Below are 242,477 nucleotides of genomic sequence, written 5' to 3'. Positions count from 1 at the left end.
ATTACAATAAAGTAGTGTTTTAATATAAAAACCTAATACTTTGCTGTAATTTATGTACAACAATAACCTGTAAACGAAATCCAGTATTATACTGTAATTCATTTTTACAGTTATTAAAAGCAAATTCACAAAACTTTACAAGATTTTACTGGCAACTTTTTTGCCAGGTACTTACTGTAAAATCTACAGGCAAATTCGTTACAGTGTGTCCTTTTACGAGTACATCGGTCCATATGCACTGTGCTTTGATTTTGACCTAATCCAGACATGTCCTAACACACGCATGCACACACTGCCTTTAGTCAACATGGAAATGGTAACACTTTACCATAAGGTTGTATTTGTTAACATAAGTTAATGCATTAGCGAACTAACAATGAACAATATTTCTATAGCATTTTTGTTTATTTCAGTATTACTAATACATTGTAAACATCAAAAGTTTTAACTGTTAACATTAGTTAATGCAGTGGTTCTGAGTGGTTTTATGAAATTTTAAAAAATACATTCATTTATCATGAATTCTGTGTAATTAAACCTAAAAAAATAAGGCTACCAACCAACAGCACTACTTTGTAAAATGTAATGTTTTGTTTAATTAAAAAGTTTTTTGTCATAAATTTTCTTATTATATATTCTATATTATTATTCTTATTCTATATTAACTAACATAATAAAGATTGATAAATATATTGAACACTGTAAGTTCACGTTAGCTAATGCATTTACTAATGTTAATAAATACAATCTCATTGTAAAGTGCCAACGAAATTCACACTGTTTACCTTCTAAAAACACATTAACAATTCATGGTGCACGTCATGCCCAACAAGAAAAATCAATCTTTTATCAAAATATAATAACATTTGCCTCCATTTAACCCCCTCCATTCCAAACAGCTGACACTTTTAACAACCCAGTTTTCAACGGATAAATTCAAAGGTTTGTGTTAACCAATAAAAATTCAAACAAATGCAAATGGAGCATAGTATCTATGACTCTCTATGGTCTGCTATTAAGTCAATTCTTGCTGAATGTCTCTCTCTCTCTCTCTCTCTCTGTCTCTCTCTCTCTCACACACACACACACACACACACACACAGTTACTCTATAACGTGTAAAGATTGTGATAATGACAAACGTGTCTGTGGAGAAACCCAGTGTGACGAGCTGGGAGTCACAGGATGAGTTTAGCTCCAGTCTGAGTGGCACATGGGACGTGATGCATGAGAAAGAAACGTGTATTCATGTCAGGTTTTTTACAGCGTCAGCAAGTGACATGTAGTTTATCCCTTTTAGATACACATTGGACTTTGTTTTACATTAAAAATTGTGACCCTGGACCACAAGAGTCATTTTTTTTAAATGTTTACATTATCTGAAAGCTGAATAAATAAGCTTGTTGTATGGTTTAGGATAGGACAATATTTGGCTGAAATCTGGAATCTAAGGGTGCAACAAAGTCCTTAGAAACTGCATCAACTCAAAAATAATTTTTATATTTACGGTAGAAAATGTACAAAATATCAAAATATGCAACATGAATCTTTATCCTTATGATTTTTGGTTTTAAAAAAATCTATAATTTTGACCCATGCAATGTATTTTTGGCTTTTGCTACAAATATTCCCGTGCGACTTATGACTGGTTTTGGTCCAGGGTCACATTTTTGAATTCACACCTAAATTCACACCTGAGTGAAGTGACCAGTTTAACCACTTAGAGTTGATCCCACCCTAAAGCTTTTCATTCTGCCTGCAGCTACCATTTCATCTGGGATTGAACTACTCGTATGTCAAAATTCATTCATGCTAACATTAATGTTAATCTCACTGTAGTCACACTTCAAAAAAAAATTCTTATTCAGCTCAATAACCACCCACTTAGACAGGGAGGAACCATATAACCGACACATTTTAATGGGACATTTAGTGGTGGTGTATCTAAAATAAGATACAAGCCTGTGAAACATGCAAGACCACAAGCAAAACTCCATTGCTTTTTAGAGATTCAATGGTGCAAAGTGTGTCAAATCTCACAACTCAATCTTTCTCTCAACCGCTTATTATTATAGTTTAACCACACATAAACATTCTTTCCCATTGTATTCCCTGTGCACTGTCACTCCCATACATTTATTTATTTACCAGACTTTTTTACTCGGATTACATAAGACCCACCAGTAAAATTGGGGCTTTCCCCAAACTATGAGTTGGGAAAGCTCCTGCCATTTTTCATAGCCAATAAGTCACTTTCAAGTCACTATGGATAAACGTGTCAGCTAAATGAAGTTTCTCTAACGGTGTACAATCTTACACCTAACTAGGTCACGCAAAAGCTTAGAACAGCTTTAAACATCTGCACAGCTGCGCATGCGCAGACACACGCGCACATGCGTCTGCATACAGACCTGTTTTAATTAGGGACATTAGAATGGAGAGGACACATGAAAATGCTTTGTTGCCATAGTGACCAGCCAGGTTGGCGACGTGTAGTGAGTGGAATCGTGTGTGTGTGTGTGTGTGTACGTGCCACAATCACATAAGAAACACACATGTATGGATGCACACTCAAGGCTCTTGGGTTAAATCCGAAGACTGAAGTATCAGTATCACACCTGTTTAATGATGCAACGCATGAGATCTCAGTGTGGCGTTGACTTTCCCTGCAGGATTACACACAACACACCACTGCTCTGTACTGACCCCATTCTGACTACAAGCACCTCAACAACCCGAAGCCGCACGTGTCTGACAAATAATAATAGATAAACACATCTGAGTCTGTAAAAGAAATAATGCAGGGGAATAGAGCAGACAGACAGATGGATAGACAGATGGATGGACAGATACATATGGCGTAGCGCTAGCAACACAAAGGTCATGGGTTTGATCTGAGGGATCACGTATACTAATAAAAAAATGTGTCTGTAAGTCACTTTGGATTAAATGGTGTGCCGTATTCATTTAAATGTAAATGTAAAGTGTAAATAAATAGATTCAAGTTGACAAGTCGGACCAAATGTAGAAAATTATACCATGCATGCCGTGCTACAAATGCCTCTGCATATTTAACTTGAAATTCAAGAAATATTTTAGCTTTGATCAAAAGATGCATTGGAATTAAAAGCTGTTTTAATCTTGAGTGAACTCTATAACTCAAAACCTTTACAGAAAAAAATATTTTTGATAAGAGGCTTATTTGTTGAATTGCAAAGCCATTGCAAGGACACTTCACTTTTACAAGTTAAAAGGCAAATAGAGCAGATCTTTCACAACACACACACACACACACACACACACACACAGACGTCGTCCACCTCCTACTGTTCACAAACTGCATGACCTGTTTCCTGTTTGACACAATGGGCAGATGACCCAACTAAAGGCTATGGAAACTGTGAGTTTGTGAGAATGTAAGTTTTGGACGGTTCCCTTTCACCTCTATGAGGGCAACAGTAATCACTCCTAAACTGACTGATGACAATGTCAAAATCTTGGTATTTTTGCTTGAAAATGAGTAATAAGAGCAGGTAAATTAATCTAAATTGACAGTATTATTTTTTATATTATTGTGGCTGTCCACTTATTATTATAATTGTTTTTTTAAAGTTTAATTAACTTGAAATTACAATTAATTTCAGCTTTCTTGACTAGTCAGAAGTTGCCATAAATTATATAAATAAAGTATAGCAACTCCTCACTAGTCAAAGTTGAAATGAAAATTCAAGTAGATTAAATTTACATTGTAAAAAATGAAAGCTGCTTTGACTAAAAAACTGGTAAAAATAAAATAAAAAAAAACCGTACGTTTTTTTGCTTTAAGAGAAAAATTTAAGGTGAATTTTTTTTTTTAAATTACTTAATTTGTAACACCTAAAATATTTACATTTTCAACTTTTTTCACTTAAAAAAAATTTAAGTTGACAAAACTTAAAAATTGAAAACAAAATTTGGCTTTACCAATTTAAGTAATTTTAAGTTGATCCAACGACGATTTTTCTTTACAGTGCATTCGTTTATATTTGTCATACACTTTATTATTACATAATTATTACAGCTGGTCAAAAATTTAAGTACAATATTGCATTTTTAAAACTTATGTTGCTCTAAACAGTTGCAAATCTGTACTGACGCACATTATGTATTCATGCATCCATATATGTATCAGTTACGTCAAGAAAAAAACATTAGTCAGTATGTCACCCATATCTGTGAGGAACACGGCGACTTTTTGGGACTTTAGCTTATTTACCGTATCCCCCAGAGTCCATACACACCCTTTTCATCTCTGTGCGTCATGTAACCCTATCTGACCCACCGCTGTCCTAGCTTAGCACAAAGACTGGAAGTAAATAGCTAGCATACTGCTCCCAATAAGTGACAAAGTAACGTCAACATTTTGTATAGGTGCTAGTGCTGTGACGGATCGCAGTTGATCCGTGATCCGTACGGATCATGACCCTTGCATGCGATTCGTGAATTAATACGCAAATTTAAATAGACTTTCAATGTTAAGTCAATGTAAAGACGCCTTTACGCACATCTGGAGGTCTTGCGGTGCGAATGACGCAAATTGAGCATTGCTGCGGGAAACCGCAAGTTGAAAACTCTGAACTTTGGTGGAAAATCACACCGCATTAACCAATCAGGAGCTTGCTCTAGTAGTGACGTGATTACAGGGAGCGAGCGGAGTCGCAGAAGCCCCTCCCATGACGCGAATTTCCACATGAATGTCTTGAATGACTAGAATCTCATGCGCGAATGGATGAAGTAAACTCAAAATGGTCAAGCGTCCAACTATGTGCGAATAGTGGTTGGTGAGAATCCTGCATTAGAGAGAGTTGTGCTACTGTGTCTCATACTGTAGTCAATTAAAATACATTTGGCAAATAGAGCAATGAAAAACAACGTAACGTTTTTATGTGGAGCAACTGTTTATGCTGCACCATTTGGAATTCGCCCTCTGTCTGTGTGTGCGCACGCGTTTAAGTGCCTTAAAAAGTGCACACACGGAGAGACGCGTTTCAAAAAGCAACATACGTAAAGGGGCGGTTTCCCAGACAGGGATTGGACTAGTCCTAGACTTAAACACTTTTAAGAGCTCTCCAAACTGAAAACAACTTTCACTTACAGATCTTAAAATACATCAGGGCCCTTTGTTTTACTTCAAGATGCACACAGGTAATGTTTTTAGTAAGGCATGTTGTTTAAAACTAGTTATATTTCCTAATTACACTAAGGCCTAGTCCTGGATTAAGCTAATCCTGGTCCGGGAAACCGCCCCAAAATGTTTATCTTCTTGACAGGGCACATAAAAACAAAATGATCTCCACAGTATTCTTTTTCTAATGAAAACATTTGTTTATGTCTTAGGTTTATGTATATACAGTAGATTAGGCAGAAACCAGTCCGTGCTTATTTGGTCTTAAAGAGACAGTAACCTCAATTAATCTACTTAAGTCTGTGTCATTAATGTTAATCAAACAATCCAAGACAAAGACAAAATAATTTCTGTAGCTTAAAAAATATGAATTATATGTAATATATGTATATGTAGTGTTATTATTGATTTGATTCCATTCTGTACCTAACACTAATATCACACCTCCCTTAATATGCTTACTTAATATACAAACATAATGATTGTAATTTATTAAGTTGTTATTCATTTGTTATTAAAAAATAAATATTAATTTGCTGATACGAAAAATGATCCCATCCGTACCTTAAAAACCGTAATGTGATTCGAACCGTGAGTTTTGTAATCCGTCACACCCCTAATAGTCACAGTATACAAAAAACAAGGTCATATGAGACACAGACATCTTTTAATTGTATACACACTGGCAACTATATTGTGTCTCATATGACCTTGTTATTTGTACACGCTGTGACTATACAAATCACAACACATAAATAGGAAAATGTTGGCATTATTTTGTCACTTATTGGGAGCAGTATGCTAGCTGGACCCATTCACTTCCAGACTTTGTGCTAAGCTAGGCTAGCGGTGAGTGCGTCAAACAGAGTTATTGCATGCACGGAGATGAAAAAGGTATGTATGGACTTATCTAACTCTGGGGGATACGGTGAATAAGCTAAAGTCCCAAAAAGTTGGCGTGTTCCTTTAAAGTCTCATAATCTGTTGATGAGATTTGGAGCATCAAAGTTTAATTTCACATTGATTTCAATCTTACTCAGTCAATATTAATGAAATCAAGATTATATTTTCACAGAATGTTCCCTACATTTTGTATGATGAGTTTATGAGTTTATTCACAAATAAATGACATTAGCTGTATTCACAGACTGGGTCACATTTCTATGAAACTCAACAGGAAATGTCAGCATCAATACTTTAAGATCAGTCCTCCTTTTCCTGTTAGAAATAAATCACAGTTTTCCTCTGTATCTTAGCATAGGTTGGGTTTCTCATTCCTTGCTCTTCTGTTTCTCTCTGGCCTATTTTCTCTAGTCGTTGTATGTATGCTGTAATCACCTCTCTCTCTCTCTCTCTTTCTCTCGCTCTCATCCATTCACATCCACTCAGATTGAAAAGCATAACCGGATGCATTCTGACAGCCATAGCTGCTAAATAAAGCAATTGACAGTCTGAATGCTTTCCAAAGGTAAGATGCACACGTCCAACCTGTCCTTCACACTATTCTCACCAAATGATTTAATTTTCAAACCACCCCAACAGCTCATGCAAACACACACACACATGCACACGTAATGAGGTTCACATGACACATTGTGTTTTATGTGTCACAGATAATCACGTTTGACAGCACTGATAGGAATGAAAGCCACATTTTTTCGATAATTTTATGTCTGTCCGGCCCTGAAGGTCATCTACGACTCTAAAAACACTCAAGCACAGGTTAGTGTATATCAGGGCGGCAAGGAAGCATCTTTGTTCTTTGACTTCCTCACAGGAAGAGGGTGCAACACCATCGGCTGATGGAAAGAGAGACATAGACTATACATATACATCTAGTGTAAATACAGTTCACAACAACAAAGCAAAACGTACACATATACTACACATACATTTCTTTACTAAATTAAGTTGGTATTATTTTAATGGATGGCTTGAATTGTTCAGTGAGTGCAGATAAGCATCACATATAGCCTACATAAGAGCTCTTGAAGTTTTTCTTTTAAAGCACCTCACAATAGATTTCCATAAGTCTGTGGAGAGAATGATCAGACTAAAAAATATGCTAATCAATTATTTAAAATTTTTACGAAAGGGCTTTCTTAACATGACCTGAAAAGTTTTGGACATCTTAAGTGTGCAGTGAGATATATGACTCACCGGCGCCACCTGCTGACGGCTACATTACAGTACAATACTGATGTGAAATACCACTATACTGTACTGTACTACTGATCTTAGCATTATATGTGTTATTGTCACCAGTGTTTTTTAATTGTATGTTAAATATTATTTAAAAAATGACATTTAAATTATTCTTTTAATTCTGAGAGACACTGTTGAAAATATACACTCTTTTTTTCAACATATTGGGTAAAAAAGAAATTTTAAGGTTTATTTAACCACATAGTTATCATACTATGAGTTAAAACAACCCAGCATTTTTTAGTAAAGATGTTACCTTTTTCCAGTCGATCAAATCGAATGAGCAAAGAAAGTGGTGTTAAAATCACGGATGCTAATGTTTCTGGATCATTTGTCAAGCAATACATCATGCAGTGTGCTTCAGTTATGCGGCACATTTTTGGAAATGTTATAAATCATCCACTCAGACAGAAACTTTACATACTGAACACAGCATTCATTTTGAAAAAGTTACGATAGAGTGCCGCAGGGATGACGTATTTTGTAGGCCAACCCAGAAATTAGCGGGACACTGGTTCCCTCGTCCCATTTTCCCATCGATTTTCCGATTTAGGCACTAAAGCTCTGTGTTTAACAAACGTTTATGACACTTACGTGTTTTTCCAACAAGATAATCTTCACAGATGAACACCAACTTTTATGAATTTTGAAGTCTAAATGCGTTTATTAGAAATTCAAGCTGCAAGCGAGATTCACCACAGGCTCTCGATATCAACGTCATCATAATCATCACCACCACCACCAAGCTTCCGACAGCTTTTTAAAACTGTATTTAACACATTTACTGATAAGGAAATACACTGTGTGGATTAATCTTACTTGGAGATTGTGCCCATGTTGCGTTGTTTATGACGTTAAAAGTCCAAAAGTCTCTTATTTATATTTTTCCCAAAGTCTATGTAGCAACTTGTTAGTAATCGCCCTTTTAAAGACACGTTAAAGCTTTAAAAAGTCACAAGTGGGGGAACTGGTGTGTTTTATAAGAGGGGCAACCTTTCCGATCTCTCTGATGAAGCCAATACGGAAGTGATTTAAACTGCAATTCATCGACTGGCCGCTAGAGGCTGGCTCCAAAAGGAAGTCAATTCACATAGACCTCCATGTTAAAATGCCCAATTTACAGTAGAAAATATTTTACAGCCTGGTATATAAATTGTTTTTGGTCTGTATAGCTACTTTTGCCCTTCATGATAATTGTGAGTGGGGTGAATTTTTTTGTAACTTATCCGTTTAAATTATATTAAGCCTGCATAATGCAAGTTCTGCATAATTAAGGGCGTGGCCACTGCTGTCACTAGAGTCAAGTTAGGCGGGCGTGGTCATGAACAAGGAAAAATATATATTATAGGGTTCTTTTTCCTTGTTCATATTGCACAGGTGTGTTCTTACGTTTTTGCAAACATTTAGAAGACATATTACTATGAAAGTTTTTGTTGAATCATGATTTGTAAGTTAAAACATCTGTAAGCACATATTATGAACAAATTTGACCGTATGCATTCTTATTGAATAAGATCCAGTGACTTTGGGGCGATGGAAACGGGCGTACTAAAATGCTAACTTTTTTTGCTAAAATGCTAACTCACTTCTGGGTTTTGCCAACGATACAGCAAACACAGAACATTCCCCTATAACGTTCCTGTATGGTTCCCATTTGGGAACCAAATAAGAAGTTCTAGGAATGTTCCTTATAGGGTCTTTTTTATAACCTATGAGAACCTTCCCAGAACATTCCCTGCAGATTATTTTTAGGTTTTATAACCTAACAGGAACCTTCAGAGAACTTTCTGGGAACGTACCCTACTGGTTATCCTGGAAAGTTTTTGGGGAACATTCTGGGAACTATTTGGGAACCTTCTGGGAATGTTCCCTACTGGTTAGCTAGGAAAGTTTTCTTAACGTAAATAGAACATTCCCTTTAGTTTCCAGGAACCTTCTGGGAACCTACAGAGAACTTTCTGGGAACCTTCTGGGAATGTTCCCTGTTAGTTGACCAGGAAAGTTTTCTTAACGTATATAGAACGTTTCCTTACCGGGAACGTTCTGGGAACCTACCAAGACCTTTCTGGAAACCTTCTGGGAATATTTGCTGCTGGTTGACCAGAAAAGTTTTCTTAACGTAAATAGAACATTTCCTTTAGGTTGCTGGAACGTTCTGGGAATCTACCGAGAACTTTCTGTGAACCTTTTGGGAATGTTCCCTGCTGGTTAACCAGGAAAGTTTTCTTAACGTTCCCTTTAGGTTCCGGGACGTTCTATTTACGTTAAGAAAAATGTTTCTGGCTAACCAGCAGGGAATGCTCTTGGGAACGTTCTGGGAACAAAAAACGAAAGTTCCCAGAGCCTTCTGGGAACTCGAAATTTTTCGCTGGGAGAATACGTCATCATTGCGGCACCCTGCTGCCCAATCACTCCACAACAGAAGCTTCCACAAAACACTCTTTAACATAAGTAATTTTATTATTTTTGTAGCTAATTTACAACGAGCATCTCACTGAAATTAAACACTTTTCATAGTCCGATACTGTCATTGGTAAATCTCTCTTTTAAGATAAATCATTTAAATATATTTTTGCATCAAGATGGCACTGTAATATTTTCATAGTTACTCTTTTTTTAAAATAAAAGCAATATGTTTAATCTGTTCTGGATATTCAGAATAAGGTTATGGCAAATACAAATTGATAAAATACATTTGATTCTTTCAAATAAATAAATAAATGTCAACTCAATAATTCATTCTAGTAGTAAGTGAAGTCTTATATTTTTCTTGGTAATACATTGTGTCTGTCTGTCCGTGTGTATTTTTGCAGTTAATACATAAAGCAAGCAAATGCTTTTCATTTGTTTCATGTAGCAAATAATACTTGACTTGGAAAATTTATTTAGGGGTTATGTTTAGAATATCAGTGTGTGAAATGCGTGCAGGTTTCATTTTTCTTTTAAATTTCACAGTAATTTTTAATCTTCAGTATATCACATTTTGATTGTGTGCAGCCCCACTTTGGAAACCACAGCAAAAGCGTCTCAGTCTTTGCACAAAACCCTGATGTAAACAAAGCAGTAAACAACTGAATAAACAAACAAACAAACAATTATATAAAATCAATAAATAAAAACAGCAAGAAAAAAACTGTCACTGCACTCCAAATACACTTATTTATAATATTGAAATATAAACGCAAAATCTAAAAGAAATTAAGTAAAAAAAAATTTAGTTTCTAGTCCTCAGTTTTCATCCCATTAATCATTTCATTTAAACTGTCTTAAATAAGTGCAAATGTTTTTCCTCAAGAATCCTCTTCTTTTCTGCCTGACACACACGCACACAAATATTGTGCCAGTTTTTATAGGTTAATTAGTGTAGTCTCAGTCCATAAATCACCATGATAAAAACATCACAGTTCATGGCATTGATTTACATGAAATCTTGCTAAATCAAATGCGTCAGTCATAGTTTGACCTCAGGACTCTGTCCTGGGCCCGCTGTCATTTTCCTCCTTACATTAGACAGTGAGTATGACGGCCTCAAAGCACTGTATCGATTTCTACCGCATCACCGTCACGGTACAAAAAGGGCAAAAAGCCAATTTATCATTCTGTCATTCTCATGTCATCCAGGGCGAAAATGAGCTAAACCTCACAAGATTATGGGTAAAACTGTTTATGCGTTTTGATCTAAACGGGGATATTAGTTGGAGGCAGACAAATAGCGAAGCTGATTATTCTTTAGCCACCATTTATAAATTTCATTAAACACATTGATCGTTATAAGCTCATTGATATAATTGACAAGCCAATTACCTGCTGTAATGATGTCACTAATACTCAATTATAATCTCATATACAGAATCAAAACCATTGTAAAATTCACTATATTCCTGATAGTATTTGTTTGTATGAGTGTGCACAGAGGTTTCAGATGGGCTTAATGAATAGCGTTCACGTTACGTCCACACCGCAACTGAATTGAACCCAAATCAGATTTTTTCATCTAACGTTGCTTTTGGGCACTCAGGATACTAAAGAGCCGATCACCTGAGCCCATAAATATCATCACTGACTGGATGATTGGCACAAGGATGTCCTTAAAAGCAGCAGAAAGGGAAAACATGCATTTGTGTCAGACTTTTAAGAGCCCTTAAAAAAACGTAGGCACTGTGAAAGAATTTTCTATAACATTATGAAAAATTTTCGAATTGTGTGGCTTAAACACTAGCAACATTTTGGTTAACAAAGGAAAAATTTGGTTTCTGGTCGCAAAATGGTAATGGCATCCACTAGCTGACAAGAGAATAAGTATTAAATAATGAAATGATTTACATTATTATACAAAATGACTTAATTTCTTAAACATTTTACTAGGTTTAACTATTTCCCCGCTATTGGTGAGTAATATTGTTAATTAAAGGGACAGTTAAATCAAAAATAAAAATACTGTCATTATTTTCTGTATGAACCTGTATGAAATTTTTTTCTGATGAACACAAAATTTTTTTAAATAAATGACGGTAAGCACACAGCTGATTGTAACCACTGACTTCCATAGTAGGAAAACAAATACGATGAAATTCCAATGGCTGCGACCGAAAACTCAAGGCAGTGACTTGTTGCCTCGCTGCTTCATGAGGCAATGACTTCGGAGGCATGAAGGCAGCTCAGAGAAAGGCTTTCGGACACACTTCAAAGGCAGCGTGTTTGACATACAAACAGAGAGCGCCTTTGTGATAACTAATCACATATTTGAAAACTACAATACTAACTTCTCGCTAGAAATAAAGGTGTAAAAAGTGAAAATATACATTTATTTGCACTAAATTTGTGCTCCAGTCACTTCCTTGGCCGCCATTTTATTTTTTCGAACTCGACCAGTCCCGACCAATCACATTCTCATTGTACGCCCACGCATAGAATTGTGGGACAGAACAATGGAGGTATCTCAGGAGACAGGAAGTAAACCTAACATTGAATTTGGACATGCCTTGATGTCTTCCTGCCTTGGAAAGCTGCCTCAGAAGACAGCAATTTAGAGTTTTCGGACACAGCCAATACTTCCATAATATTTGCTTTTCTAATATGGAAGTCAATGGTTATGGCAGTGTGAATATAATAATTTATTAAAATATCTTCTGTGTTCACCAGAAAAAAAGAAATTCAGTTTTAGAACAACTTGAGGGTGAGCAACCAAAGTTGCCAGTTAGCGGCAAAAATTTTTATGATTTTCACAAAAGTTCACACCAGCCGCGGTGTAGGCATCAAGCGCGAGTGATTTCAATGTTAAGTCAATGTGAAGACGCTTTGATGCACGTCTGCAGGTCTCGCGGTGGTAATGAGGCATTTAGCGTGGCGCGCTAGACGCGATTCCGCCTCATTCGCGAGTCTAGTTTGCGCGAATGGTGCGAATTGAACGTTGCCGCGGCAAACACGTGAGTTGAAAAATTTTAACTTCGTTAACCAATCAGGAGCTTGCTCCAGTAGTGACGTGATTACAGGATGCAAGCGAAGTCACAGAAGCCCCTTCCATGACGCGAATTTCCGCGTGAATGTCTCGATGACTAGAATTTCACGCAGAAAGGAAGCAATTAAACTCAAAATGTTCAAACTCAAAACTAAACGCGTCTGGTGTGAACCCACGTTAATGCCTTCCAGAAAAAAAAATCTTTAAATATATAAACATACAATATATCAAATTAAATAACAGACCTGCTTTCAAACAAAAATCCTAACTGTGTATCCTACCTTCATTTGTTATCTTTTTATTACCTCTCAAATATGGGTAGGTTTCTTCAAAAATAAAAAATTTTGAGCAAAAAGCTAAAATAAGCCTGAGGGAATAATTCCAGGTTTTATAAGTTGGATAAGAGCGCCACCTGGTGGATAATAGCGGAAATACGAATTGCCGGAAAAACCAGTCTTGGCAGGGAAGTGTTTTATCTTAATTGACGAGTTAACTCATCAATGGCGGGGAAAACGTTAAGAGGCACCGCTTCTCTGCTTATGACGGATGAAAATCCACATTTGTGCTATTATGCAGTAGGTGGCACTGTTACTTATAAAACCTTATAAAACAATGCAGCATCTACGGATCCAAAAGCAGTAAATTATCTCAGAATTATCTCAGCTTTTGTTTAAAATGTGGTATTTTTTAAAGATTTTTTAAAAAGAATTTTAATATATTTGTTTAATATTTTTCAATTAAGAGCATTGTATGTTTATATATTTATAGAAAAAAAATCTGGAAGGCATTCAAATTTTGAGAAAAGCATAAAGAATTCTACGGAGCCCCTAAGGGGACATGGAGCAAAAATTAAATAAAGTTTTGTTTCGCGTGCGCACGTGAGCACATAAAAGTAAACTTTAGATTTTGATTTTTTTACTCCAATGTCACCTTAGGGGCTCGGTAGAATGGTGCCACTGGTTGGCAACTTTTTGAAAAAAAAAATGCTGACGGGGAATATTAGTTTAAACATTTTAGTTTTTTATGGTTATAAAGCCAATAAATTACTGTATAATAATAAATATAATTTACATAAAATATATGTACAAATAGATAAAAGTGGCAGGATACCAGAGTGTTATTGTACCACGATTAAAACAACCTAAAAAAAAAATCTGATTTGGGCAGAAGTTGGGCACTTTGGGCATGGTGTGAACTGCCATTATTTGCACAAATGTGTTCAAAATCCAAAATGGCCATGAAACTACAAACGTCTGAAAGTTTGTGTTTTAAGCATGACTTAAACGGTTTACTTCATGATAGGTTATGGAAGAACAAACGCTGAAGATATTGCACGTTAAAGAGCAGCCTGGAGTCACTTAGGGATCTATTGCAAAAATGATAAAAGGCTTTACAGGACATGTGCGCGTGTCTGTTTCCGTGTGCGTTGTGAGCCGGAGAAAACGAATGAAAACTGAAAATCAGAAGAAAATCAATCATGTGACTTTCAATAATAATGCATGGATTCTCTTTCCATCCAAACATTTCCTCTTAGATTCATACACTGCAATGAACTAACTGTAAACTATATAAGGGGAACATTCAAATAACTGAAGCGATCGTCCCAGCACATCCTGGATTTCAGGAAGCACAAACAAGCGCTTAAAAAGTCAAAAATGCCCTTGATGCCGATATCTGTGGGCGACCGATCGAACCGCGGTCTCTGACAAGTCATAATATCTTTGATACTGAAGATTTTTCAGAGCATTACTGATACTGATAAATATACTTTTTTATAATTCAGTTCAATTCACCACCCTACAGTAATGTAAAATGAGCTTCTCTCAGCTCTTCAATGTCTCATTCCAGTAAAAGCAAAGGCGCTCGCCCGTCTCTCTCTCTCTCTCTCTCTCCGTGTTCTGTCTTGTTTGGAGAGACTGGGAATCTGACAATATACAAAATTTCTCTGAGCTTTCCGGTTTGTGACAGTAAAAACAGCCCACCAGTCCTGTGGAAGAGGACGTTATTCAGAGAGAAACAGAGAAAGACGGAGAGAGAAAGAGAGAGAGAAAGAAAGATGGAGGAAGTTAGAAAGGCAGAAGTGGAAGCGTGTGATGCTCCATGCTTCATTTCCGGTTGCTTTTGTGACGTCTTTCTTCTGTTCGCTCTCTCTCTCGCTCTCTCTGTTTCTCGTGAGCTTTTTGAGTCGCAGCTCCGCAGTCCAGGACAGGTTGGCCAAACGGTGACCGGGTGAGGAGGTCCGGCGCTCACAGGCGCTCCCTGGTGGGAATCCAGATGTAAGGCCCAGACTGCTCCTCGATCACAGTTTTAACCTTGTGATAAACCTCCTCGAAACTGTCACCCTCCACGATCGCTGTAACACAACATACAAAAACAAAACTTTGAATGTGCTCCTGTAAGGCTAGAGCTTTGCGTTAGCACTTCCACACATACTCATTAAAAAAAAGATCGATTTAATGCATATGCACCGCACGCACTTTGGATAAAAGCATCTGCCTAATGCATTAATGTAAATGTTAGCATGCATTAATCGACGCCTTTTGATCGTCTTACCAGAAAAGCACTCGAGGAAATCTTGCTCGAGTTTAATAGCGCGGTCCATTCCTTTCCTGGCTTGCTCTTCAGTCAGACGCGTGTTGATCTCTCTGAAGAACAGATCAAAGCCGTCGGCAGTCAGCTTGATATCATATCAGTCGACATGAAAAGACATTCGCGACCTATTTGACTTTTATAATGTGATGTATTTTATACTGAAACTTCTGTGATAAATGGTCTTTAAAGGAAAAATGAGTTACATATGACTTGATGGAAAGTTATTAGATTTGATTCGACATATCAGTCACATAAGATCAAGAGTGTGTAAAAAAGTAAAAAGGGTCTGATTTGGATACAGTTTGGTACGTACAGGACATTCTCCAGTGATCTGGGTCGTACAAAAATGGCGATCGGGTGAAGCTGTGCCGCCTGTAGCCTACGAACGGCGTTTGCGGACACGTCCAGAATGCAGTGCTTTCCTTGCTGCTCACAAACAAACACGCAAGTATTAGGATTGCAAAGACGAACACAATAGTTATTCTTATGAGATCAGAACTCTTTCAGACCTGTTCGGCCACCTCTCGCACGCTCTGAACGCTGGTACCGTACAGGTGGCTGTTGTATTGGCCCGCCTCAATGAAGCGATGGTTCTGAATGTCTTTCTCCATCTGTTCTCGAGACGACACAAAGTGATAGTCGCGCCCATCCACCTCGTAGTCGCGTTTGGGTCGCGTCGTATCTGGAAAAAAAGAGTCGTTACATCATCTCGTGACAATGATATCGGTTGCATGTAAGTGCTGGATGTGTTTGAGGTTATTCAATACAACGTCAACTAGAACAGAACTGAGAAAAACTTACGAGGGACACAAGATCCAAACTTGTCTGGGAACTCAGACAGCAGATCGTCGTTCACTCTGTCCTTCACGGGACCCAGAATAATGATGGGCCTGGCGTAGTGTACTACACAGTGAAAATGAGACAAAGATTACATGCATACTGTAGGACAGCGGTCAAGGCTCTGTTTCGGAATGCTAGTGAGATAGGCCGAAGTTTTATGGTGCGTTCAAACCAGACACGGAAGAGGCGGCAAGCGCAAGTAATTTACATGTTAAAGGAATAGTCTACTCATTTTCAATATTAAAATATGTTATGACCTTAACTAAGAATTGTTGATACATCCCTCTATCATCTGTGTGCGTGCACGTAAGCGCTGGAGCGCGCTGCGACGCTTCGATAGCATTTAGCTTAGCCCCAATCATTCAATGGTACCATTTAGAGATAAAGTTAGAAGTGACCAAACACATCGACGTTTTTCCTGTTTAGGACGAGTGGTTGTACGGGCAAGTTTGGTGGTACAAAATAAAACGTAGCGCTTTTCTAAGCGGATTTAAAAGAGGAACTATATTTTATGGCGTAATAGCACTTTTGCGAGCACTTCGACTCGCCTGAAAAGTCCGCTCCCCTTCTCACTCTCATAATGGGAGAGGGAGGGTGTTACTGCGCCGAGGCGAAGTGCTCCCAAAGGTGCTATTACGCCATAAAATATAGTTCCTCTTTTAAATCCGCTTAGAAAAGCGTTACGTTTTATTTTGTACCACCAAACTTGCTGGTATAACTACTCGTCTTAAATAGGAAAAACGTTGATGTGTTTGGTCACTTCTAACTTTATCTCTAAATGGTACCATTGAATGAATGGGGCTAAGCTAAATGCTATCAAAGCGTCGCAGCGCGCTCCAGCGCTTACGTGCACGCACACAGATGATAGAGGGATTTATCAACAATTCTTAGTTAAGGTAATAACATATTTTAATATTGAAAATGAGTAGACTATTCCTTTAAGTCAATGCAAAGACGCAAATAGGCATCCTGTGTTAAACAATCAGGAGTTTGCTGTAGTAGGGACGTTATTCCAGGAAGGGAATGGAGTTGAAGAAACCCCTCCCCTGACGCAAATTTTACATGCGGCTTTCACACGCGAATGAAGCGAGTAAACTCAAAATGTTCAAGCATCTAACTAAGCGAGAATAGCACGTTTTTGCCGCTTCTTCCGTGTCTGGTGTGAATGCACAGTTAGATATCAGACCCGCGAAGAGAAATGAATCTACTGTATTACGAGTGCCATTCCAGTAGATGGCGACGTTACATTGTAAAGAAACACTACACACCTGGGCACATACCCACATTTTTAAATACAAATGACCCTGGACTATAAAAATGGTAAAATCGTATGAATTTTGTTCGAGAAGCGTTAATAAAGTCAGCACTAACACAGTCATGTAGGTTGCCATTGTTATTTTGGTTATACTCGCGCACGTAGGTGCCTGCAATCCCGTGAGTGCCCCGTGCTTGAGAACCAGTTGAAAAAGCCAAGTACCCATAGAAAACAGCCAGATATGCTAAATTTATTTTTTTTATCAAAAACGCTTTGGAAATTCAGGAGCCTCTCTGATTGGTGGATCTCGCGAGTTGTAATATCTACAATGCTTTGATGAATAATCTTCACATTTCGCATCTAAAACCTTTCTTCCTTCTTTCTAAAGCGATTGGGCACTACTGTTGCATCTGCCGTTGCTAAGCAACCTAATCGTTGTGTGATATTGTGCACTTACTGGCGAAAAAAGAAATTGGTGCCTATGCACGCGCATGCCTATAGGCTGTAATAACATGTCCATGATGTCACCATCAACACAGATTCATGTTTAAGTAGTTGAAACAGAGACAAATAGTGTTGTTATCAAAAACGTGCACATTTTCAGGACCCGAAAACACCAACCGCATAAAAGCGTTCCTGTTTATGGTTAAAATAATCGTTGTGTAAACTACTCCTAATGCTGCGTACACACCAAACTTGAAGCATCATGTTTCTTGCTCTAGATATCTCACAAGATTTTTTCAATTGAGTTAAATATTTTCAACTTGCGCGAAGATGCGCTTGAGGCTAATAGAGCATATTTTTGACGGCCTAGAGTGTGTCAATTTGTGTCTTTGCATTGACTTTGTGTAATCTACTCGCACAAATCGCAAAGCATAATGTTCCTCGCTCTAGATTAAACACGGGATTTAACTTGTGTCATGCAAATTTTTCGTTTCAGTTGAATATTTTCAATAATTCATATATTTCAATATTTTAATAATTCATGCTATTCGCATCGCATCTCGCGAGTTTCTGTCTATTTGCATCTTCGCATTAGCTGTGTTTGTAATCTACTCGCGCAAATTGTTTTCACGGCAGTTGCACTGCCCAATTCGCGCCATTCGCATCGTCTAATTTGTATCAATTCGCATTTTTGCTTTGACTTTGTATGTAATATACTCGCACAAAACGCAAAACATCACAGTCCTCGCTCTAGATTCATCACAAGATATAACTTGTGTCATGCAAATTTTTCGCTCGAGTTGAATATTTTCAACTTGCACAAAGAATTACGCCGCCCAATTCGTGCTATTCGCATCGCCTCACCCGAATTCTCGTCTATTTGTATCTTCACATTAACTGCGTTTGTAATCTACTTGGGCAAATGAGTTTCACGTCAGTCGCACTGCCCATTTCCCGGCATTCCCATCGTCTAGTTTGGGTCAATTCGTGTCTTTGCAATGACTTTGAATGTAATCTACTCGCACAAATCGCAAAGCATCACTGTCCTCGCTCTAGATTAATCGCAAGATGTAAAGTGTGTCATGCAAATTTTTTGCTCGAGTTGAATATTTTCAACTTGTGCAAAGAATCGCTTCACCCAATTCGTACTATTCGCCTCGCGTGAGTTCCCATCTATTCACATCTTCGCATTAACTGTGTTTGTTATCTACTCGTGCAAATAGTTTTTGAGGCAGTCGCACTGCCCAATTCGCGTCATTCGCATCGCCTAGTTTGTGTCAATTCGTGTCTTTGCATTGACTTTGTATGTAATCTACTCGCAAAAATCGCAAAGCATAACATTACTCGCTCTAGATTAATCGCGGGATTTAACTTGTGTCATGCAAATTTTTCGCTCGAGTTGAATATTTTAAACTTGCGCAAAGAATCACGCTACCCAATTCGTGCTATTCGTATCACATTATGCGAGTTTCTGTCTATTCGCATCTTCGCAATAACTGTGTTTGTAATCTACTCGCGCAAATCGTTTTCGCAGCAGGTGCACTGCCCAATTCGCGTTATTCGCATCGCCTAGTTTGTGTCATTTGCGTCTTTGCATTGACTTGTTATGTAAACTACTCGCACAAATCGCAAAGCATCACATTCCTCGCTCTAGATTAATCGCGTGATTTAACTTGTGTCATGCAAAGTTTTCGCTCTAGTTGAATATTTTAAACTTCATGCTATTAGCATCGCCTCGGGTGAGTTTACATCTATTCGCACCTTCGCATTAACTGTGTTTGTAATCTATTCGCGCAAATCGTTTTCACAGAAGTCGTACTGCCCAACTCGCATCATTTGCATCGTCTATTTTCAACTTGCGCAAACAATTGCGCCGCCCAATTCGTGCTATTTGCAGTGCCTCGCGTGAGTTCACGTCTTTTCGCATTTTCGCTTTAACTGTGTTTGTAATCTACTCGCACAAATTGCAAAGCATGATGTTCCTCGCTTTAGATTAATCACAGGATTTAACTTGTGTCATGCAAATTTTTCACTCGAGTTGAATATTTTAAACTACACAATCCGCCTCGCGTGAGTTCACGTCTATTCGGATCTTCGCATCAACTATGTTTGTAATCTACTCACGCAAATCGTTAAAATGTATGTTTGGTGTGTACGCCCTATAAGAAAGGGTTTGTAAACAGATCCAATATCTACAGTAAGTGACACATGATGATGAGTTATCCTACCTTCCACTTGTGCAACTGTCTCATAACTCCGTACTTGCTCTTCTCGTCCTAAAAGAAACCAAACACATGAATGTAACGTCATTTGTTCAAAATAGCTGCATCAGTATTGTATTTCTTAGGCTTTATGGGTGTAACTCACCCTGCGAGCCTGTACTGTCTCGAGTTCGGTCCTGTCAAAACACAGACAGAACAATGCAATCAAATTAATTTCATTATCTTTCATTATTTTTTACTTTGACATGATCCTACTCAAGTTATATTTTCACAGAATGTTCTTTACATTATGTAGGATTAAATAAATCACAACTCTAATGACTTTAGCTGGGTTTTGTAAAGCAGAGGATTAACGGCCCACACATGAAAGTCTACAGACATTAAACTACTGTTGCATTACTTTGCGGGGAGGTGAAACAGGGAAAGAAATAACAAGTTCTCCAGCCCGTCCATGTTATTTTAACCACAATCACTCACGTGCACATAATGTTGTAATTATGACTTTAAATCTGGCAAGTATGAACTTCCCACAAGGACTTAAAGGCAACATAAGAACTGCAGAATAAACATACTGTAAAAATACAGCAACACAGCACCTACAGGCTACAAAACCTACACCAAACCTATCAGACTCGATATAAAGAATCAACCAATCCTCTCACAGGAGACAGGCCAAATGTTTTTCAAGTAATTTAAAGACAAATGGGTGTTTTGCCAGAAACACGACACAGTCTGCTCTTTGTGTTTTAGCAAGACACTCACCCTTTCTTTAGACTTCAACCGTGACCATTCTTTCCTCTCGACTCTGGAAGACCGAAATGAGAGGATGGAAAAGAGAGAGAGAATAAACAATGTCAGTATAGATCTTTTAATGGAGCTAAGGAGAATTGTGAATCATACACACCTCCTCTTACTGGGGATGAAGCCCACCTCCTCCTCCTCACCCTGTGGACTGACTCTACAGGCCTGCCACCATTCCTCATCTCCACAATCCAGAACGTGAAGCACATCTCCGAATTTAAAACCCACGGCCTGACTCAGAAAACCGCAGTCTGCTGTCTTATCGTAGTCGAACAGAGCCCTGCGGAATCGTGCAGAAACCAGAAGATAAAGCAGGACAGTTGGAGAAAAGGAGGAACATCAAAGGAAGACCGTTTGGAAAGCATGAAATCGAATTGAAATCGGGCTGTTTACTGTAGAAAATGCTACAAAAATGTGTCACAACTTTATTTTATTAGTAACTATGTTATATTTGATGGTGTGTGTGTTTTGTATGTTCACCTGATGTAAAATCCTCGTTTCGGGTTGCTGCGTAATGTTGTGGTTCCAGATCCCATACTGCTGTTCATTAACTGCTCTCTGAGGTCATGAATCTTTGCTTCGAATCGACTGTACTCTACACACACACACACACACACACACACACACACACACACACACACACACACACACACACACACAACACAAGCATTACACACAACACCACAAGCCTCAAAACAGCTAAATGATCAATTTATCAGCATTCAAAATTAACTTTATGCCACTCCTGACACTAGCTAAATAAATCTAATGTCACAGGGAGACTTAAAAGAGAAAGTTTAGCCCAAAATGAAAATTACCCCATGATTCATTTACCCTCAAGCCATCCTCAATGTATATAATTAATTTTTTTTTCAGACAAACACAATTGAAATTATATTAGAAATTGTCCTGGCTGTTCCAAGCTTTTTCCTAAAATTTCCTAAATGACCTGCCCATGTCTCCCTCTAGTGTGTAAAAAGTAATATAATAATATTTTGCGTAAAACGAAAACAATATTGAATAAATGTAATTAATTTATATATGTTTATTTGTTCAAATAACCTATGTGTTGAATGAGAAAGTATGCTGATTGTGAAAAGGAAGCGCCACACGCGATAAGCTTGATGTGTCACCAAAGAAACTTTATAGCAGTCAATTAAAAATCGCAGTGTACAAAAACTCACTCCAGAGAGACAGTTGGGAGATTTAACACCATGCATGAAAAGGTAAAAACACAAATTCTTGGTCTATTTTATGAACAAAAACTCGACTGACTTTCCCATTGTCACCCTTATATGGGTGATTCTCACAAAAACTTGGTTTTAAAAATGTCAAGCATGAAAATGTAAAAACTGCTTAAATTTCCTTTTTTCCCACCAGACATTGAAAAACAAAGTCTGGAGTAAATGGGAACATTAATTTAAAAACTTTTACTTATCATTTAACACTTTTTGTAACATAATTTAAAAAATTAGTCCTAAAAAATCTCATTACCGCAACAGTCAGAAAACATCAACACTGACATATTTTCAAAATGACATGACAAACCTGAAAGAACATAATTTGGAGATGCTGCACATGCATTTAAAATCAAAGTATTATGCTTCTATTAATTAAATTAACATTTAATAAGCATATGTTGCGGTAATGATAATCAAAATGTCGTGTAAGCATTCTGACAAGACAATATTTCAAATTAACTGTAAAAAATGATCTTACCTGGTAGCCATCTTGAAACTGGTCCATGTGCTTGGTCACTCAAAATCAAACTTTATTAAAATTCTGTATGTGTGCTTAAACTGTTCTCAAAAAGTGTTGCGGAGGATGAGAACATCAGGCATGGGACACATCATTTTCCAAATTTTTCTTCATTATTATTATACATGAATATTCAGTAAATATTTTTTCTGTCATCTAAAGTAGTCTAGCAAAACATCCTTTTTTTTTTCTTAATATTTTTGTGTTAATTTGATTAAATTACAACATAACGCATGTTCAAACACAGCCGGACACATTGCGGTAATGAGAATTTCAGCAGAAAATGAGATAAAATTTACAATTATAAATTATTATGTTGAAATCACACATTGTGCAACGTAGAACACAGTTTTGTGTTAATTCTGATGCTTTTTAATGTTACTATATTACACATTTTAAAGCTAAAATCATTAGTGCCGTGGTGTTTCAATGGTTTCGTGAGAATCACCCATATAGTTGAGCAAAGACCCGTCAACTCCGAGCAACAATACAAAATTATTGAATATATCTATTATATAATATATGAATATACCCAATATATTCTTCATTTCATTCTGCCACTGGGTTATACATGGAGGGTGTAGTAAATATTTAGCTTAACTGCTTTGAATCCGGTTTTGTGCGGGCTCCCACTACATTGCTTTTTACCGGCTAGCTATTGAGGTGGATAAGGTGGATACCAGTGGCGTCCTGTGACTTCTTTTTCAAGGAGGTATGATATGAACATGTATTTAGCCCGTCATGTGTGTGGCTCTTCATGTCAAAACATGTGTTCAGAGCGTCATGTAAACCATGTGCATCATGCCTCTTGTCAAAATAAGTGTTCGCTACACACGCACCTACAGGGTTTATGATAAAAGTGACGCTCATGTTTGCCAGAAACTTACTTAATCTCGTGTGTAATCAGAGTTTACTGTTAAGTGAGTGTCTTGCGAGTACTTTATGAACATGAGCGTCTCATTTATCATAAACCCTTTCGACACGTGTGCAGCATGCACACATTTTGACATGACACGTGATGCACATGGTTCACATTACCAAACGGACACATATTTTGAAATGACGACTGGTGTATACTCTGTAAATTTCTCTGGGAGACAAACTCTGATTCACATTCCCTAACTCAGTAGGTGGCAGTAATGCACCTTAAAGTTGGTGCTACACTCTAAAAAAACTGCAGTAATTTTGCAGCTGGTTGCCAGTAACTTACTGTAGAAGATAAAGTCAAAAAATGTTTCATGTTCATTTAACTTTGAACAAAATGTTGCCAGTAAATAACATAAATGTAAAATCTACAGTAAGTTACTGGCAGCTAGTTGCCAGTAATACCCATTAATACTGTAATTTCTACAGACATTTTTTACAGTGTACCTACAATTTAACTCTTTCAACGCCATTGACGAGTTAACTTGTCAATTATGAGAAAACGCTTCCCTGCCAATGACGAGTATTTCTGGCTTTCCGCAATACCACTATTATCCGCAACTTATGCAACCCGGAACATATCACATTTTGAAGCGTAAAAATTACATATGGGACACCCTACGGACTCGTAGACTAAACGAGCATGCGCAATTTAAGGCCACGAGACCAAAAGTCCACATGAAGTGCGCCATTTGGGACAGGGCCTGTCTTGAGAACGCACTTTGATCGCTAAAGGAAGCAAAATTTAGTTTATTAAGTTTTAAATATTAATATTTTTCTTACAAAATCACATGTATTGCCCTTTATTAACCCCATTGAGCAATGTGGAATACTGCTGTGAAAGATGGATGGACTTTTGTGGGCTTTAAATCAAAAGCACCATTTTATACCATTATAAATCTTGAAACAACCAGGACATTTTCTAATAAAACTCTGATTGCGTTTGTCTGAAGAAAAAGAAAATCATATACATTGAGGACGGCTTGAGGTTGAGTAAATCATGGTGTAGTTTTTTTTTTGTCTGAACTGTATCTGAGAATGCATCTCCAATGCTTTGTAACCATCTGTGACAGTCACAGAGTGTTTGTGTTTGTGTGTGTTCTGACCTTCTGGTCTGTATTGGGCGATGATGGTCACAGTTTGTCCTGCGTTCTTTAACGCCGCTGCTGCTTGTTCATGTGTAGCTGCTCGTAGATCCACACCATTTACCTGACAAACACAACCAATTCACACATTATTACAATAATACAGAATTATAATATTACTGCTGATAAAATCACATTACGATCAATATACAACACCACTACGTTATCATATCTGCTGGGGTGTAAATGATATATGTATAAGTCAAATAAGAGTTGTGATTTGTACGTTCTTATATCAAATGTTATGTTTAAAAATTCAGAAAGAAAATTCTTACATCACAGACATTTACATGAAACTGCACAAAAACCACTGCGTTACAATAAAGTACAGTATTTTCCTTTTTCTTAATGTAATTGATTGGCTGAGTATTATCACACCAAACCATATCCATAATCCCGTTAATAATGTGTATATATCAGTAACACAATGCTGATTTTAAACAATTATATGTTAAATGATGAGGTGGGGGTAGAATTGTATTCATAGATGCATCACGATTCTGAATCGATTCACAATTGTCAAAAACCAATTTTTAAAAGGTAGTTAACAAAAAAACTACGTTATCATTACATTGGGACTGACTTTGAGCACAAATGCAACATAATGATGTCATAGATATGCTAATTAGCAAGTTGAGAATCGATTCAAATCGAGTCAAATCAAGACTCTAGGAAACGATAATGAATCGAATCATTAGGGTCCAAACGATTCCCACTCCTAGTTGATTGTGCACCTCAACAACTAATACTAATTTCTTTGACTGTTTGTGTGTGTGTGTGTGTGTGTGTGTGTGTGTGTGTGTGTGTGTGTGTGTGTGTGTGTGTGTGTGTGTGTGTGTGTGTGTGATTCTCACACTCAGGATCTGATCTCCCTTGCGAAGTTCACCGCTCAAGTCTGCAGGACCTCCAGCCAGAATGAAAGAGATGAAAATTCCCTCACCGTCCTCCCCTCCAACTATATTAAACCCTAAACCTGTAGATCCTCTGTGGATCACAACACGCCTCGGGTCCCTGAGAAAACATAAATAATAGAAAGGATCATATAACAAACACAAATAATTTACAATAAACACTGTATTTACTGTAAAATCAAATGAAGTCTTATTGTCTGTTAAAGAAAATGTATTTTTGCTCATGTCTAGTTTATTGGCGTATCGGGTGTTTTAAAGTGATCCGTCTTATTTTTATACTTTCTCAGTCAGCATCTGCCATATTGCACAATTTTCAAATTAAAGAGGTGACATAACTAAATAAAGTGTAGCAAAACTATTTTCTCCATGCAGGATTGCCGGATTTATGAAAGATGATGAAACTCTGTCTAAAGCGGCGCAATGTGCATCAACTGCATGTTGAATCTCTATCTTCCTGTTACCTGGGTAAATCATCGTCTCCCAAAAGGCCATGCAGCACAGGAGAAAAGCGGCTTGGTGAGGTGGGAGTGAGGGCTTGTGGGTAATCTGAACCCAGATAGTTTGGATGTCCAAGATCTGTGTCCATGTGTGGAGAATACGCTGAAAAGTGAAGGGAACACACACACACACACACACACACACACACACACACACACACACACACACACACACACACACACACACACACACACACACACAGAATCAACATGGCATCTTGGTTTATCAAAGATCCCCAATTTATATCTGTGAATAAGACTAATAAAAACATTATATTGATTGCATCCTAAATAGCACACTTTCCTACTATCGTATAATGTGGGCGAAAAAGTACCCGGATGATGACCTATTTCTTCTGTCTTTACTATCCCATGAGGCCATGGTAGAGAATTTGTGAATGGAGATAATGTGACCTAACTGATGTTACTAGGTCACACGACGATGATAACATTGCGAATGTAGTATGCCTGGATTTCGTTTATACTACACATAACATATGAGCAGTTGTAGCCTAATGGTTAAAGGGACACCATGAAACTTTTTGGCCACTAGGGGGTGCTAGACGTGTATTTTTCACGCCTAGCGCCCCTAGAGGCCACAAGCGCCGCAGCACTGTCGCAAAGGAAAGGAACTGGCCAACCTTAAAACTAAACTAAAAACTAAACATTTAAAACGCTCAACGATCAACATTTTGAGACAACAAGGAGAAACGCAGTCATGTTACAACTTTCTGATGAGGAACTCGTCGTGGCAGAAGCCGTTTCTCAGTCTGAAGGTTGCAGCCTCCGAATGTCGTATTTCTAAGCTGTATACGTCATCAAGACGTCTTATTTCACAATATTAACAATTATAAAGTTGACTATTGTACTTAGTTAATCGTAAATTCTTGCAGTATGCTTATGACTTGCGAATGTAATGCTCAGTTTACCTTAATAAACGAGGCTTGATGACGTATGCAGCCTGCATATTTGACCTCCGGAGGCTGCAGCCTTCCAATTGACAAACGACCAGAAGTATTTCCTTGCCTTTTTCCAAACAAATATTGTTGCATCGTCTCTCTCTCCCTCGCCACCAGGATTTTCCGCAATGGCGCTCGTTTTTTTGTGTGAAAATTGTCGCTCCAAATCCAAGTAAACCGATGTGATCCAAGCAGACCTAAAGTCTGCCGCTTTGTAATACGTCACGCGAGTGACAGCGGAACGCAGCAAATGAGGAAGAGAGAAGAGAGAAACGCTCGGATCTGATTGGTGAATGAGTAGGGTTTGGTTTTACACTGTGAGCAAGTTTGACTGCTATAGCATCCTGAATTGTAATGTAAATAAATACCATAGACACAGTAAAAGAAAGGTAAATACGTGAACACAGCATCTGAATACAGCGAACGATAAGCAAGATAATCGCCGTCATTTATAAAGAAGATCGCATTTATGTATGAATCAAGATCGTGAGTTTTTATAAAAAATTGCCTTAAAGGGGAATCGAACCCGGGTCGCCCGTGTTATAGGTCCGTGACACTAAAACTGTGCCACGGAGTCACATGCTGTAAGTTGCTCTCTACACTCCTTAAGTAGCCTCCATCAGAATTCATGTTAAAAACAAATTGTGTGGAGGAAGTGACGTATGCCGTAAAGCAGTCGAATTTTGTAGTTTTTTTTGGTGCTCTGGTTACTACCAGAAACCCTAAGTTTTAAAATACGAGTAAAAGTGATAAAGACCCCGTCAGGCTATGGTAGACATGTCATTCAACCTATTTAAAGTCGATGTACTACCACAAGGGTCTTGAAAATTTATTATGAAGGTTGAAAAATTACATGGTGTCACTTTAAAGAGTTTGGGCTTGTAACCTGAAGGTTGCCAGGTTGCAACTGAGGTGCCCTAAAGCAAGGCATCGTAACTCGCGTTAGATTGATGGGTTAAATCCAGAGGTCACATTTTAAGTTTGGGCTACCATATTTGAAGATCCCTTCACTTTTATACTTGTTTAAGGGACACTCAACTTTTTTTTAAAATGTGCTCATTTTCCAGCTCCCATAGAGTTAAACTCTTCATGTGGATTTTCACCGTTTTGGAATCTATTCAGCTGATCTCCGGGTCTGGTGCTAGCACTTTTAGCATAGCTTACCATAATCCATTAAATCTGATTAGACCATTAGCATCGCGCTAAAATTAGCAAAAGAGTTTCGATATTTTCTATTTAAAACTTGACTCTTCTGTAGTTACATCGTGTACTAAGACTGACAGAAAATTAAAAGTTCTAGTACGATATGGCTAGGAACTATGTGCGAAAAAATGTTACGGCAACAAAGTCCTTGATTAGTCCCGGAATGAGAGTATAATTCCTAGCCATATCTGCGTAGAAAAACGCAACTTTTAATTTTCCGTCAGTCTTAGTACACAATGTGTAATTACAAAAGAGTGAAGTTTTAAATAGGAAAAATATCGAAACTCTTTGGTTATTTTTAAGCGCGATGCTAATGGTCCAATCAGACTCAATGGGTTATGCTAAGCTATGCTAAAAGTGGTACTGCCAGACCCGGAGATCGGCTGAATGGATTCCAAAACAGTAAAAATCAAATGTTTAACTTTAGGGGAGCTGGAAAATGAGCATATTTTCAAAACAAGTGGAGTGTGCCTTTAAGTACTTATTAAAATAATTAGTACTTGCTCAAGAGAGTATGCAATTTCGGACACAGCCATGGATTAATAATCAGCATCCTAATGCAGGGACATTAGTTGCTCAATTCTCATTGAGAATAAAAGTAACAATGCATGAGATGTCCTGTCAGACATCTGAGATCAATTTTGACTAAAGTGATGTGTACTTACTGCTTGTGAGGTCTGGTGGGTTGTAGTTGTTGGTTAGATACATGTTGCTAGGTTTGGCGACTCTGAGGTAGACCACCTCTGCTGTGTTCTTCAGTGCACCCACAGCATCTTCATGCATCACATCCTCCAAACAAACATTGTTCACCTATCATTCATAATACAAACATAGACTGAGACTTAAAAAAAATCTGTACAGTAATGTTGTGAAACTTTATTTCATAAAGATTCATTTTTTCAACCCAGAATACATCACATTTATAAAAACCCTGCAGTTCCGTCTCTAACCAGCAGGTGTCAGCAGGTACCCATAAGATTTCATGCAGATTTCATGCATAATTCTTGCCTTAACCCCAATTCATACAAATTATTCCTCAAGATAAATATATATGCGTTGTCTTACCGCAAGAATTTTATCACCGATCTGTAGCCGTCCGTCTTTATGAGCCGCTCCTCCCTCTATAATCTTTGTGACATAAATGCTGTTGTCTCCGGGGATGTGCTGGTTACCAACACCACCCGCTATACTGAAACCTAAACCTGAGAGACAGGCACATTTCTTTATATATGTCTCCATAAGCTGAAACACTGACACAACTATTCAGCTTTTAATCAATAACAATATTTTGGTTTAGGGATGCACTGAAAACGTAAACTTGACATGTATTTTAAAATGCTACATGTTCACATGATGCTACATTTATTTATATTCATTAATTTTGTACGTTGATGAGTACCTTTTGGCCCTTTGATAAGTTTAAGTTCAGTGACTTTCTCGGCGATGGGTTTTCGGCGCAGGACGTAGAGTCGGACGATGGCCCCGGCCTCTTTAAGAGCCTCCACAGCCTGACTGTGTGTCACCTCCCGAACATCGACATCATTCACGAACAAAATACTGTCATTTACTCTGAAACAAACAAGGGGGGAATTTATTACGCAAGCTTTATTTTTCTGTCAGTTCAATTTTATCCCTCATTGTTCATGGATTATACCCATATCTCGACCTAATACCTAACATGAGCCAGGTCAGCTGATGAGCCCTGCATGCAAATAAAATGAAATCTAACAAATTCAATGGCAATATTTTCATCAATATTATTCATCAGTAGCGCTGTGGATTTGTTTTTAATCATCTCATCCATAAATAAGTTTCATTGTAATGCCGGCAATATGACAGGACCACAAAACAATCCATGCTCAAACCTTTAGGATCAGACACACGGCTCACAATCTACGTTTCAGTCTCTATTTCTTTCTGTTTCCCTCTTCTGTGCTATTTCTGTCTGCCTAATTTCTTCTTCAATGTGTGCATGAGTGAATTTGTGCATATGTGCCCATAAAAATGTGTGTTTTGTGTGCTGGCATGCTCTGGGGTAAAAATGCATTGGTTAGTAGGATCCTCAGCTGACTTCATTATAAATACAGCCTTAATACATCCTTAGAGATACTTAACTGTGTGTGTGTGTACAGTTTTGGCTTTTCTTGTGATAGCTGAATTTAATTGTCCTCACAAATTTGAACATATGGTTGAAAATCTAGTATTCACTACTTGAAATGTCCCTAAATAGGCCAAATCATGCCTTGATTTAAATATAATGATATGTGAGAGATAGGTTTGGGGTGGTGAATTGTAAATATTAGTATAAATTAGTATAAAGGTTTTATTTTTATAGGCATACAGTGGCTGCAAAATTACACTATTTGTCAAAATCAATTCAATTACGATTATTATGTTAATAATAACGCACTGCATCCTACATTTTTAGTATTACTAAATGTGTCTCCCTCACATTTTTACTGTTGCGACTCTTTCTTGTCAAAGCCCCGCATTAAAACTCTTCATTGATAAGATGCGTATCGCCTTTGAGACACAATGTGGCATCTTTAATGTGTTAATTAAGAGCTTTACATCCTAAAGAACCTTCAATATCTTCTTTACAAAATGTTCATCTTTAAATATATAAACATAAAATATATGAAATGAAAGAACAGACCCTCTGCTTAAAAAAATAAAATTAAATAATTTGTTCTCTTTTAATCACCTCTCAAATATGAATAGGTATCTTCAAAAATACAAAACATTCTGCAAAAGCTGAGATAATTGCATTTTAAGGACTTTTGTTAGAGATCAGATCAAACCATACACAAGAGTATTTACTGTTCTTGGATCAGTGTTTTTTAAGTTAAGTAAGAGCACCACCTAGTGGATAATAGCGGAAATATGGATTGAGGTAAAAAGTTGTCATTGGCAGGGAAGCATTTTCCCTTAATTGACGAGATAACTCGTCAATGGCAGAAAAATTATTAATAATGGATTATTTGTTTTTATGCATCGATGCAGTTTCACATTAGCTTAAGGCCCTGTCCCAAATGGCGCACTTCATGTGGACTTTCGGTCTTGTGTCCTTAAATTGCGTGTGCTCGCTTAGTCTACGAGTCTGTAGGGTGTCCCATCTGTCATTTTTACGCTATGAAGTGTGCTCATCAGCGCCCCCTTTGGAGCCTTGATGTGGTCTTGATGTGGTCCCACACTGCAGCAGGCTTTACACACTTTACCAAACCAGAAGTCCTTGCGAAAGAGCAATGAGACGATGGATGGAAGGAGTTCACACTGATGGGCAACTTTTCTTCCTATTTTCGGCATGACGTTCGAGTCTATCCCAAAATACGACTCCGGTGCCCCCTCGAGGACTCGCGTCAAGGGTCCCTAAGGTCTGCATTACATGATGTCATCAAAGTGAGGATGTCCATAAGTCTGGAGTATGCCATTTGGGACAGGGCCTTACTTCACTTCTGCTAGGACACCTGTGTGAAATGACTTCATACATCCACTTAAGAAATCACCTTGACGTTTAAATGGTAAAAAAATGTCCGAGAAGTGATTATAGGTGTGTATGTATTACCTAGGGATTGGCATGAGTATACTCGAACATGGCATCGATGATCGATTACGAAAACAATGATCATGTGGGTTTATGTGTTGACGTTGTGTTGAGCTACGCAGATCGGCATATGACATCAATAATGTTACCATGCATGATTTAAAAACAAAGTCCAAAGTCCGCACACCCGCACCGCGGCAACCCGCCGATCCACACAATGCTGTTAAGCCGAACACACATCACATCACTGAGGCACTATTGTTTAAAAGGATGATGTGATTTTTGGATTCACTTCGGAAGGACCAGAATACAGTCAGTCAGGTGCAAAATGTACAGCGCCGTCACAAGTTTCCTCATATCGGATATCATATTTAAACATCAAATGTATACCAGAGAGCGATACGAGCATATCTTGAGAACGACATGACACTTGCTTAACATTATGAAGCTTGTGCTTTGACTGGACGCATTTAAAAGCACGCAGTTATGATGCACATCCACAACAGGAGTTAAACTTTCTCTCCAGTACATAATTTAGTTTAAGTCTTGCATTTTCTGCAGATATATGCACGTTGTATAATACATTTATGTGGTATATAAGGCTTAATATTATGTAGAGTGCGTTATATAGAAAGCACTTCAGTTTGTGTTTATTAACCCTTTAGTTTCACTTCATCACGCAGCTTTTCCTGTTAGTGGTTTCTGTTAAAATCATATAATTCATTAATATTCTAGTATGTGTTAATTTTTTCTGTCAAAGTTTCTTCAAAATTAAGTTTTATTTGAGTGTTTTTAATAAAAATATTTTCATGTTCACCATGACGTGTACTCGATTGCCCCGCCTCCAGTTAATCGAGTAAACATTTTTCAGATCAATGGATTAATCAAAATGAAAAAATGACATACATGCACATCCCTAGTATTACCTGAGTCTCCCGTCCTGTGCGGCGGCTCCTCCTGGAATGATTTTCGTGATGAAGATGCTGGGGTCGTCACCGACATGGGGATTATCAGTTCCTCCAGCAATACTAAAGCCTAAACCCGAATTCCCCTAAACACACACAAACATCTAGGTTATTATTCTATATAAAGGGTTAGGGTTACATGTGTAGGTATAAAAATTATAATTAAAATTGTAAATGTTAATGAGTTTACCCTTTCCAATGTGATTTCTTCATATTCAATCTCCCCCTCTCCTCCATTCACCTACAACATACAAATAGTTAATGAATTAAAACCTGGAGATCGCATTAGCGCACATTGTACTCTGCTTATAATGATAGCCCCTCTATAACGGTAAGCCAAACTTTCTTACTATTTCTAGAAAGAACATCAGGTAATAAAATCTGCATTCTGTGTATAATACTTACATAAGGTGAGCCGTCCAGTGTGTCTGTGTTTACCACGACTGGTGGAGAGTTGCCCTGAAGGAGAAACAGAGAAAAGTTGAACAGTTCAGATTAGTGCGATGATAAGGGTTGGAATAATACACCATTATAATGCTTACACTACTTCTGCGGTAAGTGCACACTACAGTATGTAACCAGACAGTGCACACTGAGAGAAAAAACTGCATCCCACAATGCAATGCTCTTAATGTAAACCTGGGCTGTGTATGAAATATATACCCCTTAAATAATGCACTATTTGAGGGAACATCTTTTTTTCACAGAGGCTCGTGCCAAACTAGTTGTTGTGTCTCGGCACAAGATGTTGTCCGCACTGCAGTGATGCTGGCAAGCTCAAGTGTCCTTTATAAAAGAAGGTATGGGGGCTATTTTGGACACAATCTTGGATTTTCATCTTCTTCTTGATTTCGTTATACAAAATTATATTAAACGCTAAAACTCACTAAAATAAGCATGCAATAGGGGTGTAACGGTACGTAAAAATCACGGTTCGGTGCGTACCCCGGTTTTGAGGCCACGGTTCGGTTCATTTTCGATACAGTAAGGGAAAAATGCAAACATTAAACTGCAGGTTGTTTATTACTATAAACTTTTTTACAATTTGTTTACACTTTTTTAAACACTTTTTATTAAAATATAATATATAAAATATATAGAAAATGAAAAAATAATAAATAAAATACTACTGCAAAATTCTTTTTTTACATTATTTTATAACAGTAGGTAACTCTTTTCTTAACCTTCTCTTAAACTTTTTCTACTTAAACCTTGCACTAAACTAACAAATTCAATTCCTGAATACATTTATGAACTATTAGCCTACATTTTTGCCACCAAAAATTTTCTGTTTTGATTTATTTTGGATTGTTTAACTCACAGTATTGAATTGGCTATGTACCATCGCTGTATAAAAATAATATTACTGTTCTATGTGTAACTGCATAGCAAGCAACATGATGATATACTTATTATACACTCATTTTGAGATTAGTGAGTTGCATACATAGCCATCTTTGATCTTTTGCACGTTTCTCCAAATCTTTGCTTGTGTCATCAATGTAAGCTGTGACTTTACTTACGAACCCCTCCAGCAGCTGAGTTACAGCTGAGTAAGCCCGGGTTACAGCTCTTCTCTGTCCCGACCAGCTGATCGCATTGTGACAATGATATGATTGACGTGAGGTGCAGATGAAAAATCTGATCGCGCATTCCTTATTCTCGCTGTCACAGAAAGCGCGTCTCATGATTGCTAAGCAACGAAAGACGCGCAACCTCTCACGGACTCACGCACTTTTGAAAGAACAATACAGCGCGTTGACACGCGTTTAACATGCGCTTTTAGACACGACACGTAAACGTTTACATCAATAATCGAACGAATATACAACTAAGTAAATAAAAATCTTTCTGCGGGCCGATTTATGTTATATGTTTGACAGAAGACTTGCGCTAAACACGGAGACTTCCGCCACTTAATATGTTCGTGTGGAAACACACGTATTATGTTCCGCACAGGCGCACATAAAAGATTGCATTCGGCCTTTCGGTGCACGTGTGCACCGTGCCGAAAGCCCTGAACCGAAACGGTCCGATACGAATACACGAACCGTTACACCCCTAGCATGCAATGTATCAAGTTCAGGTGACAACAATGGAGCATACTACTATTTAAATCATATGCTATTTTTAATAGTTAAAGTCAATATACATTAAAGATTGCATATTAGTAAGCAGTAAGCAGCTGTATTATTTAAAATATAACAAACAGGTTGGTATTAAAAGGGTTTTAAAGAGCACAACAGTAGTGTTTGTTCACAAAGTAAGTAGGCACGCAGCATACTGTACAAGCTACTGTAGTGCAAGTATACTATGCTCCATTAGAAAACACACACGCGCGCACATACACAACAAGCACTTTACAGCTGCAGCATCTGTTAGCATCTCTATTACGTTGCAATAAATACGATTAGAGACAAACACACATATATAAAATGAGCAGTTACACATTTCGAGTCTGCACAGTACCGCAGCCACCCACATGATCACATTAACACACACTCAACTACACACAACATCAGAAAACCATTCAAGTGCACATCGCCTGCGGTTTTGAACGCCACCGGAGAGAGAGACGCGTTACTCTTTAGCCACAGGGAGGACTGTCTCTCGCTCGCCATGAACAACTACAGAGTATAAACTGAGAAAAATATTTTTATGCCTGTCTTAACTAATACATACAAACGTCACTCATATAACAGGCTACTGCGAAAACTGTGTGAATTTATTGGAGAGAGAGACAGAGACATACACCTACAAAACATAGTAAAGAAAATACATTGCTATGTTGTTTACTTGTAAATGCACAATTTTTAAATCAAACTAGTTGCCAATGAAAAAGTTCATTTAAATGCATTATTTTCGCAAATCTCACTTTAGTTATTTCAGCGTCCTTTGTGTCAAAACCCTCTAAGTGCATGCAAAAATCTCCACTTCTAAAAAGGTCTGTAGTCACTTTTTACTGACCTTTCTGAATAAAGGTGAAATGCACAAAAACATAGTCAATAAACTAATGTATTTAGTAAAACTCCTTTAACTTTTAAAACTCACAGATAGACAATCGTACTGTATTTGCGCCATCCAATTATTCTTCTGTTCACCTCGTGGCATTTAACGGATTCTGGTGACAAACCAGTATTTTTGAATGACTTGAGGTTATTATTAAAGGTGGGGTGCATGATTTTTGAAAAACACTGAGTTGTGCCGAGTATCAAAACACAATTGTAGCCAATCAGCAGTAAGCATGTCTACCAACTGACATCGTTGCCTGGGTTGCGTATGTGTGGAGCGGGTCTATCAAAAGAAGGTCCAGATTCTATTGGGGTATGGGCGTGTTAGTTTAGGTGATTTCAAATATCAACATTGGCTTTCAGATATCATTCACCCCACCTTTAAGCAGATTAAATAAACGTATAATACTTGCCGAAAGCATCCTATACCTAATAATATATGAAGAGTTTCGTTGCAAAACGAGATAAATCCATTTTTTAACATGTTATCATGTTATTATTTTGTTTAATGGTGCTACTAAGCTGTATTTTTTAAGTTATGAAGGTTTTAAATCAAAACAAACCAACTGCAGTTGCATTGAAATTAATTGGAATGCACAACCAAAAAACGCGATTTCTGAACAATTAAAAAATGGTGGTTATCTCGTTTTGCAACGAAACTCTTCATATATATATATAATGTAATACCTACAATATCATTATCTCATTTTTGATGTCGTTTAGCCGCTTTTGCATCTAAGTAGGACTGCAACAACTAATTGATCGATAATCATCGATAATGAAATTTGCTGTCAATTAATTTCATTATCGTTTCGTCAGTATGTGACGTCACATGCTTACACCACAGTTGGACAGCGAGGAAACGCATCCGCTACATACAGCGCAAGCTGCATGCTGAAAGTCTAGCACTAATTGAGTAAATGTTTATTTTTTTTATCCGATTAGTCGATTAATCGGGAAAAAATGTATTAATCGATTATAAAAATAATTGTTAGTTGCAGCCCTACATCTGAGCTCTTCATTTCTTTCATAACAGAATAGCAATATTGCTAGAAATGTTAAGTGCATTTGTGTCTTAACATGCAGTGAAAGCTGTTTAAACCGGGTCAAAGCTTTTAATAAATATAGAGTAGATTAACAAGAGCAGAACAGAAAGTGAGTGTGATTATGGGCGAGGGGTTTCTGTCAATTAATATTTGCGCATTTCAATGTCCTCCTCACTGCTTTTGATGCAAGACATGGACACCGTTAGGAAAGTGTTCATTATAAAAAAGCAACCGTGAACTATTTAGTCCAAACAAAATGCAAATGTATTAACATGACAAATCACTTCGATGATTTCATGCTTGTCGCAGGCAGTAATTCACTGCGGCAAACGCATTATCTCTGTTTGAAAACCTCATGAGCCGACTCATTGCTTACGGCTCGCTGCCTTCTAAGACAACATGCAAACCATTATGAAACCATAGAAGTGAATGATTTGGTATTTTCTATATAAGCAGCAATATCATAAAAACGTGATTCATTATCATCTCAATACTAACATGCATGCTGCTTACTAACATACAATCTAATATGATATTCTAAGGATTAAAATGTACTGTTCCCTGAATTCTGAGCAGTATATACTACTGTACATCAGTGGCTGAGAATGAGATCAAATTCAGTACATACTGTCATGTGATTGACTGGCTCAGTAAATAGTTGGAGCTTTGCTTAGCTTTTTGTGTGTGTGTGTGTGTGTGTGTGTGTGTGATAATCAACAATACATTACAGATTTTCTTGATACACATTAAAACAGCTCTGAAAATTCCTGAAGGAGAGAGAGAGAGAGAGAGAGAGAGAGAGAGAGAGAGAGAGAGAGAGAGAGAGAGAGAGAGAAAAGAGATAAAGGGAGCTTTAATGAGGGCTGGGTTTGAATTATGTGGGTGGAAGCAATGCACACTTCTTACTATCCATGTAATCCCCCCTCTCTTGGTTTTGTCTTTCCTGTGGATTTCTCAGCACCTTTATCTTTAGCTCTCCTTCTGTATGCTTGCTCTCCCTCTGTATCCTTTCCTCCTTACACCATCATGTATCTTCTTCTCCTTTCAATTACATTTCTCTCTCCATGTCTCCATAGCTTTATTTTTGGGGTAAGTTGTTTTTTATTCAGATGATGCTAATGATGGTAACAACCAGAGCGCCTCCATCAACGAGCAATGAAAAGTCCTTCACACCCAAGCACAACCTTAGTTTACACAAACAAAACTTAATGCAAACTAAAACAACTTCATGCACACTAACACAACCTCGTGTGCACGAACATTACATTATGCACACCAACACAACCTCACGTACACTAACACAACATCGCATATAGACCTTTTGCGTGTCGACGTCACAGTTACGTCACGCGCGCATGTGGTGGCAGAAAAACAGTGGAAATGAATGAGACACGAGTGAAACGAACAATATAACTCACTAGAAAATGTTTTGTTGTGCTGTTGAGTGTCAGAATATGAATGCCAAAATAGATGACGTTCATTTTTATAGTATACCGTCATCGAAGACACCATTTGAAGATAAACGTAGGTGTATATGGTTGCAATAAAAGCCCTCAACCGGACAGAAATCATCTGAAAATCTTTTAATAATTTGAATCGAAAATAATTAGAGAAGATATCCGGTGTTCTGTCAAAGTCTGAGCCCTTTATGTGTTTCTTACAGCGTTTTCATCACGTTACGTTTATAATTTATTTAGAAAGATTAAAGATTTGAATGAGTTCATAATATCAGTAATATTACCATTTATTAAAGTTTTCGTATTCTATTACTTCTTTTTACCTTATATCTTAGCCTAGGTCTTCTTCATGTTTGTTCTAAATTATGTTTACTAATAAATATATATAACTTACATAGCACACACAATGTAAAGTGTTAATAATATATAAACAGGCCTATACAAATTAATTTGTATGTAAACATAATAGTTTTAGATCAAACACGTAGGCTAAAAATATAAGGAAGAAAGTGAAAACAGGAAATGATGAAATATTTTATAAATGATATTATACAGAATACATGATAGTATTGCTCTTATAAGTACTTCAGCGATTCATACTGTAAAAATAATTGATTTACCAATAAAGAACAATACATATACATTACATACATGCACACAATTAGTAGCCAAGCCATTTAAACATTTAATTTATTAAAAAAATAAACGTAACTTGGTGAAAAAAACGTTATAAGAAACATTACACTTAAGAGAAATATAGGGGAAACAGACTTCTACAGAACACCGGATCCTTAAAAATCACAGTTTAATGCTAAAACACTTCACACATCTATTGAGAAGCATTCACTTTCTGCCACCAGTTGGGCTCCGCCCACAAAAAACGTCATCTCTGTTTGCAAACACGCAAAAGGTCTATACCAACCTAACATTGTGCACACCCTCACAAACAATAATACAACCTCTGTGTTTCCCATATATTGATTTATCAACACTGGCCGCCACAAATAGATTTTTCATGATTTCCATTTCCATTTTAATTTTACTATTTAAAACGTCTTAATTCATTGTAGCGAGCGCTCAGCGCGCCCCCCTTCTTCCTCTCTTGTTGCGTGCAGTGCGCCTCTCTCACATAACAGTGAAAATTATTTTAACTCCGCGTTCCTTCGTGTACTTTTTTTCACGTAAATGTCAACAGTCAAGAAGACGGCTGATCGTGTTCATCATGACTTAACGAAAGGTTAGCAAGTGTTTCCCACACCACACATACCTGTTCTGATGTAAATCTGTGTCCGAGCTCTCTCCTATATGATGCGGTATGCCCATGCACATGTTCTATAGTAACAGCAACTGTGTATTCTCTCATATTTCTAAATTTGCAACAAAATGTCTGCGGTATACGCGATATACAATAAAACTACCACTTGTATTTAAAATTAAAAAGCTTCCATAACCCAACAACACTGATGAGAAGAGCAACATCGGTACAGCCTCAATGTAAATGTATTTTGATTTTGTCAGACGATGTTGCGTTTTAGCAGCAGTTAAAGAAAGAGCTGACTGGATTAAACAAGGAGTTACTGTTTAGTCACTATTTTATAGACAACAGAACTGATAATATGTAAAAATAGCATTCAATGCAATATAATGTGACAGATCAAAGAGTAAAACAGACGCAATGGCGTCACATATATGCTAATCGGCGTGTGACGTCATCACCGCCACAGTCTCTCAAAATCCTGTGGGAACCACTGAACCTCACATACATCAACATAACATCGTGAACACTTACACAACCTCAAGTACAATAACACAACCTCACATAAACCAACATAACATTGTGCATACCAACCCTGCTAAAAAAACAGCATACCAGCAAGACCAGCATATGCTGTGTTTTGGTGCTGGTTTGCTAGTGAACACCAGCTAAACCAGCACCAGCATTAGCACCAGCTAAACCAGCACCAAACCAGCATTAGCACCAGCTAAACCAGCACCCAACCAGCATTAGCACCAGCTAAACCAGCACCCAACCAGCATTAGCACCAGCTAAACCAGCACCAAACCAGCATTCTCACCAGCTAAACCAGCACCAAACCAGCATTAGCACCAGCTAAACCAGCACCAAACCAGCATTCTCACCAGCTAAACCAGCACCAAACCAGCATTAGCACCAGCATCCCATCCTGGTCATACCAGCAAGACCAGCATATGTTGTGTTTTGGTGCTGGTATGCTGGTGACCACCAGCTAAACCAGCATCAAACCAGCATAGACCAGCATAATTCCCATGCTGGTCCATGCTGGTTTGATGCTGTTTTTTTCAGCAGGGACAACCTCAAGTACAATAACACAACCTCGCATAAACCAATATAACATCGTGCACACCAACACAACCTTGTGAACACTTACACAACCTCACATACACCAACATAACTTCGTGCACACCAACACAACCTCGTGAACATGTATACAATCTCAAGTACAATAACACAACCTCGCATAAACCAGCATAACATCGTGACACAAACACAACCTTCTGAACACCAACACAACCTCACAAAAACGGAAATAATTTCATGCACACCAACACAACCTGACGTACACAACCTCACTTACACAAACTCACCTACAATAACATAACATTGTTTACAACAAACACAACCTTGTAAATTAACATAATATTGTACACACCAACACAACCTTGCAAACATCAACACGACCTCACGAACACTAACACAACCTCACCAAAACTAAAATAATCTCATGCACACCAACACAAACTCACCTACATAAACACAACATCACCTACACATAACATTGTGTACAACAAACACAACCTCATGTACATCAACATAATATCATACACACCAACACAACTTTGCGAACACCAACATAATCTCCCACACTAGCACAACCTCATGCAGACTAACACAATCTGGCATACAACAACATAACATTGTGCATACCCACACAACCTTGCAAACACAACCTCACATACACTAACACAAACTCACGTACACTAACATAACTGCATGCACACTAACACAATCTCACATACACCAATATAACATTGTGCACAACAACAAAACCTTGCTAGGTGGTGAACCAACCACGGTGGTGAAGTGCGACCCCCGTTGGAGTGCACGTCACAAACTATAAAATATATAAAGTATAGTCTCGCCCAGCGAGATGTCTTTAAGCTCTTGTGAAGACAAACAGCCAGCAGACTCAGAGTCATGCGGCTTTTGCTCCGGGGTTAGCCAAGCGATTTGCACTAGACCAGAGTAGGTCGATTTTTTTTAACTTTCAGCGGGATTACTATAAATTACTAGAATATTTTTCAAGCTTGCGCTTTGGTCGATGCAACATCAAACCGTCTTTGCATGGCGCAAGCCATTGAAATGAATGGGTTTCATAGGGCAGTGCACACAGGGTTCTGTGTGAAAGTCGCATGAATAAAGTATACCCGGCCCTTAATACAACCTCGTGCTGCATGCCAACACCACCTCGCACATGCTAACACAACCTCGCACAGATAAAATTATTTTTTGTCACACAAACCCGTTGAATGGCTTTAAAAGTTTTGTTATATAGCAGGGCTCAACATGAAGGACTGCCCGATTGCCCAGGGCCAGTGTGAGAGACGCTTGGGCCAGTAAACAGTATTGTCACTTGCCCAATTGGGCCAGTGCTTCACTTACATTTATTTTCTGCCTGTGGTCGTTTGTCTGCATGTATTTTTATGCAATCTGCATATGCAAGGTGTCACGAACGTTAACTTCTTAGCAATGTCATGAGCTTTCTCCTTCCTTATTGCTTGTTGTGGACACTGTTTCTGAATTAGAGTTTACATTTTAAATTGCCAATTGTCTTAACAAATGATGAATAAAATGTATATGTATACAATTATATTTGACTTTTTAATTATTTTTTTAAATTAGGGCTGTCAATAGATTAAAATATTTAATCTAGATTAATCTAATGATTTCATGAGTTTACTTGCGATTAATCACAAATTAATCTCACATTTTTATCTGTTTTAAATTTACCTTAATTTAACAATTTTCAGTTTTTTAATTCTCTAATCAACATGGGTGTGGACAAACATAAATGCTTAAAGGGGTCATATTATGAGATATTTTTAAGATGTAAAATAAATCTTTGGTGTCCCAAGAGTGTGTATGTGAAGTTTTAGCTCAAAATATCATATAGATATGATATATTTATTATAGCATGTTAAAATCGCAAATTTGTAGGCCTAAGCAAAAGTGTGCCGTTTTTGGGTGTGTCCTTTAAAATGGATGATCACATTGATGGTGAAATGTTGTAATTGAAACTCAATTGTGCTGTCAAGTCCTTCTTTTCTACATCTTTCTCTCTGCACTAAATGGCAGTGCTGTGGTTGGATACTGCAGATAAAGGGGGCGGTATTATTGTAATGCGCCTTGCTACCTACCTCACAAAACAGGCGAAATCTGAATGACCTAATTTTTCACATGCTTGCATAAAATGGCTTACTCAAATTAAGTTACTGGGTTGATCTTTATCGCATTTTCTAGGTTGAAAGAAGCACTGGGGACCCAATTATAGCACTTAAACACAAAAAAGTCTAATTTTCACGCTATGACCCCTTTAATATAAATATAAATGTGCCAAAATTGCAGTAACATATTTGACTGGCTGGTGTAAAAACCTTTAAGGGCATTTTTCTCTGTTTCAGTGTTTGCGTAGATACTGCACTTAGCCTTTGTAGGGCAGTACAGGCTGGACCAAGGGCGTTGCGTTAATCACCGTTAATAAAATCAGTGGCGTTAAAATGAATTTGCGTTAACGCGTTATTAACGTGTTCATTTTTGACAGCCCTATTTTAAATATGTGACACTTTTTTTGGTGGGGCAAGTGAAAATTCGGCAGGGCAAGTGAAAACCTGAACCGCTGGCCCGACCGGGCCATTATAACAATTATTAGCCATGTATAGCAACATTTAATACCTTTAAATTCTTCACAAATCAGCAGAAATTACAGACATGATGCACCGTAAATGAAAAGGTAAATGATTATGTGTTGTGGAGACTGAAAGATCTGGGAGGTAACAGATGTGGGAGGTAAAAGAAAGAACCGCATAGTCGTCTGCTGTTCTCATTATATAAGAACATCTGTCCATTTTACATTTCTTTCCATCTCGCCAACTCTCTTCTCTTATTAAGACAGCTTGTTAAACCTCTAATTTATCCCTGTCACAGAGGAAAAGAATGATAGGAATATTTATATATATACCGTAGAAGAATGTGAGCACATCTCTAGGGACACATCTTACAGTCCTAACATTGTAGCAAACTGATAAAGCTTTCGTTCTGTCTGTGTGAGAACTTTCTAGGTTCTGTGTCTGAAATGGGTAAAGATCAAGTCATGACTTCCTTTTGTTTAGTGTGGTAAAACAGTCTTGTTTCCAGAGCTAGTTAACCTAAATCGCATATTCATTGTACATGTTGTGTTTTCTTCAATGCAGTAAGTCACAATTTCCAACTTTCTATTCGAAAAGTTGCAACGCAAATATGCTTTTAAAATGCAAACTAGGGGTGGAACGGTACACAGAAGTCCCGGTTCGGTTCGTACCTCGGTTCAGGGGCCACGGTTCGATTCACTTTCGGTACAATGGAGGGAAAAGCAAAACAAAAATGAAGGCCTTTTTTAGTACTTAAGATAATCTTAAAAACATAGGTGTCCTTATCAGTGTTATTTTGAGATGTCATGAATATGAACTGAAATGCATTTAACATACTATCTCGTATTTCAAAAATGTATACCACATTAAGTAATCTTGTACTCATCTTTCATACAAATATGGGTTCAAATGTATTACAAGTGTTACCTAAATACATGTTAAAATTACATTTTGGCCTTATTTCATATTAATGTACTAAAGAACAAAAAAATAGGCTTGTAGGATGAATTACTAGGCGTGTACGACTTCACGAGGCGCTGCAAGAAACGACAAGTGGATGACGTCAGAGTAACGCGAGAGCGATTTGAAATCAGCCTCCTCCGCAAGATTTCTCGCGGTACTCTGCGCTGATGGCGCTGCGTAAAGTTGAGCACACTTTAAAAAAGCAGCTGAACTCGACAGAACTGCGCCTCGTCCATTAATTGTATATTAGCAGGACAATTTATCTCCTACTTCTCAGCGTGAGAAATACAAAGTGTGGCGGCGTGTGAACTGACTGGTGAATGCGTGAGACTTGAGAGCCCCGATTAGATGTATTTCCACTCACATACCTAACAACTGCTGAACAACGCCGACGCACAGTCCTCGTTTTTTCCACCACTCTCTCGTCTGTACTACTGTGACTGGAAAACTGAAGTTTTGCTAAACTTGCGATCTTAAAGAGGCCGGCGGAGCGTCTAACTCTTGTGGAACACCACTTGCCATCCTCGCAATCGCTGCTCACTAACTGACTGGACCAGCGTCGACCTGACAAAAAACTGCAGAGTGCTAGAGAATGTAGACGGGCTCTGATAAAGCGCATACATAGGCGGAGCTCGGCTGCATCGGCGCCAATCAGATCTTCAGAGCTAAAGCGGGGCAACAGATTAGCTGTCCATAAAGAATCCGCGGATCTAACAGTAGTTCCGCATTACATTAATTATTTTGCACGCAAGTTTTTTTTATTTTCATACCGTGTATTCTCAGTTTAAATTCATGCATCGAACCGTGACCCCCATACCGATTCGGTTCGAAACGAATACATGTACCGTTCCACCCCTAATGCAAACAATTAAAAGGAAAACACCACAGTTTTCACCACATACATTATAGTTCTCATTTTTATCCGCTTAAAAACGCCACGTTTTGTGCCACCATACTTAATCGTGTAACTACTTATGTAACAGTATTTAAATAGGGAACACATGGAAGTGTTTGGTGGCTTCTGGATTCATCCCTGTTTGGATCCTATGGAATGAATGGGGCTGGGCTAGATGCTGGCGCATTCACAGTGCGATGTGCGGGGATTATGTGTACGCATTGAGAAAACATCTGTATGTATTGATTCGTTTAATTGAGGTAAGAACATAGTAAAATATTGAAAAACTGTGGTGTTTTCCTTTAAGACCCAACTGTAGCTCAACTGGAAGAAACGATGCCTGCAACACTAAGGCCATGGGTTCAAATCCCAAAAAAATGCATTCCTTTAAAAACTATGCCTTGAACGCACTGGTTATTATCACTTTGGACAAACATCAAAATGCATAAAACAGGGATTTCAGGACTTTCCAGGTCCAATAACCTCAAATTCAAGGACTAAATGTGGGGACACATTTCAAGTGAGAGCAAGGTTACATCGTATTACCTTTTAAGATGCATTGTTACAGTTCCCTTTCAAGGGAACTCGTGCTGCGTCACTGCAGTGACACTTTGGGGACGCCTCCAGGGGTAAATGCGTCTGAATGTGTATATCAAATTCAACCAATTTTTGCATAGTTGTGTTTGACACATGAAAATGTTTCGGCTTACACCTCACCGGCTTAACAACAAAGACAGAGTGACGCGGGAGCCAGAAAGTATATATATAACCCGAGACGTTTTCATGTTTTCAAAGGCTAGAATTTTTATGATATGATCCTACACTACACAGGGAATAAAATAGATTTTTTTCCAGAAAACTTCTTGCATAAAATAAATTCAAGCACTTTCAATGACCTGCATCTATGTATGTATATTTTCAAAAACTTCCCAGGGCCTTGAATTTTTCTCCCCATATTCACAAACTTTCAAGGATTTCAAGGACCCGTGGGAACCCTGATAAAAATGCATCACATATATATGCTGGTATTATATTATAATGTGGTACTTGGACAGATTTGCATACTTTATTACAAACGTTTACTTTCAATGTTCAAAAATACCATGAAAATACATTTATTCATCAAATGCTTGCAAAGTTATACGTGTAAATGCACGGCACACGATCCTTATAAAATGCATCTGCAAAAATAGATAAATGAATTAACCTTTTGCTATTGTCATGTCATCCTCTGGGCATTAGGCAACAACATCGCACAACATCCAAATAAAACAGCACAGTCCTAAATCTCTCACATTTATATTTGAACAGAATTGTCTTTTTATTTAGATTATGCCAGTGCTGGTAACATAATTCCTACCAACATTACAGAAAGCAGATAATTAACAAATTTTATAAGGATCATTTGAAAACATTTTACTTCACATTGTCTCTGCACTAACACACTGAAACATCTGTACATGGCAGCACCCGAGTTATAAAGTAAATGAAGTGTAACTGATACTACAGAAAGGAATAGCACAGAATTACTTGAAGCGTTTTTGGGCTTTTACACAAAACTACTTTAACATTTATGTATAAAACAATGTATTAAATGTAAACCAAACCTTTAAGAAGGCAATAGTTTTATGAGAATGTCTATGTAGTGAAAGTCTTAGCAGATTCTTGCTTTGCAACCATCGAGTCTGTCATATAACTAAATGTTAATACTTCACTATTCACGAAAGTAAGTATGTAGGGCACAGAATAAGAACCGTTGAAAACAATATAAGCTCACACAGGACTTTAGTATACTGTTAAAAATTTTAATTAATGCACACTACAGTGTATATTGAAATCAAAAGCTATTAAATTTTACATTTGAAATGCTTTTAGTGTAACTATTGATTAAAGCCTTAATTTAATCATTATAATCATCAGCACATATAACTTCTGTTATAGTGAGCAGTGCTTTCTCTTTCTCTCTCTGTAGATGAAGAGGTTTTCATGGTAACATTGTACTCCTACGCTCAAGTGTGTCTCCTCACGTCACTGAGCTCACTGATGCTAATGCCGTATGTAACAGCCCAGCTGGAGAGGAATCTCGCTGATGGAGAACACTGCTAACACAAAGTCTCTTATGAAAAATCCGCTTATGAATTCAGAAATTAAAAATGTGTTGTGCAAAGAATTTTCATAAGACAAAAAGTGTGGGGCAACTTTAAATGAAGATAAAGATAATTTGCGTTAGAAGAGGAATTCAGGTTCTGTGCCTACTGCCTATGGATAAAAACCAAGATCAATATGGGACCATCTGACCATATTAAAAGATAAAATGATTGTTCTGTTTTTTTCAAACACATTGTTTAAAGCCACAACGTGTAAGATTATTGTAATAAAATATAAAAAACCACTTGCATGGTGTGTTGAATTTCATGGGGTAGTTTACTTACATTATTCCAAAAGTTCCCAAGGATTTGTAATTCCTATTTTAAAAAAATGGCTCGTCCCTTATCTTATATTGATTATTCAGGGTATTAAGCTATTTCCTGTAACTGTTGAATGCTGGGCAGAGATTAATCGCGATTAATCATACATACAAAATAAAAGTTAATTTTTGCATAATATATGTGTGTGTGCTGTTTGTAATTATTATGTTTATTTTAGTGCTGGGCAAAGATTAATCACGATTAATCGCATACAAAATAAAAGTAAATTTTTGCATAATATATGTGTGTGTGCTGTTTGTAATTATTATGTATATTTTAGTGCTTGGCTAAGATTAATCGTGATTAATCGCAAACAAAATAAAAGTACATTTTTGCATAATATATGTGTGTGTGCTGTTTGCAATTATTATGTATATTTTAGTGCTGGGCAAAGATTAATCGTGATTAATTGCATATAAAATAAAAGTGATTTTTAGCATAATATGCATTTATGTATTTAAGAAACATTTACATGTGTATATATATTTATTTATATTTTTATACATTCTATATTCTATATAAATTTAAAAAATATATCGTCGCTGCCCAATAATACTCATGTATGTCCAAAACAGTTACTTTTCAGGAAGTGAAAAAAACACCGTATATCAAAAGCAGTTAAATGTAGCGTTGTCATACTTGGTACGGCATCTTTACATGTAACCATATTCTTGCCAGTGTAATGATATAATCCACATTTGACCAAAATTGAGTTTAAATGGACATACGTGCATATTCTACAGTAAGTGTGGTCGATACGCGTTCTTCTGATCATTAATTAGAATGCCCAAGTCGCGTTTCATATTGACAGATGAATACGCTCAGTTTATTAAATAGCTTACGTCTTAGTTAAATACGCTTAGTTTACTTAATATTAATTATAAGCGTATTAAATGTCTCTTGCAAGCTATGAAGGGACAATGAATCAATACACTGACATGGTTATGCTAGACAGCAGGGGCGTCAGTTTGTGTTGAAAAGTGGTGGGGACAAAAGATCAGATAAAAAACAGTATTGCAGGACGGGAAAAATATTGAATAACAGCGCATCAAAAATTGGCATAGCGTAGGCTAGTCAACAACAAGAAAATACTCAGCATAAAACCCTCAACAATGTCGACTGCACAGATGTAACAGTCCTTGCAACACCAGCTCAACCGAACAATGCAAAAGCACCATACCGTAGAAAACAGCAGCGCGTTTAGTCAATGATTGCAATGAATTTCATTACATTTGTACAAGAAAAAACACCATAAGCATACAACGCAACATATGTGACCCTGGACCACAAAACCAGTCTTAAGCATCGCTTGATTTTTCAGAACATTTTAACCAAACGCCTTCAAAAAGCGGTGGGATGTCCCCAGTGTAAATAACACTATGCTACACAGATACTTTGTTCGCACAGTCCTACCGTAATTTAGTCACTCCTAGACGTACGTCTGGCGTCAGGGGGAACGTTTACCTCGATGAAGGAAAGATATTGTCTCACAGGCTATGTTTATTCGGCTATATCCAGTGCTGAGCTTAGATGAAACTTTACGAGACCGGCGAGACGCTTCACAGGCGGGAGATACGCGGCGTGATTGACAGCTTTGACACCAAATGGATATACGTGAAAATCAGATGACATGATTTCACAACTTTTCATTGGCCATTTAGGTATGTGACGCTTACTGTATATGGAAATGAACCTGGACATTCAATCCGTCGAAAAATCTCAAAATCGGCAAAATGGACATACGTGGTTTTCATCGGACACCGACGATATATATAAATAAAAGTGTTCTGAAATGTAAATATGTATGTGAGTGTGTTTAAATATACATAACAATTACACACAGCACACTCACATATATTATGCAAAAATTAACTTTTAATTTGTGTGCAATTAATTGCGATTAATCTTTGCCCAGCAGTAATAAAAAAATTTAACCAGTACTACTCGCACTATATAGGCATACTTGTAGCAGCTGATTCTGTTATCCTCGGAATGTCTATTCCTCTTCACGCTTTCCGTACAACCAGCAGTTTTTTTCTTAATATTTATTTTAGAGTTTTAATTTTTGTGAGCTGTATAAGTTTGTACAAACATAATAAAAAATAAAAACACCTAGCTTTTCTTAGGTGCCTGCGCATGCAGTGTCAGCAGAAAGGCTTTTATCGACTGGAGGGGGAACAGACATTCCGAGGGGAACGGCGACAATCCTAGGTAAAGTCCTGATTGTCTCGTGGTTGAACCGATTATCTTTTCAGATTTTCCTGTGGTGCTGATTCTGATCGGAAGCATGTTGGGGATGCTCAACATGTTAAATATCAGAAATCTCCAACAAATCTTGTTGTGTGGGGGGAACTCCAACGACAAATGCACACACATGCTGTATATTGTCACGTGAAACAAAACGATCAAAAAGCGAGCTGATAAAAAATGAAACCATAACAACTACAGTCATGGCGCAGCAGGGACGCCATGTTTGTTTACTGTGAAGTCACTAGGGCTGGGTATTGTTAGGAATTTCGCAATTCGATTCGATTTCGATTCTTGAGGCTTCGATTCAATTAGATTCGATTCAATTCGATATTGATTTACTTGCTTCGATATCGATTCAATAATAAGTAAATACACAAGCAATTAAGTACCTGAGTATATTTTTAAGTAATGTGTGTAGTATTACTAATGTTTGATCACATTGATGGTGCAGGCTTGAAAGAAGTGCTGCTGTTTGCCATCTTTGATCTTTCTGTTTTGATAAAGCACGTCTTGTACAACGCTGAACGCTCTCACTAGAGTGTTGCCCACAGCGCCGCCACTGGCCGGGGGGGCTGAATCGATTCATAGGATTTGATGAATCGATATTGAATTGAGAAACAAATAATTGCAATGCATTGATGAATCAATATTTTTACCCAGCCCTAGAAGTCACGTTTGGCCACGAGAGACATCGCGAGATCTCCACGAGATTTTCTGTGTTCTCAGTTGTGGAGACTCGCGTTGTTTGTGAAGTTAATCTGATGGTGCTTGGTGTGCGTTCATGACCACATAGTGGCACTAGTCCACACACTATAGGAAAAAATGTGTTAAATCATTGATTTTTTTCATCAGGTCTGTAGTCTCTCACATTCTGAAAATCTGATAAGATTAAAAAAATATTTTGGTGTGGCCCTAGCTTTAGACAAGATGTCAGACCAGGAATGACTGATGTTTGACCTCTTTTTTGTTTCCTGTGTCATCCTGGGACTTTCTCTCGATTCTAACGATGGTAGTTTCTGCTGTCTCATTCTCAATGGTAATATTTTTTGGATTTGTTTTGTGATGGTCCTGTAAAATACAATGATATGCTGCTTATAATCCCTTTCATTTATTATTTGGCTCTTTTGCGCTGAAATAGACTACTGGCGACATTTGAAAAACCCGGGTAATAGATTAAAAAGGATCATGACATAACCTAGACGCGATGTCACCTATTGTCACAGGAGCGGTCTATCACAGTAATGGATCAATTCTCATTTTACTGTTGTTTGCACTATTGCGTGGCAGCATTTTGAATTATGAATTAAATTATCTTCATGTTATATAGCAGTTTGATGAACATTAATCATGGGGGGATAAATTTTGATCGATAAAACATAATTTATCAGACGCAGGGATATAAAGAGGCAGGGATAACCCCCCAGCATATCACACCCTGGACTTAATATCCATGCTATCCTCAGTTTTCAGTTGTAAAAACTATGGCAACACGAGTGGACAAATGCGGAAGTGGCGGTTATACAGCATTAAACACACAGCTGTTGTGCTCTGCAGCTAATTCATTATGGTGGCATAAAATAATGTGATCAAACATACAGGTAATAAAAGATTAATGTATTATCGGTGATTTCAATGTTAAGTCAATGTGCAGACGCGTTGACGCGCGCCAGGAGGTCCCGCGGCGCGGAAGAGGAGGTCCCGCGGCGTGGAACCGCGGAAGAGGCGAAACCGCGGAACCGCGGAAGAGGCATTCGGCGCGGAGCGGAAGACGCGTTTCTGCCTCATTCGCGCGTGAAGCTCGCGCGAAAGGCGCGAATTGAGCATTGTGCGCGGTACGCGCGAATGGTGCTTTTGTGCATTTTGCGGTTCACGCGAATTTGCGGCTGACGCCCGAGTTGAAAAATTTTTAACTTTGGCGGAATTTCGCGCCGCGTTAACCAATCAGGAGCCTGCCTGCTGCTGTGGTGGCAGCCCCGCCCAGAGTCACTCACTCAAGCAGTCACTCGAAGCTATATGACAAGTTGTTATTTCTATAGAGGAGAAAGGAATAAAACGGGCCTCGCTTGGAAGAGTGTCAGTAAGGACTTTGGGCAACCTGGTAAGTTGTAATACACACTTCACTTTTGAGTCACGTGACGTTTATCGACCCGCGCCATTTATTTTCCCCCTATAGTAAGGTTACCCAATACAAACTGGTAACTCTCTTAATAAATGCACAATCAACATCAGTCATCTTGCAAACAGACACTCGCACAGCAGTTGCCCCTCCCACAAGAAGCGGATTTTGCCTCGGAAGCGCGTCAAATGCTTGCTTTTTCCGCGCGTCTACTCCGCTCTACACGCGCAAATGCATTTAAAGTGTCAAGCAGCAAACTAGGCGCGGTAGACGCGATTTGGACACCCAAAACGCGTTTGGTGTAAACTCAGCATTAGTCTGCCCTTAAAATGTCCACCTTCACTCCATTTATTATCCTAAATTAGATGGACCTGTTTGAGGTCATTAGCTGCATAAAGACACCTGTCCACCCCATACAATCAGTAAGAATCCAACTACTAACTTGGCCAAGACCAAAGAGCTGTCCAAAGAGACTAGAGACAAAATTGTACACTTCCACAAAGCTGAAAAGGTCTACGGGGAAATTGTCAAGCAGCTTGGTGAAAAAAGGTCCACTGTTGGAGCAATCATTAGAAAATGGAAGAAGCTAAACATGACTGTCAATCTCCCTCGGACTGGGGCTCCATGCAAGATCTCATCTCATGGGGTCTCAATGATCCTAAGAAAAATGAGAAATCAGCCTAGAACTACTCAGGAGGAGCTGGTCAATGACCTGAAAAGAGCTGGGATCACAGTTTCCAAGGTTACTGTTGGTAATACACTAAGGCGTCATGGTTTGAAATCATGCATGGCACGGAAGGTTCCCCTGCTTAAACCAGGACATGTCCTGGCCCGTCTTAAGTTTGCAAATTACCTTTTGGATGATCCAGAGGAGTCATGAGAGAAAGTTATGTGGTCAGATGAGACCAAAATAGAACTTTTTGGTCATAATTCCACTTGTTTGGAGAAAGAAGAATGATGACTACCATCCCAAGAACAACATCCCTACTGTGAAGCATGAGGGTGGTAGCATCATGCTTTGGGGGTGTTTTTCTGCACATGGGACAGGGCGACTGCACTGTATTAAGGAGAGGATGACCAGGGTCATGTATTGCGAGATTTTGGGGGACAACCTCCTTCTCTCAGTTAGAGCATTGAAGATGGGTTGAGGCTGGGTCTTCCAACATGACAATGACCCGAAGCACACAGCCAGGATAACCAAGGAGTGGCTCTGTAAGAAGGTTCTGGCATGGCCTAGCCAGTCTCCAGACCTATACCCAATAGAGAATCTTTGGAGGGACCTCAAACTACGTGTTTCTCAGCGACAGGCCTGTGTCTCAGTGACCTCTGTAATTGCAAACAAAGGCTACAGTACCAAATATTAACATTGACTTTCTCAGGTGTTCAAATCCTTATTTGCAGCTGTATCATACAAATAAATAGATAAAAAAAACATACATTGTGATTTCTGAATTTTTTTTTAGATTATGTGGACATGCACCTACGATGACAATTTCAGACCCCTCCATGATTTCTAAGCGGGAGAACATGCAAAATAGCAGGGTGTTTAAATACTTATTTTCCTCACTGTTTGTGACCCGAGACCACAAAACCAGTCATATATCGTACGGGTATATTAACAAACAAACCAACCATACATCAATGGAAAGCTTAATAATGGCTTTACCCCACTACTCCATTTAAAATTTACTAATCCCATCCGAAAAGGGCTTTTGACGGCAAACAGTGTCATTAATCCATTTTTTTTTCAAATGCGGGGGGACCATCTGGATCACAGATCAACTCTGATTTGTAACATACTGTACCTATTCAAGGTGGTATAGTGGTGTTCCTGTCACTCATTCATCCTTATGCAATAATAAACAGCTGTCACGGTTTCACTCTTCAAATTCAAAATCTCACAGCTCAGAGAAAAGTCTCCAGCACTCCATCTCTGCATGACTTAAAAAACAGCTCATTTTACCACTTACATGCTTTGATACAACTGTCGTGCCAAATCGACTTACTCACTACACACAAATATAAAATCTTAGCCTCCCAGTTCCAAGACGCACATGAATGCAGAACATACTGAGAGTGCAATGAACCAGTAAGAGAAAAAGACAGCTGATAAACAGAAAGAAAAAGAGCGATGACAGGGAAGGAGAATGCTGAGTGTGGATAAGCTGAATAAAGTGATGCCGAGGGAGAGATCGAATGAACATGATGAGAGTTTGATGACAATTCATATTAGCCAGGAATCATTACATAACATACAGACAAGATGATGTTGAGCTGTGTGTGTGTGTGTGTGTGTGTGTGTGTGTGTGTGTGTGTGTGTGTGTGTGTGTGTGTGTGTATACTGTAAAGTCCAATGTCAAAAATAATTGGTTTGGGCTTGGCAGCATCACAATAACACTTTAGGAACACAAAGGAATTGGAGTTTGTTTTGCTTACTTACATGCTATCTTCATATTATGCATACACAAATGTAGACCACACACACACACAAATATTGCTGACCCCAGCTTTCATTCAGCATACTCTGGCAAACCCCTTGGTGGGCTCTGAAGGCTTTAGGGAGCAGAAGATATTAGTGAAATAAACAGAGATAGAAGCAGAGAAATCTGGGGAGTCATAAAGAAGACAGAATGTGCAGTAGAAAACACAAAAAAAGGAAAATACAAGACTGGAAACTGTGGGCATCATTCATTTACTCTAACACCTGTATGGAGTTTTCCTCAGTGGAACATAAAAGCAGATAATTTAATGAATATCCAGTTTGGTGGCAAAATGTCTCATTTGTAAGATTATCAGCAAAAGTAGGTAGTTTACTAATCGTTTTAAAGAACTCATATCAGTCAAAAAAAAAAAACCATTATGACAACGAATGATGTGCCATGTGTTGTTTATGTGACATCTGCCAGTGTTTGTAATCAAACAGATCTATTCTTTTTCCTAATGGAAGTCAATGGTGTCCCAGATCTCCTTTGTCAGAAGAAAATATTTTGAAAAATGTTTATAACCCAACAGATGTGGGGCACCATTGACCTTCATAGTATTATTTTTTCCTATGCTTGAGCCCCTGGCCTTTAAAAATATATTAAAAGTGCCCCTCGCAATGGGTATCACCAACAGACTTGTTTGTTCAATAAAATGCATTTAATCAAAATAGCAATGTGCACAAACAAGACTGAATATTAATAACTCAAAATGAAAGTCGGAAAATCACCATCTATTAAACAGTCTGGGACGACTTTGCCATAGTGTGCAGACTGATCGGCTGATGACATCAAAATTCTGCAAAAGCTGTTCAAAAGCTTAAAGGGATAGTTCACCCAAAAATGAAAATTCTGTCATCACTTACTCACTCTCATGTTGTTACAAACATGAAGGAAGATATTTTGAGAAATGTTTGTAACCAAACCATTCGTGGACCGGTAGATACTGTAAGATGACGAGGACGCTGTATCGGCTGGTGTTGTAAAGCTGCCGTTTATATCTGACTCAACAAGTCATAAATAAGTACACGCACTGCTCCCAAAACTACAGAGATGACGATAGGTCGACGCACTGTTACGACTGATGTGACTGTAGTGGTAACTGAATTGCTGAGTAATAAATCGCTTGACACATCCCTTAGGAAAATTCATCATAGATTTACTATGGTATCTTTTGGAAACAATAGTAAACACGCATTTTCCATTGTCTCACAGAATATATATTTCCAGTAAAACTGTGATAATGGAAAATCACCAAAAAACCTAAAACTATGGTAAGTCCATAATGGATTTGCACAAAATGTCAAATTAATAAATATTACTTTTTCATTTAATTAATATTTTTACTAAAAACATCCCTTCAGGTCATGAGATTTGTAAAATTACGATGATGACTATAAGTGCCCAGTTTTTCGTCTTGAGCCCCTGCGCCCCAAAATGTCTTGGCATGTCCCTGAACATAAGGATAAGAAAATGCTGAAGGAATTTTCATTTTTGGTGAACTATCCCTTTAACAACAGGTTTAACAAAATCTTTATTTATGAGAGACGAAAAACAGTTTTTATGAATTTCAAAACTTTTTTTATTTTATACACAGTTTTATGCCAGATACCGTTTTGATTGCTTAATTTATGTAATCTAACAGTCAGATGTGTTATTTAACAGAGATATTGGGCTCTTATCTATAGTTCATCCAAAAAACAATAATCTTTCATTTACTCCTCATGTTGTTTTTAACCTGTAAGTTTCTTTATTCTGTTGAACACCAAAGAAGGTTTTTCATAAATAATGGTAAGCACACAGTTGACGGTAGCCATTAACTTCCATAATATTTTATTTTCCTACAGGTGTATTATGGAAGTCAATAGGTACCATTAACTTAATTCTTAATATCTTAATATACAAAACTCATACAGGTTTAGACCAACATGAGGGTGAGAAAATGATGACAGAATTTTTATTTTTGGGTGAACTATCTCTTTAAATAGCTACAATATAGTAATCTTGACTGCCCTTAAACTACTTTAAATTATGAGTGTTTTTTCATTTCAATTGATGTGGGCAGACCGAGCACATTTTAAAAGTAACACTGTGACTAGCAAACATTATTAATAATTGTAGCGTTTATTATAAAAACAACAGAGAAATGTCATCTTAAGTACACAACAGATTTTTTTGCTGATAAGCTCACCGGTTATTCACTGTGTTAGTCTTCTTAACAATACACATCCTTCTCACATTTACTTCATGTTTCCATGTATCAACACTTCCACCCACTCTCTCTCTCTCTCTCTCTCTCTCTCTCTCATCAATCAACCACATTCTACTTTTCCAGCGAAGAAGAGATGGTATTGTTAGTAACCATGGAGATTTTATCCTCTCATAAAATCAAACTAGCTGAGCACTGATGCTCCAGCACACTACTGTACAGGATCTATACATGATCTATACATATAAGTGTATACTTAGCTAATTTGGCATTATCTAACATTTTATCATCACATAATATAACCCAAAAACTGTGCACACTTCTACCAGAAATAATTTACTACCTGACAATTTTGGCTAATGCAAAGTAAATGCTCAAAGGTTTACTCTTACATACTACAGTATGATAAATCGCACGTAAACTCTTTCAGTTTGGCAATATTTCCTGGGATATTCCATCCTTCACAGAAGTAATCCACACTGTTCCAATAGGTTTTTACTTTTTCGGGCTTCAAAATCTCCAGCCCTGTTTACTACTTTTATAAAGCTTGAAAGAGCCAGGACATTTTCTAATATAACTTCGATTGTGTTCATCTGATATGGTCATGTGTATCTCAAATAATTTGGTAATTTTCATTTTTCATCAAACTATTCCTTTTAGAAAGCCTGTTTTCTTCGGTTAAAGCCGTTGTTGATTCACTCTCCTCTCCTGCTGCATCACCTTAACTTCTGTTCAGCTTCAACTATCAGACAGATGGCACTCAGCAAAATGTCCTGATCAAATTAGGAACTAATTTCTCTTTCAATGCCAAAAACACTTTTCTTCTAAATCACCCTTTTTCTTTATAGTCGTCATCATTTTTGTGTACTAACAAAATGCTATATTACAAACTCAATGGCATATTGATATGAAACTGGGCATGGTTCATTGTCACCATGCTTGAAAGGACACCTATTATGCAAATTCCACTTTAACAGTGTTTAAACATAAATGTGTGTTGGCAGTGTGTGAACACAACAACCCTTCAGTGAAAAAATCCTCCCACTTTTTTTAATCCCATTTACACCAAAGCAGTGTCAATAGACATGCCATTTTGATTCTCTTATCAATGTGAGGTCACATTGATAAAGCTCCGCCCACAGCCACTGAGCGACAGTCCAGAATTACAGTATTTCCGCTCTTAGTGGTTGAACGCTGTTCTCCATATCTCAATAGTGAGCTACTATTGTCTCAAACTGTATTCACAGGAATCAGATCTATTTTAAAATAAAAGCTCTCACTGTCTGTTGGTAAGGGAGTGAGGAGCTGAAGCGCATTATAACAGCGCAAATATTTTGAGCTGAAACATCACAGACACATTCTGTGCACACCTGAGACTTATATTACATCTTGTTAAAATGGGCATAATAGGTGCCCTTCCTGCAGTAAAATAAATTTAGCCTATATTATTTCTTTCTTTGGTTTCTGTGTTTCCACCTTTTTGCCTGGTCGTGGCCTGATGGTGAAAGAGTCGGGCTTGCGACCCAAAGGTCACTGGTTCGATTCCCCAGACTGGCAGGCAATGACCGAGGTGCCCATAAGCAAGGCACCTTATCCTCAATTGCCCTATTGCAAAAGACACTACTCAAGTATGGTTTACCACACATTGGTCAGTACATCACTTCACTTGATTTGGTGTGATTGGTCCAGTTATTGCTGCGCTTTTGCACTACATCTACTGAGGTTTAGTATGATTGCAGCACTGGTAGATTGATGCACCACAAGTGAAGCTAACAAATTAATAAATCCAAAGTCAGAGAGCATTCAATCCATAAAATGAGATGCAGGAATTAATTAAACTATAATCGCCTGAAAGCGTCTCCTTTATACTTGCTTGTCAAAACAGAAATCAGGACACACATACACACACACAAAAACACACACACACACACAATGGAATTGCATTAGCTTCAAGTGTACGACACTGATAAATGGGAACGTGTGAAATCATGACTCTTTGCTTGTGAAAGATTATTTGGTTTGAGATTTCCACAATGATATGCTTGTATAGAAGATTAAAATTGGAAACACATATGAACCTGAGGGCGCATAGCACACATGAAAATCTACTTATATAAACTCGTGGACTTTGTCTCTTTCTCTCTCTCTCTCTGTGTGTGTATATGTGTGGGAGAAAACAGAATGAAATCCAATCCTACTCTTTTACAAGCACCACTAACACTGTACTGTAACAAAAGCAACCCTAAAACAATTTACATTAATAAAACTGGACAACAATGCTTTTATTACAAACACTGCCTCCTACGTTATAACAATAGTGATCCAAAAAAGATTAGCGAGGAGGAAATTAAGTACCTTAATATTACTTTCATTGGATCAAAATCTCTTAAAAAAATGAGACCTGACATCTGTTAGTTAACATCTTATAATTCTGTGTGCACAATCTTTCTGTATAGTTATGCAATAATAAAAAAGATAATTTATATAGTTAATAAAGGTTTTTTATGCGTTCTGCTTCGTTGTTCACGACCATTTTTCACCCTCTGGGTGAGACTTCATGTCTTAACCGGAAGCAATGCACTACTAAAGTAATGAGAGAAATTAGACGAAATCTCTTCAGAGCTTCTGTCTGCGTTTCACGACAAGCAACACTACATTTTGACAGTCTGTTGTGTATCTCTGTTCAAAAACTAATGAATTGGATAAAATGCATCATGCACAATTAACAATACATATAAGTAATATTTATCATGTAAGATGAATTTAATTGTGGTCTGACACATTTAGGAATGCAGCGATGCAAAGAAATGCCTTTCTATGAATACTGACATGGCACTAACCGTGCCATTGAATCCGCGCTCAAAGTGTCTCACTGACAGACTGTGTCTTATAAATAAATGCTTGAAAAACAATCGGATAGAAATGACACCCACAAATTATGATGTAAGCCAAAGAGCTTGGAAAAAACACATTTCTCCCACTCAAACTCGCTTATACACTCGAGGGCAGAAACACACATGATATCTTTATTGCATTTCTCTCTCTTTCTCTCTCTCTTTTTTCTTCTTCACTGAGAGATTACTACTAGTTTTGCTTTAATGATCATGTTGTGTCGCACTTACTTTTCCTCTTCTAACAAACTCAATTTTGAAAATGACAACAAGATTTGATTTATATCTTTATATATTAATATTAAAATGTACAATACATAACCAAATACCTGATTTGTTAATTAAAAATTACACTGTGTCTGATTGTGATGTATTTTTTTTAACTATCATTAACTGAGTTTTATCTAGTTCAAATTCTGATTTATTATTACTGTACACCATTTTTATATTTTAATATCTAAGTTTCATTAATCACATCATCTATTATTTAAGCCGCTGGCCATGTGTGGGGACCCAGAATCACCATTTCACACGTACATACTCACTAATTTTAACTTTCCACATTTTTGCAAATTCTGACGCACTTCTGAGCACCGTCTGTCTGTTGTGAATCTAAACCTAAAAATCTGTTTCTGTGCTTCTGAATAGTCTGCTTTAAATAGATATACATGAGAGATCAAACCTAATACACCGCAGGCAATGATTTTTCAGAGCCTATAGCTTAACCTTAACAACATCCCTAGTGATAAAATCCTGCAGAAATTGTTTTGAAATTGCTGTCATAATGTGGAGCCAGTCTTAAATGATTCTAAAGGGAATTTGGCAACACAGCACAACTATAAAATACACATTTAAAAAAAAAAAGTTCTCAGCAGGACTATTTTGAGTAATTATGGAATATAATACCCATTTCACACATCATTAAAATAATCACTGGAACTTAAAACTCTTATAACTCCCCTGTGATATTATTTAACTGTTCAGTAGCAAGACATATACAACACACTATAAGGATAACACAATAAGACAACACATCATTCAACAAGACTATGAAATCAAACAAATTCAGACTTTATGTTTGTTCTCATTCTGTACATCATGATGAAACAAAACGCAACGTGATTTAATTCCTACCATGAGCTGATGCCGTTGCTTTTTAGCTTTCCGGACGTTGTTAATGAAACGCCGACCCATTTTCTTTGCGTACCACACGGACACGAACATCCTGACGGAGCGCGGAACACCGACCGCGCGCTACTCTCCAGCACGGAGCGTTCAGAATGACTGCGCGCTCCTCTCCAAAAGACCAGCGCGCGCACTGGCTGAGGAGACGCTCTTGTGACGGGGCGTTCACACGGCGCGCTCTTGCGCTTAATAACGGTCTAGATGAAGCGCAAAGAAACAAACGCGCAGGTCACCGAACTCGCAGGTCCATCTCTGTCATGCGTGTGTACAAACACCAACGACGTTTTAAAATATCGATGAAAGTGTGTAAACGCTCCTCAGTGGCTCTTCTTGCTATAATCTCACAGAATATGATATGCGTGAGTGGTCCAGACATATAAACTGTGTTAGCTGTAAGGAAATTATTTCTTTACTATATCGTTGATGCATGCATTAAATGTGTCTCAGCTCCAGTATAAAATGAAAAGCGAGTGAGTCTCTCCTGAGAAGCTTGAGGGGGTGGTGAGTGTCATAAACACACACACACACACACACTCCACAGACAACTATAGAAATACACATTATCAGCGCTATATCTCAGGAAACCACTGTCATGGTTCATATCAAAGTATGATGTTATAAAGAATCATGTTACATTGTACATGATGTATGAGGGGGATGCATGTGCTTGTGACGTTTTAAAGGGAGAATGCAGATCACATCACATAAAGAGAGTTCATGTGACATCACTGAGGAGGGATGCCTGTGACATCACAAAGAGTGCATGTTACATCAATGAGGAGGGATCACTGATCTATATAAATGACTGGATTGCGCATGACGTCAGAATTGTGAAGCCATCGCGCGGCCATATTGGTGCGGGGTCGAATGTTATGACTCGATGCTTAGCAACGGACAGCCAATCAGACACTGAAATGCACATGCTTCATATCACAATCTGTCTATTGAAAATATCCAAATTGGAGTAAAAATTACATCCCAGGAGACTTAAAACAGCCAAGATTTTTTTTAAATGTTTTATTTCCTATAAAATGTTGTAATATAGTGTCAAATATATAGTATATCCTCAGCAGAACCAGCTATGTTTGGCTCTCTATCCAGAGTTTTTTCTCAAAAGGACTTTGTTTTCCCCCTAATAAAATTCAGGGTTCCCGCAGCACTTTGCATTTTGGGCGGCCCGGCCAAGCTTGGAAACCCTACTGCCTTAACTAGGTCTTCCAAATAATAAAAAAATTGCTGCACAAAAGGCCGTCAAGTGCATCTCAGAGAATAGCGCGGACGTGCTTCACACCTCGAACGGGCACGCGTACCACACGGCCGAATTGAGATAAAGACGTGGGTAGCCAGTTGATAAAACACGTGTCCGTGAGAACTGTAAGTGGACTTATGTGTTGGGTTTATTTAAACCTGTTATTGTATTAGTCTATAGTTCTTGCAAATTTAAAGTATGGTGATTTTGTTGTTTGAGCAAGCTTTAGTTTCACTTCATCACGCAGCTATTCCGTTAGAGGTAAAAACATTTAATTAATTAATAATCTATGTGTTCATTTTCTTCATTGTCATAGTTTCTTCAAAATTAAGTTTTATATGAGTGTTTTAAATAAAAATATTTAAAATTTCATCATGACGCGTACACCCCACCCCTTTGATTGCCCCGACCCCGCCCACCTAAACTAACAAATTTTCCTTTTTCAACCCCTAGGGAGTCAGCTGACATTAACTTAACTAAGAACTCTTTTCTATATATTACATTATTACTACGCTCGCTAGTACGGTTTAATCTTAGCCACTGTACTCTGTTCACCGATATTTCTGTGTTTTCCCTACTTTTATCAATGTAAAGCTACTTTGAAACAAGTAAACAATTGTGAAAAATGCTATATAAATAAAATTAAAAGTGCGAGACAAGCGGTTATTTAAAGCGACAGTGTGCTTTTTTAATTCAGTCAGTTTGAAATCGCTTTATATTTAATCATGATATTTAAGCATGTTGACACTGCAAATATGCAAATAAAAACCTGGTTAAGTATAAACAGTGTGAAACGTAAAACTGATATTCCAGGATTCTGTTAACCTAGAGTTAAACCAGGGTTAACTTTTTCCAGTGTGAAAAGCCCTAGAGAGTGCATTTGACATCACAGTTGAGGGATGCCTATGAAATTACAGAGTGTGCATGTGACATCACAATGGAGGGATGCATGTGACATAACAGTGCATGTGACATCACAGTGGAGGGATGCATGTGACGGGGAGAGTTCATGTCTGTAGGAGGATTTTTACACAGTTTATACCCTCACCTTGTTCCCTCTCACTTCAGTGAAGATATACAGCGCTTCCAGAGAATGTTAACTTGGTAATGGACAACAGGAATGACCTTTGGGAAATTATTCTTATAATAATGCCCTTTTAACTATACTTGCACAAAAATATTGCTTAATTGTTTGGGTTGTGCTGAAAAAAAAAACACAGGTATTGGCACAACACAATAATTTCAATCCATCTCTCAATCCATCTGTTTGTGGCTAGCAAAATGATTAGTAAATGGCTTATCGGTATGGTTTTTGTGTGTGTACATGTTTTTATGATAGCCTTAAAACTGTGTTAAAGGCTCAAACATTAGCTGCTGTAAAGGACATTTAAATGATAAAATCATTTCTGAAACGATAACAAGACGGCATGTGCTGATGTGTGTCTAGTGACTTTTTAAAAATAGTAATCCTTTCAAGTGCAACATTTCAAATACCCAAAATAAAGTGTGTCTGTGTGCTGAGTGACGCTTGGTGTATTGAAAAGCATTGTAATGAAGAGCAATGCCATGGATCTGCTGAGGTCGGAAATGCCAGACAATAGTGCACACACAGGTATTACGTAATACACAAGTTGACAGACTTACTTAAATGAGAAATAACAAGGACTCGCTTTCCTTTTCTCTCGCTCACCCACATTTTTTCAATCCCTCTCTCTGCCTGCGTTTCCACCACCCACTCACCCACCCACTCTCTCTCTCTCTCTCGCATTGGATTCCCCAGACCATTTGTCTCAGCAGAACTCTGTGCAGTAATTACCTCAGAGCTGCAGGGACAACTTTAAACATTCATTAGCACAAAACCTTTAAACAGACACAGAACCTAACATGCACAACAGCAAAAAGAGGATTATTTGATGAAAAATAATGCAAGAAAGTGTGTGAATGTGGTACGTGGAGGAGACCACTGTAACTCAAGGTAATTGAATCACTTCCAAACACACATCTTAACCTGTGATGGGCAAGTATTGAACATATATGGCATACGGACCTTACGCTGTGCCCACAGCTGGATTGATCCTGGGCAGTTGTGAGGGATTGCTAAAGTAGTTGCTTTAAGGTGTTTTAAGTGGTTGCTTTAAAGACAATATGTTCCCTAAGTCTCTATGGTATCGTGCAGGTCTCTCCTTCGGTTTATGGGTTTTTTCGACCATTTTATCATCCGCCAGAGGAAAATCATAAATCAAATTGTGCAAACAAAAGGAACAAGTTCCATGTCGATTTTTAAAAAAGTTTTACTTAAGATTTATTCGAACTGAGCAAATAACAAACTAATTTATAAAGTAAATAGCATAAATTTAGCCACTGGACCAATAACACTTTAATCAGACATTTTCTTTAGCAGAGAATGTAACAGTAGCTGTATGTGCAGTAACAGTATGCGCCCAATGGAAACATGGCAATTTCGCATATATGTTAATATATATATAAAGTTTTTATGCTCAGGCGAGGTGTTTTTTCAAGCAATTCGAAAAAGGAATATATCACAAAACTGCAATGATAACCATAGGTCACCTGAAAGTCACATGATCGTTCTTTTTAAATATGTCACGGTATGTTTGATTGGAGGACAAGACAGAAGAGGTGTGGTCGACTTCATGTGGCGTCATAAGAACCGTCAAGCGTATGACATCAAAATTCAGGAGTCGACTGCTCTGAATGCTTTCAAGTCGCTCTCGCTATATTTTGTTGGTCTGTGGTGCCGTATGAGGTTAACCACACCCGTCTCTATAGTTTTTGGATTTACCTTTTCGCGAGACAACAAAATTCGGTTTTAGTCACATAATATGCAAGAGTTATTGAAAATGTTAAAGAATTAGTCCAATTTCTTAAAAAATCCTGATAATTTACTTACCACCATGTCATCCAAACTGTTGTCTTTCCTTGCTTCAGTTGAGAAAAAATTATGTTTTTTGCATTTTAATGGCCTTTAATGGACCCCAAAACTCAACAGTTTTAATGCAGTTTAAAGTTGCAGTTTCAAAGGACTCTTATAAAAAATAATTTAAAATTAATTTAAAATAAATTAAAATAAATAAAAATATGCACTTTTAAACCACAACTTCTCTTCTTCCTCCGGCTGTGTGATGAGCCAGCGCGACCTCACATAATTGCGTAATGCCGTGGAAAGGTCACGTTACATATATGAAACGCACATTTGCAGACCATTTTAAACAATAAACTGACACAAAGACATTAATTAGTATCATTCGACATCCAACAACGTCGAACGGTCCTCTTTCCCCACACTTGTAAACACAGGGGCGCAGTTTTAATACGTCATCTTGACGTGATGACGTATTGCATGAGGTCGCCCTGGCGCGTCACAGGACTGGAGGAAGACGAGAAGTTGGGGTTTAAAAGTGCATTTTTTTTTTCTTTATTTCTTGCCAAAAATGACAATCGTTTTGCTAGATAAGACCCTTGGGCCTCGTTTGAGATCGTTTACAGTCCTTTGAAACTGCAATTTTAAACTGCATTAAAACTGTTACGTGTTGGGGTCCATTAAAATGGGAAAAATCCTGGAGTGTTTTCCTCGGGGAGCGTAGTTTCTTCTCGACTGAACAAAGACATCAACGTTGTGGATGACATGGTGGTGAGTAAATTATCTGGATTTTTTTAAGAAAATGGACTATTCCTTTAACGGAAACGCAGCTAATGACATGACAGGATTATGGGGAATTTCATCCCTTTCCTTGTTCAATACTGTATGTCCTAAGGTGTTGGTAATGCCCATGAATACATTATGGGATGCTGCGTCCTTTCAGTGATCCCACTGTCACACAGATGGGCAAACTGGCACAAACAAACACATTGGCACACTGCTGTCCAGACTGAAGCGTTTAACCACCTGGGCGATCTATTTTGACACACTTACAGAAGGCGGACCTTACTAATGCCCAGTTTAAAGTTAAAGGTTAATGCTGAAGCCATTTTTGGTTATTTCTTCCATTTAAATTGTGCACTCTGAGTGATTGGCATAAGAAACTCAAGGTTGGTTTACAGGCAATGTGTACAATTTTACCATCTGAAAGATTTAACAGCGGTGAAAACACTATACTGCAGTAAAAAATTAAAAGGAGTAATCTCTCGTAGCACATTGTTTTTTTAACCAAGTGTAATTAAATGAAAAGCTGCTTCTCGGTGGGCGTGTCCTTAATCTCTTAAATCCCAGTAACCTTTGTAGCCATTAAAACAGCCAAAATTAAATTCATGTCTGAAGGATGAGAGGCTTGTAAATAAGAGTCGGTTATTAACTCGCTCATCTCCCTTTGGACTCATTTGTGTCTCACTTTCATCTTTCACTCATTCCTGCCAGCTCATCTCATCTCAACATCATTTTCCCGCTGCGTCTCTCGTCTGTTTCCCTGCGGCGCTGTTACATCTCCCTCCCTCCATCCGTTTCTTAGATTTTCATTATCTCAGCACTTTATTTACACTTTTCTTTGTAAGAGAACAACATGAAAATTAATGAATTACATAATTCACTGTTCTTCCTGGATGCATATGGGCATTTCATGCAGGGGTGTTTTTGCAAAGCATTTCTTTGGCATACAATTAAGTCTATAAATATATACAAATGATCAAACCAGCCAGATTGAGCATCAGTCTTAGTAGCAGAACATAACGGGAGTTATGCAACAGAGATGCATCTGTCCTTATACTGTTTAGTGCATCATTAACAACTTGTATTCACACATATTATGTTTTTTATTTACTAAAATGACTGAGATTTTTGTGATGAGACTGAAATGATAAAAAAAATAATGTATTAAAAATAATCTTGAGTCCTTATTTCTAGCATTGGGATCCTTCAAAGAAACACGCCAAGCTGCCGGTGATGTACACAGACAACAGCACATGTTTTTACCCAGAAGGTTGGCAAAGAGGTAAAATCATAATGAAGATGTACCAAGCGGAAGAACTAGAAATTTATTTCTAGCTAAATAAATCATAAGCAATATGAAACCATATTAAACAATTGTTAGTACAGCTTGTAGCTTAAATCTGACGTTATGAAATAATGAAATAAAATCCAAAGCGCACTAGAGCCCTTTACCGGTTTGTTTAATTCCAGTCCAATGTAACAATACTACGACGAAGAGAGAGAGAGAGAGAGAGAGAGAGAGAGAGAGAGAGAGAGCATTAGGAGAAGTTCACTCCATCACTTGCAACCTTGGCACTTTTCAAACCTGTTAATGTCATCAGCAGCAGTCATGTTGCTATGGAAACCAGAATCTCACTGTCTCAACCTGTTTTAATGTGTGTGTGTGTGTGTGTGTGTGTGTGTGTGTGTGTGTGTGTGTGTGTGCCAACAGGGAAGAAAAATACCAAAATGAGATCACTTTAACGTGTCAAATGTTTTGCTTAATTTCATACTTTTCTCCCCCAGAAAAGAGCCCAGTCTCAGGGCTGTTTCAGAGGAGATCTCAACAACAAATTCTTTAGACATTTATACCCTTATTGTATGGTATGTCAACAATTGTGATGTGTTTATCCAAAACAAAGATGAAAAATGAATAAAACATCAGTTCATTTCTCATATCCACAGAATATCAGCCATAAAGTCCTCCTAATAGCCAACATCTGACCTAAAATATGACAAAACACTGCCCTCTACTGGGGACTATATATAAAGTTGAGTGACACTAAGCAGAAACAGAAGGTACCGACTCTGTACAGAGCACATCGATGTGCTGTCAGAAATAATAGGCTAAAACTGCAAAGAGAATGTAAAAGTATGTATAGTAAAGTTACAGCTGTGTGTCTGTGTGTGTGTGCTTATGTGTGGTTTAAAGGTAACAGTTGGCACCAGTGACAGCACAGAGAAAATGATGGCTTTACAGCAATACCGTAGAGAAATGAGAGTGAATCTTTAAAAATGTGTATGAAAAGTCTATTACAAAACACAGGCAAAGCAACCCAATGGCAACCAGCATTATGATTTCATTATATGATCATGATGTCATCATGGAGGAGAACATTACTGGACTGTCTGTTAACATCATACCTAACCTTTGTCTCAGCTCCACCCCCTTGGTTGTTGCGTGGTACACAATACTTTTATATAAAACAGCAAAGATTTGTCTGAATATATATCAGGGAGAGAATTGGTCAGTAACCATTTTTTTAAGGTGGAGCTTATAAATTCCACTTGATTCACATTGTATGATGCAACAGATCTGACATATTTTAAATTAAAACCAAATTGTTTATTATTTCAAATATTATTATGTCATATGGCCACCATCAGTGATGGAATACAATGCAATAACATGTAAATTATCATTTGAATGAACAGTAAATGAACAGTTTCCATAATTTACTCAATTTAAAGGGACTGCACTTTTTTTGAAAATTTCCTCATTTTCTAGCTCCCCTAGAGTTAAACATTTAGGGGTGGTTTCCCAGGGATTATCTTAATCCAGGACTAGACTTTAGTTTAATTATGAAATATAACTAGTTTTAACAAACATGCATTACTAAAAACATAACTGGTGTGAATCTTGATGCAAAACAAAGAGCACTGATGTATATTAAGATATGTCAGTGCAAGTTGTTTTCAGTTTGGACAGCTCTTACATATATTTTAGCCTAGGACCCCTGCCCGGGAAACCACCCCTTAAATTTACCGTTTTGGAATCTATTCAGCTAATCTCCAGTTCTGGCGGTACCACTTTTAGCATAGCTTAGCATCATCCATTGAATCTGATTAGACCATTATCATCACACTCAAAAATGACCCAAGAGTTTTAATATTTTTCCTATTTAAAACTTGACTCTTCTGTAGTTACATCGTGTACTAAGACCGGCAGAAAAGTAAAGGTGCGATTTTCTAGGCAGATATACTATACTCTCATTCTGGCGTAATAATCAAGGACTTTGCTGCTGTATGGCTGCAGCAGGTGCCGTGATATTACGCACTGCCCGAAAATAGTCCCCTGCTATTGAAAGTTACCAAGTAACTACAGAAGAGTCAAGTTTTAAATGAGAAAAATATCGAAACTCTATTTTTGAGTGTGATGCTAACTCTAGGGGAGCTGGAAAATGAGCATTTTTTTTTTTTTTGAAAAAGTGGAGTGTCCCTTTAATGCCATCCTACACTGTAAAAATTCCTTGCTGGACTTAAATTTTTAAGTTTAATTAATAAGAAATTACAAATAATTTTTAACTTTCTTGACTATTAAAGGGTTCCTATAAAATATAAAAAAAGAAAGTTAAAATAACTTAACAACCATGACACTGCCATTTAGTGCAGAGATTAGCTCATTTGCATTTAAAGGGACACACCCAAAAACTTTTTTTGCTCACATCTAAAGTGACAATTTTAACATGTTATAATAAATTATCTATGTGGTATTTTGAGCTACAACTTCATATACGTACTATGAGGACACCAACAATTTATTTGACATCTTAAAAAAGTCTCATTTAATGATTGCAGTGCACAGATGTAATTCAACCTCCTGGACAACAGGGGCAGCAGAGTGTCGGTGATCTTACCAGTGTGGAGACTGCAGAGGTGTACAGAGGGGTTTGACCAGATGACAGCAACACTGGCTGTAAAAAATAACAGGAGAGGAGGGCAGATAACTCAACAGCGGGAAGGGGACAAAGCAACAGCATCAAAACAGAGCTTTTGCAATGTCTACATAGATTTGCTAAATACATCGATCCATCACAATTCATGATACATCAATGCATTGCCTCTATCTGATAATGAAAATTCAATCAATTATGTGATGTACCCAATGCAATATACTATGATATTACAATTTAAATGTAATTGCATTTTAATATGTATGATAATAATAATATAGAATATAAAAAATATGATAGATACATACACCAAAAGCTCTGGGTGAAGGAAAAGGAAATAACAGGATAATAATTGGTAGAAAGCCACAGGAAGCGCATAGATGTCCTATAGCCTAATAAGCCTTTAGGTGCTGATCTCAGACCTGTTTCTGCATCTATCACATGTAATAGGCATATTAGGTGGCAGTGGTCTTAAATCAGAACTATGCTTAATAGCCTTAAAAGCCTGAAATATTCTGTAGACCAAAGAGTCGCATGCTTCTTTGGGGTAGATCATTTTCAGGTTTGGGGATAAAAAGGATTGCAAGTTAGTATTTTTAAAGCAAAGAACAAATTACACAAGCTGGTGCATGAGATTTAGCTTAAAAAAGCAACAGCGTGGGTTGAGGAATAAAACTGATTAACACAAGAATGCAACAGTTTGGGTGGGGGAAACAAGACATTTATCAAACCTACAGCTGTCCTTAGTCCTGAAATTTAACCCGTTGGTGTCTCAACAGCAGATGGCGATGTTGTTCAGTCTGACATGTAAGTGATTAAACAGCCTCAGCCATAGAAAGCAGCAGGGATGACATATTTTTAAAGGCTAACCCGAAAGTTAACAGGACACTGGATCTCTCGCTAAAAAGGCCATTCATTTTCTTAAAAATAAGCTCTGTGATTAACAAAAGTTTATGATACTTACACGTTTTGACCAACAAGATCATCTTCACAGATGAACAGCAACTTTTATGATTTTTGAAGTCTAAATGCGAAAATACTAAATACTAAAATGGAAAGCTAACCTTAGGCTATAAGTGAACTACACCGCGGTCTCTACACATCAACGCCGTCATCACAACACATTTAAACACATATAAAAACATGTTCCCTGATAAGGGAATACTTTATGGATGAATCTTTGTTGGGAATTGTGGCCATTGCATTTAAAAACACTTTAAAGCTTTAAAAAGTCATGAGTGGGGGGATTACTGGTGTGTTTTATGTCATAGAATAAAACGTAAAACTATCTCAGACTTATGCCAACCCAAATTCTTAGTTAAGGAGTTTAATCCCATTAACAAAAAAAAAAAACATTGTCTTTGGGAAGATGGAACCGGAAGTGCTAAAATGTTGACTCACTTATGGATTTTCCCTACATAATACATCATACCTGCAGCAATCTATTTATTACTTTTCAACATGACAAACCCTTTACATTTATAACAGAGACAAAGATTTCATTGTGCAGGAATCATTGTGCATATGGCAATAAAAGTGTTTGATCAGAGTTAAATCTAAATTTAGGAAAAGGACTGGACATTTTTGATATATAACATGTTGTGGTTTTCAAAATTTTTGGTAAGATTTGAAACCGAAATCTCTTAAAGGCAGGGTATCTGATTTTCAGTGTTGGGGAAGGTTACTTTTAAAAGTAATGCATTACAATATTAAGTTACTCCCTAAAAAAGTAACTAATTGCGTTACTTTGTTACTTCTCAAAGAAAGTAATGCTTACATTACTTTTAATTTACTTTTGCGTTACTTTTTCTTACTTTGCAGGTGTTTTTTATGACTGAGAACTTCTGCATTCAGAAATTGCATATTTCCATCGCAAAAATGTCAAGCTCTGGTCTGCCATCTCCATTTCTGAATGAAACTGTTCACGCATAGAGTGTGTAACTCTACGTTAATACATTCAGTTTAACTAAAATATTAATGTGTACATGTATTATTATTATTATTATTAATAATACAGTTTTTTTTACAAAATATTAATATCATCACCATACTTTTATATAATAATATATTTGTTTTGATAAAATATTACATAATATATAATATTTATATAATATATATTTTTATATATTATATAATAATTTATAATATAATATATTTGTTGTTGTCATTATTGTTACTATTATTACTATTAATAATAATCATTATTTTTATGATTTATTATTATTAAGTTATTATTATGAGCATAATACACACACACACACACACACACACACACATTCTGGTTTCCATGTTTTGTGGGGACATTCCATAGACGTAATGCATTTTATACTGTACAAACTGTATATTCTATTCCCCTTACCTACCCCATTCCCTAACCCCAACCATCACAGAAAACGTTCTTGTACCTTAGATTTTCAATAAACATCATTTTGTTTGATTTATAAGCTTGTTTCCTCATGGGGACATCTAAATGTCCCCACAAGGTCACAAAAATACTGGTATTCCTATCTTTGTGGGGACAATTGGTCCCCACAACGTGATAATTACCAGGTACACACACACACACACACATATAGTATTATTACATAATATACATATTATAATTACTATTATTACACAAATATGTATTATTATCTGTTTAATTTATTATTATTATTATTTTGCTTATTATCATGGCTTCATAACAATACCATCATCACAATTGTTGTTTTGTTTTTGTTGTCTGTAATGCGTTACTTAACTCGTTACTTTAGAAAAGTAATAATATTACATAAGAACGTTACTTGTAATGCGTTTAAAAAAAACGTCTGGATCAGCAAAAACCCAAATCAACATCGGTAACTTTACTGCTTTTCCACAAGATGCAAACAGCTGAAGGGTCTGAAAGGGTCATTGCAGTGTTTCTTTTGGAAAGGTAGGTACGTGGTATGATTGTATTTAGATGGATTCAGATAATCTATTCTGATGGAACATTGTGTGGCTTATGTAGTACGTAGTCCTTTACGAATTAGCGGAACAATATTTGTATGTTCAAAATTACAAGCAAACTACTACATGTACACAACCAAAAACGTGCTATTTTCGATTTCGATTGTTTTTTTATGTTATTCACTTTGTACTTCAAAGTTTTCTCACTGGTGAAAGAGACATAAATGGGCTTCTGGTCTGTGCGTGTTCATGTGTTTTGGAGGAGGCGTGGCTTTGGATGGCGATTTAAATGGAGGGTGGGATCGTGATTTCAGTGCTAGCAGACTAAAGCTAGCATTTTTTTTTAAATCAGATACCCTGCCTTTAACATCTACATTACCTGAAGCGATTATAAGATTATGAACATAAATGATAATGAACTAAACAAAAATAACCTGAATTACACTGAACCATGAGAAAAATGTATCATGTTTAGAAAACAGGGAAAAATAACCAAAGTGATACTGCATGTGTGCATGTATGTATGTTGTGTTTCACAGGTATGTTTCATATGATGACAGATGGTGCCACAGAGAGACAAAGAGAGAGTGAGAGAGAAGCAGAGAGAGAGAGAGAGAGAGAGAGAGTGTAGTTTGCATACTGACCTTCATATTCATGCAAACGTCCTTGACATACAGTACTGATCACAGACATGTAATTGAGCTTCATGCTTAAGTGTTTGTACACCACACATACAGCAGCGACCTGCTGCTAAGAACCGACATGAGTGAACATACAGTATAGAATACATGTGCGTTTGTTTGACTCAGTGTATCATGTTTCATCATCAGATGTAACACACACTGGATATATTCATTTGACTCTGGGGTAAATGATGTCTACTGTGTTATGTCTGTTAAATTATTCAGTCATACTGTAGAGTATGGGCAGTGAGATATTTTCCCAGCCATTACAAGGTCATGGTTTGGTTCCAAAGGAAACTGGAAAAAGCTAAAGAGATTTTTATAAAATCAACCAAATGCATAAATCATTTTGAAAGTGCCATAAAGTTACTTGTTTCATTTCTGTAAATTTAGTAAAAAGAGTTCAAATAAAGATTTGGCATTTTGGCAAGTGTAGTATGTTAGTATGCCATTCTAAATATAACCAATGTTAGGAAATTACACAGGCCTGAGGGGTGTATGCACGTGTTTATTAAACTGGAGAGAGACACTGTGGGTTACAGGAATAGTCCAGAGCGTTTGGATGGGTCTGATGTGACTACACACAGCAGCAGAAGTGAGGACACTACTCCTGTGGACACTAACACACACAACATGACTCACACACATACACAAACCTACAGTACTGAAGAAGCCTACAGCCTTAAATGACATAGAGGTCAAACAGAAGGAAGGAAAGACGGACGAAAACAGTAGAGAAGTGTGTAAGACTGACCTACAGAAATATAGTGCAGTAAACCAGGGCATTTCCAAAGACTGTGATTGGATGAAAAACGCAAAATGACGGTCACCACGGCACGCTACAATCAAGATTAAGCAAAAGTGTGTGTGTATGAACATGCGTATCCATACCTTTATAGGCGAGATGTGTGTATGAGGAGCGTAACTGTGCATGGAATCCATGGCGGCCAGGTTCTTATCACTCATGTGAAGCATCTCAGCACTTTTACTGTGAGCCAGGTGGGCGGGGCTATGCTCCAAGGGCGGAGTCTCTTCATCTTGATACCTATATTTCTGTAATGAGAAAACGAGATGGTACACTCAGAAGCCCATACTGCTTTTTATATATTTTTTGTAAAAAACAACTACAAAACAAGTCTGTGTAAAGTCATTTCTGAGAATTGTTTCTAAACATGTTTTGCTGAAACATGTTACAAAGCCTGTGAACTATGTAGTACTGAATTGTGGAGTTACATCGTTTTCTCAACATTTGGGGGGCGGGCTAAAACGGTGGCTTGATGATGCACTGGAGCCACCGAGCATGCCCCCGCCCCAACACAATCGTGAGCATCCATTTAGGCTCTAACAGTATTCAGTGTTTCCGCTATATACATTCTACCGTGGCGGGCCGCCGCGCATAAAACATCCCCGCCACGCCTGCGGTTGTGGATAGAAGGGATACAGCAAACGAAATCTCGCCAGATGAGCACTGTTTTATCCTAATCCTTCACCCAAACCCAACTCTAAACACAAAATTCACACGATTGTAGGATGTATTTGTATCTTATTTAGCCGGACTAGAGCCGCTGTTTTCATCCTAATAATCCTACCTCCAAATCTAATCCTTAACTTTTCGGCATTTGCTGTATCCCTTCTAGACAAAACCCACGGCGCAGCTCGCAAAATAAAGCTACCGAAATGTCCGACCTGCCAGACTGGCTGTCTTAGAAATAAATTATTTTCTGGATTCGCGTTCACTCGTTTATAAATAAATCTCCTAAAATATCATAATTTCCTCCCTGGGTTTAGTTTCATGCACAAATAGATTTAAATCAACAGAGGATGATTAGGCTACGTTTCTGTTTTGAGAAATAATAATAAAATAAATAAGCCTATCCGAAATATGCTACACTTAAATAATTATTACATTGACAAAACGAATAAAAAAGTATTTGAGTTTGTTCTTTTTTGTGACTCTCTAAAACCAAAGCAGCAGATCGAAGGCACGTCATGTTTTTAATGATTTTAAAAAAGCACAAGCTTTTCTCCTTATTGTGAGTTTACACAAATAAAAATACATAATTTGAAGTTTCGAATGTTGTTTTACTTGTATCTTTATGACTATAAATTTAGGGTAATTTAAGGTGCAAGGTAATCACGCATATGATGTTCACCGGCGCATATACACGGACGCAGCGCAGGGCTGCGAGAAAAGACATGATTAAACTTTCGATTTAACATATTAGGAGTTTTTTGGACATTCATTTGTAATCACTCATATAATCAACTTATCAGGTCATTAGTTATTCAGAATATAGACTACAAGCGCAGCGCGCTGCTGACCGCTCAGCTGTCAATCTTCCGTTCTTCGACACTCACATTAAGTTACACATTAAATGTTAAGATATTTGTCCAAAAACAAAAATCTAAATACTGAATACTGCTCATATGTGACTGAAAGACATTAATAGTCGAATCTGTTTGTAAGGAAACTTACATTATTCCCGTGGGAAGAGAAGAACGTTGGTAATAAAAACTTGAGGCAGACTGTGAATCTGTTTTATCTGTTTTCAGACGAAACAGCACGGTCGGGGTACCTGCGGGTGAACCGCATAATATTGGATGTAACGGGTGTAATAATAGGCTATTCACGTGTCATTTGCGTTGTAGATGCAGGTCGGGACTCAATAGACAAGAGTAAAATGCGGGTCTAACATCCAAGACCAAAATTCGACTCGTTTAAAATGGCCCCGTGCTTTGTGTTTAAGATCTGTCTGAAGACCGTTAAAGGTTTCTATTCAACTGCGCGATTTGCGTGAGACCGGGTCGGGTGTGGAATAAAATTGCTGCTGATGATGTCGGATAACTGGTCGGGTGTTCGGTCAATCACAGCGGTGCGGATTATCAAACAGGACTGTGCGTGACTTTGCAACAGGGAACTGTAATGCTAAACACGAGCACGAACTTGCATGCACACTACATTAAAACTACAATGAAATATCCCAACTAGCTATATAACGTATTTTTAAGAAAATATGGTTTAGATCAAACATAGAAAAGCAATATGCTATAAATATAAGGAAAAGTAAATGACAGCATGAAAATGATAAAAAAAAACATGTTAGTTTACTGTAGCCTATATTCTACATAAAAAAAATAATGTACATTTATAATCATCATGGGCGCCCCCTGCCGCCACAGCTGGAAAAAATCCTAGAGGAAACACTGGTATTTAAAAGTTGAGAAAGATGGCAACTTTCTCGCACGAGTGGGCGTGGTTTGCAGCGTAAACGCCCCCAGCGTTAGAGAGCAGACAATCTTTTTTTTTGTTAACTTATTTTAATTTTTTTATTATTCAAATTTGGCTGGGTATACAACACCAGTCTAAGGGAGTCCTAATGATGAATAGCTTCATTCTTTTCTCCTTTCTGTCAAACCTATCTGCCATAATATACCCGTAGGACCTTAACACCTGTAAATGATCAGGACTTTTTAATACTTTTTAACTTTTCTAATACTTTGTATTAGTATGCTCAAAACAGATCCTAGATCCTAAAATCCATATCTGAAATGTGAAAAAGTGAAGAGGGGGGAGTTTACAGTCAGCAAGATCACATTACAATGAGCCAGCAATACTACAGAGAGAGAAAGTGAAAGAGAGAGAGAGAGAGAGAGAGAGAGAGAGAGAGAGAGACCGAACATATTTTACCATAGAGTAATTTATAACAGTATGTCATGTTTTTCTATGTGAAACAGGAATACACTTTGGCCCGTACACACTACATATTAATTCGGTTGTCACTTCACCTTTTAATGCTTAATCCTGTTCTGTACACACACAGGTCAGTAATAACATCTGCATTCTACCACCGAATGAACTCCCACAAAATAGTGATAACCGCATTTACAGACACTCTGCTAGTGTGTACACAACCGAACTGTAGTTGTAAATAAAGTATTTGAACATGCATCATGGACATGACATATTTCTCTTCTGAAAAAAATAAATGCCTAAAAGGGAATGCGCGGTGCAGATAATGACAGAGGCACGAGAGTTGCTGACTGGTGTTGTCAGATCTTACACAAAAAATATGGCAGCTTCTCACTTTAAGGTCCTGTTTTTCCTGATCCCATTTTTTAAACTTTAGTTAGTTTGTAATGTTGCTGTTTAGGGGAAAATTATTAAGCTCAAAGTTCACTGCCGGGCGATATATTTTCTTTTACCAGAATTCCCCTATGAAAACCTACAGCGAACGGCCGGTTTGGACTACACCCCTTTACTTCCCGGTTGAATCACGTCAATTTTGGAGTTTTCGACTAAACTCTGCCCACAGGAAGCTATAGACAGTATAAAACATGAACGTAGGTTTCTGAAGAGTATTTTAAAAGTGGGCAGAGCAGGCCTCCGCCATCTTGCAGCACGTTACCGTGTGTCGTTCCCCTATAACCAAAAATGGACAAAGAGGCGGAACGTGGGTGGAACTGAGGTGCCTGTTGCTGAAACCACGCCCACCTGGCTTAACAGTGGTGACAGCAGCGGCAGTCCAAGGGGTGCTTCTCAATATCCCTCCACGTCCTACATCCTACGACCCGGAAACTGATCGAGCTCCGCCATCATGTAGGACATCTCAATTCTTTAATTGCACTGCGAGGAACGAGGAGTTAGGAGGCTTTTTGAGGAGTCATGAGCGAGAATACACAAGTGTATCCTATGCGGAAGTGTTTTATCGACTAAACCCGAAGCACATGTAAATCTCCTCCCCCTTCACATCGTCACGTCATTAAACACATAAATCTTGCTATTAATCATTAAATGAATGTAAATGTTGACTCATTTCAGACAGTATATTTAATATTTATGTATAAACCACCAATCTATATAAATGCTCAGTGGTATAGACATATATATTAATTTTACAGCACTTTTAACTCTTTCACCGCCAACGTTTTTTAAAAAAGTTGCCAGCCAGCGCCAGCGTTATTCATGATTTTCACCAAAGTTTAATGCCTTCCAGAAAATTTTCTTCTTTATATGAACATACAATATACCAAATGAAAGAACATACCCTCTGCTTTCAAAAAAATAAAACGTTTTATCCTACCTTCAGTGGTTCTTTAGTAATCATCTTTTGAATAGGGGTAGGTTTCTGCAAAAACACCACATTTTAAGCAAAAAGCAGAGATAATTACATTTTTGTGACGGACTTTTCAAAGAGATCCAATTCAGAGCGATCCTTAAAACAGACACAGATATGCAACCACTTGCCATAGGGCAATACTTCCGGGTTTAAAAAGTTGCGGAAGTATCCACCTGGTGGATAATAGCGGTATTGCGGAAAGACGGAAAATCTCGTCATTGGCGGGGAAGCGTTTTCTCTTAATTGACGAGATATCTCGTCAATGGCGGTGAAAGAGTTAAGAATGTAGTAAGGATATGAACTATAACTAAAGTATGTATTTAACTTTATTTTATTAAATATTTGGGGTTTTAATGCACTTGATTATTTGATAACAGATAATAAACGTTATAAAGAGAGTAAGGAAAGAGGATATCATTTCACTTAAGACTTCGTCTCCTCCGTCCTCGCGTCCTTCCTCGCTTGGATCCTAGGAGGGTGGAGCAAGGAAAGGAAACGAGGATGCACAAATAAGAATTGAGAAGCACCCCATCTGTCATTCCAGTGGACACGACCCTAATTATGCAGAACTGTAAGGCTTAATATTAGACATATATAAGACATTTTATGGGATTGACTCCTTTTTGGAGCAGGTAGTTGATGAATTGCAGGTTAAGTCACTTCTGTGTTGGATTCATAAGAGAGACTGGAAGGTTGCCCCTTAAGCCAGGAATACACTGCAGGATGTTTGCCCTCCTATAAGATTATTACCTTATCACACTGTGCGACATGGATCGTTTTAACTCGGGTACGACAGGCATGTTGACTGTCGATGACACGGAAGCTTCGGCGGCTGCGTCACACGTTAGCGCAACATCACCAGCATGCGCTCGTGGTAAACAAATACCAGTACACAGGTCGTAGCAGCAAACACACTGTGCGGTGATCATGCCAAATTTCTGACACTGTCGGAAAACTATCGTAGGCTGTCTCTGAACACAAGATTGGGAAAATGGCTGTCTTTGAACCTCTCTCATTGTACGACATAGGACCACTGATGAAGAGCCACGATCACAGAAATTGCGTTGATTGTTTCACGATGGCAATCTTTCGTCTAGGATAGTCAATAATCGTGCAATGTATCCCGGGCTTTATGATGTGTTCACACCAGAGGCAGAAGAGGAGGCAAGCGAGAGTGATTTACATGTTAACTCAATGCAAAGACACGAATAGGCATCCTGCGGCGCGGTAAACGTGAATGGCGCGAGTGTTGACGCGTGATTCGCTTAAATTGATAAATCAGAACTTTGGCGGATTTGCTCTTGCAGTGACGTGATTACAGGAAGCAAGCGGAGGCAGGAAAACAAAACAACAATGGAGGACAATCATCTTCGCTATGCGAGACATCTTCGTACTTTTACAGGAATTAAAAGGATCATGTTTGGAATAAAGTGAGTGAGAAGGTCGAACAATCTGGTAAGTTTACTCAATTTGAGCTATATAATCCCCTCCCTTGACGCAAATTTATGCATGAATGTCTCAAACGACAAGAATTTCAAACGGGAATGAAGCGAGTAAACTCAAAAGTGCACTTTTGTTAGCATAAACATCAAATAAAAGAACATTAACATTAGTCATGGCACATTTGGGGTCATGAAATAAATGTTTATCTAGTTCAGATAAAACAAAAGTGAGTAAATCAGATTTTCATATAATCACAGGACAAATCAGCAAGTCTGTCTGCGTATGTTGTGAGAAATGTGGCGTACTTTATGACCCAGGAGTAAGCTGCACGACACATGTGCTTGCAAGCAATTGCGGAAGAAACAAACAGAGTAGAAAGGAGCTTTAAACACATCAGATCACATCATTTAATGAAAAATGAATAGAAAATATGGATCTATCTTAAGAAATATTAAGTAAACATGTGTCAGTGCAAGATTTTCCTATATGGGAAAATTTTGGAGATTTAAATTCAGTCAGTGAAGCCCCGTCATCATCACAAACACATGGGAGCAGTCATGAATAAATGTGTTTGCCTCACGATATTGCTTAAATTGGTTGATGCTGGACAGGGGTTTATGAGGCATGACACTGGCACGGTTAAACAGTAATAAAAAATGATGCAGTAATACTAAACATTGGACATTTTTATTGCGGGTTAACCATTAAAGGGGACATTTCACAAGACTTTTTTAAATGTAAAACAAGTCTTTGGTGTCCCCAGAGTACGTATGTGAACTTCTAGCTCAAAATACCATATAGATAATTTTTATAAGATGTTAAAAATGCCACTTTGTAGGTGTGAGGAAAAATGTGCCGTTTTTGGGTGTGTCCTTTTAAATGCAAATGAGCACTAAATGGCAGTGTTGCAGCTGGATAGTGCAGGGGCGGTATTATTATAAGATGATCCCCTTCTGACGTCACAAGCGGAGCCAAATTTCAATGACCTATTTTTTATATGCTTGCAGAGAATGGTTTACCAAAACTAAGTTACTTACTAGGTTAATCTTTTTCACATTTTCTAAATTGGCAGAAGCACTGGGGGACCCAATTACAGCACTTAAACATAAAAAGTCATATTTTCATGATATGTCACCTAACAAGCTAACAGACAAAACATACAATACTCTTTTTTGATTTCATGAAGTCTTTTACATTTTACTATGATAAACTATTAACACAGACAATATAAAAACAGATTTCGATTCCACATTGGCCTAGAGATATTAACTAGAATCCCTCTTGAATAGATCTTACAAAGAATAAACTAAACATAGACGCTAACATTAAAATATTGCTTGACTAAACACATATGCTTTTTATAAAAAATCCGATGTGATGAAACCAGCCTTAAAGAGACTTGTGTACTGTAGATGTGCTGATATACTCCATTAAACTTTGAAGAAGGAAAACTCCCGTCATGCACGGCTGAAGAAATACGCATGCAAGTACACAAAGTCCTGCCTTAATAATAAAACATGTCATGAACAGCTTTGGCTTGGTGCAAAGCTGTATTGATTGTCTGATTCTTCTACTGCAAAAAGAACAAGCAGGTTTAATGTCTGCAGAGAGTTACCGGATCCATTAACATCCCTGTTCATCTTAATGGCAGCTGATTGGCTGGCACACACTGCCAGACAGGAGAAAAAACACCTGGCACTGCCACTTAAAATGATAAGAATTATCTGCAATGCATTTGTTGCCTGCAAAAATGGGCATTTCATTTCTACATAGAGCAGGTCACCACTGTGTTGAGATCACCTGAAAACGTATTTCATTTAATCCGTGAGTGTGTCAATATTGCATTTATACAATGAGGTTAATAACTAAATATCTGTTTTGCATGACACTGAATCAATGCTAATGGGATAATAGTTTAAGCTACACTAAGCATCATATCCATTCTGCTGACTCTCACAGACTTTAAACAACATATAAACACATTAATGTGAATTAGGGGTGGGTGATATGACCAAAATCTTATATCACAATAGGATTCCTTTTATATCATGACAATGATATGGATAATAAATAAATAATAAATAATTTTATATAGGCCTATGCATGTACTTTTAAAAGTACACTTCTACACGTGAAGACTGTAAAAAATATGGACGTAGTTCACCTATAGGTTTGAGAAGAGCTTTTTGGAAGCCAATAGTTGGCGGGGCCTGGCTTCGCCATCTTGGTCGTCTAACCGAAAATAGGTAAAGAGGCGAGACATGGTTGAAGCTGAGGTGGCTGATTGCTGAAACCACGGTTGTCTAGCTCGACAACAAGTGACAGCAGTGGCAGTTCACATGTCACTCAAGTGGCCACGCCCTTAATTATGCAGAACTTATATAATATAATTTAACTCTTTCGCCACCATTGACGAGATATCTCGTCAATCAAGAGAAAACGCTTCCCTGGCAATGACGAGTATTTCCGGCTTTCCGCAATACCGCCATTATCCACCAGGATTATTCCGCAACTTTTTAAACCCGAAAGTATTGCCCTATGGCAAGCTGCTGCATGTCCGTGTCTGTTTTAAAGATCGCTCTGAATGGGATCTCTATGAAAAGTCTGTCACAAAAATGGAATTATCTCTGCTTTTTGCTCAAAATGTGGTGTTTTGCAGAAACCTACCCATATTCAAAAGCTGATTACAAAAGAACTACTGAAGGTAGGATGAAACGTTTTTTTTTTTTTTTGAAAGCAGAGGGTCTGTTCTTTCATTTGGTATATTGTAAGTTTATATATTTAAAGAAGAACATTTTCTGGAAGGCATTAAACATGTAAAAAAAATCATGAAAAACGCTGGTGCTGGCTGGCAACCTTCTTAAAAAATGCTGGCGGTGAAAGAGTTAAACAGATGAGTTACAAAAAAATTCACCTCCTCACGGTTGTCATGAAGGACAAAATTAGCTATAAATCTCTTTTTGTACCAGGTTGTACATATAATTTTCTTCTGTAAGGTTGGGAATTTTCACATGGGGGTCTATGGGAATTGACTCCCTTTTGGAGCCAGCCTCAAGCGGCCCGTCGATGAATTGCAGTTTAAGTCACTTCCGTATTGGCTTCATCAGAGAGTTTAAAAGTTTGGCCTTCGGTGAATACCCTAATTTAGTGCTTTATTTAGTTATAAATGAAAAATCGAGTTGAGTAATATTAATGCTATTATCCGATACGTAAATTATGAAAATAATTGTTAGTTGCAGCCCTACTGTAAATGGTAACTCTTGCCAATGCTTTCTTTAAATGTGCAACTGATATGTGATAGCCCTATGTGAACTGATAGCCTCTGTACATAAACCCCTAAGGTATTTAACTTCACATCCTCCTCGCTGCATCCTGCCAACAGCATCTTTAAAACTTCATCACTTATACAACTGATCTCACAATTCTCTGGACAATTTCAATATATTCACACAGAAATATCACATTCACACACACCACTTAAAATGTTATAGTAACATATTAACACAAACACAATTTTTTATCATACTTATTATTATTTTAGTTATTTTTTAATAAAGACATGAGTGTGCCTAATTTCTTGTGTTTTAACCCAGGCTAGTCACACCAAATGATGTACCTATAGTCACGTAATTTTTTTATTCTTTTTCGTGATACTGTCACGAATTTTCCCATTTTTTCGTGATCGTATCACAAATTTCTGTTTGTGTCATTGTCACCTAATGGTTACTCAACTGTTTTGTCTCTTACCATTATGCTTCGGTTTAGGGTTAGATTTACATAAAATACATCCTTACCCAAACCAACTCTAACCCCAACGCCTGGTGACAATGTTTTAAAATAAAGCAATAAACCCCAAGAAGCAGTGGGTTACCAGTGCATTTTATAACAGCTTAGGGGCGTTGTTATTCACGACGCGAAGCAGATACAAATATGTTGTAATTATATTAGTACAAATATTACTCTTCCGCCAAACAAAGTAGTTCCTCAGAATCAAGCGTGGCTGCAACAGAGCGCAGTTCACAAACAACACAGACGCAGCAAAGGCACAATGAAAATATGATTAAAGACTGTGGTGTTTATTTTTATATATCAACATTAATCTAAAATATACTAGGGATGGGCACGGATATTCGAATATTCGATCGGCAATAATAATTCGAATTTAAAAAATGCTATTCGAATGTTTGTTTGTTTTTAATGTGACACTAAAGGGTTACGACTTATTTAATGCTTTTTCACTTCATCTATACTCTTTTACAGACTTAAATGTAAGATATACATGAACATTAATTCGTATGTATTTCTTATTGTTTGGCAATGCAGATTGCAGACGAATTTAAGTTTTTCCTTTTATCTCCGGGATTGTGCGCCGCGCCATATTTGGCTACTGGCTCAGTGAGGGCTCACGTGTTATTAAACGTGCTTCTCCGCCGCCCGCATCAACACATCATGAGAGATTTGTAAGCTTTCCGTTATAAAGTCTACTTTATTTTGTTAATAACGAGACAGACACGGAGAACGAAATGAAACGGAGAACATTTATTATATGCGGTGCTCTTTCGAAAATGAACCGGATAATGGCAGAGTTTGAAGCAAAGAACCGTCTTTGTGAAATGTTGTTAAATTAAGCTACTGTTAGCAACTTTGCACAGTCAACAATAATCTGTCGAGCCAGCTTACGTTATTTGTAAAATAATGTTAAACACAGATATTCAATCTTGTTCAATCCGTCTGTTGTTTTTATCGGATAACCATCATCACGAGGAAGAGTTTTCTCCGCAGCACCGGCATTATTGTATCTAGTCAGAAGAACGGGCTTTCACCGAAGCAGGTAGGTTTTCTTTATTCACAAATACATGTCAAACTAAACTGAGAAGATATTTATATGGCGACTGAGCAATCGGTTATGTAGATGTGTTTTTTCGTTTGCTCCGGGCTCTTATTTGGAGTCTGTTTAAGGGTTTAAATGATGAAAGCCTACTTTGTCAAGTCCTCAAACTTCGCTTAGATTTGGGGTTAGTGTATAATATTTGGTATAATATAATGTATGTAAGATCAAACAGTAATGAATTCATACTAACGACCGACTTGAAACTAAGGGTTTGACTGACTCAGACTTCGCTCCACATGGGGTTTTAACGCCTTTTTTCTGTAGGATATTTTTTAAGAAGAATGTAAAAAATATATATTTTTTTCAACTTAAAAATACATACATACATACATATTATAACTTTTGCTTGTTGTGGATATTTCCTAATTATAAGCCTTCTGTGAAATGATGACAAAATGAAAAATACATAAGACGCATGTCTTAATTAACATAATTAGAATAAACGAATATTCGAATATTCATTCTTTATGAGCTTAAATATTCGAATAGTAAATTACTGGAAAATGCCCATCCCTAAAATATACAATATATATCGTGCAACTGTTGAAGTGATGATCAAATATGCTTGGAAGCATGCTTAACTTTTTCCGCGTCAGCGGTTTTTTTTTTATTTGCCAACCAGTTTTAGTTTAATGCCTTCCAGAGAAATTATCTTCTTTAAATAAACATAAAATATCAAATGAAAGTACAGTCCATCTGCTTTACAACAACACCAAAAAACGTTTCATCCTACCTTCATTTGTTCTCTTATCAGTTATCACCTCTCAAATTTTCAAAAGCGGAGATAATTCCATTTTTGTGAAGAACTTTGTAAGAGATCAGATTCAGAGCCTGATCAAAACTTACACGTCACGCTAAATCCACCACAACGCTGTTGTGTCGAGTGAATGCCTCAGTGTTTAAGTTGGGTAAGATTGCCATCTAGTGGATAATAGCGGAAATATCAATAAGACAAAAAATACCTTAGAGAACGAGAACGTTTTCTCTTTATTGACAAAATGTTTTATTTATTGACATTTATCTGGATATCACCATAATTGTGCAAAGGTAGAAAAATAAAAAAATGATTAAAGACTGTGGTGTTTATTTTCATAAATCAGTACGCAGCAACAGTGGTGCAGTGATACTTATGATGCGGTTAGAACAGTGGGTTTACCGGAGTATTTTATCCCGGCTTAGAACGCGTTTCAACCAATCAGAATGAAGAACCAGAACGAGACGTTTTATAATGTAGAATATAAACCAATACTTAAAGTGACATCCAGGGTTTCCCGCAGCACATTTCAGTTAAGGCGACCCGCCTAAGCTTGGAAACCCTCCTTCCTTAACTAGGTCGTCCAAAAAAAAAAAAAACGCTGCACAAAAGGCCGTCTAGTGCATCTCGGAGAATAGCGCGTACGCACGTCCACTGTAGGTGGACTTATGTTTTCTGTTTATTTAAGCCTGTTCTTGCAATTTTAAAGTAAGTTAGCTGGTGATTTTGCTGTTTGAGCAACCTGCTAGCTAGGTTTCACGTGCCTGTTGATTAGATATAATTGTTGAGCGCTCTTGCTCACTTTATTTATGTGCATTACTAACATGCTACAGTAGTTACACTCCTTTAAGATAATGTTATTAATAGTGGGAAATAATCAGTATCATCGTTCGCCACACATTTACAACATGCTGCTTCAGTTTGTGTTTATTAACCCTTTAGTGTCACTTCATCACGCAGCTATTCCCGTTAGAGGTAAAAACATTTAATTCATTAATAATCTAGTGTGTTCATTTTTTGTCATAGTTTCTTCAAAATTACGCCCTCGGCCCCGCCCACGCGTCCAACCCTACCACCTTAACTAACAAATTTTCTGCAAGAAACCCTGGACATCCTAACGCAAACACCAAATCTAACCCTAAACCGAAGCGAAAATGGTTTGAAAAGAGGAAAAAGCTGTTGAGTAACCAATAAATGACAATGACACATAAACAGAAATTTGTGAAACGATCACGAAAATAACTGGGAAATTTGTGACAGTATCACGAAAAAGAATCAAAAAATTATGTGACTATAGGTACATACGTTTGTGAGACTGGGTAGCAGCAACCACATGACTAATATTTGAGATTTAAAAAATAGAGCACAACAGACACGTCAGCACTTCAACACACCTACGGCCAAAAACTAAAGCACTGTGGACAATAAATAAAACACGTACTGAAGAGTTGGAAAAACTGAAACAATACGATACGTCATAGAGTCAAGAGTGGCACCAAGCACTCAAATGTCTGACACACACATACATATACAGTATCAGTGTAAGAGAGACACACAGACAAAGAGAGAAAGGGAGAGAGTGAATAACTCTGTATAAACCTTTGTATAAACATCAGTAAAACAGAACAACCTATAAACAAGACACAGAGCTTTTTATGTGTTTAAAAAAACGTGATGAACACCCAATAGAGACTTTAAAACAGCTTTAATGTAACTGTGGGTTCACACCAGACGCGAATTCAACGATTTGCGCGGGTAGATTACATGAATTTGCCAAGTCTATGAAGCCTCCCTCAATAAAACAATCTTTAAAGATTTTCTGATATTGCAACCAACATCTCAACAACCCTCAATTTTTAAAACGCATATATAGCTGCCACAGGACAAATATGTTGTTGTTTGAGATAACGTAGGGACAAAACGCACCTCTCTAAAGGTTACTATGGATATAAAAACGGCTAATTCAAAGTAATAAAAAATAAGTATTTGACACATCTGCATTTTATCAGTAAGGGGATTTTTTAAGTGTGCTATTGCCACAATTTCCACCAGATGTAGCCATCAAGCCAAATATTGAATTCATACATTTCAAAGAAATCAGAACATCTAAATATACAACCCGAGTCATAATAAACAAAGTGAAACGACACAGGGAATAAGCATTGAACACATGAAGAGAACAAAGTGCAAAATGGCATAGAAAGCCAGGAGAACACCTGAAATCTGTCAGTATTGAGAAAGAAACCCTGCCCCCTATCAGTACTAATTGATATCAGCTGCTTTAGTCCTAAATGATGGCCTATTAAGGCTTCTCATTACCCAGGAGGCACACAGGAAAGACTTCATGATGGGTAAAAGCAAAGAACTCTCTCAAGATATTTGTAATCTTATCGTTGAAAAGCATTTTGATGGGAATGGTTAGAGGCGCATTTCCAGAATGCTGAATGTTCCTGTAAGCATTGTGGGGGCCATTATACTGAAATGAAAAGAGCATCACTTTACCATAAACTGGCCATGATCAGGTGCTCCACGTAAGATCCCTCTCCGAGGAGTCCAAAGAATAATCAGGAGAGTTATCCAAGAGCCAAGAACCACTCGGGCAGAACTTCAGGAAGACCTTGCATCAGCAGGTACTGTTGTTTATTGGGAGACTATAGTGTTGTCAGATGAAAGCAAAATTGAACTTTTTGCCAGTCATTATACACACCATGTTTGGAGAAGAAATGGCACTGCCCACCACCCCAAGAACACCATACCAACAGTTAAGTTTGGGGGTGAAAGCATCATAGTTTGGGGCTGCTTTTCAGCAAGGGGTACTCGCAGACTTCACATTATTGAAGGCAGGATGAATGTGGAAATGTACCGAGACATTCTGGATAAAAATCTGCTGCCATCTACCAGAAAGCTGAAAATTAAAAGAGGGTGGTCATTTCACCAAGACAATGATCCCAAACACAAGGCCAAGAAAACAATGAAGTGGTCGGTCAATCACCTGACCTAAATCTCATAGAAAATCTATGGAGAGAACTGAAGATTAAAGAGGCCCAAGGAACCTTCAAGATTTAAAAACCATTTGTGTGGAAGAATGGACCAGAATCACTCCTGAGCAATGCAGACGACTAGTCTCTCTATACAAGAAGCGTCTAGAAGCTGTAATCACCAACAAATGTTTTTCTACAAAGTATTAAATAACGTGTGTTCAATACCTGTGTCATTTCACTTTATTTATTATGACTCAACTTGTATACTTAAATGTTCTGATTTCTATGTATGAATTCAATATTTGGCTTGATGGCTGCATCTGGTGAAAATTGTGTGTCAGTAGCACACTTAGAAATCCCCTTACTGATAAAAATGCTGATGTGTAAAATATATTTCCCCGCTGTATTTAGCCTTCATACAAAATGAAATGTAAACTTACTGTCAAATAAATAAAAGACTTTAAGGCTCACCTTTAATATTAATAAGGTGCACCGAACGTCAGTCAGTGATAAATGCTTTAATGCAGGGGTCTCAAACTAATGAATTTCATCTGTCACGATCATAAACAATTTCAGAATGCCGGAATGAGTCTCAAATATAATGGAGAAAATACTCCGCAATGATGTTGAATGATGAAATTGCACACTAAAAACCCCACATAGACATATAAATAACAATAAAAACTTGATTTTCACCACAGGGGGATATTAATGTTTCTAATTGGCACAATAAAGACAAAAGAAAAACATTTTACCATGCCAATAAAACTGTAATATGGGCCAGAATTTAGAAAATATCAACACAAGGCTTTATTATGTTACCCCACTGATAATATGTTTTTTAACACACAAGCCGTCACTGTTCTTATTACCAAACCGCATAATTTAACTCAACTCTGGATCAAACATTACTCACAATCCCTGTGTGCACCACACCAGCAAACCATTTAGCTTTCGAATACCATCTGTTTCTGAGTGGTGCAGTGAATTATTGGATTGATACAGCTGTACACATTAGGGGTGTAACGGTACGTGTATTCGAACCGGACCGTTTCGGTTCAGGGCTTTCGGCACGGTGCACGCGTGCACCGAAAGGCCGAATGCATTTTGTGTGCGCCTGTGCGGAACATAATACGTGCGTTTCCGCACGAACATATTAAGTGGCGGAAGTCTCCTCGTTCAGCGCAAGTCTTCTGTCAAACATATAACATAATTCGGCCCGCAGAAAGATTTTTATTTACTTAGTTGTATATCCGTTTGATTATTGATGTAAACCTTTACGTGTCGTATCTAAAAGCGCATGTTAAACGCGTGTCAACGCGCTGCTTTGTTCTTTTAAAAGTGAGTGAGAGGTTGCGCGTCTTTCGTTGCTACGCATTCATGAGACGCGCTTTCTGTGACAGCGAGAATAAGGAATGCGTGATCAGATTTTTCATCTGCACCTCACATCAATCATATCATTGTCACAATGCGATCAGCTGGTCGGGACACGGAAGAGTTGTAACCCGGGGTTACTCAGCTGTTACTCAGCTGCGGAGGGGTTCGTAAGCAAAGTCACAGCTTACATTGACAACACAAGCAAAGAATAGGAGAAACGTGCAAAAGATCAAAGATGGCTAGGTATGCAACTCACTAATCTCAAAATGAGTGTATAATAAGTATATCATCATGTTGCTTGCTATGCAGTTACACATAGAGCAGTAATATTATTTTTATACAGAGATGGTACATAGCCAATTCAATACTGTGAGGTAAACAATCCAAAATAAATCAAAACAGAAAATTTTTGGTGGCAAAAATGTAGGCTAATAGTTCATAAATGTATTCAGGAATTGAATTTGTTAGTTCAAGGTTTTAGTAGAAAAAAGTTTAAGAGAAGGTTAAGAAAAGAGTTACCTTCTGTTATAAAATAATGTAAAAAAGAACTTTGCAGTAGTATTTTATTTATTATTTTTTCATTTTATATATATTTTATATGTTATATTTAATAAAAAGTGTTTAAAAAAGTGTAAACAAATTGTAAAAAAAAGTTTATAGTAATAAACAACCTGCAGTTTAATGTTTGCATTTCCCCTTACTGTACCGAAAATGAACCGAACCGTGGCTTCAAAACCGGGGTTCGCACCGAACCGTGATTTTTGCGTACCGTTACACCCCTAGTACACATGCAATACCCATGAGCACAGAAATGGATCAGCTGAATGCCACACCCATGAGGTGTGGTTTGGTTTACATTACATATCATCTGAAAGAACGAAGAACAGATCAAATGATCATGAATCAATGAATCTGTAGACAATTACTAGTAATTGTTATAAAAAATAATAATAACTTCTTGGAGGAAATTGACGTCCTATGCACTCAGTCGCCCTTTCAACAGCCCTACTAACAGTGTTAATGCATTCAGACTGATGCCTGCTGTTTTGAGGTAGAATGCTAGCAGACACACAGACAGACAGCAGACAGACAGGCAGCAAGAAATTCATCCACCATCATTTATTATTCATGAAACCTCTTTGTGAAAACCTGATTCTGTTCTGTGTGTCTTTAGAGGGCAAGGGACACATTTATTCTGAATGACAGAAGTGTTCGGAGACTGGGCTCATTATTACACAATGCTTACATTAACACTAAGGGTGCGCTCATATTATACCTAATCGGACCGAACTGTGCCCGAGCAAGATTGTCCCCTCCACCCCACAAGCTTGCACTCACACTGGACTGTTATTGATCTGTGCCCATCGCTTTCGTCTTTAGGGTGCTATTGTTTAGAAGAAAACAGGAAGTAAAGCATTCTCGCAACACTGGACCCCATCATCCCATCTAGTAAAAACAACACAACCACTGTAAGTCCTCTTCATTAAAGCAACACTATGTCGGTTTTTTACTTTAAAATAATGTCTCTAAAATTATTTCAGTGATAGAACAACTTTTAAATGGACAAATTGTACTGTTGCTGCAACCTGAGCAGCCTCCTAGCTGCTACATGCACACTCTGAAAGTGGCGGTGGAGGGTAGGAAACACAGCCCCGCCCCTCCCCCTGCCTGCAGAACAGTGTCTGATACCAGACACTGTTGCGCTTTTCAACCACATGGGGGAGCTGTAAGTCATTTTTACATGGAAACTACATAGTGTTGCTTTAAAAACCACACTAAATATATAACGAATGCCATCGATTCAACCATATCTACAGTAAAGACTTATCCTCTATTGTACAGTAAATGTGACAATTCATCAAAAGTTTTGACTGGTAACTTTCTTACCTTGTAAAGACTTTTGTACAGTTCTTTAAAAGTATCTACAGGATGGACTCAGCTATTGACTTTAAGCCAAGAACAGAGAGTATTTATCTTCTTGACTTTCTTCTTCTTAAAACTGAATACATTTTTGTTGGGGCTTCAGTTTATGCACTATTCTGATAGGGCGAACGGACAAGAAGCCCCTGTGCTGATCTACAGCAGTTATCTACAGTGAGGCACTTTCATCACAGATAAAGCAGACAGCAATATGTTGTAAATATTATAGTAAACTTACAAAGAGTACACCGGATTCAATTTCTCAATACATCTTTTCACTAAATAGCCCATATAAAACAAATCTTGTGTTTTTCCACGGATATTTCCATTTTAAATACTTTTATTCACAGTTACAGAAAAACTATTCTGATTTAAAGATGACCTTTGTTTATGTCTCTTATTCACAAATTTATCAAGAAAAGGTCTGCATAGACAAACATAGACATAAACGTGTGCCTTTATTTGGCTAAACTGATGCCACATCCATCTGTCACACTGTGTGTGTGCACATTAAGCATTCAAGCATAAGCCATGAGATCAAAAGATTGGTAAAATCATGAACCAAAATTCACTCAACTGCGTCTAAACCCTTGCAAGGTGATGTACTTTTAATGAATTATTGTTCTTAAAAATCTTAATGATCAATCAATAAAGATCTCATGAGCGTTGTATTATAAAAAAGACAAAGAAAGCACATAAAGCAATATGAAATAATGGACATGGAAAGACTGAGTCTGCAGTACATAAAATAAAAATTCTCTCCGTATTCGAGTCCTATATGGTCCTCTCTCCACACCATTAGTTTCTCAAGGTCATCTCAGTCACTATCTGTGTCTCAATCTATTTCACACACAGGAAGTATTGATCCTGCTTGAATCCCGCTGTTCTGACAAAAGTACAAATGCAATTCACATCAACACGAGTGAGATTTGCGTGCTTTAATTAAGCTGTTTTTGGCTCATGCTCAAATGTTAACCTCTTTTTAAATTTGAAAAATTAGTTGTGGAAGCACTGCAGTGTTTAGCTGTCTAGAGACCGGGGCTAGTTGTCACAGAGGAAGTTGTCGTTTTATCTCTTTAAAACTACATTTTAAACTAAAATGGCAATATCACCATCATTTTGTAATGCAGTAACTCTTGGGTAAACAAGTAAACTTAATAAAGACTAATGGAATGCATTAATGTTCAACCGCACACCCATGGTTGTGTCATAAAGAGACAAACCCAACCATTGGGTTAAATTAACATATGCTTATATTTGACCCCATAGATATGAATAAAGGCTAGATGTCTCGCCCGCGCTGCTGGCCAATTGAGCGGAACGTCTGCATTTTGGCGGCCATCTTACCACATGACACTCGTTCACTCGTAGCACTGAGTTTTAATGGTACAGGTACTTTTAAATGGCCATAACTTGCTTAAATTTTACCGATTTTCAAATGGTTAGGTTTTTTTATAAACGTCAAAGATGTACCTATGACACTGCATGCTTATACTAAAAGAATAGAAAAAATTCATGAAAAATGTTAAAGCATCCAGAATTATAGCCACGTTAATATCGTTTGTAAGAAACCAACCCGTTTGAAAATCGGCAGAAAACCGAGCAAGCGATGGTCATCCAAAAGCACCTGCACCACCAAACCCAATGCCCAGAGCGAGCGAACTGTCCGTGGCAAGATGGCCGCCAGGTGAGGACGTTAGAGACTCCGCCGTAAGACATCTGGGCCCGGTTGCATAAAGCACCTTAAGTTTTTCCCTTAACTATGACACTTAAGGGGTAAATTCCCCTTAACTACTGTAAGATAATAATTAAAGAGTTTTGCATATAATCCCTTAAACGGTTCTCTTAGGTAAGGGTAATCGTTAAGTGTTTCATGACAGCAACCCCGGTTTGTTGTTATAAAATACTATTGTTGCCATGGAGACACAACAGAAAAAACTTAAGGGTTTTTCTGCAACACCCTTAAGTTTAAAGGAAACAACTTAAGGGAAAATTACACTTAAGGTGCTTTATGCAACTGGGCCCTAGCCTTTATACATATCTATGTTTGACCCAACCATGGGTTGAAACAACTAGGGCTGTCACAATGGTTAAATAATCTTCTCATCGTGATTATTTGACCTCTTCGCAATGATTTCAGATCACCGCAATGATTGCACATCTCTTTAAAAACAGAAGGGGGAGCTGCAGCGCCTGTACACGAGACCGTATCGAATGGCACTCCTTAACTGACAGTGAAACGCGACACATTGCAAAACCATTCAGTACAGTGGAAAAAACAGCATTTAAAGAAATGCTGCAAAAAGTAGTATGAACTGCCAGGTAAAACATTCATTTCCAAAAACATTTCCAAACAAAATTATTTCATGAACAAACAAAAATAAAGGATTAAGAATTACATGCCAAAGCCCTAAAACAGGCAATCAACCGTCGTAACTGTCACAATTTATTAGACAATTAACCGTCAGGCGTCAGCCAAATTTCATAAAAAAACAAACGGTGCTATAGACCAGTTCAAATGATGTAAACAACGCTGGTCCAAAAACACTTCCTGTTACAGTTTGTGACAGTTATTTTTTTATTTTACATATATTATTATCTTTAAGATGTTTGTTTAACTTCAGTTAATTCAGGTTTATATGTTCTGTTGGTTTATTTTATCCCAACGTTTATCTAGTGTTAAAAAACGGAAACAGGAAGTGCTTCTGGACCAGTGTTGTTTACATCTCTTGAACTGGTCTATATAGCACCAAAACTGTTGATTTGAATCGTAACCATAGAAGAACCGTTTTTAGTGCCATATAGCACCGGTGAAGCACCTGTGTAGAACCATATAGGTGCCATATAGCACCACTATAGCACCACATTTGGTTCTACATAGCCCTATATGGTTCTACACAGGTGCTTCACCGGTTCTATATGGCACTAAAAACGGTTCTTCTATGATTACGAGCAAAGAACCACTTTTGGTGCTATATAGCACCGTTTGTTTTTAGAGTGCATGACAGCCCTAAAAACAACCTACACTGTTAAAAAAAGGAATTGTATGGAATTGTAGAGTTTTATTTTACACGTTTTTTTGAAATACAGTTAAAAATTGTAAAATTACAAAAATATACTGCAAATTTACATATCCACTGTAAAATCGCATGAAAACATGTCAATGTGCATAAATAGGTTAATTTATAACCCAACACTTGGGTTTGTCCCAATTTTGACCCAACCAAAATAACCCATAATTTTTAAAATGGGTCCTAAACAAAAGGCTATTTATCTTTAATCTTTCATTTCATTTTTGTCACATTTGGCAGTAAAATTGGGCACATGTGTTTATTACTGTAATATTACAGTTTATAAATTACAATTTCTGATGATATGTTGCACTTGCAATAAACAGCAGCTTTCCTTTGTGACAACTCACACCATACATTGTGCCAACACACTCGGCACGTGTTTGATAAACTGTCATTCGTTTCTCCTAAAATCTTTTTTTTATTCTCCAATAACTGTGAAAATGTGTATCACTAGCTGCTCTGTAACACCCTTAAACGTCCAAGTTCCTCTATGGGTTATTCAGTATTGAGATGGACCCTTATGGTGTTTTGTAGAGAGCCATATTGCCTGACATCAGATCCCTGCCCGACCTTCTGATGTCTCTGGCATACAGCTGTAAAGAGACAGGTGGCTATCTGTGGCATCCAACGAACGAGTGGGTTGTAAAGGATGGTGGATGTAACAGTGCATCTCCAAAAACCAAGTCCACTGAACCGGTAATGTACAGTTACAGTAATGTCATAAACGTGCACGTGCATTTTTTTAATTCAGCATTCACTATCACACACTGCTTTCATCGTTTGTGCTAACATATGTCTGAATTCTGTCACCAAACAAACATCATCGTATCGTCTCTCCTTTAACATCCACACGAGAACCCAAACACAGGGAAAGAAAGGGACGAGCGCGGTGCGCGCTCCTGGCTTACCTTACAGCCGAACATTAGCGACAGCGCGCGCTTGCTACATATAAGTTTACACTGGCACATCACGGGAGAGAAGCACTTGAGATTCCTCACAGGAGGAGACATCGCGTCGACACCCATAAACACGACACACACCGATTACCGGCTGCCCGCGCTCTCCTCAGCGCGCGGCCAAAAAACAAATCTCGCGACGCTCTGTATTGCGTGAACTCCGGTGCATTCAAAACTCCCCTTCATCGTTCTTCCACCGTGATGCAGGAGGAGGAGGTGGTTTGACACGGTGTGACGTAGAAGTTCGGAGTTATCATCAAGATAGACGATTAAACGACGCCGACTAGTGGTTTAATCTTAGTTTTAATCAATTACATTCAAAACGCTTAACTTGTAACAAAAACACGGGTTTACATCACTTTAATAAACATGACACGAGCCCCTTGTCAAAAACGTGTTAATGGGATTACCAAGGTAACTGATAAACAATTATGAGCATTTTGTAGATGTTTTATCCAAAAATGAGCCATACAATGAAACTGTATCCTTATTTGGGAGTTTTCAAAAGGCATTCACATAATAAACATTTAAAAGTTCATATCAATACTGCTACTGATATACTGCAAGTCACTTCACTTCACTTGGTATTTGGAAATAAAATGTAGCCCACTGCTAAAGTTTTTTATGGTTTACTGTAGCCTATAGTACAAACTTTAAGAAGAATCATAGTATTTTGGCGGAAACTACCAGTTTACCATGGTAAAATTGCTAAAGAGTGATGTTTGAGTGACATGTGTGCCACGTTCAGTGATTTCCCACTTTATCAAACATCAAAATAAATCAAGAATGCATACGTTTCAGGTTTGAAGAGACACGTGCCGTGTAAGTATGGCGCCCTCTAGTGGATTAAGTGTAATGCGAACTGTCCATGGTGCTGAAATGTAGATCAAATTAAGCGCAGGTGACTCAGTCCATAATAAATCTAAATGTGAGCAAAACACCAAAACCACAGACCCTGCACTAAACAATTTTTTGAGATGGAACCAAAACATATCATGTTGTTATTAGCTCTATTAAGCATTTGGCTTTTGAAGCATAAAATGGAGATGAAATGAAAATCATCTGTCAATCTTGACCCTCTTATAACCAAGCACTTTTTGATGGAGTCGTGGAGTTTTGTTGGTGGCGCTAGAGAAGCAGGTGACAGCTGCAGTATTGTGCATTCATCTCAGGAGCGACTGCAGAGAGAAACTCACCACTCACTGGTGACGTAAGTGTACAAAGACTGCCTGCGGTGGCAATACAGGACATCAAACTGTTTGTGTTTCCTTTTACAACACAAATACTTCATAATTGTTAATTACAGTAAACGGATTAAGCCTATGCATTGGTATAGAGTGGCTCCCAAGATATGCATGTAAGCCACACTAAAAAATGTGCAACAGATACCATCTGTTTACTTCAATTTTCAATGACCTTTGAGAAATAAATCCTACTTGGTATTTATTCATCTAAGGCAATTAAGCTCAAGCATGTGCCTAAAATACTTGCATATAATAAAATGTTCAAAGATTAATTTTGGCTGGTATCTAAAACGAGCAAGAAAAGCATACAGTAAATTCATTGCCATTGACACACAAGTTTGAGCATGCGTGTGTTAATCATTGTCTTTCCAGTAAAACACACAGTTTCCATGGATATTGATAAAGTAGGATAACGTGCACACAGACTGTGGCTTTAGTATGACGACAGCTGTCCTTAGGTTAAATTAAAGGCAGTGAAGGCATCTTGAGTTATGATATTATTGTGCAGTATCACCTGAACAGTGACTCTGATTGAAATCAGATTGTGGGTGTTAACTGGCAGAAACAGCTGTGCAAACTGTGTTTTCAATCACTCATGGGATGGATAGTGGTGCAAAACACTATAGGGAGAAGTATTGGCACTATACCCTATCTAGGGTAATCAGACCATGAGAATACACCACTGACTTGGTGACATCTGCAGGATGTTTGATGACAATTTATAAAACAAATCAAGCAAAATAATAAAAGACATTTTAATAATCAACATTGCATAGTGCCAGTATGTTGTTAATATCTCCCATAAATTTCACATGCATTTCCTGTCCCACAATGCACCAGGGCAGAGCGCTCTGCAGCTGGCAGTGAATATATTTCTCCTATCCAGCTGAAAAAGCATAGAAAGGGGGACTCCATCCCTGGCCCGGAGACTGTTGCCATAGTAACATCTGCAGGGGCGGGGATTTCCTAGCGGTTAGCAAGTTGGCAGGCTGTGTACATATGTGTGTGTGTATCTACACAGCAAAATCACCAGTGTTAAATGTACCTTGCTGGTGTTTACATGAGTACTACTAGACCTGGTGATACCCAAATACACCAGCAGTGTACATTTAACATGTGTATCATAATAAAATGTCACAAAACAGCATAAACACATATATTTATAAATAATTTATTATTGTATATTCTCATATCCGAATCAAATCTAAATTATTAATGTATTAATTTCATAATGAGCATATTAAAAACTACATTACATATTAAAACAAATTGTTGAAATATTAATGGCACATTATTTGATCCAAAAACTATACTATACTATAATATTTCCTGAAGAAACAGCAAAACAGCATTATATTTGAGTATTGATGGTTCACATTTAAAAAGACTTTATACTGTAAACAATGATGTAATCAATAAGTTAGAGCAACTCATCAATTATTATATAGTTTTAGATAGTATTTAAAGTTTTAAGCAGTTTATACAATTTATGAATAAAACTCTTTATTTTGTTTAAATACAATCATTTGTAGATAATAACATCTACACATTCTGTACATCAGAATGATGATGTATAAATTAATCAGGTGGTTGCTAAGGTGTTCTGACGGGTTTCTATGATATACCTCAAATCTGATTGGCTGCAGTTTGGCTCTAGACGTAGTTTGTTTGATCTTCTGACTGATTCTAGTATGCACAATAATATTTTATTGCTTTGACAATGAATTCAAACTTGATTCATTAAAATCCAATTAGGCATACACATAAATAATTCTCTATGTTATGACCTTCATAAAGCACAAAGACTCACTTTTGATTGGAAATATAAGCATCAGTCACCCTGCTAAGAATGACACAATTTTGTTTTAAACATCTTTGCTCTTCCTTTAAATCGTCCCGTAAGTCCATAAAGTTGCTTCATTAAGATAAGAATGTGTTAGGTTGTTAGCATGATAAAAAAGTCGGCAGATATTATGATGATGAGTAAATACCCCTGCCCTTAGCATGCACTGTAAACATGTTTTGTCAAGTAGCCTAAAGAATGTGCTTCACCGGCTAGCATTAAAATTGTGGCATTATTAAAGTAAATATACAGTGCACTCTTAAAAATAAAGGTGTTACAGAAGGTCCTTCACAGTGGGGTCATCTTCTTAAAGGGACACTCCACTTTTTTGAAAATATGCTCATTTTCCAGCTCCCCTAGAGTTAAACATTTTGATTCTTACCGTTTTGGAATCCATTCAGCTGATCTCCGGGTCTAGCGCTAGCACTTTTAGCATAGCTTAGCACAATCTATTAAATCTGATTAGACCATTAGCATCGCACTAAAAAATAACCAAAGAATTTCGATATTTTTCCTATTTAAAACTGTTCTGTAGTTACCCGAAATAGTCCCCTTGGTTACTTTCAATAGCAGGGGACTATTTTCGGGCAGTGTGTAATATCACTACGCCTGCTGCAGCCATGTTACATCGGCAAAGTCACTGATTATTACGCCAGAATGAGAGTATAGTCCTAGCCATATCTGTCTAGAAAATCGCAGCTTTTAATTTTCTGTCGGTCTTAGTACACGATGTAACTACAGAAGAGTCAAGTTTTAAATAGGAAAAATATCGAAACTCTTTAGTTATTTTTTAGTGCGATTCTAATGGTCTAATCAGATTCAATGAATTATGCCAAGCCATGCCAAAAGTGCAAGCGCCAGACCCGGAGATCAGCCGAATGGACTCCAAAACAGTAAAAATCAAATGTGTAACTCCAGGGGAGCCGGAAAACAAGCATATTTTCCAAAAAAGTGGAATGTCCCTTTAAGAGGACTATTGCTTTCCTAACTTTTTTATAGTCTGAAGAACCTTTATCCACTACAAAGAACCTATTTTAAAAAAAAGTTCCTCAGGTGTAAGCCCATTCAGCTGGTTCTTCTAGCATCGTGTAGTACCATTATTTTTAAGAGTGTGCCCGACCTGGTGCATGAATTAACTTAGTCATGCTGTTTACTGGAAAAAATAATAATGCTGGTTGATTTTCAATATTTCGCCTGATGATGGAGCTTGTTCAAGTAAGTTTAGCTCGTTAGGAACCCCAATGAAGACAACACACCTGACATTGTCTCACTCTCTCATACATCACATCTAGATGTCATACAGGGCCAACAACTGACACAAGCATTCTGTCAGACTCTATCAGCTGTAACTTCCCAGCAACCAAAAGCCATCATTTCACAGTCTAGGTTAACTATAGACCAGCTATGAGTTCTAGCCAAAATAAACTTAAAATTTGTTTTTGCTAAATAACTTGTGAGATGTATGATATTCCATCATGTAAGCAAAGTCATTTATACATTTTATTTTTGGGCTATTGTAAGTCGTCTATTCAAATTTTACTGACAGTCCAAATGTTGCCCAGTTTTAGCCTAGACGTCCGCAGATCGAAATAAGTCACCTCGTTCATGTGGTTCCCTCGAATAGTGCTAATTTTTGTAGTGCCCAGGTCACACAGACCCTACTTTGGGTACTTTTGGTTGATATCTGACCCTTCAAAAATGACTTTTGTCTAATATTATCATTTTGATTCAGTATATTTTGTTACTTCAATGAAACACAAGATCAACTTGGTTAACCAGCATTACCAGAATGACCAACTTTAGTTCTGCTGGTGAACAGCATGGCTATACTTCATTTAATACAAGCTTGGCGGTTTCTGGTACAGTCTAATGTCACACATTTGACCTTTAACCTTTAGTTGCTAGCCTGCTCCTGTATTCCTCTCTCTCTCTCTCTCTCTCTCTCTCTCTCTCTCTCTCTCTCTCTCTCTCTCTCTCTCTGCTTTTACAGCATTGCACAGCATAAAGGCAATGAATATTATATGCCCACATTAGTGAAGCTACTTTATCAGAATAAAACGGTTAGTGGGAAGGGGAAGCTTTGGAGCTCCAAACCCTCTGAGGTGCCATACCCACAAATTTCTGTGTTTTATGCAAACCAACTTTGCCAAAACAACAACCTACTTATGTTTACAGACATATGCTTTCTGATATTAACATCCTTAAGGGATTTTGCGAGCAAAACGCAAACACACAGATACACACCCATTGTGGTCATAAGTAAGTAGGACGCCAAGACAGACGCAGACTTTTAGACTGTCTAGAACAAACACATACACACGCACATATTCAAACTCGTGTTTGATTTAAAATGTGTACCAGAATGAAATAAAAACAGATATGGATTGCATGAATGTATTTAACTGATCAAATATGCACCGTCTCATCCATAAACTCGCTACGCAGATCTTTACATTTTCATATTTTCCGGTTTTCTGTCTCACTTTCCAGACATAAACACACGCACGCACTCAGACACGTGTGTGTACGTGTGTATGCGTTCCTCTGTGTAACATGCATCACAACATAAATCAAGTGGCAGTTAGGCAGACAACTGTGGAGTTACGCAGCACACCGAAAGACATCAACAACACAAGCAACAGCGGTCCAGCATCAGCAAGAGAGAGATGAAGAGCTTTTACAGGAAGAGGAAAAACATACGTACCACACAAGAGCAGAGTAGAGGAAGCTTTATGCGAGCCCTCATCAGCCACAAACACCAACCCAAATGCCCGCAATGAGGGGAAAGAGGGTAAAAGACGGAGAGCGGGTAAATGGGGAAGGGAGGGTATGGGGAAGAGAGAGAGAGAGTTGAGGTTGGTCCAGCCTAAACACAATGAAACCTGGTAGACTGTTCTACCTCTGAGTCACAGAGCAGGTTTGTGACAGAGAGAGAGAGAGAGAGACAGGGAGAGAGAGAGAGCAGAGAGGGAGGGTGAGATGAGATGAGGGATATGAGAGAGAGAGAGAGGTTGACACCTATCTTTCTGGAAGGTTTCCCCTAAACGAAAGACACACTTGACACACTTCTACAAAGAAAGACTCAGTAATTGTTTCAAATGGATCAAAAAACACGTCATTTTCCAAATACCGTTAATTTTTCTAGATCCAGGATTTCACTCTTTTCCTGAAACGCACTGTTTTTGTACAAAACTCATCGATTTCAAAAGCGCCATGTCCCTGATTGGCCAGCTAATTTGTACGTTGTGGTTGGACTGAATACCTCTGATGTCAGCCGGAAATGTGACGCTCTTTACCATGTTTGAAAGATTCACTCACAATGCAATGCTGACAGGAGTTAGCTTACAGGCTGAGTTCAAGGGGGAGGAATTATGATAATGTCGGTCTTTACATCATCATAAATCCCAGGATGTAAACTGTTGCCTACAATCCGTGTGTTTGTTGTAGTCCAAGAAAAGAGATTTACGTTAGAGACGATAACTCGCGTCATTGTTTACCTTGGTTTATGTACCTTTTGCATATCTTTAAAGGAATAGTCTACTCATTTTCAATATTAAAATATGTTATTACCTTAACTAAGAATTGTTGATACATCCCTCTATCATCTGTGTGCGTGCACGTAAGCGCTGGAGCGCGCTGCGACGCTTCGATAGCATTTAGCTTAGCCCCATTCATTCAATGGTACCATTTAGAGATAAAGTTAGAAGTGACCAAACACATCAACGTTTTTCCTATTTAAGACGAGTAGTTATACGAGCAAGTTTGGTGGTACAAAATAAAACGTAGCGCTTTTCTAAGCGGATTTAAAAGAGGAACTATATTTTATGGCGTAATAGCACTTTTGGGAGTACTTCGACTCGCCTGAAAAGTCCGCTCCCCTTGTCCCTCTCATAATGGGAGAGGGAGGGTGTTACTGCGCAGAGTGTTTTTTTTGATAAACGGTCCAGAAAAGACCTTGCGTGTGTGCATCCAGTCCTTTTCCAAACCCGTTGTGCCAGACCTGTCAATGAATTTTAAATGCACATTTTTGCAGTTACCTTGGTGTTGTCGTCAGATAACAAATAAAAACAAATGGAGCAGCGGGACAAATTGGTTGCGAGGCCACCAGGATTTATTTTTGTCTGACTGGTGCATTCAGGGCTGCGGACATCTTCATAAACAAAGTTAAACACTTAAACAGTGTTAAACACTTACAGAAGGCACGGTAAACAATTCAAAACCAACTAAATAAGAGAACAAACACTGGGTCAGGCCTGTCGCCCAAAACAATGCCTGCAGCCAAACTGAAGGCACAACAGATCCATACGGTTCTGCTTAGCTCCAAACAGTCCATAATTAGATAATAAGAGACAGTATGAGATGCCATTGCAAATGAAGCTACAAGGCCAGGACACATTTAGGGAAAAATCTGCTTACTTAAATAACAGACATACAGTTAATCTACTGATGGGTCTACGCAGCCCCCGCATGAAGTCAAACACATCCTAAACATCACTCAGAACCGCGTGGAGGTGAGTTATGGAGAGAGCGGGAGAACTTATAAATTAACACTAAAAACATTAAAGCGCCCGTTTTTCATGATCCCATTTTTCAAACTTTAGTTGGTGTGTAAGGTCGCTGTTAGAGCATAAATAATGCCTGCATAATTATAAAGTTCAATGCCAAGCGATATATTTTCTTTAACAGAATTCACTTTTCAAGGACTAGAGAACGGCTCTACTTGACGTCATTATAAAAGTTCTTGACTAACCTCCGCCCACAGGAATACGCCAATTACCAGCCAAGCTAAGCTGCTGCGAATTGGCGCAGCAGCTACACAATCAGAACTTGTTAAGTATTTCTGAAGGAGGGACTTGTGCACTGTAAACACAATCAAAGCTTTGAAACACAGAAAAAATAGGACCTTTAAAGGGAACATTTCAGAATACTTTTTTAAGATGTAAAATAAAATCTTTGGTGTCCCCAAAGTATATGTAAAGTTCTATCTCAAAATACCATATTCTGTAGATAATTCATTATAATATGATAAAATTGACACTTTGTAGGTGTGAGCAAAAAGTGACATTTTTGGGTGTGTCCTTTTAAATGCAAATAAGTTAATCTTTGCACTAAATGGGAGTGCCGTGGTTGGATAGTGCAGGTCAAGGGGCGGAATTTTTTCACATGCTTGCAGAGAATGGTTTACCAAAACTAATTTACTGGTTGTTCTTTTTTACATTTTCTAGGTTGATAGAAGCACCTGGGACCCAATCATAGCACTTAAACATGGAAAAAGTCAGATTTCATGATATGTTCCCTTTAAAGATGAGAATAAGGGTCTCTTAGGCCTCAGCCACACTAGACTTTTGCAAGTGAACGCGTAAGACCGGAAACACAAGCTCGTGCAACGATATTTCGCAGGTCGATGCATAGCAAAGCTCAAGTCTGGTGAACTCTAGTCTCGCGTAGCCAGACCTTCAATACTGAAGGTCTGGTGTTTTTCGCTGCTTTTTCTGGACAAAGCCCGCCCACGAGCTGTTTGACCGACATGTCAAACAACCAATCACAGTTTGTTTCATCTAGCGTCACGTTTCGGACTCCCCACAATAACGAGCCGGCTGGCAACAAGTCAGTTATTGAAATAACCAGCCGCAACCAAATAGTATCTAAATAAACAACATTACTCACCATAGGACAACGTTGAGCACTTCATCAACAGCCACACCAATGAGACGCTCCCGTTAAACGTCTGTTTGAAGCATATCTCTCCACTTTTTAACACATACAAGCAATCCAGGAGAACCGAACTTTTAAACTCCACTAACTGCCTTAAAGAAAACTCTTGGACGTCTTTTAGAGAGTCGATGCCGCGAACTTTGCATATTTTTGAGAATCCAATGTTTAGCTGATCATGATAACTGCTCATTATTATCCACGTAAACACGACTGATTCTCTTCCTCAAGGGAACGTCAGAGCTTTGTTTTCCAGGGACCGAAACTAATCGCGACACTCGCGTCTCCTGGAAATCCGTTTTTTTCCAACCAATCAAAGACGACTTTAACATTCTCACAGGGTTTCCAGAAAAGTGTACAAAAACATCAGACGTTCAGCCAACAGTTTGTGGGCGTGACGTCTGAGGCTGAGACTAGATGAACTCTGACTCTGCAAATTTATATCACGTGGAAAAATGCGACCAGTACAAAACCGGTACGTCACTGAGTGACCTTTCTCTTTACTATAAAGCACAAAAGGATGAAGCCAAAGATCATATTGATGATCCGCTCCCCCTCCACTTCCCGACAAATACTTGTATGCTCAAAGTCTATAGTGTGACCGCGGCTTTAGACCTGGTGCCCAGGTCGAAAAAACTGGATAGAAGATGAGAAGAGCAACGTTTAAAGCAGAGGTATCCAATCTTTTTGTGAGCAAGGGCTTACCACAAAGGATAAAACAATCTGGAGGGCTACGTTTTTGATAGTCGACGCAAAACCTTTTTGTATTCCTTGTTGATTTAATTTTTTTACTTGTTGATATGTTTTATCAACACAAAAAATGTTAATATCCATAAAAAGAAGCCAATCTAATATAAAAATATGCAATAAATATAAATAAACAAATTGAGGCTATTAATAAATATGCTTTGGCGGGCAACTTACAACCTGTTGGAGACCACTGGTTTAAAGAATAAAAGTAGCCTTGCCACTTATCTCATTACAATATGCTAACAAGATAACACTTGATATAACTTATTATATATAAGTTATAGTTTAATAAAATAATGTATGTTACCTGCAACAAATCCATTACAGCCTAAATAAAATGACCTAAGATCAGCTGGAATCTCTATGGCTAATTTTAAAGACATCTATATAATTTGCTGATATGTTGTACCAAATAATTAAGTCTTTTTGGGTATTTTATGCCTAGAATTATTCAAGTATGATTCTTTGGTTCATAACTTATTATTCTGAAATTTTGATCAACTGTGTATAATAATGGCATGTGCAACAAATAGATTTACATTTATTAAGTATTTGACAGTAATACAGATATTTTTTGGGAAAATGTAAATAACTGCATTGCAGGAGTTTTTAGGCCCTACATTTTCATGCTTGCGCTCCTAAGACTTTCAGTCAGTGGCTACAGTGCACCTACACTGCAAAAAATTATTTTCAAGAAAAAAAATTCTTAGTATTTTTGTCTTGTTTTTAGTAAAAATATCTAAAAATTCTTATTATTAAGATGCTTTTTCTTGATGAGCAAAACGACCCAAGAAAATAAGTCTAGTTGTTAGACGAAAAATATGAAATTTAAGTGATTTTGTGCATAAAACAAGCTAAGAAATCTGCCAATGGGGTAAGCAAATAAATCTTGAACATTTTTCTTAAACACTAAATTCAAGAAAAATTCCCCATACGCCATTGGCAGATTTTTTTTACTTGTTTAATGCACAAATTTGATATTTTTGGTCTAAAAACCAGACTTATGCCCATCAAGAAAAAGCATCTTAATTAAAGAATTTTTGTATATTTTTACTGAAAACAAGACAAAAATACTAAGAAATGTTTTTCTTGAAAATCATTTTTTGCAGTGTAGTAAATTTATTTTGAGGTCTTTACTTCAATAACTAGACCTTTTAAATATTTAGGGTGGGGCACTTTAAACGTGGTCACCCTGGGGCACTACATTATGTTAATATGGTCCTATCCTAACAAACCTTACATCAATTAAAAGTAGGGATGCACCGCTAGGATTTTTTTGGACCGATTTCTGGCCGATACCGATATTAAACACTTGTATATAGTTGGTCTGTTGGCTGGTTTGTTTCTGCATCAAGTTGTTTTTGCTGAGCATGGATTGGATCTGGTTGACATTCAGCTGGCCAACAACATAACAAGAGAGGCACAAATTAAGCTAAAACAAATATAATAAGACAGCATGACAACCTTCAAAGGTGGTTTTTGCTTTTCAGCATTTATTTTATTAACAACATTAACTCATTTTTTAAATATAATGGATTTCTTTATGCAGTTAATAAATAAACAATCGGTATTCGCCTTTCTCATGCTATTGCCGATATTCCGATGGTTTCAAATTCATCAAAAATCGGCCGATAAATATCGGCGGCCGATACATCGGTGCATCACTAATTAAAAGTTTATTTAACTTTCAAAAATATGACCCAAATGACTGGTTTTGTGATTCAGGGTGACATATGGCTATGAGTAACACACTTCTAGCCAAAATAAACTTGAATTTGATGTAATGACATACAGTAAGTATAAATTACTCTCAGATATTGGGATTTGATTTAAGAAATAATTGCGATTTCTTGCTTTTCATCACAGCTGACATTCCAGTTTCTGACACTGCTGAGATCCCATTTAAAACCCAACAGGGTCCTTAATTAAAAGCTAGACACTTAATAATACATCTTCATTTGACCTCCATTGCCAACTACCACTTGAGAAACAATTGAGATGGGATTTCTTTTTCTACATCTTCAGATGTGCTGTTGTCAGTTGCCATCTCCTCTACATGATGCTCTACATCTGCTGTCAAATGAATGTATTTATATTTGCGTGTATCTACGTATGAATACGCCCACGTACAGACGTTTTCATTTATCTGTGATTATGTCATCGCACACCTCTCACTAGGTTAAATATAACAAATTTTCCCATTTTATTACCATACGTTTCCAAGCTCCTCTTTTTCTGCCTGCTGTCACAAATGAAGTATTATTATACAAATATACTCATGCATTATTATTTTTTGCTTATTTTTGCAGTCCTTCTCCCCCCCTCTCTGTTCTCTACATGACACCCTGCCATGTTGCCATGGCAACAATCCGGACCCAGTCTCGGTTGCCAGGCAACTCACTTCACCCGTAAGAGGAACATGAAGATAAAAAGTCTGAAACAAACAAGCCACATAAATCACAGGTTGGTTTTCTCATAATTTGTAAATGTATTCCAGTACCAGCAGCTCAATAACTCTCACGTTCCTTAAACAGACACACCTATTTCAAACATTCACATCACTTAAAACGCATAGATCTGACATCTGCACAGTCAAACTGTAGCAGATGCTTTCTGTACAATACTACAGACAGTACTTTTATCAAACACAACCATCTGGTGATCCCATAGGCATTGTTTTTAGTGAGGAAGCACACAATGGCAGTGATGAGCTCTTTAACAGTTTGTCTGGCCGCTAGAGATTGTGGGATGCAGCTGGCTGACGGTGTAGTTCTGTACTGGGCCACTACGGGGCAGTGTGTGACAACTCGGCCCTTGAGCTACTGATCTCTTAATTGTGTGTGTGTGTGTGTGTAATTGCTGAGCATTATAGTATTCGGTTGTGTCAAATCCCAAGCTACCCACAGAGCTTGAAATCTATCCTTATACAGACACAATAGTCTTGCATGGAGACTCTGAAGTTCTGTTCATAAAAAAAGGTTATTTTTAAAACCTAAAAATATGGAATTGTCACATTTTTTGAGCCTACAATCATTTAACACTACAGTCATGTAACACTTACACACACAGTGATATACAGTCAGGGGTTTGTTCAAAACTATGAGCAAGCATCACTAAAACTGCCATTTGACCTTTAAAGACAACGGGACAAATCTACTTTGGTGTTTGTCTCTTTTTCCTGTGATACTGTTGTTTAAGTCTTCATGTCATTATAAAGTCCAGTCAGCCACTGGTGTGGCAGTAGCAGCTTGCATCATTAAAAAAATGAACCCTATCCTTTTTCACCTTGACTCTCAGACAGAACTTAAACTGGAGCCTGTTGAGAGGAGCATGTTCCCTGCCAAATCATGACCCTACCTCCACTTTATTTCGTTAATTACTTTTACAATTCAGTTTACACGCTACACAATCTACTTTACACCATAAAGTGCATCTGTCCAACCTAGAAGAGTGCAACAACAATACAACACACACAGTAAAAATGTTTTATAACAACATTTTGTTTTACTCCAACTTAACAAATTAAGTTAAATAAGTTCAAGCTGTTTTTAATTTATGCCAACTAAATACTAGTCAAAAACTTAAAGGTGCAGTGTGTAATTTTTAGAAAGATCTTTTGACAAAAATGCTAAATAATATACAAAACGATATTATCAGTGGTGCATAAAGACCTCTCATGATGAACCGTTATGTGTTTGTTACCTTAAAATTAGACGTTTTTATCTGCATACACGAGGGTCCCCTTACATGGAAGTCAGCATTTTGTGCTGCCATGTTTCTACAGAAGCCCAAACTTTTTTACCAAGTTGTCTCCGACGATGACATGTTTGTCCAGTGGCGGCTACCGTAGCTTCTCTATGCGTTTCAAAAGCGAGGGGTGAGCAGAGGACTGAGCGATTGGTTGCAGTTCGCAACCTCACCACTAGATGCTGCTAAAATTTACACACTGCACCTTTAAAATAGAAGGTTCAATTGACTGGTATAACAAATTTGATTAGACTTGCACACAGCACTGCAGCACAAATAAACACAAAAATTATCAAATATTTACATTTAGAAAACCCTAGAGTAGACCCTTAAATATCAAATTCATGAAAATCTTAAAACAACGTCAGACTCTTAAAATCAAAACCAGTAACATCAATAACTCAGCACTCATGTATGATCAAAGCCCAACTCACAATGAGGAATCCAGCTCTGCTAATCCTAGAAGTTGATGTTATAGGAATCAATGACAAGTTTACAATCTATTTAATACTATTTCAGTTTTCACTTTATTTTACACCAATTCAGTTGATGATTTATTTTACACTAATTAAGCACTACACCAGTTCTAATTTCTACAAATTCAGTCTAGACCAATCAAGTTTACAGTTAAATGCAGTTTACACTTTACACTAATTCAGTTTACACTTTACACTAATTCAGTTTACAATTTATTTTACACTAATTCAGTTTTCACTGTACACCAATTCAGTTTACAATTTATTTTACACTAAAGCAGGCTTTATACTTATGCGACGATTGTATGGCGTAACCTACACAGAGATGCAAACCCTACGCAGTAGCCTGATGTGCACCTCTCCCAAAATGTAACAGTGCGCCAATGCTACGCGGACCGCAAGCACTGCGATTGGTCTGCTAGAACCCCACCCTTTAGGTAAAAAACAATCAGCATAGATTTCCGCTTACGACAGTATATACTAGGGCTGTAACGATTAATCGTGCAAATGTGCGTTTTCTCAATAAATTAATTACGGTGAAATCCCGGCACATCCCAAAGCCAGGGGGCGCTCTCGTGCAGAAACTTTCTTTCTGCCACAGAAGAAGTAGCATTACAAACGCTATTCCAGGAAATGTCTAGTAATATTTATATCACTGTTCTTTAAATTGTTTCAGGTATTTTCATGATAATAAAGAATATTTTGAATGATTTAATTTAATTGTTTAACGAGTGTTGCTTTTTTCATAATGATTCTAGATTGATAAGGACTTCCTACTGACCAAACACGGTAGTACACGCTATTGAATTGATTTCAGAGGCATTTCAACGGGACACACAATTAATCGTTGCAGCCCTAGTATAAACAAAGATGAGCCAAGTTGAGATGTGATATTTATCTCAAACTGCAACAATATGCACTGTTATTCGCTATTTACCTCCATCACTGCTGGTCTTCTCAAATAACATTTGTGGGTTTACTGGGCAAATTGCTTCTTCTTACACTGTAAAAAAAATCCATAGAAATTACAGTGTTATTGCAGCTGTGTTGCCGGTAAATTACCGTAGATTTAAATTTATGTTATTTACTGGCAAGAGTTTGTTCAAAGTTGAATAAATTTTAAATAATAACAAGTCTTTATCTTTACAAAATAAAACTATACAATAACAGCCTCATGCAAAGCATTCTGGGAACCAGAAATCATCATCAAGCTTCTTCTGTTTTTTGCTTCAGATTTTGTTTCCCAGAATGTTTCGCTTGATGCTGTTTTTCTAGTTTTATTCTGTAAAGACAAAGACTTGTAAATGTTTAATGTTCATTTAACTTTGAACAAAATGTTGCCAGTAATAACATAAATTTAAATCCACGGTAAGTTACCGGCAACCCAGCTGCATATTTCTACGGATTTTTTTTACAGTGTAGGCTGTTGCTCTGCTATTGTGGGTTACACGCGTGGATACTGCCTACTAGCAGTCTGCATGTGTAAGTGCACATCGACACGAACAACAACGCAGAAGTATAGACCCCTTCACGGGTCACGTCACAGGCGGTTCCCACTGCGCATTTTGGGGGTCAGAAAAGCCATTACAGCAGATTGAGTTGCGTATTATTCGGTATTGTCAAAAATGCCTCGTGGGCTGTGAAAATCGCACCAGTCTTCCGTTAAGTTTTCGCGATTCATGCAGAATCTCAAAAACAAAAAAATACAACATCTGCGGCTGCAAGCAATTAACATGCAGACTGGAACAATGCAAATATCAAAGAGGCTTGTGTTTGTAGTGCTCACTTCATTTGAGGTAAGTCATCATTTTTCAGCCCTGTTAGATTAAACTAGAAAGCCTAAATTGTATGAACATTTTGACCCCATGCTGCGCGCGCACCCGATAGTCATTCAATGTTTACAAACCTTGAAGGGGTCTATCAGTGAAAACCAATGCGTATATATATATATATATATATATATATATATATATATATATATATATATATATATATATATATATATAATTTTTTTTTACCATACATTAATTCATTAAAGGGATAGTACCCCCAAAAATGAAAATTATGTTATCATTTTCTTATCCTCATGTTGTTTTAAACCTGTATGACTTTCTTTTTTTCTGATGAACACAAAAGAAGATAAACACACAGCATATAGTGTCCATTGACTTCCATGGTAGGAATAAAAAATATGATGGAAATTAACTCGTCAATCAAGAGAAAACACTTCCTGCCAATGACGAGTATTTACGGCATTACGCAGTACGGCTATTATCCACTAGGTGGCACAACTTTTTAAACCGGAAGTATTGCCCTATGGCAAGCGGCTGCATGTCCGTGTCTGTTTTAAAGATCGCTTTGAATGGGATCTCTATGAAAAGTCTGTGACAAAAATGGAATTATCTTAGCTTTTTGCTCAAAATGTGGTGTTTTTGCAGAAACCTACCCATATTCAAAAGCTGATTAAAACAGAACTACTGAAGGTAGGATGATAGTTTTTTTTGTTTGAAAGCAGAGGGTTCTTTCATTTGGTATATTGTATTTTTATATATTTAAAGAAGAACATTTTCTGGAAGGCATTAAACTTTTGTGAAAATCATGAAAAACCGCTGGCGCTGGCTGGCAACTTTTTTTTAAAACGCTGGCGGCGAAAGAGTTAATGGGTACCGTCAACTGTGTGCTTTCCATCATTTATCAAAATACACTCACCTAAAGGATTATTAGGAACAAATGTTAAATTTCTCATTAATGCAATGGTGTAATGGTGTGGGGGATGTTTTCTTGGCACACTTTAGGCCCCTTAGTGCCAATTGGAGATCATTTAAATGCCACGGCCTACCTGAGCATTGTTTCTGACCATGTCCATCCCTTTATGACCACCATGTACCCATCCTCTGATGGCTCCTTCCAGCAGGATAATGCACCATGTCACAAAGCTCGAATCATTTTTTATTGGTTTCTTGAACATGACAATTAGTTCACTGAACTAACATGGCCCAAGAAGGCACCAGATATCAACCCAATAGAGCATCTTTGGGATGTGGTGGAACGGGAGCTTCGTGCCCTGGATGTGCATCCCACACATCTCCATCAACTGCAAGATGCTATCCTATCAATATGGGCCAACATTTCTTAAGAATGCTTTTTAGCACCTTGTTGAATCAATGCCATGTAGACTAAAGGCAGTTCTGAAGGCGAAAGGGGGTCAAACACATTATTAGTATTGTGTTCCTAATAATCCTTTAGGTGAGTGTAGGTGCTATATAGCACTAACCCTATGAGTTTTTGGTGATTTTTTTTTTTTTTTTTTTGAGTGTAGGTAACATAACATATTGGATACCTGAACTTTTCAAGACCATTAAGCTCCAGTGTTGTTAAATGATGGTAAGTTTGTCAAAATCCCAGTGATTCCAACATTCACATTAAAAATCTGAAATCAGAAATCCAGCTCTGTCAATCTTAGAAGTTGCTGTTATGGGAATCAGTGAAAAGTAACTAGGTAGTTAGCTAATATTGGCTACTGCAGTTATACCTATGCTGGCAGGAAATCCCATATTCGGCTTCACTGACTCACAGTCTCTTCAAAATCCAGCTTCACACGTCTCTCTCTCTCTCTTTGTATGTGCACTTGTGTGTGGGAGAGTGAGAGGTCTGTCATATAAGTTATGCTGATAAAGGGCACCTTTGTTAAACTGATGTTCCTGTATAGTAATCAACCATGTTACTTCCAACTGTAATGTTCCCCAGATCTGTGAACCAATTTATAAAATGTCCTGTTTCGGCAAATTTACTCTCCGTGATTTTAGTTGATATTTGCTTGTGTCACTCAGAAATGTTCTTGTCATTTATTGCTGTAAATTGTGTGATGAAAATATATGTAGGTAAACAGTACTTTTTATTACTATGAATTGGTTTTTTTTATGAAAAAAATTACAAAGCATTTAGTAAAAAACACTCCGGGAAAATAATTTCATACATCTTATATTTCCACATGCATAAATATCAAGATATAATTTGTCAAAAGACAGAAAAACATTACAATGTTTTCTATAGGACCCAGACCAATTACTACACACCTACCTATTGCTAGTTCACATGAGATCGGTGTCCAAAATAACATTTGGAAAGTGCCAAATGTGAGAAATAATGGATTTTGGTGACATGCAATGTTGGTTTGCAATTTTTCAGGTACAATTTCTACCTTTACTATTGCTTCAACTCAAATGCCACACTAAATTTAGTTAAAAAGCTTTTTACCACGGGTCTGTTGAATGCTGTATTCTGATTGGCTGAGAAATGTTCCGTGGGTGTGCATTAATTTCTGATTACCGCACACCTAACTTGTCAAATGTCTTAAAAATAGGCACCAGTGCAATGTTTGTGGTAACCATGATATAAGAGAAATAATTGACTCCGGTCCTTTGAATTATTTGAAAATAATGCACACCCGCAGTGTAACGGCACGACGCGTAGTGCATTATTTTCTTATAATTCAATGGCCCGTTGTCAATTATTCCTTGCATAATCTATTAATATAACCAACAAAACCAAAATGTTCAATGACTAAATCCAGCCTCAGCAACACAAACACCCAAAATCTCATTTAAATTTGCTGAACTCTGCCTTTGACATTGAACCCCAATTTATTCCCCACCTGGCCTTCTTTGGCCCAAGAGTAATCATGGACCAAAGATACTCGGCCATTGGCCCAGAGGAAGCCTGAGGGCCCCGACACACTCATTCTTATAAGCTAAACTGTCTCCAGTCACACTGATTATCTTTGAAAGTAAAGACCACAAAGATTGTTAAACAAAGATTGACGTTCACAAGGTATTAGTGTATAACTGTATGTACTTGTGTGTCTCTGTTTGTCTTGCAGCAGAAGGTTTGAGAAAGACATCTCTTGAGTCTAAAGCCTGCGTGTACGTGCGGTATTTGAATGTGGAGGATGCACCTCTGCAGTGAACGTGTACACTGAAGGTTGATGCATGTAAGTACAGTCACTGAGAAGAAAGAAAAGGATGAGTACTGCGGTGAATCCAGAAGAGAGAGTAAACACGGATGACAGCACATCTGATTTACAGTCTTTGAATTACAGTAGGACATGTAAGGATGTGTTTTGTTGGTTATAGCGGTTAAGCATAAGAATAAGGTTATGCTGAGTTTAGTCAAGTTATGTTGAAATTATATTATAACTGAAAAAAAGTAAAGGGCAGCCAAATGTTAGTGTTGAGGGTTTCAGTTTGGGGCATAAATAAAAAAACAACATTATGAAGTTGTTCATAAAAGTGACCCTGGACTACAAAACCGGTCATGAGGGTAAATTTTTTCCATTGATATATGGTTTGTTAAAATAGGACAATATTTGGCAGAGAAACAACTAGTCTAAAAATAGTCTTTAAAGGGACAATAAGTAGGATTTTCCCCCATCTAGTGGTGAAATTGTATTTTGCATTCAAACGAATAGTTGTCTCTGGCGCCTCGCTTTTCCAAATGCGTGTTGCAACTACAGTAGCCGTTATGTACTCACTTGTACTCACTCCTTGTCCGTTTCAGCTGGTTCACGTGTTCTGAACGATTGCGGTAAGCTAGTGCTTTTTGTCTCTCTCTGCTATTATAGTTTTTCAATATGGCGAAATGACATGGAAGTCTTCTAGGACTTACCCGTTCAATGTAAATAAAGAGAAGAAATTCTAAGCTTACAAAGAAAAGTCAGATAATCGGCAGAGGTAATTTGACACCAATGAGGACATATTTATGAATAAAGCCATTTATTTTGACTAATAAAATACTTAAAAAAACTACACATTGTCCCTTTAAAGGTGCATAGATGAATAATAAGAGTTCTGTACATGGTAATGGCATATTATGAGCCTTAAATACGATTATTTACTCCTTCTTATGTAAACCTTGTACATGCAAAAGACCTCTAGAAAACAGTTCAAGTTCTTTTTCAGTCGGTCACTACAACGACGAATTGGGAACCGCTTTGCGGCGACCTATCTACTTTGAGAAGCTATTAAAACACCAATGAACTTGGCATGCAGGTATTTGCATCTGCCGGCGCCGCCGGAGGAGTATAAAATAAGATTCAGGTGCAAATAACAAATCAGCTTTTATTTCGAAAGCCGGCAGTGAAACTTGCTACTGTGAAGCTCTCTTTTGCTCTGGAATACGCCGTGTCTAAGGTTGGTTGGCCGAAAAGCACCACCGCGGAAGGCTTGCGGATTCCACTGATCTTCTTTGATTTATTTTACTTTTGAACTTGAGTGTGTGCGTTGCCGCTCCCCTGTGTGCTTCATCCAGCTCGGCACCCCTGAAAGAGTGTATTTCCTAAAAGAGCAAGCACGAGTAGAATTTGTGTCTTTGTAAAGTCAGCCGTTCTCTCGTATCATGTGTCACAAGTGCATCTTTTTAAAGATTTCATTTCGCCTGTGCGGTTCCAGATGTTGCAAGTACATGGGTTCTAAGGATGGTCACGAGCGCTGTCTTTCATGCTTAGGCTTACAGCATGTGGAGGCACGTTTGACCCATGCCATGCTCTCTCAGGCGGCAGCGACAGTCCGCTTGGAGTGGACTCAACCTCCCCCTAACCATCCCGCTGGGATGATTGGTACTTCGGGGCTGCTCAGGCTTCTCACCCCAATACCTTTCTTTCCTGAGGTGCATGACGAGCTGACTCGGTCAAGGAGGACCCGGTTTGCATCCTGCAATCAGCCGTTTCAGCTGTCACCCCTTTACTCTCTCGACGGTGAGGCTGCCAAGGGTTACGTCGGTATCCCAAAAGTGGAGCACCCGGTGGCAATGCAGCTGTGTCCCACCGGTGCCGCTGCTTCCTGGAGAGACTGACCTACCCTGCCCTCCCAGGTCTGTAAGCAGTTCTCTGCCTTCACAAAGTCGGCTTACCGGGCCTGTGGGGAGGCGGCCTCGGCTGTGCAGGCTATGGCGTGGCTCCAGGTTCATCAGGCCAAAATGCTAAAGGATCTGGATGAGGGAGGATATGACCAGGCTGCCTTTTCACAACTCGGTGCGGCTACCGACCTGGGGTTAAGATCAACGAAGGTCACCGCAAAGGCAGTCAGGCGTGCAATGTCCACCTTGGTGGTCCAGAAATGCCATCTCTGGCTGTGCCTGGCGCACATGAGGGAGGTCGATAAAAACCGGCTCCTGAATGCTCCAATCTCCCAGGCCCGCCTTTTTGACGGTTGGTCTGAAAAACTGCCATCCTCCTCTTCCTCTTGCCTCAGCAACTCCCTACTGGGTCCCGATGTTCCGTCCGCCCCCAGCAAAGGAACCCAGTAGCTACGCCTGGTTCCTTAGACTTTCTGTGTGGCTGTGGCACACACATCGGCGATCCGTTCCATTCGGCTGCCCCCCGCGGGCACACCGGTCGTGCCTTTAATTCCTCTCGCTCGTTCCCTGGGTGCCTGGCAACAGCTCCCCAGCCCGTCGCGTTGGCCTTTACGCACAATCCGCCTCGGCTATGCATCCAATTCGCCCGGCGACCCCCCAAAATATTCGTGCATCCCTTTCACTACGATGAAACATGCCGACACACACGTACTGCGTGCGGAAATCGCGGTCCTGCTGGTGAAGGATGTGATCGAGCCGGTCCCTCTAGCCAAGATGAGGTCAGGGTTTTACAGCCCTTACTTCATAGTACCCAAGAAAAGCGGCGGGTTACGACCGATCTTGGATTTATGCTTTCTGAACCGTGCACTTCACAAGCTGCCGTTCAAGATGCTGACGCACAAGAAAAAGTTTCAATGCATTCGTCCCCAAGATTGGTTTGAAGGAAAAAACCTAAAGGATGCTTACTTTCATGTCTCAATTCTCCCTCGTCACAAGCAGTTTCATCCACTTTGCGTTCGAGGGGCGGGCATATCAGTTCAAAGTTTTACCATTCGGGCTAGCTCTCTCTCCCCCATGTCTTCACGAAGGTCGTGGAGGGGCGTTACAACCCTTAAAAGAGAGTGGTGTTCGCATACTCTCGTATCTAGACGATTGGCTTATAATAGCACAGTCACGTCAGATGCTCTGCGAACACAGAGACTTAACTCTTCGGCATCTTGCTCATCTGGGCCTTCAGGTCAACTGAGAGAAGAGCAAACTATGCCCTGTCCTAGAATCTCTTTTCTCAGTATGGAACTGGACTCGATTTGACAGCTCGTCTAACAGAAGCGTGTGTACAGTCAATACTGGCGTGTTTTGAATCACTCAAACACAAGTCTGTGGTCCCACTGAAACAATTTCAGAGGCTCCTGGGGCATATGGCAACAGCAGCGGCCGTGACACTGCTGGGGCTGCTCCATATGAGACCGCTTCAGCCTTGGCTTCACAACCGAGTCCCAAGGAGAGCGTGGCACCGTGATGTGCATCGTGTAACCATTACACCTGTGTGCCATCTCACTTTCGCTCCGTAGATAGACCCTACATTTCTCCGGGCTGGTGTACCCCTGAAACAGGTCTCCAGGCATGCTGTAGTACATACAGACGCCTCCAACACATGACGTCATAGTGACGGACTGAAAGGGAATGTATCGGTTACGGATGTAACCCTCGTTTCCTTAAGGAAGAGAACGGAGACGTCACGTCCCATCGCCACAGTTCGCTGTACCATTGCTGGATGCGCGGCTTTCTCAGCGTAAATACCTGATTTGCTATTTGCACCTGAAGCTCTGTGCTGAGAGCAGAAAGCGCCCAATGTCATCCGCGTTTTTCCATTGTCCAATCGATTGAGGGGGGAGGCGGGCCCTCTGTTGTGATGACAGAAATTTACAGTTGCTTGTCAAACTGTCAAAAAGTATTCTAATATTCACAGCTTGGTAAAGCCCATTGAGTAAATTTTTGCAAAGACATAAGTCTTGTCGCCTTGTCATATAAGGTTCACCTGTGACTAATAATGGATCAATTAGGTCTTAGGTGTGTATAAAAAGACCCCTAGTACACTAGACCTTCACATCAACTGCAAGGAGACCTCTGCAAACATGCCTAAGATTCACCCTGAGACTAAAGTTTTGATTATCAAGAGGCTGAAGACCAGATCCACTGCTGATGTGGCAGACACATTCAATGTGTCTCAGAGTCAACTACAAAGGATAGAAAAAAGATTTTAAGAGACTGGAGACATTTTTGACAAGCCCAGGTCAGGCAGACCCCGGAAGACAACTGCTCGAGAGGACCATTTGTCGGCTCGAAAATCCAAGGCCAGCCCATTTTCCACTACAGCAGAGCTCCTGGTCACCTGAAATCCCTGTGTCAACCAGAACAGTTTGTCGGATTTTGTCTCGAAATGGCCTCCATGGTCGAATCAGTGCCCAGAAGCCAGCACTAAACAAAAGGCCCACAGCCTGCTACAAGGATGGATGCTGGAAAAGCAAGAGATCTGCAGGGTGGAAAGCAACATCAATAGTCTAAAATACCAAGATCTCTTAGCTACCTCTTATATTCCCAACCATAAAAGAGGCCAAATTCTGTAGCAGGATGGTGCTCCATCGCATACTTCCATCTCCACATCAAAGTTCCTCAAGGCAAAGAAGATCAAGATGCTCCAGGATTGGCCAGCCCAGTCACCAGACATGAGCATTATTGAGCATATGTGGGGTAGGATGAAAGAGGAAGCATGGAAGATTAAACCAAAGAATATTGATGAACTCTGGGAGGTATGCAAGACTGCTTTCTTTGCTATTCCTGATGACTTCATCAATACATTGTATGAATCCTTGCCAAACCGCATGGATGCAGTCCTTCAAGCTCATGGAAGTCATACAAGATATTAAATTTGGATCTCACAGCACCACTACTGAATTTGCTGAAATATTTTTTTATTTGCAGTAAATTTGTTCAATTTCTAGCCTGACGTTGTCATACTCAATTCTAGTCAGAATTTGAGTCTGATACCGCTCCATTGAGCTATAATTATGAGGCGTGTCTCAACCGAAAAATGCCTCTGCACTCAATTGGATAGACCTACGACCAATCAGAGCAACGGAGTGTGTGACGAATGTTGAAATTACGTCTTTGCAGCCTGACCGAACTGATAGTTATTTCGCTACAATGACACTAACATTGTGATTATACTGAGTTAGCGAATGTACATCAACACCTATTATGTTTACAACATTTCGTTTATATCACAACATGAAGTATTTACTAAGTCATAGAGTAAGACTATCTCTTACCATTTGTACGTTAGGTGAACTTCATCCACGACGACACCCATTACGTTTGCTTGAAAATATTGGAGCCTAGCATGTCCCTCCACTTATTCAGCAACCACAATTCCGGGCTTCCGAAAAGAAGCTGGCAACGACCGCTAATTATATCCATCTCGTCGTGCACGCTGAGTTGCATCGCCGTGATAACGTTAGCCATTTCAGTTGCGACCAACTTTTGCCGAATAGGAAGGACGGCAAAAACATCAACAAATGCCCTGCTCGCGTTTCTCTGTTCCTCTTTTAAAATCAATGCTCTGTTGATATCTTTTAGAACAGACTCAATGTCAGAATCCACACATCTGAACTCTACAGCGGCAGCCATTCAACACACGCGCTCTTTGGTGACGTGGTTCATTACGTTACTGTTGATTATCTGTCCATCATCGTATAAAGCCCGCCCTGACAATTTGATTGGTTCGACCAGCGTTTGTTCTAGCATAGTAGCTCCTCAACGGAGAAACCCCAGACCCATCTTCCCGTTTACAAAATCTTGTGGGCGGGGCTAAGATGGGCTGGCACCCAGGCTATTCAATTTCTGTATAGGCGACAAAACTTTTGTCTTGCCAAAATTTGACCTCTCTGTCTTTATTAAATGATAAAAAATGTACTAATTCATTTCAGTGCATTAAACATCATTTGGGAGGGTTTTAGCTTTTCATATGAGCTATTTCTAACAGCAATTGATTAATTAAAAGTCAGGTTAATAGCAGGTGTTTCTACAAAATAGATAAGCGACAAGACTTTTGTCAGGTAGTGTATTTGATTGACAGGACAGCTGCCTCAGTGGTTGCCTAAGAATATAAAAAGCTGCGCCGTACTGCTCTTTTTTAAAGTAACAAAAAAAATTTAGCATTGTCTGACAAAGACAATTCCTTTATTTCATCTCTGGGGTTGCATACAGCATCACTCTGAGCATGATGTAATTAAGACTACCAATCCTGCGAGCAGGAGCATCCCAAGAGGCCTTGAGGACAGCAGTAGAGTTTAAAGCACTAAATAGACACTGATGTGATGTGTGTTTGTGTGCTCGACTAATCATAAAAATCCAGACTTCAAGAGGGCTCCACGTGGACACATACAGGGCCAAAACTGGTGGGATGATCTCATATCTGATAGCATGATACTGAAAGAGAGAGAGAAAGAGAGCCCCGTGTCCTTGAGTGGGCATCAGATATGACCTCTCTACTCTATCGGCTGACATAAGAGGTGCATTATAAAAGCCCGTTATATACACTCTCGCTCAAACACACATGAACATTTGGTCTCATGACAATGGCAGTTTTTTCGCATCTGAAAACATCTTGCACAAAAGCAACAAGCATATAAACAGTCTGAATTACAGCTATATCAAGTGTCCTGATGCTTGAGCTAATGTTCGATCCGTTTTACAATACAAAAGACACACAATTACCATTGCGAGGCAACACACTGCTGCCTACCGACCTGACATAAATGCGGAAAAAACTCTGACACTGTTGTGAATTAGACTATTTTTCCCTTTTTTTTTCTCCTTTATACTACATTTCCTACAATCCCTTGCAGACTGCATCACCATTTTTTGTGTACTCCATTACCCATAATCCCCAGCTGAGGTCTATAACTAGACCTCATTTCCTTTCTTTGTTCTTTTGTATTGGTGAGGTGTGGGCCTGAAGATGAGCACTCAATCATGTTTGTTTGAGTGTTTTCCACAAGATGTGTAATGTAAGTTTTCTATTGTATTGTTATTTGAATTTGATGGGCGGTATATTTATCATTAGTAGGTTTATTAATATTATGTTTGATGTTGTATGGTTTCCATCTTTATTATTATTTGTGAGCCTGATTTCTTTATTGTATTGTTTGTAGTGACCAGAAAACCATCTTTATCATCCTGTGTATTATAAGCATTCTGCTTATCCTGTGGAACCTGTGTAACGTGCATCCAGTTTTAATGACAACAAGAATAAATGAGAGCAAAAGGAATGGTATCTGTCCCGTGTTTTAACAAGACACACCACCAAGTACTACACGTCCACTGAACCCTGGGTACTTTTACCATCTAGTATCCAACAAATGGTCCTTCGAGCCGGATTGTAGTAATTTGGTGGAAATGGATTACCGTTTAAGACCTGCAGTCCGGCGTAGCCTAAGAACGAGAAGGCCTCCTGCTCGTTATGCGGACTGTATGCTACGAGAACGTGCTCCTCTTCCCCCTCCTTCACTAACACCAGTTGTAAGTGATCATCACCAAACACAAATGGAGAATCCATGTGCGTCATCTATGCAGCATGAACAGTCTCGTAATGATCTATGTGATATGGACGTTAAAGAAGAAATACTGGGACTGAAGGGTATGATTAGCGAGATTATGTCTAAAATGTCACATTTAGTAGTTTCTTCTAAACATTCTGAACTATCTGAGTCTTTTGATGATGATTATGATGATGATGATGCTTACAATGAGAATGATGTCAATAATACCTTGGCTAATACAAGTATTGTTCAAGAACTGTGTGCATGTATTGAGAAGGCTGAACAGAAATCTGCACGTGAATGTGATAATTCTCTAACTGCTCCTTTGCCTCTTCCATTGAGTAGACCTAGTTCTTTGCCTCTTCCTCCTTCCTCACTGTTACGTAGCCCACCTCAACATGCCAATGTAACCAATACACCTCAACCACAATTAGGTAGCATGATACAGCCTATAATAGTTCCAGACCCCTCTAATAGTCCATCCCCTCAATTGCAGACTCCTCAGGTACATCATGGTGGTTCACCTCAACAAACTACTCATGTACCAGGTAGCTCTTTTTCTCAGTCATTAGTTCATACTCATACTCATTCACTTCCCCAAGCAACAACAGCACAGCTACCTACTCGGTATGCTGTTTCTCAATATTCACAGCCACTATCAGTCCCTACTTTGCCAATCCCAAATCCATCCTTAGTTAATACAAGTTCTCATATTCAACCTCAGTTAGTCAGTCCATCAGGGAATTTTGCTGTGCAGCAAACTGTCCCTTGTATTCCACCAACTGTCCCTACTGCCCAGTCAACTGCAGCCTCATGTTATCCTTATCCATATCCGCAGCCATATTATGCACCTTACCCAGTTTCTCCATATCCTACTTCTCGTGTTCAAGGGCCTTCCTTCCCCTTTTTGGTTAATGATGACCCACAGGAATTTGCAATGCTGCAGTTAGCATTGACAAATTTGTTGTCACCTCACGAATCAGAACATTACAAGTACCATATTTTGCTAGATCACCTAAAATTCTCTCCTGCTCGTGATTTAGCTTTAGCTTATGCTAATGACCCTCGACCATATACTATGGCTCTTTGGGCACTACAGCAGAAATATGGACAACCTCACCAATTAGTTCTGAGAGAAATCAAAGACATTCTAGCTCTTCCCAGGGTGAAACAAGGTGACACCAGAGCATTTAGTAGTTTTGCACTAAAGGTTCGAGCTTTGGTTGGCATGCTTCAATCTCAGGGTCAAGACCATGCCAAATTTGAATTGTCCTGTGCTTCTCATGTACAGCAACTGCTTAGCAAACTGCCCCCAGAACAGGTGACCAATTTTGCCCGTTATGCCCGTACAGTCCTGAAGGGTCAAAGCTATAATTTGATAAACTTTTCTGCCTGGCTCCAAGAAGAGGCCGAATGTCAATCAATGGCTGATCAAGTCTGTGATTTTCCAAAACCACCTCAAATGAAACCTCAACCAAAGACCTACTCTAACACTCGAACAGTCTTGTATGGAGCTAACAACACTCCAGTTGGACGAAGACCCACTAATAAACAATTTCAGAACTTAAGAGAGAGGGAACAGAATTTCAAGCATCTATGTGCATATTGTTCCAGTCATGAGCATTTCATTGGCCTATGTCCCACCTTTAAAACCTTAGAAGACACCGGCAAGAGTGCATGGATAAGAGAAAACAAAAGATGTTGGAGATGTGGACTTAACCATCTAGCCGCTGACTGTGATCTGAAAAAACCTTGTCCACAATGTAATGGAAAACATCTTGGTATACTTCATGGAGTCAACTGCCGTGAACAGGATAAAGGTACATTCTATCTTAGTCGTCTTGGAGGTCCTGGTAAGGTACTACTAAAAGTTGTTGAAGTTCTTCTCCACTACAAAGGTAGATCCTTACAAACCTATGCTATCCTGGATGATGGATCCGAACGTACTATGTTACTATCTCAAGCATCTGAAACTCTAGGCCTCAACGGTATAACTGAATCCCTAGTAGTTAGAACTGTACGTCAAGACACTATTGCACTTGAAGGCTTTTCCGCTACCTTCGAAATATCCTCTGTTGACAACCCAAGCAAGAAGTATACCATTTCCAATGCTTTTTCTGCCAGCAGATTAGGTCTTGCTAAACAGTCATACCCTGTAGAGACTTTACAGAGACGATTCAGGCATCTTCAAGATTTGCCTCTTCCAGCATTTGCCAATGTCCAACCACTTATTCTAATTGGAGCAGATTATCCGCATCTGATAACCCCAATTGACCAAGTGTATTTAGGACCTCCTAAATCCCCAGCCGCGATTCAGACTAGGTTAGGTTGGGTACTTCAAGGTCCAATACCGATTTCTAACCTAGATGAGACGCAGTGTCTCTTTACTTTGACTAACCCCCTAGAAGAACTTCGCCATGATGTGGAGAAACTATGGCAAGTGGATACCCTCCCTTTTAAAAATGAAAAAGTCATTGCTAGATCCAAACAAGACCAAGCAGCTATGGATTTGCTGGCCTCCAAGACAAGAAGAGTTGATGTGGATGGAGTTCAAAGATATGCCACTCCTTTATTGCGTGCTGCTTCTGCTGTAAGGCTACAAGCTTCAACAAATGCAGTCATTTCTTCTCTCAGATGTATAGAGAGGCGCCTTGGAAGAAACCCTAAAGTTGCTGTTGTGTATGATCAAGAAATAACCAAGTTGGAAAAGTCTGGCTACATCTCAAAAGTGGAAGCTTTTCATGATTCATCTGAATCCTGGAATCTACCCCATCATATTGTGGAGCACAATGGAAAACCACGAATAGTATTTAACTGTTCCTTTCAATATAAAGGCATGTCATTGAACAGCCAGCTCCTTCCTGGTCCACAATTAGGCCCCTCCCTACTTGGCGTTTTACTCCGGTTCCGTCAGTATCCAGTGGCAATCAGTGGTGATATAAAATCCATGTTTCACCAAATCAGACTACTACCAGAAGATCGCCCTTTGCTACGCTTCCTGTGGCGCAATATGCAGAGGTCAAATCCACCTGACATCTACGAATGGCAAGTTTTGCCCTTTGGTACAGTATGTAGTCCATGTTGCGCAACATATGCCTTACAAAGGCATGTCCACGATCACCAAGAAGGTTATGAGGATATACTGAATTCTATACTTCAGTCATTTTATGTTGACAACTGCCTAGAGAGTTTCCCAAATGTGCAAGCTGCAAAAAGTCAGCTAGATCGAATGCGTTCCTTACTTATGAGTGGGGGATTCGAAATCAGACAGTGGGCAAGTAATCAGCCTGATGTGGTCCGACACCTCCCATGTGAAGCTAGAGCTGAGAGTTCTGAACTATGGATCAATCAAGATTGTTTGGACCCAAAAGAAGGAGCTTTGGGTCTAAGTTGGCATTGTCCTTCTGATTCTTTAGGATATAGATCTAGAACTGTGGAATGTAAACCAGTAACCATGCGCAATATTTACAAAGCTCTTGCAAGTCAATATGATCCACTTGGTTACATAATTCCCTTCACAACGAGAGCTAAAGTTATTATACAACAACTTTGGATGAAACCCAGAGACTGGGATGACCCTCTCATGCCAGATTCCATTCAAAAGGCCTGGAAGGCCTGGGAAACGGAGCTTCCTGATTTATCTTTGATCCAACTTCCCCGTTGTTATTCATTATTACCCTCAAAACAAATCAAGTCCAGGGAGTTGCATATTTTTTGCGACGCCTCAGAGAAGGCATATGGCTCCGTAGCCTATCTGCGGATGGAAACTGATAAGAGCGTGGTCCAAACTTCCTTTATCATGGCAAGGTCTCGAGTAGCCCCAAAAAGGCAAATATCCATTCCCCGCCTAGAACTTTGTGCTGCTCTAACAGGTGCCCAACTTTCAAAACTCTTGCAAACTGAACTGACTCTTCCTTTAACAAGTACTATCTTATGGTCAGATTCCACAACTGTTTTATCTTGGCTGCATTCTTCCTCCTGTCGATACAAAGTGTTTGTAGCAAATAGAGTCACAGAAATCTTGGAGCTTACCGATCTTTCTTCTTGGAGATATGTTCCATCTGGGCAGAATCCAGCAGATGACATTACTAGAGGGAGTACCCTTGTTGAGTTAGCCAAGCCTGCCCATAGATGGCGACAAGGCCCAATGTTCCTGAAACATCCGCCACATGAATGGCCACAAAATCTAGTATCCAGCCCTGCTAGCCCTGACCCTGAACTCCGCAAACCACTCTTTTGTGGGTTGACACAGTCAGAAGATCTTGTGCTTCCAGACCCAAGTCGTTTTAAGTCATGGTCAGAATTGAAGTCCGCAACAACTGAGCTCCTGCGACAGCACAATCCAGATTCCTTTGATACTTCCTCCGTTGAAACCTTACTTTTGAAGCAAGCACAGCAACAAAGTTTCCCCTCAGAGTACCAGTGCTTGAAGCAAGGTAAACCTGTTGAATCTCAAAGTCGCCTTCTTACCCTTTCTCCAGAACTGAATGAAAAAACAGGACTTATTGTAGTGGGCGGAAGGCTAAGACGAGTAAAGGATATTGAACCAGGAATTGTTCATACAGTTGTTCTTGACCCTAAACATCCATTGTCCCATTTAATTATCAAAGATTGTGATGAGAAACTGTTCCATCCTGGCCCAGAGAGAGTTTTCTCAGAACTTCGGCGAAACTACTGGATAATTAAAGGGAGACAAGCTGTAAAGAAACATCAGTGGTCCTGCTTAGAATGCAAGAAGTGGAGAGCTAAACCATCTATTCCACAAATGTCAGATCTCCCCTCCTCAAAGCTCCAATTGTGTAAACCCCCATTTTGGTCCACTGGAATGGACTGTTTTGGCCCCTTTCATGTTAAGGTTGGTCGTAGGACAGAAAAAAGATGGGGCATCCTTTTCAAATGCCAGACCACTAGATGTCTACATATTGACTTGTTAACTAGTCTAGATGTGGACAGTTTCCTGATGGCACTACGTCGATTTATATCTAGGAGAGGTAAGCCGTACGAGATTCTTAGTGATCAAGGGAGTAATTTCCGTGGTGCTGCAAGAGAATTGAAGGAAGTCTACCAGAATCTTACCACTGAACTACAACTTAAATTGGAAAATCAGCAGATTACATTTAAGTTTAACCCACCACAAGCCCCTCATTTTGGAGGCTCATGGGAGAGAGAGATCCGTTCAATAAAAACAGCTCTGCGAGTGGCACTTGGCAATCAAACCATATCAGAGGAAGTCTTACGAACAGTCCTGACAGAAATTGAAGGAGTTTTAAATTCAAAACCTCTTGGATATGCCTCATCTAACATCTCAGACCTCGATCCCATCACCCCAAATTTGCTCCTTATGGGGCGGCGGGACTCTTCTCTGCCACAGGTGATTTATGCCAATACAGAGTTCCTTAGTCGTAGATCTTGGCGTCACAGCCAAATCCTTGCTGACAGATTCTGGACATCCTTTATTCACAATTATTTGCCAGGTCAACAACTGCGGCAAAAATGGAATAGGGAACAGCCCAATTTGAATGACTCTACAGTTGTCTTAGTTATTGATCCTCAACTTCCACGAGCATCATGGCCTGTTGGCAGGGTAGTACGTCTCCTACCCAGTCAGGATGGACGTGTTAGAGCAGCTGAGATTAATATTAATGATAAAATTTATGTACGTCCTGTTGCCAAGTTGATTCCATTACCCAAAATAGAGGATTAGTAGCAAATACATTACTGTATTTGGGGGCGGCTGTTGTGAATTAGACTATTTTTCCCTTTTTTTTTCTCCTTTATACTACATTTCCTACAATCCCTTGCAGACTGCATCACCATTTTTTGTGTACTCCATTACCCATAATCCCCAGCTGAGGTCTATAAATAGGCCTCATTTCCTTTCTTTGTTCTTTTGTATTGGTGAGGTGTGGGCCTGAAGATGAGCACTCAATCATGTTTGTTTGAGTGTTTTCCACAAGATGTGTAATGTAAGTTTTCTATTGTATTGTTATTTGAATTTGATGGGCGGTATATTTATCATTAGTAGGTTTATTAATATTATGTTTGATGTTGTATGGTTTCCATCTTTATTATTATTTGTGAGCCTGATTTCTTTATTGTATTGTTTGTAGTGACCAGAAAACCATCTTTATCATCCTGTGTATCATAAGCATTCTGCTTATCCTGTGGAACCTGTGTAACGTGCATCCAGTTTTAATGACAACAAGAATAAATGAGAGCAAAAGGAATGGTATCTGTCCCGTGTTTTAACAAGACACACCACCAAGTACTACACGTCCACTGAACCCTGGGTACTTTTACCATCTAGTATCCAACAGACACATTATGACCCACACGTCATCTTAAACTGAAGCTCAGAGCTGTGAAAGCTTGGATGAATAATTAACCCCAGCGGTTTGGTTTCATGCATTCGTTATATAAAGATTTGCAGACGTCGTGGTCCAGTTCCCATCCTCATGCTGTTTACAGAAAACTGACATGCTACACTTGCTGCTACGCAGAGTATGCAGATTTTCCAATTGTATGGATTAGTCGGATGACCTACTAAATTGCCAAAATGAGTATCATACAAGTGAGAGCACTACTGTATGCCACAATGTAATAAGCTGGAAATGATTACAGCATTTTAACCGATCTCTAAGGAGCAATATTTGATTAAACGTTTTAACAGTTACATTTAAATAAATAAACTCAAACAATGTAGCATACTGTCGTTTGAAACGCTCATAATTGCATAACGCCTGCTGTTTGACCTAGTAGGCGGTATGCATACTATGCAAGATTCTGTAAGTAGTATGCTAGTACTGCGATCCAGACTTGGTTATTATGCTCACCTGTAAATAATAAAAGCGTGCGTTATCTAAGAAATGACTCTGCTGTTGATCTAACCACACATCTCATTTTGGCAAACCGCTCCAACAAAATAGGGTTGTTACGTAATTTATAGTGGGTTTTGTGCATGCTAGCTGGCTAAAGCGTACGCTGCGCTCGTGATGATACTGGACATGACACAGATCAGCTCAGCTACTGACATTCACCAGCTTACATCTCTTACATGTATTATTCATCTTAACCGGCTGTAATGAGCTAGAAAGCAAAAGAGAGAGGCGTGTGCAAAGATGACAGATGAGCAAGAATATACATTTTTTTAAATGAAGGAAATGTTGGACACATGCTTTGTTTTAAAAGCTATACTGCAACATTTTAAGGATACGCATGCACCCCATGCAAAAACAGTTTTAAAGAATGCATTGATACAATACTTTACATTGTTCTTTGATATCTACAGAAGGTATGTAACTTTATTAAAGGGACATTCCACTTTAAAAAAAATATATATACTCATTTTCCAGCTCCCCTAGATTTAAACATTTGATTCTTACCGTTTTGAAATCCATTCAGCTGATCTCTGGGTCTGGACTAGCACTTTTAGCATAACTTAGCACAATCCATTGAATCTGATTAGACCATTTTTCCAAACAGGAAAAATATTGAAACTCTTTGGTTATTTTTAGCGCGATGCTAATGGTCTAATCAGATTTACTGGATTGTGCTAAGCGATATTAAAAGTGCTAGAGCCAGACCCGGAGATCAGCTGAAGGGATTCCAAAACAGTAAGAATCAACTGTTTAACTATAGGGGAGCTGAAAAATGAGCATATTTAAAAAAAAAAGTGGAATGTCCCTTTAAGCACAAAAACGTTTTTACATGTCCGTTTACAACCCTAGGATTTGTCCCCAGAATGAAATGGTTTATTATACCTCATTTGAAATAGTCATGAATAATAATTTTGAGCTCTGCTCTGACTGGCTGTTTCTCAGAGCGGCTCATTTCAGTAGCTCTCTGTGTGTGTGTGTAAACAGACCTTAAAGAGTAACTAAACCCTAAACCAACTTTTTTTAATTAATGATCTGTAAGAATGGGGCTATATTAGTGCTGTTCATTGATTTGAGTAACTTTTTTGACATTCGGTTATAAAGTGATTCAATGCTACAAAATATGGTGTAAAAACGTCTGAGTGCTGCCCTCTTCAGGTTGAACGGTGGCTACTGCAGTTGAATTTACCTATTGGATGTTGCGGTATTACGTGACGTAAGCGGTACGACGTGACGTAAGCAAGCTCACCACGCCCTTGTTACGATCTCACCACACCCTTGGTACGAGCTCAGTACGTCCCCTCTATCTCCGTTGGGGTCTGCCCACTTTTCTTGCATTTTTCAAATATTGCCAGTGGGTGAAGTCAACCAGGGGTTTAGTTACTCTTTAAGTTTGAGCCTGTATCAGATGAAGATAAAGGAACAATTAATTATTTGGAGATTGTTAATGGACGTTTTTGAGTGGTAAGTTTGGGTTTTTTTTCCAGTGTGGACCTGCAAAACGTAACTGTTACGTCAACAGTAGAAATTCAGCCTAAACGTTAGCATATAGCATTAACTAGCATATAGCGCCAACTCAGCAGTCACAACTTTGTTTTTAGCATTGCCACAACATTGTAATTAATTTAATGTTGGGGACGTACATCACAACTGTAAAGTCACAGTTGGTGTTATGTTGATATTGGCCTCTTTTTCAGCGGACTTGTGCATGTATAAAGTTTACATAAGAGGAAGGAAACAATTGGGTTCAAGGCTCATGATATGCAGTGTTGAGCGTCGAGAGTTAAAGGAGCAGTATGTAAGAAATTTATATCAATTAATCATAAATAGGCCCTGATATGTCACTAGACATTAAGAAATCATTTTCATTTCAAATACTTATATCACTCACAACAGTGGTCTGGCCAGGATATTGGCATTTAAAAAGTGTAGTTGCAGCCCTCAACTACGGAGCCCTTCTGATGACATGGCAAAACTTTTTTTTTAAATCGTGGCCACGAATTAGCAACTCGCTCCGACGAACCACCAAATCGTGCGCACGCCTCAGTAATTCGCTCCCTCGTTCAAGACAAATCGTGCGCACGATTCAGCAATTCGCTCCCCCGTTCAAGCCAAACCGCGCGCACGACCCAGTAATTCGTTCCCTCATTTAAGCTAAATCGTGCACACGTTTTATTAACTCGTTCCCTCGATTAAGTTAAATCGTGGCCACGTTTTATGAATTAGTGCCCAGAATTTCATCCAAACCATCTGGACATTAACACAACGCTAACAAGATCAAAGTCACTCTAGCCATTATTAATGACGCATACTTAATGCAGTTTTATAAATTCCTGCCAAGAATTTCATTAAAATCATCGGAATAGTGACGCTTATTGCAGCTCAATGCATTAATACATTGCTATTAAGTATAAAATTCATACACCTTATGGCTTCTGTATATATACAGTTTATTAACTCCTTCACAGAATTTCAAAAAATATATTGGGACATAACGTGAGCTAGCGCATTGATACAGTGCTATATAAGGATCTAATTCATTCATCTTGGGTCTTAACCCGTTTTATTAATTCCTGCCCGGAATAATAAAAAAACAATAATCGGGAAATTAACATGACCCTTAACGCATAAATACAGTGCTATTTAAAGATCAAGATTAATCTATATACCTTATTAATGAGCCCTACTTCATATACAGTTTTATTAATTCCTGTGCAGAATAAAAAAAACCTTAACACAACCTTTAGGACATTAACATGACGCTTAATGCATGCTAATGCATTAAATACAGTGCTTTTAAGATCAAAATCACTTTATTAATAAGTCACATATTCCTGCACAGAATTAAAAAACATATTGGGATATTAACGTGACGCAGTAATTAATTTTGTCATTTATTTTGGTTTGTCCAACAAAAAAATCACCCAAGTGACATAAAAAGATTTTATTAAGTTATTTTATTTTAGTGATATTTAAGCCCCTGAATTATTTAGTTTAATTAATTACTGCGTCACGGTAATGTCCCAATATGTTGGGACAATATATGGGCAGGAATAAATAAAACAGAATATGTATATGACTTATTAATAATGATTTTGATCTTTTACTGTATTTAATGCATTAGCATGCATTAGCATCGCTGGTCAAACTGTGCAGCCTCTTTGCTTAACATAAAAGTGCTCAACCTGTTCGGCAGGTCCAACCATAGGGATTTTTAAAAATATATGGGGATCATTGAACGGCTCCTCCCCAAATGGCATAGCCTGTCGGCCTTTGATGTAAAAAGCCGCGCCGCTCAATGGTTGTTTATTGCAGTACATATGCGGTCGGATTGATCCATCAAGCAGATAGACTATTTGATAGAAAGTGTGGATTAAGGATGTTTAAAATCTCAAGCTTGGTGGTCAGTACATGAATGGATCAAATCAGCACATTTGCAAAGGTTTGTCTCCATATGGCTATATAATAAATACAAATAAGAAGGGTAACTTTGCAGTATCACATTATATATTTTCTACTAAGTGATTTTCATATTATAAACGAGAGTATTCAACTGCAATATGGCAATATCCTCACAACATTATTATTTCTCAAAACTTTGACAAAATATTATTTTCAAAGGAACTGTATTATTGCAGTTATTCAAAGATGCACACATTATTCCGCATATGATTTAAATATTAGTCGAGAGTATATAACAGCAATGAACGTCTTAAATGGCAATAAATATGCACATAACTTCAAATAACAGCATAATGAAATTAATAAAAAGACAAGGAAGCAGGATTGGCATGTAAATTGTATTTTTATTACCGGAAAAACAGCAAAATAACTGAAATAAACTCTGAGGTAAATGAGCAATAACAGTGGAAAAAACTTTATTATCTATCAAAACTTTATATGACAAAAATTATATTTAAAGTTATTCAAAGATGCACACATTATTCATGAACACTTTCATCTCTGGCCTGGCTCTGTTATGTAATAGCTGATTGACAGGTGCCCAACTCCGTCTTTTGAACAGGTATAATTTTGTATAGTTACTCATTTAGGAAAATTATCCATGATTTAATGATTTTATTATTATTATTAAAATGTTGTTGTTGTTTTTTGCAGATTGATTACGATTTGTATACCCTAGTTTAAATACAATACCTTTTTTTTACCACGGAGGGCCGGTGGTATACGGAATTTCCCGATAGATTTTTTGGTCCCACTCCGCCCCTGACTGTATTAATGCGTTAGGCGTCACATTAATGTCCCTACTTTTTAATGGCCTACTGGGCACGAATTAATAAAACTGTATAAGACCCAAGGTGTATGAATTTGATCCTTATAGCACTGTATCATGAGCCAGCTCACGTTAATGTCCCAATATGTTTTTTAATTTTGTGCAGGAATAAATAAAACGGACTTTGTGACTTATTAATAAAGTGATTTTGCATTAAGCGTTAATGTCGGTTGTGTTAAGTTTTTTTTATTCTGCACAGGAATTAATAAAACTGTATATGAAATATGGCTCATTAATAAGGTATATAGATCAATCTTGATCTTTACATACTGTATTTATGCGTTAAGCGTCATGTTAATGCCCCGATGGTTTATTTTTTATTATTCCGGGCAGGAATAAATAAAATGGTTTAAGACCCAAGATGTATGAATTTGATTCTTATATAGCACTGTATCAATGCGTTAGCTCACGTTATGTCCCAATATTTTTTATGAAATTCTGGGAAGGAGTTAATAAAACTGTATATATACACGAGCCTAAGGTGTATGAATTTTATACTTAATAGCAATGTATTAATGCATTGAGCTGCGATAAGCGTCACTATTCCGATGGTTTAAATGAAATTCTGGGCACTTATTCATAAAACGTGGGCACGATTTAACTTAATCGAGGGAACGAGTTAATAAAATGTGGGCACGATTTAACTTAATCGAGGGAACGAATTACTAAATTGTGCGCACGATTTAGCTTAAACGAGGGAACGAATTACTGAATCGTGCGCACGATTTAGCTTAAACGAGGGAACGAATTGCCAAAACGTGCGCACGATTCAACAATTCGTGGGAACGAACCGCCAACTCGTGGCCACGATTTTAAAAAAAAGTTTTACCATGTCATCAGAAGGGCTCCGTACTCAACTGATGTTTATGTTGTCATTTTGTGTATTGTCCACCAGTTGTGTGATTGCAGTGCCAGTTTTAGCCACAAGTTTTGTTATTGCAATACCAGTTTTGGCCACGATCCTACATATTGTTCCTTTGAAAGAGATGCAACTTTGAGTGAAAAGCTCCGCTCGTCAATGTCAGTTCTCACACTGCCGTCTAATCACAGTGGAGGAAAGGCGGGACAAATATCACAACAACCAATTGGCTCACAGCTCAAGTATCACAGCAAACAAACGTAGCTAACTCCTCCCCCTTCCTTCCGTGCTTTCTGAAAGATTCATAAACATGCCCAACCCCCACTCCCAAATCCTTCTTGTCGTTTATTGGCTGGAACACTTTTTTATGTGGTAGGTTTGACCACTTTGTTTTTGTTGCAGTTTGAGGAGCCTGGGCTGTCTACAGAGACTGTGTTTTTACAGTGTGTTCAGGGAACAGCCAGCTAGCAGATAGTTTTATGGCCTAAAATGCGTGAATTCACTTAAAGCGCCTGAAAGGCTTTGGTTAGGGGTATAGATAGAGTATTCAGTATACAGTATACAGCTTTCGTCTTCAATCAGATGGCTTTGTGTTGTTTCCAGGTGGACTGTTAAAGAATTTGACATCCTGTATAATTCAACCAATCACAGGACGACTTTGAATCTGCTATAGGCGACCCGGTTGGCTGTACATAGAAGGGCCACACACTAAAAAGTATAAGAACCACTGCTATAGGCGAGTGCATTTAACTGTAATATAGTCAATACTGTCGTCTGCTTCTGAACTTTTTGGAGTGTACAATTAAGAGGTGTGCACACCAAAACTTTTAAACGCAGCTGAAAACGCCTGTAGGACGTTGAATCCCAGCTGTTTATTCAGCTAAGCGGCAGCTTTCTTCAGCTGAGCGCTTACGTGTACACAGACATTCGACGCATGCGCATTGCGACAAAATGCAATGCATTTCCTGGGCTACATAGCGCATACTACGGTGGGGCGTGTACATTACGCGGACCCTTGGGTATGCGTAAAAACTGAACTATACTTCTGGCTAATGACGAAAACTTATAGTAAACTTCTGTCATTTTTTTAATTGAAGAAAAATGAACATTTAGTCCAACGACTATTTAACTGTTTATGTTGTTATACACATCCTTATAGCATTAACAACATAAACAAACCGGCTTTCGTGGAACAAACGTAACTCCGCAAAAAATTTAAAACAACAAAGTCCTTTAAGAGTAGTTTATTTCTGATAACAAGCAAAACAAACAACAAGTAGATTACCTTAATTTAAATCATAACGTGTATCAAAACGACACTGAGCTAACGTTTATGTGTAAAAAGTGTACTATATTATGTATACAATCTGTTCGGCTGCCAAACCCCCCTTCAAATATCGGTGATCCATGATCCAACATAATTCCTTGTCTTTAGGGAACCAAATAATTTGTTATTTTCGACGAGGTATTTGTACAGAGTTACTAGTCAGACCATTAAGCAAACAGAGACCGGAAGTTAAGTTTCACCCAGACGCGTAGCCGCGACAATGCACATGTGTCCGATGAAACCATCTATACACATTATTACAGTACACACACACACAGAGAGTCTCAAATGGACACAAGCAATATGAAAATCCATCTCACAGTTACATCATACTCATGACAACACAGCAGACTGAGACTCAACCCTCTGTTTTTCTCTTGCCTGTCATCTATTTCTCACTCTGCTATTCTTAACTCTTCTGCCTCTTATTCACTTAGACTTCCTCTCCATTTTTATCTCTAATAGACATATAAACCTACAATTTGGAGCTGAATAATATCTTCAGATACATATTGTTAAGGCTGTTAAAGGCCAAACACAACCACCCTACAACGAAAAAAATCCACTATATTCTTTTTACCCCTATTAAAGTCTCTTTAGACATGCTGTTTTGATTCTACTGTTAATGTGACATCACACTGATAAAGCCCCTCCCACAGCAACTGACTGACAGTCCTGCATTACCATAGTTTCCACCCTCAGCAAGTTGTATGCTATCCGCCATATCCCAATAGACTGCATTTACAGTCTATTAGATCTATTTTATCTAAAAACGCTAACTGTCTCTTTTGGTAAGGAAGTGAGGAGCAGTAGCTCATTTGCATTTAAAGGTACAGACACGAAAACAGCACATTTTTGCTCCTACCCAAATAGAGACATTTTGAACATTTAAAGAGTCACATATTTTGGGTACACCTGAGACTTATTTTACATCTTGTAAAAAATGGTTAATAATAGGTGCATTTTAAAATGGTATATATTTTTGTGCCAGTTTTACAAATGTATCAAACTGTACAATATGGCACTGACAACACCAAGGAACGGTTCGATTTTCATTTCGAATTATCTGCCAAATGTAAATGTAGATTTATAACATAAAAATCATTATCAGCTGTCAGTATTGGCCAAAATGTCTACATCTGCGTATTACATTACTGTGCTTATTCACCCATTCACACGTAACATCTCAGTTTCATCATGCGTGTGTTTGTGTGTGAGACATGTGATATACTGGGTGGTCTGGATCTGGTCTGGGCCTGGTCTAATCATGGAGGGTGAACATCAGTTTGCTTGGCCCGCCATCGAAGTCCTTTCCATTTTAAATAGGCCATCTGCCTCCTGTATGTTAGCCAAACCGCTCCTGTCACAGCCAGTTTTCAGACAAACACACACGATATCACAAACACATATGCAGACACACAGGTACACACACACACTTACTTTTGTAGAAGTAATCACACACTGTGCCAATCTCTAGACTTTTCTCGCTCTCACAGACGTGTGAAGTTTTTTTTAAATGGCTTGCTAATATCCATGGAGACCATTTTCAGATCACATCAGAAAGTTCTCTTAAAACAGTACACCACAGATCGGTGCCTGCACATGTCCTCTTCTTTATAACTAATGAGTTTTTGCAGAAACAGATGAAAACTGCCGGCATAAAAGAACAGTTCACCCAAAAATAACAATTCTAAGATTATTCAATTTACACAAAAGGAGAAACGGCAAAGACTTTTCCTGGTAAATGTGGTCCATATGAAGGGTTCAGATGCAAAACCCTCTAAGTGCGTCTGGTATGTTTTCTTGTAAATTAGCCTTTTTTTAATCAGGCTCTTATGTTTAGATTTAGTAATTTCACTTGAAAAGGTTATTAGTCAGTAATTGGAATGTCTTATTTTCACAAATGTCACTTTAGTCATATCATTTGTATTTAACAAATTTTCTCGCCTGGAGTTGGCGTTGTTGGGGTTTGGGTTAGGATTAAGGGTGTCACGATTCACAACCTCGAACTTCGAATAAAAAAAAATCGTCGATGCTGCCACGCCCCCATGTCACGTCCGCTTAAAAGCGTGTTTTTAAGTTCAAAGTACTGACAGGAATGTTCTTCTGACAGGAAGTTTCGTCAGGCATGTGCGTGTACCATATTTTCCCATTGGCAGCACGCCTAACATGGCAGGGGATATCCCGCGTCAAGGTCAGATATTATATTTCATAAAAGTCTAAAAATGGCATAGCATTTTTTTGTGCTTTCAAAAAAAAGTAAAAACCGAGAATCGAATCGAATTGTGACCTTAGAATTGAAAATGTAATGAATCGATGTTTGGAGAATCATGACACCCCTAGTTAGGATGTCTAAAAATGTAACAGAAATTGATTCTAACCTCAGCCCCAAATGACAATGGTAAGAAAACAAGAAAAAAACTATGACAAAACAATACATAAAATAAACAATAAATAAAGTCGTGCAACGGACATAAAAAACGATTTATAGAAATTTGTGCGAGTGACACAAAAAGACATTTGTGCTAATGGCACAGAAAAAGCAGAATTTTGTGCCATGGACACAAATAAATTAATCAAATGTTTTGTGACTATAACACGACTTTTGTCTCTGCAAAACCATCTAAGTGCATGCCATCTTTAAAAAAAAAACAGTTCTAAAAATGTTGAGGTTGAAGAATGTGAAAGATGAAAAAATCGTTAAACTTACCGAAACTGATAAAATAAAATAAATAAATCAAGAATGTCAGAAATTGTGAGGCAACTGAAACCATGCTGAAACCAATATGATTCTGCTCAAAGTAGGAGTTGCTTTTAAAGTCAGACATACATGCACATTTTTTTATAAGCATCATGTTACAACCCCAAAACAGAAAAAGTTGGGACATAGTAGAAATTGTGAGTAAAAAAGGAATGGAACAATTTACAAATCTCATAAACTTATATTTTATTCACAGTAGAATATAGATAACATATCAAATGTTGAAAGTAAGATATTTTGAAATGTCATGCCAAATATTGGCTCATTTTGGATTTCATGAGAGCTACACATTCCAAAAAAAGTTGGGACAGGTAGCAATAAGAGGCCGGAAAATTTAAATGTACATATAAAGGAACAGCTGGAGGAGGACCAATGTTTAGGAATAGGAATGTTGTCCCATTCTTGTATAAAACAGGCTTCTAGCTGTTCAACTGTCTTAGGTCTTCTTTGTCGCATCTTCCGCTTTATGATGCACCAAATCTTTTCTTTGGGTGAAAGATCTGGACTGCAGGCTGGCCATTTCAGTACCTGGATCCTTCTTCTAAGCAGCCATGATGTTGTAATTGATGCGGTATGTGGTCTGGCATTGTCATGTTGGAAAATGCAAGGTCTTCCCTGAAAGAGACGACGTCTGAATGGGATCATATGTACCTAGAACTTGGATAAACCTTTCAGCATTGATGGTGCCTTTCCAGATGTGTAAGCTGCTCATGCCACACGCACTCATGCAACCCCAAACCATCAGAGATGCAGGCTTCTGAAAAGAGCGCTAATAACAACTTGGTTTGTCATTGTCCTCTTTAGTCCTGATGAAATGGCATCCCAGTTTTTCAAAAAGAACTTCAAATTTTGATTCGTTGGACCACAGAACAGTTTTCCAATTTGCCAAAGTCCATTTTAAATGAGCCTTGCCCAGGGAAAACGCCAGTGCTTCTGGATCATGTTTAGATATGGCTTCTTTTTTGACCTACAGAGTTTTAGCTGGCAACAGCGAATGACACGGTGGATTGTGTTCACTGACAATGTTTTCTGGAAGTATTCCAGAGCCCATGTTATGATTTCCATTACAGTAGCATTCCTGTATGTGATGCAGTGCTGTCTAAGAGCCCGAAGATCACGGGCATCCGGTATGGTCTTCCGGTCTTGACCCTTATGCACAGAGATTGTTCCAGATTCTCTGAATCTTTGGATGATATTATGCACTGTAGATGATGATAACTTCAATCTCATTGCAATTTTTCTCTGAGAAGCTCAGAAAACTATTTTTCGCCACAGCATTGGGGGAATTGGTGATTCTCTGCCCATCTTGACTACTGAGAGACACTGCCACTCTGAGAGGCTCTTTTTATACCCAATCATGTTGCCAATTGACCTAATAAGTTGCAAATTGGTCTTTCAACTGTTCCTTATATGTACATCCACATTTTCCGGCCTCTCATTGCCACCCGTCCCAACTTTTTTTGGAATGTGTAGCTCTCATGAAATCCAAAATGAGCCAATATTTGGCATGACATTTCAAAATATCTTACTTTCAACATTTGATATGTTATCTATATTCTACTGTGAATAAAATATAAGTTTATGAGATTAGTAAATTATTCCATTCCTTTTTTACTCACAATTTCTACAGTGTCCCAACTTTTTCTGTTTTGGGGTTGTATAAAACTGTGAAATGTAGCCTACATTTATTGCAGGAGGTTTAGTTCATTATTAGCCCTTATTCAGACCCGACATCCACTGTGTCAAAGGTACATTTTGTTCTCATTTTCTCATCTACTTTTGAAATTTTACTCATAACAAAACATAATGCATTAGGTTTGAATGTGTAAAAGTGTAAATACGTTTCGAGAGCTGCCAGACAGAAAGATTTACAAATTAACTTTCAATCTGCTCCATGCACACAGTAAATGCAGATGGCACATTTTCTAATTTTATTATGAACAGTTCCTTTGTGTTAAAAATATCTATTACATGCAAAAAAAAAATTAAAATCTATTTTGTACTTATTAATGTTCTACAAATAGTATCAAAATATGATTAAAAAAACTACTGTGAAAGAATATGACGTTGAATGTACAACTGTATGGATCTGCACCTGGTGAGCACAAGGTCTTTTAAACAACAACTTAACACTGAGTCACAACAGTACACAACTCATTGTGTGAATTTCTGCCCAGAAAATTACAAGAATTCAGATTCCTTAGCAAGTTCGGCTGTATTCAGTTAAGCTGTGAAAGTGACGTTTTCCCAAACAACTGCTTGAAAATCTGGTCGTTTTTCACTGAAAGTGTGAATTATGACCTTGCTACAGTGACAAATGATCAAATTCAACATGCAAGACAAAGACTGGTGGTGAATGTTTTGTTTTGGCATAGCTCATTAGGGTAGTGCATGAATTTTCCTAACCAGTATCATGTAGATGCCTATAAATAGCACGAAGTGTAAAAATCGTGCAATACATACGCCAAATTCCACTTTGATGATACGCCGGTCCTTCCCATTCACTTGAGCGGTGCATCTTTTTTTGTTGTTTTATTTATTGGTTTCTCAAATTTTTTCTGTTTTTTGAACCATTTTCGCTTGGGTTTAGGGTTAGATTTTAGATTTGCTTAATGAGGTTATTTAATATACAGGTTTCTCCATGTTTTTGTCCATATTTAAGCCATGGTCGCTTGGAGTTGGGGTTTGGGTTAGGATGTAATTTTTATATAACAAAAAGTTGTTCTAACCCTAAACCCAAGCGAAAATGGTAAAAAAATAGCAAGAAATTGAGAGACCAATAAATAAAAATACAAAAAAAGATGCACCGTTTAAGTGAATGGGAAGGACTGGCGTATCATATGCACGCCAAAGTGGAATTTGGCGTATGTATTGCACGATTTTTACACTTTGTGCTATTTATACGCAACTCCATGAGACTGGGCTGGAATTTTCAGGAAACATATGAGGAGCTCAAAGGCAAAAGCCGCTAAACCTCTGTCAAAAATGAGATAATGATATTAATCGAATGCTTTTGGCACGTATTATATGTTCATGAAACACTTTCGGTTCAAATCCGCTTAATGCCAGCTATTCAGAAATACTGGTTTGTTGGAAGAATCCATTAAATGCCACAACAATTTTTCAGCACAGTACTCTAAGTGCACGGAAGAAGAACTGAACAACAGTGCACATAGATGCACACATTTTTACTCGGTTAAAGGAGGTTTATTAAATATATATGGATATTGGTCAACTTTTTGAGCCTTTTATCTACATTCAGAAAGGACAATTAAAAGTGCAAAACTTTTTAGAGGATATTTTTGGGATTTTGTAGCTAAAGACTTTAATAATACCAATAAAATGACTAAAGTGACATTTGTCAAAATAAGACATTTAAATTACTGACTAAAAACCTTTTAAAGTAAAATTACTGAGCCTACACATAAGAGCCTGACAAAAAAAGGCTAATTTACAAGAAAACATGTCAGGCGCACTTAGAGGGTTTTCCATCTGAGCTTTTCATACTGGTGAAACATATTTATTTCATCAATTTAACTCAATCATATTCATAATCATAATTTTGAAAAACATATTCTGATGCACTTATATAATCATAAGCCATCTTTATCTACATACCCCGTTGGTCCCCTTATATGGAAGTCGCCGCAATGTTTCTACAGTAGCCCGAAACGGACAAACTGCTAGCGTGTTTTGTAACTACAATGTCTCAGATGATGACAAGTGTCGTCCTGTGACGGCTACCATAACTTCACTATGTGTTTCGAAAGGGAGGGATGAGCTGTGCAATTCTCAATGCTAGATGTCACTAATAATCTAGACAGTGGACCTTTAAATGTAACCAAACTTTAAAACAGGACTAGTCAACTGGTGGCCACATGCGAAATGCGGCCCCACAATCACATATATCCGGCCCGATTTAAAGTCTGATTTAAAATCAGCATGGTTACTTTTACTTTTCCACAAGGTGAAAATTATTAATCATTTTATGATTAACTTTATCAATAACACTTGAATCCTTTAAAAACGATTGATTACTGATAGATTACTGATAAGTAAATTATTAACTTTAAATATATTCATAGATTAAAGGCTCTTGTGCTGGAATGAGCTTCTCGCTCATGTTGACGAGGATTTACAATTAAACTGAAATTTCATTACAACTGCCACTGGGGGGAAACTCCGACAGTGGCATCCGAATGTAGTGTACAATGGAAAGTTTTTTAAATATTTAAAAAGCGCAATTGTAGTCATTAGGAGTAGACTGGCTATATGTTGTGAAAACTTGAAATGTAACATATTATGAAGATTAAACAGTTTAAGAGCTCTTCATAGTGCTATACAAAAATAAATGTGTTGATTATTTGAAAAGTTTGGTTCCAAAACGCGATAAATGCCTTTCTTTTATTAGTTGCCACCAAAATCAGTATTGTATCAGGTCAGTAATAAAAAGTAAATTCTTAATATGCAAAATCCGATATCCGCCGTGTTATTCTGTCATCTTTTCTCCCTTTTTCCCGAAACGCGATAAACGCCAGTCATCCTTCTCTTCAGAATGCAATAAATCCGCTCAAATCACAGCGCACCATTCCACGCACTGGAAACAAACAATGGCGGCGCATTGAGTACACACAGAATCCTAGTTTTCCTCATCTACTTTGTACCTCCTGATTAACAAACAAACAAAAACAAAATAATACTTTTGATGGCATTGATAAACCTGACTATGGTGGTTTTCTGTGGCGGGGAAGAAACGTAAGCCACTCACACACACCCAAAGGAAAAATGCTGGCTGTTGCTTGTTCTTACACAACAGTATGAAGCTTCTATCATGCTAACACATTGACCCCAGGGACGTATGAAAAACTTTCCATTATTTTACTCAAAGTCAATAAAAATCGAGCAGGACCAAAATATTTTACAGTTGATCGCTGTCAAAAAAGTTCTATGACGACATCCCAAGGATGACAGCAGTAATGACAGTGTTCTTAATATGACAAAGTAAATGTTTTGATTAATGCCATTAATGTTTATATTTTAATCAGTGTATACCACTAGACAACTAAATGAATATAACATGGCAAAGATGAATGTACATTTGTATATTGATTCAATAGATTTATAGCTGGATGGATTCATGTATTTATTGCATTTTGCGGAAAAAATAATCCGTTTTTATATCTTTGAAAATCAAATTATGGATTTGAATGTTTAATGTTGTTATAACCTTAAGATTCTATGTAAAAGTTTGTAACAGAAAATAGCGGTTTTCATCTTGTCAATTTCTTGGTATAGAAAACACTTTTTACCGAAATTACGTCAAAATTTATTTAGTGCGTTTTAGAACCAAACTCTTTATTTACACTTGTACATTTTTGTGCATGTTCATAGTGGAACTGTTGAAATTTGGCTCTTGCAACGTTAAACCGCAATTGTTTTTAAAATGTTTAAAAAGAAAATATGAGTTTTCAGTCATTAAAAGGCAAAATACTGGATACAAGAAGTGTGCATCTTTTTTGAAAATGCATGTTTTTTTTTTAAATCCTATAACAAAAGTAACAAAAAAGGTAAAAATAGGGGTAAAGGGTTGGCCTGCATCATATTTATACATTTTAAAATCTGTCCCTCAAAGAAGAGTAGTTAAAGACCCCTGCTGTAAAATCTATTACACACAACCAGGGCTCTTAATGGGACAGATCACGTCAAGTGCATTGATTCTACATCTAAAGTGCTTTGAAAGGGTTAAATCTTTGCTGCAATCTATCTCTGTACCTTTACATTGAAACTGCAGTACAGAAAATCAACTAAATGCATGAAAACCGAAATCCACAATTATCTAATGTTTTGTCACACTAAGTAAAATCAGCTGGTTATCAATGTTGGTAACAATATTATGTGCATTCCTAAAATTTTGGTAAAGTCTGAATACATCCATAGACATTATACTGGTCAATGTGTGGTAGATTCATCCCCTCTCGAAAATCTTGGAGCCAGATTTGGCTCAATCTCAGTCACCATAGGGAGAGATCCAGTTTCAGTCAAACCGAAAAGACTTTCAAAGGATAAACCTCTGCTTCTGTGCACACACATCCAGCAGAAACACGCATACACCCGAATGGCCCATCTTCATCCACACCAACTAACGAAAGCAATGATGAGACCCAGATACACACACATATCTTATCGAATGCACACCAAATACATACAAATGTTCAATGGTTTTCTTTGCTCATCTCACACCCACTTCATATTGTCTGCTTCTGTCAACCGATGAGCAGAGCCCGCTTCTGTTGCCAAGGGAACAGGCTTAAATCGAATGAAGCCAACAGGAACCAAGTGACATTCGCATGCATCTGTGGCCACAGATGAGCTATCGCGCACACGGACGAAAAAACTGATTACAACACAACAACACACATGCTTAAGTAATATAGGAAAACACACACACAAATACAGATAACCACAGTATACAACAAAATGCAGAAAACTGCTCAACAAAACATAATACACAATACCGACTTTGTGGGTATGAAAGCAGCACAAGTGAAAAGTCATCGCCGCACAACCACCTTAAAGGGATAGTTCACCCAAAAAATTTAAATTCCGTAATGTCCTCACCCTTATTTTAAACCTTTAAGAGTTAATTTCTTCTTTTTTTGGAGTGAACTATCCCTTTGAAGGTGCCGTAAAAATGTATTTATAGGCATAGATGAATAAAGGGGGTCGCAAAAGACAGCTGGAAAACAGGCCAATCTCAACATAACACCAACTGTGACGTTACAGTTGAGATGTACGCCCCAACATTAAATTACACATTAAATTAATTACAATGTTGTTACTATGTTAAAAACAAAATTTGTTACTGCTAAGTTAGCACTATATGCTAGCTAATGCGATATGCTAGCGTTTAGGCCAGTGGTCTCAAACTTGCTCCCCCTCTCTGCGGCCCGCGTCACCTTTTTAAAAATATAACATAATCTGGCCCGCAGAAAGATTTTTATTCGCTTTGTTTTATATTAGTTTGATTTTTGATTTAAACGTTCAAGTGTTCGTTCACACGCGTTAAACAACAGGTTAAAACGAGTCAAAGCATTACTTTCCAAAATGCTCTACATATCTATGAGTGCTCGGGAGCGGAAGTTGCGCTCCGTGGCGTGGGTCCAGTCACCCGTTGCTACGCAGCCATGAGTCGCGCCCTCCTTGATGTCGACGATAACGGAATGCGTGATCGGATTTTAATTCCTCAACTAAACCTTGCGTCAATCATACCATTGTCACCATGCGATCATTTAATCTGGTCGGGACTTTGTAGGGTTTGTCCAGAGAAGATTTGTTACTTGATACTGAACTGTTACTCAGAGAAGATTTACATCCAGAGGAAGTCGAAAACCCTTTCGATCGGATTGCTTTTGTAGTGTAAACGCACATGTGGTTGAATGTGTTCGAACAGCCACAGGATACCGCCTTCTCTCCGCCCATATATCTAATCTGAGGTACTGAACATAATGTTTTACGTCTTTTCTGACGTCTGGTGCGAACACACGGTGTACAGCGCTATTTTTGCCGTTCATTGATAAAACTAAAGCAGCTGATCTCCGCAGTTTCATTTTGCAAGCGTGTGAAAGTTGCGCGATCTTATTTCGTCAATTGCGCTGAAATATCAGAGAAAGCTCTTAAATATACATCTACAAAACACTGCAGCATGTTTACTTAAAAACACAAGCAGCGGACTCCGACATAATATTTAGTTCGCGTCCATATAAACACGTCATTACTCCCGCTCGCGTTTAAATGACAGCAGAAAGACTCGCCCACAGTCTCGACAGACCACCCACTCACAGTATTCAGGACAGAAGCAGTCAAAAGTGGACAAAAGAGATGAATTTAAATACCAGGTGTAAACGTGATGTGTATCTCTTGTCCACTTGTGATCCAATTGATGAAAACACATCTTAATACCAAGTGTAAATAGCCCCTTAAAGTGGTTGTAAGGCAATGGATTGTGGGTGAACTAAGAGAAAAGTCCTAAAGTAAGACACAAAGATGCAATTTTTCTTACAAAACTACCACGGTCATACCACATTTGGTTGTTTTTTGATGTGAACCATGCTAATTCCATTGCGTAGTACCAGTGGCGGCCGATGACTTCTTTTTTTGAGGGCACTCGATGCGAAGTACGTCACAACATGTATGTAGCCCATCATGTGTGTGGTTTGAATTTCAAAATATTTGTTCTACGCGTTGAGCGATCCTATGTGCATCACGTGTGTTGTCAAAACAAGTGCCTGCTGCAGACGCGTCTAAAGGGTTTATGATAAAAGAGACACTCTTTGCCAGATACTTGCATAATTTCATGCGTAATCAGAGTTCGATGAGTCACGATGTTTGAAAAACGCTTTGGAAAAGGAGACGGGCCGACTACCAAAACACACTTATAGCCAATCAGCAGTAAGGAGCGTGTCTACTAACCGACATCCTTGCCGGGTTGCGTATGAGTGGGGCGGGTCTATCAACAGAAGGTCCAGATTCTATTGGGATAGGGGCGTGTTTGTTTAGGTGATTTCAAATATCAACATTGGCTTTCAAACATCGTGAACTCCGCCTTTAAGGGAGTGTCTTGCATGTATTTTGTGAACGTGAGCGTCTCTTTTATCATAAACGGTTTTGACGCGTGTGCAGCAGGCACTTATTTTGACAACGCGTTATGCACATAGGATCGCTCAACGTGCAGAACACATATTTTGAAAACACAAGCAACACACATGACACTCTGAACACTTATTTTGAATTTGCGCCCCTCGGATGAGCAGTCACGAGCCGCCACTGCGTAATACATAGTTTATTCAATTTGAAAAGTTTTGAATGTGAATTATTTTAGCCGCATGTGTGCTTGCTAAGGTTTAAGTGGGCTGAATTAGATCTTTGCTTATTGCACAAATAATCTTCCACCGGGGGCTAACAAACAAAACTAATGTTATGTCATATGGTTTATTTTGCACTATTATTCATAAAAATATATATTAGATATGATTGATGGTTATTGAAGTACAATAGCTGGATGTTTAAAAGTATTTTTATAAACAGCAATACATCCATGAGAAGACCTACTTCCATTTATGTTAGCTTACTGATATGACTGGAGTCGTGTAACTTTAAGGGTAAGTTTTGTGTTTAGAGTAAAATAAATGTTTAAACACTAATTCTGCAAAGCTTTGAAAGAGTTTTAGGCCATGACTAAAAACACTGTCAGTCTTTTCTACCCATACATTTAAAGAGCAGTGCACCATTTTCATCTCATCCCACACAGACGATGTGTTAATTTCTCAGCTCCCTCTCTTTCTCTCTAGCTCTCTCTTTACCTATGACTCTCACTCATAAATTCAGTGCAGTAGGTCTGTTGGGAGTGAGGTCATTCAAGTGCTGAGGCGTAGCATGTGAGGTGGGAGTCATTGTGAAGACCTCAAAAGAGAAAAAGAAGAAGTGATAGAACAGACACAAGCGCACCGGGCAACGTTACGTAAACCGCTCAGAAAGCTTTGCCAGCAACACGACATGGACAAAGAGGCGCATGCCGTCCAGAGCAGTGGGATGTGTCTCACCTCCACGCACACACACGCATATACACACAGCCCTCAGGGCTCTGCATTTAGATGACGAATCACACAAGCATGCAAGTGTTTATTAATGAAAGCTTTAGCTCGTGTGGTCGACCTCTCGTCTCCCACACATATACCTCCTCCCCTTTGTAATTTAACAGAACTGCTTTTCTTTGCTCTTCATGTTTTAGTCTTTGTAATCCCTTCCTCCTCATCATCATTATCTTCCTCACTACCGGCACCACAGGTCTGTGAAGAGCCACAGCAGGAATAGAAATTAACCAGGGCTTGAAGACTGGCACTGTGTTGTCTTTTGGTTTTATGTGTGTCTTCATTTAGTTTCCCTCTGGACACTGTAGTGACCTGTAACTGAGTGTACGCATGGGTAATATGAAGAGATTTTAAAAGTAGTAAAATAAGCTCTCAAAACACTGCATGGGAAACAGAAACACTTCCAATGTTGATAAAATCCACTGTAATGGTAGAGGACTGGATAGTATAATGACTGACTAAGTACTGTATCTCAATTTGACATGTCTTACATGCTTGGAAAAGCAATTATGTTCTCAAAAACCTTTGAAAATCAACGCCTTGGTGTCCGTTTACTTTTTAAGTTAATTTCTGACTCTGCACCACAGCACGCGCCCCAGCTTCACGCGCTGTCACACAAGACGCGTCTGCGTTCTGCACGCGGCAGATGGACAACGCTTCCCGCTGCTTATGAATCTCTCTTTATGACGCCTCGTCAAGTTAAAAGTTCAACTAAAAACAAAACGCGGGCCTCCTTTTTCAACGGATCAGAACTCCAGCTAACTAACGTTTGGTATTGTTTAGTCATGAAAGTTTTCTTAACGTAAATAAAACGTTTCCTTTAGGTTTGTTTTTGTGCTAATTTCTTCATTAAGGCGGTATTGCGCACTGATGTCTCCCAAGTCTGAAGTTGTTTGTAATTATACAAATAAACGAACTGTTAAACAAAGCTTTTACAGAATGTATACATTATTTGTATTATTTCACACAAAAACTGCATGCAGCACTGGGATGGTTGTAAAAAATAATAAATAAGGTTAGGTTAAATCTATGTTAAATAAAGAACACGTTGAGCATCTTATTTAGTTCCCCAAAGATAACCAAACGGGAAGCAAATGACAACGTTAGGGAACGTTTGGTGTTTGCTGGGACGGCCCATCACGCGCAAAACGTGCAGGAATGAAAAAGGGGGGAATTCAAATAAAACAGCCCGGAATTCAATCTCAACGCGAGCTCGTATAAGAGAGATGGATGAGACAAAAGAACAAAGAAGTGCTGAAGCCACAAATATCTCCAGATGAGCTCGTTACAACGCGCTCCCTTCACGTTACCAGGTTTACGCACCAGCAGCGCGAGAGTAAATGAAAGTTTCCCCCTCGCGTCCACACCGCATATTGCGCTGAATCGGCTTACCTTGGTGGTCACTATGCAGAGGCAGTCCATGGCAGAGAGAAGTCAGATGGAGATGTATCCAAACCCCCGTACCCCCCTCTCCCCTCTCTCCCTCCAGCTTTTCTCCTTCTCTCTTTCTCTCGCTCTCAGCGCCCGGCGTTCGCTTCTCTTTTCTTCTCTGTATCCCCTTTGACTGACTTAAGCATTGAAGAGAACGAGCACGAGTATGAAGGGAGGGGGGACGTAACGAGGGAGGGGAGGGATGAGAGGAGGTCTGGTTTCGGGATCCGGCAAACGAGGAAAGGACGAGGAGGGATGCGGGTAAGGGGTGAGATCCAAAAATGACGAAACGGAGAGATGGAGGATACGAGCAATTAAAAAGTGATGGCGAGGGGAGGATGAGTGCGGAGACGAGAGGGGGGAGAAAGAAAGAGGGAATGCACTGAAACGACAGAAGATGTAGAGAGGTAGAGAGAGAGAGAGCACGCGCACGGAGGGAGGAGACATCTAAAGATGGAAGGGGAGGTGAAGATGTGTGGAGAGAGGGTTCAAAAGCGAGATTACAGACTGAATGAAAATGGAACGGCTAAAAAGAGAGGGAATAAACGAATGAAAGATAGGATGAAGATGATAACGAAGGTACTCCGGTTGTCAAGGCTTTCTGTAACCGTTGCCTTGGCAACGCTGCAGAGTTGTTTCTGTGTAAAGAATCTGCTGTCATGTGGCAGGCAGTGGCAATGTGAGGATTGGAATACTGCATACTAAACAGTGTATACTGCATACTTCATATGTAGCATGCAACAATGAGCCTGTAAACTGTACATGCTACATTTTTTTCTCAAGACTTTACTGTGGTGCTTGCCTAATTCAGAGGTTGGTTATAAGTTATTTTCTTGAAAAATTATGGTTGAATTTCCAATATACTCTATAAACGGCTTTATTAGGGGGAGCCTTTTATTATTGGAAATAGCATAATGCATTGATAAGATACGCAGGTGACCTTCCACATTTGCCAGGATGTGCCGAATACGATTAATGCACACTGCATCAAACAGTGTATCCCACAATGCAATGCACTTGTCTTGACCTTCTGTTTCTAGAGTAACAAATTAACAGGAAGTATGACATCTTAATCTTAATACAGTGACTGTTTTACTTCTGCAAAGGAATGGGAAATTATATATTTTTTTATTTAAAAAAAAAATCAACACACACGCAAACACACACACACACACACACACACACACACACACACACACACACACACACACACACACACACACACACACACACACACACACACACACACACACACACACACACACACACATTTCTGCATATTGTTATTGGTTTTATTTACATATTAGGTAAAGTATTTACACATTCTAAAGTTAATTATATATTTTACACTTAGTTTACTTTAAATAATAATATTTTATAATTTGGCTTTTTTTTAAACATCAAAATGCATCAAAAACTACAAAAAAATCTACAATTTAAAAAGACCACATCCAGTAAAATGAATGGCTCTTTATGGCCCTCTGCTGGACAAAGTAATTTATTTCCTAAACTGTAATCCTTTTAGATTGGTCTCTAACCAGCAGTTGGCAGAATTCAACACCTAACACTTAGATCAATATCCAGAAACAACTTAACCCCTTCAGACCTGATTTTTCAGGTGTTTAATTAGTGTGCCTTATTTTGATTGGTTGGTCAGCATTTTTATTGGTTTGAACCACACCGGACAGGGATTAGACTAGTCCTAGACTAAAATAAATGTAAGAGCTGTCCAAACTGAAAACAACTTGCACTGACATATCTTTAAATACATCAGTGCCCTTTGTTTTGCCTCAAAATGAACACAAGTAATGTTTTTAGTAAGGCATGTTTGTTAAAACAAGTTATATTTTCTAATTAACTAAGGCCTAGCCCTGTCTTAAGATAATCCCTGTTCGGGAAACAACCCCATAAAAATTTAACATTTCACATGCAAGCTTATTGTGTAGTTGAGAAATTCTGGGGTAAATAGGTACAAAAGTACTTTTATCTCCCAAAACACAGCATTAACCCTATAACTGTCACCGCCCCTTTTGAGTGGGGGGGGGGGGTGAAAAGGTGATCTGCACGTTAAAATTACTATAACTCTGGCATTCTTTGGTTTAGAAGCAAAATCTTCATTCTAAAGAATTTATAGTTTTACACTGAGGTGTTTGAAGTTGTAAATATTAAATGACAAAAAAGTTATACCCGTTTAAATTTATTTGAAATAATAAAAATAATGCAATAAAGTATATACTCTCTAATCAAATGTATATAAAAAATAAAATGTTTTACTCTCAAAACACCACAACAATAAAGACACAAGTCTCAACTAGTTCTGAACCAAATTTTAAGTGAAAATAACAAAAAATGAAGTTTCTGTCACACTTTTAGTGGTTTTACCAACCAAGGCCACTAGGTGTCAACGGTTAGTTGCAATATCTTGTCACAAGTTAATAAATGACTGTCTCTGCATTGTTTTTAATGCAAAAAGGTTTTGAAATATGAAAACTACATTCTTAGAGCTTTCCAACAATATATAGTTTGTCAAGATTTTTGAAGATTCATGTATTCATTTTGAAGAATATTAGAATTATACGAATTCACATGGACTCCTACAGGGTCAGTGACAAATAACAAAATGACTGTCCCTACTAAATTTCCATCATCAAATGGCCTTGAAATATGAAAACTACATTCCTAGAGCTTTCCAACAATATATAGTTTGTCAAGATTATTTCAAGATTATAGGGTATTAGTGTTATAAATATATAATCATTTATATGTATTCCTATGGGGTGAGTGACATTTAACAAAATAACTGTCCCTATACAAATTCTATCATCAAATGGCCTTGAAATATGAAAACTACATTCCCTGAGCTTTCCAACAATATATAGTTTGTCGATGTTATTTCAGGTTAATGGGATATTTACAAATAAATATGTAATAACATTTTGGGCCCACCTGTTGGTCTGCGACATTTTAGAAAATGACTCTTACTACATGATTTTTTTTTTAAAATAATGTGTGGATATATTAAACCAACATTCTTAGACCTTTCCAACGGTATATAGTTTGTCAAGAGTGGTGTAGGTTTAGACTATGTAATTGTTTTAAATATGTAATGCCAAACGTCCCACCTGTGGGACAGTGACAGTTATAGGGTTTTAATGTATAGACGAGAGGTAAACAAAATGTTTTATATTTTTGTATGGTTAAAAAGAGTAATTATAAAATATATATTTAATCAATTATTGGGGTCATACTGACCCTTAGTGTGTAGTGGAAGCTAGGGGCTTATGAGGGTTAAAGGGGCCATGGCTTTTTTAAGATGTCAAATAAATCTTTGGTGTCCCCAGAGCACATATGTGAAGTTTTAGCTCAAAATACCATATAAATAATTAATTATAAAACGGGCAGTTTTGGTTCTTCATTCTGATTGGTTGAAACGCGTTCTAAGCCGTGATAAAATACACCGGTAACCTCACGGTTCAGACCACATTACATTAGTATCACTGCGCCACTGTTGCTGCGTACTGATTTATGAGAATAAACACAACAGTCTTTAATCATATTTTTAATTTGTCTACAATTGCACAATTAATGGCGATATCCAAATAAATGTCAATAAAAACTGTTGAGTCATCTCGTCAATAAAGAGAAAACGTTGTCTGAGGAGTTTATAACTGAAGTTCATACGCCCGCTATTATCCACTGGGTGGCGATCTTTCCCAACTTAAACACTGACGCATTCACTGAAAACACAGTGTAGTACTGTTCATGTCTGAATCTGATGATTTCTTACTAAAGTTCTTCACAAAAATGGAATTTTCTCCGCTTTTAGCTGAAAATTTGAGAGGTGATAACTGATAAGAGAACAAATTAAGGTAGGATGAAACTTTTTGTTGTTGTTGTTGTTTAAAAGCGGATGGTCTGTTCTTTCATTTTATATTTATGTTTATTTAAAGAAGATAATTTTTCTGTAAGGCATTAAACTAAAACCGGGTGGCAACTTAAAAAAAAACGCTGACGGGGAAAGAGTTCAGCATATGCTTACAAGCATATTTGATCATCACTTCAACAGCACAATATAAATGTTAATGTATAAATTAGATGAATGGTGATTTATAAAATAAACACCACCGTCTTTAATCATATTTTCATTGTATCTTTGCTGCGTCTGTGTTGTTTGTGAACTGCGCTCTGTTTCAGTCACACTTGATTCTGAGGAACTACTTTGTTTGGCGGAAGAGTATTTATACTAATATAATTACAACTTATTTGTGTTTAATTTTATAAAATCCCGCTAACTTTATGCATATGAAGTAACCGTTTTATAAACGCAATAAACCCCTCGAAGCGTTGGGTTACCAGTGCATTTTATAACAGCTCCGCTTCGCGTCGTGCCTAACAACGCCCCTTAGCTGTTGTCAAATGCACTGGTAACCCACTGCTTCTTGGGGTTTATTGCTTTATTATAGCATGTTAAAATTGCCACTTTGTAGGTGTGTGCAAAAATGTGCCGTTTTGGGTGTGTCCTTTAAAATGCAAATGAGCTGATAAAATTCAAACACTGATCACAATGATGGTGGTTTGTTCCAATTAAAACTCAATTGTGCTTTTCTCTGCACTAAATGGCAGTGCTTTGGTTGCATAGTGCAGATTAAGGGGTGGTATTATTCTAATAAAAGCTCCTTATGACATCATTAAGAGGGCCAAATTTCAACGACCTGTGCCTGTAGAGAATGGTTTACCAAAACTAAGTTAATGGGTTGATCTTTTCACATTTTCTAGGTTGATAGAAGCACTGGGGACCGCAATCATAGCACTAAAACATGGAAAAAGTCAGATTTTCATGCCATGGACCCTTTAAAAATACACTGTATAAGAAAAGCCACGACAGCAAGTATAAGTAATTTTTTAATTTTCATTTTAGAGAGACAAATATGAAAGGATTCAGGAGAAAGCTATTTTAAGTGGAACTGCCATCTTTTTTTACTTCTTTTCCTTGAATTGTTACCACTTCAGTCTGATTTTTATATTAGTACTCTCTCATCTATAAATATTAAAGGATCCCTGTTATAAGCAAAACACAGAGTGTGTTGTTAAGGAAGAAGATTACTGGCAGTTTCATTTAAAAAACATTAACACTTTGCCTTTAAGATTGTGGACTGTACCATTAGAGTAAGTTGACGGGTAAGTAAGATTCAAAGCCTTTCATCAGGAGCACCATGGTCCCTTCATCTTTCATAGTCTGCCAACCGTGATTCCACCAAGGCAAGAATCTATTCCCATTCCCCAGGGTGGGAAGACAGACATGCATCCAATCTGCTGTGTGCAGCTAGGTACACAAATAGATAAAAACCTATTTGATTGAAAATTCTATCTATCTATGGATCTATCTATCTAAAGTTATCTATCTACCAACCTACCTACCTACCTACCTGTCATTCATATGTGTACTCCTTTGCTGAATACTTCACAAATGCATAGATGTGCGAATATATGTGGGTGAAAGAGTGGCAGGGGCTGTAGGGTACGGTACAGTAACGGTTTAAATATTTTATAAAAAGTATACCATACATATTTTATTATTATACAATTACATTTACGTAAACTTCACACTCATGGTGCCAACACACCACACATACCCATACACATGTATGTGTATATATGGGTTACTAACACAAAGTTGAAAACATCAGTGGTTGTATTCACATCAAGTGTGTTCGAATTCATGCAGTTCTGCGCAGACCGATCGGCGAATGACATCAAAGTAAGTATGCTAAGCTCTCGCAGTACTGTGATGTCATATGACGAACGATCTGCACAGCACCGCATGAAGTTAAATACAGCTAAGATGCCATATATCATAAATCGTTTAGTTTTCTAATCAGGCACTTAAAGGAGCATTTCACCCGTAGAAACATTCATCTTTATTGAAAGTGCGTCATATTTGTAGTTGAAATGTAACATACATTTCGAATTTGGTGCCTATTTGACAAAGAAAAGGGGTGTTTGTAGTCTCACCCCCTCAACAAAGATATTGGACTTCCTGCTTTCAATGATGCAAAATGATGATTTTACATCATTGAAAAAAGGAAGTGCAACACTGAAATCTTAATTCTTCAGCGGCAACTGAGGAAATGATGCACGACCATTCAAAAACATGACTGGGATTCTAACTATAGACCCCTTAATCACCCACGTCACTGTGACGTCACCGCTCTAGCTGGAGGCAAAAAATAAGTAGCAACTCATAGCCGGTTTGAGTTTTTGACTTTACAATGTCACCTTGTTGTGTTTTTGGCTGCCAGAATAGAAGGAACAGCACTTTTGATTCAAAACTAAAGTTTTACCGAATCCCGGCAGACATTCCTTCACAGAAATCAAGAAGACAATTGTGGTTGAATGCAATACGGTGTACAGACTGGACGGAGACGTGTTTGCAGTGCACACTTCATATCAGGTAAAGTAATCTATGCATATGTACTGTTGTGTTGGTTTTATCTAGTACAAATCAGCAAGTTTCTGTTTTATAGGTGAAAAGTCGCCAACCGCGCTATTGTTTAGCTTAAATGTTAAACAAACATACAGCGATAGATGTGTATGCCATATGCCTGAAAAGTCCGCTCCCCTTCTCACTCTCATAATGGGAGAGGGAGGGTGTTACTGCGCCGAGTCGAAGTACTCCCAAAAGTGCTATTACGCCATAAAATATAGTTCCTCTTTTAGATCCGCTTAGAAAAGCGCTACGTTTTATTTTGTACCACCAAAATTGCTCGTATAACTACTCGTCTTAAATAGAAAAAACGTTGATGTGTTTGGTCACTTCTAACTTTATCTCTAAATGGTACAATTGAATGAATGGGGCTAAGCTAAATGCTATCGAAGCGTCGCAGCGCGCTCCAGCGCTTACGTGCACGCACACAGATGATAGAGGGATGTATCAACAGTTCTTAGTTAAGGTAATAACATATTTTAATATTTAAAATGAGTAGACTATTCCTTTAAAATAATCCACATTGCTAATCATAGTTAGCCCAACGATAGGTTACATAAGACAGTAAGCCTAGACAAAATTACCCAAACCACCTGAAAGTAATTCATATGTTGTCTAGGAAATATCTAAAACCTGGTTAAAATTGCAAGAGTTAATTTACAAAAATAGCTGTCACGGTCCCGCAGAATCAGTGACTGTATATATTCGGACACTTCCAAAACTGCTTCTGCATCCATGTTTAATAAATCCCTCCTAAAACGTGCTATCTTAAGCTTGTCAACATTGCCTCTGCGGCTCTTTTTGCCTCCAGCTAAGCCCCGCCCACACAAATACGTCACAATGTTTACCAACTGTAAAAGGGTCTACACAAAGCTTAATGCAAATGGGTGAAGTGTCCCTTTAACAAATCTTGACGTACATGTTTTAGCCAGTGGACTTTCTATCTGTGAAGATATTTGAATATAGGCTATAGTCAACACTTTTTGTCAGCACAAAACTTTTTTGAAAACTTTTAATCCACTTCAAATGTTGACTAGTGTATAATATATTTCTAAACGTAAAGAGTTATTTATTATTTTGCATATAACTAGTCTTTTGTTGCCACTAATCCCCTAGCAACCGCTTAGCAACTGCAAAACCACTCGGAACGCCACAACCTTTACTGCTTTCATCCTTTCACTGCTAAATGTACTTAGAAGCATTTGAAGGCTGTTAGAAGATGCGTCACGAATTATTATTTATTTTTTCTTATTTGTACACTACATTTATGTCTATAATTTAAATCTATTTGAAAATAATCGTAAGTGACGCACAAACGTTAAATACACATCAATAATGATTGAAAAGGAAAAAATCTACCTCACAGTAGCACACCTCTTTATTGGTCCATCGTGCTCCGCGCTGAGAAAAGAAACGGTTTTACGTGACAGCGCTAGGCGCGCGAACGTTTTGACGAACGTCCGGGCGGGCGCGTGTCTGGTCCAAGTGCTTTGTCTGAAGCTCCAAGTACCCCTAACTTACTTGGGGGTTTGGGCCCGGTTGCATAAAGCACCTTAAGTTTTTTCCTTAAGTATGACACTTAAGGGGTAAATTCCCCTTAACTTCTGTAAGATAATAATTAAAGAGTTTTGCATATAATCCCTTAAACGGTTCTCTTAGGTAAGAGTAATCGTTAAGTGTTTCATGACAGTGACCCCAGTTTGTTGTTATAAAATACTATCGTTGCCATGGAGACACAACAGAAAAAACTTAAGGGTTTTTCTGCAACACCCTTAAGTTTAAAGGAAACAACTTAAGGGAAAATTACACTTAAGGTGCTTTATGCAACCGGGCCTTGGTCTTTGGTCCTAACTAACCATAGCCGTCGTTTACATGAAAAAGTACTAGTAAACATTAGATTTATATCTATGCATAGTTTTAATACAAAGTATCTGTAAAGTTCAAAACACTATAGTACCTAGCAGGGCTGGACTGGGACAAAAATTCGGCCCTGGCATTTTGGCCCAAACCGGCCCACACTACATATATTTACAAATACCACCCATCTTTGCACGCCTTTAAGCAATAGCAACTCCAATTCCATAAAAGCACTAAGCCCAATTAATAGCAGGTAGAAAAGAGTGAGAGTTGACACAACAAACACTTCTAGAACGTGTTATTTATTAATGCAGTAAAACTGTATAATCCACATGAATCCTTAAACAAGCTTCATCCTTCAAACATTTGTAAACATTTTTGTTAGGTCCTAAAAACACTATTCACTACACACTGCAGCCTATAATAAATAATGAACACAACAAAAATATTCCTATCTGATTAACTGTCATATTATATGTTGATTACAGTTTTTCTGAATTGCTAAAACACTAAACCCCAATCTCTGAACTAAATTCATAGCGGCCTAAACACATTCGTCATGCACTCTTTTGGCTAAACTCTAAACAAACTTCTGAGTAAAACACACATTTTACACTGCAATGAACTTGTTTTATAAATGCTAAACACAGGCAGGCTGCTAAAGATGAACACAACTACAACTCAGTTGTCATCAAGCAAACACAACAACTCAAAATTGTACACGCTTTTTTCTAATGGTATTCTTTACCAATTGTGTGGATTGTAAACAGTCTGAGAGGCAGATGAAGAGTACCCTATGATGAAGAACAGGACACCAGAGATGGTGCAATTGGCAAAATTTGCCATTGAATTGCTGACTTTTAACAAAATACAAGTGCTACAGTAATATTAAAAACTGATTATTACTTGCAGTACTTACAGGAAAGTATTCACTACATTCACTGAACTAAACTTGTGTGATTACAGTAATAGAGCTTTTTAACATTATCTGTCAATTGTGTTGTTATATACAATAAACATATATTTTGTCTGTAAGCAGATGTCCTGGATTGTTTGATTTTGCTTGAAGAGAAATGACACGTTTTGAAACAGACAATCAACGAAAAATCTACGAATCAGATACACTCTCGTAGTCACTAACACAGTCTCACCCCATGTCGTCAATATTTGACGACACTTGACCATTCGTCAATATGTGACGCGGAGGGTATACCTTTCGCGTCATTTTTTGACGAACTGGGGACTTCAATACTATTACGTCCGTTACATTCTCTTCTCCTATTTTCTTACCATTTTCGCGTCGGTTTAGGGTTAGATTACGCAAAATTAAACAGTGTACGCGAAATTAAACAGTGTACGCGAAATTAAACAGTTGTCACCTGGCGTTGGGGTTAGAAACAGTTGTCACCTGGCGTTGGGGTTAGAGTTAGGTTTGGGTAGGGATGTCATTATGTAAATCTAACCCTAAACCGACGCGAAAATGGTAAGAAAATAGGAGAAGAGAATAGTATTGAAGTCCCCAGTTCGTCAAAAAATGACGCGAAAGGTATACCCTCCGCGTAACATATTGACGAATGGTCAAGTGTCGTCAAATATTGACTGGGTTGTAGTCACAGAGCAAAGAGTGCAATTATTTTGTTGCAGCTTTATCACCATAATTGTGTGTTTTTGACTTGGTTTTATCAAGGGGTATCTATCTAAACTTGTGTTTTGAAAGCAGTTCTGCTTACCGCAACTCACTTCTCCCTCGTCTCTCTCTCCCTCTCCTCACTGACATTTTGTGTGCTGGTGCTGCCAGTGCCACGCGCCACCATCATCATCATCATCATCACCAGCGACACGAGTTGAAGAAAACAGTTGTGTTATTTTCCAGCGTCTGCCTGAAGAGTCTGTTTCTTTTTGTCGCGCAGTTTTTCTGCACCTCCCTTGAGTTTTTTTCTCCATCTCTCTCTCTCTCTATTTTGACACGTGAACTGACCGACGTTGCACGCTCGCTTGCACAGAGACCAAAGCGGTGATTGGGCCAGCTTTATGTCATTAAAAAAAATAACCAATTGGCTGCTGCTTAAATGTGAGTGGGCCGGTCTATTTAGGGTAAAAAAAGGACGATGACTGGGCTGGTCCGTCATTGGGCCAGCTTAATGTCGTTTAAAAAAAATAACCAATGGGCTGCTGCTTAAATGTCAGTGGGCCGGTCTGTCTAGGAAAAAAAAGACGCTAACTGGGCTGCTCAGACAAAAATAGTATGAGATGGATCGGCCCAAAAAGTACGTCGGCCCACCGGGAAACTGCCCGGTCTGCCAGATGGCCAGTCCGCCCCTGGTACCTAGTAATTTTATTACAGTTAAGTATAGTTAATACTTAAATATACTTCAGTAGGCTATTTATGTGGAAACAAGTTGATAAATCAAAACCACAACGGAAGTGTTTTATGTGTTAACTGGGTGAATGATAAAGTTAAGGTCATGATTAACAGTTAAAAAAACAGACGAGCAAGAGGATGCCATATTATTTTGGTTTATTTTTGTCAATTGCTTCGAATTGGCCCTTTCAATGCAAAATAACTCTTTTTAGAGATTCATCAACTTTTTGCACAAAATACAAATATGGGAGACCAATTTGTTCCCTCATTTTAGTGCAAACTTTTAATATGAATACAACTAACAATGTGTCATACATCAGTGGAAATTGGTTTCACTTTAAACAAATTAACAACTTTTAACAATTAACAAATCAGAATACATTCAGATAAAAAATGAATTTCATTATCATTCCTTGATGCACCACTTCAAAAAGAAGTCAAATCCTTCCAATTCAATAGAAACTTGACTGTTTTTCAGGACATCACACTGGGAGTCTTGAACTTGAGATGTTAAAGACTAAATTATGTCCTGTGTAGACCAGAAAATAATATGAATGGAGACCTATTGGCAGTTTGTTAGTTTAATCTGGCTGCAAAACCGGTGATAAATAGACGGATGTTAAAATCGACATAAAAAGGAAATATCCTCTCTTTATTAAAAGCAATGCTTGTTGTTTAACAAAAAAATGAATTCCACAGCAAAAACAAAAGAACATAAACCAGAGCTTCACGTGAACATTTTGGTGAACAGACTCTAATATTTCCTTTTGAACAAAAAAACTCAAAACAAATAATATACATCTTGCAAATATAACCAAACATTTCAAATCCTCAATCTCTAAAGATCATAAGAAGAATGTATACATTTATTTTTTGTGTGCTTGAAAGACAGCATTTCTTGAGATTTCACTTTTGGGAATTTCAACATTATTCCTTTCATTCCAAAATAATTAATTTGTATTTACGAACATTAAGAAAATTACTTGACGCAAATTGATTTCTTTTCCAGCACTGGACTGTTGTTTGAGAGAAACCAGTAACACCTGCTGACATCTCTGTAGGTTCATTGGTGTAGATCTTCACTGGAAACATCAGAGGTTTTTTGCATTTTAATAGCCGGAGAGCGAAATTTAAATTTAGCACCAATTATTCCGAATATTGAAAGTGTCAAATTCAGTTTTAGTCTTGTATCAATTTCAAAGAAATATGAAAAATGCTCAAAAGTTACAGAGGCTTTAAATGCTGGTTGCTTTCCATATCAAAGTCTTGAATTTTCTGGTCTGGTGGTCCAAACTGGTGCTATCACTTCTGACGTGAGGGTCCTTTGTGAAAAAGGTAGATTGGTCTCTGAAAACCTGAGACAAAAGAAAAAGTGAAATGCAGAATAGTTATAAAATGCAACAATTTAATTATAAAATGACAATATCATTTCAGAAGTATTTCAAAGCTCTGACCTCTAGATAAACTCTGTGAATTTCCGATGAGCTCATAACTGGTGAAGCCAACCTCAGTAGTCAGATAGCAAGAGAACTGATCCGGCCTAAATCGGATGCTGTGGTAGTTCTTATAGATGACCTCCTAAAAATAAAATTAAAAAAACGTAATATTTTGAATTTATTTGGCAACAAAGGATTTATCTTAAAATGATGATTGACTTAAAATGAGACATTGTGCACTATTTTTAATTTGCCAAATGCAAATGTATATCTAAAGGCAGCCCTTCATGTGTTTGTGTTTTTATGGACAACATCAAAGGGGCCATGGCACAAGATTTTTTTAAGATGTCAAATAAATCTTTGGTGTCACCAGAGCACGTATGTGAAGTTTTAGCTCAAAATACCATATAAATAATTGTTTATAGCATGTTAAATTTGTCATTTTGTAGGTGTGTGCTGTTTTGGGTGTGTCCTTTAAAATGCAAATGAGCGGATGAAATTCAAACACTGATCACAATGATGGTGGTTTGTTGCAATTAAAACTCAATTGTGCTTTTCTCTGGTTGGATAGTGCAGATTGAGGGGTGGTATTATTATAATAATAAGAGCTCCTTATGACATCATAAGGAGAGCCAAATTTCAACTACCTATTTTTTCATGTGCTTGTAGAGAAAGTTTTGGTAAACCAAGTTACTGGGATGATCTTTTTCACATTTTCTAGGTTGATAGAAGCACTGGGGACCCAATCGTAGCACTTAAACATGGAACAAGCCAGATTTTCATGCCATGGCCCCTTTAAAAAAAAGGATGCAAATACATGCACAACGCATTTTCAATATGCCTGACATCAATAAGCATGAATGTTAAGTGCAAGTTAGTGATGACCCTCCCACAATGAAAACACATTTGAGATGTGTGTTCATAAAGGTCAAACATATCAGCTGACCACTTTTGATTGCATCATTCGATATGGATGTTATTACCACACATACAGTGAGTTTCTTTCTCCTGCCGTAAGAGTTCCATGGCTGAGGCTCTAAGATGAAAAGTCCTCCTGGTCTCAGGTGTCTGTAAACCCTGTGAAAGAGCCGTTTGAGTCCTGCATCACCCCAGTTCAGGTGGACCCATTTAGTCACACTTAAACACAGGATCACGTCATATTCTTCCTTTTGCGTCTGAAGCAACAAGTCACTTTCCAGCACGTAATTCCCCTTAACAAGTTACAAAAACAACAATTTTATAAGTAAACTAGATATATTTGCATATAAACATACACCCACCCTTACAATCTCATGAATCTCACCAATAAAAAGCAGCGCTACATATGAAGAGTTCAGATGGAAAACCCTCCAAGTGCGTCTGACATGTATTCTTTTAAATAAGCATTTTTATCAGACTAAAAAATAACTGAAGCACACATTAGGATGCGTGTGGTGCGAGATGCGTACATCTTGACTGTAACGTCACAGTTGGTGTTATGTTGTCCAGCTGTCTTTTGCATGCACAAGGTTTACATGAGGAGGAAACAATCGTGTTTGAGGCTCACGATATGTCATTACCATGTACAGATCTCTTGTTATTTATCTATGCCTAGGCAAATACAGTTTTACATTATCCAGCACTTTTAAAATAGAGTTACGCAGGAGGTTGAAGTAGATCAAACAGAGTTTAACTTTACAAAAAATCTTGACCACCAAAGTTTATTTTCACTTCGCTATAAAGTAATTCTTGGTTACCTACAGAACTTTACTTAAAGACAGAAGAGTTATATAATAGTCCAAGAATGATAAGTGGACACTAATAATAAAAAAAAAATCCACATACAAGCACTCGCAAAGTTGAAACGATTGTCTTAACTATAAAGGCTTTTTACTTTCATACAACCTTGCAAGTGCCTGGATGTGGATTTTGTTTCTATCAGTATCCACTTATCATTTTTGGAATATTGTTCCCCTTCTGGAGCACCCATAGTTATGTTTGTGAGTACCAGATGTGCCCCTGAGTGATATTTTTCTCTCTACTAAGTTATATAATAGTGCTTAGTTTTACTTCTTGGCACACTTCTGTGCTGTAATAAAAACATACTTTATAGAGTTCAGCTTCTACAATGGATGATAGACCCGCATGCATCTGTTGCGTAATGAGTGCATTTATTGCACAGGTAGCTTTTAAGTTCGTTAGTCACTACACAATTACACACCCTGCATGTACTGTATAAATATTATAAGATGCATATTTATTGTATAATGTATACTGTGTCATTGCATTTTGTGCATACTTGATATCGCACTGTATGGTTTACTTTAAACACAAAATGCTTGATCAATAAATGTGAATTGCGATTAACTAGAGCAAAAATCTTCCTTCAGTCTTACCTTAACAAAGGTGATGTTGGCAGGGAAATCTCCAGGTGGTAGATTGTTTGTGCTCGTGTCAGGCAAAGGAGGGGCAGCTATGGGTCCTCTTGAGATCCTGAGCGACACTGGGAATGAATTTTTCCCATCAGGGAGACCCACACATGCCCCGTCTTCCATTTTCCGATCCTCTCGTTCCTGATTGTCATCTGTGGATTTATGCTCTGGATCATTCGCTTTATTCTTCCACCTGCCTTCCTTTTCTTTAGGGACTTCAGCCATGCATGTGTTTATTTCATCCACAGCGATCTTCTCTCCAGCTCTCTCATTTCCTACACAATCCTCCTCTTTTCTCTCTTTCACATCTTCTGCATTCCTCTCTCCATTTTCCCCTGAACGTCGGGCCTGCTGCACATGTACTTCAGACAGGTAATGGCGTATGTTCTGTCGGGCGGCGTGTATCAGCTCTCCGTCAATATCCAGACCCACGATTCGCGCCGGTCGCCAGTTTTTGGCGATGGACAGAGTTAGGTGTCCAGTGTTGCAACCCAAATCTAACACGGCCTTCCCTTGGAACCACGCTGGTTTCAACACCCGGATTCGAGGATCTTCACTCAGCCCTGGATTCCGATATCCATAGTATTTGTTGTAGTTGCCATACTGAAATTTCTTTCTCTGCTGCTGCTGCTTGTCATTGCACTGTGACCTGCAATGGCTTGGATGTTGTTGCGGCCTGCTAGGACCTTCACAACCCGTTCCTGTGGGGTGAAAGGGCTGAGAATAGTTTCTTGCCACATGTGAACCGTCTGAAATTTCCATTCTGCTCCCGGCACGCTTGCGTCTGCGTGGCCTCTTTGATGAAAGGTTGGTGTCGATGCCAGGTGGCACGCTAGGCCTTTTGTCTTTCTCATCATTCCCACTAGTATTTGAATCAGGCTGGTTTAAACCCAGAGACTCAAGAGTGGAGCTCAATGGCATTTGGTCCTCTTTCAGGACCTCAGGGACATGGCTGTCCACCTCAGTGCCTGAATCCAAACATGACATGGGCACTGATGCGGCTCTATCAGCTTGTACAGCCGAGGAGCCATTCGACTCTGTTAGTTCAGTCTGTGTTATGGCCGCTTCACCCAAACCTCGTGCACCTCCTCCCGCACCTGCTCCATGGTGCTTGTTTCGATGTCTTCGCCTGCCACCACCACCACTTTTAAGGGGAGACACCATAAAACTTCTGTCTCCTGCACTTGGGCAGTTAAGGTTGAGGGGGTCTGTGATGTCTCTGGGTATCAGGATCTCCACAGGGTCTCTGCTTTTGGCCGGCAGTGGCGAGGACTTGGGCGTCTCTGCATTAAGTGCCCGGTTCACCTCTTCGTCCAAAAGGCTGTTAAGGTTGAGTGGGTCAAAAATGTTCCCGCCCAGCAGGAAGTTTGTCGGTAAGACTGAGCTGCTCTCCGAATTGGCACGGCGGCGGCGTTTACCGAAACCGGGGTACTTGAATCCGGCGCTCATAGTGTTGCGCCGCTTATTGATTCTCTGCGGTTGGGTTTTGAACTGCTGGGTATCATTTTGGGCCTGCGTAGACAAATTAGTCTCGAGCAAGCCACTTTCATTCTCCACTTTGCTACCTGCAGTTCTCTCTTTGTGCTCGTGTGATGTCTCACTTCCTGTTTCTTTACGGTCCTCTTTGCAAAGGTGTGAGTCGGTCGTCTTTATGGGTGAATGGAGGACGATGGTATCATTTCCAGAGAGTTCAGGGTGCTGATGGGAAGGAGGGTCTGTTTTCCCCTCACATGATAATACAGTTTCTTTGTCAACGGACATCTCTATCATTTTTCAGGCTGCCATTGAAGAGGACGTGAAGCTGAAATAAAAGCAAACGAATCATGTGAATTAATTTCCTTGCCTATAAATAACAGTAATAAAAAACTAACGGATGACAAATGTAAAGATCCTAAGGGGAATTTTGTTATTGGATTTACCAGAAACAAATCAGACATACAACGACGAGTAGAAGTACAGTCTAATTGTCATAAAGATTACACAATCTTATCCAAAAGGCCTTTTACACGTTATAAAAAGTCTGTTTAAAATAATAGAAATTTCTATAAGACACCTGTTTGTTTATATTAGGACACTTTAACAAGTTAATAAAACTAAAAAAAAAACAATAATAAATAATATTTATAAATTGAAACCTGCACAGTACAGCGTGGAAACTGGTGTTGTGTGCAAGTGTGTGTAACGTAAGTACAGTAACTTAAACGTTAAAAACTACGTCACTCCCCTTTAGTGAACACGTCCTCGACACACTACTGTAATGACGCATACGTCATATGAAACGTCACTCATTAATAATACATTACACAGTTAGATTAACACAAATAACACAGATGAGAGAAAATAAAGAGGTACCTAAACAGGATCAATATTACGCTCCACACACAGCCAGGGGCGCGAGCTTTCTCTCTCTCCGCCCTCTCTTAAAGGCACACGTCCCACTGCTTGCCTCGCACTCTCGTATTTATTAACGGCGGACAAAAAACCCCACAACAGTCTGACCGGTGGACCGACAGCTGTCCTCGCGCATCCCGCACTCCAGCGCCAAGGTTCGCGCGAGCACTAGCACGCGCAGCTGTCCGCTGACATCACGTCCAAAATCAAAATAATAAACTCAGAGGACACGCCCCTTCCAAATAAAGCTTATTGATATGCTAAAAAGTAATGTTTTGGAATATCGACAAGGCTTTGTGGAAATACGGATCACAATAAGCTCAGCTTCTTTACATTTATTAATTTTAAATTTTCACTAGCAAGCGCACTCGACTGAACTTGCTAATAGGTTGCACAGTCTCGATGTGAAGAATGGGGCTTGCGGTGGCATTTATATTCTTAGCGCCTGATGACGCCACGATAAGCAGCTGAGACAACCAATTAGATACTGATATTCTGGGAGCGCTCCAATGGGGGAAGCATTAGGGCGGGATTACCCTAGTTTCTGTTTTATAGGTGCCCTAAGTAGGCGCCTGCGTTAAAAGTCAACTTTACTTAACAGGTTGTAGCGATGCAAGAAGTGCGGATGGGCTTTGTTAAAACCACTAGTGTTTTACATATGTTTTATTTGGCTTCATTACGATAAGACAACGGTTTTGTACATACGTACTTTCGGATGTTGTTTACAGGCAACCACAAAACCACTCCGCAGCTTTTCTAGCCAGCATGTAAATAAATGGCGTTTTAGCCTTTCATAGACAGGCAGAATTATAAAATGTACGTCATCTGCAGTAAGACGAATACGTCGTTTTGCATGTACTGCAGTATTTCTCATATTGATTCTGTTTTGATTTGACTGACAACAGAAGGCGTCAAATCCCACCCCTCGTGCAGCTTTATGTTTTGCCACTGGGATTTGTAGTTTTACTATGGAGGGTACTTGTTTTAGACTACAAACTTGTGCGTTCCCCTCGACTGCATTTGAAGCTCAAAGTAACAAGTTAATGTGGAATCTATCAAAAAGATTACCATTTTGACTTTCAGGTATAATTTAAAGCATATTTTATTAGGTATATAACCCAATTTGTAAAAACCATCATGGTGTAAATATTGTGTCTGCTTGTAGCAAGAGGGAGCACAATGTAAGAAAATCAGTTTTAAAGCTTTTATTTAAATTAATTTGTTTTCTGTTTCCGTTCAGAGGAGAAATTAATACTTTTACTCTCTGTCTCCAGCAGATGGCAGTGTAACGTCATATATTGAGCTCCCCTAACAGGTACTGCATCTTCGCATTTTCTGAACATTAATGTATTAAAGATGTAGTTCACCCAAAAATGAAAATTCTGTCATCATTTACTCACTCTGTATCAATTTCGTTTTTCTGATGAACACAAAGGAAGATATTTTGAGAAATGTTTGTAATTAAACCATTTGTGGACCCCATTTACTTAGTATTTGCATAGTATTATTTTTCCTACTATGGAAGTGAATGGGGTCCACTAACGGTTTGGTTACAAACATTTCTCAAAATATCTTCCTTTCTGTTTATCAGAACAAAAAATTATACATGTTTGTAACAACATGAGGGTGAGTAAATGATGACAGAATTTTCATTTTTGGGTGAACTATCACTTAAAGGATTAGTCCATTTTCTAAAAAAAATCCAGATAATTTACTCACCACCATGTCATCCAAAATGTTGATGTCTTTCTTTGTTCAGTCGAGAAGCAATTATGTTTTTTGAGAAAAACATTTCAGGACTTTTTCTCATTTTAATGGACTTTAATGGAGCCCAACATGTAAAAGTTTTAATGCAGTTTAAAATTGCAGTTTCAACAGAGTTTCAAAGGACTCTTAACATCCCAAACGAGGCATAAGGGTCTTATCTAGTGAAACGATTGTCATTGGTTTAAAACATAGATAGGCTATGTATAATAAAGGCTAGATGTGTTACGGCGGAGTCTCTAACATCTTCACCTGGCGGCCATCTTACCTCAGACAGCTCGCTCACTTGTAACATTCTGTTTAATGGTGCAGTTACTTATAACTTGCTCAATTGTTATGGTCATTTAAAATTACATGCTCCATTAAACGCAATGCTATGTGGGCGATCGCCCTGTGGTAAGATGGCCGCCAAATGCGGATATTCCACTCAATTGGCCAGCAGCGCGGGCGAGACATCTAGCCCTTATTATACATATCTATGCTTTAAAAGTGCATATTTTTTATTTTTTCGTTTCGCTAGATAAGCCCCTTTTGCCTCATTTAGGATCGTTTAGAGTCCTTTGAAACTCGGTTGAAACTTTTTTTTTTTTTTTAAGAAAATTGACTTATCCTTTAATGAGTATTGTCCTGCAGTGTGTGTGTCATACTTAAAACTGTTAAACCAGTTAAAACTTGTAACTGCATTTATTAAAATATAATTGCCCCCTCCCTCTTGTCATATCAGTGCTCACTTAAATCTAAAATCCCTAATATAAATAAGTTTATCAGAGTTTGTAAACTAACGTCATGACGTTTTATTGTTATAAAAGTAAGTCATACACATAAACAAAATGATAGAGATTTATTAAGTGATAAATGTACAATTAATTTACAATGTACAAAAGAAAAAAAATAAATATATTTACATCATTTGAAACAAATAAAATAGTCCAGACATGAAAATTACTATGCAGAGGAAACACATAAGGAATGTGACAGTGCAATTCAACTACTACAGAGATCACTGCACCTATAAACATTGATAACAACCAAGTTTTACGTTGTGTGTTATTTGCATAGATCAACCAATGTTTCTCTCTCACCTAATGTCAGAGGAATGCAAAAAATGTAGACGTAGCTCAGTGATTGTTCCCCTGTATTTCACCAATAAGTTTTTAGGCACTGATCTTCCTTACCAGGGCCTCCAGACAGGCTGGTTGTGAAACAGAGCTCGTCTCAGAGTCCGGGGTGGGCAGGGCGGAGAAGACCCAGCGTGTCGCCCTGAAGTGGGGGAGGCCTGTGGATGGGGCACTGGGACTACAGGCAGACAAGGTGGTGAGATACTAAGAGAAGACGACGACGACGATGATGATGTTGATGATGAAGAGTCTGTAGAAAGTGGGGAGATGGTGGGTGGGAAAGGGAAGTGGCAGGGTACGGTGAGATATGTGGGTGAGCTGGAGAAAGGCGGAGAACTGCTTGAGTAACAAGGAGATGGTGGAGGGGAAATGGAGTACGGAGGAGATAGGTAGGGGTGCGTCATAGGTTGCCCTGTCGGATGGTGAAGCATGAAGGAGCTGGGATACAAACTACTGGGGTATGAAAACGGCTCAGCGTTTCCCCTCATAGGTCCAATCACAGGGACATCCGACCTGCACGTCAGCTCAGCGCTTTGGATCCAAGGATGGTGGGCAGCTTGGCTGGAAACTCTGCTCTGGGGGAGAGCATTGCTGTAGGAGTCGAGATGGTGATACAGGCCTTGGATGAAGTTGTCTTGCTGGGAAGGCTCCACACATTCAATGAAGTTGGCCAGTCGAGAGATGCATTCCTTGAAACCAGCTTTGTAGATGGGATTGGAGGGCATCTGGGCATTGATGGACTCGTGGACTGAAGCGTAGGGTACGTGTGGTCTTCCATGATGTAAAGCAGGGGGTTTGGCGTCATGTGGGTCCTTGTGAGAATCTCCTGTGGTGAGGGATGGGGTAAAGATAGAGGAGGGGCATGGAGAAAAAGGTGAAGTGTGAAGAAAAAGGGATAGTTTTTTTTTAAATAAGAAAGTTAAAAGTGGTAAATTTAGTCAGAATGAGACACAAAGAAGTTTTAACACCATAAATAATTATGGTAGATAAGGGTTTTGATTAATAAAAGTTCAGAAAAAGGAGAACCAGAAAGAGTAAGGAAAATAGAAATGAAAATATATAAAGAAAAAGGAAAATTATATTGAGTTATAGATTGAGTCAGAAAAAGAGGTAAATGGATTTTCAGGTTAATTTCAGGTTACATTGAAAAGCAGAGAATGATATGAACAGGAGGGAGGAAAAAGAAGGATAAAATAAATTAGAATTTCTCAGAAAGTTATTTAATGTAAAACTGAAATTGTATTATTAGTTTCAAAATATATATTTTTTAAATATAATATTAAATATAGAACAGAAACTTACCTTGAGTTTCCCTCGCACCTTGCGCTTTTTTCTTTATGTATTCAACAGTTAATTCTAAAATTTCTGCCTTCTCCAGTTTGGGGTTTTGAAGTCGCTGTAAAAGTAAACGTTCGCGTTATATATTTATGTTTAATTATTCAAACATGTTTGTTTAAAACAATACATTTTAGGTTTAAAAACAAGTTGCATTGCATATCATACCGAGTCTAATGTATTATCCAGGAGAAGAGTCCTCAACTCATCTAAACGCTGGTTTATCCTGTCTCTCCGTTTCTTCTCGATGACAGGTTTTAAGATCTGGAAGGACCACAATATATTATTTAATTTATATATAGAGACAAATGAGACAAATAACGTGTAACTGTAACAGATACGTAAAAGATAAATTTAGTAAAGGCATTCATATACTTACTCTCTTGGCTCCTCTACGGCTGGCCATCTTTGGAGTAACCATCATCTGTTTGGGGTTGGCAACACCAAAGTGGAGCGCGTAAATGCGTAAAAAAGGTCGTTGTACAATAGTATAATCCTGTTGGTCCGCTTTGCTTAGAGTTTTTTCTGCTAGTGAGGATACTTAGACGCGCTCGTGCTTATATTGGAGATGTCGGCCTGTCATTGGTGACGAGGTGTCAATGACGTATCCAACCTTATGGTCCTTATGGCTCTCTGCTGGTCCCGATTAACCTCGTAATATATTCCAAGATAAGAAACTATAAATCTATTAGATTTCGTCAAATAAATTTACTGCGCATGTTGGCAGAACATATTTAACATCTAAACGACGCAAACGCGTGAATCAGCAGCTCAGAGATTTTAAATGAAAGATGTTTTTAATTAAACTAGTTGTTAATTGCTATAAAAACTTGATTATGAAAACGAACCGCTTTTAGGAGGTTGCTTGCTTAATTAATAATAATACAATATAACGCTTATGCTTTTATGGAAGTTTGTTGTCTTTATTGCGCCAATAACGCGATTTAGTAAGACTTATTAACACTTGGTTAACCCACACACTCATCTTCTAGCACAAGCAATGAACTTATCAGGGATTTGAGATTTCTTTATGCTTGTATTTCGATAATGCTTATTAGTAAATGCAAACATCTTTTTCATGCATTAATTCAGCCCTGAGTCTGACATTGTGTTTGTTTATGATTGTTTGGGCATTAAACGTCGATTTATGTTTGTAAAACCTATATTTTTATTTGCTAAAACCAAAGATAACGAAAGTGCGATGGCAAGTTCAGATTTTCTCGTGGGAACAGAATATTGTGAGACTGGAAATGTGTAAAAACGAACACACTGACACCAGCACAGCGAGACTGCATGTGCAAGTTTCGCGCATTGCCCTCGCACCTGAAGCCAACGGTCAGATGAATACATTGCAGAACGATCAAGTGAATAAACATCGAATGCAAAATATAGTCTTTACTTTGAATTACTTCCTTTCACAGATTTGAGTTCGTAATTTAAATGCGTAGCCTACATTGAAATATGCTTTCCAGGCTATCCATAATTCTGCCACCTCAATCTGTGTTCTTGTTCCTTAAAAATAGTAAGATCAAATTTAATCTAATTTACTAATAGCTAGCATGCACACAGTCTGCTCTGTCCAACTAAACGTTTAAACACAGAAGGTAGCCTTATTGTGGTATTCCATGCGCACTAACAATCATGAAAGGTCATAAATGTAGCTACATTTTATCTATATTATTATTGTTATTATTGCATTGGCCATGTGGTATTTCACTTTTTGACCTTTTCATGGGCACCTTGCCTCATAACTAACCTCTGGAAAAATCCCGTGGGAAAGCCTAATGTTAGATGGAGCAGAGTGATGACACGCGCACCCTCGATCATAATTCCATTAGTATTATGATTCTTTTAACACGTCTGTTTAACAGTGAATACAGCGCAAAATATACCGTGGACAAAAGGTCGCGATGGGGAGCATCAAGGTCTTGACCTCAGTCAGGAATTGAAATGGGATGGGGTATGTGACATAACAGTTATGATTTGATCTTTACAAAAATACAGAAACACAGACATCAGCATATAGGCCTTTGGCACTGGGAAACTATTATTTAGTGCATTAGCAGTGGGAAAAAAACTATAACACCAATAAATAAATAAATTATAGACAATTATGCAATAACACAACACTGTCTTCCAAAGTGCATGCATAAAAAAAACACAAGAAGGTTCCAGAAGGTTTTGAGAACCTTTCTCAAATATTTTGAATTGTACATGCGAATATCGGAAATCGGACTTTGGTGTTGCTTTGTAGAAAGTGTTGAGTAATTTACAATCATTTTCACTTTATACAAAGTAAAACCATCAGGTAACACGTTGATTTCTGATACGCATTCACTGTCTGATGGCCGTCCATCTCGGTGCGCGCTCACCTGCTGTAGCAATACTGAACAACAGGACAAACGGGCACGTGGAAAGTTTCAGCACTTGAGCGCGTGTTGAGCGCAGGTGTGAAACAGACACGCTTAACATTCTTTAGAGCGAGGTGTGAGCACGTGTCCTCTGAATAAACTGCTTAAAAAGTTTCTGATAATAAACGAGTTTAGGCAAATAATGGTTTATTTTGTAGTATAGTATCAAAATATTTTGTCATCACATGCTGGCAATGTATACGGAGCTCCAATCGTATCTTTATTTTATTATTGTTATTTAATTATTTAATACATTGGCACTATACACATATTTAACAATATCAACCATCTTACAAATAAAAATTAAAGAAATTAGATTTTTTATGGTTTTCAATGCATTACCTTTTAAAGAAAATCTGATTGCTTCAATATAAAGTTAAGTTTTGTTGGGAAAAAATAAAAATAAATGCTTTTGTGTATGTAAACTTTTGTCACTAATAAAAAGTAAATAACACACTTGATTGTTATAACCAAGTAATCAATTAGTAGGGTGAAAATATGAGTTTTCATTATTCAAATGCAAAGTATTGGATACAAGAAGTGTGCATCTTTTTTTAATGCATGTTTATACCCTATAGCAAAAAGTAACAAAAACAACAGTTATAACATTTAATAATAATAATAATAATAATAATAATAATAAAACGTTTGTGATTTTAAAGTTTTCCCAAAAAGATCTCACAAAAGGGCAGTGCCAGAACCAATGAAGCACATTTTCTGACCAGTTGTTACATAAAGTGTCTTTTGTATCACTATATTTACATTTTAAAAGAAAATATTTTGCTTGGTAGATAAATACGTTTGAATCATAGGCCTTTACTTTTTGTAAAATACTGATTAAGCCAAATCTTTTTCCAAACAATGAAATTATATCAGTATAAATGTGCATAAGGCAATGATACAATATTTCTTTAAAAATAAAGCTCTTATATGTTAGTTATGGGAGTTAAAGGATAGAGAAATATAGGAATCTACCTTCTACCATATTTGGCAGAGACCACTGCTGAATGTTAACTATTGATGTCTAGATGGAATTTGTTCCATCAAAAACCTTGGCAGAACCCTTTAGCATTGTTACACTGATCATGTTAAGTTACACAGTTACCATGCATTATTTTAAATAAATATTTAAACAAACCAGCCTGTGTAACAAACATGTTTTTTCAGACACCTGGTTTAAAACATGTTTAATTTCCTAAACATTTATTGTAATGCATGTATTGTTGACAGTAAGTCACAAATGAAGATTGGCAAGTGACACTTTAAAAATTAAATTAATTCATTATGATTATTGCAAAAGCATTGTACACTATGTGAGAATAAAAGGTGTTGATAAAGTGAACAATAATCCACAGTCTCATGTCACTTCATAGGCTAAAAATTATTTTAAAGATGATAAATTATAACTTTTTTTAGGTTTATCTTAATCATTTATTAATGGTAATAGAGAGATAAAGCCATATAAATTCCACAAGAATATGTGTCACTATAATAGTTTTTACACAAATAAATGAACATTTTAACATTACAATATATAATTTCTATAATTGATAACAATACAAAAACGTTTTAATGAATAAATAAAAATAATGTCCAGAGGACAACACAATAACACAGATGATAATGTCAAAGTGTACATCCCCATTACTCTTAATGTAAGGGTTAAGAATCTTTGAATGTTTGCATTATTTGTAATAGTTGTATATGAGCCCCCAGTTGTTCTCAGTCTGAAAAAGCTGAGTTGTAACAAGCTGGATCTTAACATCATGCATTCACTGCGGAGAATATGCTAGAAAACCAAAGTAGTGCATGTGCAGCAACTGGATTTTAGTAAAGGGATAGTTCACCTTAAAATGAAAATTCTTTCATAATTTACTCATCCTCATGTTGTTTTAAACCTGTATGGACTTTTTTTGATGAACAAAAAAGAAGATATTTAGAGAAATGACACACAGCAGATAGTGACCATTGACTTCAATAGTAGGAATAAAAAATATGATAATATTATTGTATGTATTTTTTGTATTTGTGCAAATAAACCAAACCAATAAAACAAACCATCATTTATCAAAATATTTTCTTCATCATTTATCACAGTACTTCCAAATATTTTTTTCCTACTATGGAAGTCAATGGTCACTTACTGCTGTGTGGTTACCATCATTTCTTAAAATATCCTCTTTTATGTTCATCAGAAAAAGGAAATTCATACAGGTTTAGAACAACATTAGGATGAGGAAATGATGACAGAATTTTCATTTTAAGGTGAACTATCCCTTTAAGAACTATTACAAAACATAAACAGTCATGAGCAATTCCAGCTTTATGGATGTGACATTTGCAGTCAAATGCATTTATTACCAATATATTAAACCATCTGTTATTATTTCCCTAAACCCCTAATGACAGAGTCTGGAAATTAGAAAAATATTAGTTTATCCTCGTGTCTTTTTTGGATAAGTGAAAAATGCATGCGTTATGGATGTGACAAAAAGTTTTTGGGAGACAACATACTTTGCAGGAATATTTGAATTAAAAGGCACAAAACAAAAGCAAGAACATTTAATATGTTTTTTATTTAAATTTTTGTATGCACATTTATGAGGAAGAAAGTTATGCACGTGACATTTCTCTGTTATGCCCATGACAATTCTGAAATTTAGTTAATATATGGAAAATAATAAATGCTTTAAATACTTTAACAGAGGCTTTGCTTAGAAGACTTTTTTATAATTAGGTTAATTAGGTTCTATGATTAGGGGTTTAGGTAACAACAGTAGCTATTCTTCCTGGGGTCTCCTCAAAATTCATAACATGTTTCACTTATATTTTTACACCATTCACACACCTACACACAATAACAATATACAAGACATACATAAGTTCATAGCAGCTCAATGTCAAAGAAAAGAAAAACTCAAGAACAGCTCATTTTCTGGTATCATTCTATACTCCAATACACATTCTGTCTTCACAAACAAAACTAAATCATTGAATTCAACATAAATCTTCATAAAAATCAGAGTATACAACTATCAATAATTGCTGTGTGAACCAGAAAAGTTTTAACTTCTTTTGAAAGCGTTTTTTATTATTTTCCAGCAACAAAAATCCTGGTAATGAGTTCCATGCCACCATAGCTCGATAAAACCCTGACTGCTGTATTTGGTTCGTTCGACATAAAGGCAACACACATCGCATCTCACCTGTTTGTCTAGTGCAATAATCATGTGTATCTGAAAAAAAGGACAATTCATTATAAATTGTTTCTGGAGTTGGTGGGAGTTTTGGATACAATAATCTCCCTGTCCGGGAAACCGCCCCATAATGTTTGGCCTGTGAAGTGACATGGGGCTGGATTATTGTTCACTTTATCAACACTTTTTATTCTCACATATAGTGTACAATACCTTTGCACTAATCATAATGCATGAATTTAATTTCAAAAGTGACAATTGCCAATTTTCATATATGACTTGCTGTCAACAATATTACATGTATTACAATAAATATTTTAAAAATTAAACTTTTTTTAAACCAGGTGTCTGAAGGTCCTCTTTTCATTTTTTACACATTACACAGGCTGGTTTGTTTTAATATTTATTTAAAATAATGCATGGTAACTGTGTAACTTAACATGGCCAGTGTAACAATGCTAAAGGGCTTTGCCATTTTTTATGGGAATTGCCCTTGCTTGCACAATAAGCAATCATTTTACCAGTATGTACACTTCTAAGCATGCAACTTTGTGTAAATTATGTTATTTGTTATAAAGCACACCTCAAGACTCCAGAATGCAGATTCTATCCCTCTTATTTATATTATGTTATTAAATCAAGTTTAAAATATGATATTTATTTATTTGGATTATGTGTGGAGGCACGGGTAACTGAGAGGGCAGTCTACAAGAATTCCCGTGGGAAACTTTAACTAGTGAAGGAATAAACACATTCTGCACTGTGTGCTTCTATTCTTATTATGGCCCATTTGACGCATCTTGTTAACACCCAACGTGTGGCTAAAGCGCGTGTGTCATATGTTCCAGTCTGGACAAAAGACCTACTGGTGCGTTGCTACATTGACTAAGGTCAGCATACAACCCCTGCTGATTCTTGTAGGTAATATAGTTACTATTTAGTATGCCAGTATTTAGTTTATATTAAGACGTATAAGTCATTCATATAATGTTTTTTATTGATCTGTTAATTAATACATCTATCTCCTAAGTCTCATTGGTACTTTAAAACTAAAATTACGCATGCACCAGAATGCAACCAATCTCGCGCACACTTATCTGTACACGTTGGTTTTGTAAAGAAATACTGAGAAAGTTATTTTCCACTGATTTTAAACACTATAAGTTTGTGTTCGTTCGTTTGGATATCATGGCTTTTCTATAATGGATTTACTTTTTGTAAATATCACACCATTGACACACTTTAGCACGCTTTATTTAAAAAACAAATAGCCAACGGGTACTTTCAGGAGTGCTACGATGGGAACCAACAATTACCTACACTCTCTCAGCAACACGGACTGCCTAGACACCTCAGCTTTTTTATTACCTGTCAAAATTTGTACATCGTCAATAGGGTAGAGAAGGTTCCCACGACAGAATCCATTTAACACTGGAGCGCATGGGACAATACAGCATGCGTTCACATACAGTCTCCATTTTCAACACATAGGTGCTATTTGTAATTGGCCATTAATAGACTGTGGTCAATCAGTTCATGATATCTACAAAAACGAGGCACAAATGGTTCTTTGCAGTAATGCCATAAAATGAAAGTTTTTGGTAACCATCGAACCTTTTAGTCAAAGGTTTCTAAAAGAACCATACTTTCTTACGTTTGAATAGCCTACTCTGCAAAAAACTTTTCTTTAAAATACCTTTTGTGCAACATAATCTGTGGATGTTCATCTATTTATCAAACCTAGCACAGAAATTGTATTATTAGTTTACCACTTTAAGTACATTCCGCAGACGCAATTCTTTTTACAGTTTATTTGCGCGCTTACAAGGTTTGGAAGGTTGGGAATAGCAAATTTTACCCAACGCTACTTGATTTGCACACAAAAGGCAAAGATGAAAGCAAATGGCACGCGTAAGGTCACTCAAGTGTGAGATCACGTGAATGACTCAAGTGAGAAGCGTGTGGAGTGATATTTGCATATTGTATAAGTATTTGCGTTGCGCGCATGGGGACAGTTGTTATAATAAATATTAAACAAACAGGTCAATAAAACTGTTGTACCCTATTGCCATCTGAATTAAATTATTATCTGAAGTTTCCACCCCATGTCAACCCCTGGCTGTCAGGTTTTGTCAGAGTATTTTACAATTAATCCTTAGCAGAGAAAATAGGAGAAAATCATTACCAAGTGTTTCAAATTGCCTTGATAATAGAAAATGATAATGGAATGTTTAAAACAATATTTATTACAAAAATATTTCAAGTGATAACTGTCTTTTATTGCATTTTACACAACAGACACACTTTGTTTGTTCTGAGGCGTGTGATTGTGTAAATATTTTACGTGGCAAAAATTTGCAAGCGTGTTCAGAAGTGCTACGATGGGAACCAGCTATGAACCAGGCTCTCCCAGTAACACTGAGCACACACCTCAAAAGCACCGACACCTTTGCTCATTTTTATTACCTGTCAAAATTTGTACATCTTCCACGGAGCGCAGGCTCAGCTCAGTTCCCACGCCGCTCACCAATAAACACCTCAGTGTATGAGAAAGTCTGCCTGATTTCACATATAGTTTCTATTTTCATCACTTTGTTGTGAGGAGTGATTAGTAATTCAAATTGTTGTGGTTAATCAGGTCATGAGGGCACAGGGCAATTTAGTTTTTGAAATAGTTTTGGGTTGCCTTGCAAAAGTCTGCGTGCTACTTTCGTCTAAAAATACATAAAAATAAATTGATCAGAAAATATACCGGTCGGACAGCTGTCTCACGTTAATGTGACTGTAGATGTTAGAAGAGATAAACATGAAATGCCTTCCGAAGTCTCATGATCATTTCCTTCTCCCCACTGACACAATGAATGGACAATTAAGTGCACTTCCCTGTATGGAAAAACTACAATACGCGCATTGACTGCACATTCTGCGTCCATACATTGAAATGCAAACACGGCGAGTGTCCGCACGCGCGTGCATTATTCATAGGCGCGAGGTTGCCACGCGTCCAGCAAAATTTGCAAGGAGTTCAATCCCTTCCCCCTGATGGTTAACCCCTTTCGTTAGACCCAGATGTTGCCCTTGTGCCTTTTGTGCAAAACAAACTTAAATCAAAAGGAAAATATGCAAACTTTCAACAAGCGTATCTAAATTAGATGTTTACGCACGAGTACATTGCACAGTTTATTTTTTTCTTTTTCTTAAAAGGCACTTGTAGTTACACGTATATACAATAATTTGTTAACTACAATTTCAATTTGGTTTTTTTTATAAATCTGTAGCCTACATTTACATGCAGGAGAGCGCATGGCTCTTTTGAGTTGCTTTAAAACGCTGCGCGCCTGTGAGCTCTTATTAACATGAATGTTAAATAAAAATCTACATAGCCCACTGTGTATGGGACTTTGGACGAAGGTAAAATAGCAGCACTCCCCTTGTTGTTATTTTAATAGGATCTGTCTCGCCAGAGACGCGTGCCGTGGGCTATTGATATGCAATGGTATCTCACCTTTGTTATGCACACGTGCCCACGGAAGTCCATGTGTCAACGCGTGTGCCCTCAAAACTTTGATCTAAGATTGTGCTGCCTGAACGTCTTAAACCAATTCAATGCATATAATATTAGCTAAATACAGAAACAGATCATCAAATGTGATTTAAAAGAACGTCGTAATGTGATGTAGCCTACTATTATCATGTCCATATCCATTATTTAGTTTATGGCATAAAGTAGGCCAAGCTTATTTCTTAATATTAATTGTTTATATTTAATTATTAAAACATATATTATTATTAATAACTTTGTAGTGTTTTTGTTGTTAAGCTTTTAATATATAAAAATACAAATTAGATATAGTGCCGATAATAGCAGTTTAAGGAGTGGTCTGTTGTCAACAATGGGCGTGGTTTGTGACGCCATTCTTGAAAGCATATAAAACCGGTGCTCTACTGCAGACCTGCATCTTACAATTGTCTGTAGCCTATACTGCGTGACGAAGCCTCTTCCAGCATACCTAATACAAAACCTTCCTGGATCTTTATTGGATTGTATCATTATTGATAAACACTTGGAAGTACAATGAAAGTGTTTGGAGAGCCTGGGAACATGAAAATGGATAGAAAGGTAAATATCTATTTGTGTGCTCATATCTTAATTGTATCACTGACAACACTTCAGGCATACTTTATTGTATATTAGTAAAACCTTTTCCACTTACATAAGTCTTTGCTTTTTGTTTTCTGCAGCTGTTAAAGCCACAGGTAGAAAGACGAAGAAGAGAGAGGATGAATCATAGTCTGGAGAACCTGAGAACTTTACTGCTGCAAGGTCCTGAGCACAATGTAAGAAAACAAAACCATTTATTTTTCTTTATATAATGTCATCTGGAGGAATGTATTTGTAGTGTTTGCCCATATCTATATTTTGTTTGGAGCTTTATCTAAACTCTCCTTTCCTGCAATTACAGAGCCCCAATCAGCGAAGGATGGAGAAGGCAGAGATCCTGGAATACACTGTCCTCTTCTTGCAAAAGACTATCCAAGACAGGGCCAAGAAAGCAAAAGATGAAGAAGAAACAGAAAAGCATCAGTTCATGGATGGCTTCTCTACTTGTCTTCAGAAAGCTTCCCGTTTTCTGTTAGATGAAGGTGAGGGTCGTGGGATTGAGGGTTCAGTAACAGCCGCACTCTGTCAACGGCTGACACATCCCTGTGTGCCCACCCACATCAGACTGCCTGTCAAAGTCCAGAAGTCCTCCAGAACGAAAGTTCCCGATTCACATCCACAGCATCATCTGCAGCAGACATCTGTCTGTAAACATGAACTTTCTCCGGTTCGCAAGCACGTTGTGTTACACCAGAAGAGGATTCCTCTTAGAAACACAAAGTCCAATACACTGCAGTGTCAAAACACACATACAGTAGCCCAGTCGACCTCTCAACACCAAGCTCCTGTCAGTCAATCTGTTTGGAGACCTTGGCCTTAAAAGACTTTTTAAAGAAATGTACAGAGAAATGGACTCAAATACTGGGGCTTGTGTAATAATCAGACATGGTTTATCTCTTTTATAACAGGAGATATATGTCTATATCTATTTTCTTAATGTGTAATGATTTCATGATCTGACACCACATTGAAAATGTAAAATGTGTACATAGTGTATGATAAATGATGGCAATATATTTTTACACAGATGTATTTTTTCTTTTTTTTTTTTGCATGATCTGTACTGGGTGTATGATCTGTAATGCATAGCTTATGTATGTATTTATCTATTTTGCACATTAATTTATTCATATCATTCCCTTTTATGGTCATATATATATAGCTGTATATTGCAGGTACTGAAACAAATACATTCCATCATTAAAATCACAAAAATTAACTGGGCCTTTGTGTGTGTTATTTTAATATTATATATTTTTTGATTTAAGGACCACCATTCTTCTTCTTTTATACTTATTTAGCGTAATGACATTTTAATATGCAAAGCGTGCCATTCACATCACGGGCATTCACAAAATTTGCTGCACGCGCCGAAGATTCGTTGCGTCCTTTGATGATTTGCGCCCTTTGAAATGTAAGTGTTAGTCTTTGAAGCCTACCTAGATAGTACAATACAGGCACGCTTCCACAAGACTTCTGTTTTCACACCTTTGGCTTCCTCTGCTCGTTTGTCGCCTCATGCAAATAAATAAATCGTTTGAAGCGGCGCCACGTGTCCCGGCACCTTGGAGACATCCGCCTGACCAGGTGGTTAAGTATAAATATTCACACTGTTAAAACTGACTAAAAGAGTAAGCAGAACGAATAGATTTAGCTCCAAAGGCTTCTAAATATCATCTAAAAGCATATATTTTTTTAAAATGCACATATTTCGTGCACTGAACATTTTGTTTAGCCTTATAAAAACAATTATTAGAAAACAATCATAGTAGCCTAGTCTAACACATCTTTAGGCAAGTCTTTTTGTACATATTATTAAGAAGAAAATGGTTAGGACTGAAAGTCCGTGTTTATTGTTTCTGCTGCAAAACACAATTTGCACGTGCATAAATAAACTTAACTCATTTCTAGCAACTAATTTTTGGCTGTGGAAAGTCTCTTAGACATCAGAGAAATGCTAATGATAGGACAAAAGGCTAAACTATAAACAGGGTTAACACGTGCAGTCACCGTTTTGTGCTGCAAGCGTGTCAAGTCCGCTCTGCGACACGCGTATTTATTCTTTCAAAGAAAAGAAGTGCGATTTTTTTTACACAATAAACCTTTCAGTGGCAGGGAACCAATATTGCATGTCTTTCCCACGCACTTGTATCACACTCTTTTGTCTTCACGCGTTCAGTTTAAAGTTTTATAAGTAACTAGCGCATTTATTATTCAGTCACAAAAACGGACGTTTATAATGTTGTTTGTTCTTTTTTTTAATTCAAAGGGATAGTTCACTTTAAAATGAAAATTCTATCATCATTTACTCATCCTCATGTTGTTCTAAACCTGTATGATTTTTTTCTGATGAACACAAAAAATATTTTTGATAAATGATGCTAAACACACAGCAGTAAGTGACATAGACTTCCATAGTAGTAAATATATATTTTGGAAGTATTGTGATAAATGACTAGGAAAATATTTTGATAAATGATGGTAAGCACCCAGTTGACGGTACCCATTAAATTCCATCATATTTTTTATTCTTACTATGGAAGTCTATGGTCACTTACTGCTTCGTGTTTACCATAATTTCTTAAAATATCTTATTTTGTGTTCATCAGAAATAAGAAATTCATACAGGTTTGGTGCAACATGAGGATGACCAAGTGATGACAGAATTTTCATATTAGAGTGAACTATCCCTTTAATTTGCAAATGTTTAATTTAGTGTTTAGTAGGCCTATATCATGTTTGACTTATATTAATTGCTGTTAACAATTCGAATTTTCTAGGCAGCATAGCAACCCATAAAAAATACTGTACACTGTAAAAAAAATTCTGTAATTATGCAGCTGCTTGCCAGTAACTTTCTGTAGAAGATAAAGACTAAAAATGTTTCATGTTCATTTAACTTTGAACAAACTGTTGCCAGTAAATAACAGATGTAAAATACAGTAAGTTACTGGCAGCTAGTTGCCAGTAATATCCAGTAATACTGTAATTTCTACAGAATTTTTTTACAGTGTAGTGTTGGCGTATTTATGTAGAAAACTGTATAAAATTGCACTGTAGTGTCATGTAAATGTAAAAAATTATTATTTATAAAAAATAATAATATAGCTTATATAAAAATATAAAAAAATATAATTGCTAAATGCCTAAAATTATTTTGATTACAGTTTTGTCTTCATCATTTGAATGCCAAAGTCACTTTTTACATGCATTGAAATTGCTCTGCGCCGCTCCGGTTCTGACAAAACACCCCTTCCTGCGGCGCTGCGCAGACAGATCTGCGTATGACATCAAAGTACGCGAGAATGATTCGAAAGTTGCGCTCTCGTGGTACTTTGATGTCATTTGAAGATCCGGTTGCGCAGCGCCAAAAAATGTCAAACACACCTATCTGCTATTGCGCAGGCTGCATGCGTTGAATGTAAATATGACTTGAGAAGATGTGTTGCGTAATCATTAAAGTAAAATCCACAACAAGCTCTATTTGGTGTCGTTAGTGAGCGTGCCATTTGTTGTATGGGTATTGCTATTTTTAACTTGTAGGCAGTGACCTCTGACTGGGTACCCAAAATTGAGTGCGCTACTTTCACTCCCTCCAATAATTCATTTTCCGTTAATCGACGTTTTTTTCGAACGTCGATTAACGGAAAGTGAATAACTTTTTTACATTATAATTTTACATTATAGGATAGGATGTATTTCTGTTTACTGAATATAATATTGGACTTTCTTTTCCTGTTTGCACTGTTTTTTTTAACAAAACTCAACACGACAAGCCTTGTTTTTATTCTTGAAGTGATGTTTTTTCTGTATGATGATTCACTGTGTTGAGTGACTGCTGCCTTGAACTTGAAAATGCAATGGGCATCGAGCGTCAGCTTCTTTACACGCGTGAACAGAGCTTAAATTAGTTCAAATTCGGGGGTTTGGATTAAACGGACAAATAAACATATCAAAAATCCAGCCCTACATTATGTTTACATCTGTGCCAGTAATCAATGCAGTGACATATAATGTGGGGTAATGTGAAGCAGGGGCGTCATGCACCAATTTTTTTAAGGGGGGTGTTGTGTCGAACTCATGAGTTCATCAGTTCCCCCTATGTTTCCCTTTAGTGTAGTGCTTTTATAGCGTTTTCATCACGTTACATTTAGAAAGATTAAAGATTTGAATTGGTTATACTAAAAAGGCATAATATCATGTATTTTATAATACAATTTATTAAATATTTCATGCATTTGACAGTTTTCTATTAGGGTATTTCTTTTAAAATATAGCCTGTCTTTTTCTTTTTTTCTTCTTTACTGGTTGTTTTAAAAACGTAATGTTTGCATACATAATTAAATAAATATTATACATATAATATGATTCATACTGTAAAAATAATTGACTTACCATTAAGAACAATACAGATACATTACAGAAATGCACACATATACATCTCAGTAGCCATTAAAACTTTAAATATATAAATAATAAAACCTATAACGTGATAAAAACGCCATAAAAACACTACACTGAAGGGAAAAATAGGGGGAACAGACTTCGACACAACAGGGGCACAGTGTGTTGACTAACTTTCAAATACTATTCAATCAGAATAATGACATATTGGCATCATATTTACATCTGAAACTGCATGTTTTATTTATTTAAGTTTTAATAAATGACTTTTTGTCATATATACTTTGTTTAATTCTGTCATTAATGCATTTTGCACAACAACTGCATTATCCTATGAAATTAATGTCATTTTAAATCCATAAAGTATATAAACAACGAAAATGACATAAGCTATAGCCACGTGATTGATTTTATTTGTTCAATAATGATTTAAAAAATATGTTTTGATAAAATTATTAGAGTAACGGATTTTTGCCTTAAATTTTACCTCATGTGTGATTCCGCGCCCCCGTGAATTCTGGCCAACTTTGGCGTTGTACCAATGAATCTACATATAACTTCGAGACTGTCACATTTTTAACCATACATTTTCTACACAGAGGTTGACTGCACATTACCGTACTGGGATTTGGAAATGTTGTGAGCTTTTCTAACATGTTTTAATTCCTCAGATAGTAAAATGCAGCAGCAACAACAAAGCTCGTGAGCGCGCTCAGACGCTGATGACGTCTGCGGCCGGCTGCGCTGACTGCAGCAGCACCTGTCGCCAGAATAAAGTGCTGTAAAACGATCAAAACACTATCAAAAATGGCAAAACTGTGCAAAAGTGACAAGGATGCAGCACAGAATTAATAATTTTGTGCATATAACAGATTAATGGACGCTTTTTTGATTTTGAGGTTGCATGCAAAATCCATTTGCATGGCTCAAAAATGTTTGACTCTTTTTCCAATACTTTCCAAATGCTTTCACACTAGTACATCAAGTATCCAAAATTGTCATAGTATGTAAAACCTGTTTTTATATTATACATATTACTTGTCTGTGGTACAAAGTGTCTTATGTAGTCACAGAACTCACTTTATCACAAACTCCTACTATAATCTTTTTTTTTGCCATGCCATTGAATATGGATTCTACCCATGATGCTTTTATATTCTGGGTAATATTAACATTTTAGAGCATGTTGGGAGTAGCAATGGGTAATTTGAAGATATATATTTCGAAGTACGCTTCATGAGGCTTCGAAACATTTACGAACTTTTGTTTCGAATCATTGGTTCGGAGCTTGTTTCAAACTGGCCAAAGTCACGTGATTTTAGCAAATAAGGCTTCACTACGTCATAAGACGATTCACCACTAGGGGGAGTTGATCACAAATGTAGGTGAACCCATGTCAGTTTTATTACAAAAAGTTTATAAACATTCATCCTTCTGACTAATAACACTACCATTTTGTCTACTTTTTGTTTAATAGACAGATTTCATGACAAAAATGTGCATAATTAAAAAGGCAGTTCGTGTTAATGATTTGTTTGCAATAAATAAAACTAAAATCACATAATACACTTGTAATTATGTCTAAATTAAATATTTATTAAACATTTTTAGAACAATATTGCCATTTTTTGTAAAAAGTTTGGACAAATCTTGCTGCTTTTCCACTATTTTGACCAGCAGGTGTCGCCAGCGTGTATGGTATTTCCAACGCTTCGAAAAACTTGATCAATTTGCGAAGCAATTGGTTCAATTGATTCGAAGCTTCAAAACGCTTGGTTTCTCCCATCACTAGTTGTCCTAACTAAAATCACCTTGCAATGACATCTTAAAATACATCAGTGCCATTTGTCTCAAGATGCACATCAGTAATCATTTAGGTAAATTTGTAAAAACGACTTAAATGTCCTAATATAATTAAGACCTATAGTCCAGATTGATCTAAAAATCACTGTCTGCGAACTGCACCACAAAGTAATAAACCTAGGTAATCAACATGCTGTTTGAAAAAATATATTTTTAACTAATCCCTGAACATATTTACACAAGCAGCATATTTTGAGGAGTCCACGTTAGAATGTTACACCTTAACACGTTTTTTTTTTTTTTTTAAATAAGACATATGCTATGGGATAAGTTGAGACATTTTTGTCTAAGCCAATGATTTTAAGGTACATAAAAACATAACCACAGTTAATAGAATGCAGACTCTGCAGCAAACAACTAAACTTTTTAACATGGACATGATGGGGGGCATGTACCATATCTATCTGGAAGGTATATGGACTAATTTAGAAATGTTTGGACTACACAAATGTAGAAAACAACATTAAAATGATGACCATAAGAATCTTAACCCTACACCTACAAATTTATAATTGTACCGTTTTAAACTACTGCAGCATGGACTAACATCAAATAAAAACGAAAGCAAAGATATTTGAAAACTCTTTATTGTGCAAAGTCACAAAACATACAAACATCCATCAACAAAACTGAACATGCATACAGTTATGGACACATTTAGAACTACAAAAATAGTAAAAACGATACTTATCAATTACAAGTCGCTCACTATATTCATGAAACCTATGTCATGCAGATACCATTTCATCAGCCACGTGATAAGGCCGCCACGTGAGAAAACACCAACTCCTTTCAGCACAGAATCCTCAAAGCCTGCAGGAATAACACGGAAAGCATGGAGTATTAGAAATATACTAAATGTGTTGCATTTATACTTTTGACAAAATAGTAACAAACGACTAAAGTGTTCCAGTGATTGAGGATAGAACCAGTCGATGGGAAACATACTGGTACCGAAGACATTGCACTGGTTATAATATTCCTCCATACATACACACACGAGTACAAAACAACCACGAGCATGCCAAGAATGGAGGGCTTCAAATACAAAAACTCTTGAAATTCTCTTATTTCTTCAAAGTGACTAACTATTAACAAAATTACTGGCATATACGTTAAAGAAAAAAAAATAATATGAATCAACGTACCACCACATGCTTGCTTTACGCTGCGAAGAGAGAACGGAAAAGACCCGTTTGCGTCTATTTATACATACGATGTCGTCATTTCCACCAGGAGTAAACCAACCAATCAGCTGAGGGCATAGAAACTTTTGCGGTAGCGTTAAATGCCGCCAGAGGACGCTGTACAGCCAAGAAAGCCCCGACATCTATTTAGCTACATTTATGAAATTCACGTTGTTATTATTACATACAGTTTATATAATAATTCAAAATATACTAAATTAACGATCAAAAGCTAGTATAAAAATCTGGGTTAGCAATCTATCTAATCTGTTTTGTGGTGCAGAAATATCATAATAGGTTTTTTATATATTTATATGAGAGATAAATTTGTACAACTAAAGCTAAATGTTGTACAATTTTGTTGATTGTTTGGATTAAAATACTATGAATATTTTTTGTGGCTCTTTAACGTTACGTCTTCGGGACGCGACGCGAGCGGAGGGCAAAGTTCAAACACAGCGAGGCAAGATGGCGGCGTCCTGTGTCAGGTATCCTGCAGATCATCTAATAGGATTATAATATGTTTATAATGTTTTGTAAGACATGTTAATATGACAAACCCATTGTATTTTTAACCGTTTGTATGATTTATTAAACATTCCTATGATTTTGTGCGGTATCCTTTACGATTTATGAAATCTTTGTCGAGAGTCCAGTGACGGTACCATGGTATCAGATGGTAATTTTGTAGTACTTTGATGCATAAAATATACGTTACCATGGTACTGTCGTAGTAAATGTTTGAAACATTAGCATTAGGTTTGGACATATTCAAAAAGTATAGTATAACCGAACCGTAAATAAAAACATTTGATTTCAAATAAACAATGTAATACTGTAGTGATCAAGTGACTAATGTTTAGTCTATACACATTATTAAGAGTGCAGACAGGGGATTTATGTAATTGAAAAATAGTTTAAAGACCTCTATTTGCATTAATTTGGCCTTTAAAAGCAAATTTAATTATTTTCATCTTCATTCAAATAATTTATATTATGCATTTCCATTGAAAATGTGATAACAGTTAATTAAAGCATTAAAGTGTTTGCTGAACAGATGATGCATATTAACTCCTCTTAGTCGTGGTTAAATCGCTGTTACATATGATATTTTGTTGCTTTAGTTGAGCTAAACTGTACTATTGCACATTCATGCTTTTGTGGGAAATAGGTTTTCTGTTAAATATTTTTTATTTCTTTTCTTTGATACTATTGGTTCACATGAATTTACACAGATTGAAAGATTAAGTGGACACAGGTTATTGCTTTATGTCATGCATTAAAGTGAAGTTTGTTTTCTTTCAGCCTGCTGCCGGTGGTTTTGCTCTTGTTCTGTTTGAGTGCTCATGCGGTGGACCGCAGCAACTTTAAAACATGCGATCAGAGCGCTTTTTGCAAGTGAGTATGAATGTAATATCTTTAAAAAATAAACTTGTTAAAAAATAAATATGTTTTCTTAAATGGATAGTTCACCCAAAATTGATAATTCTGTCATCGTTTACTCGTCTCATGTTACAAACTTACATAAATTTCTTTGTTCTGATGAACACGAAGGAAGGTATTTTGGGGAATGTTTTTGGCCAAATCGTTTGTGGACCCCATTCACTTCCAAAGTAGGAAAAATAATACTATGGAAGTAAATGGGGTCCACAAATGCTTTTGTTACAAACATTTCTTGAAATATCTTCCTTTGTGTTCATCAGAATAAAGAAATTTATACAGGTTTGTAACAACATGAGGGCGACTAAATGATGACAGAATTTTTTATTTTTGGGCGAACTATCCCTTTAAAGGTATAGTTAAAATAAAAATTACCCCATGATTTACACACCCTCAAGTTATATATATATATATGATTATCTTTTTTCAGACAAACACAATCAGTTATATTAGAAAATGTGCTGGCTGTTCCAAGCTTTTCAATGGTAGTAAATGGTGCTTCTTCTGATTTGAAGCCCAAAAAAGTCCATCCATCCTTAACAGAAGTAATCCACATGGCAATCAATGTGATTTTGTAAGAAAAATATAAAATTCTTAAACTTTACCAACTGAAATAACTAGCTTCCGGTACAACCAACATGGGTTCACGAGAGAGTGTGTTTCCAGCGTAGGACGTAGTGGCAAAGTGATGAACACGGGAACAATCCTCGTTTTAGATTTCTATTTCCTGAGTGGCGTTTTGCCACGTCTCATACGCTACGTCGTACTGGTAAAGTCTTAAATATTGATATTTTTCTTACAAAATCTTATTGATTGCCCTCACAAGGCCTGTATTAACCCCCTGAAGCCATGTGGATTACTTCTGTAAAGCATGGATGGACTTTTTTGGGGCTTCAAATCAAAAGCACCATTATAAAGCTTGGAACAGCCCAGACATTTTATTGTATAACGGATTATGTTTTTCTGAAAAAGGATGATCATATACATTAAGTATGGCTTAAGGGTGAGTAAATCATGGATAATTTTCCATTATCGGCCGAGCAATCCCTTTAATGCGATACAGCAATATAGTGCAAGATTCAGCTCTCGGAGGTGTTAAGCAACCTCTTTAATGTTTCAGAGAAAGCAACATTTACTATCCAGTGGCTCCACGCTGATGAACTTTAATACTAGAAATGTCTCTTCACTTTAATGTGGTTGATCATCTCTTACCAAACAAAGGAATGGCTTTCTAGTGTTTCTAAGCTATACAATACTGAGCATAATTTTCCAATCTCAATTTGATTTGTTTGTTGTGTATGTTTGCAAACGTCAGAGGGAGCTAAAACCAGGTCAGTCTCCATATCGAGCTCTGTTAGACACAATGGAGCTGAGTGACTCCAGACTTACTTTACAGCTCATCAATGACAACAACAAGGTCAGTGCTTTTTGCCCACATGCACCTGCTCTTAAAATAACACAGCTTAGTGATTCTAGAGTAGAGATCCTCCATTTTATTTATATTGAATAAAACTATAAGCTCTGATGTGGTTGTGGTATATGCTTCTAATAAACATATAGGTTGGAGTGATTTGGTTTCAGCTAATAAAATGTGTCCCTGGTTCGGTTTATGAAGTTGAAAGTCTTTACTGATAATTATTAAGGAATTCCTACAAAGCAAATGAACGGCAAGGAAAGCTTGCAGAAGAAAAGCCACACAGCTTTGAGATGACACATGCTGTTTTTTGTGTTTGTGTAGGTTCGCTTGTTGTTGGAGCTGTACAGGCTGCAGGGAAACATGACCCGTCTGAAGATCAATGAACTTAAACCTCTTAAACCTCGATATGAGGTTCCAGATGTGCTCATTGCTGAACCGCTTACTGAACCGTAAGTCACAAGCTGCATTTTTATTACCCTTCAAATTACGCAAATTGGTATAGCGAATTTAAAATGTGCATGGCAATTTCGCACAACTTTTTACGCTCGGATGAGGTGGTTTATCAGGCAATTCGAAAAAGGAATATATCGCAAACATGCAATGGAAATGCATTTACATTGCATAAAAGGCACATGATCGTTCTTTAAAGATGCCGTTGTATGTTTGGTTGGAGGACAAGACAGAAAAGGTGTGTTCGACTTCATGTGGCATCACAAAAACCGACAGCTGCATGACATCATAATACAGCGAGAGCAATTAGTGAGTCGACTGCTCTGTATGCTTTCGAGTGGCTGTCGTGGTATTTTGGTTTCACTACCTTATGAAGTCGAACACACCCGTAGCAATAGTTTAAAGAATGACTTATCGTGAGACAACAAAATTTTTTTTTTTTTAATGAACTTGAGTAATGATGACACATTTGTAATCATTTTGTTTCGTCAGTCTGTCAGTGGTGGTTCAGGATGAGAACGGTCTGGTCTTGTCTCTGGGTGGACCTGAGCAACGGCTCATTGTAAACGCTCGGCCGTTCCGATTGGACATCATGGAGGGTCGGCAAGTGCTCGTGTCCATCAACTCCCGCGGCCTGCTGGCCTTCGAGCACCTCAGAGCACGCAAGGACACGTGAGTCCAGACACCATCAATCAGATTTAAGAAGTGCACTGTACCAACACAGAGTACAACAGTTTATTTATATCAGTGTGAACTAATGAGAGGTCACGCAGCACGCTTCTTTAAATATCAATGCTGGTTTTCTTAATTACATATAGATGTGATAGCTCCAGCTGATTCTAGATCAGTGTTATAGATGATTTATGCAAATAAACTGATCTCTTGAAAGTCTTTCACTCTTTCTACTGTATTTCTGGTCAGCTTTGTGTTTGATAATTTTTCTTTCTTTACCGTCCTAACACTTATAGAGGACACTATATAAACAGTATACACTCACCTAAAGGGTTATTAGGAACACCTGTTTAATTTCTCATTAATGCAATGGTGTGGGGGATGTTTTCTTAGCACACTTTAGGCCCCTTAGTGCCAATTGGGCGTCGTTTAAATGCCACGACCTACCTGAGCATTGTTTCTGACCATGTCCATCCCTTTATGACCACCATGTTCCCATCCTCTAATGGCTACGTCCAGCAGGATAATGCACCAAAGCTCAAATCATTTCAAATTGGTTTCTTGAACATGACAATGAGTGCACTGTACTAAAATGGCCCCCACAGTCACCAGATCTCAACCCAATAGAGCATCTTTGGGATGTGGTGGAACGGGAGCTTCGTGCCCTGGATGTGCATCCCACAAATCTCCATCAACTGCAAGATGCTATCTTATCAATATGGGCCAACATTACTAAAGAATGCTTTCAGCACCTTGTTGAATCAATGCCACGTAGAATTAAGGCAGTTCTGAAGGCAAAAGGGGGTCAGACACAGTATTAGTATGGTGTTCCTAATAATCCTTTAGGTTAGTGTATGTATATAGCCAACATATATACTATATAAATCTTAATCTTTGTCATCTTTTGTTACATTATCTGTACTGCTCATTCTGTCACTGTTACGCAATAGTTCTTCTTTTTCGCTTCTGTAAATGATGGATCGTAGCTTCAAAATCAGTAGAAGTCAACTTTGCTGCATTGAAAAGTAAAAGTGTGACATGTTATCAAGTATGGTAACCCATACTCGAAATGTGACCTCTGCATTTAACCCATCCCAGTGAGTCGTGAACACACACACGCGCACACCCGGAGCAGTGAGCTATCACTGCAGCGCCTTGGGAGCAATTGTGTTGTATGGGGATTTTGTTCATACAAGTAAATAAGTTTTCATGTAATATTCAATTCTCATTACAATCTCTTTTCCTTCCCCTCTTTTCTCATCTGTGTCTCTTCTGTCCGCTCTGCAGTATCTCACATAAAATAAGTAGCACTGTCGGTAACATGTGGGATTCGCTCAAGAGCATTTTCTCTAGGTAACGTCTCTTTGTCCAGTTATAGTCGTGATTCTGCTTTTATGCATTTAAAGGGATAGTTCACCCAAAAATTAAAATTCTGTCATTATTTACTCAGCCTCATTTTGTTACAAGCTTGTATAAATTTATTTGTTCCGCTGAACACAAAGGACGATATTATTAATAATATGCAAGGAAACAGAAGCACTATTGACTTCCATAGTAAGAAAGTCAATGGTGCACAAAAACAGTTTGCTTTCAATTGATACTCATGCTTCTTGATTTGTCTGTATTTTTTTCTTTTCTTTTTACACAAATAAATGCAGTCTTTATATACATTTTTATTTTTTTTATATACAATTATTTACAATTCATTATTCAGCACCATTATGAGCTATGCACAAACACGCAAATGCAAATCAGCTACTGCTTTTGGTTAAAAATAGATTTCTGTGAATACAGCCTGAGACAATGTTAGCCCCATTAGCGCAACAACATGCTAACAAACCCCTGTCAGTCAGTGGCTGTGGGCGGGGCTTTGTTTGTGTGACATCACATTAACAAGAGAATCAAAACAGCATGTCTAACGAGTCTGCTTTGGTGTAATGAGGATTAAAAAGGAGGAGTGGATTGATTTTTTTTTATTGTAGGGTTGTTGTGTTCACACACTGCCAACACACATTTATGTCTAAACACCTTGTAAAAGTGGGAAAACCTTTTTTGCATGATATGGGCCCTTTAAAGATGGTTGTCGTAAGTTACAATCTGGAAATGTTAAATGTGCAAACCATGAAGTTCTTTGAATTGTGAATTAATGGCAGGGTCCTTGATCTCTGAAAGCCAATGTTGACATTTGAAATCACCTTAACAAACACACCCCTACCCCAATAGAATCTTGACCTTTTTTTGATAGACCCACCCCACACATACGCAACCCAGGCAACGATGTTGTTTAGTAGACACGCACCTTACTGCTGATTGGCACCTTACCAAAGTGTGTTTTGGTAGTTGGTCCGACTCCCATTTCCAAAGCGTTTTTCAGAAATAGTGCACTCCGCCTTTAAGTTTCTTGACATTAAATGTTAAAGGTGCTGTAGAATTTAAAACTGTATTTACCTAGGCATAGATGAATAATAAGAGTTCTGTACATGGTAATGACATATCGTAAGCCTCAAACACAATTTTTTCCTCCTTTATATACTCCTTATAAACAGGCCAATCTCAACATAACACCAACTGTGACGTTATGTCGAGATGTACGCCTCAACATTAAATTACAGATTAAATTAAGTACAATGTTGTTACAATGCTAAAAACAAAGTTGTGACTGCTGAGTTAGCACTATATGCTAGTTAATGCTATATATGCTAGTGTTTAGGCTGAAGTTCTCAATGCATCTGTGGTGAATAAATAGTAAACCTTTAAACAGTGATGTAACAAAATAATAGATGACATTTGTTTGATGTTTAAACAACTGTGTATATGTAACACCGAAATGTCTGTTTTGCAGTAAGAGTGAATCTGATTCAGAGGAAGCAGCAGGACAGGAGAACGTGGCCACACAAACAGATGAGGTGTGTGTTTATGTGTGTAACCAATATTTAGTGCTGGGCAAAGATTAATTGCGATTAATTGCATACAAAATAACAGTGATTTTTTTTCCATTATATATGTGTGTACTGTGTGTAAGAATTGTTATGTATATTTAACCACACACACATAGATATTCATTTTCGATTTCTTTATTTATCTAAATTTAAATAAAAATAAAAATAATAATTATATATATATATATATATATATATATATATATATATATATATATATATATATATATATATTATAAAAATGTGTATGGGCGATTCTCACAAAAACTTGGTTGTAAAAATGTCAAGCATGAAAATGTAAAAATTGCTTAAATTTACTTTTTTTCCCACCAGACATTGAAAAACAAAGTCTGGAGTAAATGGGAACATTAATTTAAAAACTTTTACTTATCATTTAACACTTTTTGTAACATAATTTAAAAAATTAGTCCGAAAAAAATCTCATTACCGCAACAGTCAGAAAACATCAACACTGACATATTTTCGAAATGACATAACAAACCTGAAAGAACATAATTTGGAGATTCTGCACATGCATTTAAAATCAAAGTATTGTGCTTCTATTAATTAAATTAACATTTAAAAAGCATCAGTTGCGGTAATGATAATCCAAATGTCGTGTAAGCATTCTGACAAGACAATATTTCAAATTAACTGTAAAAAATGATCTTACCTGGTAGCCATCTTGAAGTAACTGGTCCATGTGCTTGGTCACTCAAAATCAAACTTTATTAAAATTCTGTATGTGTGCTTAAACTGTTCTCAAAAAGTGTTGCGGAGGATGAGAACATCAGGCATGGACACATCATTTTCCTAATTTTTCTTCATTATTATTATACATGAATATTCAGTAAATATTTTTTCTGTCATCTAAAGTAGTCTAGCAAAACATCCATTTATTTTTTTCTTAATATCTTTGTGTTAATTTGATTAAATTACAACATAACGCATGTTCAAACACAGCCGGACACATTGCGGTAATGAGAATTTCAGCAGAAAATCAGATAAAATTGACAATTATAAATTCTTATGTTGAAATCACACATTGTGCAAGGTAGAACACAGTATTGTGTTAATTCTGATGCTTTTTAATGTTACTATATTACACATTTTAAAGCTAAAATCATTAGTGCCGTGGTGTTTCAATGGTTTCGTGAGAATCACCCGTATATATATCATATATACATTTTTAAAAATTTAGATAAATACAAAAACCGAAAATAAATATCTATGTGTGTGTGGTTAAATATACATAACAATTATTACACATTGTTTTATATTTTTTATTTATCTACATTTTTAAAAATGTATATATAATAATACAATTTATACCACGGGTCTGTTGAATGCTGCATTCTGATTGGCTGAGAAATGTTCTATGGGTGTTGATTATTTTTCTGTAAACCGCACACCTAACTTGTCAAATGGCTTAAAAATAGGCACCAGAGCAATGTTTGTGGTAACCGTGGTATAAGCGGAATAATTGACTCCGGTCCTTTGAATTATTTGAAAACAATGCACACCTGCGGTGTAACGGCACTCCGCTTCGCGTCGTGCCGCATTACCACCTTGGTGTGCATTATTTTCTTATAATTCAATGGCCCGTCGTCAATTATTCCTTACATATAAAAATGTACATGCATACATACATACATACATATATATATACACACACACATGTAAATGTTTCTTAAATACATACATGAATGTGTGTGTATTTATATATACATGATAATTACACACAGCACACACTTGTATATGTATGCTTTATATAAAAAATAAAATAATTAATTCATCTCACACGTGTGCTAGAAAATGCACATAAATCTGTAGTAGTGTTTGTATTTCGTCTGCGATATGGATTCAATTTATGTGAATTTCTTTAAAGTGAATGCATGTGTCTTATATCTGTCTCTCTTTGGCTTTTCTCTTTGTCTCTGTTTTTCAAATGGTCAGATAAAAGAAGAACAGGACATGCCGGGAATGTGGGAGGAGACATTTAAATCTCACAGCGATTCAAAGCCCAGTGGTACGTTGACATGTATTTCATTACATGAAATCATTTATATATATTTGAAATGTATAATGAAATATAATGTAATGTAGTAGTAGTAATAATAATAATAATACATGTAATTTATAATGCGCTTTTCTAAAACCCAGAGTGCTACAAACCAATAAATGCAAAATTACATTATAAATGCAATACAAAAAAAAGAAACTAACATAAAATCATAAAATAATCATTACAGTACAACACAATAAAATTTAACTGAAAAATGTAAATGAAACATGTTTGGTTTATTTGTTTGTTTAATCCTCAATCATTTTTACAGGTCCATCATCTATTAGTTTAGATTTTTCCTTACCGGGTGTTGAACACGTCTACGGTATCCCTGAACATGCAGACACGCTCAAACTGAAAAACACAGAGTGAGTTCTTACACAAACCACAACAGATTTTTTTTAATACAGACTTGAATTGAAATACTGACTCTCGTTCATATATCTCAGCGGATCAGACCCATACAGGCTGTATAACCTGGATGTGTTCCAGTATGAGCTTCACAACCCAATGGCTCTTTATGGGTCAGTACCAGTACTCATATCTCACAGTATCGAGCGCACTATGGCTCTGTTTTGGCTCAACGCAGCAGAGACGTGGGTCGACATCAGCTCCAGTTCTTCAGGACAGGTCAGTGAGAAAAGAAAACCCCAAATACTAAACATTTCAGTCCATAGCTCAACCTGATTCTGAGCTCGTATTTCAGATGATGTTTGGAAAAATGCTGGACTTTGTTCAAGGCCCCAGTGAAGGACCTCAAACAGACATCCGCTGGATATCCGAGAGCGGCATTATTGATGTTTTTATCATGCTGGGACCCAAACCCACCGATGTCTTCACTCAGTACGCTTCACTCACAGGTGCCTCCCTCCTTCGTGTAACATTCGTGTTATTATAATGTAACAATCATAGACTGTGTGGCTGAACCAAAATCTCTCTTTTTTAGGCACTCAGTCATTTCCTCCTCTGTCAACATTGGCGTACCACCAGTGTCGCTGGAACTACAATGATCAGGAGGACGTTAAGACTGTCGATCAGGGTTTCGATGAGCATGACATCCCGTATGACTTCATCTGGCTGGATATCGAACATACAGACGGAAAGCGTTACTTTACTTGGGACCCCATCAAGTTCCCCCAGCCTAAAGAGATGCTGCAGGGATTGATGGACAAGAGACGTAAGGTACGATCCCGGTGTGATTTAGATCAGTTAGGGGGCGTGCACACCAAAGCTTTTATGCCTGCGACCGGCGCATGTTTTCAATTGTTTCCAATGGAAGTGCACCTAGCGGGTTTTTTCCGCACTGAAATCCATCGCTCGGTGGTTTTTCCGCGCTCAGCGCTGAGAGTTGAAAGAGATTCGACTTTGGGTGAAAAGCTCCACTCGTCAATGTCAGTTCTCACACGGCCGTCCAATCACAGTGGAGGAGGGGCGGGACAAGTATCACAACAACCAACCGTTCACAGCTCAAGTATCACAGCTACCAAAGCGCTCCGCTGAAGAAAGCTGGCGATCAGCTGAAAAAATTTGGCTTCCTCCGTGCGTTTTCAGACACGTAAAAAGCTTTGGTGTGTTCCGCCCCTTAGACATTTTTATCCCATTGAAACCTTACTAATGTCACAACTAATGTTTTTGTCGCTAGCTTGTGGCTATCGTGGATCCTCACATTAAGGTGGACAGTGGCTACAAGGTTCACAATGAAATTAGCTCCAAAAATCTTTATGTGAAGAACAAAGATGGAGGAGATTATGAGGGATGGTGTTGGCCAGGTTTGTAAATTCTCTCCAGCTGTCAGTCATAGTTAGATTAAAGGGATAGTTCGCCGAAAAATTAAAATTCTGTCATAATTTAATCATTTCAAACCTGTATAAATTTCTTTGTTTTGCTGAATACAAATGAAGTAAAAAATGTAAGGAACCAAATAGATCTGGGGCACCATTCACTTCCATGGTATTATTTTTTTCCCTACTATGAAAGTCAATGGTGCCCCAGATCTACTTGGCTACGAACATATTCAAAATATCTTTGTAATCAGAAATTTGTAAAAATTTAAAATGCTATTTTTTTGGTGAACTATCCCTTTAGTATCTCTGACTGATCACATGATGAAACACTCATTGTTTTCTCCGCTGAAGGTAATGCTGGTTATCCTGACTTCACCAACCCTGAGATGAGAGCCTGGTGGAGCGGCATGTTTGCCTACGACCGGTATGAGGTGAGGGGATCTCTAAAAACTTTACTTTCTGCCTTAACTTTTATTTTAAATATATTAATGATTTCATGTTTTAACCAAAAGTTGTAAAGTGTTTGCAAAGGTAAGTTAGAGCGGTAAGTTGGAGCATGATACTAGAAACATCAAGACCATAACCAATGTCTTTGCTTCTTTGGGGTCATTTACACGACAACCAAGAAGGTTTTTATGTGGTTTGGTTGTTTGTTTACATGTCGGCGGAATTTTGGGGTCCTCAAAAAACAAACCTTTGCCAACGGGTTTCAAAGTGCAAGTTTTCAAAAATTTTGGCTTGTCATCTCTACGAAAACACGAATCTTTGATAACGTAACGTTATGCGCATGTGTTAATTCAGTCTATAGACATGCACCAGTATAATCGAAACAACATTGGACTTTATTAACGCTTTAGATCATTTGGTTGCTTTCTATTATAGGACTACTCATCTAAACAAAACTGATCGATGCTTTCGCCGTCTTGATTGATTGTTTGTATTTATTAATCACTAGAAGAACATGTATGTGCACAGATGTGTAGTGTTTCTTTACAAAGTAACATCGCCATCTACTGGCCTGGCATGCATAATACAGTGTTTTAGTTGTGTTTGTAGATTTTTCAACAGCGTTTTTGTGTACATGTGACATTTTTTCGAAAATCGCAAATTAAAACCTTTTCAGTTTTTTACAACGTATATCTGTCTTTCTCTTGATCAGGGTTCGATGGAGAATCAGTACGTTTGGAACGACATGAATGAGCCATCTGTGTTTAATGGGCCTGAGGTGACCATGCACAAAGATGCTGTTCATGGTGCCTGGGAACACAGAGATGTTCACAACCTTTATGGTTTATATGTGGTGAGATATCAAGTCACTGTGAAAATGTAATTCTTAAAGAATAAAAAAAAGTTATAACACTTGTTCTCTGTTTTCAGCAAAAGGCGACAGCAGATGGTTTGATTCAGCGTTCAGGAGGTGTAGAGAGACCGTTTGTCCTCACCCGAGCGTTTTTTGCCGGGTCCCAGCGTTACGGTGAGTGACGCGTGCATGGTAAGATGCTTACGATTGTAAGGGAGTGTTTAGAGATGAATCCCTATCTCTTAATCTCTCGTTCAGGTGCGGTGTGGACAGGAGATAATGCAGCTGAATGGGGTCACCTGAAGATCTCCATCCCCATGTGCTTGAGTCTGGGCTTAGTGGGGATCTCGTTCTGTGGAGGTGAGACGTGTTACTACAGGATAGACGTTTTTCACAGCTCAGTCACTTGCTTAATCTTGGTCGCAGCGCTGCATCACAGTAGCACGTGAAGGTTTATCCAACACGTCTGTGTGATGCTTAGATTCTCAACGGAGTAGATTAAAGGGACATTACACTTTTTTTGAAAATACACTTATTTTCAAGCTCCCTATTTAAAACTTGACTCTTCTGTAGTTACATCATGTACTAAGACAGACGCCAGAATGAGAGTATAGTTCCTTGCCATATCTGCCTAGAAAATCACAACTTTTAATTTTCCATCGGTCTTAGTACACAATGTAGCTACAGAAGAGTCAAGTTTTAAAAAGGAAAAATGTCGAGACTCTTTGGTCGTTTTTTGGCGCGATGCTAGTGGTCTGGTCAGATTTCAATGGATTATGTTAAAGGAGTATTCCATTTTCTTAAAAGAAAAATCCAGATAATTTACTCACCACCATGTCATCCAAAATGTTGATGTCTTTCTTTGTTCAGTCCAGAGGAAATTGTGTTTTTTGAGGGAAGCATTGCAGTATTTTTCTCGTTTTGATGGACACCAACACTTAACTCAACACGTAACAGTTTTTTCAACAGAGTTTCAAAGGACTCTAAACGATCTCAAACTAGGCATAAGTGTCTTATCTAGCAAAACGATTGTCATTTTTGACAATAAAAATAACAAATATACACTTTAAACCGGTCCTGAAAGCGTCAGCGTGACCTCACGCAATACGTCATGACGTCAAGAGGTCACAGACAACGAATGCGAAACTCCGCCCCAGTGTTTACAAATGTGTTGAAAGAGGACCGTTCCGACGTTGTTGTATGTGGAATGATACTAATTAATGTCTTTGTGTCAGTTTATTGTTTACAATGGTCCGCAAATGTGCGTTTTATGTAACACGTGACCTCCCTACGTCACTACGCATTAACGTTAGGTCGCGCTGGACCGGACCTAGACGAAAAGTTGTGGTTTAAAAGTGCATATTTTTTATTTATCGTTTCGCTAGATAAGACCCTTATGCCTCGTTTGGGATCGTTTATAATCCTTTAAAACTCCGTTGAAAAAAACTGTTAAGTGTTGAATTAAGTGATAAGTGTTGGTGTCCATTAAAGTCCATTAAAATGAGAAAAATCCTGCAATGTTTTCCTCAAAAACGTAATTTCTTCTGGACTGAACAAAGAAAGACATCAACATTTTGGATGACATGGTGGTGAGTAAATTATCTGGATTTTTCTTTTAAGAAAATGGAATATTCCTTTAAGCTATGCTAAAAGTGGTACAGCCAGACCCAGAGATTAGCTAAATGGATTCCAAAACGGTTAAAAATGTTCAACTCTAGGAGAGCTGGAAAATTAGCATATTTTCAAAAAAGTGGAGTGTCCCTTTAACAAAACATTTTTGTGCCTTTCTCAGCTGATGTTGGTGGATTCTTCAAGCACCCCAGCACCGAGTTGTTGGTCAGATGGTACCAAGCAGGAGCGTATCAGCCCTTTTTCCGTGCGCATGCTCACCTGGACACTCCTCGCAGAGAGCCGTGGCTGTTCGGTCCAGAGAACACGGCTCTCATTCGGGATGCGGTGCGTCAGAGATACGCCCTCCTGCCTTACTGGTACCAGCTCTTCTACAATGCACACCAAACTGGACAACCTGTTATGAAGTGGGTCAGCCACAAGTTTATTCTCTTAAGTATATTAGAGATGTACTGCACTACATAATCAGTTTATATTATTGATGTCCTTTATAAGACCGTTATGGGTGGAATATCCTGAAGATGTCACCACTTTTGCTATTGAAGATGAGTACTTGCTCGGTGAGTTTATCAGATGTCTATTTTTCTAATTAGAAGTTTGTCATTGCAAAGCACTCATCTCTGTTTTTTAGGGAAGGATCTGCTGGTCCACCCCGTTACCGATGAAGGTGCTACAGGTGTAAGAGTATACCTGCCCGGGAAAGACGAGGTAATTTACTCATCAATTTAACTCAAACTCCCACTAGAATCTCTCTGACGTCTCACACTTGCTCTGGATTGGTTGGTTTCAGGTTTGGTTCGATGTTCATACCTTTGAGAAGCACAGCGGCGCTCTGAACCTCTATATTCCTGTCACTATGAGTACTGTAAGTTCATGCACATTTAATGACTCGGATTTAAATCAAGCAGTGAAACTATCTACAAACTGGTTTATTTGTTACATTCCAGATCCCAGTTTTTCAGCGAGGAGGCTCCATTATCTGCAGAAAGGACCGTATAAGGAGATCTTCCTCTTGTATGGACAACGATCCGTACACCCTGTACGTGGCTCTCGGCTCTCAGGTAATTCAATGTTGGTTTAAACCTCTCTGAAGGATGATGTCGTGCGTTCACAGCACACCCTGTTGTGGTAACTCATTTGGGAATTTCTTTTATTTCAGGGCTCTGCTCAAGGAGAGCTGTACATCGATGACTTCCACACGTTTAACTTTAAAAACAATCAGTTTATCCACAGACTTCTGTCTTTCTCGGCCGGCACACTGTCCTCGTCGTGAGTCCTGTCCTATTTCTCTGTATTAGCTCTTATTTATGCATTTAACATTTAGTACAGTACAAATGGTCATATTGTGAATTTTGGTATGTATTTTTGACTATATTTGGACTCTTTAGAAATCTGGCACCAGACTCTCAGTTCTCCACGGGCTCTTGGATAGAGAAGATCATCATTTTTGGAGGCGTCCAGCCGTCTTCTGTCACCCTGACGAATGCAGGTCAGTGTCACTGTTCGTAATCTAACAGACTGAATGTTTGCTAACCTGTTGAACTTTTAAAGGTGCATTGTGTAATTTTTAGAAGGATCTCTTGACAGAAATGCAAAATTATATACAAAGCTTTATTATCAGGGGTGTGTGAAGACCTTTCACAATGAACCGTTATGTTTTTATTACCTTTGAATGGGACGTTTTTATGGAAGTCGCCATCTTGTGCCGCCATGTTTCTACAGAAGCCCTTAACGGAAAAACTTTTTTTACTAATTTGTCTCCGATTGATGACATGTTTTTCCGGCGTTGACTACCGTAGCTTCTCAATGCGTTTCAAAAGCGAGTGGTGAGCAGTGGACTGAGCCGTTGGTTGCAATTCGCAACCTCAGCACTAGATGCCGCTATGAATTTACACACTGCACCTTTAAATTGGTGTCTTTTTCATATTGCACTATAATTCACAGATGCCATTTTTGTTTTTTCAGATGGCACAGAGTCGGCTTTAGAGTTTGAATTTGATTCTGCGACCGCAGTCTTAACCCTGCGTAAGCCGGGAGTCAACGCAGCAGCAGACTGGAGCGTGCATCTGCGATGACATCACCACGAATGCACAATCAGAAGAACAAACAGCACTTAATGTCAAACAATGACGTAAAGAGTTCATCAGACCAAACTAAGAAAGTTAAAGAGTATGGGAGGAATTTCGTATGTGGGTGTTTTTAAGATGTTGTACAGCATGAATCAGTGATATCTGTTTGAATGAAGGGGACCAGTAAGTTAGAAAAAAAACTTGATCATGTGTTTTCACTTGACAAACTGCAAATAGTACCAGTTTTCCTATAAGCAGTTTGGTGATTGGTTGAGGAATTATTATAGTTTTTGTCCAAGGTCATAAAGTACTTCCAGGACTTCAAAACCTTTTACACCAAGATATTATATTGCTCTCATGTTAGGTTTTTCACCAAGAGATTATGTTGAATAAAATTATGGTAATTCAAAATATTCATACTCGCCATTCTAGAAGATGGTCAGTAATATTGATGTCAAAGGACAAAATGTGTGAATCAGGTAATGCTGTCGCCGCAATTACAATTGATTGTTAAGTTCGAAAGCAAGTGACATATAACCTTACCTAATTTGCTATTGTTTTGCAAGTTGTTTTAACCTATTAAGATAATCCTTTTGTAATTTTCCAAAAAAAGATTTAGATTAATCTGTGAAAACACTTGAGCCCAATGAGACGTAAATGAATAAAGGTTTTGTTGTTTAAATAAGTTTTGTTTGCTGGTGTTACTGAGCTGAGACAATAATGGCAACTGTAATCTAAAGATTAAGTCTTAACATTTAAAAGATTTTTAAGTTCATTCTGGAAATTTTGAACATATGTCAATGGAATTTTGTTAATGCGAAAGTATTGCCTCTGAGATGGACTAAAATAAAAGCGAATCAATTGTTGTTTGGCATTTTATTATTTAAAATACAAAAATATGAGCTTTTATTCGGATCTTAATGAAACTGATCACAGACCTGCTCTTACTTCACAAGACACTAAATTAAAATATGCTGGACACTACTCAACAGCTTTTCCTTCACAAGCTGCTTAAACTTTATTAAAGCGAGTGTTCATGCAAAAATGAAAACCCTCAAGTCGTCCTTGATGTTTATGATCATCTTTTTTCAGACAAACACAATTGGAGTTATATTATCTCAAATAAGACCCTTGGGATCAATCTCACCCTAGCCACTTTTCTTTAGTTAAAAAAACATGGTTCCCTTCATCTCAGTGAAATAAGATTTTGTGACTTTTCTAGACTATCTGTCAATATTCATATAAAAAAAACCTGGGCTTGATTCGGCCGTTCTAAGGATGTGTAAAAAAATTACCAAAAGAGGCCCTTTGGGGGTAAAAATGACCCCAGTTGAAAATGAATGGGAAATGCAAAAAATATTTTTTTTTCCTTTTTATTTGTAAAAAAAAATATCAATGCATCTAGAATAAATCTGAACATTTAAACACAGAAAAGTAGGCATTGTAGCACAAATGCAATATAGAAAAGACATGCTCAATTACACACAAACACACAAAGGTATAACTGCCACAGAGAGCATTTTTTTACAGAATTTGGCAAAAAACAGCCACAGATGCAAAACAAAGATTTAAATTGGTGGGCTCTAATGCTATCACACACACACACACACAAACACACACAAAGTCACAGTAAAACTTACACACATATAAAGACACAAACACACATGCAAGCACACACACACACACACACACAGTCAAATTTCCGTGGCATTTTGTAAAAACAGACATTTCAAAAAGCATCAAAAACTACAAAAAATTATACTATTTGAAATCATATTTATTTTTATGTCCTTTCTAAGGTTTATAAAACATATATTCATAAAATGTATCACTAAAGTGGTGATTTGAGCAGTTGGCCACATCCAGTGAAATGAATGGGTCTCTATGGGCTTCTGCTGGTCGAAATGATTTATTTCCTAAACTGTAATTTTTTTGTTTTTTTTCTACACCAGATGACCAAATTTAACACACAACATCTAGATCAATATATAAAAACAATTTAAAATCAAATTTAGATCATAATTTATGTAAAATTGTCATAAAAATTTGATATTTTACTGGCAAGCTAATGGTTTAGTTGAGGAATTTAGTGGTAAACAGGTACAAAAGTACTTCATATCTCAGATAACACAGACGTAAACAAAAAATTGATATATTATTTGTATAAAAAAAACTTATATATTTTTTGTAATCAATATTTTAATTTCTGGGGTCATTTTTACCCCCAAGGACTCTAACGCGTACAGGGAAATCAGGGCGCATGAGGGTTAGAAAATGTCCTGGCTGTTCCAAGCTTTGCATTGATAGTGAGTGGTGCTTCTGCCATCCATCCTTCATAGAAATAATTCACAGGGCTTCAGGGGGTTAATAAAGGTCTTCTGCGAGTAATCGATGTGATTTTGTAAGAAAAGTATCAATACCAGAAGCTAATTTTAGTTGGTAAAGTTTTAAATACTGATATTTTTCTTACAAAATTGCATTGATTGAAAGCCTTTATTAACCCCCTGGAGACGTGTGGATTGCTTCTGTGAAAGATGGATGAACTTTTTTGGGATTTAAATCAGAAGCACCATTTACTACCATGTTATAGCTTGGAACAATTGAACTCTGATTGTGTTCGTCTGATAAAAGATAATCTTATATAATTCAGGATGGGTGAGTAAATCATGAAGTTATTTTCACTTTTGACTGAACCATTACTTTAATTAAAGGAATGATTGTAGGTGTCAGATGGGCTGGTTTGAATGTTTTTACATTTGCAGACCATCTGGGATATATACAGTTTATATAGCATTAAAAACACAGAAGATCCAGAGAGTGGCAGTCCTGCAACAGGTAATAGCTTATTTTTATTAAAATCTAACTGTTATATCAATGTGTCATCCTGTCTGTGAAACCCAGGTTAAAGTCTCATAATCTAATGATGAAAGGAGCAATAAAGTTTGATTTCAATTTTTGACATGATCTTACTCAGTATTAAAGTAATAAGTATTAAAGTTATATATAGAGTTTGGTTCTGGAACGAGATTTATAAAAACTTGTTTATTACTATGTTATTATGTTTTTATTGTGTTTTTGTCATGATTCTGCCCTCTTGTCCTTGTTTTACTTTATTCTTGAGGCAGGATCATGACAGGCCCATGTTTTGTGTGGTTACTGTTTAATGCTTGTCACCTGTTCCCCTCTTGAATGCCTTTGTTTGCTGTCTTGTGCTGATTCGTTTTGTATTTACCTTTGTCACTAGCCTGTGTACGTTTTGTCTAAAGAATACTGTAAATAAAGTTTTGTCAAAGTTGTTTGTTTTGTTAGTCTAGCCTGTTTAGTTTTGTGTTTATTGTGTTTACCCTGTTTTGCCTCGTCGTGGGTGTTTTGTTTAATAAAATCTGTTTGGTGACCATCTAAGCCTGCGCCTGGGGTCTGTTCCTGATAATTCATAACGGAACAAATCAGCCACCCAACAACACAGCAGGCCACAATGTACACAGCCCTGTACGCCCGTAGAGCCCACCAGGCTCATGTTTTGTTCGGTCTCCGCCAGAGGCCATGCACTTTCTGAGGTAAGTGAAGGGATCTGGCTTTGCGAAGATGGAGCTAATTTCGAACAGTTGCCTCGATTAAACCCTTACCACCTCAGAGCAAAGGACCCTGAGACCCCTGGGCTTCCCCGATACGATGGAGTTCTTGATGAACTGTGAGTCCAGGGCCCTTACTAGAGTTGACTGGCTTGCTCGGCTTCCTACCATCCCAGAGGGTTGCGTCGCGGTTTTAGTGATGTTCGGGTATCCGCCTCTTACCACCTCGGGCCCCGAGAGTCCCCCCCCTCCGGTCGATTTTAGTGGAAAGTACAAAATGAAGGTCTCTTGGGGGTCCACCTCCAAGGGATCCTTTGCGGAGCCCACCGTGGGCACAGCAGAACCCACCTTACCTGCAATGAGTTTTGCGCCACGACCGATGAGGAAGAAGGGAGCATCTCCTCAACCTCCGTCTCCCTCTGGGTCCTTCCCCACACCAGCACCTGGTGCTGTTTTGTTTTGTCAAAGTTCTTTGTTTTGTCTCGGCCCCCCCTTCGCTGCGCCGTCCCCGTCTCAACTCCCCAGCCCCGCCTCCGCTGCCCCGTCCCTGTCTCGACTCCCCAGCCCCGCCGCCCCGTCTCGGCTCCCCAGCCCGCTGCGCTGTCTCGTCTCCCCAGCCCCACCTCCACTGCGCCGTCCCCTGTCTCGGCTCCCCAGCCCCGCTTCTGTTGCGCTGTCCCCCATCTCGGCTCCCAGCCCCGCCTCCGCTGCGCCGTCCCCGTCCCGGCTACCCAGCCTCGCCTCTGCTGCGCAGGAGTCCGTCTCGGCTCCCCAGCTTGCTGCGCCGTCTCGGCTCCTCAGCCCCGCCTTCTCTGCGCCGCCCCCGTCTCAGCTCCCAAGCCTGCTGCGGTGTCCCTCGTCTCGACTCCCCAGCCCCAGCCTCGTCTCAACTCCCCTTCGCTGCGCCGTTTCCCGTCTTGATCCCCAGCCCCGCTGCGGCATCTCCGTCCCAGCTGTATTGTATATTGACAGGGCCATGTTTTGGGTGGGAGCACATGGCCTTTTGTTTGGTCTGTGTCCTGACCCCGCCCCCCTCGTCTCCTCATTAATCACCTTGTTATTGTTTAATGCTTGTCATCTGTTCCCCTCTCGATTTGTTCCCTTATTTAATGCCCTTGTGTTTGCTATTTGGTGCCGATACGTTTTGTACTTACCTTTGTCACTAGCCCGTGTAAGTTTTGTCTAAAGAAAAATGCAAGTGAAGTTTTGTCAAAGTTCTTTATTTTGTTAGTCTGGCCTGTTTAGTTTTGTGTTTATTGTGTTTACCCTGTTTTGCCCCGTTGTGGGTCTTTAGTTTTTGTGTTTTGTTTAATAAAATCTGTTTTGTGTCCATCTAAGCCTGTGGTGAGGGACTGCTATTTATAGGCACCTCTTCCAGCTGATTGGATGGATTACATGACCATGCTCCTCCTGAACTTGGTTAAATAAACTTCATTTAGCTGTATTGTTTTAGTTATGAAGGCTCAAATCAAAACAAACCAACTGCAGTTTGATTGATATTGATTGAGTTATCTCGTTTTGGAACCAAACTCTTCATATACTATTAGTAGTGAGACCATGACCTGAGCTTGTCATACAAAAGACATGCAGAACTGTTGGTGCCTAGGACGATGTGCTAAATGAATGGTTGTGAATGTGGAAAACGTATTGATCCTTTACTTAACAATTTCAACACAAGCATGCTAAAGATGTTAACTCAGTCCTAACTCAATCCATCATGGCTCTCATGATCATCTCAAAACAGAGGAAGGTCACGGCATTGACAGGAAACGCTCTCACGCCGTTGAGAAGAAGCCCTTTGAAGAAGACTCGTATTCCCTCTTCACGGACACTAACAGTAATGCAGTGCAGGACGCCGTTGTACACTCGACCTCCAGCTCCTGACATCTGCAGACGGGCCTTCATCACATCCATGGGTGTAGCACAAGACCATGTAACCACACCAGCAACACCACCGGCCATTAATACTGCAAACATACCTACAGGACACATAACAGTTACTTTATATTCATTCTTATTCAACAGTTTTTTCTGGTTCTCGAATCTGATTGGCTAAGAGCTATGCGATATTGTACTGATAACGGCACAGTAACTGCTTCACCTTTCGTATCATTCCGCCACCTAGTGAATGGAGGTCCTAAACAGGCTCATCTCTGAATGGAAAAACACAGACGCCCTGTTTTTAAACACTCTCCGTGTGTCTCATTAGTTCACTAGCTCATAAATCAGTCTGTGAATCCCCAATCGGAAGTTATTATTCCGTCAAAGATCAGCGCTCTTGGATGTTACGTTAAACTTAATGGGAGTAATGTCTTGTCACATCGTGTGGACGATTAACACTTGGAAAGAGGAATATAAACACTCATTTTTTTCTGGAACTATATCTCTTATCAGAACGCGAAAACACCGTGGAAGTGCAGGTAAGCACCGCAGCTTTTAAATGTGGACATTGATCATTTATTTAATCGCGACGTGACTATTAAAACATGTTATGAGATATCGCCACTGGTATATTTATAAGCAGCATGCAAAAACATCTCTCTGACACTTATAAAAAACAGTTTTATATAGTACTGACAAGAACGAAGTCTAATAATAACCGAGTGCTCGTATCGTGTTAAGATGAAATGATAAACCAATAGTAACATTATAGAAGTATAGTTTTATTAACTTTTACCTCGCGCCAAAACAATAACAACACAAAAGACACTAAATATGAATAAGAAAACAAGTAATAGTTTCATCATGACACCAAATACTGCTGATTTGATCTAATATTTGACCATCAGGCCAACATGAGAGCCGGGGAATCCCTGTCAGAGATGTAGCCCAGAGAGGGCGGTGGTCAGCGGGGTGAGTTAACACTGACGTCCGCTCATGCTTTGGTTCTCATACATACGTACCAAATCTCACTAAGCAAACGTTCAAACAGGCGCTATCTTTACTAATCGACTGCAGATTTAAATATAATACATATATATTCTCGACTGAACTAATCTTAAAACTACACTTTGTGACCAAGAAATTGTAATATTTAAAAACGGCGAATCCGTCCATTGAGTTATTATGAGATTCAAAGCAGCCGAAAGTGTTACCTGTCATTCTGGCCGCCCTCAAATCCGTGGCGGAAGTAGTAGTTCTCAAACAAAGAGGCTTTTAAAATTACTCCATTGTTGTTTTCTAGTTTTCGTTTTTGTAATATGCAGTCCATTTTCTTATATGTAATGTGATGTAGGTATGCAAGTATGTATATTGTATAATGTGATGAGTAATGTTTGGTTGAAACCCGATGTTTCAATGTTAAACATATTAAAGATATATCTTGGGATATATATATTAAATCACTTTTGCAGAAACAATAAAGGTCCAGGTAATTTTTTACGAATCTGCGACAACTGAAACTTAAAGGTCCACTGTGTAGATTTTTAGCGGCATCTAGTGGTGAGATTGTACATTGCAACCAACATCTGAGTCCCAGCTCACCCCTCCCTTTCAAAATGCATAGAGAAGCTACAGTAGCCGCCACAGGACATGTCATCATCTGAGACAATAGTGACAAAGTTTTATTCTAGGGCTACTGTAAATTCATGCCGGTGACTTACATGTAAGGGGACCGGCGTGTATGAAGATAAAAAACGGCTTATTCTAAGATATTAAAGCAACACTAAAGAGTTTTTGCTCTTTGCTCCCCCTACAGGTTAGAAGTGGGATTATCCAATACCACTGTCGTAAATACTGCAGCATAGCTGGCTCTGATTGGATTGTAGGTCTGCCGTAAAGCAGGTTTTTGTAGTTTTCACTCGAACTACAGGACCAATACCCGACGGTTGGAAACTTCTTTAGTGCGGTTTTGGCCGATAGAGGGCTGCAAAGCGAATGTAAAAGTGCCATTCACCCTGTTTTGAGTGGATGAACTTTTTTGGAAACGTTATTTTAAGGTAAAAAAAACAACTCTTTGGTGTTGCTTTAAAACAATACAGTTTATTTTATAAGGTCTTTATATACCACCGATAATATAGTTATGTATATTATATTGCATTTGTGCCAAAAGATCCTTCTAAAAATGACACAATGCACCTTTAAGTTTGCCTCAGAAGTTTGAAGGCCCCTGTTATTCTACATTATATTATATTTCATGTACAGTTACCTGGCTGCTTCCCTTTCTCACTCAGCATCCTGCATGTTAACTCGTATGGCAGAAAGTAAAGTCCAAAACAAGGTATATCTCGTAGTGCGAGAGCCCAGAATCCTCTGAAAAGTCCTCTCAGTCCGTCTTCTCTTAAGATCACAGTAACACAGTGTGTGGGACCTCTGTATTTCATACGTATACCTGATCTCTTCTCTGTCTGATTCTGCAAACGCACCTTCACCAGATCTATCGGAGCTGCAACCAACAACTGTTTGGGAGCGAAACATTTCAGGTTATTTTAACATGACTATCATTTAGTGGCCTAACACCAGCAAAACTTACCTGGCTTGCACCTGAAAAGCACCCGGCCACGAAGACGGCTGTGAGCGGAGGCTGAGATGTTCTGTGATGTGATTGGGTGAGATAATCCAAAGCATTACTATAGGAACCGAAGGAGACAGCGTTGCTCGCAGCGATGGAGAGGACGGGAAATGCCATACCCTTAAAAAATCCATGAAACTGAAGAACGAAGCAAAGAAATGATCTAAACTGGTCATCTAAACCATAAACATGTATTTGATAGGAAATTGCGCCTATTGTGGTTTACTAATAATTCTTATACTGTTCAATTGTAGCCATATTTTATGAAATGGCCGACCAACTTTTTCCAGAAGTCTTTAGTTTACAAATTTCCATCTTTGTGAAATGCGCCTGACTTTAGGTGAACTTCTGATATCAAAGGTAAAAGTCTCATCCGGCTCAAATAACTAAACTAAAAATAAGTGAACTAATAACTAAAACGTTAAAAAATAACTAACCATGATAAACTGCAATGTGGGGTGCACATAATTTCGATTTCTTTGTCACAAAACAAAGAAATTCAATTTAAATGAAAGCCATTTAAAAAGAAAATGTGTCTCTGAATTCATATTTAAGCACAAGTGATTTGTTTGAATCTAGATCTAAAACTCGAAAGGAAAATTATAGGAAAAATATCTGTCCTAAACAGTGCTTTAAGTGGCCCAAAAGAGGTGCCGGTACTCTATATATATATATATATATATATATATATATATATATATATATATATATATATATATATATATATATATATATAATCTTTTTTTTTTTTGCTGACTCGATTGAAGGGGTTTTATATTCAGCAGTCAACAGACGACCTTGTAAAAAATAATAAATCCTTTTATAAGTTTCTGGATTTGCTTGAGCTAGAAATAGCCACTGAACATAAATAAAATGTGCAAAAGGATTTTGAAAAAATAAACCATTAGAAAGAGCTACTGTAGAGCTTTTGAACATAAATAAAATGTGCAAAAGGTAGATATGTGAGTAACATTTTCAGCATGGTTAAATGCTAAAACTAGTTGTTCAGATAGAAAGAGCTTAACATTTTTTTTTTAAATGACACCAAGACCATGTCTATGGGTTCAAGAATAACAAAATACTGGCCATTTTAAACTCGAAAGTCATTTATTTTGTCCCATTGTTTTCCATTTTGCGGGTGGTAAAACTACTGTGTAGGTGGTTCAAATTCATTTAAATTTCGCTCACTTGTAGTTTAGCAATTAAACTAAATGTCTATTACAATTTCAAGAATGTTTTCTGCACATCGCCTGAGGAAATCCGAAGTTGCGTCGAGGGGAACCAAACTGAAAGCCGCGACAGCGGAGATTATCACGTACCTACAAGGCTTGCGTCTGACCTGCAGCTATCATTCTGGCTTGGTGGGATGTCAGCGAGTCCTCTGATTCTGACGGCGTTCTTTTACTACTCAGAGTCTAAAACAAGGAGGCCATATTAAGTGTTCATTGTATTTTCATTTTAACCGAGTAGCTATGGTTGTGCGTTTCACACACAAACACACACCTCTCCAGAGCACGTTGACACTGCTGACCGTCCGACGCATGCGCTTTTAACTTGTAAACGCAAGGGTGTATGGGTAATGTAGTCTCTGCTCTCGGTGGGACGAATTAGAAGCGCCCTGAAAAGCCGCAGCACAGCAAAGGATTAAATTAAACCTCTGATTTTTAAACAGATGTGCAAATGAGCGTTCCGGTACGCTAAAAGCACGTTCTGGGCGCACGGAGAGGTGGTGGTACGCTCAAGAGCTATTTTTAGAAGTGGCGGTACTGAGTACCGGGGCGTTCCGGCCCACTTAAAGCACTGGTCCTAAACAGTACGCAGCGTTTAGTGTATACAACCAAACAATAAAATTGAACCATATAGGCTACAATGTTAAAGGTGCAGTGTGTAAATTTTAGTAGGGTCTATTGACAAAAATGCAATGTAATGTACATAACTATATTTTTAGTGGTGCATAAAGTCCTTACATAATGAATGTATTGTTTGTATTACCTTAAAATGAGCTGTTTTATCTACATACACCAGGGGTCCTTAAATGGATAAACTGCTCTAAAGAGCGCTACTCTGTGTTGTCTCAGGCTATGTTTACATTAATGCGTTTATCCTTTACACGCGTTACTTTTGCTATGTTTATGCCTTTCATTTACACTAACACCACCGTTTTCAACCCTCATAAACGGATTCGTTCGCAAACGCTGCAGACCCTGTTTTAGTTTGAGAACTCAGACGCTGCGCTGCAGTGTAAATGAACGAAGACGGAGTTTTATGTAAACGAACAGCTGATTTTAACGCGACAGCGCATCATTTTCAAAGTAAAAATTATTTTAATTCAGGTAAACAGGTTTACAACGGAGGTTTTGCCAAAAATAGTAAACATACCAACCAGATATTATAAACGATTTTTTGTATCCTTATAGATAATGTCTGTTTTATATTTATGTTTGAGTATTGTTGGGTTTGAATATTGTTGTAATGTTGTTTATGTTTTGTTTAAATTATTACAAAAGATAGACTGTAATTTTAAACGCCATATAGGGCGTTGTAAAGGCCAATATGAAGGGAGAATTGTAATGGGTCAGACATTATTTTCGAGTTTAAGTTTTGTTTGTTACTTTAAAATGAATTTCGTTTCATATAATTTGTCTCTTAATTTTAATCGATGTTTTGTTGATAAGTTTTGTTATATAAATAAATAAAAACAATAAAATCAATGTCATATTAATATTTAATGCTCGTTTAGCCGATTGCACTTTTTGCTATTTCTGTGTTGCTAGAGGAGGACGTGCACAGACCTTGCACACTTTTAAAAATGAACGTCATATTCATTTTTAATAAGTTATTTGGTGTTTTTCTGAAGAATACAGTCAGTTCGTACGAAAAATTTTAAATTGACTAAGATCATAAATATGAACAATTAAATATTATAAATATAACAGCATGAAATGGTTGAAGAGGAAATCCCTACATTAAAGCAATAAGCATTTCATAGGCTAAAACTATACTTCACCTCTTATTTATGTTTGATTGAAGTTTATATTTGCTGAATTTGTTTTTTTGCTTCAAGTTCGCTACTGTTTAGTACTGTTCACTTGAATGCTTCCTTTTTAAATCATAAAGACCTTTCTGTTTGGTTTAAAACATCAACATTAACCTATTAATCATATTAATATGTTGTAGGTGGGAAGTTAGAACAATATAAGCCTTCCCAAACACATTTTTATAGGTTCAAAAATAGTGTCTGTTGTAGTTGTCTGCAAAGGATCCAGGTATGAATTTCTGTCAATATCGCACACCCCTAGGCTGCATAAATGCGCAAAGGTAAGCTATTATTAGAGTAATAAGTTATTTTACACTTTAATGTGCATGCCCAGTTACGTGATTGGTCATGTTTCATGCGTTTATGGTCGTGTATAGTGTTGATGAAGATTCTTTTTAAACTGCCAGTATAAACGAGGATCGTTTTCATTTTAAAATGCCGTTTTAAAACGCAAATGCTCTAATGTAATCAGGGCCTCAGATGACGACATGTTTGTTCTGTGGCGGCCATAGCTTCTCTGTGCGTTTCAAAAGGGAAGGGTGAGCTGTGGACTGAGCCGTTGGTTGCAATTTGCAACCTGACCTCTAGATGCCGCTAAAATCCCCACACAGCACCTTTAAAAACCTTGCCAAAAGTTTTTTTTATTGTGTGCTGATATTAAAGGGGACATATCATGAAAATCTGATTTTTCCATGTTTAAGTGCTATTATTGGATCCCCAGTGCTTCTATCAACCTGGAAAATGTGAAAAAGCACTATAGAGTTTAGCTTGCAGGTGTGTTTGATCAGGGTTGGAGCTAAACCCTTCAGTGCTCCGCCCTCCACGGTAAGATTTGAATACCCTGATCTATATGATATTTTGAGCTAGAACTTCACATATGTACTCTGGGGACACCAAAGATTTTTTTGACATCTTATAAAGTCTTGTAAAATGTCCCATTTAATACTTTGCATAAAAGATAAGCATAATTTAAATTATATTAGTGTAGTGTTTAAAGACTAACCCCTTCATGTGTGTATGTCTTGAGCATACAGTCATATATCCCACTGTATATAGACTGAGTCTGAAGTCGAACCTGTAACCCAAACAAAAATACAAATAGCATCAGGTTCAGTGTCAGTGTTGTATTTTTGTTTACATGTGTGCAGTCTATATGACCCACCTTTACTGTGTCTAGTGGATGACCAACAACCAAACCTATAGCACCTGAGGTCACACAACATTAACCATTTGTGAATCATTCAACATTTTACAATGTAGAATATAGAAATCATAGGACAATGAGAAACTTTATCACAAGAGTACTTTAATAGCTTAATATATACCATGGTAATGAATTATGATGGTAAAATTACTAATGCAAAATGTCTTATGATTCGATGTCATTTTTTGTCACTGATTTAGATTATTGCTTTGAATTTAACATCTCACATCTATGTGAAAAAAGTATTTTAGGGTCAAACCAAATGAAACAAAATGTAGAATTACCTGAAACCCACCCAGCGATAAATTCAACAAATGGCATGGCAAAATAATTTACCTATGCGAAATAAAAAAATAAACAACTATTAGTCTTCATAACTACAATTTAGAGAATAAATATACTGGATAAAAAATGTTATGTGGTGAATTAATGTATGATACTTGGGAATTTAAACTGATTTTCAAACAATAAACCGGAGTGCATGGGTTGAAAAACAAGCGCAAAAACATCATTAAACACATGAATAAAAGAGATTAGTACGATGAAAGTATTAAACTGCAAACCTACGCAGACAGCTAGCGCTTGTAAAAACTAAACCAGCTGTTAAAGTTAAGATGAACCGCGCTTGGAAAGATCTGCAGTCAAAAAAATAACTAAAGCCACAAAACACATTTAACTCTCGAGTTTATGCGCACTACAATGTCCATTTCCCAAGCAGATGGACAAATCTTCAGTTAACTGAACTTTAACCAGCGACTGACTGCAGGATGCAACTTTGAAACCTTCATATCATGTAATCTGACACAAACTTACCGCATTAATGCGACCAGAGAGAGAGAAAGAGAGAGAGAGAGAGAGAGAGAGAGAGAGAGAGAGAGAGAGAGAGAGAGAGAGAGAGAGAGAGAGAGAGAGAGATTTGTTTTTTCTTTCTACCTTCTAGGGTCTTAAAGGGCCAGTACTCTCAAGTCTCGCGCATTTCATGGCTCAAACGCCACATCTTGTATTTCTCACGCCGGGAATTAAGAGAAAATTTGGTAGCCGCTATTCAATTAATGGCGGCGCAGGCATACGCAGGGATGTTATATTATGCCGAGTTCATACACGACAGGCAGGCGGATAATTTTGAAGCAGTGTTCGAATTGAAGGGGGTCTGGGGGGTCCCGGACCTGCTATAAGCCCCTGGTTTTTATTCAAATTAAAATACAACATGAATTTATAATTCTCATGTTGCGCTGTAACAAAGCAATAAACTAATTCAAATGATTTCAGTCTGAAATAAATATAAACTCGCAAGTGCGCCTCCCGCTGTTTTCTGGAGGAATTGACAGACGATCGTCTCTGCGTGTCGTGTGGCTACTACCCAGTTTCACGTAGATGCGTATAAATAGCATGAAGTGTAAAAATCGTGCAATACATACGACAAATTCCACTTTGGCGTGCATATGATATAGGCCAGTCCTTCCCATTCACTTAAACGGTGCATCTTTTTTTGTCGTTTTATTTATTGGTTTCTCAATTTTTTTCTGTTTTTTAAACATTTTCGCTTGGGTTTAGGGTTAGATTTTAGATTTGCTTAATGAGGTTATTTAATATACAGGTTTCTCCATGTTTTTGTCTATATTTTAAGTCATGGTCGCTTGGACTTGGGGTTTGGGTTATTCTACTTGGGTTAAGTTGTTCTAACCCTAAACCCAAGCGAAAATGGTAAAAACTAGCAAAAAACCTAATAAACCAATAAATAAAACGACAAAAAAAGATGCACCGTTTAAGTGAATGGGAAGGACTGGCGTATCAATATGGTGGTGGTGGTGGTTGAGGAGATTCCCCCATGTAAAGCGCTTGTAGTACTGAGAAAAGCGCTATATAAATTTAATTATTATATGCACGCCAAAGTGGAATATGGCGTATGTATTGCACGATTTTTACACTTCGTGCTATTTATACGCAACTCCGTGACGGTAAGAATGTTTAGTAATCTTTAGGGTTAGGGTGTTTTTATTCTTCTCAAACTATTATTTCATAACAGTGGCGAGGCTACACACTCAAATTGACAGCTGGTCCACCAAGTCAAAAGAAACACAAAATATTTTATTGGGAAAGCAGAAGAAATCAATAAATTAGCCTATAGTCTTTTTAAAACGAATCGCTCAAATACGCATCAGTTAGAAATAAATAACTATTTATAGAAAGCTTATCTTTTGCATGTGTGGTTTTAAACCTTGCAAATGTTAACATGCAAGCAGAGGTGGGTAGAGTACCCAAAATCTGTACTCAAGTACACGTACTTATACAAAAATGTACTCAAGTAAAAGCATCAAATCTAATTATTTACTTGAGTAAGAGTAAAAAAGTATTAGATGAAAAAACTACTCAAATAGTTAGTTACTCGTTACTTCCGATCTGATAAAGAAGCAGGGCCGCATTAAGAGCTCACTGGGCCCCAGGGCTATGAGTTACTGCAGGGCCCCCCCCACCACTTTAGGTCACCAACTACAGAGAGAACACAATTTTCTATAATACTGCTGAAGTTGTTTTATATAAATATAATCTAAAATCATTCAGAATAACAGTTGCACGAAAAAAGCTGTTAGATTAACACTAACCTGTAAACATGGCTTGCTAATAGCGAATATAGAGGTGGGCGATAAATGTTATATCATTATACAAGTAATTTTATCTAACAATGATATACTTCACAGTCAAGTTATATTACTTTTAATAAGAATTTTATCATATGGAAATTTAATGCAAGTAAAACTTCATAATTCTTGTAAAAATATAATACTAGTAAAAATATGTAATTTGGGAGTAGGCATTGAGGTCCACCCTATTTCACCCCCATTCTGTTTAAAATTTCTGACCTTGCAGTGTTTAACACTAATTTGTGGGGTAAAAAACGTTTAGGGTTTGAGTTAAGGGTAATTTGGGGTTTCTTTGATTAAAACCAGGATCAGATGATTGTTATTTCAGGATCACATCTTACTTTGTGAAATCACAGCGACCCTATAATGAGAGGGGTGGGGCTTGGCCAGGGGGTGGGGCTTAGGTAGGGGACCCCCCATAAGCTTTGACATAATTCGAACACTGTTTTGAAGTACCGTGACCACAAGAGTCATGCAAAATGTAATAAAGAACTTCAATATTTAATAACTACTTGGACAACAAAAATAGCAATTAATACATTTGTTTAAAAATGCATTAATTAATCTATAAATAAATAGTCAAAGTTACAAAAAATCATTTTGTAACATTTTATTAGGCAATAAAAAGTGAGATTATAAAAATAACTTAGAAATGAAATATAAATCCATTAATAAATAGTTCAAATTAATATAACAATGTACAAAAACAACATAAAACACTCAATAAGTTCATCATTTTAAATTGCATTTACAAATTCTTAATTTAATAATGGAATTTCAAAATGTATTCCAAAAAGCGATTAAACAGAGAAATAAATAACTGGGTTTATAAATTGAACTACAAATACATGTTTAAATTAGGCATTTAAAATGGCATTTCCTATTAACATTTCTGTTTTCATTTTACCGATGGTTCTACTTACTCTTTTTGCTATTCGATTTGCTTTTCATTTTAGCCACTCTATTAAGCTTTTCCGTGACTCTTTGGGTCCTCATCCGAGATCTATAAATCTGCGCATGACGTACAATCAGAGCCAATCAGTGAGCTTGTAACATCCACCTGGCCACAGCTAATTTGGATTTCTCATTTAACCATTTGCAAGGACCCAAAGAGAAAAGCTAAATAGAGTACATGGGTGATTCTCACGAAAACTTGGTTTTAAAAATGTCAAGCATGAAAATGTAAAAATTGCTTAAATTTACTTTTTTTCCCACCAGACATTGAAAAACAAAGTCTGGAGTAAATGGGAACATTAATTTAAAAACTTTTACTTATCATTTAACCCTTTTTGTAACATAATTTAAAAAATTAGTCCTAAAAAGTCTCATTACCGCAACAGCCAGAAAACATCAACACTGACATATTTTCAAAATGACATGACAAACCTGAAAGAACATAATTTGGAGATTCTGCACATGCATTTAAAATCAAAGTATTATGCTTCTAATAATTAAATTAACATTTAATAAGCATCTGTTGCGGTAATGATAATCAAAATGTTGTGTAAGCATTCTGACAAGACAATATTTCAAATTAACTGTAAAAAAAATGATCTTACCTGGTTAAAGTACACGGTGTATTGCGAGAAGATGATGTACACGACACACTCAACTGAATGTCTCTTGAACAAATTTCACAAATTACATCAACATCAATAATTGTCACTAGACTAGCTGATATAATTGAAACAAGGGCTGTTTCTCAATATGCTTTCTTCAGCGATCTTATGTCCTTGTGTCCTCGCTCTATGTCATCATTAACTGGCGAAGTTCAATTCCAATTCTCAAGAACGCAAGTACAGAGGACGGATGAAAATACCCGGATCTGTTCTTGATATCGAGGATGCATCGAGTGCAGGTGACCAACAGGAAGATCACACACATCTCAATTCTCACATGTGCTTTCTGTGTTCTCGCGACCTTCTAAGTTCGTTCTTCCAAGGTCGCCTGGCAAGACCAATCTTCACAAGAACGCAAGTCCGTTCTTTGCGTTCTTGGAATTGAGAAATTATGGCAATATGTATTTAACCACTTCTAATTAATTATACAACTTAAACTTGAAACAAATGCTAATAATGACAATAGACAATGAAAAACTATTGATAAACTTCTAAGTAAATGTACAAAGCACATTGTTTAAATTAAACATTCATTACATTCTTTTAATAATATATTATATTTTTAATAAATAATAAAGTAATGTATCTAATGAAATTTATTAAATCATTAACTGCCACATCATCTTCAGCCTTTTGCCACGTACTGTATAACGGTGACGTAACTAGGCAGCTGCATGAGCGTGCGCTCAACTAGGTCCGCTTTTATGCAAATGCTTTTATACTTTTTGCTCCTGCTGATTTCTGATTGGTTTAAAAGCTATGGTGTCACTTAATTCTACAGGCAGATATGCAAGACTGCTATGATGTCTGTTCAGGAGACAATATCGCACCTAACATACTCAATTTCTTAAGGTTCATGTTTAGTAGGAGGAATAGTGATCTGAAATAAAATTGACCTAAAATAATATTAAGTATAATCTTTTGAGGGGTCCTATCCTAAAATGAGGGGGCAACACACACATATATATATATATATATATATATATATATATATATATATATATATATATATATATATATATATATATATATATATATATATATATATATATATATATATATATATATATATATATATAAGATGTAGATGGCACATTGTCAGAGAATGTTAATGAACTCTTATGCGATGATGACGGCGTAAGTTACGCACAACAGTGCGTGACATGAGCTAACCCAATCAAGTTTAAAAAAGCAGCTTTTTGATTGGTCAATCTATCAATCAGACTAAGAAATCAACATTTTCTTATTTTATTTTAAGCAACTGGAAATCTCAGGGGGCCGGACATGTAAATGAGGGGGTCAAGGCCCACCCAGGCCCCCTCGTGGCTACGCCAGTGGAAATGTGTCTGTCAGTGTAGTGTCCAGAGCATGGAGGCGCTACCAGGAGACAGGCCAGTACATCAGGAGACGTGGAGGAGGCCGTAGGTGGGCAACAACCCAGCAGCAGGTCCGCTACCTCCCCTTTGTGCAAGGAGGAGCAGGAGGAGCACTGCCAGAGCCCTGCTAAATGACCTCCAGCAGGCCATAAATGTGCATGTGTCTGCTCAAACTGTCAGAAACAGACTCCATGAGGGTGGTATGAGGGCCCAACGTCCACAGGTGGGGGTTGTGCTTACAGCCCAACATTGTGCAGGACGTTTGGCATTTGCCAGAGAACACCAAGATTGGCAAATTTGCCACTGGCACCCTGTACTCTTCACAGATGAAAGCAGGTTCACACTGAGCACGTGACAGACGTGACAGAGTCTGGAGATGCCTTGCAGAACATTTGCTGCCTGCAACATCCTCCATGGCATTTCATTGGGGGGCTGCACAGCCCTCCATGGGCTCACCAGAGGTAGCCTGACTGCCATTAGATACGGAGATGAGATCCTCAGACCCCTTGTGAGACCTTATTCTGGTGCGGTTGGCCCTGGGTTCCTCCTAATGCAAGACAATGCTAGACCTCATGTGGCTGGAGTGTGTCAGCAGTACCTGCAAGAGGGAGGCATTGATGCTATGAACTGGCCCGCCCATTCCCCAGACCTAAATCCAATTGAGCACATCTGGGAAATCATCCACCAACACCACATTGCACCACAGACTGTCCAGGAGTTGGTGGATGCTTTAGTCCAGGTCTGGCAGGGGATCCCTCAGGAGACCATCCGCTACCTCATCAAGAGCATGGCCAGGCGTTGTAGGGAGGTCATACAGGCACATGGATGGCACACACACTTCTGAGCCTCATTTTGACTTCTTTTAAGGACATTAAATCAAAGTTGGATCAGCCTGTAGTGGGGTTTTCCATTTCAATTTTGAGTGTGACTCCAAATCCAGACCTCTCTGGGTTGATACATTTGATTTCCATTGAAAATTTTTGGTGGATTTTGTTGTCAGAACTTTCAACTATGTAAAGAAAAAAGTAATTAATACAATTATTTCATTCATTCAAATTTAGGGTGTGTTATTTTAGTATTCCCTTTATTTTTTTGAGCAGTGTATATAATGCTGTGATTATTACGTAAATTTTCAGAGGCTATAAAACTCAGCGTGCCCTTCATTGTTTCGTGGGTTTACAGTTCGGCGTGTGTTTTGGTTCTTGTCGACAAGTAAAAGACGATTTTCAGTGTTTTTCGCGCTTGCTCTTTTGTTTGTGTTTTTTGTGGTGTTCGTCATAAATTCCGTTGTGGTTATTGACCGAGGATCGCAACGCTTATCTTCAGCAGAAGAGGTTTGTCTGCGTTGGATAACGGGTTGACTCTCTCGTTTGTTTTTCTGGTCATGAGTTCACCGAGCCCTCCGTCCCTGTGTCACAGGAGGAGGCGCTCAGTGAACCGAGCAGTCCGCTTCATGAGGGAGACACCAAGGATGCTGAGGTTTCGGTGAGGTCCGAGGTGTTCACAGCACCTCCTCCGACTCCTGCTTTGTGGACAGCAGAGGAAGCCTGTAAATTAATACATTTTCACCTCTGTATAAGTCCAACAATATCTGTGACTGATGTTTAAACAAAAAAAAAGACTCAGTGAAATGTGTGTGTGTGTGAGAGAGAGAAAGAGAGCCAAATGACTTTTTTAATGATTAATACTATTCCCTTATGAATACTGATCATTATTTTTTTGCAGTTAATGAACATTTTTTGAAAATAATAATTATTCGAAGCTTTGAAGTGTTTTGTTGTCCTTCACCATATGACACTGAATCTCAGAATGACAATCCTGGACGAAATGCTGCATTAAAAGATGATCCTGGGATCCTTAATTCTTATCTGTTCTTTTCACTTACAGGTCCAGAGGAGAAGGCCATGGTCGAGGAAGAAGACTTTGAGGAGGAGGCGTCAGAGTCTTCATCCGATCATGAGCTTTCTTCAGAGTCTGGTACACCTTTGACACCAGCTCTCTTACTGAAGGGTAACATAAAACGTACACAACATAAACACTCTTTCTGTACTCGTGTCTTAAATCAGAGCTGTCCATTTGCAAGATTTTATTTTTTACCTCTAATTAACTGACTTATTGTTTTGATATATTTGTCGGATCCGGAGTTCCTCTACTGTGGACGACTGCAGTGGGGTTGAGCCGCTCAGCATCCAACCTTTGCTGTCTCTGCCTTGGATCGGTCGGTTGGTCCCCAGAGCTGACATGAAGCCACAAGCGCCAGTGAAAGGTGTGGACACACTTGATTTAATATATTTGTGAAATTCATTTTGTTGTCATCAAGTTGTTTCATTTAACATCTTTGCTTTGTTCTGAGAAGGTTTTCCAGTGTGGAAAGACCTTTGGGACACGGTGGACCTCCATGTCTCTCATAAGGGGACCACACCACCATCCACGAAGGCAGCCTGCACACATCAGGTAAGATTCTGTCTGCTTGTCTCATCTTTAGAGAGTTTTTATAAAGAGGAAATATGTAATCACAAAAGTAAAACATCACATTTCAATACCAGCCAGTGTGTTTAACAGAAACTTACACATAACCTAACTGATGATGATGTGATTTTTTTGGAGGATATCAAGGATAAAGATCTCAAGGTGAGGGCGGAGACTTCAGTCTTTGTTTCGTCCGTTTCTTCGGATGCGGATACGTGTCTGCAGAATTCCGGTAAGGACTCACAGATTTTCAGTAGTTTTGTTGCAGTAACATTTTTGAGTTTGAAATCCAGCGATTAAGTCATGCTGATCAGATGCCTAATTAATTGTTAGGGAGCCGCGATAGTTTACAATGATAATTTTTCTCCCATGCTGATTTAAGGTAGGGCAAACTTTGGTCTGCTTTGCCCTAACCTCTGAGGTGGGATGTACTCTCGTGTCTCAGTAAGTTAAACAAATACATAATAAATAAAAATAAATATAAATAATAAAAATAAATATTACAATTAGCTGTTGGTAAATGATTGAAGAAACAGTTCTTAACAATATATTTAAATGTGTTTTTAGACCTTCACCTCCAGATGGCTCGACTGCTCCAGCTACGCCTCTTCAGCCCCAGACGTTTGTGTCCTCTCAGGTAGATTGTGAACATTGTTAATATTAATGAAAAAGTAGTTTCATGTAAATGTTTTAAATCTCTGATTGTTTTACTCTGAAAGTTATTCTTGAGTACCTATAGAGTAGTATTGATCTTTATCTCTGAAGAGTCTTTAGTTTGATCAGATTTATTAAAGGCAGATCAGCTGTACCCCTGGAGGTGTACCACGGGCGGAGCGAGTCAAGAACAAGTAACACACACAAAACATTATCCCACTATCTCTGGATAACTTCTGATTCACTATGTTCATATCGACGATTGCCAACAAGACAGACATTTGATGCAGTTGGGACGACGAAATCCAGTTTTAAATAAACACACATGCACAACTCCGCTGCTACCCTGTTTTAAGGTTCATTTTAGTTAATGACACTTAGCTTCAGGGGACGTCTGCGCATGCGTACACTTATGATGAGCATTCAGCTGACATATTTTGTGCTATATTATAATGTCAAAGCAGTTTTATTACATTTACAGTTGACTGTAAAAAAATGTGGACGACGTCTGTTCGCTCTCTTCCATAGGTGGAAAGTGAAGCCGCCAGTGTCCCGATACGGCGCTGACATCTTGGGTCTGTGCAGTAGCGATTTCGGGACCAGTCCTGCGCAGTAGTAAGCAGCAAGTAAAGCCCCAAAATCAAGACCCCGCCCTCGCTCTCGCAGAATGTGCATTTCACACGATATCACAGCTGTCAATCATGACGTGACACCACCATTTTTATAGCATTAAATAACTAACTAAAACAAACTTATTTTAAAAACAAACACTTGAATTTACATCAGCGTGATAAAAACTACTAGCCTGGTCCAACCAGAGAGTCTGGCCACGCTCCATTGCAAAGCGTTACTTCCGTTAAGAAGGGTCCTCTGTTGAAGTTTAAAACTATTGGATCTGCCATAGGCGATCGCTAATGTGTGGTCGTGACATATATCATGCGCCGAAACCGGCCGGAAAAGTCTGAATAATCAGAACATCAAAACTTAGCAAACCTGGTTCTTGCTCCGACTTTAACTTCTGTATAGTCGGCAGTTTTACAACAACGGACCAAATAGCTTTTCTCACGGAGGGCGGAGCCAGGCTAAAAACTACAGTAAATGACAGAAAGCAGCCTCGGAAAAAAGATAATTGAAGTGTAATTCAAAATTTTAGTTGGTCTCAAGTCCCATTGAATAACATGGGGAGGCGGGGCTTATGACCTACCCATACTGGGACCAGTCACTGGGGGGGCGATCGAGACGTTTTGGCTTCACTTTTCAGGGCTTGTGTATGTTTTCTTTCTGAAAATAAAATATTTTTTAAATAAAATTGATTGTTATTTGTGATTGGACTGAATACATTTAATTATGTTCATTATATCTCCAAATATCAGTGGATGCATAAATTAAACACACGTTACAATTCCATCAGTTAATGAATGTTATAAAAAAGTAAATTTCCACATCAATTCTGTCCACATCAATAATCTCTTTTACTTAGATGATATGAGATGAATCTCAATTTATAATAAATGTGTGTGTAAATACATTGTCATTATTGAGCCAGAAATGTTAACATATGATACTTAGTGATTATGTTCAAATGCTACTGTAAATGGGTATAACAGATAGAAATACATGATAATAAATAATAATTGATTATTTAATAAGGGAAAGAACAGAAGTTATCCCTGCCTGCAGTCTCTGATAAGCATTAGCATTTAAAGGGATAGTTCACCCAAAAATAAATTCTGTCATCATTTACTCAAACCCACATACATTTCTTTTTTCTGATGAACACAAAGGAAGATATTTTGAGAAATGTTTGTAACCAAACCATTCGTGGACCCCATTCACTTCCAAAGTAGGAAAAAAGTATACTATGGAAGTGAAAGGGGTCCTTAAACGGGTTGTCTACAAACATTTCTCAAAATATCTTGCTTTGTGTTCATCAGAACAAAGAAATGTATACAGGTTTGTAGCAACATGAGGGTGAGTAAATGACGACAGAATTTTCATCTTGGGTAAACTATCCCTTTAACAATGACCCACACAATGACACAGGTCTTTCTTTTGACAGTTTTGATCCTTAGCGTCCTGTTTACATTTGATCTATTGGTATTTTTCTAAAGCACCTTTTTCTTTAAAAATGGGCCTTTTGAAGCTACTCTCCTGAGCTATAATTTTTTCGTTTTCTCCTGAGCTATCATGTCAAATGGAAATGGAGATATTTGGATACATTAAATGATAAAGGACATACACTCACCGGCCACTTTATTAGGTACAATCAGCCAATCACATGGCAACAACTCAATGCATTCTGAGGGTGTTCAGGGGTGCATAGAGGGTTGGCATCTTGGGGTGGTTATTAAATTATGTATTACAATTATATTTCACTACTTGATTATTAACCCTTATATTGTGTTCGATTTTTGTGACGATTTTGATTGAGCGGGTCAAATTGACCCGCATTGTATTCAATGCAAGTCCTTAAATATCACATTATGAGAAACAAGAAGGAATTAGGTATGAACAGGACCATTTTAGTATCAGTCTTTGATTTAAAAAGTATGATATAAAAAAATGCATTTAACCACAATTTTTAACATGTTTGTTTTAACAAATGTTGCACAAAAACTGTTGCAACATTTAACATTTTTTAAATTTTTATTCAACATGTTTTTTTTAACAGACCTATGTTTAAAACATCCTAAATGAACAAATTAATATTGCTGTACATTGAAATGAAGCTTTTCTTTTTTTAAATAGGCTCATCTTTTGTTCTTGAGGCTCATTGTACAAATTTAAGAAATCACTGTTTACATGATGTGCACATATAAGCATGTGCTTTCTGACTTCTTGCATTTTACACAAATGGTGCTTATTTTGGTGCATTGTTTTGTGGGGCACAGCTGGCATCACCTGCATTCACCTCTGAATTTTCTGTGGGTCTGAATTAATCTGCTTTACCTATATTTCATATACATTGAAAATAGAAATGATAGGAATCTGAGGAAGTCTTTATCAGTACTGAAAATAGTGAGGAAAAGCTCACTTTTCCCTATCCAGGGTAGTAAAACACCAACATATACGCAATAAATGTATTTATTTGTGTCTATACAGTTGCCTTGGAACAAACAAATATGGGTCAAATTGACCCGCAAACATCAAAATCGTAACAAAAATCATTATTTGTGCTAAAAAAACCCACTTCAAAACACATCAGTGTATCCTAACTTTGCATGCATGTTTATAGCCCTAAATGAGAAAAAGTGACAAAATGTCTGGAAGAAAACTGTAACTTAAGTAGTATTTCATATACATTATAAATAGAAATGATAGCTCACTTTTACCATCTGTGTCTGTAAAAGTCTTTTTCAGTACTCAAAAGAGTGAGGAGAAGCATTTTTACCCCAATAGTAAAACACCAATATAGCAACAAACACTAAAATATATATATTTAATTTAGGTCTATACAGTTGCTTTGGATCAAATTGACGGCGCAAACCTCAAAATCGTTACAAAATTATTTTGGTACACTTCAAAACATATCAGCATGTCCAAACTTTGCATGCATGTTCATGGCCATAAATGAGAAAGTCACAAAATTTCAAGAAAAAAAAAACAGGTTAACTGGTTTATCCTACAGCTTAAAAATCAAAACGGGTCAAATTGACCCGGATCATAAGAATAAAATCATTATGTGCTATCTTTACTAAAGTAACCATTTGCCAAACAACTTATTTGATAATAGTGTGGATTTTTCTGCTATTTCTGTATTGAATTGTTGGGAAAAAAAGGATTGCATCACAAATGCAATTACATTTTAGAAATCAAATTGAATTAAAAGCATTTACTGAGTTTATAGTCTGTTATTATAGGAATACAATTTCCAGACCCTGATTTTGGGAACACAATTTTATATTTTGGAAAAAACTGTACCTCTGCTCTTGTGCATATCATATTTACAGTTCTAAAGTAAACATCAAAATTGAAGTAATATATTTAGCATATAAACCGAACTCCCCTTTCATATTCATTGTGAGTCATAACCATTTAAAGCTGTCATCATGTCATGAGGAAAATTAACCATGGCTTTATTTTTGTAGTAAACATGATTTTAGCAGATTAATTACCATTTGTATTACAATAGTTTAACTACAAATAAAATACCATTGTTATTATGGTAAGAACATTTGTGGGTAAATTTGTGGTTACTTAATACAAATAAAACTATGTTTACTATATGTTTACTATAGTTTAATCATGATAAATTTTTTAAGGTCAAATGATCACAAGTGCAGCACTTTAATAATAAGTTTAAATAATTATAACATATCAGTTATTATGAAAAAATATCTGTTAAAAAAGAGGAAAGCATGTTTTGTTTCGTTACAGTTGTCAGTGCAGCAGGAGCCAAAATGTATATGGGGTATCTATGACTTAAAAAATCAGAAATGCAAGATTATTTGAAACATAAACAAGAGTCAAAAATGATGTAATCAAAATTTTATTTGAAGAATAAAGAAAATATATTAAGACCTTAGAATGTATATTTTAGACATACATTAGAAATGAATACAGAACCCTGTAAACTTTACAAGTAGGCATATACATCATCATCATCCCAGTTGATCTCTATCACGAGGCAGAAGATAAATGTAATGATGTACCCGTGTAGATCAATTGTTAATGGCAGGTGTTTCACAGCTTTTCACAGGTTTTGGTGGGCTTAAATCCTCCAGTTGTTTCTTTACACTGTTATATTCTTTATCCCATTCCTCTTTGGAGAGAGAGGAAGGACTGACCTCCAGAAACTTGTAGGCATCTCTGGTGTTGAGCTTAAAGATGACAGATGCTTTTTTACAGCCTTCACCAAAGGAGCACCAAGCCTGTGGAATAAACCAATTCAAAAGTCACAGAAGACTTAAGTGTTAGACATTATTAATGGCTGGATACAGTGAAGGAGCCCTCAAGCCTTACTGGATGTACAAATAATGAGAAAAATCTAAACATGAATTTTACCCCTTTAGCTGCTTTGATGGAGTCTAGAAATTCATCTTTCAGTTCAGAAAGGTCATCGATAAGATCTTCTCCAACAAAGGTCTTTTGTTCCAGGTAGTCCAGCATTTGAGCAACACTCTCCCAGAAGTTTTTCAGCTGAATGAGAATTGCCTGAATTTTGGACAAGCTACTCTGAACCTCACTTAGATGGATTGGGTCGGGTATTGAACCTGCAGGTGGGAAATAACAGATAAGTTTCAATAATGCACACGTTCGCTCCCTGTCTGAATTATGGCACAGTCTTGAGGTCTAAAGCAAGAATTGTCATATTTGTTAAACATGAAAGAAAAACACTCACTTCGTTCAAAACTGGCTCTGGAGACCTTCATCTGCCAGTCAATGATCTGGAGTTGGAGCTCCCACTCCTTGTGTTTCAGAGCAGTCTTATCAGAGATTAAGTTGTTTAATTCAGCTTCAAGACCTTTCATTTTTGCAGCGTTTTCAGGATCTTTGACAGCATCATAAATGCTTTTAACAACCAGCCCGGCGAATGGAACGAGTGCAGCGAAGATGCCGAGGCCTTTACTGGTTTGGGTTACAGATCTGGCAAAATCTTGAAGCTCATGACTTTTGGCATTTATTTTTTGCTCAACTTCAGCAAGCTCTTTGCTGGCTTTCTGGAGTTCAGCTTTCAGCTGATTCAGAGCTACTTCAGTCTGCTTCAACTCCTGGTCTTTTTCTGACATCTTTTTCTCAGTATCTATTTTTTCCTTAATAACATCGCTGGTGGACGTTGCAACATCTTTGTTGTGTAAATCATACCTAAACAATGTGGAAGAAATGTTAATGTTAATCATATTTGATAACGTCATCATTCACGCCTTGTGGCCATATTTGTAGGCAACCTTGAGACATCGGCTATCGGCTATTTCAATTTGAAAATTGTAAAAAGAAACAAATTTGAAAATTGTAAAAAGAAACAAATTTGAAAATTGTAAAAAGAAACAAATTTGAAAATTGTAAAAAGAAACAAATTTGAAAATTTAAAAAGAAACAAATTTGAAAATGTAAAAAGAAACAAATTTGAAAATGTAAAAAGAAACAAATTTGAAAATGTAAAAAGAAACAAATTTGAAAATGTAAAAAGAAACAAATTTGAAAATTGTAAAAAGAAACAAATTTGAAAATTGTAAAAAGAAACAAATTTGAAAATTGTAAAAAGAAACAAATTTGAAAATTGTAAAAAGAAACAAATTTGAAAATTGTAAAAAGAAACAAATTTGAAAATTTTAAAAGGAACAAATTTGAAAATTGTAAAAAGAAACAAATTTGAAAATTGTAAAAATAAACAAATTTGAAAATTTAAAAAGAAACAAATTAGAAAAAACTAATTTGAAAATTTAAAAACAAACAAATTTGAAATTGTAAAAAAATAAACAAATTTGAACATTTAAAAAAAAATTGAACATTTAAAAATAAACAAATTAAAAAATGTAATAATATTTTTTATTTGTTTTTTTTTACATTATTATTTCAGTTTATCAGGATTTTTTGTGAAAAAAGAAATTGTCTTACTTTTCCACGATCTTGTCCACATCATGGATAATGTCCTTGATCCATTCTCGTGCTTTTGCTAGGTATTTGACGGCCAAAATCGGCTTATTTTTCTCCACCGCTTTCCCCAGCATGGGAAACAGCGACTGAACCAGGTTTTCACTGGTCAAAATGCACTGCGAGTAGAAGACATGAGATCAGCTTGAACTGAAAATCTTGAAATTCAGATGGGAGTTTAAGGGGGCGTGCACACCAAATCTTTTACGTCAGAAGCCGGCACATGTTTTCAATTGTTTTCAATGGAAGCGTGTCATCAATGTCAGCTCTCACACAGTCGTCCAATCACAGTGGACGAGGGGTGGGACAAATATCACATCACCCAAACGGCGCATCGTACATCGACTGATAAACAAAGCAGAAGTATCACAGCAACCAAAGCACTTAGCTGAAGAAAGCTGGCGCTTAGCTGAAAAAAACAGCTGGCATTCGGGATCCTCCAGGCGTTTTCAGCCTTGTTTAAAAGCTTTGGTGTGCATGCCCCTAACTTTAAATAATGCCAATCACACTGACGGTGTACTGTAAAAGAAAAGTTGGTTCAACTTAAAACGGTAAGTTACGTGGTTGCCTTAAAATTTTTGTATGTAATTCAACTTAAAAATATTTGTATTGTAATAACTTTTATTGAGTCAACTAATATTTTGGAGGAAAATGAACTAAACAACCAGGTAACCTTCTTTTTTTAAGTTGAACCAACAAATAGAACACATTAAGGTTAGTTTGTTTCCAGCAGTAAATTAGTGTTCACCTTAAGCATGGTTGCATCAGAGGAGCCAAACAGAAGCTGAGTTTCCACAGCCCGAGCCCTGATGATCCTTTCAAGGGTTGGAAAGTTGGCCAGGCACAGATAAGAGAGCTGGTACAGCAGTGCCGTCTTCTGTGCAGCAGGGAGAAGCTCCTCTACGAATGATGGGCTCCAGTGATCCTTGTTTACATGTACCATATCTATTTGGGGAAAAACAATTTAATTTTTCTTAATACTTGGAAAAAAATACATTGATTGTTGATATAGTGTTTTCAAATCTGTCTTATGAACTCAGCTAATACTTGCCTTTACTGTCATCAGCCATCCTTAGAACGTTTATGCAAAGATTCTCTTAAAATGTGCTGAAATCGAAACAGTCCTGTTTGAGGTAAAATATATCTCAGAAAATAAACTAAACTAACTAAACAAACTAAAGGGATTAATGAAAAATGTAAATAATAATAAAAATAAGAAGTGAATCTGGCTTACCTTTGTTTTACCAAGTGATATAAAGAACGAGGTATCTGCTGCTTTTATATTAAATATGTGCCCACACTGGCACCTTAAAAACACCTCAAAAATGCAAATGAGATCCAATGAAACATGAGATTGCCTGGGATCCAGATATGTAATCATGAGATTATTCACACAAGCTTAGCATGCCAGGGGCTCAGATTTGGGATAGACATGTACATGCATGCCGGATAGGCTCTTAAGTTACTGAGACTCACCGAGCACATAGTAAAGATAAAATCAATCACTGTGAAATAATTTGACGCTGATTTTTAGATAAGAGTCTTCTCTTATCAAGTGAAATGAAGTTTATTGGATTAACTGAAAATGTGCAATATGCATCAAAACAAAATTAGACGGGTGCATTAGGGACCCTTGACACGGGTCCACAAGGGTGCACCTGATTGGTCTGATTACTCTTTTACAAAGACCTCCTGGTTGGTAAAGTGTGTGAAGCCTGCAGCAGTGCCGAAAATCGCATCAAGGGTGCAAAGGGGGCGCTGATGAGCACACTTAGGAACATAAAAATGACAGATGGGACACCCTAAGAACTCGTAGACTAAGTAAACACACGCTATTTAAAGCCACGAGACCAAAAGTCCACATGAAGTGCGGCATTTGGGAATTTCTTAACTCAGTAAAGTCAACTAATCTTTAGTGTAGTGAGTGTAGTGTTTTATTCCACAATCCGTGTACAGTAAATCTAGGTAGAGAAAACACGTTTTAATCAGTGGCGGCTGGTGACTTCTTTTTTCGAGGGTGCTCGATCCGAAGTTCATCATTTACAACATGTATGTATCCCATCATGTGTTGTTCCTTTTTTCAAAATATGTGTTCTGCGAATCGAGAGGTCCTGTGAGCAACACGTGTCTCGTCAAAATAAGTGACCGCTGCAGACGCGTCCAAAGGGTTTATAAAAGAGACGCTCGCGTTTGCCAGATACTTGCATAATTTCATGCGTAATCAGAGTTTACTGTTAAGGGAGTGTCTTTTGCGTGTATTTTGTGAGCGTGAGCTTAAATGGTTTTGACGCGTGTGCAGCAGGCACCCACCTTGACGAAACACGTGATGGTTCACATGACGCAACAAACACACACTCTAAAAAAAACGAGCAACACACATGGCACTCCGAACACTTATTTTGAATTAGCGCCCCCCGAAAGAGCAGTCACGAACCACTGGCTTGTGTCGGTACAGGTAATTTATGTTAAAACAATAGTTTTGTTTGATCAATGCAATAAGCTTTTGTTAAATTGGAATGTTCTGGCCCCCCATCTAGTGGCATAATGTTTTTGTCCCGATGCCAAATTTCCTTGCAAATCCTTGAAAACTGTTAAACAGTTCAAAATGTTTATTTGGCAGTGCTGAAAATAATCATTTTTTGTGTGATTATAACAGGTTATAAGAGTTATATGTTTATTTAGCTTAAATGCAAATGTGTGTTTTGGGCCCTTTGGTTCATGGGAGCCCCAGATGGTTGCCTTCCTTTGTCCAGTGCTTTGGTAATCTAGTTGGCATGAGATTGTAAATACATGCAATCCCCCAACAATCTTGCTATCTCAAACGAGCTGAGTTTTTTACTATACAGTTACTAAACCCTATATATCCAATTACTGGGTGCCATGATTTATTATTTAAAATACATGCTTATGCATGTTCTGCTTTAGGGGAAATATTTGAAAATTTAGAAAAATTGCGACACCCTGCATTTAAGGTTGCAAAATCCAACCAAGGGTTGTATTTTTTACATCATGTTATTGCATAAGTACAATTTTGTTTTTTACTTCATTGAGGCTCTAATTCAAGAATTTGTTTATCTTAAGTCCTCTAACTGTAATGTTGTAGCTTGAAGCACGCTGAGGCAGAGGATCCAAGTGCAGTATTTATTATTAAAGTAATTCCAAACAAACAAGTACAAACATAATCTAAAAAGGTACAGGCAAACACCAAATGGAACAGGAAGACAGGAACAGAGCATTACATATAACAATCACCAAAAATAGACAATGCACACACTGGGCTTAAATACACTGGGTAAAAGAGGGATAACGAGAGACACCTGGGAAACAATCATCACATAGACCAATGAAACAAAAGAACTACAAAACATGGATGACACTGACAAACTTCAAAATAAGAGTCTTTAAACAGGGAACACAGAACAGACTCATGACACTAATAGTCTGTAAAGTTTTATGATCTTGAAATACATACATAGAAGTCACCAATTTCAGCTGCCATGTTTCTACAGTAGCCTTAAATAGACAAACTGTCCTACAGAGCGCGTTGTGTCACTACATTGTCTCAGACGACATTTTGTCCTGTGCCAGCTACCGTAGCTTCTCTATGTGCTTCGAAAGGAAACGGTGAGCTGTGGACCGAGCCGCTGGTTGCAATTCAATTCTTTTTCGAGGGGGCACGATGCGAAGTTTCAAAATATGTGTTCGGCGTGTTGAACCTTTTGAACACATCTGATTGAATCTCATTAGGGTGGCCATTCGTGCCAGTTCCGCCCATAGACTGTAAAAAAGATGGACGACGCCTGTTCGCTCTCTTCCATTGGTGAAAAGTGAAGCCGCCAGTGTCCCGATATGGCACTGACATCTTGGGTCTTGAGTCTGCGCAATAGCGATTTCGGGACCAGTCATGCGCAGTAGTGAGCAGGAAGGGAAGGCGCGAAGTCAAAACCCTGCCCTCGCTCTCGTAGAATGCGCATATCACACGATTTCACAGCTGTCAATCATGACATGACCACCGTTTTTATATCGTTAAATAACTAACTAAACACAAACGTATTTTAAAAACAAACATTTGAATTTACATCAGTGTGATAAAAACTACAGTAAATGACAGAAACCAGTTTCGGAAAAAAGATAATTGAAGTGTAATTAATTTTTTTAGTTGGTCTCAAGTCCCATTGAATATCATGGGGAGGCGGGCTTTATGACCTATACTGGGACCAGTCACTGGGGGGCGATCGAGACGTTTTGACTTCACTTTTCAGAAATGAAACCCGAAATATTAAACCTTGATGACGTATGCGGTCGACCAACGCGACTTTCAGAGAACGAACCCGAAAACATGTTTGGGACGTGTCCGGCGGAACTGGCACGAATGGCCACCCTAAATCTCATGCGTAATCAGAATTTACTGTTAAGGTAGTGTCTTGCGTGTATTTTGTGAATATGAGCGTCTCTTTTATCATAAACGAGCCGCCACTGCTTTTCACACACCATGACATTTTAAAGGCACACTATACTCTATTTCATACTATGTAAATTCAATTATGCAAACTCCTCCATATGGAAAGGGATAAACGTAACCAGAGTCTTTGGCCTGTGTGCTAGAGACTGTAACAGTAATGCTTCAAATTCTGAGAGAGACAATAACAGATCCCCATCGTTCTAGAACTCTGGCCTATGTGATAGATTTTGCAATAGTAGGAACAGCAAAATCTGGGTCTCCCGCTAAAAGAGACTAAAAAATATCACACCACGTTATGAGTCGCTCTTCCAGAAAGGCAATAACTGACGTCTGAAACAATGTGAGATCGGGAGAGCAACCCAGATAGCAGACGAATCTAGTGCGGATCCGGCCCAGAGTCGTCTGCTGTCTGGGAAGCCTTCACTTTAAGGTACCATTGTCTGCATGTTTTAGATTGTGCTTGAGGGCCACAACTGCATTTTTACAGATTTATAGGATCCTCTCACTGCTCTAGTCTAGGGTATCAGTGTAAGGACAATTTCCTGAATAAAGATAGCCCATGCCCAAAGGACACAGCATGAGTTCACCATGCAGGCCCTGGAAAACAACTCTCTTAAGTACTATTCGGACGGGATTAGTTTTACATAGGGAGGTGGGGTAAAGCAGGTTTTTATCAGAGCTTCTCTGTGATTTTAGTCCAGTCCGAATGCTCTATGTCAGTAATCATTACGGACAATTAAAGATTACGGTGTCTTTTACCTTCTGTAAAAAGGTCCGGAGAAATTACCTCAGGTAATACTAATCCAGTGCGAATAGACCAGCTGTAAATATCCATGTAAATCGCGTCATTTCCTTTTAATTTGCGGGTTTCTTTTAAATATAAAAGCACTTATAGAAGCATTTTCTTGCGTTCTAGACGGAGAAACAAGTCAGTGGCAGGTCAGTTTCTGAATAAAACATGACACAAACTTAAAAAAAAAGTCAAATTCACTTCTCAGATTCGCGGAACTGTTTATGAAACTGACGTTCTCCCCAAACTGAAATTAATCACAGTGTTTTCCTTGTCTGTTTCATGTTGTTTGCACATCTGATATCAAGAAGCAAGGTAAAGTGCACGTGAAGACGAGAGGTGACGCGCTGCGCAAACTAGTTACCCCTCCCACTTCTGAATGTTTTACTGAGATTTCTAATCCCGTCCGAATTGACCATTAATATTACCGACGTCCTGTGGTAAAATTACATTACGCCATCTACCCCTGTAAAACTAATCCCGTCCGAATAGGGCTTTAGATTTACAGTGGACTTCCTACCAAAACCATTTTAATCAATGTTGATAGACACCTCCCATCTTAGAAATAAACCAATCACCCCCTGTATGCAAATTAAGGACAGCCCTGAGTTTTACAATAACCAATCAGTACCAAATTCCTATATGCTTTGTTCTCTGGTTATTTAAGGAGATGTGGTAAAAGATTCAGGTGGGACTTTCTATATCTAGAGATGCACCCCCATGATGCTGTATCTTTGATGTATTTCATTTTACTTTGAGAAATCTGTAACCAGATCTTCATCATTTGTCAGGTATGCAATATTCTCGTTTGATTATATTTGTTTCTTCGTTTTTTAATTAGATTGTGAGTGGCTTTGAATTATGACCTTCCTACCTGGTTAATAAATTGTGTTTGGATTATTCTGTGTTGCTACGAAAGTTATTGACATGACTAGTAATTTACGATGTATCCTTGTTACAGCAATGACTGAAATCAGGCTAGTACCGGACTAAAATCCCAGTCTGGGTGGCGTAGTGGTACATCAGCGGAGGACTTTGCTGACTAACTTAGTTTAAGTTAAATTAGGTGCGTGGAGGCTAATAGTGTATTTCCTGTTTAGAGTATATAAATGTTGTCTGACCACTCTAAATCAGATGAGCCTCAACCTCTGGTTATTTCAATAATAATCTATCTAAGTTTCATATTAAATTATGACACGATTAAACAAAACTATCATTAGAGAAGACGGTCAGTTTTGTTTTATGATAGTGGTCGTACACCTCAGGTTAGAAATAACTATTGTAATAATTAAGTTGCACCTCTATGGGGACTAAATAAAGTATGTTCAGAGATGAGCAAGCATAAGGCGGCCTTGTAAACATATGGTCAAACCTCTAGCAGCGACCAAGCCTGGTTCGATTGTGATCGTGGGCCCGCATGATTATTAAAAATTAATAAACGGCTGGTGCGTGAGTCCAAAGCGACATGTGTAGCTGAACGAATGGATGCAATAGCAAGTAGGGCTGAATCAGAATAACCAAACATACACCCAAATTCTGGAACTGTTAAAAGTAATTATCAATCCGATTTATATTAACTTTATCTTTGCAATACCTAAATTGTGTAATGCCAAAAAGTCATCTGCAAGCGCCGGAAAAGACGCTAGAATCGAAGAGTCCTTCACCATGCAGATTGGATTCCGCCGTTGGACCAGTGGATGGATGGGGAATTCATTTTCCCCCTTACATTATTATTATTAGGGGTCAAGCCCAGAAGACCCCTATTGTATCTGTTAGTTTTCTTATTATTCTTCCGTCGTCTTCTTTCGCCATTGCGGTCAATGGCAGCCCCTAGCAGCATACATAGGAAAGTTATGAAATTTTGGCACGCTTTTAAACGACTGTCCAAAAAGTCTCCACAGCAAATTTGGAGTCTCTATCTCAAACCGGCTAGTGCCACCAACAGTCCAAAGTTGCACTTATGCTTTTGCTTATAACTTCTGACCCGTAAGTCCTAAACACATAATTCTTTCCTCTGATTCCTTGGCTCGAGCCAACCCTATGACATCATTTTCCGTCATGAAAAATTTTCCGCCATTTTGAATTATTCGTAAAACCTTCTTTTGCGAACTCGTCCTGGAGATTTTGCCAGATTGCCACGAAAATCGGTGTGCAGCATTTAGAGACACTCACGGCAAAAAGTTATTAAAAGAATTTCGATAAACCACCTTAACGAATTTTACGTAGAGCGCAAAAAACAGATTTTAGACTGTATCTTTGCGAAACTTAGGCCTATTGACATGAAACTTGGTACTTGTGATGTCAGTCAGGAACTGAGGGTGCATGCACAGTTTCGTTGCAGCGCCTCCTAGTGGCCAGACAAATGTTTATACGCCTATAACTTTGGCTGCGGTCGATGTATTTTCACAGGACTAATTTTCTTGGAGTTTTGAATAGTTGCCGAGTCCAACAATACCAAACATGCTAGGATTTGCCTTACGGTTAGCCCTGTGCATCAAAATAGTGCTTAAAAAACACACACACGAATATCTCCGCAAACGTTATTCTGATCGACTCAAAATCGCCATAGGAAGAACAATGCATTACCTTCTGAACAAAAAACTCTATTTGCGTTGCAGAAATATCAGAAAATAAAAAAAAAACGAAAAATTACCTTTACATATTACTTTACGTAACTTCGCTACGAAAAGAGATTTTTTCACTATATTTGATACGCTGATGACCACAGTCTGAGGCTACACAAAAAAAATGTATGCTTGCACCACTAGTTGGTCTTATATTTGAACAAAACCTTTGAAATCAAGCAACATACAACTGTTTCTAGATCTGTTTCTAGTTATGATCTGAGGTTGCATGCACAGTTTTGTCATTGCGCCACCTAGTGGTTTTGAGATATAAATATGTTATTTTTGCCTAAAACTGCTGCTACAGTACAACTTAAACCTTGAGTCATCATGGATTAAGCCTTTAATGGCTTGGAGTATAATCATTGGTGCATGCCAATTCACTCCCTCGCAACCAATGAGAATACCTTATTAACCATTTTTGCAAGAGCTATATTTCTGCATCAGAACATCGTAGAGACATGAGGGTGGGCTCCCTTGACTCATTAACACCACTGTAACATTTTGTGAGCTGAGCATTGACACTGCAAGCACCACTCACATTTCCTTCAGTGTTTTTATGTCAATGCTATTCGAGACGAGAGGGAGTGATTTCACTAAATGAGAACACAACTTTTTTAAGGAAAACTTTTATAATATTTTGTCTGAAATTAAGAGATTTTCCTAGGTTCTTTAAACTGCTCATCTGAACTCAACTTTACTTCATTCTGTGCCCTTTTTGGCTTGACCCCGGTAATTGCTGCTTGCAGCTATATTTATTATTATTATTATTAAAATGGTGAGTAAATGATGACAGTATTCATTTTACTATCCCTTTGTGATCATCATAATGTGTTAATTTTTGTGTATACAAAAGCAGTTTAATATGACAAAATATCTATGACTTGAAAAATGTTTATTATTTGAAACAAAAACAAAAGTCAAAAAATATGTCATCAAATTTTATTTGAAGAATAAAGAGGATATATAAAGACCTTAGAATGTATGTTTACAAGTAGGCATATACAAGTAGGCATATACATCTTCATCATCATCCAAGTTGATCTCTATCATTTTCCATGGCAGTTCGTCTCAAGTTTTGGTGGGCCTAAGGCCTCCAGTTGTTTCTTTACACTGTTATATTCTTTATCCCATTCCTCTTTGGAGAGAGAGGAAGGACTGACCTCCAGAAACTTGTAGGCATCTCTGGTGTTGAGCTTAAAGATGGCAGATGCTTTTTTACAGCCTTCACCAAAGGAGCACCAAGCCTGTGGAATAAACCAATTCAAAAGTCACAAAAGACTTCAGTGTTAAACATTAATAATGGCTGGATACAGTAAAGGAGCCCTCATGCGTTACTGGAGGTACAAATAATGAGAAAAATCTAAACATGAATTTTACCCCTTCAGCTGCTTTGATGGAGTCTAGAAATTCATCTTTCAGTTCAGAAAGGTCATCGATAAGATCTTCTCCAACAAAGGTCTTTTGTTCCAGGTAGTCCAGCATTTGAGCAACACTCTCCCAAAAGTTTTTCAGCTGAATGAGAATTGCCTGAATTTTGGACAAGCTACTCTGAACCTCACTCAGATGGATTGGGTCGGGTATTGAACCTGCAGGTTGGAAATAACAAGTATGTTTGAATTATGGCACATTGAGGTCTAATGCAAGACTTGTCATGCATGTACTTGTTAAACATGAAAGAAAAAGACTCACTTCGTTCAAAACTGGCTCTGGAGACCTTCATCTGCCAGTCAATGATCTGGAGTTGGAGCTCCCACTCCTTGTGTTTCAGAGCAGTCTTATCAGAGATTAAGTTGTTTAATTCAGCTTCAAGACCTTTCATTTTTGCAGCATTGCCAGGATCTTTTACAGCATCATAAATGCTTTTAACAACCAGCCCGGCGAATGGAACGAGTGCAGCGAAGATGCCGAGGCCTTTACTGGTTTGGGTTACAGATCTGGCAAAATCTTGAAGCTCATGACTTTTGGCATTTATTTTTTGCTCAACTTCAGCAAGCTCTTTGCTGGCTTTCTGGAGTTCAGCTTTCAGCTGATTCAGAGCTACTTCAGTCTGCTTCAACTCCTGGTCTTTTTCTGACATCTTTTTCTCAGTATCTATTTTTTCCTTAATAACATCGCTGGTGGACGTTGCAACATCTTTGTTGTGTAAATCATACCTAAACAATGTGGAAGAAATGTTAGAGTGTAATTAATCGTATTTGATAACGTCATCAGTCACGCCTTGTGGCCATATTTGTTGGCAACCTTATAAGATATCGGCTATCACATCTGCTTTTCTGACAAGATTGATACTACAAAGCAACACAATTGATATCAACAAGACAATCTATTGAAAGTCCTATATATGTAAGCCGGGCTCACACTACAGGAGTGGTCCAACAACTTACCAGTGCATGGCACAACCACTGATAAACAAAACCAAAGTATTTTCTTATGAGGAAATTATGCACAAGTGTATTAGGCGTGAATTCAGAAACTGATCACAATTTACAGGCAGCTGTCTCGGTCTTTATCTAACCATGTTGCCCTTCTCTCCAAGAGCTGCAACAAATGCCCCATGTGTTTTACATGTGGTATCAGGAAAAAAACACCCAATTTACTTTGGTGGACCAGTTGTGGCAACCATACAATTCAATTCAATTTTAATGACCACACAGCCAGGCTGGTGAAATTTGTTTTACAGTACAGATCTTTGGTACAGGCAGCATTACATTAAAGAAACACTAAAGAGTTTTTGCTCTTTGCTCCCTCTACAGGTTGGAAAATATTTTTTTTAAATAAACACATTTAAAAATAAATAAATTAAAAATAAACAAATAAAAACAAATAAAATTAAACAAATAAACACATTTTTTAAATATTTTATTTTAGTTTATCAAGATTTTTTGAAAAAAAAAATTGTCTTACCTTTGCACAATCTTGTCCACATCGTTTATAATGTCCTTTATCCATACTTGTGCTTTTGCTAGGTATTTGATGGCCAAAATCGGCTTATTTTGTGCCACAGCTTTCCCCAGCATGGGAAACAGCGACTGAACCAGGTTTTCACTGGTCAAAATGCACTGTGAGTAGAAGACATGAGATCAGCTTGAACTATTGTTCAAATTCAGATGGGAGTTTAAGGGGGCGTGCACACCAAAGCTTTTACGCCCGCAGCTGCCGCATGTTTTCTGTTGTTTCCAATGGAAGAGTGGCGTTTTTCAAAAAAGCCAGCAGCTAGCGTTTTTTTTCCGCGCTGAGAGTTAAAAAATATTCACCTTCAATATTCAAATATTCCACCTGCTAATAAGCCCAAGGGGGGACAAGGGGTATGTTTCTGAGGGACAATGTGGGACACTCCCTGTGCGGCGGTGCACCCAACCCACGGGCAGACTTATTTATAGTGGTTTACCCATTTCTAGCACATACCACCTTACACTGCAAAAAAAATGATTTTCAAGAAAAAAAAATCTTAGTATTTTTGTCTTGATTTCAGTAAAAATATCAAAAAATTCCCAAACTAAGATGCTTTTTCTTGATTAGCAAAACTACCCAAGAATATAAGTCTAGATATTAGACCAAAAATATCAAATTTAAGTGATTTTGTGCATAA

At 37.8% G+C, this 242,477-nt stretch overlaps 9 protein-coding genes, 1 long non-coding RNA gene and 1 other non-coding gene across 15 annotated transcripts in view; 3 read left to right on the top strand and 8 right to left on the bottom strand.

The window, feature by feature from the left end:
- Positions 1-9,809: 9,809 nt before the first annotated feature.
- dlg4a (discs, large homolog 4a (Drosophila)) lies at positions 9,810-149,700 on the bottom strand. 5 transcript variants are annotated; one of them, XM_055200809.2, is made up of 22 exons: positions 149,147-149,700; positions 74,149-74,310; positions 69,611-69,667; positions 33,292-33,345; positions 33,077-33,127; positions 32,848-32,972; positions 29,777-29,946; positions 29,443-29,579; positions 29,043-29,187; positions 26,180-26,318; positions 25,662-25,818; positions 24,769-24,871; positions 21,461-21,575; positions 21,084-21,260; positions 20,942-20,984; positions 20,325-20,355; positions 20,186-20,233; positions 16,220-16,321; positions 15,928-16,100; positions 15,732-15,844; positions 15,380-15,471; positions 9,810-15,179 (listed from the first exon to the last, which is right to left on the bottom strand). In XM_055200809.2, exons 1-22 carry the CDS (start codon positions 149,174-149,176, stop codon positions 15,073-15,075), a joined length of 2,331 nt encoding a protein of 776 aa, XP_055056784.1. In that variant the 5' UTR covers positions 149,177-149,700; the 3' UTR covers positions 9,810-15,072. The 5 variants fall into 5 exon arrangements, with proteins under 5 accessions (XP_055056784.1, XP_055056783.1, XP_055056781.1 ...); XM_055200808.2 differs by lacking the exon at positions 149,147-149,700 and adding an exon at positions 101,562-101,762; XM_055200806.2 differs by lacking the exon at positions 149,147-149,700 and adding an exon at positions 95,723-95,954.
- Positions 121,283-128,305, top strand: LOC129422150 (uncharacterized). The gene is made up of 2 exons (XM_073860766.1): positions 121,283-121,463; positions 121,608-128,305. Exon 2 carries the CDS (start codon positions 121,852-121,854, stop codon positions 127,696-127,698), a length of 5,847 nt encoding a protein of 1,948 aa, XP_073716867.1. The 5' UTR covers positions 121,283-121,463; positions 121,608-121,851; the 3' UTR covers positions 127,699-128,305.
- A 10,430-nt stretch (positions 149,701-160,130) lies between the features above and the next one.
- On the bottom strand, positions 160,131-166,541 carry mepcea (methylphosphate capping enzyme a). The gene is made up of 5 exons (XM_055200804.2): positions 166,088-166,541; positions 163,700-165,536; positions 162,317-162,535; positions 161,343-161,466; positions 160,131-161,243 (listed from the first exon to the last, which is right to left on the bottom strand). Exons 2-5 carry the CDS (start codon positions 165,503-165,505, stop codon positions 161,191-161,193), a joined length of 2,202 nt encoding a protein of 733 aa, XP_055056779.2. The 5' UTR covers positions 165,506-165,536; positions 166,088-166,541; the 3' UTR covers positions 160,131-161,190.
- A 2,175-nt stretch (positions 166,542-168,716) lies between these two features.
- On the bottom strand, positions 168,717-170,850 carry her1 (hairy-related 1). The gene is made up of 4 exons (XM_055198023.2): positions 170,723-170,850; positions 170,512-170,607; positions 170,311-170,404; positions 168,717-169,834 (listed from the first exon to the last, which is right to left on the bottom strand). Exons 1-4 carry the CDS (start codon positions 170,765-170,767, stop codon positions 169,062-169,064), a joined length of 1,008 nt encoding a protein of 335 aa, XP_055053998.2. The 5' UTR covers positions 170,768-170,850; the 3' UTR covers positions 168,717-169,061.
- Positions 170,851-179,637: 8,787 nt separating this feature from the next.
- her7 (hairy and enhancer of split related-7) lies at positions 179,638-181,318 on the top strand. The gene is made up of 3 exons (XM_055198022.2): positions 179,638-180,071; positions 180,194-180,289; positions 180,415-181,318. Exons 1-3 carry the CDS (start codon positions 180,027-180,029, stop codon positions 180,931-180,933), a joined length of 660 nt encoding a protein of 219 aa, XP_055053997.2. The 5' UTR covers positions 179,638-180,026; the 3' UTR covers positions 180,934-181,318.
- A 5,633-nt stretch (positions 181,319-186,951) lies between these two features.
- LOC141358749 (uncharacterized) lies at positions 186,952-187,772 on the bottom strand. Its single transcript, XR_012365156.1, has 2 exons — positions 187,529-187,772; positions 186,952-187,193 (listed from the first exon to the last, which is right to left on the bottom strand). It is a non-coding gene; the product is annotated as an uncharacterized lncRNA (long non-coding RNA).
- Positions 187,283-187,417, bottom strand: LOC129441225 (small nucleolar RNA SNORA57). Its single transcript, XR_008643402.2, has one exon. It is a non-coding gene; the product is annotated as a small nucleolar RNA SNORA57 (small nucleolar RNA).
- Positions 187,773-187,907: 135 nt separating the features above from the next.
- ganaba (glucosidase II alpha subunit a) lies at positions 187,908-204,198 on the top strand. The gene is made up of 25 exons (XM_055200801.2): positions 187,908-188,055; positions 188,873-188,965; positions 190,316-190,424; positions 190,746-190,873; positions 191,367-191,546; positions 192,834-192,899; positions 194,389-194,452; positions 196,442-196,514; positions 196,822-196,918; positions 197,000-197,180; positions 197,257-197,410; positions 197,497-197,732; positions 198,193-198,319; positions 198,686-198,765; positions 199,494-199,634; positions 199,712-199,808; positions 199,893-199,994; positions 201,427-201,670; positions 201,759-201,823; positions 201,895-201,971; positions 202,054-202,128; positions 202,211-202,324; positions 202,423-202,532; positions 202,652-202,752; positions 203,229-204,198. Exons 1-25 carry the CDS (start codon positions 187,952-187,954, stop codon positions 203,336-203,338), a joined length of 2,928 nt encoding a protein of 975 aa, XP_055056776.2. The 5' UTR covers positions 187,908-187,951; the 3' UTR covers positions 203,339-204,198.
- Positions 204,199-207,707: 3,509 nt separating this feature from the next.
- Positions 207,708-216,049, bottom strand: LOC129439411 (solute carrier family 25 member 45). The gene is made up of 6 exons (XM_055198020.2): positions 215,940-216,049; positions 215,614-215,657; positions 215,455-215,526; positions 211,376-211,552; positions 211,052-211,301; positions 207,708-208,883 (listed from the first exon to the last, which is right to left on the bottom strand). Exons 1-6 carry the CDS (start codon positions 215,974-215,976, stop codon positions 208,612-208,614), a joined length of 852 nt encoding a protein of 283 aa, XP_055053995.2. The 5' UTR covers positions 215,977-216,049; the 3' UTR covers positions 207,708-208,611.
- A 12,839-nt stretch (positions 216,050-228,888) lies between these two features.
- On the bottom strand, positions 228,889-232,327 carry LOC129441064 (uncharacterized). The gene is made up of 7 exons (XM_055200800.2): positions 232,244-232,327; positions 232,061-232,133; positions 231,758-231,954; positions 230,974-231,128; positions 229,757-230,220; positions 229,420-229,628; positions 228,889-229,286 (listed from the first exon to the last, which is right to left on the bottom strand). Exons 2-7 carry the CDS (start codon positions 232,077-232,079, stop codon positions 229,077-229,079), a joined length of 1,254 nt encoding a protein of 417 aa, XP_055056775.1. The 5' UTR covers positions 232,080-232,133; positions 232,244-232,327; the 3' UTR covers positions 228,889-229,076.
- Positions 232,328-239,738: 7,411 nt separating this feature from the next.
- Positions 239,739-242,477, bottom strand: part of LOC129441063 (uncharacterized) — a 4,138-nt gene continuing 1,399 nt past the window's right edge. The window contains exons 4-7 of the mRNA XM_073860873.1: positions 241,793-241,949; positions 240,578-241,041; positions 240,266-240,474; positions 239,739-240,132 (exon numbers count right to left, since the gene is read on the bottom strand). Coding sequence (XP_073716974.1) covers positions 239,935-240,132; positions 240,266-240,474; positions 240,578-241,041; positions 241,793-241,949 — 1,028 coding nt within the window. The 3' untranslated portion in view covers positions 239,739-239,934. The remainder of the gene's footprint in view (positions 240,133-240,265; positions 240,475-240,577; positions 241,042-241,792; positions 241,950-242,477) is intronic.

Source organism: Misgurnus anguillicaudatus, chromosome 22 (genome assembly GCF_027580225.2).
Source record: "Misgurnus anguillicaudatus chromosome 22, ASM2758022v2, whole genome shotgun sequence".
In the NCBI taxonomy this organism is placed as follows: Eukaryota; Metazoa; Chordata; class Actinopteri; order Cypriniformes; family Cobitidae; genus Misgurnus; species Misgurnus anguillicaudatus.
The sequence above is the reverse complement of the archived record's forward strand: the minus strand, read 5'-3'. Positions and strand labels throughout refer to the sequence as shown.

What these genes read in the sequence shown, in the direction of transcription:
- dlg4a (XM_055200806.2), bottom strand. Translation starts at nt 95,839, where the DNA reads ATGGGTGTCGACGCGATGTCTCCTCCTGTGAGGAATCTCAAGTGCTTC. An exon ending in CGCCCAATACAGACCAGAAG is followed by an intron (nt 21,576 to 24,768) that starts GTCAGAACACAC and finishes GTGTGTGTGTAG; the next exon opens with AGTACAGTCGATTCGAAGCA. An exon ending in AGACAGTACAGGCTCGCAGG is followed by an intron (nt 20,234 to 20,324) that starts GTGAGTTACACC and finishes GGTTTCTTTTAG; the next exon opens with GACGAGAAGAGCAAGTACGG.
- LOC129422150 (XM_073860766.1), top strand. Translation starts at nt 121,852, where the DNA reads ATGGATTACCGTTTAAGACCTGCAGTCCGGCGTAGCCTAAGAACGAGA.
- her1 (XM_055198023.2), bottom strand. Translation starts at nt 170,767, where the DNA reads ATGATGGTTACTCCAAAGATGGCCAGCCGTAGAGGAGCCAAGAGA. An exon ending in TGGATAATACATTAGACTCG is followed by an intron (nt 170,405 to 170,511) that starts GTATGATATGCA and finishes TTACTTTTACAG; the next exon opens with CGACTTCAAAACCCCAAACT. An exon ending in AGGTGCGAGGGAAACTCAAG is followed by an intron (nt 169,835 to 170,310) that starts GTAAGTTTCTGT and finishes CCCTCACCACAG; the next exon opens with GAGATTCTCACAAGGACCCA.
- her7 (XM_055198022.2), top strand. Translation starts at nt 180,027, where the DNA reads ATGAAAGTGTTTGGAGAGCCTGGGAACATGAAAATGGATAGAAAG. An exon ending in ACATGAAAATGGATAGAAAG is followed by an intron (nt 180,072 to 180,193) that starts GTAAATATCTAT and finishes TGTTTTCTGCAG; the next exon opens with CTGTTAAAGCCACAGGTAGA. An exon ending in TGCAAGGTCCTGAGCACAAT is followed by an intron (nt 180,290 to 180,414) that starts GTAAGAAAACAA and finishes CTGCAATTACAG; the next exon opens with AGCCCCAATCAGCGAAGGAT.
- LOC129441064 (XM_055200800.2), bottom strand. An exon ending in CTGATGCAACCATGCTTAAG is followed by an intron (nt 231,129 to 231,757) that starts GTGAACACTAAT and finishes TTCTACTCGCAG; the next exon opens with TGCATTTTGACCAGTGAAAA. An exon ending in GTGGACAAGATCGTGGAAAA is followed by an intron (nt 230,221 to 230,973) that starts GTAAGACAATTT and finishes CACATTGTTTAG; the next exon opens with GTATGATTTACACAACAAAG.
- mepcea (XM_055200804.2), bottom strand. Translation starts at nt 165,505, where the DNA reads ATGATAGAGATGTCCGTTGACAAAGAAACTGTATTATCATGTGAGGGG. An exon ending in GCAGGAGAAAGAAACTCACT is followed by an intron (nt 161,467 to 162,316) that starts GTATGTGTGGTA and finishes TTTTATTTTTAG; the next exon opens with GAGGTCATCTATAAGAACTA. An exon ending in TTCACAGAGTTTATCTAGAG is followed by an intron (nt 161,244 to 161,342) that starts GTCAGAGCTTTG and finishes CTTTTGTCTCAG; the next exon opens with GTTTTCAGAGACCAATCTAC.
- LOC129439411 (XM_055198020.2), bottom strand. Translation starts at nt 215,976, where the DNA reads ATGCCATTTGTTGAATTTATCGCTGGGTGGGTTTCAG. An exon ending in ATCCACTAGACACAGTAAAG is followed by an intron (nt 215,527 to 215,613) that starts GTGGGTCATATA and finishes TTTGGGTTACAG; the next exon opens with GTTCGACTTCAGACTCAGTC. An exon ending in AGACATACACACATGAAGGG is followed by an intron (nt 211,553 to 215,454) that starts GTTAGTCTTTAA and finishes TTCGTTCTTCAG; the next exon opens with TTTCATGGATTTTTTAAGGG.
- ganaba (XM_055200801.2), top strand. Translation starts at nt 187,952, where the DNA reads ATGAATATTTTTTGTGGCTCTTTAACGTTACGTCTTCGGGACGCGACG. An exon ending in TGATGGACAAGAGACGTAAG is followed by an intron (nt 197,733 to 198,192) that starts GTACGATCCCGG and finishes TTTTGTCGCTAG; the next exon opens with CTTGTGGCTATCGTGGATCC. An exon ending in GCCGGCACACTGTCCTCGTC is followed by an intron (nt 202,533 to 202,651) that starts GTGAGTCCTGTC and finishes TGGACTCTTTAG; the next exon opens with AAATCTGGCACCAGACTCTC.